This window comes from Sinohyriopsis cumingii, unplaced genomic scaffold (genome assembly GCF_028554795.1).
Source record: "Sinohyriopsis cumingii isolate HCF-2022 unplaced genomic scaffold, ASM2855479v2 utg000555l, whole genome shotgun sequence".
Classification (NCBI taxonomy): Eukaryota; Metazoa; Mollusca; class Bivalvia; order Unionida; family Unionidae; genus Sinohyriopsis; species Sinohyriopsis cumingii.
In genome coordinates, this window is record NW_028315910.1 from 345,268 (window position 1) to 633,625 (window position 288,358).

The 288,358-nt window shown below is 37.5% G+C and overlaps 1 protein-coding gene and 1 long non-coding RNA gene across 8 annotated transcripts; one reads left to right on the forward strand and one right to left on the reverse strand.

Moving 5' to 3' along the window:
• Window positions 1-13,274: 13,274 nt before the first annotated feature.
• LOC149773788 (glutamate decarboxylase 1-like) lies at window positions 13,275-125,939 on the reverse strand. 5 transcript variants are annotated; one of them, XM_089945996.1, is made up of 16 exons: window positions 125,789-125,939; window positions 80,920-81,004; window positions 66,577-66,675; window positions 60,836-61,072; window positions 60,186-60,276; window positions 59,582-59,688; window positions 54,484-54,599; window positions 52,078-52,157; window positions 45,030-45,201; window positions 44,374-44,438; window positions 39,721-39,799; window positions 35,164-35,313; window positions 32,011-32,060; window positions 30,453-30,507; window positions 27,178-27,267; window positions 13,275-20,182 (listed from the first exon to the last, which is right to left on the reverse strand). In XM_089945996.1, exons 2-16 carry the CDS (start codon window positions 80,987-80,989, stop codon window positions 20,009-20,011), a joined length of 1,635 nt encoding a protein of 544 aa, XP_089802122.1. In that variant the 5' UTR covers window positions 80,990-81,004; window positions 125,789-125,939; the 3' UTR covers window positions 13,275-20,008. The 5 variants fall into 5 exon arrangements, with proteins under 5 accessions (XP_089802122.1, XP_089802124.1, XP_089802123.1 ...); XM_089945998.1 differs by having other exon boundaries at window positions 125,793-125,919; XM_089945997.1 differs by lacking the exon at window positions 125,789-125,939 and adding an exon at window positions 86,745-86,834.
• Window positions 123,654-231,918, forward strand: LOC149773789 (uncharacterized). 3 transcript variants are annotated; one of them, XR_016417273.1, is made up of 3 exons: window positions 123,654-123,739; window positions 228,979-229,146; window positions 231,426-231,918. It is a non-coding gene; the product is annotated as an uncharacterized LOC149773789 (long non-coding RNA). The 3 variants fall into 3 exon arrangements; XR_016417272.1 differs by lacking the exon at window positions 123,654-123,739 and adding an exon at window positions 226,997-228,773; XR_016417274.1 differs by lacking the exon at window positions 123,654-123,739 and adding an exon at window positions 226,997-228,773 and having other exon boundaries at window positions 229,018-229,146.
• Window positions 231,919-288,358: the final 56,440 nt, after the last annotated feature.

Below are 288,358 nucleotides of genomic sequence, written 5' to 3' on the forward strand. Positions count from 1 at the left end.
GCATGGACTATTATGATAAAAAGACCTTGCCGCTGCTGCTGCTATAGGGCTTAACGCCATTTTTCAGCACAAGATAGGCTATTCATGGCGGCCAATATAAATGGTAAGGGAGTACCCGGAAAACCCAGAAAAGAAGCAGAGACCCACGAGAAGCTACTGGCAAGATAAAAATACGTTATTGGGAATAGTAGAAGGTGTTGATTCTAACCTGCTAACAATAGCACATCTAGTTCTAATAGGCTCTCACCGGTGATAAAAATGTATAACGTATATCACATTATTACTGCACTAAACGCAATATCAGAAATTGAGCATATGATTAAGCCATATGATGAGTTGAACGAGACATATTTTATCTGGAGCTTGACGATATTACATCTGTAGAACCTAATATTGATGAAGATTACGACGCGTGTCATAGTTCTAAAAAAAACCTTGCGTTGTAAAACTAGAAAAAAGAAATTGGAAAGTTACTGACAGAACTAAAATACAAAAATATCAAAGAGCAGATTGCTGGATAACTAAATCTACCCGTCAATAACATAAATATAGAAGAAGCAGATATTCGCGATCTTTTGAGCTTCTCAACAGCATATACAATTCTCAGGCAAAATCTAGTACTTATAAATTTTAAACTGAGACAGTTATATTATATTTTAGTTATATCGATGAAACAGAAGATATTTATCGTGATTGAGTCAATGCTATTACTGACATACCCAAAAATATGATCCTTCATTTTAATGAAGAGACCGTAAAGTTGTAACAGATAGCAGATAAAATATTTCATCTGAAAGTGTACGATAAGTACCGATTTTCTTGCTGATCCTGTTAATAGTAAATTTAGTGCTCTGGTTGATAAAACTGCTACTGAAAATACATTCACTACGTTAACTGAAACAATAAAACAGTTTCGTAATAAAAAAAATTAATTATTGATTTAAATCATATCTCATCGGGTCTTTTAGACGACAGCGACGAGCTGATCAAATGTTATAAATATTACCATTTTTAAAAGAAATCTTTACTGCGTCAGACGAGCTCGGAAATATTACAGACAAATAATAGGCGTGCTGAATTACGTTCCAGTGTTACTAACAACAACTGGAATAGCATCAGCTGGCGAAACCGCAAATCCATTACTCCTGATAGTGTCAGGGGCAGGTATTGTATTATCAGCTATAAGTAAAAAGATCGAGCCCAAATAAGATAACGAAAATATGTCTTCTTGTTGTTGTTCTAGGGTTTAACGCCATATTTCAGCACAAGATAGGCTATACATGGCGGCCAGTATAACTGGAAAACCCAGGGAAGAACCACACACGCACGAGAAGCTACTGACAGGCTTTCCCACGTACCCACGCTAGCCGATCCTTGGACTCGAACCCACGCAGACAGAGGTGAGATGGCAGTGATCCGAACGCTGAGCGCTTTTAGACCACTCGGCCACTCGGGGCCCCAAAATACGTCTTGCAAAATAGCAATAACTACCTACAATACAATTCTCAACCAGCTTCGAGCTAATCTCAGAGGGGAAAAGTTTATAAAGTTAGATCTGATACAGGAGCTGCGTGTCAAAGACAATTTGCTTGTTGATATGATACCTAACAGTGTTGTGAAATATGGAAATTTATATTCAGTGAATTTTGTGTGAAATATGAAATATGGAAGAAATGACAGTGGAAGATACCACGTTAAAGATGAAAAGAATTCTTTTCCGATGTAAGGATATGACAATTATGCTTGACAATGAAAAGTATAGCACGTATTTCAAAAACAAAAATAAGATAAAGTTGTCTCTTGTTCGCAAGAAGGATTCTGACTTTTTTAGTAAGCTTAATTTGATTACAGACTCACATTCAGATGTTATTGATAATCTTTGCAATCCAATATCACAAGACAAATACACAAAGATCACCGTCGATGACGAACTCAAAAAGTGTTATGTCGATAAATCAAGTCAGTCTTACATGGAAGTTTAATCAAGATGCTAGAACAAGGCTTTCTCATCAGTGGTAAGATTAATTTGTATTTGTTTTGTCATGACGATGAGAATTATATAATATCAAAAGCTGAGACTTTAAAAATATCTCGACAAGTGGCTGTGTAGACTGTTATGTGAAATATACAATAAAAACTGCAGTAGTGAATATAAAGGGGATGGTTTCCAAGCCAACCCTATTTTGTTTGACGACGACGAGACTTTCTTGATAGGTTATCGAGTTAGGTAATCGATAATAAAATCGACGCTGTTGCCTCAACAAAGCTGTTTTCGTATTTTGTTTTAGACTAACCTGGGAGGGGGGCTCATGCTGTCATCCAGGTACAACATAGGGGTTTGTCTCAGAAACCCTTCTATATACACACTATATAGACACTTAACAACGTTAACCAAGCGGAAGCACATATCAAAGAAAATAAAAAGACCACAACAAATTTATATGGATGGGATAAACGTATACAACCTGTTTAGTCATAGGCTGTCGTTTTCTGTATTTTCTGATTGGCTTCCAATTAGAACCAACTTACCTTCTTCTTATAGGATGCAGCAGCTGTTTGGGAATGGAATAGTATCAATGACAAGTGACTACATCACTTAATACTGGTTGAGGATTAAGGGGTACCCAGTAGAAAACACGTTTACGCTTTTGTCCGGTACCGTGATCATTAATCGAGTGTATGCCAATCACTTTCCAGGGAAGAACAGAGAAAGCAGAGGCCTAAAGTGTGTACATTCATCAATTAACGAAAAAATCTTGTCAATGTACATAAAGATAGTTCGCACAATATAGTTAATGTATATATTTAATGTGTATGTATTTAATGTGTATATTTGAGGTTTATATTTAATGTGTATGTGTATATCTAATGCGTGTATTTAATGTTTATACTTAATGTGTATGTTTGTATTTAATATGTATATTTAATGTTTATACTTAATGTGTATGTTTGTATTTAATATGTATATTTAATGTATATATTTAATGTGTATATTTGTATTTAATATGTATATTTAATGTATATATTTAATGTATGTGTACATTTAATGTTTATATTCAATGTTTATGTGTATATTTAATGTGTATATTTAATGTTTATATTTAATTTGTATGTGTATATTTAATGTGTATATTTAATATGTATATTTGAGTAAAACGACGTACTGATTTGACAATCTGATTATGCGAAGCAAAAATCACATTGAATGAACACGAGTATACATTTAGCTCTTTTCTGGCTGAGAAAATTAACATTCTAAAACAAAATCATGAGAGGGGGATATATTCTTTTGTAAGTGACATGGGGGGGGGGGGGAGGAGGAGATATTCTGAAATAACGAATGGTAGAACAAGGTAAGAATATGTCCCACTGTGATGATTGCGATCGTGTGATATCAACAAACACTAAAAGCAGTTAATCTCGATTTGTTTCTCTGTATTTTGTTCTAAACTGGGACATGTATTGATCGATCACAATAATACAACTGTAAAACATAAGTAAAAGTCTCACCCCTTCATTCATCATCCTCGATTCTTTTACCAAGCCCAAGATTTAACAACGTTAACATTCAGACTTGCTTCGTCAGAATAGGTCTTGTGCTTGCCTTGTGATGGAGAGGAGGACATTTTTCAATCGCATCCAATACAGTAGGCTCCCGTTTTTGTTTTAAATAGAAACATTAGCCTAGTAGCGTTCCGATTGCTGGCATAGTTTAAATTCCTCAATATCTTGGCCTTAACAATGTAGTTTAATTGCTAGCTTACAATGTTGCCTTGTTGTAAAGGACCCCTGCAAGCAAAAAGTGACTATCTGCTACGCACCCTACGCGGAGATTATTTTTTATTTTTATTTTTTACGATCATATAAAATACATCACGAATAGCAGAATGTTGCAATCTTCTACACATCAGCGATGGTGCCCGTTTTATTAACTGTGTTTGAAAGATAAACTGGCTTATTCAAGCCGTCCAAGACAGTGTTACTTGTGCACACTACAACCAGTCAAGCAGCTTTATACGCAGTTTTGAGAAACGAGGAAATCTCCGCACAGGCAGGCATAGGTGATAAAGGAATGTAATCGATTGTCACCTGTGGCATGCCACTGTGACTAAGTGTGGAGTTATCAAGTTTTATTATTATGGTCTTGTCTACTTAAAAAATGTATATATCAGACGTTGTATTTACGCCAAAGGTAAACAATAAAGCTGTGAAAGAAAGGTGTACTTGTTCTGAACAAACTTTTAAAATACAGTTGATAAAACCAAGCGAGATTTTAAGACAAATGATATAAATATATTAAGATTCTGAGATACTATATGTGGTCTTGACAAAGTTTAGTTTCTTTATATCATAGAAGGGACTGTAAAAGATATATACCGTGTTTGTCATGTTTGTATGCCATTAGAAGTAGTGTACCAAGCCACGATGTTGTCCCCCTGAAAACAATTTCGTTTCTGCACAGTACGTATGGTTGTCTAGAATCTACAGATGGGGGCCGTCCATTTAGTACGTACGCATGGGGAGGGGAAGGGTAACTCAAATGCATACGCTTGCGTATGGGGTTGTGTGTGTCTACTGATAATGTACGTACTCATAGGCAATGGGGGGGGGGGGGTCACTGAAACCTCGATAATAGTTTGTCCAATACGTAACCTGATCGACTGGGTTCAGTCGGCGTTTGAATTTTAGCGGACACTAGAAAAACGTTATAAAGTTACGCAGCTCATTTCTTTGATGCAGCCAGACATTCAACGTCGGTGGACTATCTGCTTTATTAAACACATTAATATTATTAATCCTTTATAGTTTCTGCGTGGATTAAATATAGGTCGTTCTATAGAATATGGGGTGGGGGTGCGTCAGTCGTACGTACGCAGGTGGTGGCGTAAAAAGCACGCATGTGTACGGGGTGGGGGTCAAGCTTTGCCAGATTTTTGCATACGTCCTAATGGATGGCCCCTTACCATACTTGTGCGTGTCTAGCATATGAGATTAAGATGAATTTTATTTGATCGTCACTGCGACTGAACGAATTGCATCTAGATAATTTAGCTCTCCCTATCTAAAATTACCAAAACTTATTGATGACTTGCACTTGAGCAAAGATGAACCCTGTTGATTTCATGGTCAAAGGTCAAGGTCATCGTGACTGCTAGAATAAAAATGGCTGCTGCGTAGTGAGATTAGTTTAACATCTGATATCTGGACCAAACTGTGGATGGGTTGCACGATCACTATGATATAAGGATCATAATGTCAAGGTCACTGCTGAGGAGTAAAATGGTCTCTGCAATAAATACTGGTTATCTACACAGCAATCTGATCAAAATCAAAATCGACGACATAATTGATATCTTGCGGAATCAGTCACAACTTTCATATCTACAAGTGTAGATCTGACAGAATGAGGTTACAGTGGTCACATTTACAAAAGTTAAAAATTTCCTTTGGAACACGTTTCTACTGAAAATACTTCCTAGCATGAAATGCGAAATTCTATTTTAAAAATTACTAAAAGTGGTCCAGGAATCTTAAAGGTAACCAGAACATAAACCTTTATTGGTACCTGTCTGATATACCTTATATTTAATCCGACTGCCTACATGGAGCACTGTTACAAAAAGGGACTGGCATATAATGTGGATTTCAATCCGATTGACTACATTAAGGAGTGTTAAACTATGACGGGCATATAGTCTAGAATTTAATCATATTGCCTACATGGAGTACTGTTACAAAGGGACGGGCATATATGGATTTCAATCCGATCGCCTACATAAAGGAGTGTTAATTAGTGATGGACATACAGTGTGGAATATAATCCGATTGCCTACATGGAGTACTGTTACAAAGGGACAGGAAAATAATGTGGATTTCAATCCGATTGCCTACATAAAGGAGTGCTAATCAGTGATGGACATATAGTCTGGAATTTAAACTGATTGCCTACATGGAATACTGTTACAAAGGGACGGGCATATATGGATTTCAATCCGATCGCCTACATAAAGGAGTGTTAATCAGTGATGGACATACAGATGGACATACAGTAATCCGATTGCCTACATGGAGTACTGCTTCAAAGGGACTGGCATATAATGTGGATTTCAATCCGATTGACTACATAAAGGAGTGCTAATCAGTGATGGACATATAGTCTGGAATTTAATCTGATTGCCTACATGGAGTACTGTTACAAAGGGATAGGCATATGATGTGAATTTCAATCCGATTGACTACATAAAGGAGTGTTAAACTGTGACGGGCATATATTCTAGAATTTGATCCGATTGCCTACATGGAGTACTGTTACAAAGGGACAGGAAAATAATGTGGATTTCAATCCGATTGCTACATAAAGGAGTGCTAATCAGTAATGGACATATAGTCTGGAATTTAATCTGATTGCCTACGTGGAGCACTGTTACAATGGGACAGGCATATGATGTGAATTTCAAATCCTATTGTCTACATAAAGGATTATTCAACAGTGATGGACATACAGTCTGGAATTTAATCAGATTGCCTACATGGAGTACTGTTACAAAGGGACAGGCATATGATGTGCATTTCAATCATATTGTCTAAATACACTGGACAACAAATTTTTACAAAAGTCATGTTACTGAAATAAAATTAGTCAATTCTTATCAATTTTTATGTGCTGAACACGAATATGACAGTCAAATTGCAAAATTGGCTCTAGTTTTTTTTGTAATCTGCAAGAAATTAATGTTTACATAACGAAATGCATTTCAATAGTAAAAGGTCAACTGTAATAGCCTACCTATAAAAAATCAAGTCATTGACTACATCTTAGATTTCTTCGCCTGTCTCTTGTACAGCTGTTCGGGAGCATCTCTGAGGAGTGTCCAGCAGTAGTCAGCCAGCATTGTAGTGGACCATTTTCCCTGGTATCTTTGTTCCATTGTTGCGATATCTTGATGAAAACGTTCGCCGTGTTCATCACTAACAATACCACAGTTGCTAGGAAAGAAATCCAAATGGGAATGAAGGAAGTGAATCTTTAGAGACATATTGCAGCCAAGTTTCTTATACTTCATCAACATGTCTTCTACTAGTTCCTTATAGTTTTCTGCCCTAACATTTCCGAGGAAGTTTGTAGAAACTAGGCGAAAAGCATTCCATGCTTGTTTCGCGTCACCTTCCAGCAAGTTGTTGAACCGGTCATCTTTGAAAAGCTCTCGAATCTGAGGACCCACAAAAACTCCCTCTTTAATCTTTGCTTCGCTGAGTCGAGGGAATTTTTCATGCAGGTATCGGAATGCTGGCAAAGTCCGGTCAATGGCTTTCACGAAGTTCTTCATCAAACCTAGTTTGATGTGAAGGGGTGGTAGCAAGATTTTCTGAGCCTCAACCAGAGCTGGGTGTTGGATATTCTTCTCTCCAATGGCTACATTCTGCCTGTGAGTCCATTCCTTCCTCATGTAGTGTATTTCCCTTGCTCGGCTATCCCACTCGCATAAGAAACACATGTATTTTGTATATCCTTGCTGCAGTCCCATTAAAAGGGCAACTACCTTCAAATCACCACAGAGGTGCCAGCTGTACTTGTTATACTCAATGGAATTTAGTAGCTGCCTTAAGTTATCGTATGTCTCTTTCATGTGGACAGCATACGCTACTGGAATAGATGGAAGAATGTTTCCATTGTGCAAAAGCACAGCCTTGAGACTCAGTTTCGAAGAGTCCACAAATAGTCTCCATTCTTGTGGGTCATGAGTGATTTTTAAAGCATTCATGAGGCCCTCAATATCGGAACAGAATATCAGATTACTTTCCTTTCTGAAGAAAGGCTCCAATTGCTGGTGGCGCTTTCGATATGCAGTAATTGTGACATCTTCTTCTAGAAGATTCCATTGTTGGAGTCTTGATCCTAGCAATTCTGCCTTGTTCTTTGATAAGTCCAAATCACGAATCAGGTCATTTAGTTCTTCCTGTGTTATTCTGTGTGGGGTTGATGATGCACCACAGTGAAAATCTGGATCACTGCATGCTGATGGACCAGGAGAAGAACAGGTCGACTCACCTTTGTCTTCGTCAGATGAATCAAGAGAATATTCTGCTGGAGGTTCTGGAATAGGAAGTCCCTCACCATGTGGAACTGGTCTCAATGCAGACGGAATGTTTGGGTAGACTATTCTCGACTTCTTTCGCTTCGTTATTCCGCCGGAAAGAGGAGGAACCAAGCAGAAGTAACAGTCATTTAGGTGGTTGCTTGGCTCTCTCCACACCATTGGGACTGCAAACGGCATTGATGACCTTTTGCAATTCAACCACTGTGAAAGCTGTGTTGTACATGTAGCACAGCATATATGCGGAGCCCAAGGCTTGTCTTGGTCACTAACCTTGCATCCGAAGTAAAGATGATATGCCTTCTTCACTTGAGAATTGATACTTTTCTTCTGGTTGGCAAATGTCACTTCCCCACAAATATAGCAAAAATTGTCCCCGGTATTAACACACTTTCGAGGCATTACTGTTCTTTATTGTACGTAAATGGATAAAATAATAAGTTTTATGTAACAGTAGCTTGAACTGTCTCGCACAACGTCTAAAATATTTTAAATGCTGAACCTATCTGATTGGGCTTTATATAGTACACTGCTTACGTCAGCTTCAGCAGCCGCCTGGCATTAGTATAATAGGCCTACACATGTATATTACACTGCTGACGTCAACTTACTTCAGCAGCCGCATGGCATTAGTATTGCATTGCATCAGAAAATGATGCAATCAACTGTGGATGATGTGAGCATGATGGTATTATGCAATGTTACATCATTATTCCGGATGTTGCTGCAGTCCTACTGGAGAAATTTACACAGTGAAACATAGAAAATGAGGTATATGAATATCTTCAAAACGAGAGCCAATACAAATTTTTCACGGTTATATTCGTGTTCGGCACACCAAAATACTACAGATTAGGGCCTTTTCAAGTCAGTAATGATTTCACTGTTGACCAGTGATATTAATAATAATAATAATAATAATTAATAATAATAATAATTAATAACAATGAGGACTTTGTATAGCGCCTAATCTTTAGAAGCTCAAAGCGCTTTACAACAATGGACAAAACATATAACATAAAGAAACCATATAATGATACGATTACAAAAAACAAACACCATGAAATTAGAAAACATAAAAACATGTTGAAAATATTTAAGGAAGGAAACATTATTAGGTCTTTAAGTTTGTTCTTGCAGTCGAAAAAGTGAGCTTTAAGAGCACTCTTGAATGGGATCACTGTGTCTTTGTGTCAAAGTTCAATGGGCAATTCATTCCACGTTGCTGGGCCCTGGTATGCAAAAGAACGCTGTCCATATGACTTCGTTTTCATAGTGGGAATAATGAATATACGATTGTCAGAAGAGGAGCATAAGTATCTTGCTGGTGTGTACACATGAGTGAGGTCAGATAGGTATGTTGGACTGGAGTCCGTCATTAAAACGTAGCACAGAGAACAAATTTTGTGTTTGATTCTGGATCGAATGGATAGCCAGTATAGGGTACAGAGCAGCGGGGAGGTGTGCTCTGGTCGTGGTACTCTAAGTATGATCCGAGCAGCTGTGTTTTGAACTTTTTGAAGTTTCTGGAGTAGATATTGAGATGAACCAGACAGAATCGAGTTACAATAGTCCAGTCTTGAAAGTACTAATTATACACAGAAGTGTTTTGTGGCATCAACTGAAAGATATTTGCGAATTGAGCTGATGCGTCTCAGCTCAAGATATGCAGCCTTGCATAAGTTCATGACATGTTGGTGCAATGTGAGAGTACTATTCAGAGTAACATCTAGGTTTCGTACTAACTGGGTGAATTTAATGTTGGTGTTGCTAATATTTATTGTTTGAGGTAAAGGATGTGAATGAGAAAGTCTTTGTGTTGTGATCAGAATGGCTTCAGTTTTATCATCATTCATCTGCATCTTGTTACATGTCATCCATGATTTCACATCAGAAATGCACCTCACTACACCTTGGATGGTAGCATCAACTTCCGTTGGGTGGCTAGATTTGTATATTTGGATTGTCATCAGCATCAAATTGATGAGACACTGGATGATGATCTATAACACTTGAGAGCGGCTGAGTGTACAGAATGAATGAAACAGGTCCAAGACCAGACCCCTTTGGAAAACCACAACATAAAGGAGTGTTAAACAGTGACGGACATATAGTCTGGAATTTAATCCGATTGCCTACATGGAGTACTGCTACAAATGGGATTGGCATATGATGTGGATTTCAATCCGAATGCCTACATAAAGGAGTGTTAAACAGTGATGGGCATATAGTCTGGAATTTAATCCGATTGCCCACATGGAATACTGTTACAAAGGGACTGGAATATAATGTGGATTTCAATCCGATTGCCTACATAAAGGAGTGTTAAACAGTGATGGACATATAGTCTGGAATTTAATCCGATTGCCCACATGGAGTACTGTTACAAAGGGACTGGAATATAATGTGGATTTCAATCCGATTGCCTACATAAAGGAGTGTTAAACAGTGATGGACATATAGTCTGGAATTTAATCCGATTGCCCACATGGAGTACTGTTACAAAGGGACTGGAATATAATGTGGATTTCAATCCGATTGCCTACATAAAGGAGTGTTAAACAGTGATGGACATATAGTCTGGAATTTAATCCGATTGCCTACATGGAGCACTGTTACACAGGGACAGGCATATGATGTGGATTTCAGTCCTATTGTATACATAAAGGAGTGTTAAACAGTGACGGGCATATATTCTGGAATTTAATCCGATTGCCTACATGGAGTACTGCTACAAATGGGATTGGCATATGATGTGGATTTCAATCCGAATGCCTACATAAAGGAGTGTTAAACAGTGATGGGCACATAGTCTGGAATTTAATACAGATTGCCTACATAAAGGAATGTTAAACAGTGACTGCATATAATGTGGATTTCAATTGGATTCTCTACATAAAGGTGTGTTAAACAGTGATGGCATAAAATGTGGATTTCAATCCAATTGTCTACATAAAAGCGTGTTAAACAGTGATGGCATAAAATGTGGATTTCAATCCAATTGTCTACATAAAAGCGTGTTAAACAGTGATGGCATAAAATGTGGATTTCAATTGGATTCTCTACATAAAGGAGTGTTAAACAGTGATGGACATATAGTCTGGAATTTAATCCGATTGCCCACATGGAGTACTGTTACAAAGGGACTGGAATATAATGTGGATTTCAATCCTACTGTATACATAAAGGAGTGTTAAACAGTGACGGGCATATATTCTGGAATTTAATCCGATTTCCTACATGGAGTACTGCTACAAATGGGATTGGCATATGATGTGGATTTCAATCCGAATGCCTACATAAAGGAGTGTTAAACAGTGATGGGCATATAGTCTGGAATTTAATCCGATTGCCCACATGGAGTACTGTTACAAAGGGACTGGAATATAATGTGGATTTCAATCCGATTGCCTACATAAAGGAGTGTTAAACAGTGATGGACATATAGTCTGGAATTTAATCCGATTGCCTACATGGAGCACTGTTACACAGGGACAGGCATATGATGTGGATTTCAATCCTATTGTATACATAAAGGAGTGTTAAACAGTGACGGGCATATATTCTGGAATTTAATCCGATTGCCTACATGGAGTACTGCTACAAATAGGATTGGCATATGATGTGGATCTCAATCCGAATGCCTACATAAAGGAGTGTTAAACAGTGATGGGCACATAGTCTGGAATTTAATACAGATTGCCTACATAAAGGAATGTTAAACAGTGACTGCATATAATGTGGATTTCAATTGGATTCTCTACATAAAGGTGTGTTAAACAGTGATGGCATAAAATGTGGATTTCAATCCAATTGTCTACATAAAAGCGTGTTAAACAGTGACGGCATATAATGTGGATTTCAATCCAATTGTCTACATAAAGGCGTGTTAAACAGTGACGGCATATAATGTGGATTCCAATCGGATTCTCTGCTTAAAGGAGTGTTAAACAGTGATGGCATATAATGTGGATTATAATCTGATTGTCTACATAAAGGCGTGTTAAACAGAGGCAGGCATATAATGCGGATTTTAATCCAATCGTTGACTCGGAAATGCGCCTTTCGTGGTGCTTTTGATGAAAAGTTTACAAATATGCACAAATGTGCATCGTCATCTAACATAGCAAAAAAAATTAAACTTTCATATTTTAACACAGATGTTGGCCCAGTCATCACAGAGTAGAGGACAAAAAGATGAATGAAACAATTTGATCAAGATCTCAACTTAATCCAGTTAATAAGGCTTTTAAATTAATTCAAAAATTAACATTCACATCTGAACTGACACAATTGAAAGGAAAAATAAAATTCGCAAAAAATGCCGTTTGCCGTACAGAACAGTGTCTACCTAACATAATGAAGTATTCCTTATTCCAATTCAAATTTTATTGGCATGTGAATATTAATCATAAATTTGTACCGATTATATATATATATATATATATATATATATATATATATATATATATATATATATATATATATATATATATACCAATCTTCCACCAGAGAAAATAATAATTGGGCTAGTCTAGGCCCAAATTTCTTGTCCACTGCCATTGTTTGGAGAAAATATTTTGTGAATGTCATAGACAGCCTTCTGCAGGCTAAAGCCTGGAACAATTGTAAATGAAAGAGTGAAAAACTGAAAAAGAGATTATTTTTAAGTAGTGAAGAAATGAAAACAGATTATATTTAAGCAATGAAGAACTAAAATGAATATTTTTAAGCAGTGAAGCCCGGAGAATGGATTATTTTTAAGCAGTGAAGAACTGAAATGTATTTTGTAGTGAAAAACTGCAAATGGATTTTAAACAGTGAAGAACTGAAAATGGGTTATTTTTGAACGTCAAAGAATTTTAATTGGATTTTTAAACAGTGAATAACTGAAAATATATTTTCTAAAACGATGCAGAACTGAAAAATATGTTTAATACAGTGAAGATATAAAAATGGATTTTAAACTAAATAAATGAAGAATTATTTGTAAGCAATGAAGAACTGAAGAAGTGTTAACTTTAAACAGTGAATAATAGAAAATTGACTTTTAAACAGTGAAGAAGAAACGAACATGTTATTTCTGAACAGTGAGGAACTGAAAATGGATTGCTTTTAGGGCGAAGTTTTGAAAATTGATAATCTTTAAACAGTTAAGAACAAAAAACAGTACAGAACTGAAAATGGATTATCTTTATTTAAAAAAAAACAGTGAAGAACTAAAAATGGATTTTTTTAAACAGCGAACAACTGAAAATAGATTATTTTTTTAAAGTGAAGAACTGAAAATATTTTTTGAAGTCAAGAATTGAAAATCGATTTTAAACTAAAGAAATTCAGATGAATTGTTTATAACAATGAAGGGCTAGAAATGAATTATTTTAAACTGTGAAGAACACAAGGTGGATTATTTTTAGACCTTGCATATAACTGAAATTAGGTTTTAAACGGTGAAAAAGAAATGAAAATGGATTATTTTAAACAGCGAGGAACTGAAAATCGATTATTTAAAAAAGAGTGAAGAACTGAGAATAGATTCTTTATAGTGAATAACTAAAAATGGCTCATTTATAAATTGTGAAGAACTGAAATGGATTATATTTAAATAGTCACGAGCAGAACATGGATTTTTAAACAGTGAAGAACTGAAGATGGATTACTTTTTTATGGATTTTTAAACAGTGGAGAGAAATGAAAACGAATTATTTCTAAATAGTGAAGAGATTTACTTTAACAGTGATGAACTGAAAATGTAATTTTTCCAACACCAAAGAACTGAAAATGAACTATTTTTAAACAGCGCAGAAATAAAAATGGATTATTTTTAAATATTTTAGAACTAAAAATGGATAATTGTTAAGAATGAAGAACTGAAATTGGATTATTTTTAAACAGTGAAGAAATAAAAATGGATTTTTTAAACAGCGAAGAACAGAAAATGGATTTTTAAACAATCATGAACTGACAAAAAGACTTTGTGGCTTAAGTGGTTAGAGCATCTGCCTCGAATGTGAGAGGTCATGAGTCTGAACCCCGTCTGAATCATACCAAATATTTAAAAAAATGGTAGAAGCAACTTCCTCGCTAGGCACCCAACATTAAGAGGTTAGTGTAGGACTGGTCGGCCTGGTGTCAGGATAATGTGAATGGGTGGAACATGATACTACATGTCTGTGGCATGATGCCCCAGTGCTAGACATCACTATAAACTGCCACACTGTGGACATCGTAGTGATATGACTGAAATATTGTTAAAGCTATGTTAAAAATTCCAAATCACACACATACAGAACTGAAAAGGATTATTTCAAACAATGAAGAACTGATGATCGATTACTTTTAAATAACAAGAACTAAAAATGAATTTAATTTTTAAACAGTGAATAACTGAGAATGAATTGTCTATAAACAGTATTAAAAAAACTGAAGGTAGATTATTTTTAGACAGTGAATAATTTTAAATGGATTTTTAAACGGAGAGAAGAAATGAAAATTATTTCTAAAGAGTGAAGAAGTGAAAATTGGTTATTCTTAACAGTGAAGAAGTGAAAATGTAATATTTTAAACAGCAAATAACTGAAAATAATTATTTTTAAACAGTGACGAAATAAAAATTGATTAGATTTATACTGAAGAAACAAAAATGAATTAGTTTTGAACATAAACAGTGAAGAACTGAAAATGGATTATTTTTAAACTGAAACTGTTAATGTATTTTTAAACAGTGAAGAACTGAAAATGGATTATTTTTAAACAGAAACTGTAAATGTAATTTTAAACAGTGAAGAACTGAAAATGGATTTTTTTTTAAACAGAAACTGAAAATGGATTTTCAAACAGTGAAAAACTAATGATGGATTATTTTTAAATAACAAACTAAAAATGAATTTTTAAACAGTGAAGTATTGAAAATGAATTATATATTAACAGCGAAGAACTGAAAATGGATTTTAAACAGTGAAGAACAGACGATGGATTGTTTTTAGACATCCAATAACTGATAATTGATTTTTTTTTTACCAGGGGAGAAGAAATAAAAATGGATTATTTTAAAACAAAACTGAGAACTGATTATCTTTTAAACTGAAGAATTGAAAATGGACTATTTTAAGCAGAAAAAAACTAAAAATAGATTTTTTTAATATGAGTGATGAACTGAAATTGGCTTCGTTTAAACGGAGAAGAACTGAAATTGGATTATTTTCAAACAGTGAAAAACTGAAAATAGAATCATTTTAAATGGAAGATATGGAAATGGATTATTTGTAAAAGTGAAGAACTGAAATTGGATTTTTTAACCATGAAGAAATGAAAGTGGATTATTTTTAAAATGAAGAACTAAAATTGATTATTTTAAGCAATGAAAAACAAAATGAATTTTAACTAAACTGATAATGGATTATTTTTGAAGCAGTGAAAAACAGAAAATGGACTGTTTTCAAACAGTGAAGAACTGAAACAGAATTTTCAAACCACAAAGAAATGAAAATGGATTATTTGTAAACAGTGAAGAACTGTAAATGGATCATTTTTAAACAGTAAAGAACAGAGAATAGATTGTAACCAAACTAAGAATGGATTATTTTTGAAACAGTAAAAAAAACAACAGAAAATGAATTTTTTAAATGGTGAAAAACAGAAAATGGATTATTTTTAAACAGTAAGTGAAGAACTGAAAATGATTAATTTTCAGCAGCAAAAAACAGAAAATGAATTCTAACTCAAAACTTGAAAATGGTTTATTTTTGAAACAGTTAAGTTCTGAAAACAGATTATTTTTAAACAGTGAAAAACAGAAAATGGATTAATTTTAAACAGTGAAGAATAGAGAATTAATTTTAACCAAACTGAGAATGAATTATTTTTTTAAACAGTGAAGTTCTGAAAATTGATATTGTAAACTGTGAAGTTCTGAAAATGGTTTATTTTTAAACAGTGAAGAACTGAAAATGGATTACCTTTACACAGTGAAGAACTGTGAATGAATTTTAACCAAACTGAGAATAGATTATTTTTGAAACTGTGAAAACAGAAAATGGATTATTTTTAAACAGTGAAATACAGAAAATGGATTATTTTGAAACAGTACTGTCAAGATCTGAAAACATAATTTTTCAACAGTGAAAAAACTAATCCTAAAAGCAGGCCATTAGACAAGATTTAACCTATAACATATTTGGACTAAGGTCCCACTAAATGCATTTATAATTTGTAACTTTAAAAGCATCTGGTGAAGAGTAATCAAGATGAGACAACTCAATGTTGGAGATTTGATACATTTGAAAGAGAATATTTTGGATCAGTAGTTTATTACACCCACAAGATGTATAATTTTCTAGGCAATTATATTATGCTAATTACTTATTTTCCACAATAAAAAATTGGTTTTCTTCTTGTCTCCAGTATATATACCACATTAGAAAATCCCCAAGTACAATTCATATGAGGACTTAATTTTCATTTCTCTCATATGATGACCTTCACCTTGTCACCACTGCATTTACTACATCAAGATTTAAATGTAAATTAACCAAATCCAGAAAGTTGTTAGGTAAAAACCACAAACATTATATTCCATTATACTTACAACTACTATGACCCCATTAAGAAAAATGTTCAAAACACTATTATATGCTGGAGCTCATAAAGTTTCATATGACACAGCAAAGAACTTTAGTGACATATATTTGCACACTACCATGTATCTTTATGCCTAAATACTTTGTAGAGAACACCTTTCACCAGAGCTGACCCACTGATTCATTGACCCATATTCATTAAAATCAGAGATTGTCTCATAAATATTTTGTAAACACAAATTTTTGGCAAGCTTTCAAAACGAATAGCAAAATTAAAAAAGACTAAATTTGAACATATTGTAAAAAAAACAACTGAATGCTGCCTCAGTGTGAAAGGCTTGTCAATTAGAACTCAGATCAATTAGCAGCACAGAAGCAATTATGCAATGATTAACACCTGGATTATGAGTGACTTAAATGTCAGCTGTCAATAGGTCAACTGCAGAAAGAGTGCAAGAAAAAGCCAGAAAAATAGAAACTAAATTTCTCATTTTCATTCCTTCAAGTAATATATTCTTCTCACAAGTAATGTGTGTAGATATGACTGATTTTAAAGAGATGACTGATTTTAAAGATATGACCGATTTTAAAGAGATGTCTGTTTGACAGTTCCTCAAACCAGGCATTTCACCTTTAGTTTGGGGTTAGCTTTTAGGAAAACTCCACAATGAAGAGCCTCAGAAATAAAAGACTTGGTTTTTCAAAGATGAGACCCACACATATAAATTGAATAGTACTTGTATCATAAGAGATTAAAATCACAGCAATTTGTGACCTGTTTTTAGCAATCAGAGATTATAATAATGGCTATTTGTGACTTGTTTTCAGCCATCAGAGATCATAATCACAGCTATCTGTGAACTGCTTTCAGGGATCAAAAATTAAAATCATGGCTAGCTGTGAATTGTTTTCAACTATCGAATGTTAACGTCATGGCTATTTGTGAATTGTTTTCAGCGATCCTTAAAAAAGCAGATTCATTAAAAGATCTACCTCTAAGATGATAGCACACATCACATCTACCTGGACATTTACCTCTGCATCTTGAACGTATTTTCTGATATTCCTTTCTTATAATAGGTCATGATGGTGGGAAAAATCTGGGAGCACTATCTCTATAACAATTTTTAACATTTCAACTCAGAAGCAGAATCATATCTAGAAAGACTCAAATGTGGGGCTACTTTTGGGTTGTCCTTGATAGCATCTGGAATTCCAAAGCTCTTTACAAACATCTGTAATAGTAAGTATTCTGTGCAGTCCGAAATTTTTTTTTTTTAAATCTCCGCACTCAAGAAGCAGATGAACATATAATGTCTGATGACATCACAAAGTCTTTTTGTTCTTTACACGTTCAGTTTTACCTATGAATGAGCGTTACAAAATAATGTATAAACATGTGACTCCAGTGTTCATAAAGTTACCCCAAAAATCATGAATAAAATTTGGTTGGAGTTGCAATTTACCACACAACGTTAAACTTCATCATCACTACGATGTCATGTCATAAAAGTTGTATGACACACTGCAACAAAACATTTAGCTTTGTCACATAGTAACATCACTGAATAATGAAAGTTCTGTTTCTGCATTTAACCTGACCTTAAGTTAACAAGATTATATTCAATGACAACAAATAACTGCAAAATAAGTCACCCAATCTTTAAACTAAAAGTCATTCATTTGATAAAATCCATATTCAATGATAAAGTCCAAAATTGTTTAACATTTTGTTGAACTTAATACTGACATTAGTAAAATACATTCCTGTTGAAAAAGAAAAGTAATGCAATGTTCTCACATCCCATCACAGTAAACTGTTTATATATGCTGTATATATCAAGTGCATGATACATGTATGTAAATATATTTCTGACATTTTTATAGGTCATGTTTACTTGTTTATATGTTTCAAGTGACTGATAGATCCACTAGGCCTGATACTTATTTCATCTGTGTATTAATTATTTGGTTATTTAGTTTGTACTGTGTAAAAGATGTTACTGTAAACTTATATTAATTATATGATTAATAATTAAGATTATTTAATTTTACATATTTAAAAATATGCTTTTAAACTATGCATATCCATAATTTTGTTATTATTTCTTTTTTATTGCCAATTATGGTCCCTCATAAAACATTTTTATGAACTGTTCCTGAAAACTGATGAAATTAAATCATGCAAAATCTTTTCATTTTGAATGCAATATATTTCCTTCGTGAAAGTCATTTGACAGTGATACATTGAAAATTTTCTTTACACTCAGATGTACAAAGTTTGATGGTGACACATTGAAAATTTTCATTAGACACAGATGTACAAAGTTTGAAATTCCTAGGAACAACATGTAAAACAAAATATTTTGGTGAATTTTGCAAAACAACGAATATCACAAAGTACCGAGATTATTTTAACAAAAAATTTAATGCAACAAAATGTAATGAAATATCTGCAAAACTGTAAAGACGCTTAAAAAAATTGTAATTTACACTACTTTAGGTTAGTAGCCAAAAGATGTGCGGCAGATGCAGCCAGAAGTTTGATATGCTGCAAATATACATTGATGAAAGCGATATAAAATTATTTTTTTTAATATCAGTCAAACAATGTCCATTAAAGAAATAATTTCTGAGGTAGTTATCTGAGCTACCATGATTTTTTTCTTTCTACTGATATATTTTGCTTTCATACGGATTTTTATATGCATTTAAACAAAATGGCAAATCATGCTGATATTGTGTTGTTTAGTTTCAACATGGCCGCACATCTTTTTACAATGGTGTTTTAATCTTGTACAGACAAACCTCTTTCTCCCCTCCTCCTACAATGATTTATGGCTGTGCTTCGGTCATACAGCTGGTGATCATCAACTTCCCACTTATCAAAATCTCATAAACATCCATAGTAATTTCTACGATTATGATTTAATTTAGCAACTTGTAATAATGTCCAGCATTTTCATTTAGGTTTGCATCCTTGACGAAAACACAAATTTGCATAATATTAATAATATTAATAGCATGCTGACAATTAACAATAATGTTCCCATAATGTTTAATAATAGTGGCCTTTGGTGTTATGACTAATTAAACAACTGTTTGTATATGTTTAACAGCCATACTGTAATGGCCAATTTAATGTCCAAGAAATATTTATTTGACGAGAATATTTTCATTTTTTTACAAATTGCAATAAATGTACAGATATTATGCACATGATGACATTTCAAAATCTGCCTTTTGTTGGAGTCGACGGAATTTTGAAAGTGAGAAATTAATTTGCCACCCACTGTATCTTGTTTAAAACAAGGACCGAGGCATAGCCAAATGCTATAGTTCATTTCCCAGCCTGCACAGCTCAGCTAAGATGAAGTCCAAGTCTGCCTTGGTAATGGCTGGGTTGGAAATGGCAGCACGGAAGAAGTTAGGGAGGTCATCCAGAGGTTGGTATTGAAGCATGATGGTTCCCTTTTCCATCATCATGGCCTTCAACCTTGGTGCCACCTGTAAAGAGAAAGAAAAAGTTAATATAGATTGAGAAAGAGCATCAACTACATTGACACCAGTAAAATGTACTACAGTGGAACCTGTCTTGAAAGACCACCCCTTCTGACAAAACATAATGGTCTCTCATGACAGGTGGTCTCACATAACAGGTTATAGCACTATATAATCTCTAAATTTGTACATGGAGAACCTGGTCTCTCAAGACAGGTGGTCTCTCATAGCAGTGTCTCTCAAGACAGGTTTTACTGTACCTTTAAAGCAGAGTCTTGGAATTTAAGGACTTTTAGTTATGAAGAAAATAGCTATCTTGTTTCATGGAAGCATACAATCAACATATTATAATTATATCCATATGGCTTGCTATACAACCGTACAATCAACATATTTTCATTATATTTATATGGGTTGGTACACAATTGTACTATGAACATATTATCATAATATTCATATGGGTTGGTACACAACTGTACTATGAACATATTATCATTCATATGGGTTGGTACACTACTGTACAATCAACATATTTTCATTATATGCATATGGGTTGGTACACAACTGTACTATGAACATATTATCATAATATGCATATGGGTTGGTACACTACTGTACTATGAACATATTATCATAATATGCATATGGATTGGTACACTACTGTTCAATCAACATATTTTCATTATATTCATATGGGTTGGTACACTACTGTACTGTTCTTGGCATCCGTCCGTCTACGAGAGATGATGGCATAGCTCGAAAGTACGCTTTTGCTTATCCTTCTTTTTAGCTCTCTTTTCAGCTTGCTTTATTCTTCTCTTTTCCTCTGCATTTTGAACTCCCTGCCTGACAGCTAGACGCCAGCTGGAACGGTTGTTTGCACAGCTCTCCCAGTCGTTGACATTGATGTTTGCTGTCTTCATATCCTTCTTGCAAACATCTTGGTAGCGCAGATGTGGTCGTCCAGTTGGTCGTGCACCTTCTGCTAACTCCCCATATAACAGGTCCTTGGGAATGCGACCTGGCTCCATTCTCTTGACATGGCTGAGCCAGCGAAGGCGCCTCTCGCTGAGTATGGAGAACATGCTGTTCATGTTGGCGTGTTCTAGAACCTCTGTGTTGGGTACTTTGTCCTGCCACTGGATGTGCAGAATGCGCCGCAGACATCTCAGGTGGAAGCTGTTGAGTTTCCTCTCGTGTCTTGCATAGATGGTCCATGTTTCGCTGCTGTAGAGAAGTGAGCTGAGCATGCACGCTTGGTAGACACGCAGTTTGGTCTTCTCTGTGAGGTTGGGGTTGTTCCAGACCCTCTGGTTAAGTCTGGCCATCACTGCTGCTGCCTTGGCAATCCTGCCGCCCACCTCAGAATCAATGGAGAGTGAGCTGGAGATGTTAGACCCGAGGTATGTGAAGTTCTCAACAACTTCCAAATTGTACCCATCGACGGAGACAGAGGGAGGGGAGTCTATGTCCTGTGCCATGACATTCGTTTTCTTCAAACTGATGGTCAGTCCAAATTCCTTACATGCATGGGAGAGGCAGCATACCAGCTGCTGAAGTCCATCTTCCGTGTGTGATGTCAAGGCTGCATCGTCGGCAAAGAGCAATTCACGGATGAGTACCTCTGTGACTTTAGTCTTAGCACGGAGACGGGCGATGTTGAACAGCTTGCCATCAGCCCTGGTATGGATGTACATTCCCTCGCTGCAGTCCTTGAATGCGTACTGGAGAAGCATGGAGAAGAAGATGGCAAAGAGCATCGGTGCAAGGACACAGCCTTGTTTGACTCCGCTAATGACTGGGAATGCTTCAGATGTTGCGCCATTGAAGCACACTGTGCTGTGCATGTTCTCGTGGAACGACATAATGACAGCAAGCAGACGTGGGGGGCAGCCGATCTTCTGCAGGAGTCTGAAGAGTCCACTCCGACTAACCATGTCAAACGCCTTCGTCAGGTCTATGAAGGCAATGTAGAGGGGCATCTGCTGCTCGCGAGACTTCTCCTGCAGCTGACGTAGTGAGAAGATCATGTCTACAGTTGACCTGCCGGCTCGACATCCACACTGGGACTCTGGGTAGACGCGGGAGGCTAGGATCTGCAAGCGTGCCAAGGCAACACGGGCGAAGGCCTTTCCGACGATGCTGAGGAGGGAGATGCCCCGATAGTTGTTGCAGTCGCTACGGTCTCCTTCGTTTTTGTACAAAGTGATGATGTTGGCGTCACGCATGTCCTGTGGGATGTATCCCTGTTCCCAGCAAAGGCAGAGGAGTGTGTGTAGGGGCTGGAGCAGTGCTGGTTTTCCGCTCTTAAGGACTTCAGGCGGAATGCCGTCGCTTCCAGGAGCCTTCCCACAGGCAAGGCAATCGATGGCTTTTCCGAGCTCTTCCAGGGTGGGCTGTGTGTCTAGCTCCTCCATGACAGGCAGGTCTGGAATGGCATCCAGGGCAGTTCCAGTGACATTCTTTTGGGTTGCATATACTGTACTACTGTACTATGAACATATAATATGCATATGGGTTGGTACACTATTGTACAATCAACATATCACAATATGCATATGGGTTGGTACACTACTGTACAATCAACATATTTTCATTATATTCATATGGGTTGATACATAACTGTACAATCAAAATATTATCATAATATGCATATGGGATGGTACACTACTGTACTATGAACATATCATAATATGCATATGGGTTGGTACACTACTGTACAATCAACATATTATCATAATATGCACATGGGTTGGTACACTACTGTACAATTAACATATTATCATTATATTCATATTGGTTGGTACACTACTGTACAATCAACATATTATAATATGCATATGGGTTTGTACACTACTGTACAATCAACATATTATCATAATATGCATAATATGCATATGGGTTGGTACACTACTGTACTATGAACATATTATCAACATATTATCATAATATTCATATGGGTTGGTACACTACTGTACTATGAACATATTATCATAATATTCATATGGATTGGTACACTACTGTACAATCAACATATTTTCATTATATTCATATGGGTTGGTACACTACTGTACTATGAACATATTATCATAATATGCATATGGGTTGGTACACTACTGTACAATCAACATATTTTCATTATATTCATATGGGTTGATACATAACTGTACAATCAACATATTACCATAATATGCATATGGGTTGGTACACTACTGTACTATGAACATATTATCATAATATGCATATGGGTTGGTACACTACTGTACAATCAACATATTTTCATTATATTCATATGGGTTGATACATAACTGTACAATCAACATATCACCATAATATGCATATGGGTTGGTACACTACTGTACTATGAACATATTATCATAATATGCATATGGGTTGGTACACTACTGTACTATGAACATATTATCATAATATGCATATGGGTTGGTACACTACTGTACAATCAACATATTATGATAATATTCATATGGGTTGGTACACTACTGTACTATGAACATATTATCATAATATTCATATGGGTTGGTACACTACTGTACTATGAACATATTATCATAATATGCATATGGGTTGGTACACTACTGTACAATCAACATAATTTCATTATATTCATATGGGTTGATACATAAATGTACAATCAACATATTACCATAATATGCATATGGGTTGGTACACTACTGTACTATGAACATAGTATCATAATATGCATATGGGTTGGTACACTACTGTACAATCAACATATTTTCATTATATTCATATTGGTTGGTACACTACTGTACAATCAACATATTATAATATGCATATGGGTTTGTACACTACTGTACAATCAACATATTATCATAATATGCATAATATGCATATGGGTTGGTACACTACTGTACTATGAACATATTATCAACATATTATCATAATATTTATATAGGTTGGTACACTACTGTACTATGAACATATTATCATAATATTCATATGGATTGGTACACTACTGTACAATCAACATATTTTCATTATATTCATATGGGCTGGTACACTACTGTACTATGACCATATTATCATAATATGCATATGGGTTGGTACACTACTGTACAATCGACATATTTTCATTATATTCATATGGGTTGATACATAACTGTACAATCAACATATTACCATAATATGCATATGGGTTGGTACACTACTGTACTATGAACATATTATCATAATATGCATATGGGTTGGTACACTACTGTACTATGAACATATTATCATAATATGCATATGGGTTGGTACACTACTGTACAATCAACATATTATCATAATATGCATATGGGTTGGTACACTAATGTACAATCAACATATTATCATAATATTCATATGGGTTGGTACACTACTGTACAATCATCATATTATCATAATATGCATATGGGTTGGTACACTACTGTACAATCAACATATTATCATAATATGCATAATATGCATATGGGTTGGTACACTACTGTACTATGAACATATTATCAACATATTATAATAATATTCATATGGGTTGGTACACTACTGTACTATGAACATATCATAATATTCATATGGGTTGGTACACTACTGTACAATCAAGATATTTTCATTATATTCACATGGGTTGGTACACTACTGTACAATCAACATATTTTCATTATATTCACATGGGTTGGTACACTACTGTACAATCAACATATTTTCATTATATTCACATGGGTTGGTACACTACTGTACAATCAACATATTTTCATTATATTCACATGGGTTGGTACACTACTGTACAATCAACATATTTTCATTATATTCATATGGGTTGGTACACTACTGTACAATCAAGATATTTTCATTATATGCATATGGGTTGGTACACTACTGTACAATCAACATATTTTCATTATATGCATATGGGTTGGTACACTACTGTACAATAAATAATTTCTATCTACATAATAAACAAATATAAATTCATTTATTTCTATCCAGAAAGTTTTTTAGTAATAAACACTTGATGGTGGAGACAAGGTAAAACAGATTTTATAAATACTAATAGGTTTAGGATAATATAGCAAAATTAACGATAAAGCTAAGAAAATCTGTGAGAAAATGGATAATTATCAAATATATTATAGGATTAAATGATAACAGTTGATTATTTATCGATGTAAAATTTTTACTTAATCATCCACGAAATAAATAAAGTCCAAAATACTTTGTGAGCTATTAGGCAATAATTTATACATCCATAAATACCCAACCATGATCATTTAGTCTTTATAATTCCAATTTTCTTCCTTTCTGTCATCGTGTCTACAAATTTCATGAACAAATCATTTCAATGTAGATAGCTCATAGTTTTATTTCATTCCCCTCTTCATATTGTACCAGAATAGGCATCCCCATCTTTGCTTGCCAAGAGTTGTTGACTCTTATGTAGTAATATATGGTAAAGTGTCCAAGTGGGTCATGGAAGTGATCTAAGGCACTTGGTATGGTCATTTTATTAAATTTTCTCTTGGCTTTGTTGTTTAAACCATGCTATTACTTTTCTGAGCAAAACAATTATGGATGACAAATGTCTTAGCGTTTATTGTTCTTGCTTTCTACACATTTTGATCTTTCAAAAGCAACAATTCTGCCAATTTTTTGCGGGAATGCCTGTTCATGATATAACGCTGACCTTTAATAACACCTGGTGGAACATACTATTTAAGCAAAATGCAATAATTTCTTAATGTAGATTGGCTTGCAAAGCCTGCCATGTTTTCTTTGGCAAAATGGGTGAGTGTTGGAGCGCAGGAAGGACTGTTTTAACTTCTGATGGGCAATACATATCAGGGGGTTCCAAATTTTGATCAGAAATCACGTGATGAGTGGTTGGGGACTTTTTGTTGTTATTAATATTGTGTAAGGCATTCACATTTTTAAAGCATCACATGAATTCATCTAGAACCAAAAGTATTCTGCAGAATTTAACATTGTGACCATAAAAATTCCAGATCAGTATCAAATGATCATTTATATCCAATCAGATTTCAGAACAATTGGAATTATTATTTATCGATTATAAAGATAGATACACAGACTGACAGATAGGCAGACATCAGCTCTAAATAGAAAGATGGACACAGAAATGTAAACAAGTAGACAGATACAGAGATAGGCAGATACATAAATAGATATGTAAACAGGTAGACAGATACAGAGATAGGCAGATACACAAATAGATATGTAAACAGATAGAAAGATATAGACAAAGGCTGATACGCAAATAGATATGTAAACATGTAGACAGATATAGATATAGGCAGATACACAAATAGATATGTAAACAGGTATACAGATATAGAGATAGGCTGATACACAAATAGATATGTAAACAGGTAGACATATATTGAGATAGGCAGATACACAAATAGATATGTAAGCAGGTAGACATATATAGAGATAGGCACATACACAAATATATGTGTAAACAGGTAGACAGAGAGATAGGCAGATACACAAATAGATATGTAAACAGGTAGACATATATAGAGATAGGCAGATACACAAATAGATATGTAAACAGGTAGACATATATAGAGATAGGCAGATACAAAAATAGATATGTAAACAGGTATACAGGTATAAAGATAGGCAGATACACAAATAAATATGTAAACAGGTAGACATATATAGAGATAGGCAGATACACAAATAGATATGTAAACAGGTAGACATATATAGAGATAGGCAGATACACAAATAGATATGTAAACAGGTATACAGCTATAAAAATAGGCAGATACACAAATAGATATGTAAACAGGTAGACAGGTATAAAGATAGGCAGATACACAAATAGATATGTAAACAGGTAGACAGAGATAGGCAGATACACAAATAGATATGTAAACAGGTAGACAGATATAGAGATAGGCAGCTACAAAAATAGATATGCAACAGAAAGATAGGTTGACAGAGATAGTTATGTTGATAGACAAAAAGATATTTAACTTATGGAGCAAACTTCTTCTCTCTGGACCATCAGGCATTTGTCGCAAAGCAGGTGGGACGTACCAGAAGCAAACATTTGGCCCATCCATCTGTCAAAAGGCATAAAACCAAATTAGACACAAATTATTATATTTTCAGTTATTACAAAATAAGAAAAGAAAAATCCCAAGAAATTGGCATAATTAAATTTTTTTACCATTTTCTTAACAATTTAATGTATTTTGCTCTACTGAGAAAACCAGGATGATGTTAAGCAATTTACAAACATGAATATACTTGCACCTCTCCCACATTCCACCCCTACTCCATGATGGAGATTAATATAAAAAAGGAGATCAACTCTTCTGAAATAGTGCAAGTTAGATGCATGTTCAACACGCACATCTTCTGATGATAACCAAAATGTGCTAATACACTAAAAACTATAATAGTTAGATTTGCAAAATTCTGTCATATATTACAATCTGCTGCAAGTCAAAAAGAGCGATAACGCTTACAAAAATCAGTAAGTCAAAATAAGCAACAGCTCTTACAAAAACCACAGTAAATCATTCTTACAAAACTCACCAAGTCAAAAATGGGCAATAACTCTTACAAAAACAAGCACAATGAGTTTGCAATTTATGCACAAATACATAAATGTCATAATATGTAACAAGATTCTTCGAGACAAGTTACATTCACAAGATTCTACCATGCACTACATTTAGCTGCAGGGCAGGTGTGGCAATAACTCTAAAATAAACGGAAAGTACCGTAATTGGTTGACATGCTCATCTTTGGATGATGGCCATAACATGTACAAAGTTTCAAAACAAAGCTAGTTAGCCAGTGAAAATTTTGATCCTAGAAACGTTCACAATATTCTATCATAATCTACATTTGGCTCTCACCAAGTAGGGGAAATAACTCTAAAATAATGTGCTGGAGCACAAAGATTTGCTGGTAAGATTATAATATTTATAAAGTATAACAGTGATCCATCAACAACTTTTGAACTTATGACCAAAAAATGGTGGACCAGTTGTGTTCACAAGATTCTGACATACATACACTGAATTCAGCTTCAAAACTAAAAGGGGAAGAACTCTAACAAAACTTGTGGAACCAATTTGATTTGTCAATATGTCCATTTTCAGGAAAAGAACAACATACATGTACTTAGAAAGCTGCATAGCAATTCACCAACAAAAATCTCTTAAAGCGACAGACACTCAAATGTCTCAGAAGAATTTCCAGGAATTCAAGATACAGCAATTTCTCTCTTTTAACTTCTGAGTTCTAAAACCATCTCTGATACTATTCAGCAAAAATAAGATTTTCAAATTAGCTGCTGTGATGGACATAATGGGTGTGAGACTGGTATTATTTTCATTAAGACCAAGTAGACATCATTGTAAGTCTTTTGCTGAAACCCCATATAAATATGATCATCCAGTCAGAAAAAGTTGTGACAAAAATTTTAAAGATGGCTGTTGTGGCAGCCATATTGGATATACAATTTGCCCTGTTTTCATTAAGGACCAGCTAGGTACCATAAGAAGTCTATTGGTGAAAACTCCATGTTGATAAGGCCGTTCATTTGGAAAGAACAGTGATAATATTTTCGAGATGGTCACCGTGGTGACCAGAATGAGAGTCTGATTGATTTATTTTTATCTGGGACAAATTAGGATCATATAATGCCTTTTGTTAAACCATTCAGAACGAGTATCAATAACAAGATTTTCAAGATGTCTGCTATACTTGATATCAAATTGGCATAATAAAGTACCCATTATAGGAATTCTTCAAGTAAAAACCAGGTCAATATGACTTTCCATTCAGGAAGAGTAGCAATATATAACAATGTTTTTAAGATGGCCGACTAGACACCATAAGAAGTTCTTCAGTCAAAATCCCAAGTTGTTATAACCATCCATTCAAGTAGAGCAGCAATAATATCTTCACTGTGGTGACCATATTAAATGTCTGATCGGTACTATTTTCATTTAAGACCAGCTAGCATCTTAAGAAGTCTTCCAGTGAAAATCCCATGTCAACATGACTCTTCATTCAGGACGAGTAACAATGACAGGAGTTTCAAAACAGCTATTGTTGTGACAATATTGGACATCAGATCAGCAACATTTTTACCAGGTAGACATATAAGTTGTCTTGTAGTGAAAACCTCATGCCGATTAGAATTATAATGGTACAAAGATTTCCAAGATGGCCACTGTATTAGCCATGCTGGATGTATAAGCAAGACAATATTAGTTTCAGACCAACTAGACCTTAGGAAGTCTTCAGGTGAAAGCCACATGTGGATATGACTTTCCATTCAGGAAGAGCAGTAATAATATTTTCAAGATGACTGTGGTGGTGGCCGTATTTGATGTCAGATCACCACACTTTGGACCAACCAGACAGAGTGACAACGCCATGTTTATGTGGCCATCCATCTATTCAGGAGGAGTAATGATAAAGTTTTTAAAATGGTCACTCTGGTGGCCATTTTGGACATTCAAGGAACTCTATTTTTAATTCAGACAAGCTAGAGCATGGGATTAATGTGTGACTTTCCATTCAGGAAGAGTAGTTACAACAAAAACATATGCTAACAGGCAAATGACACAAAACAGGCCATTCCATAAACTCCAGTAGAGCTAAAAACTTTGGAACAAGTTGCACTAATGAGACTGTGTGCAGGATAAAAGGACAGATGAACATGAGTAGACCCTTGTCTTAATGCAACGCCACCTTTTTATGGAGATACAAATTTTATTGCTAATTTCTTTCTAACGTACACTTAAAATCCAAGAAATTTCCACGTGAAAATTTCCAAGTTTACATTAAGGGGGCAAGTTAATGTCAAACGAACTCAAGATAATTGGGAACAAATGTGAAAGCTACAATTCTGAAAAATAATGTAAACTTGCTTTCTTTAGTAAGCTTCTTGGTTTTTGTGCAGTTCAGGAAAGGATCACATCCACAAAATTAAAAAAAATGTTTTTTTAAAAACCAATAAAAAATAAGTAGTGACAAATCCATTACCTATAATATCCAAATTTTATCAAACCCATTGAATAACAAAAGTTGCTACCTATAATATCCTAATTTTATCAAACCCATTGAATTACAAAGTTGAAAACAGTTGCCACCCAAGCTTGACACCAATATTAAAATCATTCTGTCTGACAATCAGATGATGATGTACTTAAAAATAAAAACAAAAAAATAAAGTTTCCTTAAAATATGTGGTCATGGAAAACTAATGATTTATGGTACTTACTTCATGGTTGACAACTTCAAATTCTTCCCGGGCTTCTAGATTTTGTAGCATATACCTGTATGTAGACAAATACATGTGTATTTCATGGCATTGTTTTCATCGCTTTTGTGTTTTATCCATCCTTTAACAAATAACTTGTCAACAGTAATGTCTGTCCAAGTCAGTCTATACTTACACAAGTCAGTCTATACTTACACAAGTCTGTCTATACTTACACAAGTCAGTCTCTACTTACTCAAGTCTGTCTATACTTACACAAGTCTGTCTATACTTACACAAGTCAGTCTCCCAGTTGGCAGCCTACCATGACTGAGAAAAGATGACCATATTTTTTGCCTTTTTTTCCTTAAGTTTTTTTAATCTGGAAGCATTCCTTGGGCAAGATTGCAGATGGGTTAAAATTTTGAAGTTTCATCTGTAGTTAAGAACCTTGCTTGTAACCCAAACTCTGTCAACAATGATTGAGACAATAGTCGTAATTTGCATGCTGTCTTCATCTGTAATCAAGAATCTTGCTTGTAACCCAAGTTATGTCAACACTGATTGAGACAATAGTCATAATTTGCATGCTGTCTTCATCTGTAATCAAGAATCTTGCTTGTAACCCAAACTCTGTCAACACTGATTGAGACAATAGTCGTAATTTGCATGCTGTCTTCATCTGTAATCAAGAATCTTGCTTGTAACCCAAACTCTGTCAACAGTGATTGAGAGATATTGGCCATACCTTGCAGGCTGTCTTTATCTAAAAACAGGACTTGTAACACAAGCTCTGTCTAGACTGATTTAGAGACAGTGGTCATATATAACAAGACTGCTTCCGATCCTGTAGACACCTCCCAGGGTAGGACTGGTGGTAAGGGTAATGGGGAATGGAACCATGTCAAGAGTCAACAAACAACTGTGACTACCATGGTCTATGGATTTCACCTAGTTTCAAATCACTTTAGAATTTCCAACAAATTTCTGATACACACTGCAAGCTTTCAATGACACAAAGAAAGTTAACAAACCAAAATACATTTTATTGAGTTTCCATCAAAGTTTGTGCCTTGGCAGTGTAAACGGTAAACAAAATAACTTCAGTAATGAATAACTTTATGACTTTTAAGGATGTCCTTCATATCTGAGGAATACCTGTGAACCATCAAATATTTAGAAACAAGATCTAACACACACAAAAATATTCACTACAAACTGGTTAAAAATTAACCACCAATGACAATTTACGATGAGGATTAGCAACATTAATTACAAAAGGTCTAAGCTGGCAATTTGAATTTTAAAATAAGTTATTCCAAGTCATTCAGAGAACAATAATTACACAAGGACAAAGCAATTTGTGTTTTAATAAAAGTTATTCTATTTAAATCAGTCAGTCAACATTAGTTACAAATGGATTGAGTAGGCAATTTGCCATTTAATAAAAGTTATTCTATTTCAGTCAGACAACATAAACAAAATGTTCACATTAATGTTTGAGACAACAGAACCAAACGACCATATAACATTATTTTAACTATTACTAATCATAAATAATAGACATAAAAATACTTACTTCGCCTTTTCAAAATTTTGATCTATCTGAGCTCTGAATCCAGCATCACCCTTCAAAAAGGTGGAAAAAGAATGACATGCAATTGCTATAGATAGATTTAGAGTCTGATATTTAAACATGTAGGTAACTTACTGTATTATTTATATACATGCAATTGCTATAGATAGATTTAGAGTCTGATAGGTAAACATGTAGGTAACTTACTGTATTATTTATATACATGCAATTGCTATAGATGGATTTAGAGTCTGATAGGTAAACATGTAGGTAACTTACTGTATTATTTATATACATGCAATTGCTATAGATGGATTTAGAGTCTGATAGGTAAACATGTAGGTAACTTACTGTATTATTTATATACATGCAATTGCTATAGGTAGATTTAGAGTCTGATAGGTAAACATGTAGGTAACTTACTGTATTATTTATATACATGCAATTGCTATAGATAGATTTAGAGTCTGATAGGTAAACATGTAGGTAACTTACTGTATTATTTATATACATGCAATTGCTATAGATAGATTTAGAGTCTGATAGGTAAACATGTAGGTAACTTACTGTATTATTTATATACATGCAATTGCTATAGGTAGATTTAGAGTCTGATAGGTAAACATGTAGGTAACTTACTGTATTATTTATATACATGCAATTGCTATAGATAGATTTAGAGTCTGATAGGTAAACATGTAGGTAACTTACTGTATTATTTATATACATGCAATTTCTATAGATAGATTTAGAGTCTGATAGGTAAACATGTAGGTAACTTACTATATTATTTATATACATGCAATTTCTATAGATAGATTTAGAGTCTGATAGGTAAACATGTAGGTAACTTACTATATTATTTATATACATGCAATTGCTATAGATAGATTTAGAGTCTGATAGGTAAACATGTAGGTAACTTACTGTATTATTTATATACATGCAATTGCTAAAGATAGATCTGGAGATTGATAGGTAAGCATGTAATCTAAAAACATGACTTGTAACTCAAGCTCTGTCTAGACTGATTAAGAGACAGTGGTAATATATAACAAGACTGCTTCCGATCCTACAATATATACACATGCAATTATACATGTCTGGATACCTACCTACCTACACAAGTAACATGTACATACAAATTCCCGATGCTGATAGTGTATGATAATGAATCCTAAATGTTCAAACAGGTAACTCAGAAACATGTCAAGCCCCTCCTTCTCTCTCTCTCTCTCTCAAAGTAATGAATTATCTGTTTCAAATAGGAAACTTGGAAATATGTCTGGCCTCTCTATCTCTCTCAAAGTAATGAGTCATATGTTTCAAATAGGTAATTCTGAAATAATTTTGGCATCTCTCAAAGTATTGAATCATCTGTTTCAAAGTAATCAGTCATTTTTATATAACGTCTTACTTCCAACTATTTTGAGAAAATATATACACAGCATACATATAAATGCACAATGCATGGTGTTTGTATTTCTCATTTAACTTGATTCTTTGGGCAGGACGTAAAATACATCAAAATAATTCATACTGTTCTAGAATCAATACTGTTAACTTTTACACCCATTGCAGTAAGTGAAACTAATAGATACCTTTCTGTGGCATATGTTACAACTCCTTAACATTCGATCTTATCACAAGACCAGAAGTCATTCCTCTAATGAAGGCCTTGTTATAAGGTCAAAGGCCTTGTGATAAGGTCAAGGGCTTTGTGATAAGGTCAAAGGTCTTGTGATAAGGTCAAAGGCTAACAAGTTATAAACTATCATGTTACAGAAAGGTATCTATTTTTAGTGAGATATCCATGATGACTACAAAAGAAAGATTTACTGTTCAATACAAACATACTAAAACTTTTGTCTTTCAGGTGAAGTTTCTTCCCTAAAAGAGACAAAGGAAGCAGCTGCTATAAATATTAAAAATAAAGCACATAACTAAGATGTAGCCTGTCAAAATAAAACACGTGATCAGGATATAGCCCGACTGTCAAAATAAAATCACATGACCAACATATAGTCCAACTATCAAAATAAAACATATGACCAAAATAGTTTGACTCAAAATAAAACACACAACAAAGATATAACCTGCATGTCAAAATATACACATGACCAAGATATAACCCGAATGTCAAAATATACACATGACCAAGATATAACCCGAATGTCAAAATATACACATGACCAAGATATAAGCTGATTGTCAAAATATACACATGACCAGGATATAACCTGAATGTCAAAATATACACATGACCAAGATATAACCTGAATGTCAAAATATACACATGACCAAGATATAACCTGAATGTCAAAATATACACATGACCAAGATATAACCTGATTGTCAAAATATACACATGACCAAGGTATAACCTGAATGTCAAAATATACACATGACCAAGATATAACCTGATTGTCAAAATAAAACACATGACCAAGATATCATTGACTGTCTTTTAAAATAAAATGTATGACCAAGATCAGCCTGACTGTCAAAATAAAACATATGACCAAGATATAGTATAACTGTCAAAATAAAACTACAGGCCAAGATATATCCTGACTGTCAAAAACACACATGACCATGATGCTATCTGACTGTCAAAATTAAACACATGACCTTGATATAGCCTGACTGCCAACATTAAACACATGACCAAGATATAGCCTGACTGTCAAATTGAGACCACATGACCAAGATATAACCTGTCAAAATAAAACACATGACCAAGATATAGCCTGACTGTCACAATAAAACATACAACCATGATATTGCCAGACTGTGAAAATAATACCACATGACCAAGATATAGCCTGACTGTAAAAACAAAACACCACCAAGATATAGCCCAACTTAAAAAATAAACCACATGACCAAGATATAGCCCGACTGTAAAAACAAAATATATGACCAAGATATAGCCTGACAGTAAAAATAAAACCACATGACCAAGATATAGCCTGACTGTAAAAATAAAACCACATGACCAAGATATAGCCTGACTGTAAAAATAAAACATACGATCAAGATAAAGCCTGACTGTAAAAATAAAACATACAACTAAGATATATATATACCTGCCTGTCAAGCAGCACATACACAGATGCATAATTATAGATAATATACATACAAAAAAAAGGTTACCTTGGCACGCCACATAAGCCAAAGTTTAAAAATGTCATTATGACGTCCACATTGAATCGTCTTATCTCCAGTGTCATAACTTGTATCATAATGTTTATCTTGCTGGAACAGATATTCAGCTTTGAGTTGATTAGCCCCAGATAAAATTCCCTGAAAATACACAAACGCACATAAGCATTCCTTATATGTGGACATATTTTAATGTACAAGAAGTGACGAGCAAAGTTATATCGTGCAGGTAATGGTTATATGGAAATATCAATATCACAGAAATGTCATATCAACAGGAAACATCACATACAAGTATTCTATCCTTCACTACTTTGCTTACGGATTGTGATCACCTTGAAGTATACCTTCTGCACATAATATTCACAAACAATGTTTTTTCAACCGAGATTGTGTGCCCTTTATAAATGCATTTGAGCTCAATTTCACATTTTCAAACTAATGTCTCTGACTGCTGTTATTACATTTATACAGGGACCATACTGAGCCCAATAAAATGACTTGCCCTATGAGGAGTTCCATGACTGAATCGATGTATTGCGGTCATGAATGGCAAAAGAAATGGGAGCTTTGAAGGGTCACAGTAAGCTATACAATTTGCAGAATATCACTTATCAATTTTCATAATATCAAAATAAGTTTTAGCATTATTCCTATCTATGATGGAACCTCAAAACTGTATTGGTTTCATCAAGAAATTAGAAAAATTTATTGGTTGTCATCAAATTGGAAATATTTTATTGGCTGCATCATACAAATCTGGAAATTTTATAGGTTTTCAAAATCTTTAAGGACAAGTTCCAAAATAAACTGGTAGAGCTCAAAATAGATGTACTATACATTTCACAGAAACTGCATTAGGTCAAGTAAGTCAGGATTTCTCATCTACACATATCAAACAAAGTGTGAAAACCTCACAACCTATTGGCTGATTCTGCACAGATTGCAAGAAAACAATTACAGCCAGTTTTAATTAATTGACAATCAACCTGAAATTAAGCTTGACCCATCTAAAAACAAACAGCCAATCAGAACCTTCAAGCTTGACCCATCTTAAAACAAACAGCCAATCATAACCTTCAAGGTTGGCTCATCTTAAACAAACAGCCAATCAGAACCTTCAAGTTTGACCCATCTTAAAACAAACAGCCAATCAGAACCTTCAGGAGCAACTTTACTAGATGAAGCCAAAGTTTTGGACTGATTCTAGATGATTTAAGTGAAATTTTAATAATATTAATTTGAGCCTTAATAATAATAATAATAATAATAATAATAATAGTAATAATAAAGTGTCCACTTTTTACAAAGAGTACTCTCCCATGAGCCATAAATTTGGTGAAGAAAAAAAAACCTCAACAAACAGAATCTGAAATATTGAAGGAAAAAATTTAAACAAGGGTATAAAACAAAGATGAAGGCAATAGTGATGAGCTATGACATGAAATGACAAAAATTTGCAAATGGTCTGCCATGATAGACTACTTGTTCTTTTGGTAGATAATAACCTATCATGGACTGAACATCTCAAACATATCAGTAAAAAAGTCAATTCAAGTTTATGGCTTCTCAGTTGGATAAGACATTTTCTCCCTGAAAGGCACAGGAAACTATTTTATAACAGTTACATACAACCCTATTTAGACTACTGTAATACAGTATGGGGTAATTCAAATGATAAAAATTTAGCAAAGCTGGCACATCTTCAAAAATGAGCATTTGGGCTAATATCAATCCAGAAAGAAAGCAAGGAAAATTTAACTGGCAAGTTAAAGATATTACCTAATAAAGACCGAATCCATTTGAGAAAAGCCAAATTAATGTACAGGATATCCAATAATAGTGCTCCTGAATATTTACAATCACTATTCCAGTATAGGCTACCTGGCAATACTCCCCACCTGTGATCCATGTCTACCAAACAGTATAAAATTCCCAAATCAAATAAGGAATTATTTTAAAAGTTTCCAATACTCTGGAACTTCACTCTGGAATAGTATTCCAGCTGAGATTAGAAATGCCGACTCTATTTCTTTCTTCCAAACCCAATATATCCAGTGGCTTCATAGATGCAGCTTAAATAAATAAATTCATTTGTATGAGGGCCTCAAGGTAGATTAATTCTTAGCTAATTGTGTTACCCTCTTTAAATAAAGTCATTATATTTATTTGTATTATTATTATTATTAGGAATATAATTTATATCCAAGAAGTTTAGCTGATACAGCGAATCAATAATGGTCTTTGCAGGAGTACAGGATATAAAAAGATAAACAAATTTGAGATGGATATGCATGTTTAAAAAAAATAAAGTTTATTTTGTTTTTTGACACATCTGTCATCTATTGTAGAGAACTGCACCAGAGTATTGCAAGCATTTCTGGAATTGTTCAGTTTTGGGTTGATACTGATCAAGTTTACCATTTTCATTTGATCTCAATTGATACTTTGCTGATGACAATTACTTTGGAAATGAACAAGTCCATTCAAACACTTGTACACATGGGCTGCCTTTGAAAATTAATCTCTTGGTTTATTTTTACCATTTAAGTTCTGCAAACAGACTAGCCTTTGTACGGTCAGGAGATGCATCTAAAATGACACATGCTGCTGGAGTCTATAAATCCTGCCCAACTGAGATGTAGCACAGCTTCCCCATACCACAGAGAAATACTTTGTGATTGAGAATATATATTAAGCAATATAACACAAGAGCTTGGTCCTTTAGATATCTCTAAATGTTATTATAACACAAGACGTGGGTTCTTTAGGGAGATATCTCTACATGTTATAATAACACATACTAAATTTCCATGAAAGAAAATATTAATTTCCAAGAACAACACAAGATGTGGGTTCTCTAGAGAGATATCTCTACATGTTATAATAACACAAGAGGTGGGTTCTTTAGGGAGATATCTCTAAATGTTATAATAATGCAAGAGGTGGGTTCTTTAGGGAGATATCTCTAATGTTATTATAATGCAAGAGGTGGGTTATCTAGGGAGATATCTCTACATGTTATAATAACACAAGAGGTGGGTTCTCTAGAGAGATATCTCTACATGTTATTATAACACAAGAGGTGGGTTATCTAGGGAGATATCTCTACATGTTATAATAACACAAGAGGTGGGTTCTCTAGGGAGATATCTCTACATGTTATAATAATACAAGAGGTGGGTTCTCTGGGGAGATATCTCTACATGTTATAATAACACTAGAGGTGGGTTCTCTGGGGAGATATCTCTACATGTTATAATAACACAAGAGGTGGGTTCTTTAGGGAGATATCTCTAAAGGTTATTATAATACAAGAGGTGGGTTCTTTGGGGATAGCTCTTTCACTTTTTTATAATACAAGAGGTGGGTTCTTTGGGGATATATCTTTCGCGTTTTTATAATACAAGAAGTGGGTTCTCTAGGGAGATATCTCTACATGTTATAACACAAGATCTGGGTTCTTTAGGGATATATCTTTCAAATTTTTACAACACAAGATGTTTGTTCCTTCATATGAACAAAAATATTGACTTGTTAATGAAACTGCAATTAGTGTAATGAGTGTATTTTTGGTGTAGTGAAAGTGAGCTTGGTTTAATGAAATTACTCACCAGTGTGCCTGGTATTGTTGAGTGCATACAGTCCATACAGTGCATTGAAATTATTCTTCAGCTTATTCAGTATAGTGAAATTACTCTTGAGTGCACTTGATGTAGTGAAATTACTCTTGAGTGCACTTGGTGTAGTGAAATTACTCTTGAGTGCACTTGATGTAGTGAGATTACTCTCGAGTGCATCTGGTGTAGTGAAATTGCTCTTGAGTGCACCTGGTGTTGTGAAATTACTCTTGAGTGCACTTGATGTAGTGAAATTACTCTTGAGTGCACTTGGTGTAGTGAAATTACTCTCGAGTGCACTTGATGTAGTGAAATTACTCTTGAGTGCCTCTGGTGTAGTGAAATTGCTCTTGAGTGCACCTGGTGTTGTGAAATTACTCTTGAGTGCTTTTGGTATAGTGAAATTACTGTTTAGTGCTTTTGTGTAGTGAAAATTAGTGTTGAGTGCTTTTGGTATAGTGAAATTACTCTTGAGTGCACTTGGTGTAGAGAAATTACCCTTGAGTGCACCTGGTTTAGTGAAATTACTCTTGAGTGTACTTGGTGTGGTGAAATTACTCTTGAGTGCACCTGGTGTAGTATATTACTGTCCAGTACTTTTGGTATAGTGAAATTACTCTTGAGTGCATCTGGTGTAGTGAAATTGCTCTCTAAGTGCACCTGGTGAAGTAAAATTATTCTTGAGTGCATCTGGTGTAGTGACATTGCTCTTGAGTGCACTCAGTGAAGTGAAATTACTCTTGAGTGCATCTGGTGTAGTGAAATTGCTCTTGAGTGCACTTGGTGAAGTGAAATTATTCTTGATTGCACTTGGTGATATAATATCAATAGATTTTATGCAAGTTATTTTGCCAAAACTAAGAAATGAATTAGAAATGTGAAAATATATATCAACAAAATGCAACAAATTTGTGCTAAAATATTGTACCTTTTTTCTCAAAAGGATCGCTGAACACTGCAGAGGAACTCCCATCATTTTGTGGGGGTTCCAAGTCATTGAATCAGCTCTAATTGAAAAAAAAAAAGATAAAAAGAACTGAGTAAATATTTACATCAAAAATAATTTTCAGCAATTTATCTCCCTTTTCATCTTTGTTATTTTATAGGCACTGAAAGGAAATAAAGAAAAAAAGATCAATTAAATAAAACTGGCATAATGATAATAAGGAATTTACTGGAGCATCCAGTACTGGGAATACAATATGTGACCTCCTAAGTTTTGTAAATTTGTTTGCATGTGTTTTATTTTTAACTTTAAATTTTCATTTATATCGTGCATAATTTTATTCAACACATTTAAATGAGGTAATTTTGAGGTGAGGGGTGGGGGTAAACTAATTTTAATTATGTAACACTTACCTGATATGATTGGACTGCGTTCCTTTCCTAGCACAATAAGTGCCCAGTATGAGCTAAAATTCTCTCCTCAAATTGAAATTGGAGTGCCAAATGAAATCCCACAATATGATCCAAGCCTGATTTCTTAGTCATATCCAACATATAGAACATCTTTTTATTTGACTTGATCCAAGATTACAGTACATCAGAGTGGGGTAAAAGAAGGGAATATTTGTCTTGATCCAAGACTGTAGTACATCAGAGTCAGGTGAAAGAAGGGAATATCTGACTTGATTCAAGACTGTAGTACATCAGAGTGGGGGTTAAAGAAGGGAATATTTGACTTGATTCAAGACTGCAGTACATCAGAGTGGGGGTTAAAGAAGGGAATATTTGACTTGATTCAAGACTGCAGTACATCAGAGTGGGGTGAAAGAAGGGAATCTTTTGACTTGATCCAAGACTACAGTACATCAGAGTGGGGGTTAAAGAAGGGAATACTTGACTTGATCCAAGATATCAGTACATCAGAGTGGGGTAAGAGAAGGGAATATTTGACTTGATTCAAGACTGTAGTACATCAGAGTGGGGGTTAAAGAAGGGAATATTTGACTTGATTCAAGACTGCAGTACATCAGAGTGGGGTGAAAGAAGGGAATCTTTTGACTTGATCCAAGACTACAGTACATCAGAGTGGGGGTTAAAGAAGGGAATACTTGACCTGATCCAAGATATCAGTACATCAGAGTGGGGTAAGAGAAGGGAATATTTGACTTGATTCAAGACTGTAGTACATCAGAGTGGGGTAAGAGAAGGGAATATTTGACTTGATCAAGTCTGTAGTACATCAGAGTGGGGTGAAAGAAGGGAATATTTGACTCAATTCAAGACTGCAGTACATCAGAGTGGGGTGAAAGAAGGGAATCTTTGACTTGATCCAAGACTACAGTACAAGAGAGTGGGGTGAAAGAAGCGAGTCTTTGACTTGATCCAAGACTATGGTACATCAGAGTGGGGGTTAAAGAAGGGAATACTTGACTTGATCCAAGATATCAGTACATCAGAGTGGGGTAAGAGAAGGGAATATTTGACTTGATTCAAGAATGTAGTACATCAGAGTGGGGTGAAAGAAGGGAATCTTTGACTTGATCCAAGACTACAGTACAACAGAGTGGGGTGAAAGAAGGGAATCTTTGACCAGAACAAGATCAGCATTAAATAATTAAAATCAGTTTTACCCACTCAAAAACTACAATTAAATAGCAGTAATACATTGCCTGCTACTATTGCATTGTTAAAATTTACAGACCTCCACGGATCTAGTGTAAAAATCTATTTTACTTACCCTTACTGTATGAGTGCACCTTACTGTACACTGGTAGATGGCCTGGTTACATGTTGTGGTGTCACAATTGGACCCATGAAGCAAATGCCTTTGCTCTGGTATGCAAGAGATCAAAAAAAGAATGATTACAAGGTAGAATGAGACATGACACCATCTGAAGAGGGGTGATTAAAGAATGTCCAAGATGCTGAAATAGCCCTGACCTCAAGGTTCTCAAATCTCATTAAAGAAAGTCCAAGATACAGCAATAGCCCTAACCTCATGGTTCTTAAATCTCATTAAAGAAAGCCCAAGCTACAGCAATAGCCCTAACCTTAGGGTTCTCAAATCTCATTAAAGAAAGCCCTATATACAGCAACAGCCCTAACCTTAAGGTTCACAAATCTCATTAAAGAAAGCCCTAGTTACAGCAATAGCCCTAACCTCAGGGTTCTCAAATCTCATTAAAGAAAGCCCAAGATACAGCAATAGCCCTAACCTCAGGGTTCTCAAATCTCATTAAAGAAAGCATTATATACAGCAATAGCTTTGATCTCATGGCCCTTTATTCTCATGAAACTCTCAGTGAGGAAATGGAATGGTAGCTGCAAAAATATAGGAACCTTTGTGAGGGTGAAAGAGACGATTCCTTTTCAATTTTGAGGAAGCCAAATAAAACCTTAAGACCAGGCAGAGAAGCCTACCCTGATCATCCAAAGAAGAGATGTGACTGAGACTGAGAATCACAACAGGATTTACTGCAGACAGCCTGATTCTTAGCCAGGCAAACAAGACTACCCTGATCATCCAAAGTAGTGATGTAACCTAGACTGGGAATCACAACAGGATTTACTGCAGACAGCCTGATTCTTAGCCAGGCAAAGAAGCCTACTCTGATCATCCAAAGTAGAGATGTGACTGAGACGAGGAATCACAACAGGATTTACTGATGACAGCCTGATTCTTAGCCAGGCAAAGAAGCCTACTCTGATCATCCAAAGTAGAGATGTGACTGAGACTGGGAATCACAACAGGATTTACTGATGACAGCCTGATTCTTAGCCAGGAACCCGGGTTGATTACCACTGAATCATAAGCAACCATTTTCCACTGACAAAAGAGTATGGTTCTCTAAGGAAGCTTCCTTCATTGATTCATAGAGGGGTTCAGATAACATGCAATGAACATATGAAAGATTCCATCATGGCATTACTGGTTTTGGAAGCTTAATACAGTACCTGATGAGATATGAAAGATGAATTTCTGACCCAATACTCAAAAACCTAGAAAATTTTGGAGTATTAGAAATGGCTGCCATATAGCCTTTAATGGTAAATATTGAACCCTACAGCCTTTAAAGATATAAATATAGAACATTGAGCTTCCTCACAAAGGATGAAAAAGAAAGTCTGTGATACGGAAGACTCTATATTTGGCATCATAAACTTTGCAAGCAGACTGCTTCCTGGCCTTGGCAATGCAGTTGGTAACTTTACTCAAAAACCAGTCTTGGTAGATTAATATTTTGACAGGAGCTAAGGTGGAGAATCTGGAGGTGCAGGAGAGACCCCCTGTGCTGGGGGGTATTTGTCTGGGGGAGAGACCCCCTGTGCTGCAATAGCAGGTCCCTCAACTGACATAACTATGATCTGAAACAGAAAAAAACCCACAAAACAAACTGAACTGGAACTAACAAAAGGAGATACTTAAGATGAATTGGGTCTAAGAAGAGCCAAAATTGAGGCACCGCTTACTAAATGAGGTGCAAAAACTCGTCAAAATGAACAAAATGGGATGTAAATATACAAATAAAGCACGAACGTGGGAGAAAAAAACACCAAAATAGATATGCTTGGCCATAACAAGGCCTAACATAAAAAACAACATTGAATTTCACTGAGCTTCTCTCAAACTTGCATTAACACAAGTCAAAGGAAAATGGGGAAGATATTCCACATTATGGACACGACTAAAGAATCAGAAAGGGACCATGTTCTGTGTTTTTCTGGATCTCCAATTAGTAATTGGAGCAGGGAATATTAGTATGTACTGGAGACTATTAGTACTGTGAATATTAGTATGTACTGGAGACTATTAGTACTGGGAATATTAGTATGTACTGGAGACTATTAGTACTGGGAATATTAGTATGTACTGGAGACTATTAGTACTGGGAATATTAGTATGTACTGGAGACTATTAGTACTGGGAATATTAGTATGTACTGGAGACTATTAGTACTGGGAATATTAGTATGTACTGGAGACTATTAGTACTGGGAATATTAGTACTGGAGACTTAGCAGCCTGAGAAAATGGTAGCAATGCAGTAATTGCAGTTAATGTATTACTGATATTAAAAACAATTTTTAGACTGGCAAAAGAGAAGGAGAGAGGTTTATATGCAAGTGTGTCTGTGTTCCATTTCTGCCACCCAAGTGTATCAAGTAGCTTACGCCAGCAAAAGAGAGAGGTTTATATGCAAGTGTGTCTGTGTTCCATTTCTGCCACCCAAGTGTATTGAGTAGTTGATGCCAGCAAAAGAGAAAGAGAGAGGTTTATATGCAAGTGTGTCTGTGTTCCATTTCTGCCACCCAAGTGTACTGAGTAGTTGATGCCAGCAAAAGAGAAGGAGAGGGTTTACATGAAAGTGTGTGTATTTTCCATTTGTGCCAAACTATCCAAGTGTATTGAGTAGTTTGCATAATGCCACATAACATTGTCATGAGCATTTATTTTTTCTTGGTGGTAGTGTCTGACTTATAAAAACAATCTCATTATTTCTTTTAAATACTTTTTGATGGATCTATGATGGAGTAACTGTATTACTAACTAACACTATCAAGAATAAGGCACACTTTTGGAATCGCCCCACCAACCCTTACCCCGAAAACAACAACACATATAAAATACAACATACCTTTCCACGCCATCCAAAAGGTGTTTGTGCTTTTCTGAAAATAGAGCACTGCCGCCCCAAGCTCCCTGTAATATTAATGTTGTCTACTAATTAAGAATTCAGAGTAAGACTTTTACAGCAACATAATGCTAAAAACATGCTTACTTGATGCAAGGCAATGGCAATCAATCTTTTCAATACAAAATTCATGATTAATTAACCCATCCATGATTAATTAACCCATCCATGATTAATTAACCCATCCATAATTAATTAACACTGGTCTAAACATTAGCTCCAAATGCATCAGTCTCCAAGATCTATGTAACACTGGCCTTAACATTAGCTCCAATTACATAATTTTCAAAGTTCTATGTAATACTGGTCTTAACATTAGCTCCAATTACATAATTTTCAAAGTTCTATGTAACACTGGTCTTAACATTAGTTCCAATTACATTATTTTCAAAGTTCTATGTAACATTGGTCTTAACATGAGCTCCAATTACGTAATTTTCGAAGTTCTTTGTAACACTGTCTTAACATTAGTTCCAATTACATTATTTTCAAAGTTCTGTTTAACACTGGTCTTAACATTAGCTCTGTATACATCAAAGTCCTATGTAAGACTGGTCTTATGTAGTGTTCTTCTCAATCTAAGTGATGTTGGTACTTACATCCACATGCAGCCACATGCCATACTTTTCTGTCACATCCGCAATTTTACTGACTGCATCATATGCCCCTAGCACAGTTGTTCCACATGTAGCATTTACAAAAAGAGGATGGAAGCCATCTGCAATACACTCCTTAACCATGCTTTCCAGGTCACCTACCAGCATTCTACCCCTGTAAATGGTTCGATTTTCATAAACCAACATAATTAGGAAAACAACGTCTAGGTACATTCTTGTTATTAAAATAAAGATGGTATAGGGAACAATGCTATATAAGAGCACACAGAATGAAGCAATCCTACGATAAAAGGAAAGGTCAACTATACAATCTCAATCGCATCAATCACACCCTTTCCTGGCCTTCAGTAAAGGAATGTGAATGCATCAATAACACCCTTTCCTGGCCTTCAGTAAGGAATGTGAATGTATCAATGTATCAATCACACACTTTCCTGGCCTTTTGTAATGAATGTGAATGCATCAATCACACACTTTCCTGGCCTTCAGTAAGGAATGTGAATGCATCCATCACACCCTTTCCTGGCCTTTTGTAAGGAATGTAAATGCATCCATCACACCCTTTCCTGGCCTTCAGTAAGGAATGTTAATGCATCAATCACACACTTTCATGGCCTTTTGTAAGAATGTGAATGCATCCATCACACCCTTTCCTGGCCTTTTGTAAGGAATGTGAATGCATCCATCACACCCTTTCCTGGCCTTTTGTAAGGAATGTGAATGCATCAATCACATCCTTTCCTGGCCTTTTGTAATGAATGTGAATGCATCCATCACACCCTTTCCTGGCCTTTTGTAATGAATGTGAATGCATCCATCACAACCTTTCCTGGCCTTTTGTAAGGAATGTGAATGCATCCATCACACCCTTTCCTGGCCTTTTGTAAGGAATGTGAATGCATCAATCACACACTTTCCTGGCCTTCAGTAAGGAATGAGAATGCATCCATCACACCCTTTCCTGGCCTTGTGTAAGGAATGTGAATGCATCCATCACACACTTTCCTGGCCTTTTGTAAGGAATGTGAATGCATCAATCACATCCTTTCCTGGCCTTTTGTAAGGAATGTGAATGTATCAATCACACCCTTTCCTGGCCTTTTGTAAGGAATGTGAATGCATCCATCACACCCTTTCCTGGCCTTTTGTAAGGAATGTGAATGCATCAATCACACCCTTTCCTGGCCTTTAGTAATGAATGTGAATGCATCAATCACACCCTTTCCTGGCCTTTAGTAAGGAATGTGAATGCATCCATCACACACTTTCCTGGCCTTTAGTAAGGAATGTGAATGCATCAATCACACCCTTTCCTGGCCTTTTGTAAGGAATGTGAATGCATCAATCACACCCTTTCCTGGCCTTTTGTAAGGAATGTGAATGCATCAATCACACCCTTTCCTGGCCTTTTGTAAGGAATGTGAATGCATCCATCACACACTTTCCTGGCCTTTAGTAAGGAATGTGAATGCATCCATCACACCCTTTCCTGGCCTTTTGTAAGGAATGTGAATGCATCAATCACACACTTTCCTGGCCTTTTGTAAGGAATGTGAATGCATCAATCACACCCTTTCCTGGCCTTCAGTAAGGAATGTGAGTGCATCAATCACACACTTTCCTGGCCTTTTGTAAGGAATGTGAATGCATCCATCACACACTTTCCTGGCCTTCAGTAAGGAATGTGAATGCATCCATCACACACTTTCCTGGCCTTTAGTAAGGAATGTGAATGCATCCATCACACCCTTTCCTGGCCTTTGGTAAGGAATGTGAATGCATCCATCACACCCTTTCCTGGCCTTTTGTAAGGAATGTGAATGCATCAATCACACACTTTCCTGGCCTTTTGTAAGGAATGTGAATGCATCAATCACACCCTTTCCTGGCCTTTTGTAAGGAATGTGAATGCATCAATCACACCCTTTCCTGGCCTTTTGTAAGGAATGTGAATGTATCAATCACACCCTTTCCTGGCCTTTTGTAAGGAATGTGAATGCATCCATCACACCCTTTCCTGGCCTTTAGTAAGGAATGTGAATGTATCCATCGCACACTTTCCTGGCCTTTAGTAAGGAATGTGAATGCATCCATCACACCCTTTCCTGGCCTTTTGTAAGGAATGTGAATGCATCCATCACACACTTTCCTGGCCTTTTGTAAGGAATGAGAATGCATCCATCACACACTTTCCTGGCCTTTTGTAAGAAATGTGAATGCATCCATCACACCCTTTCCTGGCCTTTTGTAAGGAATGTGAATGCATCCATCACACCCTTTCCTGGCCTTTTGTAAGGAATGTGAATGCATCAATCACACACTTTCCTGGCCTTTAGTAAGGAATGTGAATGCATCCATCACACACTTTCCTGGCCTTTTGTAAGGGATGTGAATGCATCAATCACACACTTTCCTGGCCTTTAGTAAGGAATGTGAATGCATCCATCACACCCTTTCCTGGCCTTTAGTAAGGAATGTGAATGCATCAATCACACACTTTCCTGGCCTTCAGTAAGGAATGTGAATGCATCAATCACATCCTTTCCTGGCCTTTTGTAAGGAATGTGAATGCATCAATCACACTCTTTCCTGGCCTTTAGTAAGGAATGTGAATGCATCAATCACACACTTTCCTGGCCTTTAGTAAGGAATGTGAATGCATCAATCACACACTTTCCTGGCCTTTTGTAAGGAATGTGAATGCATCAATCACACCCTTTCCAGGCCTTTTGTAAGGAATGTGAATGTATCAATTACACCCTTTCCAGACCTTTAGTAAGGAATGTGAATGCATCAATCACACACTTTCCTGGCCTTTAGTAAGGAATGTGAATGCATCCATCACACACTTTCCTGGCCTTTAGTAAGGAATGTGAATGCATCAATCACACCCTTTCCTGGCCTTCAGTAAGGAATGTGAATGCATCAATCAAACCCTTTCCTGGGCTTTAGTAAGGAATGTGAATGCATTAATCGCACACTTTCCTGGCCTTTTGTAAGGAATGTGAATGCATGAATCACACCCTTTCCTGGCCTTTCGTAAGGAATGTGAATGCATCAATCACACACTTTCCTGGCCTTTCGTAAGGAATGTGAATGCATCAATCACACACTTTCCTGGCCTTTTGTAAGGAATGTGAATGCATCAATCACACCCTTTCCTGGCCTTTTGTAAGGAATGTGAATGCATCCATCACACCCTTTCCTGGCCTTTTGTAAGGAATGTGAATGCATCAATCACACCCTTTCCTGGCCTTTAGTAAGGAATGTGAATGCATCAATCACACCCTTTCCTGGCCTTTAGTAAGGAATGTGAATGCATCAATCACACCCTTTCCTGGCCTTTTGTAAGGAATGTGAATGCATCCATCACACCCTTTCCTGGCCTTTTGTAAGGAATGTGAATGCATCCATCACACACTTTCCTGGCCTTTTGTAAGGAATGTGAATGCATCAATCACACACTTTCCTGGCCTTTAGTAAGGAATGTGAATGCATCCATCACACCCTTTCCTGGCCTTTTGTAAGGAATGTGAATGCATCAATCACACCCTTTCCTGGCCTTTTGTAAGGAATGTGAATGCATCAATCACACACTTTCCTGGCCTTTTGTAAGGAATGTGAGTGCATCAATCACACCCTTTCCTGGCCTTCAGTAAGGAATGTGAGTGCATCAATCACACACTTTCCTGGCCTTTTGTAAGGAATGTGAATGCATCCATCACACACTTTCCTGGCCTTTTGTAAGGAATGTGAATGCATCCATCACACCCTTTCCTGGCCTTTTGTAAGGAATGTGAATGCATCCATCACACCCTTTCCTGGCCTTTTGTAAGGAATGTGAATGCATCAATCACACACTTTCCTGGCCTTTTGCAAGGAATGTGAATGCATCAATCACACACTTTCCTGGCCTTTTGTAAGGAATGTGAGTGCATCAATCACACCCTTTCCTGGCCTTCAGTAAGGAATGTGAGTGCATCAATCACACACTTTCCTGGCCTTTTGTAAGGAATGTGAATGCATCCATCACACACTTTCCTGGCCTTTTGTAAGGAATGTGAATGCATCCATCACACCCTTTCCTGGCCTTTTGTAAGGAATGTGAATGCATCCATCACACCCTTTCCTGGCCTTTTGTAAGGAATGTGAATGCATCCATCACACACTTTCCTGGCCTTTTGTAAGGAATGTGAATGCATCAATCACGTCCTTTCCTGGCCTTTAGTAAGGAATGTGAATGCATCAATCACACACTTTCCTGGCCTTTTGTAAGGAATGTGAATGCATCAATCACACACTTTCCTGGCCTTTAGTAAGGAATGTGAATGCATCAATCACACACTTTCCTGGCCTTTTGTAAGGAATGTGAATGCATCAATCACACACTTTCCTGGCCTTTTGTAAGGAATGTGAATGCATCCATCACTTACTTTCCTGGCCTTTTGTAAGGAATGTGAATGCATCAATCACACACTTTCCTGGCCTTTTGTAAGGAATGTGAATGCATCAATCACACACTTTCCTGGCCTTTTGTAAGGAATGTGAATGCATCAATCACACACTTTCCTGGCCTTTTGTAAGGAATGTGAATGCATCCATCACACCCTTTCCTGGCCTTTTGTAAGGAATGTGAATGCATCCATCACACCCTTTCCTGGCCTTTTGTAAGGAATGTGAATGCATCCATCACACACTTTCCTGGCCTTTTGTAAGGAATGTGAATGCATCAATCACACACTTTCCTGGCCTTTTGTAAGGAATGTGAATGCATCAATCACACCCTTTCCTGGCCTTTTGTAAGGAATGTGAATGTATCAATCACACACTTTCCTGGCCTTTTGTAAGGAATGTGAATGCATCCATCACACCCTTTCCTGGCCTTTTGTAAGGAATGTGAATGTATCAATCATACACTTTCCTGGCCTTTAGTAAGGAATGTGAATGCATCCATTGCACCCTTTCCTGGCCTTTAGTAAGGAATGTGAATGCATCAATCACACCCTTTCCTGGCCTTCAGTAAGGAATGTGAATGCATCAATCATACCCTTTCCTGGCCTTTTGTAAAGAATGTGAATGCATCCATCACACCCTTTCCTGGCCTTTAGAAAGGAATGTGAATGCATCCATCACACCCTTTCCTGGCCTTTAGTAAGGAATGTGAATGCATCAATCACACCCTTTCCTGGCCTTTTGTAAGGAATGTGAATGCATCAATCACACACTTTCCTGGCCTTTTGTAAGGAATGTGAATGCATCAATCACACCCTTTCCTGGCCTTCAGTAAGGAATGTGAATGCATCAATCACACACTTTCCTGGCCTTTAGTAAGGAATGTGAATGCATCAATCACACCCTTTCCTGGCCTTCAGTAAGGAATGTGAATGCATCAATCACACCCTTTCCTGGCCTTCAGTAAGGAATGTGAATGCATCCATCACACCCTTTCCTGGCCTTCAGTAAGGAATATGAATGCATCCATCACACCCTTTCCTGGCCTTCAGTAAGGAATATGAATGCATCCATCACACCCTTTCCTGGCCTTCAGTAAGGAATATGAATGCATCCATCACACCCTTTCCTGGCCTTCAGTAAGGAATATGAATGCATCCATCACACCCTTTCCTGGCCTTCAGTAAGGAATATGAATGCATCCATCACACCCTTTCCTGGCCTTCAGTAAGGAATGTGAATGCATCCATCACACCCTTTCCTGGCCTTCAGTAAGGAGTGTGAATGCATCCATCACACCCTTTCCTGGCCTTTAGTAAGGAATGTGAATGCATCAATCACACCCTTTCCTGGCCTTCAGTAAGGAATGCAAGGCATGTAAGAATCAAGTTAATACCTGAAAATAAAATTTACCATACTAGGATATTGGGGTTGGGTTTTTTGGGGTATAGTACAGTCAGTCATAAACTGCAACAAATTCATCTGAAGCAGTAGTGAAAAGAATGGTACTGTCAGCATCAGAACTTGAAAATTTTACCTACTGACTAAAATAAGAACTTGTTTTTTTTCCCCACAAACTGGCAATAAGTTTGCAATTTAGATGTCTAGTTCCTAATGAATAACAAATAAACTTAATGCTATGGAAATAATACAAAACATTTTTCTTAAAATCATTTGAAGACAATTCTACAGGTGTTAATGATAAAAGGTTTGCAGTTTCTTATAGAAATGTTAGAGCATTTTATTCCATGGCAGCCATCTGTAATGGAAATAATGAACACTAATTCATAGCACTATGAAAAATTATGTTAACCAACAATACAGTTAAAATGCAATATTGAGCATAGTATGGCTTTGCAAACATGAATAATTAAATATAGAGCACAGTATGGCATTACCAACACGTATAATTCAATATAGAGCACAGTATAGCATTACCAACATGTATAATTAAATATAGAGCATAGTATGGCATTACCAATGTGTATAATTAAATATCGAGCATAGTATGGCATTACCAATGTGAATAATTAAATATAGAGCATAGTATGGGATTACCAACATGTATAATTAAATATAGAGCATAGTATGGCATTACCAACGTGTATAATTAAATATAGAGCATAGTATGGCATTACCAACCTGTATAATTAAATATAGAGCATAGTATGGCATTACCAATACGTATAATGAAATATAGAGCATAGTATGGCATTACCAACATGTATAATTAAATATAGAGCATAGCATGGCATTACCAACATGTATAATTAAACATAGAGCATAGTATGGCATTACCAACATGTATAATGAAATATAGAGCATAGTATGGCATTACCAACATGTATAATGAAATATAGAGCATAGTATGGCATTACCAACATGATTATTTAAATATAGAGCATAGTATGGCATTGCCAACATGTTTAATGAAATATAGAGCATAGTATGGCATTACCAACATGTTTTATTAAATATAGAGCATGGTATGGCATTACCAACATGATTATTTAAATATAGAGCATAGTATGGCATTACCAACATGCATAATTAAATATAGAGCATAGTATGGCATTACCGATGATCACACTTAACATTGACAACATTATCCAACCCAATCCCAAGTAAAATGGCTGCTCTTTTGATCGAAAAGTGACTCTGAAATTAGAAGAAGAAAAAAAACAAATACTACCACTATGTTCAAAATCCCAATGTCCACCATCCATGTGAATCAACAAATATGACATATCATCCCACCCTCAATGTAAATCACAATATGACATCATCACACCCTCAGTGTAAATTACAATATGACATATCATCCCACCCTCAATGTAAATCACAATATGACATCATCCCACCCTCAATGTAAATTACAATATGACATATCATCCCACACTCAATGTAAATCACAATATGACATCATCCCACCCTCAATGTAAATTACAATATGACATATTATCCCACCCTCAATGTAAATCACAATATGACATCATCCAACCCTCAATGTAAATTACAATATGACATATCATCCCACCCTCAATGTAAATCATAATATGACATATCATCCCACCCTCAATGTAAATCACAATATGACATCATCCCACCCTTAATGTAAATTACAATATGATATTCATGCCCACCTTCAACTTGACTTGCACAATATAATAGCCATGCCCATTTCTTCAATGTGAACCACACAATATAATACCCATGCCCATTTCTTCAATGTGAACCACACAATATAATAGCCATGCCCATTTCTTCAGTGTGAACCACACAATATAATACCCATGCCCATTTCTTCAATGTGAACCACACAATATAATACCCATGCCCATTTCTTCAATGTGAACCACACAATATAATACACATGCCCATTTCTTCAATGTGAACCACACAATATAATACCCATGCCGATTTCTTCAATGTGAACCACACAATATAACACCCATGCCCATTTCTTCAATGTGAACTACACAAATTAACACCCATGCCCATTTCTTCAATGTGAACCACACAATATAACACCCATGCCCATTTCTTCAATGTGAACCACACAATATAACACCCATGCCCATTTCTTCAATGTGAACCACACAATATAATACACATGCCCATTTCTTCAATGTGAACTACACAAATTAACACCCATGCCCATTTCTTCAATGTGAACCACACAATATAACACCCATGCCCATTTCTTCAATGTGAACCACACAATATAACACCCATGCCCATTTCTTCAATGTGAACCACACAATATAATACACATGCCCATTTCTTCAATGTGAACCACACAATATAACACCCATGCCCATTTCTTCAATGTGAACCACACAATATAACACCCATGCCCATTTCTTCAATGTGAACCACACAATATAATACACATGCCCATTTCTTCAATGTGAACCACACAATATAATACCCATGCCCATTTCTTCAATGTGAACCACACAATATAATACCCATGTCCATTTCTTCAATGTGACCCACACAATATAATACCCATGCCCATTTCTTCAATGTGAACCACACAATATAATACCCATGCCCATTTCTTCAATGTGAACCACACAATATAATACCATGCCCATTTCTTCAATGTGAACCACACAATATAATACCCATGCCCATTTCTTCAATGTGAACCACACAATATAATACCCATGCCCATTTCTTCAATGTGAACCACACAATATAATACCCATGCCCATTTCTTCAATGTGAACCACACAATATAACACCCATGCCCATTTCTTCAATGTGAACCACACAAATTAACACCCATGCCCATTTCTTCAATGTGAACCACACAATATAAGACCCATGCCCATTTCTTCAATGTGAACCACACAATATAATACACATGCCCATTTCTTCAATGTGAACCACACAATATAATAGCCATGTCCATTTCTTCAGTGTGAACCACACAATATAATACCCATGCCCATTTCTTCAATGTGAACCACACAATATAATACACATGCCCATTTCTTCAATGTGAACCACACAAAATAACACCCATGCCAATTTCTTAAATGTGAATCACACAATATAATTCTCAATCCCATTTCTTCAATGTAAATCACACAATATGGTTGCATTTTTGGAATACCTTTCACTTTCTTCCATGTTTTTATTGTAACTGTTTTGTTTTGTTGGTTACATTTTTAAATTATCAAATTTCTAACATTTGGTCAGTGCCTGAGTTTTATAGGTCAAGAAGTATTTTATAACTTGCTTTGTCATGAAAATGCAAACAAAACCCAACCAGTTACACAAAATGACTCATGACTGATACTTAATCCAATGTATTGAAAATGTATACCTTTATCATACAGAGAACAATCTAGTCTGCTCTGCTAAATTAGAGACTTCACACATACAAGCAAACATACATACATACAGACAAGCATGTATAAAGAGAGAGAAAAGCATAAAATTAACCCAATATTAGGACTTAATATAAACCAACCTGTTCCGAAGTAAAGATTTTCATTCTGGGCATGTTTGCCATCCCACGGGTTTTTGCCTCCGGAAATGCATGATGACGGGCTGCTATAACAGCATAAAAGTTGGAAATTGCTCCTCCTAAAATAATAATAATAATAATATCAATAATAATAATAGTAACAAAAGTCCCTCAGTGGGATTGGTGCTAAACTGGACAATAAGTATTTCAAGGAATTCATGATAAGACCATTTCTGTTCTTTTAACTTACGAGTGCTGAAACCATCTCTGATACTTTTTAACAATAACAGATTTTGAAATTAGTTGTGGTGGCAGCCAAATCTGATGTTAGATCAGCACCATTGTCATTTGGACCAACTAGACATCATTAAAGGTCTTATGGTGAACACATAATTTGTCCATCCATCTAGCTGGAAAAGCAAACTAACAAGTTCTTTAAAATGACCACCTTGGTGGCCCAGTTGGAAGTCACATAGGTTTCATTTTAATTTAGAACCAACTAGACATCATCAAAAGACATTGTCTGGTGGGGAAAAAAAATGTTTATATGACATTGCACTTAGAATGAGCAGCGATAAAAAGATTATAAAGTCAGCATTCATACTAAATGTCAGAGTGTCATTAATTTCATCTAGATCCAATTCGATGTCACATAAAGATTTTGGCAAAAACCCCATGTCAATACAATCACCCATCTAGAAGTAGTATCAAAGACAAGATTAAACAAGATTTTCAAGAATTTTCACTTGAGACCAATTAGACATCATAATAACTCTATTGGTGCATAATCCATACTGATATAATCTTTTGCTCATTTGAAGAACCAATAATAACAAGATTTTCAAGATGGCTGCTGTTGTGGCCATACTGAGTGTCAGATCCACACTATCTTTATTCATGACCAATAAGGAATCATAAGAAATCCTTTTTTTGTTGTGAAAACCACATGTTGATATGACCATCCATTCTGGAAGAGTAGTGAAAAAACATTCTCAAGATGGCCTCTATAGCAACCAAATTATTTGCCCAAGAGCATCATTTTCATTCATATCCAGCTAGATTTTGGGATGGATGTGTGCATCAAGGTTCCATGGTAATCCTCCAAGGAGCTTGTAAGGAGTAGCAATAACAAACGTTGGACAGACAATGGAAACAGGACATCCCATGAACTCTTCTGGCAACAAATGTTGGACAGACAATGGAAACAGGACATCCCATGAACTCTTCTGGCAACAAATAGCAATGATAACAGCCAAACAAGTAGTGTTTCAAGTATTCAAAACTGGGCAAACAGCACATAAACATTTTATACGATTATGTGCAAGTGTTGAGGTAAATATAGTATGGGCTTTTGTTGACTTAATTCAAGGCAATTATGGGTTCTTGTTGACCTAATTCAAGGCAAGTATGGGTTCCTGTTGACTTAATTCAAGGCAATCATGGGTTCTTGTTGACTTAATTCAAGGCAAGTATGGGTTCTTGTTGACCTAATTCAAGGCAATTATGGGTTCTTGTTGACTTAATTCAAGGCAATTATGGGTTCTTGTTGACCTAATTCAAGGCAAGTATGGGTTCCTGTTGACTTAATTCAAGGCAATCATGGGTTCTTGTTGACTTAATTCAAGGCAACTATGGGTTCTTGTTGACTTAATTCAAGGCAATTATGGGTTCTTATTGACTTAATTCAAGGCAAGTATGGGTTCTTGTTGACTTAATTCAAGGCAATTATGGGTTCTTGTTGACTTAATTCAAGGCAATTATGGGTTCCTGTTGACTTAATTCAAGGCAAGTATGGGTTCTTGTTGACTTAATTCAAGGCAATTATGGGTTCTTGTTGACTTAATTCAAGGCAAGTATTGGTTCTTGTTGACTTAACTCAAGGCAAGTATGGGTTCTTGTTGACTTAATTCAAGGCAAGTATGGGTTCTTGTTGACGTAATTCAAGGCAATTATGGGTTCTTGTTGACTTAATTCAAGGCAATTATGAGTTCTTGTTGACTTAATTCAAGGCAAATATGGGTTCTTGTTGACTTAATTCAAGGCAATTATGGGTTCTTGTTGACTTAATTCAAGGCAAGTATGGGTTCTTGTTGACTTAATTCAAGGCAAGTATGGGTTCTTGTTGACTTAACACAAGGCAAGTATGGGTTCTTGTTGACTTAATTCAAGGCAAGTATGGGTTCTTGTTGACGTAATTCAAGGCAATTATGGGTTCTTGTTGACTTAATTCAAGGCAATTATGAGTTCTTGTTGACTTAATTCAAGGCAATTATGGGTTCTTGTTGACTTAATTCAAGGCAAGTATGGGTTCTTGTTGACTTAACTCAAGGCAAGTATGGGTTCTTGTTGACTTAATTCAAGGCAACTATGGGTTCTTGTTGACTTAATTCAAGGCAAGTATGGGTTCTTGTTGACCTAATTCAAGGCAAGGATGGGTTCTTGTTGACTTAATTCAAGGCAATTATGGGTTCTTGTTGACTTAATTCAAGGCAATTATGGGTTCTTGTTGACTTAATTCAAGGCAAGTATGAGTTCCTGTTGACTTAACTCAAGGCAAGTATGGGTTCTTGTTGACTTAATTCAAGGCAACTATGGGTTCTTGTTGACTTAATTCAAGGCAAGTATGGGTTCTTGTTGACTTAATTCAAGGCAAGTATGGGTTCTTGTTGACTTAACTCAAGGCAAGTATGGGTTCTTGTTGACTTAATTCAAGGCAAGTATGGGTTCTTGTTGACTTAACTCAAGGCAAGTATGGGTTCTCGTTGACTTAATTCAAGGCAATTATGAGTTCTTGTTGACTTAATTCAAGGCAAATATGGGTTCTTGTTGACTTAACTCAAGGCAAGTATGGGTTCTTGTTGACTTAATTCAAGGCAAGTATGGGTTCTTGTTGACTTAATCCAAGGCAATTATGGGTTCTTGTTGACTTAATTCAAGGCAATGATGGGTTCTTTTTTACTTAATTCAAGGCAAGTATGGGTTCTTGTTGACGTAATTCAAGGCAATTATGGGTTCTTGTTGACTTAACTCAAGGCAATTATGGGTTCTTGTTGACTTAATTCAAGGCAAGTATGGGTTCTTGTTGACGTAATTCAAGGCAATTATGGGTTCTTGTTGACGTAATTCAAGGCAAGTATGGGTTCTTGTTGACTTAATTCAAGGCAATTATGGGTTCTTGTTGAATGCAATACTACAAAATTATGGCTTATGTTGAGTACAGCACTATACTATGGACTAAGGTTGAGTTACATTCAATGCAACAATGAGCTTTTATCAAGTTAAATATTATACCTGTGTGGGCTTTTGTGGAGCTAAAAGATCTAAACTACAATGGGCTTTTGCTAAATTCAATTCTATACAATTATGGGGTTTTGTTGAGTTCAGTTTTATACAATTATGGACTTTTTTTTAGTTGTTTTATACAATTATGGGCTTTTTTTTAGTTCAGTTCTATACAATTATGGGGTTTTGTTGAGTTCAGTTCTAAACAAGTATGGGTTATGTTGAGTTCAGTTATATACAATTATGAGCTTTTGTTGAGCTCAGTTCTAAACAAGTATGGGTTATGGGTTCAATTCAATTGACTTAATTCAAGGCAATTATGGGTTCAAGTCTATACAATTATCAGTTATGTTGAGCTCAGTTATATACAATTATGAGCTTTTGTTGAATTCAGTTCTATAAAATTATCAGTTATGTCGAGTTCAGTACTATAAAATTATCAGTTATGTTGAGTTCAGTACTACACAATTACTGGCTTTTGTTGAGTTCAGTTCTATACAATTATGAGTTAAATGAGTTCAGTACTACACAATCATGGATTTTGTTGAGTTCAATACTATACAATTATTTGATTTTGTTGAGTTCAATTCTATACAATTATGGATTTTGTTGAGTTCAATATTTCATTTTCTTGAGCTGTAAGATATGATATTGGCCAACACAAATATCAATCTAACACAGGATAAAACAATGTAATAAGCTTGAGAAAATTCTGCAATGATCTATTACTTTCAATACTATACAGTTATGGGCTTTTGCTAAGTTCACATTCTATACAATTATGGGATTTTGTTGAGTTCAAATTCTGTACAACTAGGGCTTTCTTCGAGTTCAAATTCTATATAATGATGGGATTTTGTTGAGTTCAAATTCTATACAATTATGGGCTTTTGTGGAGTTCAAATTCTAAACAGTATTGGCTTTTGTTGAGTTCAAGTTTTATACAGTTATGGCTTTTGTTGAATTAAAATTCTACACAATTATGGGCTTTTGTGGAGTTCAAATTCTAAACAGTATTGGCTTTTGTTGAATTCAAATTATAAACAGTTATGGCTTTTGTTGAATTAATATTCTATACAATTATGGGCTTTCCTTGAGTTCAAATTCTTTGCAACTGTGGGCTTTCTTTGAGTTCAAATTCTATACAATGACGGGCTTTTGTTGAGTTCAAATTCTATACAACTAGGGCTTTCTTTGAGTTCAAATTATATACAATGATGGGCTTTTGTTGAGTTTAAATTCTATACAACCATGGGCTTTTGTTGAATTCAAATTCTATACAATTATAGGCTTTTGTTGCGTTCAAATTATAAACAGTTATGACTTCTGTTGAATTAAAATTCTATACAATTATGGGCTTTTGATGAGTTAAAAACTATTTAATGATGGGATTCTGTTTAATTTAATACTATACAATCATGGACTTTTCTTAGTTCAATAACAGTATGGGCTTTTGTGGAGTTAAATACAATACAATAATGGACTACTGTTGATTTCATTACTACACAATTTTGTTGAGCACAATACTAAATATTTAAGGGTTTTTAATGAGTTCGATATATCATTTTACTGAGCTATAAAATATAGATTACTGTTTCTGCATACACAGTTTTATACATTTTACTGTGGTGTGAAATGATATTAGCCACCACAAATATTAATCTAACAGCTAATTAAACAATGTAATAAGCATAATATACCCATTTTATTACTTTCATACTGTGTTTCAATAAAATCAAACAAAAACGATTGAGATAGGATAATTTCTATCTCTATGCATCCCTCCCTAACCCCAATTTCAAAATGTATAATTACAAACCTGGTGCAAATATCCCGTCTCCATCATCCCAACCAATCATTTTGCGCATGCGCTGAAGTATAATTTCCTCAAGTAATGTGAACACTGGTGCCATTTCATAAGTGAACCTGATACAGAAGAATAACCTCGTTAAAACATTTCCAATCTCTTGAAATAATCATATATTTTCTTCTTTTCTTTTGTTCAGCCTTTTTCTGTCCTGTGAATAATGATATAAATTCATGTAACCAATAAATACATGTTACAGATGAACTGAAAAGTAAGGTAAAACAACGGTCAATATTGTTTAAAAAGTTTTCAATGGCTTCACATCTAGTAACAGTTTATAGCAACAATGTTTTTTTTTTTTTTATACATTTTAAACATGTCATTCACATTGGACAGATTCTACTTAGTTGTTTAAATTGCTATATTTCTTGACTGTCTCATATTCTATTGTAGTTTTAAAATCGGCTTCACTAAATTGAGACATCTTTATCGATGCTATTCTGAAATACGGTGTATGTGTGTATATAAATACAGACAGAAGTAGGTAGGTAGGTACAGTGTATATAAATACAGACAGAAGCAGGTAGGTAGGTACATAGGAATGGAAAAATCTTACATGTTGGTGTTGGCAGCAGCAGTCACCCATTCTCCTGCCACACCAATGACATCAATTCCAGTGGATAACTGGTTCAGAAAGCGGGGATGTCCTATGAAAATGCAACTATATATCACATCATACTTTATCTTTTTTCTCCTTTTTTCACTTTTTTAAAAAATTATATTATATTTTATAAAACATACTATGCATCAATTTAAATTTAATTTAATTTGTTAAATTTAATTTGTTAAATTTAATTTACTGACTGGATTAGTTTTTAAAAAAATGATAACTGACCAAAGAATAAACCCGATATTAAAAACCCCATGTCAGCAAGAATCTCCTATTATGATTCATTTTAGTTCGTTCGGGGTTTTGTTGCTCCTTTGCGTAGCACAAATGTACACAAATACAATCTCCTTTGAGCAGCACAAATGTACACAAACACAATCTCCAAATATTAGAAAATGTCAACAATTTTATCTTATGGAGAAAAAAAATTACCTTCTGTATATTATAATTTCTTCAAAGTTTTCACACAATTGATCGCAAACTGCCTCTGTTTCTAGCTAAAATATTTCTATAAAAACTGCAAATGCAATGTTGCCCGGTATCAACTACACTGTACACATAATCGCGTCAGATCTGTGATAGCTGTAATAGTATACCAGTTCTGACGCCATATTTCAGCGTTTCCTTGCAGTCACTAAGCAGTTGTTCAAGATCCCGTGGATTCTCATCTACATCGAGACAGTGTTCCATTATCTCACGAAGTTGGTGGGGGTGATGAAAGTCGAGGACTTTGCTGCCTCGATCTCGTTCAGAGAGGAGGTACTTGACAAGGATTTCCTGCACCTCCACTAGGAAACTGGACACAAGTGGAGCCCCTTCCTTGCCCTGGAAGTCTGACAAAAATATATACACTGCAGATTTCCTTATTTCACATTTATTTTTTGTCTAGAGCTACTAATTTTTTTTTATCATTTTCTTGTACTGATGCGTAAAATGACTGGTAAGTGTCCTACGCAAAGGAAAACGTAACATGGCATAATGACAAATTACACACAACTAAAGATTTAATTATTTACAAAATATGAACAAATACTGAAATACATAGATTCAGACTGAATATGAGACAGTCATACGAATATTGCACATTTTAACGAAAAACGTTTGCGCGCATGCGCTCTTGCCCTGCTACTACTCTCCAACCAAAACAAAAATGGTGAACAAGCCTTAACAAATATCTTTTACGGGATTATTTTAATAAACCTTTAATGAAAATTCTCAATATTAAATATCAAGAATTAAAAGATTACTTCGAAATTGTGTCCAAATTTAGGCTTACGGATAACGGCAGCTATATTAGGAGTACTGAAATCTGTTATGGGTCTCTGGTTGATTAAAGTCGAGTGTGACGTTACGTGAGTGGGAGTGTTTGTATTTATCAGCATAAGTAATACTGAGTCTGAAAATGGTCACAATTGTATTTATCAGCAAGTATTACTGAGTCTGAAAATGGCCACAATTGTATTTATCCTTACAATACCGATATTTTCCCCCACCCCACCCACACCGCGCCAGATGTAGCTGTCGTCCATATTTGCGTCAACTTATTGAGATATTATCCTTGGGCACATGATGAAGTTTGACGTATAAATATATTTAGATTAAAAAATACACTTATATTGCATTTGCCGTTTAGAAAACAATATGGTTCATAATATGTTGATTATTTTTTGTGATGCAATTTATAAAGTCGAATGATCTCAAAATTGACTGAAATGATGTCGAGGAACGTCAGAAAGAAAACGTATGATGTTAAGTAACATGACGAGAACAAGTCTACATTCCAAGTACTTTAACAGACCCATGTGTCTAGAATTGTCATTTTTCTGTCAGTGGTAATGGACACGGATTCAAGTCATGTTTATAAACGTGCAGAATAGTCTGTGTTTCCTATTCAATAACCGTCAAGAGTTTAAATATATTAAACCGTAGAAAAGTCAGTCAAAATCCTTAATGCACATATTCTGTCTGCGATCCGTTACCCGTCATCAAGGGGTTAAACGTATGCCGCGGCATGAGGTCTTTACATCCATAAACGTCACACGTATGAGTGGAATCGAACCATGGCTTAAGGAAGTATATAAGAAAACGAGTCATTCAAACTAAAGAACTTATGCTATACTGACTCTAAATAATTTCCGTGCATTAAAGATACGACCATTTCTTATTTTTAACAATGAAGAGCTGAAACTATGATGGTTTTTTTTTTTTTTTATCAATTGCAAGATTTTAAAATCAGATTCTGTGATAGCCATACTAGATTTAAAATTGGACCCATTTTCATTTAGGATCAACACGACATCATGAAGTCTTTATGGTGAGGACCCAGATTGAACAGGACCATCCATTCAGGAGGAGTAGCAATAAAACGACTTTCAAGATGGCTACCATAGTGATCACACTGAATGTAATATTAGCACCATTTTCGTTTACGGCCGTCTATACATCATAAAGAATCTTCGGCGAAAACACAATGTAGATAGGACCATCCGTTATATGACCATCCATTATATGACCATTCATTATAGGACCATCAACTATAGGACCATCAATTAAAGGATCATATATTATAGAACCATTCATTATAGGACCATCTATTTATTATAGGACCATACATTATAGGACCATTCATCTAGGAAGAGTAGCAATAATAAAATCATCAAATAATAAGCTTATGCTTTCTACTTAGTCCCCCAAATCATATGTTTGTAATTGTATTTGACAAAGTTTCTCAAATAAATATGGTTTAAACTAAAATCATCAAAATGTCAACCAGTGTGTCCATATTGGATGCCCGAGCGGCAACATTTTCATTAGGGTCCAACTTGACTTCATAAGAAGACTTTTTGTGAAAACCTCATGTCTAGTTGACTTTCCGTTAAACAGAAGTAGCGATAACAAGCTATTTCAAAATTGCTGACAAGGCGGCCATATTGGAGGCTAGATCGGTACTAGTTCCATCTTGAACGAACCAGACATAATCATAAGAAGCCTTTCCATGAAAACCAGACTGTGGTATGATCATTCATTCAAGTGAAGCAAATATAGCAAAATTTTCAAGATGTTTGTTGTAGGGCCATAATGGCGGTCCGAGCAGCAGCATTTTCATTTCAGACCAACTAGACCATGGGATACAAATGTGTGTCAAGTTTAATGGCAATCCTCGGAGTAGCGATGTTAAAATTACACCAACGGACGGACAACGAACGTTCCACGACGTGCGATTGTGAACTCTTTTTGTGGCCTTGACCGCGTTGTGAAAGGTAAGTGATAATGTCACATAATGGACATTCTTTGCTCGTAGTGAGATAGCCAATCATGTAGATAATCAATCAAAAACTTTAGTAAAGATAGCACTATCCCCCACCAAACCCCAACCCCCGCAAAGCGTTAATGCCTATAGCTTTTGACTCGGAGTTCTTAAGTGGGCGAGAGTGCGTCGCAGAATGGTCCGTCTTTGCTTCACAGTAACCATTCCATGTACGAACGGAATCCATGAGACGCTTGGGGATAAATACAACATCCATGGACAAACTGATCTAAAACCTTGATAGACAGTTTGTTACCTTGACCACAGGTTAAACAACCCACAGCTAATATGTCACAAAATAACTCGTCATTTCTTCACAGTTAAACATTTAAAATATGAACATGACTCATCATGAACTTCACGTAGTATATATAATAAATATGCATGTAATAACCAGAAATGTGTTCATGGAACACGCGTGCCTGAAATGAGTTAAACGCAGAACTTAACCTAGGTCTGACATACAGACCTAAGACGCACTGGGGTAACATTATATCTCCCTTTCACTGTCATGGGGTTAAAGAAGTGAGCAAGTATGTGTCAGAACGATCACTCTTTGTTGCACAGTGAATGATTACAAGTAGGAACAATGAATCATTACCAGTAGGAACAATGAATATTACAAGTAGGAACAGTGAATCATGACCAGTAGGAACAATTAATATTACAAGCAGGAACAGTGAATACTACAAGTAGGAACAGTGAATCATTACAAGTAGGAACAGTGAATATTACGAGTAGGGACAGTGAATATTACAAGTAGGAACAGTGAATATTACAAGTAGGAAGAGTAAATCAGTACAAGTAGGAACAATGAACATTACAAGTAGGAACAGTGAATCATGACCAGTAGGAACAATGAATATTACAAGTAGGAACAGTGAATACTACAAGTAGGAACAATGAATATTTCAAGTAGGAACAATGAATATTACAAGTAGGAACAATATTTCAGGTAGGAACAATGAACTTAACCTAAGTCTGACATACAGACCTAAGACGCACTAGGGTAACATTATATCTCCCTTTCACTGTCATGGGGTTAAAGAAGTGAGCAAGTATGTGTCAGAACGATCAATCTTCGTTGCACAGTGACTGATTACAAGCAGGAACAATGAATCATTACCAGTAGGAACAATGAATATTACAAGTAGGAACAGTGAATCATGACCAGTAGGAACAATTAATATTACAAGTAGGAACAGTGAATACTACAAGTAGGAACAGTGAATCATTACAAGTAGGAACAGTGAATATCACGAGTAGGGACAGTGAATATTACAAGTAGGAACAGTGAATATTACAAGTAGGAACAGTGAATCATTTCAAGCAGGAACTGTGAATATTACAAGTAGGAACAATGAATGAATATTACAAGTAGGAACAGTGATTATTACAAGTAGGAACAGTGAATATTACGAGTAGGAACAGTGAATATTACAAGTAGGAACAGTGAATATCACAAGTAGGAACAGTGAATATTACAAGTAGGAACAATATTTCAGGTAGGAACAATGATTATTACAAGCAGGAACAATGAATATTACAAGAAGGAACAGTGAATCATGACCAGTAGGAACAATGAAAATTACAAGTAGGAACAGTGAATATTACAAGTAGGAACAGTGAATCATTTCAAGCAGGAACTGTGAATATTACAAGTAGGAACAATGAATATTACAAGTAGGAACAATGAATATTACAAGTAGGAACAGTGAATATTACAAGTAGGAACAGTGAATATTACAAGTAGGAACAGTGAATCATTTCAAGCAGGAACTGTGAATATCACGAGTAGGAACAGTGAATATTACAAGTAGGAACAACTGATCATTTCAAGCAGAAACAGTGAATATTACAAGTAGGAACAATGAATATTACAAGTAGGAACAATGAATATTACAAGTAGGAACAGTCAATCATGACCAGTACGAACAATGAATACTACAAGTAGGAACAGTGAATATTACAAGTAGGAACAGTGAATCATTTCAAGCAGGAACTGTGAATATCACGAGTAGGGACAGTGAATATTACAAGTAGGAACAACTGATCATTTCAAGCAGAAACAGTGAATATTACAAGCAGGAACAATGAATATTACAAGTAGGAACAATGAATATTACAAGTAGGAACAGTCAATCATGACCAGTACGAACAATGAATACTACAAGTAGGAACAGTGAATATTACAAGTAGGAACAGTGAATCATTTCAAGCAGGAACTGTGAATATTACGAGTAGGGACAGTGAATATTACAAGTAGGAACAGTGAATCATTTCAAGCAGAAACAGTGAATATTACAAGTAGGAACAGTGAATATTACAGATAGGAACAGTGAATATTACAAGTAGGAACAGTGAATATTACTAGTAGGGACAGTGAATATTACAAGTAGGAACACTGAATATTACAAGAAGGAACAGTGAATATTAGGAACAGTGAATATTACAAGTAGGAACAACGAATATTACAAGTAGGAACAATGAATCATTTCAAGCAGGAACTGTGAATATTACAAGTAGGAACAGTGAATATTACGAGTAGGGACAGTGAATATTACAAGTAGGAACAATGAATATTACAAGTAGGAACAGTGAATATCACAAGTAGGAACAATGAATATTACAAGTAGGAACAGTGAATATTACAAGTAGGAACAGTAGGAACAGTGAATATTACAAGTAGGAACAGTGAATATTACAAGCAGGAACAGTGAATCATACAATTAGGAACAGTGAATCATTAAGAGTAGGAACAATGAATCATTACAAGCAGAAACAGTGAATGATTACAAGTAGGAACAGTGAATCATTACAAGTAGGAACAGTGAATCAGTACAAGTAGGAACATAAAATCATTATAAGTACGAACAGAAGTCATCAAGGGCTTGAAGAAACAAATACAAACTAAAGGCTTAAGAATTAAAAAAAAAAAAAAAAAAAAAAAATGAAGAATGTAAACAAAACTTCTCGACGCAAGTGAAAATGTGACTGCTATGCATTATTTATACACTGTACAGTACGTACCCGAGGCAAACTGTCGCTCAAACTTGGACCAATCCATGGACGGAGATCTTTGGACGTTGTCTTCCACTTTATACGTATCCAAGGTTTCGTCCTTTTCAACTGTATTACATAAAAAGAAGAAAACGTTGCTGTCAGATATTATGAAAATTTCTAACAAAAGAATGAAAAATACTTTGTAAGCATCCGAATACATTATGCTAGTAAGAAACACTAATCTGGGTTTCTAAAATACATATCGCCGTTTGAAAATGATTTTTGTCGTGTCCTAAGGAAACAAAAAAAGTAGTGGACCACGACTGTTGATGACGTCATAGGTTCAGCAGATGAGTTCACCATGAACGTTTTGAAGTAATATATAGCGAAGAGCGATTTACTGTGATCAAACCAAGTATTATGCTAGCAAACTACCGATATGGTGGCCGTTGACCAAATTCCATCCATTAACTGTAAGCCCTACACAAACGGCGCTAAACAGTGATCAAAATATGCTGCATGTCTTCAAAATAACTGACTTTAAATTTTTTAATTTGAATGTTCAAATTGACAAAGATATACATCAATGTATGTATCATCTTTTTCAGTCTAATAAAATCAACAGGACTGGGAGCTTACAATGTCTTTTACAAAATGGGAGTCGGTGAGAGGTACATTTTCAAACATGCTGTATCGTTGTAAATCGCTGCAATCCTTGCCAGTCGCGGGGCGCCGAGTGGCCGAGTGGTCTAAAGCGCTCACCGTTCCGGATCACTGCCATCTCACTCTGTCTGCGTGGGTTCGAGTCCAAGGCTCGGCTAGCGTGGGTACGTGGGAAAGCCTGCCAGTAGCTTCTCGTGGGTCGGTGGTTCTTCCCTGGGTTTTCCAGGGTTCTTCCTCCACCCAGTTATACTGGCCGCCATGTATAGCCTATCTTGTGCTGAAAAATGGCGTTAAACCCTAGAACAACAACAACAACAACTTGCCAGTCGCCTGGCAGTATTGTGATGACAGTGTCGGGCATCTTGCTTGTTCAATCGCAATAGCTATTCGCTGTTGAGTGCCTTCGTCCTGAGTTAACACAATATATATATATATATATATATATATATATATATATATATATATATATATATATATATATATATATATATATAGCTCCAACTCCCATCTTTTTTATACATTGCTGAATCATTCATCTCAAACACACTATCTCACTGATATCCAGACGGACAATTGAAAGATTGATCTGAAATCTGATAACTAGTAGTCTCCATTAAATACACTTCATTTATAAAATAGACTCTTCCACGGACTACATCATGACATTCAAGTCGAGTATTACAGTGCACTCCCGATATTTACATGCAACGAAGAGTCTATTATAATGAAATGGGGGTGCTCTAATATTGGACGCTAAATATTGTAATAACATGCATGATAAATATTTTATATTTTTTTAATTTACCAGTATCAAGATTAATTATACCACATCACTTCAACATGAGACGGTAACTCGTTTGTAAGCTGGTATTAAGGTTAACTACCACCACAAGACTTTACCATACGATCAAATGAATGCAGGGATGATGGCAGCTGAAGTTAACAAACCATCTCACCCAACATGAAATGACTGACACATAACACTCCACTAACATGAAATCAGTATTGTAATGCCAAAGCTGCACCGACAGCATAAAAAACTCAAGTGATAAATCTTCATTTGGCGAAGACAGTGCAGGCCTCTGAGTGTCACGTGTAACGGTGTTCTTGCGATTGATAACGCATTGCATTTGCCACTTGAAACAATTTCTTTGAAATGCCAAACTGTACTATATAAAGTACGCGCCAGAAATAAGAATAAAAACATGTTTTTCCTCATCATTTTCTTTATTCCCTTCTTACGGACACATAAATTATGAAAAATATTAACAAAATGTAAACATAGTTTAAAATCTGGATTATAGCAACACACATACATACATACATACACGCACACACACATACATCATACATACATACATACATACATACGCCCATGCAGACATACATACGCCCATACATACATACATACATACATACATACACACACACTCACATACATACATACATACACACAGTTCAATGCAGAATTAATCGATCATGATTTATTTATTCAGTGATTAATATCAACCAATACAGACAATTGTTAATACACATTTTGTAATATGCAGAATATCAAGTTCTAAATTACGTCGTATAGGGGGCGCTCACCAGTTATTATGTATACTTTTGTGAGAGCGACGTATGCAAGGTGAAGTTGTTTGCATTTAAAACATGCACAGTGGAGAGAATGTTGGCATACTTCTATGCTACATTAATGTAATGTGGATGATATTTCTTTGGATATTGTACTTTTGGAAATTGTACATTATTTAAACACACTGCTAACTAAAATCAATGCTCCCTTGTGCTAAAAAAAAATCAGCCTGAATTTGTCTAAAGTACACTATGCATAGCAGCTATTAAAATAGGGAAAATGAATTTTGCCAGACTAGACAATACCAGCTTCTGAAATGGCAATGAATGAATTACCAAATAAATAAAATGTAAAAAAAAAAGTTATGGGCTCTTTTGTTTTATACAATTTACCTCTGAAGTTCAGGAAGTGAAAATGACCAAGTAGACTAGCACTTTTTTGAAAGGTGCACATCTGGAGTAAGGCTAAGCTGTATACTCTATAACCCATGTTACACCCACCAATCATACACCAAAATAAAGGGAATTCAAGGTTCTTTGAATTGTACCTGAGATATACAAGGTTTTTTTAAATAGCCAGTATAACCAGTGAGGAAAGCCGGGGAAATTCTTTTTCTTTGAAATCCTAAACCTTATGCAGAATACGAAACTGTAGAGCGCTACCATAAGAAGAGCCTCTCGAAGAGACTGACACTCAAATGGCTGAAAAGAATTTGCACGAATCCAAGACCGTTTCTTCGTTTTAATTGCTTTGTGCTCATGGCATCTCTGACATTCTACAGCAATAACAAAGTTTTCACATCGGCCGCTGTGTGGACCCAATTAGATGCAATCGGCACCATTTTTAATTAAGACCAACAAAAAATGTTTTGCTGAATACGCACTGTCAGTATGACCATCCAGTAAAGAGTAGAAATAACAAGATTTTTTCAAGATGGCTACCATGACTACCATACTGGATGAAAGACTGGCGCCATTTTCGTTTAGGAAAAGATACACATCAAAAGAAGCCGAGGTGAAATCCTTAGGCCAATATGGCCATCAATTCAGAAAGAGAAGCGATACCAATATGGCCGTCATGGATGTCATATTAAATGTTAGATCGCCATCATTTTTATTAAGGACTAACTAGGCAACATAATAATATTTTGTTGAGAACCCCGCATCGATATTACGTTCCGTTTAGAAAGAGCAGCGATAACAAGATTTTGAAGATGGCTGCCCGTTGGTAATAGTAGACGTCAGATCGGTGTTTTCATTTAGAACCAACCAGACATCGCAAAGAGTCGTTTGGTAAAAACCTTATGTAGCTAAGACCATCATTATAGAAGTAGTGACTGCACGATTTTCAACATGTCGGGCTATATTGCGTGCCGTTGCGGTATCATTTTCATTCAGGAACACGAACATGCCATACTAAGTCTAGTGAAGACAATGTGTCGATACGATTTTCCATTCAGAAGGAATAGCGATAACAAGAGTCTGAATATATATATGAATGTATAAATCGTTTCCAGTAAGAAGCAAGGAATGTTTCATTTTCAGAATGAATATATATATGAGTTATAGGAGTAATTTATCATTTCAAAATACGTAATATCTATATCTATCATTCTCTGTTAGTAGGAGTATTTGTTGTTGTTGTGGGGTTTAACGCCATTTTTCAGCACACGATAGGCTATACATGGCGGACAGTATTAATGGTGGAAGAAGAACCCGGGAAAACCCCAGAAAGAACCACCGACCCACGAGAAGCTACTGGCAAGCTTTCTCACATACCCACATTGGTCGAATCCGAGACTCGAACCCAGTAGTACGTAGTAATGGAGATGTACATCAAGTCCTCTGCAAATGTTGACTTTTCACTTCGAATGGATTAAATATGTGACCTGATTTACATCTTTCTGATTTGACGAAATGTTCATTAACAAAGGCTAAATACAAAACAAAAGTTGGTGACTCACCTCCCTGATGAACTCGTTAAATAGGAAATGGTTCAGACCTCAGAGAATGTACTACAACTGAGAAGAGTCCAAAGTATGAATTGTAAATAAGGCGCCATAATTTATCTTGCAGCAGTAAATTACACAGTTTAATCATGAAACCATCCATAACAAACGGTACGCAAATAATGCGCCAAAGTACACCCTGCAGTTATAAATTACAAAATTTAAAAATGAACCCGTCCATGCCAAACGGGACTCAACACACACTAATTGACCTTGCAGTTATAAATTACAAAATTTAAGCATGAGCCCGTCTATGCCAAACAGGATTCAGCACGCACTAATTGACCTTGCAGTTATAAATTACAAAATTTAAATATGAACCCATCATATCAACTGGTATCGTGTTTTTGTTTTGTTGTTTAAGATCTCGAAATGCTACGAGAACTCCGTCTTTCAGTTCTAAATTATAATACATATTTTTTCCATAAACTGAAAACAGCCGTTATGCAACTTAGATCTTTATAAAATCCCTGTTGCTAGCGGCAACGAAAACCAACCTCTTTTTGTAAAATTAATTAGACTGCTATTAATACAATTATGAACATTTCATACATTGATGGAAGCATGGGCATTGCTCTGAAAGTACTCAACTCTTTTTTATCATTTCCGTTTTCCTTAACATGGAACTTTCCAATCCATTTTGTCCTTTCCGTTATAAGTAAACACGGAAATATCCTATCCGTTTTTGTCGTTTCCGTCATCATTAAATATGGAACTATCCGATCTGTTTTGTCGCTTCCGTTATCATTAAAAATGGATCTATCCGATCTGTTTTGTCGTTTCCGTTATCATTAAACAAGCTTTGCCTTTCCCGTCATCATCAAACAAGATCTGCCTTTCCCGTCATCATTAAATATAGAACAAAACGACTTTTTCTCCATTCTGTGGATCACTCTTCAGTTTTTGGAACGTTACTATACAGCATTTACTGTAAGAATAAAAATAAACTGTTGACTTGTCTCACCTTCGTTCTGAACACCATCCCATTCAAGAGGTTCACGATAATATCAGCTAGCTATAACTGTTTAAACCTCTTCTATAGTAATGTCCTATTCAAAAAGTAAGTTTCAAAGCACGAGTCATAGAGATTTACAGCAAATGACTGGACAAAACAAATCTGAAAGATATTGTACAAAATTACTTTTGGAGGGGGACGCATTTTTACAATCTGTGTTAATAAGACCTCCATGAAGTTACTAATGCTCTACTGTCTGAAAAGAATTTCATGGAATTCAAAATAAGACCATTTCATCTTTACAACTGCCCAGTGCTGAAACGATCCCTGGTACTATTGAGTTACAAGACTTTCAAATTGGCAAATGTAGCGGTCATACTGGATGTATGCTGAGCGCCATTTTGTTTCAGAACAAACTAGATATGATAATTAGTCTTCTGGCGTAAAGCCCATGTGGACAGGACTTTCTATCTAAATCCAGTAGCAATAACACAATTTTCAAGGCGCCTGCCACTTTGGCAATATTGGAAATCAGATGGCACCATTTTCATTTAGTGCCAAGCAGTCATCATAAGAAGTTTTCTGATGCAAACCGAAAGCTGGTATGAAGTTCCACCGAGGTAGAACAGGAAAAGGTTTCCAAAATGGCCCCTCTGGCAGCCATTTTGGCAATCAGATGGATACAGTCGTATCGTTAAGATTAACAAGGAACAATAAGAAGTCTTTAGGTGAAACCCCATGCTGACATGGCTTCTTTTCAGGAAGACTATCAATAACAAACTCTTCAAGATGCGCTCTATGGTTGCCATACTGGATGTCAGATCGGCACGATTTTAATTTAGGACCAAAATCATTTTAAAAAAGTCTTCAAGGATAAATGCCGTGACCAGGTGGGGTAGCGATAACGAGATTTTTTTCCAATGTGAATTTAATCTCTGCCTCTTGAATCATCCACAGGAAGTAACTATGTTTAATCTCTCTACCTCTCGAATCGTCCACAGGACGTGTTTATGTTTAATGTCTAACTCGAATCATCCACATGACGTGACTATGTTTAATCTCTACCTATCGAATCGTCCACAAGACGTGTCTATCTTTAATATCTACCCCTAGAATCATCCACAAGACATGTCTTTCTTTAATCTCTACTCCTAGAATCATCCACAAGACATGTCTTTCTTTAATCTCTACCCCTCGAATAATCCTCAGATGATTCATGAATTGTCATCGTGATACTGATTAGTGTTTCCACAAGACGTACATATTTGTCTAATCTCTACCTATCCAATAATCCACAATAGTATATATCTAATCACCACTTTTCTAATCCTCTAATAAATTTTGACCTCTCGAATCATCCAAAAGATGTTTCATCTAATTTCTACCTTACGATTCACTCACAGAACGTGTCTGTATCAAATCCCTACCCCTCGAATCATCCACAAAACATGTATGTGTCAAATCTCTACCCTCGAATCATCCACAAGGCATGTCTATCTTTAATCTCTACCCCTAGAATCATCCACAAGACATGTATATCTTTAATCTCTACTCGTCGAATAATCCTCAGATGATTCATGATTTGTCATCGTGGTATTGATTAGTATTTTCTACGTACCACCATTCATCTTAGTATTTTCTACGTACCACCATTCATCTCAGTGTTTTCTCCTCTCAGTAAAATCTCTTTCCCACTCAGTCCAACTCATCCACATAATACAATGCAAAAAGCCTTCGGTTTCTTTTTATCACTAAAAATACGAGAGAGATATATTCTAACAAAATAACACATTTTTAAAGGAAAACCAAGGTGTCATTTCCACGGTCATTTTTCATCAATTGACTTAAAAACCGAATGACTGATCAAATGCATTTCACTCGACTATTACTATGCCAAAAATAATTTACACATCTAAAGACTTTGTGAGGATAGTAAAAGTTCCTACAGATCAGGGGTCTCAAACACGCGGCCTGCCAAGCCGTATCATGTGGCCAGCAAAATGACTGGCGTCACAAGGTGTCATGAGAGATAACAAAGCTGGCACGGCCCTTGGGTGAAGGAAAATGACTTTTGCGGCCCTCCGGGTGGTTTGAGTTTGAGACCCCTACTATAGAGGGGTATAGATCTTATACAGATTATACGCTGTCTATAAATCATTAATAATTACCATTAAAAATTGTAAGATCATCTGTATCTTACAGAAAACCGATATAGATGACTTGACTAAAAGGGTTATACTTAATACGGACTATACAAGTAAGAGTGAAGCGAAGAAGCATCAAACATGAATGACGTCTGACATACCTTGAGAAAATCGTGAACATAACATTTTACGTGCTTAGTAGTCCTACACATAGACACTTGTAGGCACTTGTGTCGTGAACGGCACATTTTACGTGCTTAAGAGTCCTACACAAAGACACTTGCAGGCACTTGTATCGTTAACGACACATTTTACGTGCTTAAGAGTCTTACACAAAGACACTTGTAGGCACTTGTATCGTTAACGGCACATTTTACGTGCTTAAGAGTCCTACACAAAGACACTTGTAGTCGCGTGTATCGTTAACGGCACATTTTACGTGCTTTATAGTCCTACAAACAGACTCTTGTAGTCACTTGTATCGTGAATGGCACATTTTACGTGCTTGAGTCCTACAGAAAGACACTTGTAGTCGCGTGTATCGTGAATGGCACATTTTACGTGCTTAATAGTTCTACACACAGACTTGTATCGTGAATGGCACATTTTACGTGCTTAATAGTCATACACACAGACACTTGTAATCACTTTTATCGTTAACGGCGCAGTTTGCGCGCTTAATAGTCCTACACAGACACTTGTAGGCACTAGTAGAGCATCGCTGGTCTCAATGACTAAGAAATTTGGTCAAAGGTGTGCAGTCTTGAACTAAACTTAATGTAAAAAAAAAAAAAAAAATTCATTAGACTCACTTTAATCCTCGTATTTGACGATTTAGGGGTTGGGGGAAGGCCCCGTGGTTATCCAAAATTCCCATTTTAAATTGGGAGCGATGCCCAGAAGTAGGTTTTTGTCAGGGGAGTGGGCAGAATTTCTTGCTACGCCGTTAAACTTACACTAATGCAATAGTTATTGTACAAACCCCGTTTTTCGTTCAGTCGCAGTGACCTTGACCTTTGACCTCGAAAGTAATAGGTTTCTTCCCATACCTAAAGCGCAAGCACTCTACAAACTTGTGTCAAGGTAACTGGTCCAGAGCTAAAGCTACGATGCAAAAGACATGTCAGAAACAATGACGCTTGCGTTCACATCCCAAAATCACTAGGCTTTCTTCTAATCCAAAGTGTGAGCCATCCTAAAATCTTGATGAAGGTATGCCGTCGTGAACTGATATTTTTGGGCAGAACCTATTTATTTTTTTCAGTCACAGTGAACTTGACCTATGACCTGAAAATCAATAATCTTCAACCATCCTCCAGTTCGTCCATAAAGTTTGGTTCAGGTATGTGATTAAAAATGTTTTTGTTCACAAGCCATTTCTCTTCCTTCAATCACAGTTTTTAAATAATAAAATAATAATAATAAAACAGTTAACGTTTATGGTAGGGGTGGGGGTGTCTGAATGGTTTAAAGCGCTCGTATTTACCAATCATCAGATATCTAATCTATATTGCGCAGGTTCGAGTCTCAGGCTCGACCATCGTGGTTATGCGAAAAATCTGCCAGTAGCTTTCCGTGGGCCTGTGGTTCTTACAGGTCTATTGAGAACGACTTCAAATGACTATGCACTACTGCACTAGCTATCGGTTGGTTCATAAGTAACTACATTCATAATACCAAGGCTATGGTAACAAGGCTAAATTTATATTTATAGTTATCTAGTTCCCACTCTTGATATACAATTTACTTATCAAATTTCTGTTTACATTTTTATAGACATTAACACATCACAAATGTACTCTTGATGTACATGTTTAAAGGAAGAACCCTGATATAGGCATAATATGTACTCATTCAAACGAGTTCAATTTCTCAACATTTCAAATAGGATGTTCGCTATTTTTTCGAAGTGTGCGTTGTAACGTAACTACGAACGTGTAACCGGCACTTCCGGATATTCTCTGAATGTAATTCAGATTCGTCATAAATATTCATAAAATGAAAAGGTTATCGGCTCGTATTTTTCCAACGTACATTAGAAGATCAGAAGTGAAAATGGCCACGCGGAGCTCGCAGTTTTTCGATACAAGCACATCTGAAATAAGGGCAAACTGTACGCTCCATAACCCAATATACATCCACGAATCATATGCCAAAACAAAATTAAAAGTTCTTTGAACAAGACATCGGATGTCGTTTCTAAACACACCGGATAACTACTGCCGAAAACATGGAAAATTTTCTTTCAAACTTAAATCATATACGAAACTGTAGAGCGCCACCTTTATCCCGAATGACATATAGGTAAGCGCAACGACGGTTTCGTATTTTGCATAGGGTTAGATTTATCAAGAAAAAGAATTTCCCCGTGGTTATCCTGACTGTTTAAAATGTAATTGCCAAAGATAGTATACTTTAGACTAATTCAGACTAATCTTTTGAACACAACAGATCAGTCATTTAGTTAGCCGTTTGCTTAGATGATGTACCATATACACAAGTATAATATTCAAAGAGCTAGGATTTTTTAATAGAATTTCTAACGAAGCTTTAGTATTTTTTCAGTCATATTGCTATGATGTCTACGAGCGTGTCAGTTTATAGTGATGTCTAGCACTGCAGTATCATGCCGCAGACAGGTAACATCATGTCCCACCGAATTACATGATCCTGACACCAGGCCGACCAGCTATTAATGCTGAGTGCCTAGCGAGGCAGCTGTAAGTACCATTTTTATAAGTCTTTGGTATGACTCGAAGCGGGTTCGAACCCGCGACCTCCCTCTAACCACTTAGGCCACCGGAGCGGTCCAGAGAGAGACAGACAGACAGACAGAAGGACAGAGAGGCAAAAACACATCTTAAACCTCGATCGATCCATTGGTGTATCGTTAGCTCCCGTGTCATAGTCATGATATAGTCCAAAAAGGGTTTAAAGTTTCGTTATGAAAACCAAACAATTATTCAACATTACAAACCATCAACCAGTTTTGATCAATCTGCCGAAATTTTAACCTTAACATTAGATGATTGGAAATAATAATGCCGCTATTACCACTCGATTAAGGAAACTCGACCGCAAATTGGATCCATTTCACGTTGCTTTTAAATGTATTTTCTATCTCTGTTAAAATATGCAAAGCAGCATTTCATACATGTTGTGTCACATCTTTGATTTATTTTGACGCAATACTGATTTGCACGCGTTCACATAACAAATATGCACTAATATTCATGCACACGTGACCTAGATCTTTGACCCCGATATCGATACGTGTCTTCTTTACCTCAAATGAACTCTTAAGCTTGGTCACGGAAGGTGGTCGTGAATTCGGATGATAATCAGAAAACTAGGGAACTGACGGACGATGCCACAACACAATAACACCGATTTATTTGTGGGAAACATAAACCACTGCACAGCTGCAGCACCCGTTTCTAACATCCAGTGTGTGTATGTATGTACACGCGTGCGTGCGTGTGTGTGTGTGTGTGTGTGTGTGTGTGTGTGATTTGGATTTTTAAAGGTAGCTTTATAAAAATTGAAGTCATATGCTACGATGTCTACAGTGTGGCAGTTTATAGTGACGTCTAGCATTGCGGCATCATTCCGCAGACATGTAGCATGATGTCCCACAGTTACGTTATGTGGCCGCACATTTAGTACGTACGCATGTAGAGGAAGGGGGTAACCGAAATGCATACTCATGCATATCGGGGGTCTACTGATAATGTACGTACGCATAGGAAACGTGGGAGGGGGTGAAACCTTGCTAATAATTTGTCTAATAAGTAACCTGTTCGACTGGGTTCAGTCAAGGTTTGAATTTTAGCGGACACTAGACAAACTGTTTAAAGTTAATCAGCTTATTTCTCTGACGCAGCCCGACATTCAACGTTGGTTCACTATCTGTCTTATTAAGCACGTTATTATGATTAATCCTTTGTGGTTTCTGCGTGGATTAAATAAAGGACGTTCTATAGAATTGGGGGGGGGGGGGTGCGTCAAGCGTACGTACGTACGGCGTGTATAATAAAGCACGCATGCGTACAGGGAGGGGGGAGGGGTCAAGCTTTGCCAGAATTTTGCTTACGTACTAAATGGATGGCCCCTATCCTGACACCAGATCGATTAGTCCGAACACTAACCTCTTAATGCTGAGCGCCTAGCACGGCAACTACTAGTACCGTTTTTGTAAGCCTCTGGTAAGACTCGGCCGAGATTCGAACCCATAACCTCCCATATCAGAGGCGGACACTCTAACCAAGCAAGCCACCGGAGCGGTCATCCAGTCAGAGCAAAGATTAAATAGACACATTTTGAAAAAATGTGTACATCCGCTTAAGTTTCTTTTGTCTTTTCTTAATTTTTTGCTTGTGTACAAATGTTATCTGTCTGACTTGTGTTATTTGTGTCTTTATCAAAACATATGCGGAATAAACGGACTCTAGGTAAGCACTGTCGAATGAAAACTGGAAACTAAAACGGGTTAACACAAAAAAATCAGTGTGCGAAAAATAAAGTATAAAAAATTTTATGAAAACAATTAGACTATGGTACCATCAGTAGCTGAGCACAAGTGTGTACGTGTTTACGTGCATATTTGCGTCCGAGTGTATCGGAAGTAGACAGGTGGCAGAATGTAGAACTCGTAATCCAATGGTCGTAGGCTCGATACCAGCCTAGGCCAGATTCATTGGGTCCTTTTGAGTAGGCATTTAGCTCCCATTTCATCGGATTGATCCAGCCATTAGTAAGCTAAATGTTCCATTAAAAAGTACAAATACAAATCCAGTCATTAGTAAGCTAAACGTTCCATTAAAAAGTACAAATTCAAATCCAGCCAATAGTAAGCTAAATGTTCCATTAAAAAGTACAAATACAAATCCAGTCAATAGTAAGCTAAATGTTCCATTAAAAAGTACAAATACAAATCCAGCCAATAGTAAGCTAAATGTTCCATTAAAAAGTACAAATACAAATCCAGCCAATAGTAAGCTAAATGTTCCATTAAAACGTACAAACACAAATCCAGCCAATAGTAAGCTAAATGTTCCATTAAAAAGTACAAAAACAAATCCAGTCAATAGTAAGCTAAATGTTCCATTAAAAAGTACAAATACAAATCCAGCCAATAGTAAGCTAAATGTTCCATTAAAAAGTACAAATACAAATCCAGCCAATAGTAAGCTAAATGTTCCATTAAAAAGTACAAATACATATCCAGCCAATAGTAAGCTAAATGTTCCATTAAAAAGTACAAATACAAATCCAGTCAATAGTAAGCTAAATGTTCCATTAAAAAGTACAAATACAAATCCAGCCAATAGTAAGCTAAATGTTCCATTAAAACGTACAAACACAAATCCAGCCAATAGTAAGCTAAATGTTCCATTAAAAAGTACAAAAACAAATCCAGTCAATAGTAAGCTAAATGTTCCATTAAAAAGTACAAATACAAATCCAGCCAATAGTAAGCTAAATGTTCCATTAAAAAGTACAAATACAAATCCAGCCAATAGTAAGCTAAATGTTCCATTAAAAAGTACAAATACATATCCAGCCAATAGTAAGCTAAATGTTCCATTAAAAAGTACAAATACAAATCCAGCCAATAGTAAGCTAAATGTTCCATTAAAAAGTACAAATACATATCCAGCCAATAGTAAGCTAAATGCTCCATTAAAAAGTACAAATACAAATCCAGTCAATAGTAAGCTAAATGTTCCATTAAAAAGTACAAATACAAATCCAGCCAATAGTAAGCTAAATGTTCCATTAAAAAGTACAAATACAAATCCAGCCAATAGTAAGCTAAATGCTCCATTAAAACGTACAAACACAAATCCAGCCAATAGTAAGCTAAATGTTCCATTAAAAAGTACAAATACAAATCCAGTCAATAGTAAGCTAAATGTTCCATTAAAAAGTACAAATACATATCCAGCCATTAGTAAGCTAAATGTTCCATTAAAAAGTACAAATACAAATCCAGTCAATAGTAAGCTAAATGTTCCATTAAAAAGTACAAATACATATCCAGCCAATAGTAAGCTAAATGTTCCATTAAAAAGTACAAATACAAATCCAGTCAATAGTAAGCTAAATGTTCCATTAAAAAGTACAAATACAAATCCAGCCAATAGTAAGCTAAATGTTCCATTAAAAAGTACAAATACAAATCCAGTCAATAGTAAGCTAAATGTTCCATTAAAAAGTACAAATACATATCCAGCCAATAGTAAGCTAAATGTTCCATTAAAAAGTACAAATACAAATCCAGTCAATAGTAAGCTAAATGTTCCATTAAAAAGTACAAATACAAATCCAGCCAATAGTAAGCTAAATGCTCCATTAAAACGTACAAACACAAATCCAGCCAATAGTAAGCTAAATGTTCCATTAAAACGTACAAACACAAATCCAGCCAATAGTAAGCTAAATGTTCCATTAAAAAGTACAAATACATATCCAGCCAATAGTAAGCTAAATGTTCCATTAAAAAGTACAAATACAAATCCAGCCAATAGTAAGCTAAATGTTCCATTAAAAAGTACAAATACAAATCCAGCCAATAGTAAGCTAAATGTTCCATTAAAAAGTACAAATACATATCCAGCCAATAGTAAGCTAAATGTTCCATTAAAAAGTACAAATACATATCCAGCCATTAGTAAGCTAAATGTTCCATTAAAAAGTACAAAAACAAATCCAGTCAATAGTAAGCTAAATGTTCCATTAAAAAGTACAAATACAAATCCAGTCAATAGTAAGCTAAATGTTCCATTAAAAAGTACAAATACAAATCCAGCCAATAGTAAGCTAAATGCTCCATTAAAACGTACAAACACAAATCCAGCCAATAGTAAGCTAAATGTTCCATTAAAACGTGCAAACACAAATCCAGCCAATAGTAAGCTAAATGTTCCATTAGAAAGTACAGATACAAATCCAGCCAATAGTAAGCTAAATGTTCCATTAGAAAGTACAAACACAAAACAAGAAAAGCACAACAGCAATTTACCTGAACTATGTGGTGCAAATTTTCCGGGGCAAGAAATTTTGAGCTTTTGAAGTACACTGGACAGTGCCATCGGACGTTACGAAGTCTGAAATAGATATTTTGGCATTTAATAGTTTGATTCAATTTATTCTGACATGCGACATGCAGTGCACATATACTCTATCCGGCTACAATTTAATCTGGATTAGCGTGTACAAAGGATCATATAGGGCCAAAACTAAGTATCTGAATGCGTAAGAGTTCGTATGAAAATCATTATCTGAGTTTTTTAAATGTCTTCTCATCATCATCATGAGAAACTTGAAGTCTGTCAGGAAAACCAGGAAAATGTTAAAGGTGGCGCGAAACAGTTAAACCATATCATGGCAGTGATATAAAATGTGAACGTTTCTGGAAAAAGGTGAGCCTATGGTATAGTTTGAATGAAAATCAATTAAGACCAATCCTTAATGGTTAATTAGGTTTCAACCAATTTAACTGGCAATCCTGGCACTAATATGTAGTCCAACGGTGTATCTGTCCTGAAACGTCATGTTATTTTCAAGTAAAGATTTCATACTTGAATTAATCGAAAGTATCGTTCCGAATGAATGAAAGCGTAAAATGTGTCAGAATATTGATCAGGGCTCAATGGTTAGAGTTAAGAATTTTACTTAGAATTCATCGATCGTTTTGACGTTTCATGTATTTCTTGCCAGCTGTATAAGTTCTTGACAGTTGTAAAATTTTCTTGATAGGTGTATGGTTTCCTTGACAGTTATATAGTTATAGGTTACTGCATTTGTATGGGAAAATATGAACGAGTTTTTGGAATGAATACTGCACGAACTTGTGAGTGCAGTATATCCTTCCGACAAAACGAGTTCATATTTTCCCATACAAATGCAGTAACCTTTTTATTATATGCTCATTGTTTTATTCTACCTAAGGTTTAATTATATAAACAAAACACACTATAAGAAACAACGTAAATGAATGAATGCCGTATTCCAAACTAAATACACAAGCGCAGATTTGACATTACAAAATGACATCATTATTAATGCGCACATAGCTCCGCCCAGATAAATTTGAACTTAGTCGCGCGGTCGACATAACTTTCGAAAGAAAATGGCGTGTCTAGTTAAAATTGAAATTTGCAGTCATATTGTGAATGAATGCGCATTGCAACGACTTTTCCATTTGATCTGTAGCGAATATATTTTGGTATTTTGTTTCGATTCGACGAAAGTTTGTGATTTTGGACTGGATTCATCTGTGCAAATGTGTTTCTGTTTCTGTCACTGAATGTTTGAAATCATAACGTGAAAACAATATGAAGTCTTTCAATTTCAGTTTTCAAAAAGACGCTATGGAATTTAATGTGTATTTCAATTTGAGTGCAGTAAGGAGGATGCAATTGCACTTATCATCGAAATTACAGCACACTTTCGAAATGTGTAATCCCGATTGAAAACCTATGACATGGCTCATGTAATTCGGATTTGCAGAATTAAGAAATAACATTTTGAGGAAGTTCAGGATGCAAAACTGTAAGTATATTTTATTTTGCCATTCTTATCACAAGATAAAGAAGACAGTATATGCCTTTTCACTTGTATGTTATTTGTAAGGACATAATCGTCCGTCTTTTATATAATGTAGCTAGCCTAAATCCGTAACATTGTATCAACGCGGAATGTGCCAAAACAGCTGGGGATTTTTTGCAGTCCACGAAACATGTTTTAGTTCATTCAGAAACAAATTTAAATAACCACAACGTAAAGAGCCTCTTACGCGAGTGTATATGATTTGTTTACAAATCAAAAGTGCTGGTGTCTGCGTCATTGTTTGTTTACAATAGAAAGTAGTTCCTTCATTCAGGTGAATGCTATATGTGTATTGTGGCGCGCGTTCAGTATCGGGGAATATTGAACGATTCGGACAATGTAAAGTGAACGGGGGAAAAAATGAGCATATAATAATTTCCTTTACAGACGTATGATTTCCTTGCCAGCTGTATGGTTTCATTGACAGTTGTATAGTTTCCTTCACAGGTGTATGATTTCCTTGCCAGTTGTATGGTTTCCTTGACATCTCTGATTTCCTTGACAAATATTTGATTTCAAATAGATTAATTGAGTATATATATTTCGTTCCCACAGACGAAACGAGACTATTAAATCCCGTCCTCCAATATTCGTTTTTTTTTTTTTAAATAACCGTTCCACGTGAAAATAAAATACATTATCCCGAGTTTATCCACTGGTGATCCTTGTTATAACAAAGGAAATGTACATATCCTGTGGAAGGTTTAAAGAAATACACTTTTCTTTAATTGATACTGGAGTGATGGAGGTTGATATTAAAAATATACAGACAGGTTTTTACTTCGAATCTCCATCACATTACACGACCATTTTCTCATTCGGAACTTCGGGTGTATATTATAAGCAAAAGTTTAAAAATAACAAGCAAACACATTCAAGAAGTTCGACCATAACTTCATTTCAACTAGAGTGCTGAAACGATCATACCCTCTGTTACTCTTGAGCTACACAATTTTTCAAACGAGCAACTACGGCAGCCATATTGGACCTAAGCTCAGCACCATTTTGAACTCGGACAATATGAACACAATTAGGGTGCGTTTGGTGAAAAGCCCACAGTGATGCATCCATCCAGTCAGAAGACTCAGCAATAAGATTTTTAATATGTTTATTCTGCAGTCAAACATGACGTTAGGTTTGCACCATAATTAATCTTCTGACGAAAATCCATATGACTTTCCATTTACATGAAGTAGCTACAACACCAATTTCAAGCTGACTGCTGTAGCAGCCATATTTAATGTCTGCATTTTCAATTAGAACCACATAGACCTTCGAATGAATGTAAATGTAAAGTTTCATGGCAATCCACCAAAGGTTTTAGAAAGAGCAACGGTAACAAACCTGTGCAAACTGAAGGACGGACGTCGGTTGATAGACGAATGACGATACACATGCCGCTCTTTTGATGTCCGTTCAAGAATCACTCTATGTGACTTACAGTGTACAGTCCGATAGATGACTTGAATTCTAGGAATTCAAACTAACACAGTTTAGTCTTTTTAGCTGTAGAGACTGCAATAACGGATGAAAAATTGGCACCATTTTCACGTAGGACAAACTAGCCACGATTAGAAGGCTATTGATGAAAACTCTATGCCACATAACCATCCATTCATGTGAATTAGTGAGAAGATTTTCAATAGGTTTTTGTGGCAGCTATACTGGATGTCAGATCGGCAAAAGTTTCATTCAGTACCAACCAGACACAATCAGAGGACTTCTGCTGACTGTCAATATCGAGATAGGCGTAACGATGAGATTTAAAAGCTGGCCACTGCGACGCCCATAATGGATACCAGAACAGCACCATTTTCAGGTAGGACCAGACAAACATCATACAAAATCTTTTAATGAAAACCCACTGCTACTATGACTTTTCCGTTGAAGAGGAACGGCAATAACGAGATTTCAACATGACTGGTGTGATGACCATACTGGAAATCAGATCGGCATCATGTCCATATTGGAAATCGTGGCCATATTGGAAACCAGATCGGCATCATTTTCGTTAAAGACGATTAATACTAGACGTCCTGCAGTGAAAATCCCATCATGGCATGACCATCCATTCAGGAAAAGCTGCGACAACAATATTTTCGAGATGGCTGCTGTCGCGGCCATATTTTGTTGTCTAGGTAGTAGTAAGGATACCCACCTAATCTTGGCGGTTAAAATCACCATATTTCGGATCAGGTTTCTTTTTTTTAGACCCACCAATCATTTGTCTCCTAGAAGCCTTCCTGCACTGTTTCGAGCGTTCACGTCGAACAGCTAAATCCACGATGGTTGGTATGCATGATAAAATATCAACTTTCTCGGGTTCTGCAAGTCGTTTGAAGGCCAAATACGCAACACTAAATATAGGTTCTTGGACCATCGAGTCAGACGTTTTACAATACTTCCGGTATTTTATATCAGCTACAGCCAATATTATAAGTAATAGCAAAAGAATATGAAAAAGATGATCATCAAGTTTCAACAGAAAGTCGAAGCAGGAATCAGCAAACAAAAATGAGAAAGTAAATTCATAGCATTTGTATATCCGTCAAGCTTAACTGAGAGAGCTACAAACTCTGGAATCACCCTCTTCAAGCTCTCCTAGGTTACTACCTCCACGTGAATCGTCTCCAACCCTAGGTATCACGAAACTAATCAACGAGACCAACCTGAAGGAACATTTGCTGGAACACATCCACAGGCGCAAGAACAATTTGATAGGAGAAATTATATTCCCGTTTACAAAGAAGACATGACAAACATGTTGTTGGAAGCTCTGAAGAGACGATGTCTTAGTGAAAATGCTGATAACAATAGCAATACTAAAATACATCTTTAGCCATAAATGTTTCAAATTCACTGACTGCCTCCCAAAAAAATGTCAAGAAGACTCCCTCCCATCAGACCATTCTGCTAAAGACAAAGTAAATAAAAGGATAAAGCTAATTCAGTTAAGAAATTCTGCTGTTTGCTTCAGACATGTTATTCAAGGTCATTCTATTCTCGTTTTTAAATAATCAGCTCTGATCCAGTGTCACTTGGTACATCTCGACATCTCGCGTGTTGCCATAGAGAGCTCGTTTGCAATCTGATCAGGGCCAATAGGAATGTATAAGTAAATTACAATAATGTATTAAACAATGTTCAAGATACATTTATTTTCACCAGTAAAGTTTTTAGATTCGCGAGTTTTTAAAACCTGACTTATTTTTCCTACAGAAAAGAAATGTTTACGTATCACATTCCTCTTGCTTCCAAAAGTTTTTATCTTATGTATAATTATATTACTCGTTTAAATAAATAAAAATGCATAAATAGTTGGGTTTTTTTTAAATGCTCAGTAAAAATTAGACTACAAAACATTATAACGCTTTCATCGTGCCATAGCAAAAGTGAGTGCTGTGTTATCTTCGTTATTTTCGGCGTCATACGGTACTCTTACTGTTTCCCGTATCACATAGCTACGCCCACAAAGTGAAGTAGGTGAAGTCCTGATATAGAATTCCAACGTCATCGAAGCTTCGAGTTTCTTATGACCTTACACACAAACATAGCTCCATAAATATCTAAAATGGGGTGGGAAAGGTCAGAGGAACATGGAATGGCTGAGATGATGAATTCGGACATAGGGAAACACCATATCAGATGATGTCAGCTCAGTTTCACAATGTGGATGCAAACGCATGTACTTGTTCGACCTGCACGTGTGTACACTCTACATGAGTTTTATTAATTAATTTTGTTCCAGACATTCTATATGATCATGAAAGAAGAAGCATGCATTTCTACTGAGAGTTTGTTAACTAACAAGGTCGTTTCCATGAATAGAACGATCGCACTGCCCGCTCGATCATAAGAAAGGCATTCCTACTGTGTAAAGGGCGTCAAAAGAGCCATGGAATACATACTTCGTACTAAGTTTTAACTTTTAAATAGGTCTAAGATTAAACGAAATAATATTCTATCAATTAAGACAGACTATTACAAAAATGCATTCCATAACCTACGAATTTCTTTCTTCCATCAACCAAAAAGTACAGACTCATGTTTACCATTCCCCTTATGGAACCCCACAGTGAACAACGCATGTACATGATCAAGGATAGGTTCGAATCACATATTTAGTAGGAATTATATACATAACTGCAACTGATACAAAAGCACAGTGGATTACATAATATAATATTTGTATTTAAATGTATATTCCAACTTATTTCCAACAGAGTCAGTACTTACGGCTTTATTGACCTCCTCCACGTGTCAGATTGCGCTTACACTTAAGAGAAACCTTGACGATCAATCGGAACGGCAGTCGGCTTATTCCGTACATATCGGAATAAATTTATCAAGGTCGAGGTCGTTGAAATTGTTTTGGGACTTGAACTTAGTGCATTAATCACATAATTAGTAAGGAATTATATATATATATATATATATATATATATATATATATATATATATATATATATATATATATATATATATATAAAACTCATATACATAACTACAAACGATACATTAACAGATGATGCGACTAAATTGTATTAAAAATCAACAAAACAAAACAAATAAAAAGGAAACTGCATGCATCTAAATCGTCTTGACTAGTATTTAGGGATAACAGGCCAAATTTAAAATTTCATCTCGGGTTAATAAATATGGAATTTTCGAGACGGTCAAAGTATCTGAAATAACAAATTAGCAAACAAAGTATACTGCTTTTGATGGTTTTTTGTTCATAGCAAGTACAAACAACTTATTTTATTGCCTCGAGAAGAAAAAAAATTCTCCAAACAATGAGCATTTTTTGTACAGTGTATAAATTTAATACAAATCCAGTAATAGATTTTTTTAAAGTTAATTAATGAAGCAGTCACTAGAGAATAAAACCAGACTGTTATTGAGGCATGATTTACAAAAATGTGCCTCGGTCAATCCAGAATTTGCAGCTTTAATTACTCAGAATTTACAGTTATGAGTGTATGTCCAATCCAAAGGCCAAATTATGTGTAAAGCTTGTTTTTATTCATGTTTTATTCATGTGAAAGTGAAAAACAAAGAAACTGGTAACATTTGCCTCCTTACTTTTCAAAAGAAATCTATATGGACAATGTAACAAGACAATCCAGGTATTTATTCATTTTAAATGCCTACCTGTATTAGAATTTGTTTAGACTCATTCATCTAACCATGCTTTTTATGACTGAAAGTTTACATAAAATATTTATTTCTCTAATATTTCCTGCGAAAGGTTAAATACAGTACTGTATATACTTTTTATCTATTTATTTATTTATTTATTTTGCAGTTGCTTTATTGCATAGTTGGATTGTGCTGGCATTTTTTGTCATAACAATATTAACTTATTTTTTAAACAGTGCAAAATAACGATAAAATCACAGACAAATGAAGATGTTTATGCAGGGGGTATGTATGCTACAACAGCCTGAGCTGTGAGTAACCATAAAAACTTTTTTAAAAATTCTTTTAAATCATTCCGAGGGGTGGGGGTGGTCTTATTCTTCAAACAGAAAACAACCACATCTCATCTGTGAAGATACCAGTATAAATTTGTAATAATTTTTTTTGCTACTACATTAATTTCATATCCAAAGGTATCAAGCAGGTTTTATACTATTTTGTATCAGTAATAATAAAAACAAACTGCTGATTACAGGTAGCGGTAGAAACGATATTTATATTCATTGAGTATATAGTTGCTACCGAATGAGTCTGACGTTTTGTCAGTAAAGTACCTTACAATTAATCACCTTAATGTGCTATAAATATAAGTGTATTTATTATAATGCTAAGGTGATTTCGTGCTGTCACAGATTTCGTTGTACTTTATTGATAAAACATCAGACTGTGGTTGCTACCGCTACCAGGTGCTCAAGGGAGAGAACTGACACACATTTCCGGTTAAAGATGAGATGGCGGATATGTTATGATACAACCCTATTCCCACGATACGAAGGAAAGTACCACATTCTTCTCGGCACATTCTACATTTAGATACAAAAATAAAACCTCTCCCGCGTGAAACCCTCTATGATCCACACGTTTTGTGGATTTTTTTCATGAAAATTTTCTCAGCCGTATCAAATTCTTACCAATAACGTATAGTTTAAAACAAAAGCCAAATGGTTTCCTTTGCGCAGGTTATGACGTAGAATGTCCCCGCTATTCATGAAATTATCCAATCAAAGTTAAATGAATGGGAGCCCCGTAAAGAGGGGTACCCTCTCTGTACACAAATAGTAAGATGGTGGCACTCGGCCCGACTGAAGCGCGCTCTAGATACGTTGTTATCGCTATAGTATTATTTACTTATGCTAATCTCATCTTTTTTTCAAGGACATATTTAAAAAAATGTATTCATTGTTTATTTGAACTCGACAGTTTTATGTTTTGCAAAATACATAAGCTATAGAATTCCTTCAGCGTACAGATTTCTCACTTTTTATATAAAATTCTAATTTATGCCATTTATACAATATTAATGTCGTAAATTTATACATTTTATATAACTTTTAGGTCTTAAATTTATACATTTTATATAACTTTTAGGTCCTAAATTTATACATTTTATATAACATTTAGGTCTTAAATTAATACATTTTGTATAACAGTTCAGCCTTAAATTTATACAGTTTATATAACATTCGGCCTTAAATTTATACACTTTATATAAAATTTAGGTCTTAAATTTATACATTTTATATAACAGTTCAGCCTTAAATTAATACATCTTTTATAACATTTAGGTCTTAATTTTATATATATATATATATATATATATATATATATATATATATATATATATATATATATATATATATATATATATATGTATATATAAGATTTAGGTCTTAAATTTATACATTTTATATACAGTTCAGCCTTAAATTTAAACATTTTATATAACATCTAGGTCTTAAATTTATACATTATATATAAGATTTAGGTCTTAAATTTATACATTTTATATAACAGTTCAGCCTTACATTTATACATATTATATAACATTTAAGCTTTAAATTTATACATTTTATATAACAGTTCAAACTTAAATTTAAACATTTTATATAACATTTTGGTCTTAAATTGATACATTTTATATAACATTTAGGTCTTAAATTAGTACATTTTATGTAACAGTTCAGTCTTAAATTTATACATTTTATATAACATTTAAGCCTTAAATTTATACATTTTATATAAAATTTCAGCCTTAAATTTACACATTTTATATAACATTTATTCATTTAGGTCTTAAATTTATACATTTTATATAACATTTAGGTCTTAAATTTACACATTTTATATAACATTTAGGTCTTAAATTTATATATTTTATTTAGTCATTTAGGTCTTAAATTTACACATTTTATATAACATTTAGGTCTTAAATTTACACATTTTATATAACATTTAGGTCTTAAATTTATACATTTTATATAACATTTAGGTCTTAAATTTATACATTTTATAAAACATTTAAGCCCTAAATTTATACTTCAGTAGCATTTAATGCTCCTGAATAGGAATTAAATGTTTCTGAACAGATATGTCAATATTTTGTCTGGTGATTCACGGCTATAGCTTATGGTGTCTAATGATTCACGGCTATAGATTATGGTGTCTAGTGATTCACGGCTATAGATTATGGTGTCTAGTGATTCATGGCTATAGATTATGGTGTCTAGTGATTCATGGTTACAGATTACTGTGTCTAGTGATTTTGTGTTCTAAATTATTGAGTATAGTGATTCATGGTTATAGACTGTGTCTAGTGATGCGTAGTTATATATTCAAAGTGCCGGAAAAATATCTTCATATGTTCTATTAACTGTCTGTGTTACTGTGGTGACCATAAAAGGAGTGCATGCAACTTTCGCATTATTGCAGGGTATGAAACTAAAATCACCATGACGACCACATGAGCACTAGCATACTGGCCCTATCGCCACATGAAGTCTAGTACATTGGCCCGATGGCCACATGAGGACTACTAGTATATTAGCCTGAGGGCAGCTTCATTCAAACATTTTCAAACAGAGAAAGCGCTTCGTACATAAAGGTATCCAACCGAAATGTTGGAAACAAGAACTAATCGATGTAAGAACTGAATATTATCAAAACTGGCTGGCTGTGGGGAAAAATGCATTATGAATTATTTGACAAATTCCGGGTGTAAACCTGCACGAAATCTATTGGAATATGTTTTATTTTGTCAGGAATTGAGAGCATATCATTCGTTATGATCTTTAATCCGCTGACAGACGAGACGAAACTATAGCGTTGATGAAATGTGACCTGAACGTCTCCATCTGCATTCCCAGTCACATGACTACACAAATCTTGCAACCTAAATGTCAATGACATCAGATGTCAAATAGTCACGTGACATTAAACCATTTCTAATGTTGATGTAGGAAAATAAATTGAACACATAAATGAAAGTCGCGTAATCTTGCTTGAAAAATGAAAGGTCGTAAACTTCTCAAAATATTAATTCAGAAAACAACGACCAGAAATCTGTAAATGTTACAGTAACTTGAACAAAAACAGATTTATTAAGCAGAGAGCGTATGTCAATGCGGTAGTCATGTGTCACCAACAAAATACATCGCTGACACGTGATCAGTACTTGATGAATCTTTTTTTCCATATCGAGAGGCTTATGGTCATTGTTCTCAGAATAAATATATTGAGAACAAAATGTGCGTTCTATTTATTTAAAACGTTCACGTGATCTTTATTCAATATTTTCGAATTCTATGTACAACAACTTTGGAAATGTAGTTTCGTCTCGTCTGTCAGCGGATTAAAGATATAACGAATGCTATGCTAACAATTTCTGACAAAATAAATCATAGTCCTATCGATTTCATGCAGGTATATCTCGATGAAAGGTCGTTCAAATGCTAGGCCGTCTAGTAAGCGGCTACCCCTATGCCGACACTTACTGGTGGGGAATTACAAATTTCGATAGGCAATGAACCCTGATCCTACATCCCAATATGAACGTCCATGTATCAATAATGGGGTGTCAATGATCAGAGGAAACTTAGACTTCCCTTTACACAGGACAGGTTGGTGGTTTTACACCAGGGCAATAGTTTATCAAAACCACAGAAGAGAGACAAAGTCAGGGTTCATTAACAGTCTAAATTCTTACTTTTACAGTGATGACAAACCAAGACCCCACGTCTTTTGGGTCAGAATGTTAATGATTATCAGATATGTGAACTACGTAGAATTTGTTTCTTACATTACCATATGTGACCGCTATAAGCCCTTTAAACTTAAACTACCATATGGCAAACGGTACCAATTGTACAACCCCCAGGTAGGCGGAGCTTAAGGTGTAGGGAACATTGTATAAAGAAATAAACAACAACACTAGGCGTGATTGGTGCATTATGTAAGTTGTACTTTCTGTTAGGCTTTTAAAAAAGTTGAGCCTCTTGGCAACATGTGAGATTATGTTAATTTATGTATAGATCATATTTTGTATTTTTTAAGATTTTTTTAAAATGTAGTACACATGGCTGAAAATGTCTGTTGTGACTAGATAACTCTTACCCCTGTCTAGTTCTAGCAGAGTTATCTCTCTTAAATGTCATGGAGTACCTGGTTTTGTCCTTGTCAAATTGACAATCTAACATTGTTCTCTTTGACAGTGTGTGACATGCATACTGAGGTAGGATAGAACGTATATTTATTTCATAAAACATTAGCATTGAGGTTTATGGAAAACAATTGGTATCGTGATACCATATATACCCATATATACCCATATACACCCATATATACCCATATACACCCATATATACCCATTTTTAACCATATACACCCATATACACCCATATATACCCATATACACCCATATATACCCATATATACCCATATACACCCATATATACCCATATACACCCATATACACCCATATACACCTATATATACCCATATACACCCATGCCTCTTGTCTTAATGATAATCAATATTTATGCAATAAATTGGAGGGAAATGTTAGACATTAATATGACAGCAACAAAATGATTCTGCATAATAATGTTTTTTTCTTGTCTAATAATAATAATAATAATAATAATAATAATAACAATAACATTAATAATATGGGGATGATGATGATGGAGGCGGAGGAGTAGGTGGACAAGGAGGAGTACGAAGAAAATAATTACCATAACCATAGTTAATAAATTTGAACATTACTACCGATATTTAATGCTTCTGTTTTAATGCAATGAATATAGTTCAATAAAGAATGGTATTATTATTATTATTATTATTATCATCATCATCATCGTCAGAAGCATTATTATTGTTATTTATTATTATCGGAGATAAGTGGATGAAGCCTAATTCCGTTTAGGATCATCATGAAAAATGTTTCAATAAATAGTAATCACCCTGTACACAACATGCCTCCATTAATCGCATAATAGTAGTCTATAGTGGCTCTAATGTAAACGATTATCATGCTGACAACGAATTTAAATTTATCCTGTCCTATACAATGTTGTCTCTTGTGACCAAGGATAAGATAAACTCGAAATATACAACCCAAATGATTTGTATTTCATCAAAGCATAGGTACTAAAATGAGTTAACAAAAACGAAGTCAATTATTCTTCTTATTTATAAAATCATTGTTCATAAAATTGACGTCATAAACTATTATCATTGTTCACCACTATCATCCAGATTTCACAACAGGCTTTGAGTAAGAAAGAGTTAGTCTCTCTACAATTAGAAGCATTGTACACCAATCAGTAACTGTTTTTATTACGCACCATAGCTGAGACCTCGCATAAAAAGCATACAGTTCCCACTTTTATTAATCTCGTCATTCACCTGCACAATACACAGTTTACATGCTGAACGTAACTTAAACCAATATGCAATATATCGGGGTTGGGAACCTATTTTACATAGCGCGCCACCCTTTCCGGATTAATTACAAAACGAACGAGCGCGTGCCAGCAGTAAGAGAGCAACATTGTTAAAATCGCGCGCCACACAAAACCTCTTGACGTGCCGTGGGTTGCCAAGCCCTGCAATATACAGTCCTAAATATGTACATTTACCAATTAAACAATAAATGTATTCACATTTTAAGAGCCTAAATATGTAAAATTACAATTCAAGCAACAAATGTATTCACAGTTTATAGTCTAAATATGGAAATTTACAATGCACACAACCAATTTATTCAAAATGTATATTCCTATACATGGAAATCTACAATTCCAACACTCCAATTTATTAGCAGTTTCAAACAACGCTATGTAGAGCTGAATTGCGTAGGCTTGGATGCCGATGACATTGGAGAATATGTGTAATATCAAGCTAACTATAATTAACTTAACAATAAGTAAATCATATGATGAAGATCACGGTGACCTTATTTTCTGTAAAATATGCAATGCTGTAACATCAGAGTTTAATCCAATTTGTCAAGTTTCACAAATCCAAAATATGCAGGACGCAAGAAATGGTCGGACAAGCACAAAATTTCAACGGTCACTGCAGCGTAAGATACAGATCACAGCGTAAGATACAGATCACAACGTAAGATACAGTTCACAGCATACAATACAGATCACAGAGGCCTCTTTGTACAATGAGCGCGAAGGTACTACAACTTATCATGACGCAACCCTCGTCAAGTTTCGTGATTCATTGTTTAGCAGTGTGTATACTGCATGCATAAACCTACGAAGTCGCTAGCTACCTCAAAAACATACGAGGTATTAAGCTTCCTCAAAAACCTTCGACTTCGCTAGCTACAGCAAAAGCCCAAACAATGCCGGGTTCTTTTTGGAAATACGTTTGAATATACATGTGTAGTAGTCTATCGTGCTGACAAAATAGCGTTAACCAGGGATGGGCAAAAATACGGCTCGCATGACCTGCTTTTATCCTTCGATTTAAATCTCAATGTGTATTTCCAGCACTTATTCAGCCAGCGCCATGTAGGGAGTTGAGCGTGACCGTGTTAAACCCATAACAACCCATAACAATAACTGATTCATGTGATTTAGAACCTATCCATGAGGCCGTGTACGCATAAAGGACGAGTCCATTAAGGGCACTGTTATATCCACAAATGGCTTCATGTAAGTCATTTGACTCATCTAGGCTATAAATAGTAAGTCAGAATCTAAACCTATGAGACTTATTCAAGCCGATGGTCAGTTTTCAATAGTTTAAAAAAAAATTGTTTAAATACACTACAAAAATATTAGTTATGTAATGTAACTAAAGCCGATAAGGAAATTCCCTTGCCAGAAGCATCTGAACATTCTATATTTATTTTTTTTAAAATCTTGTTGATGGTTTCATATCATCAGAAATCATCTGAGCATATATGACGAGGCGTTTATTGTTGGGTATGTCAGTGCTTTCAGTGCTTTCATCTGCCAATGCTGTCACAAATGACGAATTTTGTAGGTCACGCATACAACTGTCCTCAACAACATTTGATAGTAAATCTGAACAGGCGGTAGCCAAGTCGTAATGAATGGCAGAATTCATAAAAATGCCAATATCATCAATTTCTTCAGCCGATAAGTCGTGTATTAATTAAAGAAAAGTTTTTTTTTTTTTTTAAGGGATGTCTTCTAAACTCAGCCAATGTACACACTTAAGTAGCACGCTCACTGCTGTCTTGTTTGGAAGAATGTTTTTGTAAACCTGTATTCACATCTTCTTGGTGTTGTCGACCTTCAATCAGCAGTTTGGGTTCTGGCAACCCAGCATGCCTTGCCAGTATACTGTTCTGAAACTTATTGCTTTTTGCACATTTGGCCATGAAGGTTCCTTTTAGCCTCGTTATGGCAAAACATAAAGGCGTCTTCATTCTCACATTCTTCTCTCGAATAAACTTCTTTTTGAAAACGTAGCCAGCTGTGTTTTCAACCATTGCTGCAACAATTAAATTTTATCTTACTGGTAACCATTATAACGACGGTTGCACTAGTTCGATAACAGTACAGTTGACGGTATGGAAAGAATGAGTGTAGTTGTAATTTTTTAGTTCAGTGGAGGGTTCCGATTAATTAAAGTATGAAATTTATCGGCAATGGTCGTTCATATTTATGTATATAATATGAAAAATCACCTGATTAGTACTGTAACCTCCAGTATAATTATATGCTTCGTTTACGAAATATCACTTGAAATATTTGTAGCAAAATACAAATAAAAGTGCAGTGTATAAACAACCGTGTAAACACTTAACACATATTTAAGAAACTGAAGCTACATTGTGAAACTGGGAGCCAATCTTGCATTTCAATGTTTTTAACGACCGAGTTTATCCTGTAAGTCAGCCCGAATTGCCTCTGCTAGTTCCGACCCTATCGTAGTATAGGACAGTTATTTTGGGTTTGAAGGTCCGAAGGAATTTGGAGAATCTCAAAGCCTTTTTCCAACCTTCCATGACATTGCAGATTTATCAGAACTTTGACTTTTTTCATGTAGTTTGAACAAATATATGTTATGGGAAGCGGACAGTATATTGCACTTGTACCGTATGAAACCGAAATAACGAAGATAAAGTAACAAGTAATTTTGATCAATTTTTAATAATCAATTTTGTTCAGGCGCTTACTTCAATATTTTTGTTTTTGTTTGAAAAAATAAAACCTTAGATCCTAACTTTTGGAAACATAAGAAAGACAGTATTTAAACTTGTTTTAATGAGGAAAAGAGCTGCTTGTATCTATTTAAAAGCTTAAAAGTTTTGTACCTTCCACATTATTCAATACATATTATTCAATACATATAACAGCTGTAAGGGCCAATGTGCTACACGTTCCCCAAGGGGAACTGAGATGGCGGTCAGCTGCCGTTGACTTCATGAGTCCTACTGTTTGGTACATATTTACTAAAAACTTGGTTAAGCATGATGCAGGGTTCAAAACTAACGGACGTACGTTAGTCCACGACTAACAGTTTTCCTCACGGATTAACAAATATGTTCCAATACAAGTCCGCCTAACGAATAAAAAAATGAATGCATGTAATTATTTTAAAGTTTGTTTTTCTCGTATTTTTAATGAATTCCATAATATAAATGCGGACAAACAACTTGCTATTTTAGTTACTAAACTTGATGCAACTCGCGCAAGCAAATCCAGATCACCAAGGCGGTTTATATTTGGCATTAAAAATGGTGTGCAAAGCGTAATTGTCGCACTGACCAGGATCACAGTTAAACAAAGAAGCGAAGAGAACAATGTGGCGAATTAAACAAGATGTGGACAATCCGGCCAAATGCCTTAACATTGCCAATAACGAGGACAAAAGGGAACGCGACAAACAGTATGATAAAGAAAGTAGGAACCGAACTTTTCTAAAGAAGTGGAAATCCGATCGGCCGTGGCTTAATTTTAACCCCGAAGTAAATACCATGTTTTGCAGTGTCTGCAAAGAGCATTCACAAACGGACAACAAAAAAAGATAATTTGTAGTTGGATGTTCCAATTTAAGATTGGAAACAATAGTTTACCTTGAAACCAAATCACAAATCCATCAGAAATGCACGATCATGAGTCGAGAATTATCGAAACCCAAAGGACAATCATCTGCAAGTAAAATCGTCATGCGACTAAACGAACAATTTGTTGGAAGAATGTCAGTTTTGTTTAGGAATATGAACGCCCTAGTCAAATACGGAGGGGGATTACCGCCATAATTATATGCGTGTATTTGCTAACCTTCCTCAATGCATTATTGTAAATGACTGCTTGCAAGTGATACTTTCATAATTCAATCGATGTACATTGTATTCTTCATTGATGCAAATTGTACGTGGCAGATTTTATTATCAATGGCTGCTTGCAAGTGCTACAGTCATAATTCTAATCATGAATGTTCTATTCTTCATTGATGCAAGCTGTAAATAGCTGCTTGCAAGTGCTACATTCATAATTCTAATGATGAATCTTCTATTCTTCATTAATGCAAGCTGTAAATGGCTGCTTGCAAATGCTTAGATCTATTTTCCTTCTTCGTCATTGTATCTTGCAGTTTGCTAACTAATGAATTTATTCTGTTGTTTGTCGTAGGGTAAACGCTTTGTCAGTTATTATAAGTTTTGTACATTCTGTTTATTAACTTGCCATACTACAATTACATCATTTTAACTGCTGTTTTCATACAGATTTGGCCTTGCAATAATGTAAATACAAAGTTTTATCAGTATCGTCTTTGTTGTCCATCTCGTGTCGCCATCTGTTGTCATAATGACGTACTAGAGATCAGCATGGCATTATGACAACAGACGGAGCTCTAAATTTCTAAAGTTTTTCCTTTACCAGAAATAATTAATGCTCGGGTGCATAGAAACACCGGAACGCAATAAAAACACCGAAACACACTTCAATTATATCGTATATATCACAGTGTATATTGGTTGTGTATGTATAATTCATACGTGAAATTTAATATTATTTATATAATAAATTATTATGTACATTCTTTTCTGCAAGTGATGCAACATCAAACTAAAAGAAAGCAGGAAACTGCGCATTTTGGCGACAGCTTGGAAAGTAACAATATTTAATATTAACAGCGTGTATTGCAATTTATACATGAGTTTAATGCTTCTGCTATTACTAATAAACACATATTAATATTGATTTATTAAGTCGATTATTATATTGTGGTTATTAATAATTACATTTTTCTTATTATCTTAAGTTCCGGGATGTGTGAGATCTGCGCAAACCAGCAGGTGAAACAGCTATATAGTTTAAGTGTAAACTATCATGAATTATGCGCGATAATGGTCTAAATGGAAAGAAACATGCGAGAATGGCGTGTCAAATCATTTCCCTCTTTCGTTGACCGTTTTTTAAAAACCTATTCTGCTATTGGAAGAAGAGAATGGGATACTGGATAATGGCAGAAATGGGTTTGCTGCACAAAGACAATTTTCGGAACATATTTCAAAATGTTTTTGTTTCATATAACACACAAATGTTTACAAATTATTATACAAATAAGGCAAGTCTGATGTGCCCACTCGGAGAGTACAGCAATATAATACAGCAACAACAGGAATAAACACATCCCAAGTTATTTCTATAAAACTCATAACACTTTGGCCTCAGCATACAACCTCATAACACTATATATATATATATATATATATATATATATATATATATATATATATATATATATATATATATATATATATATATATATATATCGTTCTTTACAATATACTAAGTTATTAACACGTTGCCGTACTATATATTCCAAAGGACAATTTTCATGTACAGGGTCTTCCTACTGCAGTTCCATGGGCCAAACGTGGCCCGTGGGAATCTTTTATGTGGCCCGCGCTCATACAAAATTAGTTATATAATTATTATGTAAATCGGCATGCATCGCATACGAACAACAATTTTGGTTCATGTGGCCCGCGGGTTGAAGACGATGGCCCACCCTGTTCTAATATATACACGTTGATATACACTGCATCACATAATAAAATTATAATATAAATCTTATTAATATGAAATTTGAACATGATCCAAAGTATTTACAATAAATGAGGGCATTTCAAGATTTCAAGTTATTAGCAATCAAACAGTTGATTTGCGGCGTATGAGATTTTGAAAACCATGCGACAAGAAGTTCGTTTGTTGCAATATACGAATGTAAAAGTATGCTATTTGTCTTATTCTTATTATTTGTAACTGTTGGTTCGTTTATTTTCCGTTTTCTTTGTCCTGATTTCTTTCAGTGTGCCATAGGAACCACGATTTCTGACTGCTTGTCTGATGATGTCACGTATTTACTGTTTGTAAGAATGAAGCTTCTTAATTTGTTGTACAATTTATGACTTAGTTCGACCACCAAACATTAATGTAACAGTTGTCAATACAATATAAAATTACAGTAAATTGAAATCACAAAATTTGGCCATATATGTAGTATTAAATCAAAATGTTTGAACTTTGCGTCACACGTACATAATTGGACTTGTCTTAAAGCATTAATTTTAATTTTTTTAATGTGATTTTTTTCTTTTCTTGAATTTCCAATAAAATCACATGTTCTTATGAGACTTTCTGAATGCCACATATTTAATCACTAGTTGTAGTACTGTTTTTCAACATTCTTTTCTATTCAGCTTTTTGTCTTGTCATCTACACAGAAAAACAAAGGCATGGAAAATTATGAATAAGTGTGCTGTTATTCTAGGAATGCATCACAAATTGTACTGATAACTTTGATAGCCATTGTATGCAGTTTTGTTATTTCCTAAAGTTTTTTGTTCAAAAGTGAATATATATTTATACGCGTTCTTGTGGTTTACATGTTTTTAAAGTTGCTGCGATCCAAGGATTGCATTCTATATGGTACTATTAACTTTGACAGTGATTGTGTGTAATTTTGTTGTGGTGTAAGATTTCTTGTTGAAAAGTGAATATCTATATATGCATGTATTTATAGCTCGGTGTTTGTTTGCGGTTGTTATTCTAGAATTGCATACTATATTGTACTGATACATTTATTTGACAGCCATGATGTGAAATGTTGTTGTGTAAGGTATGTGTAAAATTTGATATTAGACTTTAATATTCATGTATTATCACTAAATATTGATATTATTAATAGATTTATAAATCTGAAATTGAATGTGTACATCTGAAGGAGTGTATCCGTGTGAGAGTCAGTCTCCCTCTCTCTCTCTGTCTGTCTCTCTCTCTCTCTCTGTCTCTCTCTCTCTGTCTCTCTCTCTCATATGAACAACAAAATAAATGTTAGAAAGGGAGAAAGTGAAGCAGAGCAAAATACATATGAGTCCATATTCACAAAACTCCCCAGTTTGATTGCACATACATACATATATACATACATGCACATACATACATACATACATACATACATACATACATACAGGACATTATTTCGTAAACTATTGAAGGAAGAGTTAAGGATATCAGATAGTTGCAAAAATGGGGTTAATAAACAGACATTGTTTTGGAACATGTTTCAAAATGTACACACACACACACACACACACACACACACACACACACATATATAGTGTATCCCCCAGGGGTGTAAAATTGAGGGTAAAAAAAAAACTTGGTGTCAGAACTGGGGGTCAAATAAAAGATGTAGGGGTCAAAAATATACTGACAAATTTTCATATGACTCGTACTTTTTCAGCTTCAAATAGGATATTGCAACTTGCACAACATTCTCTCTCTCTAAACATACAAATAAATCAACATGCACAATTAACAAACAAATGCATTGTCCATTCAAAGAATAATTTTATTAGTTCATTTTTCTTTTAAAGTCGTTCTTTTAACAGTCCCCTTATAATCAATATGAAGCAATAGTATAGCCCAACACAGTACATACATGCCAATACAAAAAGCCAAATAAATCTTTTTAACAAAATGGCAGTCAAATTACTCTTTCATAAAATGTGTACTATCATCAGTTTCACTGTACTTCGTCCTAGAACATATTTATCCAAATATCAAGGAGGATAATGATTATCTTCTTTCTAATAAGTTACACTTGAACTTTAAGATCTATTTTTTATTGCAGCAAACTTAAAAACCAACAAAATCTGCAATGACCCGCTTTGTAATCCAAATAACGCGTTTGTCTCTGCAAGTTTACTGATTTCTTTGTTGTGAAAGAATGTCTTGGGTTATAATGTGTTCTCCAGATATCTTGTGGTGAACGAGGGCAGATTTTTTAAAATTCTAAAACACTGTCAAGAAAGGATTATTCACTTTTGCAGTCTTCGCAATCACGCGATCATAAGTCACACCGGTAATCGTAATGTATGAATACCGTATTCCCGTCAAGGGCATTATTTTCTCCATTTTTCATTAAAGTTAGATCCACAGTTACTCTACTGTGTTCTGCTTCTTTCACTTTATTCGCTAATGATTTTTAGTGCACGGTGTTTTAATCTGGAGATCACTTTCTAGTGCATCAAGCAATGAGATTAAACATCTAGATGACGGTTTGCTGAGCTTAATGGAAATCGCGTGAGAGCTCGCGAGATTAGGGGAAGCTACTCCGTCATAACATTGCCTATGCTAGTCTGGTTCATTGTTTCGAATGTTCCCTGCGTTGCACTCTGCTATACGAATAGAGGAGCGCAAGGCAAGGAGCAAACAAAGCAGGGAACCAGTCAATGCCTGTGCGCAAAGAAATTACGATGCCATCCATCATCCAATGCATTGGGTATTAAATAAATCCTGATCACATTATGAAAATCCTTTGCGTCAAAAAAACGCACGGCAACAAAATGTGTGCGTCAATTTTCTCCAGCGTGCGTCCCTGACGCACAAATGTGCGTAAAGGGAAACACTGATTATTAATTATATGTATATAAGACAAGTGCTCGGACAGCAAATAAGATTAAATATGATGAACAACAGAAATAAACACATACCAAGTTATATCAATGAAACTGCTATGTCCGTGGCCCTCTCTCTCTCTCTCTCTCTCTCTCTCTTAGTACTAATATTAGTACCCTTACTCGTACCTCGTGGACAGGGTACTAACATGAGCATATACGTGTTAATGGAGCAAGCCGGGTGTGATTCACACCCGGCACTCTTTTAGCCTAATAATAACACTTTAAACATAGTCCTTGCATATAATCCAATAAATTGAGTAGTCCTCTTATTTAATACCGGAAGTATCGAAAATCATTGTAGAAATAGTTGTAAAATCTCATTTACCTTTTTTAGCCGATATTTTTGTTTAGATCGTCCGCCATATTATTTCAAATAATGATTACTCCCGTTCTCAGCCTCGTTTGTTTGTGTGCCATATAAGGACACTGACGCCATATTTGGAAATGTAAACAAATCGTAGTAAAAATTTGGCGCCGTTTGGGTCAGAAATTCTGCGCATTAAAAGTAAATACGGTTTATCGGCAACTTTGAAATTCCACCAAGAAGCGATTATTCGCACTTAATTGATAATAATGTAGCGTAGAATATCCAAAATATGGTCTGGCAAGCCTTACGTAGAAAAGGGGTCACGGCGAGAGTCTCGCGTTATCTGTCATGGCGGACAGGATACGGTTAGAGTAACCATGTCAATTTATTTTATCGTGTAAGGGCTTAATAAATTCAAAATAAGCCAAACTTCTTTCACAGCATGATTATACTTATGTAGTTGATTTCTATCCTGTTTGTTTTTCTGACTTCAGTGATGATTTTTTTTGCTCCATTACATGATATGGGATCAGTTCGTAGCCTCAACCACAACAAATCAAGTTGAGGCTACGACGTCGTAGCTATCTCTCTCTCTCTCTCTCTCTCTCTCTCTCTCTCTCTCTCTCTCTCTATATATATATATATATATATATATATATATATATATATATATATATATATATATATATATATATATATACATATCGTTCACTTAAATATACCAGGTAATTAACACGTTGCCACACTATATATTCCTACATATTCCAAAGGGTAATTTACAAGTTTGTACATGTTTATATACAAAGCATCATATAACCTACCATAAAATTATGATGTAAGTCATATTAATATGAAATTTAAAACTTATCACAAATATGAACAAGAAATGCGGGTTGTGTAAAGATAGGCCTACTAGTTTCATAGCAATCAAACACTGGATTTGCCGCTTATGTGGTTTTGAAAATCAATTTTGAAAATAGCGGCTGATGCCATTTACAAAGAAGTGAATACATATGGGTATTGAAGAAAAGCTGTTATAAAAGGGAAATTGCGTGTATTTTTTTTTTCCTTCTTCTTCGTCTTCTTCTTATTATTATTTATATTGAACAATCGATACGGAAAATATAACTACTTGAATCACAGTCCAAAATTTTTAGTTGTGATGTAAATTCCAAAATAAATACAGAAATGATTTGACCTGGCATTTCTGCATGTAGCTTTGTATTTAGATCGTTAAAATAATTGACCGCGCATAATTCTTGATAGTTATGCTTACGCTGTACGGCTATTGAAATTGCTGATTTTCACAAAGTTCATTTATGCTGGCATTATTAGTAAATCATTACTAATACTTATTTATTAGAAATAGATTAAGTATTAAACTTCTGTAAAAATAATATTGGATACTTAGTAAATATTATTTTATTTCAAAAATGTCGCAAATTTCACAGTTTCCAGCTGTGGTATATACCATATTGCGTTTCGGTGTTTTCAATTCGTTCCGGCGTTTCGGTGTTTTTATGCACCGATTAATCAAGATCCACGGATCTTTACTGCATTCATTTTGTGTCGATAAACATTGCAACTCTTTCGGTTCCTTTTTTAAGGTGTAGGCTAGCAACGAAGTTTTAATCGTTCTCTAAAACCACGTGCTTTATCGAAGATCTAAGTGATTTATAGTACCTTACGAAAACAAAAACGCATACACCAAAGCAGGGTGGTCTATTTTCTTTAAAATGTATTGCATGCTTATAAAGTAGTTGTTACTTTTTGATCATATATCTTACAACTGCAGGCATAAATTGACTAGTGGTTTCTATTTATTCTGTGAAGAAACTAACTTATTTATGACTCTCTCTCTCTCTCTCTCTCTCTCTCTCTCTCTCTCTCTGTACTAGGTGCTGAAGCCATTTAACTTATTGAATTTACCTATCCATTGTTCCAAGGTATATATATTTGGGATAACAGGCCAAAATTACAATTTCATCAAAGGTTCATAAATATAATAGTTCTGTGAAGGTCAACGCATCAGAAATAACAAAAATTAGCCAATAAAATATAATCTTTTTACGTTTTTGTGCTCATAGTAAGCGCAAACAACTTATTTTGTTGCCCCCCCCCAAAAAAAAAAAAAAAAATTCTCCAAAAAGAGAGCATTTTTATGCAGTGTATATTTTGAATACAAATCCAGTAAAGGGAATGTTTTTGGGATTAATTCTTGCAACAGACACTAGGGAATATAACCTGACTGGTATTGAGGCATATTTTATAAATGTATGTGGTATACAAAAGGAAATGTGTCTCAGCCAATCCAGAATCTACAGTTTGAATTCCTCAGAATTTGCAATCATGAGTGTACGTTTCAATCCATAAGCCAAATTGTGTGAAACGCTTATTTTTATTCAGGTGAAAGTGAAAAACAAAAGGGATTGGCTATAAAAAGACAATCCAGGTATTTGTTCCTTATAATTGCCTATCTGTATGAATTTGTTTTATTTAGACTAATCCATCTAACAATGATGTTTTTATGAATGCCTGTTTACATTAAATATTCATTTTTCTCTAATATTTCCTGTGAAAAGTTAAACACAGGACTGTTTATAATTTTAATTTATTTATTTTGCTTTATTGCATAGTTGTATTGTGCTGATATGTTTGTGTCAAGACAATATTAACTTATTATATTTTCAACAGGATAAAATATCTATAAAATCACAGACAAATGAAAATGTTTATGCGGGGTGGGTAAGTGGGTGTATGCTACAACAGCCTGAGCCGTGAGTAGACTTAAAAACTTTAGAAGTTGTTTAAAAACTTATGGGGGGTGGGGGTGGTTACTCTTCTAACAGAAAACATATGTAGCTGATACATGTGAATATTTGTATTTTGTTTGAAAAAAACTACATTAATTTCATATCCAGATGTATCAAGCAAGTTTGGTACTGTATTGTAGCAGTAACAATAAAAACAAATTGGGCTGGTTACTGGTAACGATTACAGCGTTATTTATGCTCAATATATTATATTTTGCATAAGTGCTACAAAAGGAGTCTGATGTTTTAGCAGTGAAATACCTTACAGTCAATCAGCTGTAGTATAAATATCGCATCATTTATGGATGAATATGATTTTCAATAATAATAATAATAATAATAATAATATTAATAATATAGCTTCCAGTATAGAAATTATATTTCATACTGTTAGAATTTCTTTTCTTATATAATGAAATAAGTTCATATTTTTGTAGCATATATGCTTTGTATGTGATGTCCTTGTTAAAAGTCATTCGCCTCTTGCTGTTGTATTGGAATTGGAGATATGACATACTTGTCACAGACAACACTTGCTGGCTATTGCATAATCATCCATGCCATACACATATAAGAATTCTGAAAGCGGCTACCCTATTCTGACAACGTGCGGTTGCGGTAAATTATACCCATAAAATGTCGAAACAAAATTGGGGTGGGAATGGTCAGCGGAAATATAACATTGTGTAAATACATCTAAGGGGCCGTCCATTTAGTACGTACGCATGTAGGGGGAGTGGGGTAACCCAATTGCATACGCTTACGTATGGGGGTGGTCTACTGATAATGTACGTACGCATAAGAAATGGGGGGGGGGGAGACCTCGATAATAATTTGTCTAATAAGTAACCTGTTCGACTGGGTTCAGTTGGCGTTTGAATTTTAGCGAACACTAGACGAACTTTTTAAAGTTACGCAGCTTATTTCTTTGATGCAGCCAGACATTCAACGTCCGTAGACTATCTGTTTTATTAAACACGTTAATATTATTAATCCTTGATCGTTTCTGCGTGGATTAAATATAGGCCGTTCTATAGAATGTGTGTGTGTGGGGGGGGACGTTCTATAGATTTGTTGTTGGGTTTTACGATATTTTTCAGCACACGATAGACTATACATGGCGGCCAGTATTAATGGTGGAGGAAGAACCCGGAAAATCCCCGGAAAGAACCACCGACCCTCGAGAAGCTACTGGCAAGCTTTTTCACATATCACATTGGCCGAATCCGAGACTCGAACCCACGCAGACAGAGGTGAGATGGCAGTGATCCGTAACCGAGAGCGCTTTAGACCACTCGACCACTCGGCGCCCCCCTCCCCCGGTCAGGGGAGTCTTGTTAAAAATTGACGTGTCACAGCGCCATCTGTTGTCATAATAAGGCATTATTTTATGGTAACTTCCGTGATGCTAACTTGCAACGTGCTTGATTCTACATCAAAGGTGCAATCTGTGTAACTTGAGACATAGCAAGTTTATAAATAGAATATTACAACTTGTAATAACTGATATAGCATCCGCAATACAACAAAGTACAGAATCAATTCAGTAGTTGGCAAACTGCAAAAAACAATGACGCAGAAGAAACGTAGATCTAAGCACTTGCAAGCAGCTATTTACAGCTTGCATCAAAGAAGAATAGAAAATTCATGACTAGAATAAAGAATGTAGCACTTGAAGGCAGCCATTGACAATAACGAAGAAGGAAAGTAGCATTTCCAAACTGCTATGTAAATTTCGCATCAATGAAGAACACAATGTACATGGATAGAATTATGAAAGATAGCACTTGAAAGCAGCCATTTACAATAATGCATTAAAGGAAGATTACAAAATACACGCATATAATTATGGCGGTAATCCCTCTCTACAATAAAGGTGAGAAGGCCGTTTAGCGATTACATGTGCATGGTCCGATTGGGTGCCAAAAAGGAAATTGATGTTTGTCAAACATATGTCAATGACAAAGAGACACAAGTGTTTTCAGAATTTATTGCATAGTGTGCAAGATATAAACTTGAATAAAAGATTAAATCAGCACCATTTAATAATATTATCACTGATGGTTCCACTGATAAAGGGTTCCGTGAACAAGAAGTTATTTGTGTGAGAACTGCCATGGGTGGGCAAATATGCACTTCATTTTTGGGTATAACATGTTTCACAAGCTAATGCTGATGGGATTTTAAGAGCTATTCATGATGTATTTGCATCAATTACAATCACTGATTACGAAAGAAAACTTGGTGGATTTGGTTGCGACTGAGCTGCGTACATGTATTTTGAGGACTAAAGGATTTGGCTGCGTACTAGTGTGTCTTTTGTCCTGTTAGTCTGCTTGACTAGTAATAAATAAAGTTAGCTTCGAACCCTGATGATGCATGTCATCGTAAATACAGCTTGTGCCGATACAGTCAATGAAATGTTGTTATGTCAATCAACGATACGGCCGAGAAGAACTCTTGTTATGTTCATACCAACGAATGTGACCTGGCAAGCCCGTCTCTTGATGACACTCGGATTCTCGTTGAACAAAATTTGCATCCTTTTGCAAAATCGTTTGTTACAATAAACCATTATTTGCTGAAAATGTAGAAGGCATTGATAACTTGAGAAATGTGTCAAATCTACGCTATTTCGTTCTGCTGAATCCAATATGCGTATCATAGCAACAAGAAGTCAAGAATTCTTTATCCCTTTCATCTCTCAAAAATCATTTCTTTTTTTTTATTTACCCCCATAATGCTTAACAGAATAGAGAAAATTTGCGTCTTCAATATACTACAACATATTGTTTTATCTCTAAACATATACTTTTTTTGTAAATAAAATAAATGTCAATCCGATATACTATTGCTACCAAGGTGGAACTTCCAAATGCAATGACTTATCTCTGCTTTATTAATGTAGATTTATAGCGTTCACTTCTGACAAATGATGTACATTTTGTAAACATCTGTCTAAACGTTCATTGATTGAAAACGAAAAATCATACGACATGAACAAATGAATCATCTTCAGACAAGTCTGTTTTCTAAATTTTTTTTTAATAAAAAACAAAACAAAAACAACACACAATCATTCTCGAAAAGCTATTAAATGTTATGGTATTCGTCTTTTTCCAATCAGGCCAGCTTATGTCATCACATTCGTCTTATTCCCATTAGGTCAGCTTAAATTATGGCATTCGCCTTATTCCCATCAGGTCAGCGTATGTTATGGCATTCGTCTTATTCCCATCAGGTCAGCGTATGTTATGGCATTCGTCTTATTCCATCAGGCCAGCTTGTGTTATGTCATTCGTCTTATTCCCACCAGGCCAGCTAATTTTATAGCATTCGTCTTATTCCCATCAGGCCAGTTTGTGGTATGGCATTCGTCTTATTCCCACCAGGCCAGATTATGTTATGGCATTCGTCTTATTCCCATCAGAACAACTTTTTTTATGGCATTCATTTTATTTTCAAAAGACTATTCCATCTTATGACATTCGTCTTAGTCTTAAAAGGCCATTCAATTGCATGACATTCGTCTTAGTCTCAGAAGGCCATTCAATTGCATGACATTCGTCTTAGTCTCAGAAGGCCATTCAATCGTATGACATTCGTCTTAGTCTCAGAAGGCCATTCAATTGCATGACATTCGTCTTAGTCTCAGAAGGCCATTCAATTGCATGACATTCGTCTTAGTCTCAGAAGGCCATTCAATTGCATGACATTCGTCTTAGTCTCAGAAGGCCATTCAATCGTATGACATTCGTCTTAGTCTCAGAAGGCCATTCAATCGTATGACATTCGTCTTAATCATGAAGTATTAATACGCCATCTTGTTGGAATGCTCAGCCTCTGTCCTTGTGAATTTTACTAAACATTACTCGGTTTTTCCTCCTAAGTAAATGCACAAAGTACAGTTTTGATTTGTTTTTCTGATTTTCTGTTAGAATCAGACTTTTATGGAATGAAATATTATCATGAAAATACCTTGAAGAAAGTGTATCAACAGGTATTTGCAAACACGCATTTAAATTTAATTTTCATCCATTTCGTCCAATAATTCGCTTTAATTTTAATGTTTAAATCGATTTCGTCCATTAATATTTTTAATCGACTTCGTCCAACAATACATATTTTATTGAGATTAAATTATTTCACTTCTCGCTAGAAACGGTCATTTAAAGACAACATTAAATTAAATTGCAAAGAAAAAGAATGAACGTGTATTTATTATTCAGTGAATAATTTTACCATTTTACCCGCGACATAGTAAGACGTTCATTTGTCTACATAATTTTGACATAGTAAAGACGGGGATTTGACAATATGATTTGACATAGTAAAGACGGGGATCTAACAATATGATTTTGACATAGTAAAGACGGGGATTTATCTATGTGACTTTGACATAGTAAAGACAGGGATTTATCTATATGACTTTGACATAGTAAAGACGGGGATTTGACAATATGATCTGACATAGTAAAGACGGGGACCTAACAATATGATTTTGCCATAGTAAAGACGGGGATTTGTCTATATGACTTTGACACAGTAAAGACGGGGATTTGACAATATGACATTGACATGGTAACGACGGGCTTTGTCTATATGATTTTGAGAGTAAAGACAGTAAAGACGGGGATTTGTCTATGCTGCAACTGATTCGCAGTGACAATAATACGGTGAGAGATTCTGTAATATTATGGTTGTGCATGTCAGACATGCTTAATTGAAATCAAAGTTTTTGATCGATTGTGTTTTACCTTTATTTTGTTTTATGTTAAAACGTTTTCGAATATACCCACTTTCCTGTCTGTAATGCAGCATACTTATTCTTTTTTAAAAAATGTATTATTGGAAAAGATAATGGGATTAGATTGGTAACGTAACGTACGTCTATTGAAGAAACGCAGTTTTTGAGCTCAACATTTTGCCATTTCTATCTATCTTGTCTTGAAAAACAATATTTTGCAAGTTAAAACGTGATAGCCACGTCTGAAAATCGGGATAGGTCAATTATTAAAATTAGTACTAAATGAAATACAGGTATAGAAAATGTATCTATATCGTCAATCAATAATGCATTTTGATAGATAAGTTATTAGATTAATGACCAATGCAAAAATTCTTAAACAAATGTGCTCTACTGTAAGGTAGATACCAAGTTTACCTCGTCACGGTTAAACGCTGATGATTTTTTAAAAAAATTGTTGAACACAGCTAATCTTGGAACTTAATAATATTTTCCCTTTTAATTTAGTCAGACATTGATGATATGTTGACTTCAGGATAGATATCTATATTACATTACGTATAGCGATACTAACAGCTTTTTGCAATTTTATAACCTGAAATTTTTTGTTTGTATGTTGCAGTCTATGACCGATTAGAACTGCTCCATCAAGTGTGACAATACAAGAGTATATCCTAATATTACTCGTACAGATTGGAGAATTTTGATATACATATTACTTGTCCCTAATGCTCAGTTCACTGGTTTGGATGTTGCTTGTTGTTAGCATGTGTTCGAGGAACTACTTTTTAAAATATGTGCAATAAAAGAGAGACAAATGATGGGTATTAATGCATCATTCTTTGCCAAATCGAACATTTTATCATCACCATAGCGACAGTGAAGTTCCTAGTTCAAAGTTATCGAAATAAATTTACATTAACCAATTGCACAATTTTGCAGGTACAACAATTTACCAATATAAACACAGCTATTGCACAAAAAAATAAAGAATAATATATTCATATGTAAGCAAAAAAACAACTAAAATAAACATTGGTGCTATCAAGTATATCTGACATTTATTTAATGATCTCTTGTCTACGGGGTATGTAATATAAGAAATAAAGGTTTTTCTCCAAAACTTGTATTGCATAATTAAGTATCTCTCTTATTGTGAACCTATTTCTACCAACCCGACCCCGGTATCTGTTCCACTAATATATTCTAAAATCAAGTATACACTATGACATGAAAATCGGTTTATTATAAAATGTTGAAACTTTATGTAAAATAACTTATTCAAATAAAGCATCTCTGACACACAAAAAGCACAACCAACCGATAGCGCAATGTCACACCTACCCCCCCCCCCCAATTCATACATAATGGCTGATAATGACTGTCACACCGTAAAAAAAAAAAAAAAAAAAAAATCCAAGTCATACATAATGGCTGACAGTGATAATAATGCCTAACAGCATTTTGAACAAAACACTCAGAACTTCTTTAACTGATATTTGTGACTACAGAAAATGCCAGTGGCTATATTCTCGATTAAACTCTTTGTGATAGGACAAACTAACTAGAAATGTGACGACAATAAATTGGAAACACTTAAAGCCTAATAACAGCAGCAACAACAACAAAAAACAATTAGAACGCACATCAAAGAGAGAGGTGAAGTAGCGTATACTTACAGGAACAAAAGGCAAGAAGATAAATTTGAAACTGCGCACCGGTCTGAAGTCTGTGCCAACTGAACAAGTTGCCAATAATGTGCCAATAGTTCTATCGAGCAAAGTATCGAACGAAGTGGCTTGAATCAGACGTTAGAGGGGTTTTTGTGTACTTTATTATTCATATTATTATCTTTTGGAATCGTACAATGACACTTTCTCATTCGCTGATCGTGTGATCTACTTTACTTTCATTGGTAGAGTTCGGTCATTGGATGGTGTGTAGTTAATTCTTGCCCTAATTATCTCGAATAAATTTGTCATTTTTGAAGTGTTTTGACTGTTGTTCCGAACACAAAATTAGTACGGTAGCATATAGGTATTACTTACTTACAGTATCAAGAAGTTGTTACTTGTCAAATTTAAGTCCAGTTTGGTACAGTGACATTTATTTATCAAATTTAAATCTAAATTAGTATATTACCATATGGGTATTACTTAATAAAAACTTAAATCGAAATGAGTACAGTAGCATGTATGTATTACTTATAAAAAAGAAATTTTTAAATTCAAATTAGTACGGTACCATATAGATATTACTTATCAAATTTAAATCACAATTAGTAATAAATATAGGTATTACTTATCAAATTTACATCCAAATTAGTTTTACCGTATTGGTATTACTTGTTTAAATTAAATCCAAATAAGCACAACAGTTGTTACTAACCTAGTTTAAATCCAAATAAGGTTGGTTAAATATTGAATTAGAATTCATAGGAGATGTAAGAAGCTGGTAAATCAAAATTGATAAAATGCCCATCAGTTAAAAATTTAACAACAAAAAGTTAATTAACTATATAAGTAATAATTACATGATTTGACTCTACTAAGATCGAGTAATCTCAGCAACTACTGAAAGCGATAACGCAGATTTTTTTTTACAAAGTGATAGAGACCTGAGAAATGTTAACATCCACGTGACAAGGTAAAAAAAATAATATAAAACAGCATCAAAAGCATAAAATTCAAGTCAGTGGTACCAAAGGAGAGGTGCTAAAATGAGAGGATAGAAAATAAATGTTTTGATTATTTAAAAAAACGAAATCTTATGAAAGTCAGTGAAGCGCAAAATATGTGTCACAATGGTCTAATTTTGTGATTGGGGATTTAGAACTGGCCTTGTTTGTGGCGATGATGTAGGAAATGCGTAATATTTACATATTTACTTCCAAATAAGATTAAATATTATGAACAACAGAAATAAACACATCCCAAGTTATATCAATTAAACTGATATGTCCGTGGCCTCCTCTCTCTCTCTCTCTCTCTCTCTCTCCACACACACGCACGCACCTATTTTCCTGGAACCATGTATGCTTACATATAACTGTACGAAATCATAGTTTAGTGACGCAATCTACGTAAGTTTCTTATCGATTGTAGGGGACGGGGCTTATTCTAAGTTGTACGAACTTGAAACAATAAAATAAGTTTATACTCAAATAGTACGTATCAGTATACATTCCTTTACCACGTTTCCTTGTTCCTGATATAATATTCTATAGGTACACAGTCCTACCCCCACCCCGCCAGATATATGTCATCGTGACCTAAACGTAAAACTTAAAAATATACATATAACAGACACGTCATGTACAATGTATGTGACACGTATCCACCACCCGTGTCTCCAGACATAGGTGCTATTTAGTCCACTCCAAACTATTGTCAAGGACTTTGGAGGAAAGAATTACGGAGGGAGAACTCCTTTCGCATACCCAGTCAAATACTACACACCATATCTACTCTTAACCCTGTATCATATCCTATATTTAAAAAAAAAACAAGATACATGTGCATCATAATTAAATTAGATGATGTGGTGACATATTGTGGTGACATATTTGACGTCAGATGTGCATCAGTTTCATTTGGGACCAAGTCAACATCCTTAGAAGGCCTTAGTGAAATACGATCATCCATTCAGGGGGGAGTAATGGTAGCAAGATCTTCAAGACAGCCGTCGTAGCAGCCATGTTGGATACAAATGATGTCATTATACCATAGTACTAACTATGTATCAAAAGAAATATACGGGAGATTTTTGGAGGAATAGAGGCAATATTTTCAAAATATTAAGCTTCAATTTGCATCATTTTCATTTAGGATCAACAATACATTTAATGTCTTCAGGTGAAAACCACATAGATTGTTGACTTTCTTTGAGGAGTACCAACAATGTTTCAAGATGGCTGTCATGGTAGCCATATTTGGTATATGATACACACCATTTCCATTATGGACCAACTAGACTTTAAAGGAAGTATTCTGATGAAAGTATAATGTCGATATAATCAGCCATCTAGGAGAAGTAGATCCAGTAAGGTTCTCCAGACGGCCACAAAGGCGGTCATATTGGAAGTTAGATTGGCAGCGTTTTCATTTATGACCAACTACATGTCATTATGCGAGATCTTACAGTGAAAACCCCATACTGATACGAGATCTTACTGTGAAAACTCCATACTGATATGTGATCTTACAGTGAAAACACCATACTGATACGAGATCTTACAGTGAAAACACCGTACTGATACGAGATCTTACAATGAAAACACCGTACTGATACGAGATCTTACGGTGAAAACACCATATTGATACGAGATATTACAGTGAAAACGCCATACTGATACGAGATCTTGCGGTAAAAACACCATATTGATATGAGATCTTACAGTAATAACACCGTACTGATACGAAGTCTTACAGAAAAAACACCGTACTGATACGAGATCTTACAGTAATAACACCGTACTGATACGAAGTCTTACAGTAAAAACACCGTACTGATACGAGATCTTACAGTGAAAACAACATATTGATATGAGATCTTACAGTAATAACACCGTACTGATACGAAGTCTTACAGAAAAAACACCGTACTGATACGAGATCTCACAGTAATAACACCGTACTGATACGAGATCTTACAGTAATAACACCATATTGATACGAAGTCTTACAGTAAAAACACCGTACTGATACGAGATCTTACAGTGAAAACAACATGTTGATACAAGATCTTACAGTGAAAACAACATGTTGATACGATCATTCAGAAGAAGTGGTGATAAAAAGATTTTCAAGAAAACCACTGTAGTGGTCATAATGAACAAATAGACACCACATAAAGTCTTTTGGTTATAAACCCCACGATGATACGACCATCCATTCATAAATAGCAATGAAAAGAATATTCTCAAGATGGCAGCAGTCGCGTCGACATTGGATGTGCGAGTTGCATCATTTACTGTGGAACCAAACAGGTATCATAAGAAGTCTTCTGGTTAAAATCCCATGGGGGGTGGGGGGTGGGGGTGGGGCTCTTTAAGGGTGAGCTGAACAGTTATTATGTACTTTTGAGAGTTACGTATGTAAGGTGAAGTTGTATGCATTTGGGCACTTTGGAGAGAACGATGGCATACCTCTATGCCACTTTGATGTAATGTGGTTGACATTTCTTTGGATTTTGTACTTATGTAAACTGTACATGATCTAAGCACACTGGTAACTAAAATGACTGTTCCCTTATGCTAAAGAAAATCAGCTGAATTAGTCTGAAGTACGCTATCTTTTGCAGCTATTAAAATAGGGAAAATACATTTTGCCCAACTAGACAATATCAGCTTCGGAAAGTGCAACGGATGAATTACTACATATATAAAATGTCAAAAAAGGTTATCGGCTAGGCTCTTTTTTGTTTTACAATTGACATCTTAAGGCCAGATATGAAAATAACCAAACAGAGCTAGCACTTTTTGAAAGATGCATATCTGGAGTAAGGCCAAGCTGTATACTCTATACCCATATTACATCCACCAATCATACGCCCAAAATAAAGCGAATTAAAGGTTCTTTGAACAATACCTAAGATATACACGGTCTTTTTTAAATAGTCCGTATAACCAGTGAGGAAACCCGTGGTAATTCTTTCTCTTTAAAGTTCTAACCCTTATGCAAAATAAGAAACTGTAGAGCGCCACCTAATGTGATTTTTTTCTTCAGAAGATATTCAAGATGGCTGCCGAGGTAGCCATATTGGACATCAGATCTATTTAGGACCAACAAGACATCATCAGAAGTCCTTCAGTAAAACCCCTATGTTGATATGACTTTCCGTACATGATGAGTAGTAACAACAAGATTTTCATTTTGAACCATTAACACCAACTAAACATTAGACCGCTCCAGTGGCTTAGCGGTTAGAGCATCCTCCTCGGAAGCAGGAGGTCGTGGCTTCAAACCCCGGCCGAGTCATACCAAAGACTTACAAAAATGGTACTAACAGCTGCCTCGCTTGGCGCTCAGCATTAAGAGGTTAGTGTTAGGACTAGTCGGCCTGGTGTAAGGATAATGTTACTAGGTGATACATCATACTACATGTCTGCGGCATGATGCCCCAGTGCTAGACATCACTATAAACTGTCACACTGCAGACATCGTAGCGATATGGCTGAAACATTGTTAAAGCTACGTTAAAACTCCAAATCACACACACACACACACACACACACACACACAAACATCATAAGTCTTTAAGTGAAAACCCCACAGTGATATAACTGTCCATTCAGGAGGATTAACGATAACAAGATTTTCAAATTGGCCACCGTGGCAGCCATATTGGACGTTAGATCGTTATCATTTTCGTTAAGGACCAATTATATATCATAAGACGTCTCTTTGAAGACCCCGTGTTGGTATAATCATCCATTCAAGAGATGTAGCTAAAACATTTTGGGAGAACAAGACCATGGGATAAATGTGTGCATAACGTTCATGGCAATCTTCCTGCTAAATTTGAAAGATTTACTATAATAAACTGCTGCTAACGGACGGACGAACGACGGGCGAAAAACCATCCCATAAGCACTTACGGTCGACGACAAGCAGAGCTAATAAACAAGGAAGAAGAGAAAGCTTGGATGGGAAAGCATGAATAGGGAAAGCGTGTTTGTGGGGTTTTTTTTAATTTTTAACGTAGATTTTAACATACGAGTCAAATCGCTACGATGACTGCAATGTGACAGTTTATAGTGATGTCCAGCACGGGGGCATCATGCCGCAGACATCTTGTATCATGTCTCACCCAATCGCATTATCCTAACACCAGCAGTCCTAACACTAAACTCTTACTGCTCAGCGCCGAGCGAGGCAGCTGCTACTACCATTTTATAAGTCTTTGGTATGACTCGGCCGGGGTTCGAACCCGCGAACTCCCACATCCACTTACCCCACTAGAGCAGCCAAACAGGGAACCTAACAAACTTTTTCCACCTACTACTTCAGTACTCCTCCTATTCAATACAAATTATTACTAAGTACGATTTAAAGCTGTCCTACAGACTCATGCAGTTTTGCTGTCCTACAGACTGATATGCAGTTGTGAACGAACATCTCTTGATACTCAAATAATTCATTGATATCATTCATAAAACTTCTGCAAATTGAAGAACAGATAAAACGTAAAACAAAATCTTATCGAAAACTAAGTCTTGTTAAATGCATTGAAAATTTGATCGAGCTGTTCATACTACAGTGACGATCATGGCGGCAAAATAGTCCAGTGACCCACATTTCTTTATTTTGATCTACATGTACCTTCAAAATAGACCATGCAAGCTAATCCAGGCGAATGATTCTAAAGCAAATCTAGTTCGTCAACCTCACACTTTTTTCATTAAGTTGTACTGGCTATTTATAGCCCGTTTGAGACGAACGATTTCTATCTAGACGCAAAACCAGTTCGCTGACCCCAAACAATTTCATATATGTACTTGCCATGGTCCAATTCACTAAAGGATGACCGATTTCTGACGTAGATAATTTCAATAGTCCTCAGTCGAAATTATCTGATACTCTTCTCGTTCGAACCGCCTTGTCACTTCACTGGATGAAGCAAAAGAAGACCTGGACAGAAAAGGCAACTTGCAAACTCCTCCCCAGATCCATTCTTTCTAACTGCCACTACCACCAGAGAGTGATAACTGAAACTTTCTTGCAAAGAAACCCTTTCTAATTTTGGACAGCCGTGTACTATCTTTTGGAAAGACAATTCGCCGTGTAATCACAATAGAAAAGACTTTCCGCACTACAACAGGTCAAAGCATTAGGGACAGTTCCATAAATAACTATTCCGAATAATGTATCGTGTGATTTATGTGTGATTTGTGTGATTTAAGATTTTTAACGTAGCGTTAACAACTTTTTCAGTCAAATCGCTACGATGTCTGCAGTGTGACAGTTTATAGTGGTATCTATAACTGGGGCATCATGCCGCAGACGTGTGTCATCATGTCTCAGCCAGTCACATTATCCTGACACCAAGCCAACCAGTCCTAACACTAACCTCTTAATGCTGAGCGCCTAGCGAGGCAGCTGTTAGTATAATTTTTTTTAGTCTTTGGTATGACTCAGTCGGGTTTCGAACCCGCGACGTCCCGCATCTGATGCGGACGCTCTAACCACTAGGCCACCTTTAACCGCTCCGGTCCCGAATAAGGTAAACTCATCTAAACGTAATATATACCCTTACGTATTATTATAGGTTTGGCTGCTGATTTATCGGAAAACAACGATGACAAAATTTAAATTGTTCCATAATGTCTACTTCGTGTGGCGGCCGTGCACGAAATTTTACAAAGACGATTCGCCGTTTGCTAACAATATTGGCACTGCAATCGGTGTCTATCCCACATTTTGGATTACAATAATTATAACAGGAAATTCGAGCCTAAGCCCATAACCTACTAGTTTTCCCATGGAGAAAAAAAAAAACTTCTTAGTTAAATTTTTAGTTAAATTTTTCTTAATCCAGAATAAAGTTTTCAAAAAGGCGTCAGAGCACAGTCAAAAGGTAATATGTCGATTATCCACGCAGGAGATTATTGACCCTATGGGCATTTTAAAACATTCTTGTATTCTTTGTCATCCATAATTAAAACAGAACTATGTTACTAAGATTTACAGCGTGAACGTAATATATAAGTGTATGCTTTATTGCCTTGAACTAAGAAAGAATGTTACTGGGATTTGCTGTGTGAATATAGAGTTTAAGTTTATGGTTTGTTACCTTGAACTAAGAAAGAATGTTACTGGGATTTGCTGTGTGAATATAGAGTTTAAGTATATGCTTTATTACCTTGAACTAAGAAAGAATGTTACTGGGATTTGCTGTGTGAATATAGAGTTTAAGTGTATGCTTTATTGCCTTGAACTAATAAAGAATGTTACTGGGATTTGCTGTGTGAATATAGAGTTTAAGTGTACGCTTTATTGCCTTGAACTAATAAAGAATGTTACTGGGATTTGCTGTGTGAATATAGAGTTTAAGTGTATGCTTTATTGCCTTGAACTAAGAAAGAATGTTACTGAGATTTACTGTGTGAATATAGAGTTTAAGTGTATGCTTTATTACCTTGAACTAAGAAAGAATGTTACTGGGATTTGCTGTGTGAATATAGAGTTTAAGTGTATGCTTTATTGCCTTAAACTAAGAAAGAATGTTACTGGGACTTACTGTGTGAATATAGAGTTTAAGTGTATGCTTTATTACCTTGAACTAAGAAAGAATGTTACTGGGATTTGCTGTGTGAATATAGAGTTTAAGTGTATGCTTTATTGCCTTGAACTAACAAAGAATTTTACTGGGATTTACGGTTTGAATATAGAGTTTAAGTGCATGCTTTATTGCCTTAAACGAAGAAAGAATGTTACTGGGATTTACTGTGTGAATATAGAGTTTAAGTGTATGGTTTGTTACCGTAAATTAAGAAATAAAGAGGTTCCGAATTCTCCGTCGTCATAGCAACATTCATCATGCTTAAATGTGTAAAAGAACTGAATTTATCATCAACCTGCAAAATATAACATGAATCCCAATACAATAAGAACTTCTACAAGACACTGAACGTTGAATATACTCCGAAAAAAAGTTATAGAAACTAAATGACCATGAAAGAATGCACGAGACCAGGTGTATGTAACCTCTGGAACAATTGTATCAGCAACAATCCACACACGACTAAATAGTTCTTGGTTAACTCAGAGACAGAGACAATGACAATCATGGCTTATACAACTCTATGAAAAAAGAAACTGAAAGGTGGCCCTATCCATTAATCAACTAGTTTTGCAGAAACAGGCTGAAGAAAATGTGGGGTTGGGGTTGGGTGGGGCTTTCGGGATGTGTAATGATGTGTGGAGCATGATATGTACTACGGTTTTCGGTTGTTTGTTTTCACATAGCATTTTAGCGAAGCAATATTTTGTTGCTGAGTTATATAGTTGGGTTTACTTCCAAGATCTCCAACGTTGGACTTTTTTTTACAGGTTCTGCTGTTTATGTCTTCTACTCAATAGTTGGTTTTGAAAAAAATTACTCCAGTTTGTACTGACTTCACCGATATCAATAAGCAAGAGAAAGCTGGATAGTGTTCTAAATAATAATTTCTCATCCTTTAAAGTCTTTTAGTCATCATCTTCAGTTTCATCGTTATTATTCCTAGTCAATGTCTTCCTCCATTTGTTCGAGATCCTCTTTCATTAGTCCTATTCCATGTCTTTCTCCATTTATTCCGAGATCCTCTTTTACTATTCCTATTCCATGCCTTCCTCCATTTGTTCGAGATCCTCTTTCAATAGTCCTATTCCATGCCTTCCTCCATTTGTTAGAAATCCTCTTTCATTAGTCCTAGTCCATGTCCTCCTCCATTTGTTCGAGATCCTCTTTCATTAGTCCTAGTACATGTCCTCCTCCATTTGTTAGAGATCCTCTTTCATTAGTCCTAGACCATGTCCTCCTCCATTTGTTCGAGATCCTCTTTCATTAGTCCTAGTACATGTCCTCCTCCATTTGTAACAAATCCTCTTCTAGCATTCCTATTCCGTGTCCTCCTCCAGATCCTATTCTAGTTGGTCTATTTTTGTTCGATTCGTTGTAAGGTAAACACATAAATATGACCAAACTTGATTCCATGCCATGTAGTTTGGTAAATAACATATTTTAATTTTGCAGCGTTAATTTGTGTGCCAGTAATATGAATGTATATATCGCTGGTTTTTGTCTCTTTAACCAAGCTTTCTTTCAAAAACATTTGCTATTCTAACATTTGTGTATCCCTTTTGTGTCTCTTCTCTGCTCGTTTAATTATTGTCGCTGTGCCCAGTCTGTGACATTTTGCTTCCTTCCGTAGTCTTTTTAAATAATTCTGTCTAGTTAGGATGTTTACACTTAACAGAGTATCAGCCTGTATTTGCCGGTTGTCCAGTGAAGACAAGTTTATGCAATGGTGGAAAAATCTAAAATATCTGTGGTATCCCATTAGACTACCAAAAGGGAACAATGGTAGCCCACCAAAAAGTACGGTAGCCCATACTTATCAATGGATAAATATTTCCATATGAAATGCCATTAAACAATTCAGGTGGATAAATGGTAAAGAGGTATGATTCCGAGAAAACAAATAAACAAAATAGTACAGGTACATCCAATTGTTTATATATTTACTGTTGGTTCTTCTTCTTCTTCTTTTTCTTCTTCTTCTTCTTCTTCTTCTTCTTATTATTATTATTATTATTATTAATTATTATTATTATTATTATTATTATTATTATTATTATTCAGCAATCAAATTGTGAATCTGACAAACAATCAAGTGAAATTGTTTTGCCCTATGGTTACGAGAAAGAATACACACTAGAAACATTAGAAATCTCCTTTTAGGTTTTGCACAATAAATAAAATAAACGGTGTACCTAAACCTACAAACTAAATGAAAACAAAAAAATCAGCCGGGATTTTCCCATGACAGTGTACAGCTTAGTCATTTCACAGATTTTGTTATGTATATTTGATTTATTTTATATTTGATTTAATTTAATTGTTTGTTAGTTTTTTTGTTGTTGTTTTTTTTAAAGTTTTATTTCATTACATGCCATTGTAATGTGTGTTTGTGTGTGATTTGGATTTTTAACGTAGCTTTAGCAATTTTTCAGTCATATTACTACGATGTCTGCAGTGTGACAGTTTATAGTGATGTCTAGCACTGGGGCATCATGCCGCAGACATGTAGCATGATATCCCACCCAGTCACATTATCCTGACACCAGGCCGACCAGTCCTAACACTAACCTCTTAATGCTGAGCGCCAAGGGAGGCAACTGCTAGTACCATTTTTGTAAGTCTTTGGTATGACTCGGCCGGGGATCGAACCAACGACCTTCCGCTTCCGAGGCGGACGCTCAAAACCACTGGGCCATCAAAGCGGTCGCCATTATAATGTAACTTTATTTACCGGTATATAGTTCAGTTCTGACTATGCTTTTTAATTATTTTTCAAAGTAAACAACTAAAAATAGAAACTTTGTGTCTGATGCTGACCTAGTTCCCGGCTTTGATTCAGAACCAGTAAAGGTTTAAGTAAACAACTTGTTTTAATTTTTATATTCTTTCTCATAGTAAGAATCATAAAGTGGAATCAATGCCATATCTGGAGCACGTGACAAATAACGTGTTTATTGTTATAAGCTTTTGGTTTTCCCAGAAGGACGAACTCTTGACCTCCATGTGGGTATCTGTTTTGCGTTGCAGTTTGATTTCTTACTAATGTTTTCAGAAAGAATTGTCATTAGTGCTTAACACTTTAGAGGTCCAAGTGTATTTTGTTTCCAGTTTGGGCTAATTTTATTTTCTTGAAATTATTTTAAAGAAAATTATTCTTTTCCCTGGAAATACTAGTGCTCTAAATTAATTCTTGGACAAAAACACATTTATCGAAATTTGTACAGAATTCACACACTGGAATATTAATTTATGTGATTCAACAAGAGACTATTTACACTGCAACACTTTTCAGGTAACAAATGACGTCGTCATCTTCCATTTTGGATTTCATCAGGATTCGAATTATTTAATTCTTGGACTATTTCTGGATTTGATTCGTTAAACCGTAAGTTATTTTTCTCATTTTTACCTTGTTTTTCTAGGAAAATGAATTAATTGTTAAATTTTACAAAGATTATTGTCTATCCTCTATTCTAGTTACTTTTTTTGTAAGAACCTAAACACGTAATAAGTCAATTGGGTTGCTCATCCTTAGGATATATGAATTTTGGCTAAAATATTTCAGAAAACTTTGTTTTATTGAAATTTAAATTCCCCTAGCTTTTGTAAAGTTTTAAATTCCAAGTATTATTTTCACATTTTAGAAATCTTTAGTGAAATCAACAGTTTTTTTTTACAATATTATCCAATGTGGAGATCTTTCTTTCAAATTCTATCCTGGAACAGTTAAACTGCCAGAAATACAATCTTTCTGACTCAAAAGCTTCTTTAACGAAACAAGAAGTATATATATATATATATATATATATATATATATATATATATATATATATATATATATATATATATATATATATATTCCTTCCTTGAAAATTACTCATACTTCAAACTTTCAAGAACACGTTTAAAAATGAAAAATGATTAGAGCATTTCTACATGCGTTATCGTTTTTAAATCAATTCCAAAATAAAAACTGAGAACATACGGCCATGTGTGATTAGGCATATTCGTTTTTTAATCTATTGCAAAATAAAAACTGAGAACACACGGCCATGTGTGATTAGGCATATTCGTTTTTAAATCAATTCCAAAATAAAAACTGAGAACACACGGCCATGTGTGATTAGGCATATTCGTTTTTTAATCTATTGCAAAATAAAAACTGAGAACACACGGCCATGTGTGATTAGGCACATTCGTTTTTAAATCTATTACAAAATAAAAACTGAGAACACACGGCCATGTGTGATTAGGCATATTCGTTTTTAAATCTATTACAAAATAAAAACTGAGAACACACGGCCATGTGTGATTAGGCATATTCGTTTCATCAGAGATCAGCAACCGCATAATATCCTACTTCGGCATTCCTTGGCTATCATCGCTCTTCAGCTAATTTAGATGGCGCTCACAAGTTTGAAATAACATACACATTTGCTTATCCTTTGTTATACTTCAAAAAAGAAACGAGGCATTAAATTAAGTATCGCACGATTAAATCAATTAGACTTTAATCGGCGCAATAATACCAATATGGACTGCCATATGTGTGAGATACTCTTGAATATGTGGCCTCTAATCCTGTGGTTGACTGACAGTGGAACATACATCACGTCCAAGCTTATTCAAGAGGTAAGGCTTTTACACGTTCCTGTCTTAAATATAAGGGTCGACGTCTTGCATTGTAGGGCAATGAGGGTAAACGTCTTTTTATATATAAAACGGGAACAGGTTATACTCGAGGTTTGTTGAAATTCACGGAATGGTTTGTTATGTCAAGATGTGCGACTATAAATTCACGGAATGGTTTGTTATGTCAAGATGTGGGACGATACGTTTGACAATACAGATTGCTCTACCATTTAATATTTTGACAGTGGATACCATTTTACATGAGTAACTAAGTTTCGTGGTTTTTGGCAACCCATATAATTCAGTAATGCACACCAACATTATTTAAATATCTTAAACTGGCTAAGCTAAACCAAAAGGTCCCTATTCCCAATCACAGACTCTACTTTTTCTATAAAAAAAGGATATTTTAAAGTAAATGTAACTCTGAAACAGTATGAAATGTGTGGGTAAACAAGTAGCATTTTTCAAATAGATGCAAAATTAGAAACCAATTTTTTAAAATTTTAGTTCTGTTACAGTAATGCGTATAAATGGTATCCATTGTCTGTTTTTCAGTGCTTCAAATGATAGTCTAAACCTGCTTTCCCATATGAGCATTGTACTGCCCAATGGCCACACGTGGCACTTTCCACAGAGCCACTCAGCAGTAGTCCAATTACAAGGCAATCAAACTGTCAGTCAAACTGCACCGTTCCAAGCCTCCCTGTTTCACCACCCGAGTTAAAACTGTGCTGGTTATAATGCAGCAAGAAGCGCTAAATAGTGATAGATCCCGTCCGTATCCATGTAATGTCCTTGAATCATCATCCCATACAGTGCGAGCTTGACAAACCTTAGTGATTTTGATTTCGCCCCTGGCGTTAAACTAAACAAGGGCGGTTATTTGACATTAAGGTGAACGTTTCCGACGTCTTACATAGTCTAAGTGAGACTACTGGGTGCAGCATGCAATGCCTCAGGGTATTTCCCGACCCCGATGAACTTAGCCTCTGGATCATAACACAGAAACTATTGAGATTCCCGTATTATAAACATGTACACACAGAAGACAAATTTATACATGCAGCTGATACTGCCGTTGTAGTCTATCGCTGGCTCCATGCACAAAGCGACTGGATTATAACTTGCTAACTACAGAGATCCCATGTTATAACCTTACCGGCACGTATCGGGCATAAAAAGACAAATATACCTACCCGAATGACACGTGTCCCTATGGAGGTTTTAACCCTCAGGGGCCAATACAAAATTAAAGTTTGGTGTGTTCAAAATTAGAAAGGTCTTGAGTACATGTTTTACGAACACGAAATTCTCGATTTTCGAAAGATGTGGTCCCATTTCAAATTCTATTTGAAATTCCCATTTCAAATTCTATTTGAAATGTGAAATATTTACAGCGTCTAAAATCAAAATAGTGCAATGTATTGATCTTTGATAACTTAAGTTTACAGTCATGTTCCTCATATATACAATTAGTCCTCGTATTTTAGACAATAAATATTTATTAGCACCTACTTTTTCATTAATTTTTTTCCATAAATTGAATGTTTTCAATATACTATGTTTATAATACACACAGAGTGGCCATTTTGGATTATGTCCATTATTTGGGGGGGGGGGGGGGGCGCGAGTACTTGAATAGAGACCGTACTTCTTGTTGACTAATTAGACATCCCAGCCATAAATAGGACTCAAGAGCAGGAGTGACATATCTAGGAGAGGAGCATGTGATCGTATATACTCTAAAATACGACGAGTTTTAAAGCACTATAGCAATCCATCATTGACAAGGACCACAAGATCAAGTATTATTCTCCAACTTTCCAAGGGCGTACTAACTTATGACATCGTAAGACCTTCACTTCCTTACAAGAACCCAAGCCAAAAAGTTAACCGAGTTTGATAATCGATTCCCTCTTTTAAGAAGATTAGAACATCAACAGGAAATTAAACATCGAAAACCAAATATGGACAAATTTAAATTGCAAACATTGATGAATACATGAGTACGAAGGCGCTATATAAGTCAATAAAAAATATACTTACACACCGTAAGTGAACTAGCTAGCGGCTTTAGGTGCGCCAATAAATCCTTGCCAACGGGGAAGTTTGTCAATCAAGCGTTTATACAACTATGCGGCAAACAGCGGACTAAACTGGTTTGGCTCGAGCGGTGGCGGCTATAATGTCATGGTTTTTGTTACTCGTTAGTTATCTTGCTAAATCATATTTTGGGGAGACCCATATCTTGTTGAACCCTGTACATTTTAGTCCCGAGTAAACTACTTGTGGAGCTGAAAATACGACAAGCTTGGTAAACGGATTAAAAGTGATGACTGCTGGGGAGTGTGGGTGTTGGGCAATAAAAGCACATTTAAGTTTGATTTTGCCAGGTACGGTAGACAATCTTCCAGTTTCACTGCTGTTCGTCATTACCGTGTCGCCCCGGTGTATTTGTAGTTCATTCACATTGTGTAAAATTTGCAGTGGCCATTGAACATAGAAGTCCAAAATCGCTGTATAGGTGGTGGTCAGTTAAGCTTTCATGGTACTTTCTACACAGGCATGTCCTTATTTAGTTGTTCGCTTGTACTTTTTTTAATTATCATATCCACCTGTTAAGTACACTTATTTATTTTGATTTTGACATGAAGTGTGTGTGTGTGTGTGTGTGTGTGTGTTGACTGATTGATTGCAACATCGCGTGTGTTATTTAGAAAAAGACCAGAGTTCAGGACTTAAACGATTTACTAAATAATAAAGGTTAGATAGAACAAGCCTTTCAATTCAAAACAGTGACTGTTACATTAATTGTTCGTCGCAACACTATCAACTTCTGATACTGTAGAGATAATATAGAGCAGAACTGTTCGTCAGGATGCTAAAAGACAACGATATATTATTACACCATATTATGGTGAAATTAATTATTTCATTCCTGACAGTTAAATTCATTACAAGTGTAACATGTTCCAACATTGTAGTGTGATCTCTCAATGTAAAATTAATTTGAGTGCTAGTGTACATGAGCATCGTGGCGTAAGACAGCATCGTTGCATGAGATAGCATCGTGGCATGATAGCGTCGTGGCGTGAGATAACATCGTGGCGTGAGATAGCAGAGGCTTTATAAAGAATTACTACATAATGAGTATAATGGATTTTGAATACATGACCGAAATTCGTTTGTACTTGGATGTTCATACTTAACCTCTCTTAACAGCTAGCGGTCACTGCACTGTCTGCACTCAAAGACTCCTGTTTACATCACATGACATAAGTTAGCCAATCAAAGTTTGTCCTTCTCAAAGCTGATCATGTTGGTAGACAAGTCATCTGTTCAAACTGCATCGGAAAATGCATCTAAACACAAACTTTAGACAATTAAGTTGTCTTCTCGATGTCCGTGATACGCGTATTTACTCTTAATCTTATTTATAAATTCACAATTATGATTCAGTAGAACACAGCAAAACGGACAAGTGAATTTCAACGTGAATCAAGAGAAATTGTTAAATGAGTCATAATGCGGTTTGAAATAGTCCCTATCAAATGCTTGTTATTTTGGACATTATAATATAATACCGAATTCTGCATAGTAAAGAATTTACATTTATGAACAGCAACATCAGTTCTAACTTACAATTAAAACAAAGGTCCGACAAAAATGTGATTCTTCGGATGTACACATTACTTCCATCACTATCCTATGTTTCGCTGTTCCGGTAACAAAACTCGACTGGATGGTTGAAGTCACTAATTTATGGACTAACATCATATCCCTGGCTCTGATATTCCATATTTCAGAAAGCTAAGATAATTCATTTCCTAAAATATTCATGAGAAATTCCAGCATAACACACACACGGCCCAACCTGGAAATAAATCGGGAACATGTGAACTTCCTTTTCACTTGACGTCGACCTTCCGGGGCTTGTAGAGACGATTCCATGAGACGAATTCCTATAAACTCGTGACAACAGCGTGGAATTAAAGGGCCAGAACAAGTTTTTATACTCAGTCTATGTATAAAGCACAGAGTACACTTCCATAAGAAAATGTAGACGGCGATCTAACGATGGTGATCTCACACCCCAACATTTAACATCAAGCATTCTTTACACATTAAATGGACAATATGCATGCAAAACTCATTCATAATACCATATATGTATGTATGTATGTATGTATGTATGTATGTATGTATACCCCGTTTGTTTATTTGTTTATACGACCCTACCCATTTTAAAAAAACAAAAGGCATCAAGGATATAAAAATACATTTAACTAAGTCATTTTATATTTATAAGTTTTAACTTGATCGCTAGGGAGTCCCAAACACTGTCAACTTGTTGGCGTTTCGAATCCAAATCATCTTTTTGAACATATGTATACAAGAGTTCATCCTGTTTCTTTATTCAGTTTGTTTCAGAAATATTAAAACTTGACATTTGAAAATAGTATATGCTGACGACACAGGGTTTACTGAAAAAGACTATTTTCGTAACCAGAATGGACAGCGTACAGTCTGTTTGCTTGTTTACGTTTACAATAAATTCAATGACAATGGGCTAGCCTGTACAAACAGGTGTATCGGTTTTATTCCGGATAAAAAGACAGGTGTCTTTTCACACGCGGACCGAATACCATTAAGAGGATCGTTTAATGTATAGCTACGCCATACCCAACAATAGCGTGAGGAGTTTTCTTGTCTGTATTGACAAACTTTGAAAGAAAATGATGTTAAAAAAGATTAGAATGAAGAACCCTCTGTTGTACAACGACGTGGGTGTACCTATGTCAAGATATCGCTACAATTGGATATTGAAATTAAATAATAGAAAGGTTAAAGGTTGAAATTAAATGATAGAAAGGTTAAAAAATCGGAGTCTTTATGTCAGTAATATGTGCCACTTGTAATCTATGTAAAATTATCAGACATTCAGAACAATTTATTGTCTCGCTAATTAACTATGAAATCATGCCATACATTTTTTTTTTCCAAAGATGGATTCAACGGTTATCCAGGGTACCATCTTCGCAAGCCAAGGTTCCTATATGATAACCTTATCTACGCCTTGGCGGATCGAACAAATAGTTCTGTTCTTCGGATCTGTGAATTTCATTGCATGCGGCGGAAAGCCACGGCACCCAATCAAAATTTAGTTGTTCAAACGTGAACACTGTTCCTATATGATCTAGAAAAGAGGAGCACACAAATTGACTGAAATGATAAATAAAATAAAATCCACTGCCGGCCTGTGTTTGCACTAATACCTTCCACTCAAATACACATGTAATAGCTTCCCTCTGGTACATAGTTATACTTTCGATTTTAAATTAAAAAAGTATCCGTTTTAGGTCAATTGCCTCCACCCTTTTCAGAAGATGTACACTGCACCACGCTATTTGTTAGTTGGCATTACATACTGAAGGAGGCAACTCATGAAATCCAATAGACGTCACTAGGACAAAGCACTATTATATCAGTTGGATCCGTCCAGGTGTAGATAGGGTTATCATATCGGAACCTCGGCTAGCGAAGATGCCAAGGAACTCGTATGTATAATGTCTAAGTACCTAATTGACATAATCTTTTTACATCTTGGTCGTTTAAAAAAATCAACAAAAAAATGCACGATGTTTCTCATTAGCTAATAGTTATTTCGTGAACAAAAATTAGAAACGTTTCCTGAAGCAAAGACACCTTCATATATACGTTTTTCCATATTAAATGTATGGCTAGAACATCTAAAAATGGAAAAATCCCTAAGACTGAACTTGGGTAGTAAAATATATGGATATTTCATCAAAGTAATTTTATCCTTTGTAATATACAGATGGTGTTCAGTGACTTACCGTTTCATAATAATTCTGATACATAAAATCTTTTGTAAATTCACGTAGAAAATTTAGATATCGCTGACGTCTTGAGAAATCCAGAGGAAGACACGTCTAAAAAATAAATTTCATACACGTGTTACCCATATGACTTGGCCATATGATTTAGTGATCGTGAATTATTGTGACATTTTGCAGCGTAATCATTTGTAGCAATTTGTAGGGTATCCCTTTGTAATAATTCGAAGAAAATCCCTTTGTAATAATTTGCATTAAATTATTTATAGAAAGTTGCAGGGTATCCCTTCGTAATAATTTGCAGGGAATCCATATGTAATAATTTGAAGGTATCAATTTTTAACAAGCTGCAGGTTATTCCTTCGCAACAATTTTCAGGGTATCAACTTGTAACAGTTTGTAGGGAATCCATTTTTAAAAATTGTTTGGATATCTACTTCTAACAATTTGCATTTAATCCATTTTTAACAATATTTAGCGTATCTATTGGTAACAACTTGCATATTATCAATTTATAACAATTGCATGTTATCCTTTCTTAACCATTTGCAGGATATCAATTGTTAGGGTACCTATTTGTAATTATATATACCACTACCGTGTATCTGAACGTGATGCCAACTCAAATACTTGGAACATTTTTACTCTTGTTGACGCTCAGTTAAAAACAGGATCACATATGTTATGATTTTTGCTGTAGTTACTGTCAAAATACTTTGATATTGTTGTTGTAATTCGTTTGTTGTTGTTGTTGTTGTTGTTGTTGTTGTATGTTTTTTTTAGACAATACATATTCGTCATTTCATCACACTGCCTTCCCATGTGTTTGACAATAATTGTAAACGTTCCTCACAGTTATATCACTGTGGCATTTCTGTCTGCAGCCCATTTATAAGGCACGCGTTTATTGCCAAGCTAAATGCGCTAATTGCCATTCTAAATGCATTAATTGCCAATCTAAATGCGTTAAGCGCCATTCTAAAGGCGTTAATTGCCATTCTAAACACCATTCTAAATGCGTTAATTGCCAATTTAAATGCGTTAATTGCCAATCTAAATGCGTTAATTGCCAATCTAAATGCGTTAATTGCCAATCTAAATGCGTTAATTGCCAATCTAAATGCGTTAATTGCCATTATAAATGCCATTATAAATGCGTTAATTGCCATTCTAAATGCGTTAATTGCCATTCTAAATGCCCATTTGAATGCGTTAATTGCCAATCTAAATGCGTTAATTGCCATTCTAAACGCCATTCTAAATGCGTTAATTGCCATTTTAAATGAGTTAATTGCCAATCTAAATGCGTTAATTGCCATTCTAAATGCCATTCTAAATGCGTTAATTGCCATTCTAAATGCCATTCTAAATGCGTTAAATGCCATTCTAAATGCGTTAATTTGCCATTCTAAATGCCATTCTAAATGTGTTAAGTGCCATTCTAAATGTGTTAATTGCCATTCTAAATGCCAATCTAAATGCGTTAATTGCCATTCTAAATATCATTATAAATGCGTTAATTGCCATTCTAAATGCGTTAATTGTCAATCTAAATGCGTTATTTGCCATTCTAAATGCCATTCTAAATGCGTTAGTTGCCATTCTAAATGCGTTAATTGCCAATCTAAATGCCTTCTAAATGCGTCAATTGCCATTCTAAATGCGTTAATTGCCAATTTAAATGCATTAATTGCCAAACTAAATGCCATTCTAAATGCGTTAATTGCCATTCAATATGCGTTAATTGCCATTCTAAATGCCAATCTAAATGCGTTAATTGCCATTCTAAATGCGTTAATTGCCATTCTAAATACATTAATTGCCATTCTAAATGCGTTAATTGCCATTATAAATGCGTTAATTGCCATTCTAAATGCCATTCTAAATGCGTTAAGTGCCATTCTGATTTACGTGAAGTACTTTTATATTGGTGTTGGAAATGTTTAAAAGCTACCTAAGACTGTTTGAGCGGTAACAAATAAAACGAAAGATAGTAAGAACAACGGCTGAATAAATGGAGTTAGGCATCCTTATTATTTTATTTTGCATAGGCGTGGATGCAGGCATATAACGGGAAGCTATGTAACCCGTGTGGATAAAAAAACTTTATCATTTAAAAATCGATAGAAAGTTGCAAGCATGCAGTATATCTGTTAAACAATATTCTCTCATGTGATACAAATTAATCATAGGCAACGGAGTTCAAAGGGCATTGGTAGCGACAACATGGGTGCTAAACCGTTCTGTATTTTTCTGCCAATATCCTTTCCGGTGATCTACTCCACTATATATATTAGCCCACGTATCGTCTAATTAACACGGAGGGATGCAACGTAAAAACGTAAAAAATTGCCGGAAAATGGCGTAGAGCTCAGCCACTCGATAAAATACACTAGGAAAAATAAAACCATGCGAAATGCATTGTGATATCATTATGGGATTGTTTACACAAGTTCAATAACAAAAAGATCCCTGATGAGTTTGTGCTTGAAAAAGGAAACCTGAGCATATTCTGACCAAGAATGATTGATTATTGTCTTTGTACTGTGCGGTATTGTGGGTGAGCTTACAAGCTCGATATACATTGATCGAAAGGACATTTTCTCATCCGTGTGACATATAAATCTAGCTGTTTTGCTAACCTTCCTTCTCTTGTCTCAGTCTTTGTCTCGTTCCGGTCGTCTCAGTCATGGTGTCCGCGCGCTAGGAACTACTTTTTAAAAAAGAAGAAATCCTTGTTGTCTTCTGCTGCGTCTGACATAGTTGTTATAAAATCAAACAACAACAACAACAACAGATACATAACAAAATGTAATTCACCAGCAGCTTGCGGTCTCTCCACCTTTGATAACATACAATACAAAACATTTTGAGAGAAACAGACAGACACACGAACACGAAGATGAATTATTTCGTATTATGCTAAGAACTAAAGTTTCTTCCACACAGCATGGCGAATTTTATCCTATCTGTGATTCGGTAAATTTTCAGGTTAGCGATAAGTAAATAATGCTAAAAGTACTTCATTAGTTTTAAAAACTTCGTGTGAAACGAATTAGGTACATTTAGCTACATTAATGATACTGACCTGAACATTTACTTAGTTACATATAGGATCAAATTAGCGATGCTGTGAGGAGCAAACGATAACAGAAAACACTGTTCCGGACACACAGGCTATTCACATTTCACTGGCTACAAAATCCAAACTCTCACATGAGCTACCGCAAAGCCGGAAACAAACAGAAATGTGTAATGCCAGACCTGCGTTCTTCAAACTTTGTAAAACACCCCCTACCAGCCCCAGTTGAAACAGACATTGTAAAGTAATTGAAAACTGCGCTTAACAGTCGGAGTTGATCATTCATTAGTCATCCACAAACTAGTCCACAAGATTTCCATGTAGCGTATCCTAGCAACACTTATCATGTTTCCAAGACACAAAATTTAAATTTCAAAGAAAGTCATGAATTATAAATTTTCTCACAGTCTCTACACGCGTGTTTAGAACTGTATTTCAATGTACAGCATCGTATCATTGCCTGCCATATAACTTTTTCCAAGTTCGAACTGATGAACGTTCAAAGTAAACGGTATAAAAGATAGTAATTACTTATTGTTATTTTTATATAGCATTAACCGATTAGATGTGTTAATACAGTAATAATATCAAATGTGTATACATTTCTATTTTCCTATCCACAGAACGTGTGTTCTTAGAGTCGACAGGTGTCTCCCTATTACCCTCAACACATTCGTATTAATGCGCGGTATTTATAAACAATATCACGTTGTTCCAGACGCTCATTGTGCAATACTTCCAACACCTAAAAATTATATACTTTCTTCTTATTTATTTCAAACTTATCTAATTATTCATATTTTCATTAAAAAGTACAAGACCTGTTGACCTTTAAATAAAGTGAGAGGCAATATTAGGACCTGATTAATATGTTGAATTTGATAACTATATTGAAAAAATGCAGGTTTATTTTAATTTAATTGAAGAAAAAAAAATTGGGTAAGAAAAATAATCTATGTCGGTGTTTGTATCAAGCCAAAGAAATCCCAGTCACTGGATTTCTTTAATTGTCTCCCTACTCGGCAGAGCCTCGTGGGAAGACTAATAATATAACCCCTTGACTTTGACTTACTTGTCTTTCTGCAAACACCAACATAGATTCTAATATTCCAACATTGGAATTTTTTTTTTGCTATAATATTCCCGTATTAGTAGAATAGTTGTACTTAAACTGGTGTTTTTAAACCATTCGAAAGAATAAATATTTTTTTTTTTAAATTCTGAAATGATATTTTAAGAATAAATGACACATAAATACATATTATAACGTGACGTGAGTTTATATCCTCTGGTACCTGGTCTAAATTGGCAAGCCTCGCTCAGTGGTCAGTGAAGATTTTGCATACTGTTACGTTGTTGTTGTTTTGTTGTAGGGTTTAACGCAATTCTTCAGCACAAGATAGGCTATACATGGCGGCCAGTATAACTGGTGAAGGAAGAACCCTGGAAAACTCCTGGACGAACCACCGACCCACGAGAAGCTACTGACAGGCTTTCTTCCGTACCCACGTCAGCCGACCCTGAGACTCGAACCCACGCAGACAGAGGTGAGATGGCAGTGATCCGGAGCGGTGAAAACTTTTGACCACTAGGAGACTTGGGGCCCCCATACTGTTACGTCATGATAGACCTATTATTACGTCAAAGTTACACACTAACTTAGGGTCATGATTATACTTCGACAGTACACAAGTACTTCAAGACGCTTGATAAAAGCAATATTTGTTGACTCATCCCACTCAATGCATCTGCACAGTGAGGGACGAGCTGGGAATATGTCATGGATTATAGTGTTTTTCGGTAAAATTCGCTCTCAAAAATCTTGCAAAGTGCGATAAACCATTTTGTAGAAAAATGATTAGTAAAATACCCGTGCAAAAATAATGGCAGACTTTAAAAAAGATTTACAAATCCCAGAGATTAAACCAGAAAAAATATGATACCATCTAGATCTTCCTCCGTGGACCTGCCCAGCGCCAAAATTTTATTTAAAACTCCGAGAACAAGGAAGTAGCCAAGACGACCCGGCAGGCCTAAGGGCAACAATTTTAATCTATAAAAAAACACAAGTACGAGGCTTACACTAAAATCTACAGAGACGGGTCGAAAACGAAAACCCCAAATAAAACAGCAGCAGGTATAGTCATCCTCCAGTTAGGTATCACGTGTAGACAAAGACTACCGGACGAATGCACCATATATAATGTGGAATTCATGGCGGTAATATCAGCGCTAATATTCATCAAAGCGAAATAAATAACAGAAGCAGTAATACTGAGCGTTTCACACAGTGTCCCCCAATCCATGGCATCCGACCAGTCAAAGAGTAGACCAAATATCATAAACTACATAAGATACCTACTCTAGGATTTGCCACCCTGTCACATTATCCTGACACCTGGCTGATAAAAATATAGAAACCGTGTGGATCCCATCCCACATACAAATTCCGGGAAACGAAAAAGCAGACACAGAAACGAGAAACAATCTCACTGAACCCGTGACTGAACAGCACGAATACAGCGTCATTGAAATAAATAGTATCATCAGGAATAAAAGAAACGCAATATGGCAGATCAATGTGACAAGTCGACCATAAGTAAACAAATGCAATATGGCAGATCAATGGGACAAGTCGACCATAAATAAACAAATGCAACATGGCAGATCAATGGGACAAGTCGACCATAAGTAAACAAATGCAATAGGGCAGATCAATGGGACAAGTCGACCATAAGTAAACAAACGCAATATGGCAGATCATTGGGACAAGTCGACCATAAGTAAACAAATGCACGACAGAGGAAAGGAAGCAATCAGGAACAGAAAGTCCACGACTTTCAAAATTCCATACGATGCAACTATAACAAATATGATAAGGACAGGTAGAACCGTATTGGCAGAACGTGCAGGAAAATACATAAAAGGACTGACAAATACAAGCTAACCGCCCCCCTCCCCTACTGCCCAACTCTGGAAACATTCGAACATGTGCTAAACACCTGCTTTCATTATGATCGGCAAAGAAGAGAGCTACATACCAAGCAGAAGAACATAGGGGAACGCAGTACGTACCCGGAGTTACTAATGGCCAGAAACAAAAACATATGAAGGACATAAAATAACGTCATGAAATTTATAACTAGCATAGGAAAAAAGGTCAAATCTGAAATGATGTTCGTCCCTCGGTGTCGATGAGGACCATTTAATGTCATCGATTCACTGGGGGTGGGTCCGGAGATGGCTGATCAGTCCGATCCGGGCCCGGAAAAGTCTGTTGCAGTGGGGACATGGATGTGCAGGTTGCTGGCCGGGAGTTGCGGAACTGATGTTCCTGGATTTGCGCAGATCACGTTTTTCAGCTGCGTCCATCAGTATTTTCTGCTCAAAGGCTTCCGCACCAGCGTTGACTTGACTGCGCCAAGCAGATCGGTTAGCAGCGACACTCTCCCAGGTATCAGGATCAATCCCTAGGTTCTTCAGCGAAGCCTTGAGGGTGACATTGTATCTCATTTTTTGACCACCGTGGGATCTTTTGCCTTGTTGTAGCTCTCCATAAAAGACCGTAGGTAGGCGTTCTACCGGCATGCGGACAACATGGCCAGCCCATCGGAGCTGTGCCTTGCACAGCATGGTGTGGATGCTTGGCATGCCGGCCTTAGTGAGCACCTCTGTGTTTGGTACCTTGTCCTGCCATCTGATTTTCAGTGGTTTCCTCAGGGAGCTCATATGGAAGTGGTTCAGTTGTTTTTAACATGGCGGCTATACACAGTCCATGTCTCGCAAGCATAGAGGAGGGTGGGGAGAACAACCGCTGCGTAGACTTTGAGTTTGGTGGCAAGCTTGATGCCTCTCCTATCCCAGACATTTGAGCGGAGTCTACCAAATGCTATGCTGGCTTTGACAATCCTAGTTTTGACCTCATCGTCTATGTGGACTGCTTGTGAGACGGTGCTGCCGAGGTATGTGAACCTTTCTACATTTTTGAGCTTATGGCCATTGACAGTGATGGATGGTTCCAGGTAATCTTCTCCAGGAGCTGGATGATGCAGAACCTCGGTCTTGCTGGTAGAGATGCTGAGTCCGAAGTTGGAGCACGCTGTGGAGAAAAGGTCCATGCTCTGTTGTATGCCTGTCTCCGTGCTGGAGTTGAGGGCACAGTCATCTGCAAACAGCAGGTCGCGAATGTTCTCAACTTGGACTTTGGTTTTGGCTTGGAGCCTCCTCAGGTTGAACAACTTCCCATCCAGACGGTATCTGAGACCTACTCCAACATCGCTGTCTTTGAAAGCATCCATCAACATTGCGGAGAACACAAGGCTGAAGAGAGTGGGGGCTAAGCCGCATCCTTGTTTTACACAATCTGAAATATAAAGAATATAAACGTATTAAAAATATAATAATAAACCTTAACCACGACGAAAAATGCTCGGAATTGTTGAAAGATATCCCGCTGTCTAGCAACGACATAAAACGTCAAAAGCTAAGAAATTAATAGCCTTTCCAAAATTATCGAACCTATTTAACCCCCTCCCCTCCCCAGCTACGACAGACAATTAGCCGGAGTAGTCGAAAGGCAGCTGTATAGTACCGACTCCAGCAAAAACAGGAGCTGGGGTCAAGCAAGCCTAAGTGTTAAATTAACAAAAATATCACGGTAATGACATCAACATTAGGTTCGCAGAAGGTATTAAACTAAGGTCAAGGATAACGTAAGATAGCATCCTCCCAGATAGGTAAATGTTTACAAAAACAAACAAAACCACAATCAAGACATGCCAAACTAGGGACACAAAATAAGCAAATTCAACATCGGCAACCTTCTAACCAAATTCTCAATCATGTAAGGGTGCTATGGCAACCGAGACATATGACCAGCAGGGCAAGTAAGAGTAGTGATAGAAAAGTTCAGGCACAAGTAGAATACATCCGCAATGCAGGACAAGAAGTAGTACGTCAAACAAGAAGGGGTAATAAAGGTCCGAAAAAGACGATAACTCCGCATAGGTTAATAATAAGAAGAGGACAAGTAGTTACAGGGACAGAAGCAGCAGTAATAAAGAATAGCTGGTAAATAAACATCACAGCAGGACAAGGGAACAAGGCAGTAAAAGCAGACATATCGGGAGCAGAAGAAACAACGGAAATACAGTAATAAAGAACATAAAGAAAAGAAAAGAAGAGAAAGAAAATTACAATGAAGTAGTACAGACAAGGAAAGAAGCGGACACTGTGGGAAAAGAAGTAACACAGAAAAACAACTGCCAACCTTAACAATTAAAATAACCTCCCGAACCCATTCCAATAGAAAAGAATTTGCCATCCCCAAGAAATAAATAAAACCAACGCCCAAATCTGAATACCCATCCCTCCTCCACCCCCGACCAAAAAGAAACACCACAATGACATACAGCTATACCAAAGATATACAAGGTATTTATTAAATGGCCGTTATAAACAGTGAGGAAACCCTGGGAAATTATTTTTCTTTAAAAATCAAAACCTATGCAAAATACGAAAATGTTTAATAGTTAGCATGCTTGATCCCTACGCAGGAGTATCGGGTTCAATTCCCAGATCATGCCGTATTCTGTCCTTTGGTTAGACACTTTAGTCTCACTCCCCAACGACAGCCATAAGTAAGAACAGAATAAGTCAGTCTTACATGAATCAACCACAGAAATGCTGGTTTACGTCTCTGGTGCACGCGAATTAATGTTTCCAAACAACAAACGTAAGGGGGCGTGTGTGTTTGACAGCAACCAATATATAAAATATTCAACTAAGTGACGCTAGAACAAGAAATTCAACCCATAACCCCTTGTACCATACCATTTGGACATAGAACACAATTAATTTTACTATATGTTCTCTACATTTGTTTCTCAGTACTGACCTTTCCACAGTGTGACAATCAATGCAAATTATATATTAATCTAAAATACCTTCAAAGATGACTTCACGGTGAAGTTCTTGTCAAAGGCTGACCTGCTCTTTTTTTAGATGCAGGACTGTCAACATAGCAGCATGTCAACAGAACACAGATCTCACATCCGGATCATCACCAAGGCCTTATTACTCACTGTGCACTGTCGCCGAAATACACAGACAACAACACTCTGAGCTCATATTATCAAGAATAAACAGTTACCTTTAAATCCCTACCAAAAATGCATAAATAAAACTCTTCTATCACCACCAAAATGAAAGAGGAAAAAATGTTCTAAAAATAGACTAGAACTACATTCCTGGGGTACTGAACTGGAAGTCTTAATTGTGACCCGATTCCATTTAGACAAGGTGTGAAGACAGCTATTTATAATGGTCGACATGACCACGTCTACAACCAGGGCAAGTTATGTCAACAAGGGTTTATTGTTAACACGAGTCAGTCTACACTGTCAAATATAGAGGTCATGTCCGAGAAAAGAGAAGTACACACCTTTGATCATCCATGAGTCTAAAATATTGTCGTCAAAAACAGGTTCTGCTTTGGTTGTCATAGGACAATGCACATCGTCATAAAACTAATCCGCACAATGAGTAATAACAAGCGCTACTAAAAATTTCGAAACTCAAATCCGCGTATCAAGGGATAATTAGCAATACAAAAAATAAAACTCTCATCCACATATCGAGTGGTAACAATCACTACTACATAAATAAAATCTAATCCGCATATCACCTGAAAACATTCACTACTAAATAAATAAAACTCTAGTCCGCATATCACCTGATAAAATTCAATGCTAAATAAATAAAACTCTAATCCGCATATCACCTGATAACATTCACTGCTAAATAAATAAAACTCTAATCCGCATAACTAGCCTTGTAGTCTTCCTCCAAACGTCGAAACTTACTCGAAATATACAAAAAAGCCACACAAAAGATAACGCTGTTTCATATTGTATTCACGACATAAAACAGCGAGTTAGATCAGTTTAAGGGGCCCCGGCGGAACAACACTTTTTAATTTTATAAAAGAAATTTTTTATTTGAACAAGAACTGTGAGACGCCCGGGCGATTCTTACACCATGGCCCGTGATCTCTCTCTACGGCCCTGACGTTAGCCTACACCACCAGCTGACCTGGTGTACGGTTAATTACCTTTAATTGGCTTGCAACCTGATCTTTATGTACGTTCCCCTACTCAGACACCACATGTATATACACACACAGACACATTACATTCACAAATAGTGTACACAAATACACACTAGCTTGCAAACCCAAGGTGTTTAAATTATGTCTTTGTTATTTTTCTGATTTTGTGTTCTTTTTTAAAAACTAGTATCGTTATTTTACCACATACAAAGTGAAAGTAAAAAAAATGTAAAAGAAAAAGAGTGTTAAACAAATTCATGTACCAAATGTTTACAATAAAGTCCACTTGTTTTTAAACTCATCACTTCTGTTCACTTTGGCAGCATATTTTTCCAGAGTTTTATTTGATTGAACACACTTTTTTTATAATAGGTGAGATCTGGGATGTTTTATGCGCAACGTGATCTGTATATAGCATGTTTTGCAAACAAAATTAGGAAGTTAATAAAAAAATCATCAAAGTTGTTATTTCCTGTAAAGACCCATTTTCGTGTAATCGTAAGTTTCGATCCATTCCACAAATAATTTCCAACAATATTTTGTACTGAACAGTCATAGAATCAATACTCAGTGTGTACTATTCCCGTCTTACAAAAGGTGTATTTATCATTATCGCTTAAATTAATAATTTTTCAAAAACTTGTTCTTAGCCATATTTCTTTGTAGAAATATAAGCTTAAAACTAATGAGTTTTGTGTCATTTTGTATAACGTTAAAAAAAAAAAAAAAACACAAAAGACTTGGTCCATTCATCTGCACTAATTGCAAAGTCTAGCTGCCTGGACCAAGTCTCATGTTTACTATCTGGCCCTTGCATCTTGGTGGTTCTTATCAATTCTTTATAAATGAGTTTATTCGTTGCTCTTACCTTAGGGAGTGAAAGATTGTCGAAAACTTCACGAAAATTATTTCCACTTTCAAAACTACTTTTTCTTTTCATTTTCCACTTCAGTGATATCTTTGAGATCAAAGCAAAATACTGTATGAAATTATTAGTTTGTGCTTTTTATTTCATAATTTCGATTGGAAGGTCTGCTATTTCGGCTAGGCTTTATCCTGTAAATGTCTAGTTTTTATTTTTTTTATTTTTTTTTATTTAACATTTTCACCATAAGTCCATTAGCTCTGTGTGACGTTAAATATTTCGGTTGGACTTGGGCCTGTCCGTGTCTATTTTGATTTACATCTTAAACATAGACCTTTTAGCTTTGTGGACGATTAATTATTTCGGCTGGACTCTATCCCGTATGTGTCTATTTGATTTATCATCTGAAAGGTAAATCTCTTAGCGTTGCGGAAGGTTAAATATTTGGGTTGTACTCAGTCAAGCAGGTGTCTGTTTAATTTACCATCTTAAATGTAAAACGCTTTAGCGTTGTTCATGGTTTGATATTTGGGTTGTACTCGATCCAGTAAATGTCTGTTTGATTTACCATCTTGAACCTAAATATCTTAGCTTTGTGCAAGGTTAGATATTTGGGTTGTACTCGATCCTGTCGATGTTTATTTGATGCACCATCGTAAACGTAATTATAGCGTTGTGCAAGGTATTTGTCCTGTGTGTGTCTATTTGATTTACCATCTTTAATGTTTATCTCTCAGCGTTGTGCAAGGTTAGATATTTCGGTCGATGTCTATTGATTTACAATATTGTTCGTAAATCACTTAGCGTCCTGCAAGGTTATGCGTTTCGGCTGCACATTTGATATACCATCATACGCTTAAACCTCTTAAAGTTGTGCAAGTTTAGTTATTTAAGTCAATGTCTATATATTTACAATCTTGGACGTTAATCTCTCTAGCCTGTGCAAGGTTAGATATTTCAGCTCGACTCGATCCTTTAACAGTCTGTTTGATTTTCCATCTTAAACGCAAACCTCTTACTTTTGTAACTATGCAAATGGAACATCAGATTTACCGATATTTTGAGTGGTCATAATTGCAACATTTGGAGTTGGATTAGCTAGCACTCCCATTTATCTGCTACATAGACTCTTCCTCAAATGACAATACGAGGTCCGGACCCAGTTCATATATTGGAGCAGGGGTACTGACCGACTTATGTTATGTGTACCATTTTGGTCATTTCACAATGTATTTTGGTCATATAACTTCAATTGAGAACAGCAGAAACTATACATCGCAAATAATTTTAACTGATTGGAATACCTACCTAGATTACATTATGGTTGGTTTCACAGGTAAACTATTTCCTAAACTGTACTAAAACAACAAATATGTTTTTGCTTAGTTTCTAAAACTTGACTAAAAATGTAAAGCTGTTTATGAACAACCCTAATATACCGTAGTGGTCATTAATATCGCAAGCCACGAGGGAAAATCCGCTACGCTCCTTTATCACCTATGGCTACCAATCTACTACTACTTTGGATTAAAGTCGCTTGCACCATTTGGTATGTGCGACTGGTTAATTTGTACACGTTTGTGTACTATTTGATTTTTGCGATTCACCGCTATTAGTACAATGCCTCCCAAGCAAGCAACCGGAAGCAGAGGAGCCACAAAGCGCCCCCCCCCCCATGCCCCGTCAAAGCGACATCCTCCATTGTTGTCTTCCGGTGTTGGTCTGCATCCTCGTCCTCTCTCTTTCCAGGCTGTCACCAAGTACACTAGCAGCAGTGGTTTTAAAATTCATGTTTCAAATCAATGCCCAGTTCCCTATTTGTATTGGGCTATTCCTATATTATTTTGCAAAACATGTGATTGTCACATTCGATTCAGATATTTCTGAGTTGTGAATTTTCCTATCGTATGTTAGTTCTTTTAATTTCCTGTACTGTGCGTACTTGAAGTTTCCAAAAAGATTGTCACATCGTCTAGGCTTATGTGGGCTTTGTTTTTCTTTTGAGATCTCAATCTAGGTAAATATTTCTCAAGTGGGAATTTAAACCAATCAGTGTTTTCAGGGCCAGCAAGTTGTTGGTCTAAAGAGGGTTTTGGTGGGTCGGAATGAAAGCCCTATGTGGTAAATTTGTGTGTGTGCTATATTTTGTTTAATTACTTTTTTTTGGGGGGGGGAGTGAATGGGTAGGTGTGTGTGCTATAATTGTATGACGGCAATATATATTTCTGTTAGTGTTTCTGCTAGTTTTACATATATTCCGACTACAATCATTCACGCACACTTTCTCGCATACATGCGTGGGTTGAGTTAAGGGTTGTGTGTTGGTATTTGCCTTGCTTTTTGTTTCGGGATGGCAAATCTTTTCAGTATGGGGTGTGCGTGTGATTATTTGTGGCAAAATCTTTTCGATTATTCTTCCTTCCTTCCTCAAAGTCTGCAGGTGGTTTCTGTCAGGTGGTCTGTTCTTTCTTCCTTAAGGCCTTCTTCTTTTAATTCATTCTGTGCCTTTTCCTGCTCTTCTTTATTTCAGCTCTTTCTTTCTTGTCCCGTGCTCGTTGATGTTTTTGGTCTTCTTCTTGTCTCCTGATCTTCTTTAATACTGCCACGCTTGCTGTGAGATGTCTGCTTCTAGGAGGGAGGTTGTTTGTTTTCCCCCCTTAACCACATGATTAACTAAATGTTATTTTGTTTAATTTAGCTTTTATTTTTATTTTTTTATTTGATTTACAGGCTAAGTCTAATTTGTTAAGACAGATATCCTTGCCGATTGCTCTGGTCGCTAAAGACGAGTCAAAGACATCTGATCTTATTTATTCCCTAATTTTAAGTTTGTTATCCTGTATGCTATTTATGGTATATTTGAGCTTATTTTCTTTTGATTATTTCCTAGCTTGTGAATAGAGTTACTTTTGTGATGTTTTTTTCAGGCTAAATCTATCGTAATAGAACATATATCTTTTCCGAATTCTCGAGTCGCTATGACCTGTCAAAGACATCTGATCTTATTGTTGCTTGCATTTAGTTTGTTAGCCTGTCTCCTGGTTGTAAACGATTGTATGATATTTATTTAGCGGGTCAGATTCATGTATAAAGTTAATTATATATTTTTTTAAGTTCAATTTTTAGGTGTACTGGTTATAACTTTGTGTAAGACATCTTTATTTCTAACACTACCTTAAGTTAAATTTGTCCCCTTTTGCCTATTTTGTTGATGAATGCCAGGATGTTGTTATAGGTCTTTCCTATGTCATTGTTTTTTGCCACAAGTAACTCCGGGTACGCGCACCGTTCTCCTATTAGCTCCTGTTGTGTTTTTAGTTCGGCCCTTTCCTGGTTGTAGTTGGGGCATATATTTAACACATGCTCGATTGTTTCTAGAGTTGGCCAGTAGGGGCAGATTGTAGGTGATCCCCTTTTTATGTTTCCATACGCATCCTGCCAATAGGGTTTTACCTGCTCTTATTCGATTTATTATTGTTATGTCGTATGGATTTTTGACGGTCGGATACTTGCCTGGGGGCGGGGGGGGGGGGGGGGGGGGGCACCAGACAGATCCCCCACCCCACTTAACCAAAGAGTAAATGTGTTTTATGTATTACTGAAACCCCCAGATATGTTGCTATATTTCCAATTTTAATAAAGAATTTGTTCCAACAATTTGTTGAATTTTTGATGGGGTATTTAAATCCTAGTGTATTCTAGGGGTTTGTTCTTCCGAGTTGGTTTCTGTCACCTGACTCCGAGTCCCTCTCCTATTATTTTGTGATCTTGGCTGGAGGTCCCTATATCCCGTGTATGCTATCGGTAATTGTGCTATGTTGTTCGTGCTATATTTGTATTCATGTAGGGATAGCTATATGTATCAAATTTGTATCAGTTTTCTTAAAATCCTTATATCCTGGATTTTGTGAATTCCCTTTAATTTGTTCATTTTATTTATTTTTGGAATTTTGGCGAAGTAACGGTGCGATTATTTAGGAAAAACAAAACCTACTGTTTTTAGTGTATGCTATAGATGTATGTCGTACTTCGCAAATCTATTTTTAGATACGGTAAGCTGTATTCGAGGTAGTTTCATATTTCCTTTATTTTGTATACTTCACTCTCTCGAATTTAGCTACTTTATTTACTTATTTTATTTCGAAAAATTTGCCAAAACAGTTTATTTGCTCAGTTGGGGTATGTAGTACGGTATAGCGACCATACAGTAGTTAGTATTTGTGATTATGGTCTTCGATGGATACTTGACTTTGGCTACCAATATGAATATCCTTCGCCTTTTCCATGAATTTGAGAAACAAACCTCGGGTGTAATTTGTCGCTATTAAGAATTATATTGTGAACTACTTTTGTTCACGTGGAACATTATGGCGGCGAAAGGAGACAAAGTCATAATAAAAACATTCCCAGCCTTTCCCATCGTAACATATGTGGTGCAATCCGCCTAAGGCGAATCAACAAACTCGTCAAATTTAAGTTTATTCATGCAGTCACTTCTGTTGTTATTTCACGACCTGATGCGTAAACATAAAAGCGTCAGCGACAACACAATGTAACAATCTCCAACATCTCAACGAAAATGTTTCATCGACCGATAAGTGACTGTGCGTGGGAGAGAAACTTTGATTGGCTCATTCATACAACGTGAAAAATCATGAAGGGTCACAATGCTGAGAAAACTTGACTCGCGCTTGCAGTGATTGGTTAAGCATTTTTTGGAGCGATATGAACTTTATTTGCATTTAGCCGAATGACCAACAGAAAGTACATACATATACATTTAAGTTTATTATAGAACATTTATAGCGGAACGTTTAATACACGAAGTAAAACAACTCTGTCTCATGTAACGACATTTACTCAATACTAAAGATAAACATTTACATATACATGCACGAATTCTGACATTTACATATACATGCACGAATTCTGACATTTACATATACATGCACGAATTCTCACATTTACATATACATGCACGAATTCTCACATTTACATATACATGTACGAATTCTGACATTTACATATACATGCACGAATTCTGACATTTACATATACATGCACGAATTCTGACATTTACATATACATGCACGAATTCTGACATTTACATATACATGCACGAATCCTCACATTTACATATACATGCACGAATTCTCACATTTACATATACATGTACGAATTCTCACATTTACATATACATGCACAAATTCTCACATTTACATATACATGCACGAATAGTAGTAAGGTGGGGTACATTAGCGACAATGGGAATTAGCATTACAGAGACCCCTGGGTCAGATTAGCGACAAGGGAAATTTAACATGGCGAAAAATCGTGGGTCAGATTAGCGACAAGGGAAATTAACATGGAGAAAAATCGTGGGTCACTCTAGCGACAAAGGGAATTTAACATGGAACTATAGTGTGGGTCTGTCTAGCGACAAGGGGAAATTAACATGGGGAATAGAGTTTGGGCTTTTGGGATTTTGTTTTAAAAAATTTTTTTAAATTTAAATTTAAATTTAAATTTTAAAAAAGGGTAGGCAATGGAAAGGCTATCTCTTTTCAAGAAATATGGCTGGCCCTGAAAAGGGCCTTTGGGTTTTCTTCTTCTTCTGCTTCTAATTTCTTCTTTTTCTCCACCAAGTTCTTATTTTATCTCCAACACTCTTTCTCTTCTTCTCTTTCTTTTTCTCCTGCTCTTCTTTCTTCTTCTTCTCTTCCTCCTCTTCTTTCTTCCTCTTCTCATTGTCTTCTTCTTTTTCAATCTTTTCGTTCCATTTGCTTATTCTTATTCTTTCCTCTTCATCCTCCTTCTCCTCCTTTATCTCTTTCATGACACCACTAATCTTGTCCTTTACCTTTTTTAAGTTATTAATTTCCATCTTTACACGATGGGGACTATAGGAATAATGGTCTTCAACCAGTCTTATTAACATCTGCTCCATCATTCCTAAGTTGTCTAAAACGTCTTGTAATGTTTGTATTTTGTCCCTTTGGTTAGAAGCCATCTTCTTTTTTTATTCTTTGCAGAATGGTTTGAACGACGAATACTGTGGGTTCTTATACTTAAAGCGCGTACGTGAAGGAAAACATCCCCCTAAAACGTAAAATTGATCTTACCTAGATCATGACCAAACAACGCGCGAACGTGAAGGAAAACCTCCCCCTACTTTTTCATTTCATATAATAAAACCCAAACTATACTTTCTCATTTCATATAATAAAAACCCAAACTATACTCTCCACATACGCTAAGAAACAATAAACAAAATCCATAATCTACTATCCACACAATCTTACGTGAGCGCTTACAAAACCCAAACTATACTCTTCACATACGCTAAGAACAATAAACAAATCCATAATCTACTATTCACACAATCGTACGTGAGCGGGTACAAACACAAACACACAAACACAAACACACAAACACATACGCTAAGAAACAATAAACAAATCCATAATCTACTATCCACACAATCGTACGTGAGCGGTTACAAAACCCAAACTATACTCTCCACATACGCTAAGAACAATAAACAAATCCATAATCTACTATTCACACAATCGTACGTGAGCGGGTACAAACACAAACACACAAACACAAACACACAAACACAAACACACAAACACATACGCTAAGAAACAATAAACAAATCCATAATCTACTATCCACACAATCGTACGTGAGCGGTTACAAAACCCAAACTATACTCTCCACATACGCTAAGAACAATAAACAAATCCATAATCTACTATTCACACAATCGTACGTGAGCGGGTACAAACACAAACACACAAACACAAACACACAAACACAAACACACAAACACATACGCTAAGAAACAATAAACAAATCCATAATCTACTATCCACACAATCGTACGTGAGCGGTTACAAAACCCAAACTATACTCTCCACATACGCTAAGAACAATAAACTAATCCATAATCTACTATCCACACAATCGTACGTGAGCGCTTACAGAACCCTAACTATACTCTTCACCTACGCTAAGAAACAATAAAGAAACCCATAATCTACTATTCCCACAAACATACCTTAGCTCTTACAAGCACCAACACACAAACACATACCCTCACACTATCGTAAAAAAGAGTTAGTGTTTATAATCACACTACTCTACCTACACACATTGGCAAATCGATCGTTATTTCTTTTCTAGAGTATTGGGTAGCCCTGAAAAGGGCTGTTTTTTTTTGAACTTCATGGACACCTGGTTAATGGTGGCACCTTCCAGGCCTGGCGCCACATACACATCTTGTCCCCCAGTTACTTTTTACCTTTTTGGGGGAGAGAGCAGAGGCAGGATATGTCGCTTCAGAATCCCAATTTTCGCTCTCTGGGATTCTGAAATTTCTTCTTCTTCTCTCCTTTTCCTCCTCCTCCTCTTCTTTGTATCTTCTCTCCTCCTCTTTGTATCTTCTTTCCTCTTCTTCTTTATATCTTCTCTCCTCCTCTTCTTTGTTTCTTCTTTCCTCCTCCTCTCTTATCCTTCCCTCCTCCACAATGGCTTCCGCGGCCAGTTCATTTAATATGCGCCTGGCATATTCCAGATGCACATGAAGTTCCAACAGTTTCTCCAGTCTCGTGTTCATTTTTGGTGTTGATCAATCAACAAGGGTAGCTGGACTGCCGAACGAGTTTCAATTTATAGTGAAAGCGCGGACGTGAAGGAAAACATCCCCTAAAAACATAAAATTGATCTTACCTACATCATGACCAAAAAACAACAACGCGCGGACCTAAAAGAAACACTCACTCACTTTTTATGCTACCCATCACTATTTTAAAATTTTTTATAAATCACTTCAATAGACTATCCACATACGCAAAGCAATCCAATCTAACCCCAAATTTACACCTCAAACACCAAAAAAAAAGACATCATTTTAATCTACTATCCATACCAACTTACTTAACCACTTACAAACACAAACACACAAACACATACACTCTCACTATAAATAAAGAGTTAGTGTTTATTTTCACACTACTCTACCTACACACATTGGCAAATCGATTGTTATTTCTTTTCTAGAGTATTGGGTAGCCCTGAAAAGGGCTGTTTTTTTTTTTTGCTTGCTATGGCATTTTTTTAGTTTCTAAGAATGCGATGTCCTCTGAGGATAGACTTTCTGGCGATAGGTCTGCTTCTTCGGAAAGAGAAGAAGAACTCTTTGGTGTCGATACGGCAATCGACAAAGCCTCTGTCAGCTTCAGGTTGCTGCTGCTGCTCTTGTTGTTGTTGTTGCTGCTGTCTCTGAAGTCTGTACTTCTCTGTCCATTCTTCTTTTTCCCTGTTCATTTCTTCTCTGAAGAACTCTTCTATCAGGTCTTCAGTGACTTTTAACATTCTCACATTCTCTATTTCTTCTGGCTTCGGTATCAGACTGTGTCTGACCCTATGCAAATTCACGTAGGCTTCGTTGAGTTTAGCTAGTTTGGAGCACATCTTCTTAGGAGGATGAGTCGACAATGGATGGTTAGACTGGAAACAACCCGGTTCTTAAAGTGAAAGCGCGAACGTGAAGGAAAACATCCCCCACACGGTTTTTGAGTCGCAACGTTTAGTGAGTGTCATGAGAGGGATAGTAAGAAATGAAAGAGCATCAATCCAACATTCTTATAGCTAAACAAAAGACAAAGGCATTTTTTTCAAAACACAACATTTTTTATTCAAAAATCACTTAACACTAAACAACAACTCTAACATTTTTAACAATAATCCAACAATATAACATCAAACAATTTTTTCAAAACACAACATTTTTTATTCAAAAATCACTTAACACTAAACAACAACTCTAACATTTTTAACAATAATCCAACAATATAACATCAAACAATTTTTTCAAAACACAACATTTTTTATTCAAAAATCACTTAACACTAAACAACAACTCTAACATTTTTTAACAACAATGCAACACTAAAAGTTTCTCCACTAGGTAAAGAGGGATAACAGTCTTCCATGGTTTCTAGTAATCTAGGATGACTTCTCTCAAACTGTTGATTTCTATGGTATTATCGAATTCTGCATACAGGATGACGTTCACCGTTTCATCAGGGTCTCGGTCTTTAAACTGAATTTCCACACGAATCTGGCCGAATTTTATAGGGTGGAAATGTCCCTCGTCGCTGCCTTGGTCTGGAGTGAAATCGAAAGCCCACAAAGCGTAGCCTCCTGCATAATCCTCGTACGTAATACCGTGACTGGTATTGGTTCCTAACTGTCCGGTGGCTTCGTACAAGGACAAGTACGATCTCAAGTAATTCTTCTTTTTAAAGTCAGGTTCGAAAGGTCGGGTACACAAGGTCTTGCCATCGCGACTGACTTCGATTTTGGACACGCCAAAGTGTTGAAAGTCGAAAGGATTTTTTCGGCAGCTCCGTTGAAGGCTGTATTCTCGACGATACCAACGATCAAACGTTTGGGTAACTGTCCTTGGAACAGATGATCTTCGATCATGGATCGCTGTCCCTTGGGAATGGTGAAGGTTTTCACTTCCACGCGTCGTATGGGATACTTGGCGGTTGTTCTGCTCAACGTCTGACTGATGTCGTTTCCCACTTTAGGTAACACTTCCACACGGCGTACGTAGAGTCTGGCTTCTAGGATTTTGGTTTTGTAACCGTCACTATCAGCCATCAAATGGAAAGCGGCACTGCTACGATTCAGTCTCAGGCGGACATCCACCCCGTTCAGCAAATACTTTTCTTGCAACCACATGTCCAAATGCAAACGATCCATCAGTTCTAAACTTGTGTCGGCTCCCGTGATTCTCTTTCTTCGTTCTACAAATCCATCATTGTTGTCTTTCTTTTCATCAGTTTCCAATATTTCAAACTTGGTAGGTTCGTCAGCTTCCCATACCACACAGGCATTGAGATGAGTGTTCTTGGCATCTATTCCGTACGTCAAGAGATTTTCCAGGTAGGCACGATAAGGGTAAGTATCCATGCTGCTACTGACCAGTTTGTTATTCAAATACAAGTCCACTCCACTGAACAAGGAATGCATGAAATTGTTGACGGGAGCTACTGCTTCATCGTCTATAGCACCTCCAGTCTTATCTAGAATTTTGACTTTCAGGTACAAGTAACTGCTATTCAGACCGATGTAATCTTCGGGCTGTCCTTTGATTTCAAACTCGATGGGAGCGGAATCGGTCAGTGAGGAGACGGGGTGAAATTCCACCCACTGGGATTCTTGCATCGTCATCATCGTGGGGGGCATGGCAAACAGATCCAGTTCCGTCTTGGAACAAGCGCAAGATTCTCGGTGCATCATTTTTTTGGTCTCTTTTCTCAATAATCGAAAACGTCTAAGTCTCGAACGGTTCTTCTTTTCTTGGCCTTTCTCGCTTGAAGTCTGGTGAAAGGGTGTTTTCTTCGTCGTCTCTTTCTGCCTTGTCCTTGTTGAATGCCTGACTCGGTAGCGTGCAGGGCATTTATAGGTGTTTCTCGTTGGCCTAAAATGTCTTTGCCCGTTTGCAGCAAGACATTTTTGCATGCCCTCATGAAGGCTTCTTTAGGGTTTTGTTTGTCGATGATGACATTTTGGAGAAATTCTTTGCCTTGCGTCAGTGCCGCATCTTTCAAGGCGTGCAATCCGCGTGTCACCATCGGTTTCAACACCGGGGCCACCGAACGAAAGGCCGATTTTAACATATCTCCTAAGCCGTGTCCTCGCTGTCGAGCAACCCCTCGGTACACTGGATACATGACTTAAGAGTCGTGAGAGAACCGTTTTCGAAAATGGAGTTTCACCGTGACTTTTCCTTTGGTGAATGAAATATTTTGTCCCAGATCTCCTTTTATAGCAATGTTGACCGTGTCCAAATACGACTTACTGACAGGCAAATAGTGAGGATGGACAAATTCGCGGTGGACGTGGTAAGTGTTTCCACCTTCCTCGTCAGTGTTCGTGGCAGAATCCACTTTGAAAGGAATGACACGCAGTAACGGTACGGAGGTGTGTCCCACCACGTTGTACTCCACCACATCGGAATACACGAACATCAAATTCAGTCCTTGGTTCAGTTCTACCGGGGCACGAAATAACTTGCTAAAAGACTCGTTGTCGTAAACGATGGGTAATTCGTTTTTCTTGATCATGGTCTTTCTCATGTCCATGTCTCCGCCCAACATGTCAAACAATTCAGGACAAAAAAAAATGGACATGATTTTACTCCATTCAAATTTCATCAAGAAGCGACGAGCTGCTTTGTGGTACTCCATGGTGACATTTTTGTTGACATGCTCCAAAGCTTTCAGAAACACGACATTAAACCTGGAGGTTATGGTGCTGACCAAATGTTGACCACTAAAATAATAGCCTGGGGGAATGAACAAGTGATAGGTGGTGTACTTTTGTGTACGGGTTTTCTTGTCATATTTGACATTGCTATCCATCCACTGTTGCATTTGCTTGTCATGAACTTCCACATCAAAAAAATTTTGATTGGGAAGGACATTGAGGACTTGGGTCGGGTGAATCATTTCTACTAAAGCCACTTCCCAATGGGCTTCGTGATCTAACTGGATGGCCTGAGGTAATTTGGCCGTGTAACAGCACAACGTGTTCTTGGGAAACACCTCCATGGAACTGTCACTGGGTAAAGTTAAGTAAAATTGGTTTTGGTGACTCATAATTCCAGAGTTCTGTGGCTGTCCGAGGGGTTACTGGACGTCAGAGGCGTGTCTCCGTCTAAAATGGGGTTCTGGTTGTGATTGAAGTGGTGACTGGCACTGGCACTGGACACAAGGTTCCCGGGGTTCCCGTTCGAGGTGAATTTCAGGGAGGGATTAGGAAGCAGATAACCGATGCAACTGCTCAATAAAATGGTCCACAATTGTTTGTCTCCTTGTTGCAAACTCAAATCGGCGATGGCTGCCCCGATGACACAATACACCACGAAGATTTGGCAGAAAAAGACGATTTGCGTTTTAGGCACACGTTCTCCACACCACACCCACAAGGGTTGTTTTTGTAAATCTTGCACAGAAGAACTAGGGGAAGGAGGAGTGGTCGACGTAGCTGCGTCTGCTGTGTGAAAAGGCATGATGGTCACTTCTTTTTATAGTCGATGGCTTGCGAAGCGTCGATCCAAGAATCAAAACTGGGCGGATATCCTTTCCAACGTACTTTGACTTCTTTGACACGTCGTTTGCCCACTTTACGGGTTCTGCGTTCGAGAATGCTTTCGATGTCGTACACGTCGTCTTCTTTTTTGGTGACACGTTGTAACTCGGGCAAATAAAACGTTCCTTTGAGCACTTCTCAGTTCATGTCTTCCAATTTATAGACGGCAGGATGACGGCCATGCACTCGTCCAGTGACGCGAAACAATTCCGTGGTCCAGTTAGGTAAGTAACCTTTGTCGAAAGTGCGTTTGGTTTTGCCAATGCGTACCCAATCTCCTACGGCCAAGTCTCCACTTTTCTTGGGGATAGCCCTCGTCGGGGACGTACCAAACAGGCGCTCAAACACCAACACTTCGTTGTCGGGAGTCACGTCTTGCGGGGCACGTCCGATGCTTCGATGGTAAGATTGGTTGTACGCTTTCACCAGGTGCGGTAAGATGTCGATGTACTTCAGAGTGTGGTGATGCGTAAAATATTTCCACATGCGTTCTTTCAAAGTGCGTTGAAAACGTTCCACGATGCTGGCTTTGGTTTCGGGATTCTCGGTGGTAGAAAAATGAATGTCACGTTTCTTTAATTCTTTTTGGAAAGCTTGGTTCAGAAATTCGGTGCCTTTGTCCGTTTGCCATCGAAAAGGGTGACGACCGCTTTGTTTCAACACTCGTTGCAGGGCTCTCACTAACTCGCTGCTCAATTTGGAAGTCAAGGGCACGACCCAGGCAAATTTGGAAAAGACGTCGATGACACAAAACAAATATTTGTAGCCACGATTGTAGCTGGCCAAATGAGAGACATCGGCTAAATCGGCTTGCCATTGATGATCGATGCCTTCCACTCGGGTGCGACTTCTGGCAAACTTGCGTCGAATGGGTTTGTGTAAAGTGTAGGTAGCTTGTTCTTGTAACCATCGTTGCACTTGAGGTAAACGGAGACTTTTCAGTCGCGTTTTGGCAGCACGATACAATTTTTGAACTCCTGCGTAACCTGCAGGATGGGAGGGATCGTAGTAAATGCTGGCAAAGACTTTTTCCATTTTTTTGTGTTGGTTGGTGTGTTAATAAGACACCCACTCTTGGAGGATGCTACTCTTTTTCTCTTGGGGTATTTTCTTGGATTGCAATGCTTTGCGTGTGCGACCGGCAATAGGTGTTGAAGAGGAGGAGGATGTCTGAGCGGGGGATATCGGTTCTTGTTTCACTTCTGTCTTCACTTCTGTCTTCACTTTCTTTTTCTCTTGTGATGAAGAAGGGGTGGCCATCATCTTTTTAATCCATCCAATTCTGGAGGTAGGTGGTGTTGTTAACTTGCGTACTTTTTCTGGTGGAGTTTGAAACCCTTCTTCTTCTTCTCCTTTTTCTGTCTTGGTCACTGGTACTGGTGGTACTGGTACAGGTACTGGTACTGGTGATGGTGCTGGACTTTTCATCAAGGTCTTAAAATCTTTCAGAGTGGGTAGAGCTGTTTCGTCTAAAGCTTTCTGGTGAAAGAGTTGCAGTCGTTGCAAGAGTTGACCGTACTTTTGCGATTTTTCTGTTTCGGACAAATCTTGGCGATCCATCAAGGACTGCAATTCGTGTTGTAACTGGGACATCTCGCTCAAATGGGGATTGGGAGGTAAATGCGGGGTGCGTTGTTCTTGCCACCGATGGTATTCCATCCATCGTTTGTAAGGCACTAAAGCTAGTTTTCGTCCTTCCATGGGGTTGTCAGGGGTCGATTCTGAGATCTTGGAACTTCCGAGGCCTTTTTATCTTGCTCCCACCAGTCCTCCCAACATGGTTCCCAAGACTCCTTTCAGTATGGGGCCTAACAAGAGAGGCAAAATACCTCCACGTTGGACTAACATCTTCTTTTTTTGACGAATGGGAATTTTCTTTTGAACCATTTGGCGAAGAACGTGACGATGTTTGCCTAAGCATTGTTTCTGGTGTTTGGACAAAGGGATCGTGCCTTTCAAAACGTTCAAACAACATTCGCACACGGTATCGATGACCTCTTTGGAGGCTGTTTGAATGAGTTTTTTTCGTAGGGGTGGAGAAGCTTTGGACAGGACAGATAACATGTCCCCATGTTTGGCTAAACGTGGTGGCAGTCCTTTCCTTTTCTTTCCTTGGGGTTTTCTGGAGGGTGACATCTTTGAGTCTTCAGGAGCACCAAAAAAACACTGATACCCCTACTTGGTCACAGGCCTTTTTTATACTGGAACGCGTCGCCACTGATTGTCTTTACGTCGTATCAGTTTGAGGACAGGCATGACACGTCGTGCAGGGGTACGCAACGGACTAAATCGAGCCAGTTCTTGCTTGGACAAATCCAGTAAACTTTGTAACATGCCCGATCTTTCTTGAACTTTGATTTTGGGAGAAGATACTTTGTGAGCAGCAGCCACTGCCACTAAATTGGAGGGTCCTGCCACTGGGGAAGTTCTTTTGGGGGTCATCAACGGAGAAGTTCTTGGTGTGATCAACGTCTCCAAGTACTCTTCAGTTCTGGGTGTCATTAACGGAGAAGTGGACAAACGTGAAGCTGCCGAAGACGCAGTCACCGCTGTGACAGGTCGTGGTTTGCGAGTGTAAGGTTGCGTCCTGGCCGAAGTGCCTCTCTTGCGACTAGTTTTCTGTGGACTTTTCTTTTTCTGGGGGCTTCTTTTCTTTTTCCGGGGTGGTGTCTGGTCAGAGGAGGGTCCTGCCACTGGAGAAGTTCTCCTTGGGGACCTGGTCTTTTTCTTCTTGGAGCTTCGTTGGACTTTTGTCATGGGTATAACTTTGGGGGCATTAGGATCCCATCTTAAGAGTGAGCGAATGATGACCCCTCCTAGAGTACCGCTCCCTCCAGGTTTCAAAATGATTTGTTTTTTGGTTTGAGTGTCGATGCGGGGATCGGCCAGTTGGACCAAAGCGACTTTGTTTCGATCGAAAAAGCGTTTGGTTTGATGAGGAATCTGAATGATTCCTTGGAGTAATTGACGTGCCGTCACCGTGAACCATCGTAAGACTTCTTTGAGACTAGCTTCTAAGACACGGGCTCGTGTTTGTGGATCTTTTTCTCGACTGATGCCATACAAGGCACGAATCAATTTGACGGGAAGATGCGACTGAAGGGACGTCATGTTCACACTGTGTGAGACAGACGAAAAAGGGTCTGAGGTTTTTATAGATTTTTTGATGGGGAGTGAAATGAAGTCGAGGACGGAGACGTGTACAGGACAGGCCCTCCGTCTTGGCACCAGTGGTGAAACAAGTGGGTACGAAATCGCAAATCCTCGGGGGTCGTAGGTTTCAAATCGACGAGTAAATAGGCGTGTGGAGTTTGAGTGGCATCGTCGCACGCCTGAGTCAGCCAAGGAGTTCCTAACTGTTTGGCTAAGACTTGCACTTGCGATTTATCTCGAGGGCTTTTAAACAAGACCACGTAATGCGCATTGAGACTGATGGTGCGATGGGCTTTACTTTGTTGAAACAAATTTTGGGTGATGTAAACGACACTGGCATTACGGTGATGCCCTTTGCGCGTGAACCACAATTTAATTTCTTCTTCGTCTTCTCCTAACATGTCGTCGAAAATGACCAAATGGGTTTGACGGGAGTCAGAGACGATGCCGTCGTCTTCTTTAGGAATGCCTTCCACAAACACGATGGAATCGCCTTGACTTTCTCGCAAGAGGCTGTACGCCGATTGCCACTCTTTGTAACACCACACGATGCGTTGAGGTGGACGATCGATCAAATGATGTTTATGTTCGATCAAACGTTTGACGAATTCGGTTTTGCCTGAACCGCTAGGTCCAGCAATGAGCATGTTAAAGGGATGGCGAAGATACAAAGCCTCCCAACTGGCACGATCTAAGTGTTCGTCGATGACTTTGACAGTAGAGGAAGAGGGAGCAGAGACAGCAGAGGTAGCCATGGTGTGAGAAATGTCACTTGTGACACGAAAACAAACAAGACAAGAGTTTATATACTTTTTCAGAACACGTTTATTGAATGTTTTTTTCAAACATGAATACGAAAGACAAAAATACATAAAAGCCAAAGGCTTAAGTACAAGAATAAAAGGCACATGATAACCATGAACGTGGAATAAACACAAGTGTCTGTACAACATATTTTGGGTAAAGTTCTAACCAGTTCTATAGTAGGGGTAAGGTCACACAAGTGTCCTCCCGAAAGGGTCTTTCAGGCCTGTCCACGACAGTCCTGTCCTGGGTGACGGGTTCTTCTGGCACCGTCACTAACACAGGTTGAAAAGTAACTTTTTTCCTTGAATAACTCTCGTGCATACTGGGCCACCTCTTGTGTCCAAGCTTCAAAACCCTGGTCTCGGTGATGTCCAACATTTGACTCCTAACCAATCTGGTTTCTTCTTCGTCAACGACATGGTAAGTTACTTCAATGAACAATGAACTATCGATCTTGCCTAGGGTTCCTTCTCATATACAGACCAATAGCGACGTGACCGTACGGTAAGGTGAAGTGATTGGGAAGTCGCACTCACTTCTGGTATACAATTTGATAGACTTTTTCCAAGGGTCGACTGACGATGTGGTGAGTGGGTAAACGTACAATCTTGTTCGGTTGATAGGTGGTCACTTTAAAGTTTCCATCCTCTCCCGATTGCAAGGCTTCTTTCAATACCCCAAAGTTGACCACTCGACTGGTACGATGATTCAGAGTCAGTCCTTTCACTTTGCACGTCGTGTGCACTTCTCCTTGTTTGTCCCGGTATTCGTAGCCGTAATTTTTGGGACCGCCACTGACGAAACTTAGAATCTTGTCGTCGGGATGCTCGTCTGTCCAGGCTCCTAAACGGTCTCCTTCGATGTCAGGGTGATGTTGAATCGGGTGATGGATGTAAATGCAACTGTCCGTGTCAAAGTACAGGACGCGTTCTTCTAACAGTTCTAAAGCTTCGTATAATTTTAAGCGAGCATGAGCTGTCACGTAAGCCGCAATGATGACATTTCCAAAAGGGTCGTCTTGTACAAAGTCCAGATCTTCTTCGTAATTGACCAAGATCAAATCCTCTCGAACGACGTCCACGTGTTTCATGTATTTGGTTTTGTCGTGAATCATCTGGAAGTAGCGGGAAGGTTCTGTCAAATATTCCGTCTTGGGTAAACACGGGCGTTGTGCCATTTTACCCCACAAGCAATTTAACATCACTTTGGCAAACGATCGCCTGCCTTCGTTTTTCTCGATGTGGTCTAAAGAGATGCCTTCTTGTGCATAGTATTTCTCTTTGAATTGTATTTGGTCTTCGGGAGTGTGACACCAGGAAGGATAGCCGCTGGCTTCTTGCTTCAGTTTCAAAAAGGCATCCACGTAGTCGGCGAAAATGCCTTTCTGAGTAGGGTCACCCTTGTGGTACTGTTGTGTCTTGGGAAAGTGGCAAATTTCGTACACTTCTAACAGTTGGTATCCCATGTCCAGAGCTTTGAACAATTCTACGCTGACCCAGGTTCCCGTCAAGGCACGTTCTTCCTGGCTGTGATGGCAAGGTTGGTCCTGGTTGCACGTTTCGGCACAAGTACGACACAAGGGAAACATCAGTTTGCCTTGACAATGGTGAGGTAAGACGGGATGGTATAGGTTCGTGGGAGGCAAAACTTTACACTTGATCTAGCCTTCGTATTGTCGAATGTTTTTCAGGTCGATGTGTTCCGTCAACAATTGCGGGTGCCCTACAGGAAAGCGACAATATTTGCACACGTAGGGATACAGCGAACACACGTCCAAGTATTTGATTTCTTCTCCTTTCTCTTCGTCGGCTTGGTACAGCAAACAGGTGGCATTGGTCCTTCCTCCGTACAAACTATCCCTCGGGTTCAACGGGTCCATGAACTGGTAACTTTCCACGAGGCGTTTAAACTCGGGATCGGTTTTCAAACGGAGATCGTACTCGTGTTCCCACATTTCCACCACTTGGTATCCTTGCTGTTCTAACTTTAGGCGTCGCTGACAAGTGTCCTGGTACAAGTCTTCCATGGTTCGTTGCAAAAACTGATTTTTAGTGTCACGGTCAGGGTAGCAGACGGGACATCCGTGAAATAAGCAACCGTTAAACTCGTACACGATCTTGGGGTTTTCTAAGTCCCAGCCATCGACCGAATACGTTCCGATGGTCTTTTCGCCTCCTCCGTTGCGGGCATGCTGAATCCATTTGTCTTCCTTGTCGCACAAGTAATGTAACCAACGTAGGGTTTTGACCGAGTATTGACGCTTGACATAGTGGGTCGTTTGAGGACTGATGACAGCCACGGTTTTTTCAGGCATGAATCGTTGGCGGTACACTAAGGAACACGCTTTGGCAATGGTGCAAGCTTCTTTCAAAGGATCGACCCCTCCGTGTTCCATGAACAGTTCTCGAAATTTTCCGCAGCAACGCCGTAAAATGTCCACGTCGGAACGACAATACTTTAATATTTCTTCCTGAAAGTCGAAGGGGTCAGAGGCATGAGCCTGGTACCAAGCGTAGAAAACTTCTCGTTGTTCGGTACGCATGTTGTCGGGGTCGTAATAGTGAGCCTCAGGCAAATGGGGTAGAACGGCATGTTGATTGGCTTCCGTATTGAAAAAGTGTGGAAAGTACCCTTTAGCCATTTCTGTCATTCCAAACGTTTTAGGCATTCGGCTCAAAGGCATGGCCAAGTAACTCATCGAATCTTTAAACTGTACTTGTCCCACTTGCATGAAAATGATTTTGGCTCCGTTCAAAGTCACTTTAGGACGTTCGGTGCCTTGTTCCGTATAGTATCTGAGAAGAAACTGTCCATCGTATCCGGAGAAATTGTGAGCCATCACCGTGGCATGACGATGACAATCTCCGTAACGTTCGATGTCCTCTTTGCTCCACGTCTTGTCGATGGGGTCTAAGACCCATTGGGCAAAATCGGCTAGCGTGTTCGGTCCCCGAAAGATTTTTTCACGTCCTCCAGGAATCTTGCTGCAGTGAGGGCAATGACTGAAGATAGGTTCTTGAATACACTTCTCGCACGCTCGATGAGCCACGCAGAAATTAGGAATGTGAATGCCAGTCTCTTGCATGCATTCGAAATCGAAAAAGATGAAATTGCCTTTCTTCTTGTGACCGTCCTCTTTCTCTGGTGGGGGTTGGTATTTTTGCACGTAGCATTGGTGTTCCAAGTCCACGATGTGGTGACAAATGTGACATTTTTTCTTTCCTCGACATACGTGTGCCTTGGCATTATTGGTAAGTATGCATTGTCCACAGGTAGGGCACAATCTCAGGAGTTGACAAGCACATTTCTTCTGTGAACCTTGTGTTTTCAAATGTTGTTGGTAACAGGTAGGACTGACAAACGTGCGCAAACAAGTCGAACAAGGCACTGGTCCTTCGCTCAGACAGGGTGGAGAGGCCAAACATCCTGGGCATTTCATTCCACAATGCTTGTGTTGCTCTCGATTGTTATAACCATAGTCACATTTCTCACAATAATAACTGTATCCCAGGAATCCAGTGATACTGGTAATGGTATCGAAATGGTCATCGTGATGATAGACATGAATGTATTTTCCGTCCTTAAAATATTGGCCTCGAAACAACAGAGTTCCACGCATTTCTTGAGGGTACACTTTCAAGGTGTAGCGTGGAGCTAGGGCATCTTGCAATTTTTGCATCTCAGGAATGCCACAGGGTGTGTCTTTGGACAGTCCGGCTTGTTGCAACAGGAGTTCTGCTTCATTTCGTTGTTTGGCTCGATCGCATCGTTGAATAGTTTTCCAGGTTCTTTTCCATTCTACCGTGTCGTTCTTGTTGGCATAGGTTCGTCCCACCACGATGGCACGGGCTAAACACATCTGGTCTTGAGGGTTGTTAATTCGGACGAGACTCTTTTTGGTGTTGCGAAGGTCGTCCACCAATGACATCTTTTTGCATCCAGTTCCTTGAGGAGGAGAGACGTGGGCCATTTTCAGTGTGGCTTTACCATCGGTGATGTCAAACTGGTCATTAGATTGTTGTACGTGTTGAATCTTGTCCATGACTTTGGAAGGGGTCAGTTCTGCGGGTCTGCTAAACTCGATCCAAACAGGGGATTTCAAACCGTCGTGATCTATGGATAGTGTCAAGCGATCGTCTTCTTTGGCTTGACATTGTCGCTTGAGTGCGGTGAGCAAAGAATCCCACATCTCGGTGATAAACCCTTCTGCTTTCTCCAAGGGTACGTCGGCCTTGAAATCTTTAAACTTCACCGTGTAGGTGTAAGCCGTGGTTCTAAATTTTCTAGAGGAGCGCTTTTCCGTCTCTCGAATGGAATAGTACTTTTCAGGGTTGACTAAGGGTGGTGAACTTGGTTTAGAGGGTTCGGATTCTGGTTCACTCATGTCCTCTTCAAAATCACTGGCATGAATTTGTGCCAAGATTTCAGCCCTGGTACGAGGCGATAGATCACGTTTCTGCCTCTTACTTTCTTCTTCTTCTTCTTTCTTCTCGAATGAATGGGATCGTTTCATCTTGAGTGCAAAACGTCAAATGACTCAAGTTTAAACACCATAGACTAATTTATAGTCTTGGCAAACCAGCGTATATAAAAAGGGTGTGTGTCTTGTCCTTTCACTATTCATTTCACTCTCAAACCGAGGAGAACGATGGAAGAGACTACCCAGATGGAACGTTTCGTCAGAGCTTTGCGAGGGGTCATTAGAAAATTCTCTTCAGACCAGCCGACGGACTACTCTCCTTCCTTTCGAGATAAAAGTCAAGATACTTGCTATATCTGTCAGAAGAAAGGGCATTGGTCTTCAGAGTGTCCAGACCGTCAAAAAAGAAAAAAAACAGGGGCTAAAAAAGACAAAAGTCAAGATACCTGTTATTATTGTCAAGAAAAAGGACATTGGTCTCCAGATTGCCCAAAAAAGAAACAAGGGGAGTCAGAAGAAAAGAAGGATTCTTCAAAAGAAGAGAGGGATACTTCGAAAGAAGAGAGGGATTCTTCAGAGGAAGAAGAGGAAGAAAGAAGACAATTCTATTTAAAAGAAGCAAAGAAACAGGAGAAGAAAAGAAGAAGGGAAGAAAATGAGGAAAAAACGGTGAAGAAATTCAAAAAACAGAGAGACTAAACAAGGAGAAAGAAGAAGTCAATGAACTTTTAATTAAAGTGTTCTGTGGTGAATTGTGAATTGGATTGTAAAAAAATGGATAAAAGAATACATGAATGATATAAGGTAAGTGTCTTTGAGTTTTGATTTTAAAATAAGAATCTACACTCACGCACTCATACACAGACACGTACTATAAGGGTAAAATGGTTTGTATTTTTTTGTTGATTTTTGAGTTATTGGCAAATTGAAAGGCTATCTCTTTTCGAGAGAAGTGGGTGGCCCTGAAAAGGGCCTTTTTATTTTGGTGTAGGGGTGAGTTTAACCAATCAACTTTAACTGCCTTAAGCCTTTGCCACGGCCAAGGCCTACTTCTGATGATTGGGTTGAAATCACTAAGGGTGGTACGACAGGCTTAGTCACAGGGTTGGCGTGTTTAGCTCGGGAAGGTCGTATTCTCTTCGGTCGTGATAAAGAAGTCTGATACATTTGTTTCAGACTTCTTAACTCCGCTAAAATGTCCAACAGTACCGTAGCCGTTTGATTTTCACCCTCTTGTTTCTTTGCTGCTACTTCTTCTTGCTGTTGTTGCTGTTGTTTTTTTCTTACCTCTTCTTGTTGCTGTTGCTGTTGCTGTAGGAGAAAAGCTTGTTCCGCTTCCTTTTGTCGTTGCATAAATTTCTCCAATTCTTCTTTCTGTCTCTGTCTAAAATTCTCCACTTGCGGTAATGAAGAAGGTAACGAAGGTTCCGGAACAAATTCTTGCGAGGTAAGAAAATCCACAAAATCCCAATTCACCTCTTCTGAAAGTAAGTCCGGGTTCCCTTGGGCAGTCTCCCCTGCTGGTGCACCCCAATGGATCGTTTTCTGAGTTTCCGTCATGTTGAATCACTGTCGCATAGATTGACTGCACACAAGCGCTAACGAATCTATATAGACCACGTGACGTCACAGACTGCTCTCTTCGGATTGGATGCGAGCTGACTGAATTTTGTAACGCGTGTTCGGATTGGTGAATGAATTCAATCCGTTTCAATCCTTCCTGTACCTATAAATAAGCGCAGTTCACTGCATTGATTCACTTGTTCTCGTCGCTTCAAGATGTGGACCGATGTGCAATCTTCTACGCTTGTGTCTTCCATGATGTTCCGGACGGACATGCTCATGTATGTCCGATCCAAGTGGACCCTTGTCCACAGGATAAACACCAGCCTGTGGATACGTAGGATCTACGTTGAAAGACAAGGATGCCTGAAAAGAGTGCTGGTTTACCAACCAAAAGTGAGACGTAGCCTAAGGACAAGAAGATGACCAATGCGGTACCATTTATGTTAATGAATACATTAACATAAACCCAAAGGCCCTTTTCAGGGCCAGCCATATTTCTCGAAAAGAGATAGCCTTTCCATTGCCTACCCCTTTTTTTAAATTTAAATTTAAATTTAAATTTTAAAAAAAAATAAATCCCATATTCAATTCCCCTTGTCCCTAGACAAACCCACACTATAGTTCCATGTTAAATTCCCCTTGTCGCTAGAGTGGCCCACGATTTTTCTCCATGTTAATTTCCCTTGTCGCTAATCTGACCCACGATTTTTCGCCATGTTAAATTTCCCTTGTCGCTAATCTGACCCAGGGGTCTCTGTAATGCTAATTCCCATTGTCGCTAATGTACCCCACCTTACTACTACGAATTCTCACATTTACATATACATGTACGAATTCTCACATTTATATATACATGCACGAATTCTGACATTTACATATACATGCACGAATTCTCACATTTACATATACATGCACGAATTCTGACATTTACATATACATGCACGAATTCTGACATTTACATATACATGCACGAATTCTCACATTTACGAATTCTCACATTTGCATATACATGCACGAATTCTGACATTTACATATACATGCACGAATTCTCACATTTACATATACATGTACGAATTCTGACATTTACATGTACATGCACGAATTCTGACATTTACATATACATGAGCTAGCATTGATTGGTAAAGAAGAACTCGTAAGACCACTCGACCGCCTCAATTTTATGTATATACCAATGGAAAACGACTTGAAAACACAGAATTGTAAATATACCTGGTTGATAAATAAGTATACAGTATAGCCGTGTTTTGGGACTACATTTTATAAAATTTTGTAAAGGTACACGGAGTGGTTAATTAATCTGGCAAAAAAATGCACACACCCTCTCGCTTCAATCAGCAAAGGTGGGGGCAAATCAACCACAGAAGAAACGAGCGGCATCCTGTTACGGACTGTTTAATAAATCACGGACTAATGGTACACAATTTTTCTTTCCATGATGGCTTTAAATATCCATAAACATCAATTTATATATGACATGTCTATTTTCTATTATCTGAGAAGGTAAAGTTAGTCCAGTATTCTCGAATGCAGTAATATCTATTGTTATGCCAGAGTGTCCTTCACAGTTCATGACATTCAAGCGGATTATCGCCAGTGGCTTGGGATCATGATTGGTCACGTATTCAAACCATACTAGTCGCCGATGTTATAAATGAATACCTTACAAAGTCCAGATACATGAATAAGTGGTCAATTCAATAGTGAATGTTTTTTTTAAAACTTCTTTTGGTGCACTTCATTAAATATTGTATCTGTGTGTAAATACGTATCACACACACACACACACACACACACAAATCAAGGTTGATAACTTTGAACACAATTTTCCTTATAATTATACCATGAAATACAGCAATTACTGCAAATTTACATATCCTAAACTCACTGATTGCTATTTTTATTGTTTGCTACGACCAAAAGAATGTGAACTCATGTTATAGCCCTACGTCCGTCATTCGTCCATCGATAATTAATTTTGATCAATTTAAAGGTTACATAATTCATCGGATCTTGCTCAAACTCGGAATATAAGCTTATAGCATTGAGTCTCGGACACGGTAAATTATGAGCGAGACCCACGCATATTAAACGAGATGACTTCAATGCGATTATCTGAGCTTGTTACTACTCTGGAGACCATATTTAAAATCCGTTTGCGAACAAACTTGAAATGTACGCTTTTATCACCAAGTCTCGGACACTCTCGATAATGAGCGAGAATCAGACATAAAGAAGTGCTTGTACATCTGATTCACTTTAAGCTTTCTTTTTAAATCCCATTGTGATCACACTTGAAATCTAGGGTTCTAAAATCAAGATCTCGCGTAATGAAGCACGTGGATCCATGCATATTAATCAGGTGATTTTGCATATTTTAGCTGAGATTGTAGTCACTTTTAAGACTATTTTTGATCACGAAGATCTCGGTTGACTCTGTGGACGAGATCCAAGTATATTTATAGCAAGAACTTACTTTTGATTGGCCGAGCTTGTCAACACTATGGCACCTCAAATTGTCACCAGATTTGGATCAATATTTTTTTAAAAATCTTATCTTTTATTATCAAAGATTTAGGCGTATTAATGAGGTAATCTTATATTATCAAAGATTTAGGCGTATTAATGAGGTAATCTTGTATCTGATTGATCAAGCTTGTTCGCACTCTGGAGACAGATGTTAAATCGGATTTTGTATTCTGTACCAGGTTTGTAAATAAGCTTCTATTGACATTGTATTATACAAATTCAATAACGCGTGACATCTGGGAATATTAATCAAATATGTTGTATTCGATTGGCTGAGCGCAATAACAATCGTAACAGGATGCCGCTCGTTTCTTCTGTGGTTGATTTGCCCCCACCTTTGCTGATTGAAGCGAGAGGGTGTGTGCATTTTTTTGCCAGATTAATTAACCACTCCGTGTACCTTTACAAAATTTTATAAAATGTAGTCCCAAAACACGGCTATACTGTATACCTATTTATCAACCAGGTATATTTACAATTCTGTGTTTTCAAGTCGTTTTCCATTGGTATATACATAAAATTGAGGCGGTCGAGTGGTCTTAAGAGTTCTTCTTTACCAATCAATGCTAGCTCACCTCTGTCCGCGTGGGTTCAAAATCTCCGTCTTCACCTAAAAGTGAGATCTTCCAGTGGGTCGAGATTCTTCCCGGGGGCTTTCCGGGTTCTTCCTCCGCCAGCTATCTCCATGCATCAAGTGCTAAAAATGACATTTAGCCCACAACAACCAGTGCCAGATTACCAGCCTATAGGCCCCACGCCTTTTAGGGGCCCCGCGACAACGGATCAAAATTATATTTAATAATTTTTGTTTAATAACATAAAATGTTAATTTGTTTGATAATATTAATAATTGTTAATATTAGTTTTGTGTAATAAAATTGGTTTATTAAAATTGTTGGTTGATAAAATAAAAAACGTATTTGGGAGATAATTTGCGAGGGGGGGGGGGGCCTAAGATTTCGAATGCCTAAGGACCTCCACAGGACTTAATCTAGCACTGATATGCCCAAAACTGCTGTATCACTTTTGTCAATTAACTGTCTTTACAATGTTGTGTTTTTCCAGCATTTTCCATACATATATACCCAAGACTCGGCACTTCGACTCTACATATTTATATTATTCAGATGTATTGCTATGACATGTTTTAGCATGGAAAATATACACTGACTGAACGCTTCATTTAGAAGAAAGAAATTGAACTTGATTTTATTAGAGCGTAATTCAGGGGCTTGTATCATTGTTTATAGTTTACCTACAAATCATAGGATTACATCATACATGCATGAATTGTAGGTAAATTGAAGGGAAAGACGCAAACCCCGGTGGCGCATTGAAAGTGAAATGTAGTAAGTCATTTACGGTTTGAAAAGACATCAATATTTTGGCACATCCGGGAATTATTGACTGCTCAGTCAAGTTGAAAACAGGGATATAGGGTTCACCTACATGCATCTATTAACCTTTGCCTTTCGTTATTTAAATATGTTAGCAACCATATGACATTCCTTTGTTGTGCATTACATTCATCTTCGTCGCCTGGAACAGCGTAAGTACCCTATTCATTCTGACACGAACTTATTTGTCATTGGAAAATCGGGGCTCAATAGTCGTCTGAAACAATCTGAATACCCTATTCATTCTTACATGAACCCGTCTGTCATCGGAAAACCTATTATGGTCCACATTTATAAACAACGTGTTTTATGTCAACAATGTTAGTATGGAACGTGGTCTGGGTGAGGTAGACAAATAAATCTAGTAGCAATGTAATGACGTAATTTGTAAACTTTGCGTTTCGTTAAAGTAGTATACAATTCCATAGAAAATGTGCTATCACTGTGCTGATAAAGAAACCCGAATTACAAATGGACTGATCACATTGATCTCGTCTCAGGGCAGTTGAGGAAAGTTATTGTGCTATATCTTAAAGCCAAATGAGAAAAGCGGTTTCGTTATAATCTCAAACATTATAATCCTCCTAGGTCCAGGGCCTACATTAGACCAAATGGCGCCGTCGGCGTGGAGCGGCTTTTGCACACACACCCGTCCCCTCTTTTGTTAAAAGTTTAAATATTTTATGTTTTATTGGCTGACGTCCCAGGCCCCTAAGCCTGGCCTCTCCTGGGTCCTAGACAAAAGTCTGGAGTAGGTTATACACGTATCTCAACGGCATGTGCTTCTAATAACACGCGCGCGCGCTTTATGATATTGATTACGCTCATAGACGCAGGAAGTTTGAAAAACGAAACCGCTTTTCTCATTTATGTGTTCAGGTAGAGACATTTATAGCTATATGTATTTATTGCTATGTTGAAATAGAGACGTATATTGTTCAATGTTGAAGCAGAGACATTTAAAGCAAATGGTTTAAGCAGGGACAGTTTTAGCCGTATGTTCAATCTGAGACACCTACAATTCTATGTTCAAGCAGATGCACATCAAGCTATATGTTAAAGTAGAGACGTATATAGTTCTATGTTCGGGCAGATACATTTAAAGCCTCGTTTAGATCCATGTTTAGCCAGAGACATTCATAGACCCATGTTTAAACAGATATATTTAAAGCGCCAGCTTCAAGCAGATACATGTATAGTTCTATGATCTGGCAGATACAGTAATACCTCGAACATTCGCCAGGTTAGGTTCCAGAACCAGTCGCGGATCAGGAGGAATCGCGAATGTTTGGTACGAGTTACTAAAAATGCTAATAAATGCTTATTTCTAGGGTTTAAACCCTAAATATGACCCAAATCATGCTCCCAAAGCACTTTAATTTCATTTAAAAGTTAGCTTGATACATTACCCTTAAAAAGAGAAATAAATGGTTGACGTCAAAATAGAGTACAGTATCGCCTAATGGGTAATTGCCACACTAGCGCATTTACAGTACGGTATACTAATATTACCCCTATACTAATTCATTGGCTGCCGTTTTCTTTTGCACTCACAGTAAGGTAAAACCAAGTAACGAATGGGACTGTAAACTTAATGACTGACGTTTTCTTTGTCATTGTCAGGAAGGTAAACTAGGTGAACTTCATATGTCACAGAAGTCATATAACGAAGGTACAATTCAGTAAAATAAAGAAAACATGTTAAGTAGAGCGTATCAATGAAAATTTCGCGAATCCGTGAATTCGCGAATCCAGAAACGCGAATGCACGAGGTATTACTGTACATGTATAGTTCTATGATCAAGACGATACATAGTTCTATGATCATACAGATACATGTATAGTTGTATGGTCAAGCAGATACATGTATAGTTCTATGATCAAGACGATACATGTATAGTTCTATGATCAAACAGATGCATGTATAGTTCTATGATCAAGCAGATACATGTATAGTTCCCTGATCAAGAAGATACATATATAGTCCTATGATCAAGACGATACATGTATAGTTCTATGATCAAACAGATACATGTATAGTTGTATGGTCAAGCAGATGCATGTATAGTCATATGATCAAGAAGATACATGAATAGTTCTATGATCAAGAAGATACATGTATAGTTCTATCATCAAGCAGATACACGTATAGTTCTATGATCAAGCAGATACATGTATAGTTCTATGATCAAGACGATACATGTATAGTTCTATGATCAAACACATACATGTATAATTTTATGATCAAGAAGACACAAGTATAGTTCTATGATCAAGACGATACATGTATAGTTCTATGATCAAGCAGATGCATGTATAGTTCTACGATCAAGCAGATGCATGTATGGTTCTATGATCAAGAAGATACATGTATAGTTCTATGATCAAGCAGATACATGTATAGTTCTATGATCATACAGATACATGTATAGTTCTATGATCATACAGATGCATGTATAGTTCTATGATCAAGAAGATACATGTATAGTTCTATGATCAAGACGGTACATGTATAGTTCTATGATCAAACAGATACATGTATAGTTTTATGATCAAGAAGATATATGTGTAGTTTTATGATCATACAGATAGACGTATAGTTCTACGGTCAAGCAGATACATGTATAGTTCTATGATCAAGAAGATATATGTATAGTTCTATGATCATACAGATACATGTATAGTTATATGATCAAGCAGATACATGTATAGTTCTATGATCAAGAAGATACATGTATAGTTCTATGATCAAGAAAATACATGTATAGTTCTATGATCAAACAGATACATGTATAGTTTTATAATCAAGAAGATACATGTATACTTTTATGATCAAGCAGATACATGTATAGTTCTATGATCAAGACGATACATGTATAGTTCTATGATCAAACAGATACATGTATAGTTTTATGATCAAGAAGATACATGTATAGTTTCATGATCAAGCACATACATGTATAGTTCTATGATCAAACAGATACATGTATAGTTATATGATCAAGAAGATACATGTATAGTTCTTTGATCAAGAAGATACATGTATAGTTCTATCATCAAGCAGATACACGTATAGTTCTATGATCAAGCAGATACATGTATAGTTCTACGATCAAGACGATACATGTATAGTTCTATGATCAAGCAGATGCATGTATAGTTCTACGATCAAGCAGATGCATGTATAGTTCTATGATCAAGAAGATACATGTATGGTTCTATGATCAAGAAGATACATGTATAGTTCTATGATCAAGCAGATACATGTATAGTTCTATGATCATACAGATACATGTATAGTTCTATGATCATACAGATGCATGTATAGTTCTATGATCAAGAAGATACATGTATAGTTCTATGATCATACAGATACATGTATAGTTATATGATCAAGCAGATACATGTATAGTTCTATGATCAAGAAGATACATGTATAGTTCTATGATCAAGACGATACATGTATAGTTCTATGATCAAACAGATACATGTATAGTTTTATGATCAAGAAGATACATGTATACTTTTATGATCAAGCAGGTACATGTATAGTTCTATGATCAAGACGATACATGTATAGTTCTATGATCAAACAGATACATGTATAGTTTTATGATCAAGAAGATACATGTATAGTTTCATGATCAAGCAGATACATGTATAGTTTTATGATCAAGCAGATTAATGTATAGTTCTATGATCAAGAAGATACATGTATAGTTCTATGATCAAGACGCTACATGTATAGTTCTATGATCAAACAAATTCATGTATAGTTTTATGATCAAGAAGAAACATGTATAGTTTTATGATCATACAGATACATGTATAGCTGTATGGTCAAGCAGATACATGTATAGTTCTATGATCAACAAGATATATGTATAGTTCTATGATCAAGCAGATACATGTATAGTTCTATAATCAACACGATATATGTATAGTTTTATGATCAAGAAGATGCATGTATAGTTTTATGATCATACAGATATATGTATAGTTTTATGATCATACAGATATATGTATAGTTCTATGATCAAGAAGATATATGTATAGTTATATGATCAAACAGATACATGTATAGTTCTATGATCAAACAGATACATGTGTATTTCTATGATCAAGAAGATATATGTATAGTTCTATGATGAAGAAGATATATGTATGGTTTTATGACCAAGAAGATATATGTATAGTTCTATGATAAAGAAGATATATGTATAGTTCTATGATCAAGACGATACATGTATAGTTCTATGATCAAACAGATACATGTATAGTTTTATGATCAAGAAGATACATGTATACTTTTATGATCAAGCAGATACATGTATAGTTCTATGATCAAGACGATACATGTATAGTTCTATGATCAAACAGATACATGTATAGTTTTATGATCAAGAAGATACATGTATAGTTTCATGATCAAGCAGATACATGTATAGTTTTATGATCAAGCAGATTAATGTATAGTTCTATGATGAAGAAGATACATGTATAGTTCTATGATCAAGACGCTACATGTATAGTTCTATGATCAAGACGATACATGTATAGTTCTATGATCATACAGATACATGTATAGTTCTATGATCAAGACGATACATGTATAGTTCTATGATCAAAGAGATGCATGTATAGTTGTATGGTCAAGCAGATGCATGTATAGTAATATGATCAAGAAGATACATGTATAGTTCTATGATCAAGAAGATACATGTATAGTTCTATCATCAAGCAGATACACGTATAGTTCTATGATCAAGCAGATACATGTATAGTTCTACGATCAAGACGATACATGTATAGTTCTGTGATCAAGCAGATGCATGTATAGTTCTACGATCAAGCAGATGCATGTATAGTTCTATGATCAAGAAGATACATGTATGGTTCTATGATCAAGAAGATACATGTATAGTTCTATGATCAAGCAGATACATGTATAGTTCTATGATCATACAGATACATGTATAGTTCTATGATCATACAGATGCATGTATAGTTCTATGATCAAGAAGATACATGTATAGTTCTATGATCAAGACGGTACATGTATAGTTCTATGATTAAACAGATACATGTATAGTTTTATGATTATACAGATAGACGTATAGTTCTACGGTCAAGCAGATACATGTAACGTTCTATGATCAAGACGATACATGTATAGTTCTATGATCAAACAGATACATGTATAGTTTTATGATCAAGAAGATACATGTATAGTTTCATGATCAAGCAGATACATGTATAGTTTTATGATGAAGCAGATACATGTATAGTTCTATGATCAAGAAGATACATGTATAGTTCTATGATCAAGACGCTACATGTATAGTTCTATGATCAAACAAATTCATGTATAGTTTTATGATCAAGAAGATACATGTATAGTTTTATGATCATACAGATACATGTATAGCTGTATGGTCAAGAAGATATATGTATAGTTCTATGATCAAGCAGATACATGTATAGTTCTATAATCAAGACGATATATGTATAGTTTTATGATCAAGAAGATGCATGTATAGTTTTATAATCATACAGATATATGTATAGTTTTATGATCATACAGATATATGTATAGTTCTATGATCAAGAAGATATATGTATAGTTATATGATCAAACAGATACATGTATAGTTCTATGATCAAACAGATACATGTATATTTCTATGATCAAGAAGATATATGTATAGTTCTATGATCAAGAAGATATATGTATGGTTTTTTGACCAATAAGATATATGTATAGTTCTATGATCAAGAAGATATATGTATAGTTCTATGATCATACAGATATATGTATAGTTCTATGATCAAACAGATACATGTATATTTCTATGATCAAGAAGATATATGTATAGTTCTATGATCAAGAAGATATATGTATGGTTTTATGACCAAGAAGATATATGTATAGTTCTATGATCAAGAAGATATATGTATAGTTCTATGATCATACAGATATATGTATAGTTTTATGATCATACAGATATATGTATAGTTCTATGATCAAGAAGATGCATGTATAGTTTTATGATCATACAGATATATGTATAGTTTTATGATCATACAGATACATGTATAGTTCTATGATCAAGAAGATATATGTATAGTTCTATGATCAAAAAGATATATGTATAGTTCTAAGTAATGAAGTGGGGCGGTATAGGGTCTATGGGAATTAGCATTAAAAACACCCCTGGGTCACTATAGGGTCTATGTAAATTTAACATGGACAAAACCCCTGGGTCGATATAGGGTCTATGAGGAATAATCATTAGAGACTTCCCTGGGTCTGTATAGGGTCTATGCAAATTTAAAATTAATTACCCTGGGTCTGTATAGGGTCTATGTAAATTTAACATGGACAAAAAAAACCTGGGTCTGTATAGGGTCTATGTAAAATTGAAACAGGGAGGGGTCTCTATTTTTAAAAAAAATAAAAATAAAAATAAAAAAGGGGTAGGCAATTGAAAGTCTATCTCTTTTCGAGAGATTGGAGTGGCCCTGAAAAGGGCCTTTGGATTTATGTTAATATGCCCTTAACATAAAGGGCATCTGCGGCATCTTCTTGTCCTCAAGCTGCGTCTTACTGCAGGGCCATAAATCAGAGTCCTCTTGAGGCATCCTTGTCTCTCCACATAAACTCTTCGTATCCACAGACTGGTGTCTGACCTGTGGACAACTGTCCACTTGGATCGGACATACATTAGTATGTCCGTCCTGAACATCATCGAAGAAACAAGGGTTGATGATTCGACTGTGGTCCACATCTTGAGGCGCCGAGAACAGGTGAATCAATGCAGTGAACTGCGTTTATTTATAGGTAGAGGAAGGATTGAAACGGATTGAATTCATTGATCAATCCAAACACGCGTTACAAAATTCAGTCAGCCCGCATCCAATCCGAAGAGAGCAGTCTGTGATGTCACGTGGTCTATATAGATTCGCTAGCGCCTGTGCGCTGTCAATTCATGCGACAGTTTTTTTTTCAACATCATTGAAACTCAGAAAACGATAAATTGCGGTGCACCGGCAGTGGAGACCGCCCAAGGGAACCCGGACTTACTTTCAGAAGAGGTAAATTGGGATTTTGTGGATTTTCTTACCTCGCAAGAATTTGTTCCTGAACCTTCGTCACCTTCTTCATTACCGCACGTGGAGAATTTTAGACAGAGACAGAAAGAAGAATTGGAGAAATTTATACAACAGCAAAAGGAAGCGGAGCAAGCTTTTCTTCTACAGCAACAACAGCAAGAAGAAGAGGTAAGAAAAAAACAAGAAGAAGAAGAAGTAGCAGCAGCAAAGAAACAAGGGTGTGAAAATCAAACGGTCACGGTACTGTTAGACATTTTAGTGGAGTTAAGAACTCTGAAACAAATGTATCAGACTTCTTTATCACGACCAAAGAGAATACGACCTTCCCGAGCTAAACACTCCAACCCTGTGACTAAGCCTATCGTGCCACCCTTAGTGATTTCAACCAAATCATCATCATCATCAACAGTACGCAGTCCAGAAGTAGGCCTTGGCCGTGGCAAAGGCTTAAGACAGTTAAAGTTGATTGCTTAAACTCACCCCTACACCAAAAAAAAGGCCCTTTTCAGGGCCACCCACGTCTCTCGAAAAGAGATAGACTTTCAATTGCCAATATCCATTAAAACTAAAAAAAACCCAACCCATTTTACCCCTATAGTACATGTGTATGAGTGTGTGCGTGAGTGTAGGTTCTTATTTTAAAATCAAAACTCAAAGACACTTACGTTTTATATACTTTCTATTCTTTTATAAATATTTACAATCTAATTCACAATTCACAATTCTTAACAGAACACTTTAAAAAGTTCATACACTTCTTCTGTCTCATTGTTTAGTCTCTCTGTTTTTTCAATTTCTTCACCGTCACAGTCTTTTCCTCCTCCTCCTCCTCACATTCTTCCCTTCTTCTTTTCTTCTCCTGTTTCTTTTTCTTCACCTGTCTGCTTTCTTCCTCTGAAGAATCCCTCTCTTCTTCTGAAGAATCCCTCTCTTCTTCTGACTCTTCTTGTTTCTTTTTTGGGCAATCTGGAGACCAATGTCCTTTTTCTTGACAATAATAACAGGTATCTTGACTTTTGTCTTTTCTAGCCCCTTTTTTTCTTTTTTGACGGTCTGGACACTCTGAAGACCAATGCCCTTTCTTCTGACAGATATAGCAAGTATCTTGACTTTTATCTCGCAAGGAAGGAGAGTAGTCCGTCGGCTGGTCTGAAGAAAATTTTCTAATGACCCCTCGCAAAGCTCTGATGAAATGTTCGATTTGTGTAGTCTCTTCCATCGTTGTGCTCGGTTTGAGAGTGAAATGAATAGTGAAAGGACAAGACACACCCCCTTTTATATACGCTGGTCTGCTAGGACTATAAATTAGTCCATGGTGTTTAAACTTTAGTCATTTGACGTTTTTCTATCAAGATGAAACTATCCAATTCATTTGAGAAGAAAGAAGAAGAAAGTAAGAGGCAGAAACGTGATCTATCGCCTCGTACTAGGGCTGAAGTCTTGGCACAAATTCATGCCAGTGATTTTGAAGAGGACATGAGTGAACCAGAATTCAAGCCCAGAGAGTCTTCCTCTAAACAAAGTTCACCACCCTTAGTCAACCCTGAAAAGTACTATGACATTCGAGAGACAGAAAAGCGCTCCGCTAGAAAATTTAGAACCACGGCTTACACCTACACGGTGAAGTTTAAAAATTTCAAGTCCGACGTACCGTTAGAGAAAGCAGAAGGGTTCATCACCGAGATGTGGGATTCTTTGCTCACCACACTCAAGCAACAATGTCAAGCCAAAGAAGACGATCGCTTGAGACTTTCCATACAACACGACGGCTTGAAATCCCCCGTTTCGATCGAGTTTAGCAGCTCTGCAGAATTGACCCCTTCCAAAGTCATGGACAAAATTCAACACGTACAACAATCCAATGACCAGTTTGACATCACCGACGGAAAAGCCACACTGTTTATGACCCAGGTCTCTCCTCCTCAAGGGACCGGACAACGCAAAAAGATGTTATTGGTGAACGACCTTCGCAGCATTAAGCGTAGCCTCGTCCAAATTCACAATTCTCAAGACCAGATTTGTTTAACCAGGGCTATCGTGGTGGGACGAACCTACGCCAACAAGAACGACACGGTAGAATGGAAAAGAGACTGGGAGAACATTCGACGACAATCGGACCAAGCCAAACAACGAAGTGAAGCAGAACTCCTGTTACAACAAGCCGGCCTGTCCACAGACACACCCTGTGGCATTCCTGAGATGCAAACATTGCAAGATATTTTAGCTCCACGCTACACCTTGAAAGTGCACCCTCAAGAAATGCGTGTGCCTCTGTTGTTTCGAGGGAAAGACTTCAAGGATGGAAAATACATTCACGTCTATCATCACGATGACCATTTCGATACCATTACCACTATCACCGGATTCCTGGGATATGTTTATTATTGCGAGAAATGTGACTATGGCTATAACAATCGAGAGCAACACAAGCATTGTGGATCGAAATGCTCAGCATGTTTGGCCTCTCCACCCTGTCTGAGCGAAGGGCAAGAACCAGTACATTGTTCAACTTGTCAGCGCACGTTTGTCAGCCCTGCCTGTTACCAACAACATTTGAAGACGCAAGGTTCACAGAAGAAATGTGCTTGTCAGCTCCTGAGATTGTGCCCTACGTGTGGCCAAGGCATACGTACCAATAATGCCAAGGCACACGTATGTTCAGGAAAGAAAAAATGTCACATTTGTCACCACATCGTGGACTTGGAACATCAATGCTACGTGCAAAAATACCAACAATCCCAACCAGAGAAAGAGGATGGACGCAAGAAGAAAGGCAATTTCATCTTTTTCGATTTCGAATGCATGCAAGAGACTGGCATTCACATTCCTAATTTCTGCGTGGCTCATCGAGCGTGCGAAAAGTCCATTCAAGAACCTATCTTGAGTTATTGCCCTCATTGCAGTAAGATTCCTGGAGGGCGTGAAAAAATCTTTCGAAGGCCGAACACGCTAGCCGATTTCGCCCAATGGGTCTTAGACCCCATCGACAAGACGTGGAGCCAAGAGGACATCGAACGTTACGGAGATTGTCATCGCCATACTACAGTGATGGCTCACAATTTCATGCGTACCGAACAACGAGAAACTTTCTACGCTTGGTACCAGGCTCACGCCTCCGACCCTTTCGACTTTCAGGAAGAAATGCTAAAGTATTGTCGTTCCGACGTGGACATTTTACGGCGTTGCTGTGGAAAATTTCGAGAATGTTCATGGAACACGGAGGGGTCGATCCTTTGAAAGAAGCTTGCACCATTGCCAAAGCGTGTTCCTTAGTGTACCGCCAACGATTCATGCCTGAAAACACCATGGCTGTCATCAGTCCTCAAACGACCAACTATGTCAAACGTCAATGCTCGGTCAAAGCCCTACGCTGGTTACATTACTTGTGCGACAAGGAAGACAAGTGGATTCAGCATGCTCGCAAGGAGGAGGCGAAAGGACCATCGGAACACATTCGGTCGATGGATGGGACTTAGAAAACCCCAAGATAGTGTACGAGTTTAACGGTTGCTTATTTCACGGATGTCCCGTCTATTACCCTGACCGCGGCACTAAAAATCAGTTTTTACAACGAACCATGGAAGACTTGTACCAGGCCACTTGTCAGCGACGCCTAAAGTTAGAACAGGAAGGATACCAAGTGGTGGAAATGTGGGAACACGAATACGATCACCGTTTGAAAACCGATCCCGAGTTTAAACGCCTCGTGGAAAGTTACCAGTTCATGGACCCCCTGAACCCGAGGGATAGTTTGTACGGAGGAAGGACCAATGCCACCTGTTTGCTGTACCAAGCCGACGAAGAGAAAGGAGAAGAAATCAAATACTTGGACGTGCGTTCGCTGTATCCCTACGTATGCAAAATTTGTCGCTTTCCTGCAGGGCACCCACAATTGTTCACCGAACACATCGACCTGAAAAACATTCGACAATACGAAGGCTTGATCAAGTGCAAAGTTTTTCCTCTCACGGACTTGTACCATCCCGTGTTACCTCACGATTGCCAAGGCAAACTGATGTTTCCTTTGTGCCGTACTTGTGCCGAAACGTGCAACCAAGATCAACCTTGTCATCACACCCACGAAGAACGGACCTGGACGGGGACCTGGGTCAGCGTAGAATTGTTCAAAGCTTTGGACATGGGATACCAACTGTTAGAAGTGTACGAAATTTGCCACTTTCCCAAGACACAACAATACCACAAAGGTGACCCCACGCAGAAAGGCATTTTCGCCGACTACGTGGATGCCTTTTTGAAACTGAAGCAAGAAGCCAGCGGATATCCTTCCTGGTGTCACACTCCCGAAGTCCAAAAGACATTCAAAGAGAAATACCGGGCACAAGAAGGCATCACTTTAGATCACATCGAGAAAAACGAAGGCAGGCGATCGTTTGCCAAAGTGATGTTAAATTGCTTGTGGGGCAAAATGGCACAACGACCGTGTTTACCCAAGACGGAATATTTGACCGAACCTTCCCGCTACTTCCAGATGATTCACGACAAAACCAAATTCATGAAACACGTGGACGTCGTTCGCGAGAATTTGATCTTGGTCAATTACGAAGAAGATCTGGACTTTGTACAAGACGACCCCTTTGGAAATGTCATCATTGCGGCTTACGTGACAGCCCATGCTCGCTTAAAATTGTACAAGCTTTAGAACTGTTAGGGGAACGTGTCCTGTACTTTGACACGGATAGTTGCATTTACATCCATCACCCGAGTCAACATCACCCTGACATCGAAGGAGACCGTTTAGGAGCCTGGACAGACGAGCACCCCGACGACAAGATTTTAAGTTTCGTCAGTGATGGTCCAAAAAATTACGGTTACGAATACCGGGACCCACAAGGAGAAGTGCACACGACGTGTAAAGTGAAAGGATTGACTCTGAATTATCGTACCAGTCGTGTGGTCAACTTTGGGGTATTGAAAGAAGCCTTGCAATCGGGAGAGGATGAACATTTTAAAGTGACCACTCACCAACCCAACAAGATTGTACGTTTACGCACTCACCACATCGTCAGTCGATCCCTGGAAAAAGTCTATCAAATCGTGTACCAGAAGCGAGTGCCACTTCCCAATCATTTCACCTTACCGTATGGACACCTCGGTATTGGTCTGCATATATAAAGGAACCCTAGGCAAGATCGATAGTTCATTGTGACTACCAAGACCAAGCGAGCAAGATGAATACTTTCAGAGAAACACAAAACAAGTTCAGAAAGGCACAATTCAAGTTTGGGGGCTCTGAAGTGGAATGCGATTGTGAGCCTTGCGATGGGAACGATGCTGTACGCTGTGACCTTAGCGATGCCGTAAAGCATCATGGGAACTTTGTTCTCACTTCCCCTATCATGGAAAGTGATGCTGTGCGTGTCAAACCTGAGGGATGCGAAAGCGATGCCGCTCGTCCTCTTGGACACTTTACTGGGTTTCATGGTCAATGTGGATGTCCACCTTCACGTCTACCTCCCTACGGATGTCATCCAGCCCTGTGCAAACTCCTGTCCATGTCACCCACCCCTCATCGAAACGAACCTGTGAAAGACGAATATTCGTTCCCTGTGCGTTTGTCGGAATACTGCAACTTTGAAAATCGTTTTCAATCGTTCAAAGGAAAATGGCATAAGTATCTGGGAGGACCGACCCCCGACGAATTAGCCAGAGCTGGATTTTACTACTTGGGCGAAGGGGATAAAGTCAAGTGCTTCAGTTGCGGCGTGTCACTTCACCACTGGGAACCGCAAGATTCAGCCTACCTGGAACATGCTGGATGGTCTCCCAGTTGTCATTACTTACCCTTAGTAGCACAATATATTTAAATGGATACTTTACAAGAGAACATTTGTGCTTTGCCTGTGGAGTTGAGAGAACGCATTTACCGAGAGCTGGTCAAAATGCAAGTCAAACGTAAAGAACAATTGCATCCGTAACGTCACCGATTTTTAAATCACTGGTACCTGAATGCTATACAAGGACTGATTCAGTTGAAAGTGTTCCATTGGACAGACATTGATCAACGATCCCCTAGTTTTAAAAAGGATTGGTTTGCTATTGATGATTCTATCTACTACAATGTAAACTTACTGCATCGAATTCCAGAGGAAGAGTTAACGAATTACCAACATCTTTTACACAATGTCAACTTAGTGAAAGAGGAAACTTCTGAACGAATTGTAATGTGTAAATTAGTGATGAAACGATGTAAATTCGACACTGAATTAAAAGTATGTCTGTGCAAACGGTACATTTCTTATGTCAGATAGAGGATTTAGTATGACCTATTCATGGATGCTTTGCTAGAGAACATTCGTGTTTTGCCTGTGGAGTTGAGAGAACGCATTTACCGAGAACTGATCAAAATACAAATGAAACGCAAACGCAAAGTTATTCATCCGTTTTTAAATTATGCTCTGTTCCAAAGTATAAGAAGACTGATTATGAGTGGATATTACATCAGGTACAAAGGTAAACGAGGCTATTGGCCACCACCCAGGGATTCCAAAAACAGTGTATATACTTATGGATACTTTACAAGAGAACATTTTGGGCTTGCCTGTGGAGTTGAGAGAACGCATTTACCGAGAGCTGGTCAAAATACAAGTCAAACGTAAAGAACAGTTGCATCCGTTACGTCACCAGTGTTTGAACCACTGGTACCTAAATGGTATAAAAGAACTGATTCGTAAGAAATTGTTTCAGTGGTCAGACATTGTTCAAAACTTTGAGGTCGCCAATGATCGACATGTTCATAATTTTGGTTACTTCGAGATTTACCTAGAGCAACGCATTGAGGAAGACAAGTTAAAGGATTACCAACATATTTTACGTGGAATCTACTTAGCGGAAGAGGAAACTCCTAAACGAACTCTGAAGTGTAGGTTACAGTATGCAAGATTTAGATTTCCTACTGGAGAACGAAGATGTCTGGCTAGAAAGTACGCGTATTGCATCCGAAAAAAAGAGAGTATAAAAACAGGCTGTCATGCCGAGGTTTTTATCACATGTGATTGAACAGATTCCGTGGAAGGAACTCAATGACCATATTCAAACCGTGCATCATTACCATCAGTTATTACAAGAACTGTATCCAATCAATTTGGGACGACGCATAGTGTGTGTCTTAGTGACTTGTTTTCTGGGATTTCGTTTACCAGCCGATTCCTTGTGGACTCTTTACGAACAGTATTTACCACCCCATTCAACATGAAAGTGGTGCCTTTAAATGTTCACGAGAGACTCATTTTGCTCAAAGCCTTACGTTTGCATCTGGATACTTCTCGACCTCTACGGGAAAAAAAGATTCGTCAACTTTTAGCTACCCAAGACGTGTATGACGATGTGTGTGTAGCTTGTGACTTACACCCCCATTGGACAGATGTCCGTGCCTGGAAAAAATGGGGTTTTGAGGCTTGGACCCAAGAAGTGGCCCAGTATGCTCGAGAGTTGTGATCCTTCCTTTCAACGTCCAAAGACAAAAGTCACTTTTCAACCAGTGTTAGTGACAGTACCAGAACAACCCGTCACCCAGGACAGGACTGTCGTGGACATGCCTGAAAGACCCTTTCAGGAGGACACTTGCGTGACCTTACCCCCTATAGAACTGGTCAGAAAATTATCCAAAACATGTTGTACAGACACTTGTGTTTATTCCACGTTGATGATTTTGATGTACCTTTTATCGTTGTACTTAAGCCTTTGGCTTTTATGTATTTTTGTCTTTCGTGTTCATGTTTAAAACATTCAATAAACGTGTTCTGAAAAAAGTATATAAACTCTTGTCTTGTCTGTTTTCGTGTCACAAGTGACATTCCTAACGCTATGGCTACTTCTGCTGTCTCTGCTCCCTCTTCCTCCACTGTCAAAGTCATCGACGAACACTTAGATCGTGCCAGTTGGGAGGCTTTGTATCTTCGCCATCCCTTTAACATGCTCATTGCTGGACCTAGCGGTTCAGGCAAAACCGAATTCGTCAAACGTTTGATCGAACATAAACATCATTTGATCGATCGTCCACCTCAACGCATCGTGTGGTGTTACAAAGAGTGGCATTCGGCGTACAGCCTCTTGCGAGAAAGTCAAGGCGATTCCATCGTGTTTGTGGAAGGCATTCCTAAAGAAGACGACGGCATCGTCTCTGACTCCCGTCAAACCCATTTGGTCATTTTCGACGACATATTAAGAGAAGACGAAGAAGAAATTAAACTGTGGTTCACGCGCAAAGAGCATCATCGTAATGCCAGTGTCGTTTACATCACCCAAAATTTGTTTCAACAAAGTAAAGCCCATCGCACCATCAGTCTCAATGCACATTACGCGGTCTTGTTTAAAAGCCCTCGAGATAAATCGCAAGTGCAAGTCTTAGCCAAACAGTTAGGAACGCCTCGGCTGACTCAGGCGTACGACGATGCCACTCAAACCCCACACGCCTATTTACTCGTCGATTTGAAACTTACGACCCCCGATGATTTGCGATTTCGTACCCACTTGTTTCACCACTGGTGCCAAGACGGCGGGCCTGTCCTGTACACGTCTCCGTCCTCGACTTAACTTCACTCAACAAAAAAAATCTATGAAAACCTCAGACACTTTTCGTCTGTCTCACACAGTTTGAACATGACGTCCCTTCAGTCGCATCTTCCCGTCAAATTGATTCGTGCCTTGTATGGCATCAGTCGAGAAAAAAATCCACAAATACCAGCTCGTGTCTTAGAAGCTAGTCTCAAAGAAGTCTTACGATGGTTCACGGTGACAGCACGTCAATTACTACAAGGGATCATTCAGATTCCTCATCAAACCAAACGCTTTTTTGATCGAAACAAAGTTGCATTGACCCAACTGGCCGATCCCCGCATCGACACTGAAACCAAAAATCAAATCATTTTGAAACCTGGAGGGAGCGGTACTCTAGGAGGGGTCATCATTCGCTCTCTCTTAAGATGGGATCCTAATGCCCCCAAAGTTCTCCCCAAGAAAAAAGTCAACGAAGCTCCAAGAAGATGAAAAAGACCAGGTCCCCAAGGAGACGTGTGTCTCCAAGAACTTCTCCAGTGGCGGGACCCTCCTCTTACCAGACACCACCCCGGAAAAAGAAAAGCCCCCAGAAAAAGAAGCAGAGAAAAAGTCCCCAGAAAAAGAAAAGTCCACAAAAAACTAGTCGCAAGACAGGCACTTCGGCCCGGACGCAACCTTACACTCGCAAACCACGACCTGCCACGGCGGTGACCGCGTTTCCGGTAGCCTCAGGTTCATCCACTTCCCCGTTGATGACACCAAGAACTGAAGAGTACTTGGAGACATTGATCACACCAAGAACTTCTCCGTTGATGACCCCAAGAACTTCTCCAGTAGCAGGACCCTCCAATTTAGTGGCAGTGGCTGCTGTTCACAAAGTACCTACTCCCAAAATCAAAGTTCAAGAAAGATCGGGCATGTTACAAAGTTTACTGGATTTGTCCAAGCAAGAACTGGCTCGATTTAGTCCGTTGCGTACTCCTGCACGACGTGTTATGCCTGTCCTAAAGTTAATACGACGTAAAGACAATCAGTGGCGACGCGTTCCAGTATGAAAAAGGTCTGTGACCAAGTAGGGGTATCAGTGTTTTGGTACTCCTGAAGATGTCACCCTCCAGAAAACATCCATCTTCTAAACAACCCCAAGGAAAGAAAAGGAAAGGACTACCTCCTCGTTTAGTCAAACATGGGGACATGTTATCTGTCCTGTCCAAAGCTCCTCCACTCCTACGAAAAAAACTCATTCAAAATGCCTCCAAAGAGGTCATCGATACCGTGTGCGAATGTTGTTTGAACGTCTTGAAAGTTACGATCCCTTTGTCCAAACACCAGAAACAATGCTTAGGCAAACATCGTCACGTTCTTCGCCAAATGGTTCAAAAGAAAATCCCCATTCGTCAAAAAAAGATGTTGGTCCAACGTGGAGGAATTTTACCCCTCTTGTTAGGTCCCTTGCTGAAAGGAGTCTTGGGAACCATGTTGGGAGGACTGGTGGGAGCAAGATAAAAAGGCCCTCTGGAGTCCCAAGATCTCAGAATCGACCCCTGACATCCCATGGAAGGACGAAAACTAGCTTTAGTGCCTTACAAACGATGGATGGAATACCTTTGTTGGCAAGAACAACGCACCCTGCATTTACCTCCCAATCCCAATTTGAGCGAGATGTCCCAGTTACAACACGAATTGCAGTCCTTGATGGATCGCCAAGATTTGTCCGAAACAGAAAAATCGCAAAAGTACGGTCAACTCTTGCAACGACTGCAACTCTTTCACCAGAAAGCCTCAGACGAAACAGCTCTTCCCACTCTGAAAGATTTTAAGACCTTGATGAAAAGTCCAGCACCATCACCAGTACCACTACATCCACTACCAGTGACCAAGACAGAAAAAGGAGAAGAAGAAGAAAGGTTTCAAACTCCACCAGAAAAAGTACGCAAGTTAACAACACCACCTACCTCCAGAATTGGATGGATTAAAAAGATGATGACCACCCCTTTTTCATCACAAGAGAAAAAGAAGGTGAAGACAGAAGTGAAGACAGAAGTGAAACAAGAACCGATATCCCCTGTTCCGACATCCTCCTCCTCGACAACAATTGCCGGTCGCACACGCAAAGCATTTCAATCCAAGAAAATACCCCAAGAGAAAAAGAGTAGCATCCTCCAAGAGTGGGTGCATTATTAACAAACAAATAAAAAATGGAAAAAGTGTTAGCCAGCATTTACTACGATCCCTCCCATCCTGCAGGTTACGCAGGAGTTCAAAAATTGTATCGTGCTGCCAAAACGCGACTGAAAAGTCTCCGTTACCTCAAGTGCAACGATGGTTACAAGAACAAGCTACTTACACTTTACACAAACCCATTCGACGCAAGTTTTCCAGAAGTAGCACTCGAGTGGAAGGCATCGATCATCAATGGCAAGCCGATTTAGCCGATGTCTCTCATTTGGCCAGCTACAATCGTGGCTACAAATATTTGTTTTGTGTCATCGACGTCTTTTCCAAATTTGCCTGGGTCGTACCCTTGACTTCCAAATTGAGCAGCGAGTTAGTGCGAGCCCTGCAACGAGTGTTGAAACAAAGCGGTCGTCACCCTCTTCGATGGCAAACGGACAAAGGCACCGAATTTCTGAACCAAGCTTTCCAAAAAGAATTAAAGAAAAGTGACATTCACTTTTTTACCACCGAGAATCCCGAAACCAAAGCCAGCATCGTGGAGCGTTTTCAACGCACTTTGAAAGAACGCATGTGGAAATATTTTACGCATCACCACACTCTGAAGTACATCGACATCTTACCGCACCTGGTGCAAGCGTACAACCAATCTTACCATCGAAGCATCGGACGTGCCCCGCAAGAGGTGACTCCCGAGAACGAAGTGCTGGTGTTTGAGCGCCTGTTTGGTATGTCCCCGACGAGGGCTGCCCCCAAGAAAAGCGGAGTGTTGGCCGTAGGAGATTGGGTGCGCATTGGCAAAACCAAACGCACTTTCGAAAAAGGTTACTTACCTAACTGGACGACCGAATTGTTTCGTGTCACTGGACGAGTGCATGGCCGTCATCCTGTAGTCTATAAATTGGAAGACATGAACGGAGAAGTGCTCAAAGGAACGTTTTATTTGCCCGAGTTACAACGTGTCACCAAAAAAGAAGACGACGTGTACGACATCGAAAGCATTCTCGAACGCAGAACCCGTAAAGTGGGCAAACGACGTGTCAAAGAAGTCAAAGTACGTTGGAAAGGATATCCACCCAGTTTTGATTCTTGGATCGACGCTCCGCAAGTCATCGACTATAAAAAGAAGTGACCATCATGCCCTTTCACACAGACGCATCTACTACGGCTGCCACTCCTTCACCCAGTTCTTCTCTGCAAGATTTACAAAAACAACCCTTGTGGGTGTGGTGTGGAGAACGTGTGCCTAAAACGCAAATTGTCTTTCTCTTCCAAATCTTCGTGGTGTATTGTGTCATCGGGGGCCAATTTGAGTTTGCAACAAGGAGACAAACAATTGTGGACCATTTTATTGAGCATTTGCATCGGTTAACTGCTTCCCAATCCCTTCCTGAAATTCACCTCGAAAGGGAACAACGGGAACCTTGTGTCCAGTCACCACTCCAACAACAACAATAACCCCATTTTGGGCGGAGACACGCCTCTGACGTCCAGTAACCCATCGGACAGCCACAGAACTCTAGAATTATGATTCCCCAAAACCAATTTTACTTAACCTTACCTAGTGACAGTTCCATGGAAGTGTTTCCCCAGAACACGTTGTGCTGTTACACGGCCAAATTACCTCAGGCCATCCCATTAGATCACGAAGCCCATTGGGAAGTGGCTTTGGTAGAAATCATTCACCCGACCGAAGTCCTCATTGTCCTTCCCAATCAAAATTTTTTTACGGTGGAAGTCCATGACGAGCAAATACAACAGTATTTGGATACCAACGTCAAATATGATAAGAAAGCCCCAAACACAAAAAATCAAAAGTGGACCGACTATCACTTCATCATTCCCCCAGGCTATTATTTTAGTGGACAACATTTGGTCAGCACCATAGCCTCCAGGTTTAATGTTGTGTTTAGGAAAGCTTTGCATCTTTTCAAAAAAAGTTTCACCCTGGAGTACCACAAAACAGCTCGTCGCTTTCTGATGAAATTTCCTGAGGGGGGTAAAGTGTTTTCTATTATATTTTGTCCTGAATTGTTTGACATGTTGGGCGGGGACATGGAGATGAAGAAGATAGTAGAACAACAAAAAGGCGAATTAGTAGTCATTTCCGACAACGAGTCTTTTGCCAAGTATTTTCGTACCCCGGTAGATTTGAACCAAGGACTGAATTTGATGTTTGTATACTCCGATGTGGTGGAGTATAACGTGGTGGGACACACCTCTGTGCCATTACTGCGTGTCATTCCTTTCAAAGTGGAATCTGCCACGGTTGCTGACGAGGAAGGTGGAAACACTTATCACGTCCACCGCGAATTTGTACATCCTCATTATTTGCATGTCAGCAAGTCGTATTTGGACACGGTCAACATTGCTATAAAAGGAGATCTGGGACAAAATATTTCATTCACCAAAGGAAAAGTCACGGTGAAACTCCATTTTAGAAAACGGTTCTCTCACGATTCGTAAGTCATGTATCCAGTGTACCGAGGGGTTGCTCGACAGCGAGGACACGGTTTAGGAGATATGTTAAAATCGGCTTTTCGTTCGGTGGCCCCGGTGTTGAAACCGATGGTGACACGCGGATTGCACGCTTTGAAAGATGCGGCATTGACGCAAGGCAAAGAATTTCTCCAAAATGTCATCATCGACAAACAAAACCCTAAAGAAGCCTTCATGAGGGCAGGCAAAAATGTCTTGCTGCAAACGGGAAAAGACCTTTTGGGCCGACGAGAAACACCTATAAATGCCCTGCACGCTACCGATTCAGGCATTCAGCAAGGACAATGCAGAAAGAGACGAAGAAGAAAACACCCTTTCACCAGACTTCACAGTTCTAAAGCTAGAAAAACAAAGAAAAGAAGAACCGTTCGAGACTTAGACGTTTTCGATTATTAAGAAACAGAAAAAATGATGCACCGAGAGTCTTGCGCTTGTTCCAAGTCGGAACTGGAACTGTTTGCCATGCCCCCCACGATGATGACCATGCAAGAATCGCAGTGGGTGGAATTTCATCCCGTCTCCTCTTTGACGGATTCCGCTCCCATCGAGTTTGAAGTCAAAGGACAACCCGAAGATTACATCGATCTGAATAGCAGTTACCTGTATTTGAAAGTGAAAGTGATCGAACCACCCAACGCTAACCTTGACGTTGATGATGTAGTAGCTCCTGTCAATAATTTCATGCATTCCTTGTTTAGCGAAGTGGACTTGTACTTGAATAACAAACTGGTCAGCAGCAGCATGGATACTTACCCTTATCGAGCCTACCTGGAAAATCTCTTGACGTACGGAAAAGAAGCCAAGAACACTCATCTGGATGCTTGCGTGGTATGGAAACCTGACAAAGCGATTAAGTTCAACAGCATTACAGTTGCTGGGGATGCTCAAAATACAACGGGATTTGTAGAACGACGAACGAAAATTGCTGGAAGTCGTAGTTTAGAACTGATGGATCGCTTGCATCTAGACATATGGTTGCAAGAAAATTATTTGCTGAACGGGGTGGATATCCGCTTGAGACTGAATCTGAACAGTGCCGCTTTCCATTTGATGGCTGCTCATGATGACACTTATAAAACCAAAATCGAAAAATCAAACTCTACGTGCGTCGTGTGGAAGTGTTGCCTAAAGTGGGAAATGACATCAGTCAGACGTTGAGCAGAACGACCGCCAAGTATCCGATACGAAGAGTGGAAGTGAAAACGTTCACCATTCCTGCTGGACAGCGATCCATGATCGGAGATCATCTCTTCCAAGGACAGTTACCCAAACGTTTGATCGTTGGTATCGTCAAGAATTCAGCCTTCAACGGAGCCTACCAGGATAATCCTTTTGAGTTTCAACATTACAAAGTGTCCAAGACCGAAGTCAGTCGCGATGGCAAGGCCTTGTGTACTCGACCTCTCGAGCCTAAATTTGATCCCGAGAAGAATTACTTGAGATCGTACTTGTCGCTGTACGAAGCCACCGGACAGTTAGGAACCAACACCAGTCACAGCATTACGTACGAGGATTATGCAGGAGGCTACGCTTTGTGGGCTTTCGATTTCCCTCCAGACCAAGGCAGCGACGAGCGACGAAGGACATTTCCACCCTATAAAATCCGGCCAGATTCGTGTGGAAATTCAGTTTGCAGAAGCTTTACGCCCAGATAATACGGTGAACGTCATCCTGTATGCAGAATTCGACAATACGATAGAAATCAACAGTTTAAGAGAAGTCATTCTAGATTATTAGAAGCTATGGAAGACTGTTATCCCTCTTTACAAAGTGGAGAAACTTTGGAGATGGAATGTGCGGAGACTGTGGAAGAAGAAGAAGAATCCCAAGACAAAGAAGTTATCATGATGAAGTCAAGATGGCCAGAACAAGAAGCCCATTTAGTCTCCTGTTTTGCTACAGTCCTGGCAGATATAGTGAAAGAATTGATCAAGGAAGAGTGTTATGGATGTCACAACGATCATCCCAGTCAAATTCAACACGACAAATGTCTGATGTTGATTCAAGAAGAAAAATTGGACGAATATCTGGACAAAGCTTGGGATCACATCGAGATAGAATTCGTGTTGAACGAGTGGTATAAAGGCTTGGATAAACATTCTTCTCCTCCATTAACGTCTCTGGAGTGCCGTCGCATCGAATCTCTCTTGGACCAGAGTAAGAAGTCTGAGCTAAACGCCTTTTACTTGTCAGACATTTTCAAGCAAAAAGTCAGGATCGAATTGATCACTTATCATTACCTGTGAAGAAGAAGAAGAAGAAAAAACCACACAAATCAATGGATACCTGGGAACTTTATTACCTTTTGAACCACAGCTCGTACACGGCTTCTTGGAATCCTGTCGTCTGTGCTAAAGATGAACTCCCTCATCGCAAACCTCAAGACCATCAAGCTTATGTGATCAACACGGACGACAGTCATCTCCCAGGAACCCACTGGGTAGCCGTCTACTTTCCTCAAGAAGGATGTGTGAAATATTTCGATTCGTATGGATTGCCTCCTTTGGAAGACGATATCATTGACTTTATGAGAAGAAATGCTCAGACCACCCGATTCAATAATGTTAAATTACAAGGCACAGATTCCTTGGTGTGTGGACAATATTGTGTGTATTTTCTGCATCATCGCAGCCTGGGCTATTCCTTAGAACATTTAGTGACTCATTTTGATCCTCGTTCTTCTTCTAGAAGCGATGTGAAAGTAGATAAATGGTTTTGTGACCATTATGCTTATCTTTTGTCTCAAGCTAGGAAACGTAGTATCCATCAATGGCCTAATGACTTCCAACAGTGGAAATCACAATTTCATTCACAACGTTGTTAATCCTGTCCAAAATAATGTGTTAGTTGAAAAAAAAATGTTTGTGATTTGAAAAAAAATGTTTGATGTTATATTGTTGGGTTATTGTTAAAAATGTTATAGTTGTTTGTTAGTGTTAAGTGATTTTGAATAAAAAATGTTGTGTTTTGAAAAGAAATGCCTTTGTGGTTTGTTTGGCTATAAGAATTTGTATTCATGCTCTTTGACTTCTTACTATCCATTTCATGACACTCATTGAACGTTCCGGCTCGAAAACCGTATAGGGATGTTTTCCTTCACGTCGCGCTTTGACTTTAAAAACCGGGGTAGTCGAACCATCTATTGCCGACTCATCCTCCTACGAAGATGTGCTCCAAACTAGCTAAGCTAAACGAAGCCTACGTGAATTTGCATAGGGTCTGACACAGTCTGATACCGAAGCCTGAAGAGACAGTGAATGTAAGAATGTTAAAAGTCACTGAGGACCTGATAGAAGAGCTCTTCAGAGAAGAAGTGAACAGGGAGAAAGAAGAATGGACAGAGAAGTACAGACTTCAGAAACAGCAGAGAGAGCAGCAACAGCAACAACAACAACAGCAGCAGCAACCTGAACCTGACAGAGGCTTTGTCGATTGTCGTATCGACACCAAAGAGTTCTTCTTCTCTTTCCGAAGAAGCAGACCTATCGTCAGAAAGTCTATCGTCAGAGGACGTCGCATTCTTAGAAACTAAAAGATCGCCCTAGCTTCAACTTCGCACACAAAAACAGCCCTTTTCAAGGCTACCCCAAATCTCTAGAAAAGAAATAGTGATCGATTTGCCAATGTGTGTATGTAGAGTAGTGTGAATATAAACACTGACTCTTTTGTGGTGTGAGTGTATGTGTTTGTGTGGATAGTAGATAATGATAATGTTTTTTTGCTGTTTGATGTGCGTGGAGAGTAGATTTGGGGTTTGATTTGATTGCTTTGCGTATGTGAATAGTATAGTGAAGTGATTAATGAAAATTTTTAAATTAGTAATGGATAGTAAAAAAGTGAGTGAGTGTTTATTTTAGGTCCGTTTTTTGGTCATGATCAAGGTAATATAAATTTTGTTTTGGGGGGTGTTTTCCTTCACGTCCGCGCTTTTAGCATAAATTGAAAATCGCTCGGCAGTCTAGCTACCCTTGTTGATTGATCAACACCAGAATGAACACGAGACTGGCGAAACTGTTGGAACTTCATGTGCATCTGGAATATGCCAGGCGCCTGTTGAACGAACTGGCCGCGGAGGCCATTGTGGAAGAAGGAAGGATGAGAGAGGAGGAGGAGAGAAGACAGAGGGAAGAGGAGGAAAAGAAAATAGGAGAGAGGATGACTTACAAGATACCAGAGACAGAGGATTGGGGTGATGAAGCCAATCATCCCGCCTCTGCACTCCCAAGAAAAAAAGTAAAAGGAGACTGGGGAAGAAGATGTGTGTGAGGTGCCAGGCCTGGAAGGTGCCATCATTAACCAGGTGTCACTGGAGTTCAAAAACAAACAGCCCTTTTCAGGGCTACCCAAACATTTAGAAAAGAAATAGTAATGGATTTGCCAATGTGTGTATGTAGAGTAGTGTGAATATAAACACTCACTCTTTTCTGGTGTGATTGTATATGTTTATGTGTGTGGGTGATTGTAAGCGCTGAAGTACGTTTGTGTGAATTGTAGATTATGATCATGTTTTTTTGCTGTTTGACGTGCCTGGAGAGTAGATTTTGGGTTTGATTTGACTGCTTTGCGTATGTGGATAGTATATTATTGGTTTAATGAAATTTATTTAGAATAGTGATGGGTAGTATGAAAAAGTCAGTGAGTGTTTATTTTAAGTCCGCGCGTTGTTTGGTCATGATCTAGGTAATATAAATTTTGTTTTAGGGGGATGTTTTCCTTCACGTCCGCGCGTTTTAAGTGATAATCTAGGTAATATCAATCTTGTTTTAGGGGGATGTTTTCCTTCACGTCCGCACTTTAACTATAAGAACCCACAAAGTTCGTCGTTCGCACCATTCTAAGGAATAAAAAACGAAGATGGAAGTGTCCCAACTGTTTAATGATTTAAGGCATGTTTATTTTTGGATGATGGATGGTGAATATGGAGTTGAAAGGATTGAAAGAGATTGGAGGTTAAGAATAAGTCTGCACTACGTGAACGAACTAAAATTAGCCAGGGAGATGACAGAGAGATTAATTGAAGAAGAAGTGAAGAGATTGAGAGGGCTGATAAATCCCCCTTATGTCAGAGTGGGGACAATAAAAGAGGCCATGGAGAAGGTAAAAGAAGTAAGAAGGTTCTTGGAAGAGATAGAAAAAGGTCAGAGTGGCCCTTTGTCAAAAGGAGTGTTGAACAATTGAAAAAAGGGGAAGAAAAGATAAGAAAGGTGATAGATGAAGAAGTGGAGAAAATAAAGGACAGGTGGGCAAAAGATAGAAAAGAAGAAGAAAATAGAAAGAAAAAGGAAGAACTAGAGAAACTAAACGCTAACTGGATGAAAATCCAAGAGAAGTTCCGAGCCATGGGTCACCCGGACTGGATACCGGAAACAGAAAAGAAGAAGAAGACGAAAGGAATGATGGAAAAAATAAGGGGATGGATAAAGAAGTTAAGGAGTTAGAAGAAGAAGAAGAAGAAGAAGAAACCCAGAGGCCCTTTTCAGGGCCACTCCAATCTCTCGAAAAGAGATAGACTTTCAATTGCCTACCCTTTGTTTATTTTTATTTTTATTTTTTTTTAAAAATAGAGACCCCTCCCTGTTTCAATTTTACATAGACCCTATACAGACCCAGGGGTTTTTTGTCCATGTTAAATTTACATAGACCCTATACAGACCCAGGGTAATTAATGTTAAATTTACATAGACCCTATACAGACCCAGGGAAGTCTGTAATGCTAATTCCTCATAGACCCTTTATCGACCCAGGGGTTTTGTCCATGTTAAATTTACATAGACCCTATAATGACCCAGGGGTGTTTTCAGTGCTAATTCCCATAGACCCTATACCGCCCCACTTCACTACTGTTCTATGATCAAGAAGATATATGTATAGTTCTATGATCAAGCAGATACATGTATAGTTCTATGATCAAGAAGATATATGTATAGTTATATGATCAAGAAGATGCATGTATAGTTTTATGATCATACAGATATATGTATAGCTGTATGATCATACAGATACATATATAGTTTTATGATCATACAGATACATGTATAGTTCTATGATCAAGAAGATGCATGTATAGTTTTATGATCATACAGATATATGTATAGTTTTATGATCATACAGATACATGTATAGTTTTATGATCATACAGATACATGTTTAGTTTTATGATCATACAGATACATGTATAATTCTATGATCAAGCAGATACATGTATAGTTCTATGGTCAAACAGATACATGTATAGTTCTATAATCAAGAAGATATATGTATAGTTCTATGATCATACAGATACATGTATAGTTCTATGATGATACAGATACATGTATAGTTCTATGATGATACAGATACATGTATAGTTCTATGATACAGATACATGTATAGTTCTATGATACAGATACATGTATAGTTCTATGATGATACAGATACATGTATAGTTCTATGATGATACAGATACATGTATAGTTCTATGATGATACAGATACATGTATAGTTCTATGATGATACAGATACATGTATAGTTCTATGATCAAACAGACACATGTATAGTTTTATGATCATACAGATACATGTATAGTTTTATGATCATACAGATACATGTATAGTTCTATGATCAAACAGATACATGTATAGTTTTATGATCATACAGATACATGTATAGTTTTATGATCATACAGATACATGTATAGTTCTATGATCAAGAAGACACATGTATAGTTCTATGATCAAGAAGATATATGTATAGTTCTATGATCAAGAAGATATATGTATAGTTATATGATCATACAGATACATGTATAGTTCTATGATCAAGAAGATACATGTATAGTTCTATGATCAAGAAGATATATGTATAGTTCTATGATCATACAGATATATGTATAGTTATATGATCATACAGATACATGTATAGTTCTATGATCAAGAAGATACATGTATAGTTCTATGATCAAGAAGATATATGTATAGTTCTATGATCATACAGATACATGTATAGTTCTATGATGATACAGATACATGTATAGTTCTATGATGATACAGATACATGTATAGTTCTATGATCAAACAGATACATGTATAATTTTATGATCATACAGATACAGGTATAGTTTTATGATCATACAGATACATGTATAGTTTTATGATCATACAGATAAATGTATAGTTCTATGATCAAGAAGATACATGTATAGTTCTATGATCAAGAAGATATATGTATAGTTCTATGATCATACAGATATATGTATAGTTATATGATCATACAGATACATGTATAGTTCTATGATCAAGAAGATACATGTATAGTTCTATGATCAAGAAGATATATGTATTGTTATATGATCATACAGTTACATGTATATTTCTGTGTTCAAGCAGAGACATGTATAGCTATATGTTCAAGCAGTCATGTATGATCATACAGATACATGTATAGTTCTATGATCAAGAAGATACATGTATAGTTCTATGATCATACAGATATATGTATAGTTATATGATCATACAGATACATGTATAGTTCTATGATCAAGAAGATACATGTATAGTTCTATGATGAAGAAGATATATGTATAGTTATATGATCATACAGTTACATGTATATTTCTGTGTTCAAGCAGAGACATGTATAGCTATATGTTCAAGCAGTCATTTCTAACCAAGTTCAGGCAGAGACACTTAAAGCTCTATCTTCATGCACTGACTTTTATAGCTTCCTGATTGAGCAGAGATATTTATAGCTATATGTTGAAGCAGATACATCTATGTTGTGTGTGTGTGATCTTGATTTCTAACGTAGCTTTAACAACTTTTTTCAGTCAAATCGCTACAATGTCTGCAGTGTGACAGTTTATAGTGACGTCTAGCACTGGGGCATCATGCCGCAGACATGCAGCATGATGTTCCACCCAGTCCCATTATCCTCACACCAGGCCGACCAGTACTAACACTAACTCTTTATGCTGAGTGCCAAACGAGGCAGCTGCTAGTACCATTTTAATAAGTCAGTGGTATGACTCGCAGGGTTCAAACTCGCAACCTCCCGCTTCCGAGACGGACGCTCTAACCACTAGGCAAAGAAAGCAGTGACATGAGTACTTCCTTTCCTAATATATAAAGACTTCCTTCGGAGTAACACATGTAAGGTGAAGTTGTTTGCTTCTGCAACATGCGCAATGGAGAGAACGTTGGCACACCTCTAGGTTACTTTCATGTACTGTGACTGCAATTTCTTCACATGTTATAGCTGTAGAAAGCGTGCATGATCTAAGCACTCAGGAAATCAAAACCGTTGATCCCACGTGCTCGACAAATGAGTACACAACCCTTAGCTGTTGTTAAAATAGAGGAAACGCATTTCTCCATAGTAAGCAATACGCAGCTGATGAAAGTGCAATGAATGAATTATAGAATATTGTTATCTGCTCTTTTTTACAGTTTACTTTTGAAGTCTAGAAAGTGAAAAGAAAAAAGCGGAGCTAGCAAGTATTTTTTCTTTTCTTTTCTTTATAGGTGCACAGTAAGGCAAAGCTGTATGATCTATAACCCAAATTACACTCATCAATCATACACCGAAATAAAGGGAATCAAAAGTTCCTTTAACAATAATTTAGATATTCATAATCTTTTATAATGGCCAGGATAACCAGCGAGCAAAATCTGGGAAATTCTTTTTCATTAAGAATCAAACCCTATGCAAAGTACGAAACTGTAGTGCGCAATCTATATCTTTAGAAAGTACGAAACTGTAGAGCGCAACCGATAGCTCTATATTCAAGCAGATACATGTTTGTGTTATGGATAACCTCTGGTTTGAGTGATCCTGTTACCTTTCTTCCATGCCTGCACTCCTCATTATTAATGAATCGGAGAGACACACATTGATGGCATGCAAATATATCATTTTTTAACATTAGTTTTTGCAGCTTTACGACACCGTGAAAGTCATGATAACTTTAACCTATGTTATAAGCATAAAACGCTAAAACTGGCACCTCGGTGAACAAAAGCCAGATTGTAATCAGCTGTTACATAGTTAACCGCCACAAAGCCTGTGGCAGTCTCTTTTTGCCCTTACAGAAATTATCACGTACTTTTGCAATAACGGTGTTCAACTTAGATGCATGCGGGGTGCAAACACTTTGTAATGAGCTATCTAAAAATGTTAAAATAAGCCCGTCAAATGTGAAATGTAGATCACATTGACTTTCTTTTATAATAAAGATGTAGCACTAACTTATATGCATGCAATCGTCTTGTCTGATGATTTTAGCACGAACAGAGCTTGAAAAAAATATCGCAAAACAGTAGAAGTAAGTGAAGCAAAAAATATCGGTCGTATTTACCTAATTTTTTGATGCGATGCTGTACTCATTAAGATGGATCCCATCAATAAGTTCATGACTCCATGTATAACATATTGCATACTGAGTTTAATAAATCTATTTAGTCATGAGATAAAAGTCAACACTAAACCTAAGTCAGGGAAATGTAGGTCACATTGCTCTTGTTTGTTCTAAGGGTGTGGTGCTAAAAGAGATGCAAAGAATAATCTAGTTTGATTATTCGTTCGTGAACAGTACTTGAGAAACACAAACATTAACCAGTCAGTGAAGCGTGAAATACGGTTTTACAGTGACCTACTTTTGTCATGGTTGTGTGTGTAGTGTTGAAGATGCATTCCCTTACCATGTTTCATGATTCCAGTTATAACATTATTATTATTATTATCATTATTATTATTCTAGATGCATTATTATAGATCACGGGGTAAAAAAGTGAGCTAATGTTATCTCTTTCACCTAATGTTATCTCATTCTAGATAATGTTATCTCATTCTAGATAATCGCATCCAAAATATTTCCATATAATTTCTTTTTATTTCTTCATCAAAATGATTTAATGACGGGGTTAATTGATTATGTTTTGCATGGTCTCACACGTTATGCATAGCACAGTCCCTAACGCTATGTTCTCCACAGCTTGTGTTCTGGCAGTTGTATTATATATAAATACTTCAATACGGGATTTTCTTCCCTAAACTGTGAATTTATATGCCCCGTGAATTGATTCAAATTACATACAGAAGTAGTGAATGGGGATACCATAGAGACAATGGGACCTTAATGTTAAAATAATGAGTTTTCAATGCAGAGACAATGAGAATTTAACATGGGGAAATTTAACATGAGTGGAACTATAGCGGGACGAGGAAAAGTTTAACATAGGTTGGGACTGTCTAGGGACAATAGGAATTGAACATCGACACTAGCAGGTCTAGAAGTAGGCATTGACCGTTGCAAAAGGATAAGGCAGTTAAAACTCATTACGTCCCGTTCCTGAATTTGTTTCAAGAAAAAAAAGAAAAAAAAACTCCCACCTAACGGTCATTTTCAGAGCCATTCATCTCTCTCGAAAAGAGACTACTCAACGTTTGCCAAAATCAATTAAAACTCAAAATCCCTTTTCCCCCATGATATGTGAGTGCATAAGTGTAGGTTCTTATTATGATTATAAAAATCAAAACCAAGAGACACTTACGTTTTTCTTTCTGCTATATTCTCTTTAAAAATTACAATCCAATTTCACAACACATCACTTTCAAACGTTCATAGACTTCTCTGTCTTTTCACTCTCCTTTTTTTTTTGTTGAATTTCTTCACTGTCATAGGTTTTTCCTCTTCTTCCTCACTTTCTTCTCGTCTACTTTATGTCTCTTACTGAACGTGTCTGGGTTCTTCCTTTTGGGAAGGTGCCTCTTCTTCCTGTTCGGAACCCTTCTCTACCACCTGCTCCTGCTGTTTCTTAGGGCAGTCTGAAGACCAATGTCCTTTCTCTTGACAATGATAACATGTATCTTGACCTTTCTCTCTTTTGACGCTTGTCTTGCTTTAACGTTTTGGACATTCTGAAGACCAATGCCCTTTCTTTTGACAGATATAGCAAGTATCTTGACTTTTGTCTCGAAAGGAAGGGCATTACCTGGTTTTAAAGATCAAATGTATGCATTGAACGTTCGAGATAATATTAAAAATTCTTAGCTAGTCAGGTTTTACAAATATTTTTAATTGAGAAAGGCAAATTCAGGTAATCAAATACCCAAATTAGTGTAGTGGTAGGGCTATTCCTTTGCCATAACCGGCTCGGAGCAAAGATTACCAAATTTCACTAATTGTCAAGCATTTTTGCTTGTTCTCAAGCTGGATTTAAACGGATGCGGAAATATTCCTACTTGACAGAATCTATAAATACTATAACAACTGTAAGCTACGTGCATGAGTCGCAAATGCAGATGTCAGCGTTTATTTGTAAAACTGATACAGATGACACATGCAACGTACACATTAAAATCAAGCTCACCTGTTGTACCGTCTTTGTATGTGTCTGATACGAAAGAATCTGTATATGAATAGCGCGTGAGTGTGACACGTGACAAAGCTAATTGCATTAACGTTTTAAATTTGGAAAAGAAATGGTGTTAGTTTTGCATGACGCAAGTATGTGACACATGCTCGGTATATATTGAAATTCACACATAAAAATCACGCGAGCTGAGTCTGCATTATAGTTTGCAAAGGAAAATCGCATGTTAATGTGTTAATGACATGTGAATTTCGCACCTTAAAAATGTTTTATATATATATATATATATATATATATATATATATATATATATATATATATATATATATATATATATATATATATATATATATATATATGTGTGTGTGTGTGTGTGTGTGTGTGTGTGTGTGTGTGTGTTGGATTTTTAACGTAGCTTTAACACTTTTTCTGTCATATCGCTACGAAATCTGTAGTGTGACAATTTAAACTGATGTCTAGCACTGGGCATCGTGCCGCAGATATGTAGCATCATGTCTCACCCAGTCACATTATCTTGACGCCAGGCCGACCAGTCCTAACACTAACCTCTTAATGCTGAGCGCCAAGCGAGGCAGTTGCAAGTATTATTTATATAAGTCTTTGGTATGACTCGGCCGGGGTTCGAACCAGCGACCTCCTGCATGCGAGGAGGACGCTAGGCCACCGGATCGGTCGTGAAATATAAGTAACTCGTGTTTGATGTGCTACACATGCGTCTCGTGCGTGAAGTGCTACATGCATGTATTATGTGCGACATTTTGGCGTTGTATGCATATTAAAATATTAGATGGGATCCTAAAGACTAAAAATAGTCCTTGTATAGGTCAGTTTTCACCTCAAACATTTAACAACATACAGTCCGTGTATCTGTAATGAAGTAACATTCTGAGAAAGATATAGATTATAATCTTAACTGACGATGATAACTCTTGCATTTTGAGACGGAACTTTTGGCATAATGTATATTATCTTGCCTTCAGTATAGCATACTATCTTGTGTTCAGAATATTTCTTGTGAATAGAACCAGTCGATGTACTATTTCCACATATAATTTTGTCCATTAGTTATATTTATCTGATATAAAATTCATTTTTCAATATCTTTTGTTCCAACGAAATATTTAAAAAAATCCTTTTTTGTAGTTATTGTCACTGTCTTGATCAAAAATATTACCATATTTTTTTTTAAATTAAATTTTAAAAATATTATTATATTTAAAAATTTTCGTTTTCGTTGTTCATTACTCACACCGGTCTAATATATTTATCTTCAACGCTCTCCTAAGCATATAGCAAATTTGTTTTCAAATTTATAAATGTCCTCAATTTGTACACAACATCTATCAATACATGGCCTATCTCTGTCAGTGAAATATTGGCATGAGTTTTGAGGATTTATTTCAATTTTATTAAAACATTTATTCGAAAGCCTAAAAAGTCTATTGTTATTGGTGTTACATTTATGCAAGCCTTTTCGCTTTTTCACCAAGATTCCCTCAGCGGTTCACACTTATCGATATTCACACTTTAATGTGTTTAGTCATATAGTTTTGTGTTGTAAAATTTATTATGATATCGTCAAAAGGTCTAAAATAAAATTAAACTCTAATTTATTAACGACAGAGATAAAAGTAGTTGTATTAATTCGCTACACTTCTTCTTTTTCTAGTATGGACAATCACCTCTAGGTTGACTTCTAGTGTCAGTTAAATGAATGCAGAATAAAATTTGTCATATTTCCTGAAGAAAACTTTCTTTATTTATGTAGAGGTCCTAATCGATGGCAATCGAAAATTCCAGTAGGTTGATTTTATTCCTAAATGATGATGTCTTTTCAATCCTAAGTGGACTTGGCGCAAATTTGCTATGTGCTTACGACTTTGGCCTCTGCACAGGATGTAATAACGTCGAATGTATGTACATCTCGGTGATTTTGTTGTTTACGACAGTATTTGATTGTATGCTTCGTCCACATTATGTTGTCCTAAGACACGATGTCTTAGCTTGTCTAGATTGTAAAGTGTTGGTTTATTTTTGTTCTTTCATCAATATTTCACTGGCGGTGAAATTATTCTGTCCTCCGCCGTCAGTAGTTAAGGGGGATCTTATAGGGTTAATGGGACTTATCATTACAAATACCCTTGGGACAATATAGGGTCTATGTAAATTTAACATGGAGAAAAATCGTGGGAACATATAGGGTCTATGGGAATTAACATGGACAAAAACCCTGGGACAATATAGGGTCTATGGGAATTAACATGGCCAAAAACCCTGGGACAATATAGGGTCTATGTAAATTTAACATGGACAAAAAACCCTTGGGACTGTATAGGGTCTATGTAAAATTGAAACAGGGAGGGTCTCTATTTTTTTTTAAAAAAAATAAAATAAAAAATAAAATAAAAAAAGGGGTAGGCAATGGAAAGACTATCTCTTTTCGAGAAATATGGCTGGCCCTGAAAAGGGCCATTGGGTTTTCTTCTTCTTCTTCTAATTTCTTCTTTTCCTCCACCAAGTTCTTATTTTATCTCCTACACTCTTCTTCTCTTTCTTTTTTTTCTTCTCCTCCTCTTCTTTCTTCTTCTCTTCCTCCTCTTCTTTCTTCCTCTTTTCATTTTCTTCTTCTTTTTCAATCTTTTCGTTCCATTTGCTTATTCTTATTCTTTCCTCTTCATCCTCCTTCTCCTCCTTGATCTCTTTCATGACACCACTAATCTTGTCCTTTGCTTTCCTTAAGTTATTAATTTCCATCTTCACACGATGGGGACTATAGGAATAATGGTCTTCAACCAGTCTTAATAGCATCTGTTCCATTATTCCTAAGTTGTCTAAAACGTCTTGCAAGGTTTGAATTTTGTCGATTTGGTTTGACGCCATCTTCTTTTTATTCTTTGCAGAATGGTTTGAACAACGAACACTGTGAGTTCTTATAGTGAAAGCGCGGACGTGAAGGAAAACATCCCCCTAATAACATAAAATTCATCTTACCTAGATCATGACCCAACAACGCGCGTACGTGAAGGAAAACATCCCCTTACTTTCTCATTTCATATAATATAAACCTCAACTATACTCTCCACATACGCTAAGAATCAATAAATAAACCCATAATCTACTATTCACACAAACTTACTTCATCATTTACAAACACAAACACACAATCACATACACTCCCACTATTAATAAAGAGTTAGTGTTTATATTCACACTACTCTACCTACACACATTGGCAAATCGATCGTTATTTCTTTTCTAGAGTATTGGGGTAGCCCTGAAAAGGGCTGTTTTGTTTGGAACTTCATGGACACCTGGTTAATGGTGGCACCTTCCAGGCCTGGCGCCACATACGCATCTTATCCCCCAGTTACTTTTTACCTTTTGGGGGGAGAGAGCAGAGGCAGGATATGTCGCTTCAGAATCCCAATTTTCGCTCTCTGGGATTTTGAAATTTTTTCTTCTCTCCTTTTCCTCCTCCTCTTCTTTGTTTCTTCTTTCCTCTTTATATCTTCTTTCTTCTTCTTCTTCTTTATATCTTCTCTCCTCCTCTTCTTTGTTTCTTCTTTCCTCCTCTCTTATCCTTCCCTCCTCGACAATGGCTCCCGCGGCCAGTTCATTTAATATGCGCCTGGCATATTCCAGATGCACATGAAGCTCCAACAGTTTCTCAAGTCTCGTGTTCATTTTTTGGTGTTGATCAATCAACAAGGGTAGCTGGACTGCCGAACGAGTTTCAATTTATACTGAAAGCGCGGACGTGAAGGAAAACATCCCCATATAACATAAAATTCATCTTACCTAGATCATGACCAAAAAAAACAACAACGCGCGGACCTAAAAGAAACACTCACTCACTTTTTATGCTACCCATCACTATTTTAAAATTTTTTATAAATCACTTCAATAGACTATCCACATACTCAAAGCAATTCAATTTAACTCCAAATATACACCTCAAACACCAAAAAACATCATTTTAATCTACTATCCACACCAACTTACTTCAGCTCTTACAAACACATACCCTCACATTTTTTAAAAGAGTTAGTGTTTATTTTCACACTACTCTACCTACACACATTGGCAAATTAATAGTTATTTCTTTTCTAGAGTATTGGGTAGCCCTGAAAAGGGCTGTTTTTTTGTTTGCTATGGCATTCTTTTTTAGTTTCTAAGAATGCGATGTCCTCTGAGGATAGACTTTCTGGCAATAGGTCTGCTTCTTCGGAAAGAGAAGAAGAACTCTTTGGTGTCGATACGGCAATCGACAAAGCCTCTGTCAGGTTCAGGTTGCTGCTGTTGTTGCTGTTGTTGCTGCTGTTGCTGCTGTCTCTGAAGTTTGTACTTCTCTGTCCATTCTTCTTTTTCCCTGTTCATTTCTTCTCTGAAGAGCTCTTCTATTAAGTCTTCAGTGATTTTTAGCATTCTCACGTTCTCTATTTCTTCTGGCTTTGGTATCAGACTGTGTCTGACCCTATGCAAATTCACGTAGGCTTCGTTGAGCTTAGCTAGTTTGGAGCACATCTTCTTAGGAGGATGAGTCGACAATGGATGGTTAGACTGGAAATAACCCGGTTCTTAAAGTCAAAGCGCGGACGTGAAGGAAAACATCCCCCACACGGTTTTCGAGCCGCAACGTTTAGTGAGTGTCATGAGAGGGATAGTAAGAAAAAAAGAGCATCAATCCAACATTCTTATAGCTAAACAAACCACAAAGGCATTTTTTCATAACACAACATTTTTTATTCAAAAATCACTTAACACTAAACAACAACTCTAACATTTTTAACAATAATCCAACACTATAACATCAAACAATTTTTTTGCAAATCACAAACATTTTTTCTCAATAGACAATCTACTTTGAACAGGGCTGACAACGTTGTGAATGAAATTGTGATTTCCACTGTTGGAAATCATTAGGCCATTGATGGACACTACGTTTCCTAGCTTGAGACAAAAGATAAGCATAATGGTCACAAAACCATCGATCTACTTTCACATCGTTTCTAGCAGAAGAACGAGGATCGAAATGAGTCACTAAATGTTCTAAGGAATAGCCCAGGCTGCGATGATGCAGAAAATACACACAGTACTGTCCACACACCAAGGAATCTGTGCCTTGTAATTTCACATTATTGAATCGGGTGGTTTGAGCATTTCTTCTCATAAAGTCGATGATATCGTCTTCCAAAGGGGGCAATCCGTACGAATCGAAATATTCCACACATCCTTCTTGAGGAAAGTAGACGGCTACCCAGTGGGTTCCTGGGAGATGACTGTCGTCCGTGTTGATCACGTAAGCTTGATGGTCTTTAGGTTTGCGATGAGGGAGTTCATCTTTAGCACAGACGACAGGATTCCAAGAAGCCGTATACGAACTGTGGTTCAAAAGGTAATAAAGTTCCCAGGTATCCATTGATTTGTTTTCTTCTTCTTCACAGGTAATAATATGTCATCAATTCGATCCTGACTTTTTGCTTGAAAATGTCTGACGAATAAACGGTTATTCGTTCTGTTTCCTCACTCTGATTCAGGAGAGCTTCGATACGATGGATCTCTTGAGTGGTTAATGGTGGACAAGAATGTTCACGCAAGTCTTTATACCACTGGTGCAACACGTCTTTGTTCGAGATGAGACTCCAAGCTTCGTCCAGATACTCGTCCAATTTTTCTTCTTGACTTAACATCAGGCATTTATCGTGTTGAATTTGACTGGGATGATCGTTTTGACATCCATAGCAATTTTTCTTGATCAATTCCGTCATTTTATCGACCAAGTGTTTGGCAAAACAGGAGACTAAATGGGCTTCTTGTTCTGGCCATCTCGACTTCATCATGATCACTTCTTCTTTTTCCACAGTCTCCTCACATTTCATGTCCAAAGTGTCTCCACTAGGTAAAGAGGGATAACAATCTTCCATGGCTTCTAGTAATCTAGAATGACTTCTCTCAAACTGTTGATTTCTATCGTATTATCGAATTCTGCATACAGAATGACGTTCACTGTGTTGCCTGCTTCCAGCGGACTCGCAAACTGAATTTCCACACGAATCTGGCCAGATTTTATAGGGTGGAAATGTCCCTCGTCGCTGCCTTGGTCTGGAGTGAAATCGAAAGCCCACAAAGCGTAGCCTCCTGCATAATCGTCGTACGAAATACCATGACTGGTGTTGGTTCCTAACTGTCCGGTAGCTTCGTACAGGGACAAGTACGATCTCAAATAATTCTTCGCGATACCAAAGTTAGGCTCAAAGGGTCGGGTACACAAGGTCTTGCCATCGCGACTGACTTCGATCTTCGACACATTGTAATGATGAAAGTTGAAAGGATTTTCGTGGTAGGCTCCGTTGAAGGCTGAATTCTTGACGATACCAACAATCAAACGTTTGGGTAACTGTCCTTGGAACAGATGATCTTCGATCATGGATCGCTGTCCAGCAGGAATGGTGAAGGTTTTCACTTCCACGCGTCGGATGGGGTACTTGGCGGTCGTTCTGCTCAACGTTTGACTGATGTCGTTACCTACTTTAGGTAACACTTCTACGCGACGCACGTAGAGTCTGGCTTCTTCGATTTTGGTTTTGTAAGGGGAATTTTCTGCAGCCATCAAATGGAAAGCGGCACTGCTACGATTCAGTCTCAAGCGGATATCCACCCCGTTCAGCAAATACTTTTCTTGTAACCACATGTCCAAATGCAAGCGATCCATCAGTTCTAAACTACGACTTAGATGAATTTTCTTTCGTCGTTCTACAAATCCCGTTGTGTTTTGAGCATCCCCAGCAACTGTAATGCTGTTGAACCTAGTCACTTGGTCAGGTTTCCATACCACGCAAGCATCCAGATGAGTGTTCTTGGCTTCTTTTCCGTACGTCAAGAGATTTTCCAGGTAGGCTCGATAAGGGTAAGTATCCATGCTGCTGCTGACCAGTTTGTTATTCAAGTACAAGTCCACTTCACTGAACAAGGAATGCATGAAATTATTGACGGGAGCTACTACATCATCATCGGCTAGGTCAGCGTTGGGTGGTTCGAACACTTTCACTTTTAAGTATAGGTAACTGCTATTCAGATCGATGTAATCTTCGGGATGTCCTTTGATTTCAAACTCGATGGGAGCGGAATAGGTCAATGAGGAGACCGGGTGAAATTCCACCCACTGGGATTCTTGCATCGTCATCATGGTGGGAGGCATGGCAAACATATCCAGTTCCGTCTTGGAACAAGCACAAGACTCTCGGTGCATCATTTTTTGTTCTTCCTCAATAATCGAAAACGTCTAAGTCTCGAACGGTTCTTCTTTTCTTGGACTTTCTAGCTTGAAGTCTGGTGAAAGGGTGTTTTCTGCGTCGTCTCTTTCTGCCTTGTCCTTGCTGAATGCCTGATTCGGTAGCGTGCAGGGCATTTATAGGTGTGTCTCGTCGGCCTAAAATGTCTTTACCCGTTTGTAGCAAGACATTTTTGCCTGCCCTCATGAAGGCTTCTTTAGGGTTTTGTTTGTCGATGATGACATTTTGGAGAAATTCTTTGCCTTGCGTCAGTGCCGCATCTTTCAAGGCGTGCAATCCGCGTGTCACCATCGGTTTCAACACCGGAGCCACCGAACGAAAGGCCGATTTTAACATGTCTCCTAAACCGTGTCCTCGCTGTCGAGCCACCCCTCGGTACACTGGATACATGACTTACTTACGAGTCGTGAGAGAACCGTTTTCGAAAATGGAGTTTCACCGTGACTTTTCCTTTGGTGAATGGAATATTTTGTCCCAAATCTCCTTTTATAGTAATGTTGACCGTGTCCAAATACGACTTGCTGACGGGTAAATAGTGAGGATGGATAAATTCGCGGTGGACGTGATAAGTGTTTCCACCTTCCTCGTCAGCGACCATGGCAGAATCCACTTTGAAAGGAATGACACGCAGTAACGGCACGGAGGTGTGTCCCACCACGTTGTACTCCACCACATCGGAATACACAAAGATCAAATTCAGTCCTTGGTTCAGTTCTACCGGGAAACGAAAATACCTGGCAAAAGAGTCGTTGTCATGAATGACTGATAATTCGGGGCTTTTTTTTTTTGTTCTCCTGTCTTCCTCATCTCCATGTCACCGCCCAATATGTCAAACAATTCAGGACAAAATAAGAAAGACATGAATTTTTTGGACCCCTCAGAAAATTTCATCAGAAAGCGACGAGCTATTTTGTGGTATTCCAGGGTGACACTTTTTTGGACATTACTCAAAGCTTTATGGAACACGCCATTAAACCTGGAGGCTATGGCGCTGACCAAATGATGACCACTGAAATAAGAGCCTGGGAGAATGGACAAGTTGTAGGTGGACGTTTTAGTGTTTGGATCATAGGTTTTATTGGTATATGTGCCAATCTTATCCAACTCATCTTGCAATGGTTTGTCATGAATTTCCACCTTAAAATAATTTTGATTGGGAAGGACATTGAGGACTTGGGTTGGGTGAATCATTTCCACTAAAGCCACTTCCCAATGGGCTTCGTGATCTAAGGGGATGGCTTGAGGTAATTTGGCCGTGTAACAGCACAACGTGTTCTTAGGAAACACCTCCATGGAACTGTCACTGGGTAAGGTTAAGTAAAATTGGTTTTGGTGACTCATAATTCCAGAGTTCTGTGGCTGTCCGAGGGGATATTACTGGACGTCAGAGGCGTGTCTCCGCCCAAAACGGGGTTCTGATTGTGGTTGGACTGGTGACTGGCACTGGCACTGGCACTGGACACAACGTTCCCGTTCGAGGAGAATTTCAGGGAGGGATTAGGAAGCAGGTAACCGATGCAACTGCTCAATAAAATGGTCCACAATTGTTTGTCTCCTTGTTGCAAACTCAAATTGGCAATGGCTGCCCCGATGACACAATACACCACGAAGATTTGGCAGAAAAAGACGATTTGCGTTTTAGGCACACGTTCTCCACACCACACCCACAAGGGTTGTTTTTGTAAATCTTGCACAGAAGAACTAGGTGAAGAAGGAGGAGTGGTCGACGTAGATGCGTCTGCTGTGTGAAAGGGCATGATGGTCACTTCTTCTTTTTATAGTCGATGACTTGCGAAGCGTCGATCCAAGAATCGAAACTGGGTGGATATCCTTTCCAACGTACTTTGACTTCTTTGACACGTCGTTTGCCCACTTTACGGGTTCTGCGTTCGAGAATGCTTTCGATGTCGTACACGTCGTCTTCTTTTTTGGTGACACGTTGTAACTCGGGCAAATAAAACGTTCCTTTGAGTACTTCTCCGTTCATGTCTTCCAATTTATAGACGGCAGGATGACGGCCATGCACTCGTCCAGTGACGCGAAACAATTCGGTCGTCCAGTTAGGTAAGTAACCTTTGTCGAAAGTGCGTTTGGTTTTGCCAATGCGCACCCAATCTTCTACGGCCAACTCTCCACTTTTCTTGGGGACAGCCCTCGTCGGGGACGTACCGAACAGACGCTCAAACACCAACACTTCGTTCTCGGGAGTCACGTCTTGCGGGGCACGTCCGATGCTTCGATGGTAAGATTGGTTGTACGCTTGCACCAGGTGTGGTAAGATGTCGATGTACTTCAGAGTGTGGTGATGCGTAAAATATTTCCACATGCGTTCTTTCAAAGTACGTTGAAAACGTTCCACGATGCTGGCTTTGGTTTCGGGATTCTCGGTGGTAAAAAAATGAATGTCACGTTTCTTTAATTCTTTTTGGAAAGCTTGGTTCAGAAATTCGGTGCCTTTGTCCGTTTGCCATCGAAGAGGGTGACGACCGCTTTGTTTCAACACCCGTTGCAGGGCTCGCACTAACTCGCTGCTCGATTTGGAAGTCAAGGGCACGACCCAGGCAAATTTGGAAAAGACGTCGATGACACAAAACAAATATTTGTAGCCACGATTGTAGCTGGCCAAATGAGAGACATCGGCTAAATCGGCTTGCCATTGATGATCGATGCCTTCCACTCGGGTGCGACTTCTGGCAAACTTGCGTCGAATGGGTTTGTGTAAAGTGTAGGTAGCTTGTTCTTGTAACCATCGTTGCACTTGAGGTAAACGGAGACTTTTCAGTTGCGTTTTGGCAGCACGATACAATTTTTGAACTCCTGCGTAACCTGCAGGATGCGAGGGATCGTAGTAAATGCTGGCTAAGACTTTTTCCATTTTTTGTGTGTTAATAAGTCACCCACTCTTCGGTGATGCTACTTTGGGTGGGACGAAAGGGTGGTTTGGAAACGGATTTACGTGTCCGATGGGCTACGGGAGTAGAAGTCGAAGGTAGTGGTGGTGGAGGTGGAGGTGACAATGGAATGGCTTTGGTTTTCTTTTCTTTTTTCGCTTCTGGTTTCCCTTCTTTCTTTTTCACTTCTGTCGAAGGAGGCGTGGACATCATCTTTTTAACCCAAGCTTTCATTTCTTCTCGTTGGGGTGTGGGGGACGGGGTCAACAAGGATGCTGCAATCTTACTCGAAATGGGAGCTGCTGACGGTGTTTGAAACACTTCGCGCATCTCTTCTTCCTCAGGTCTTTGTGGGGTAGCATCTCTGGTGACCCATGGGGATGGTAGTGGTGGTGGTAATGATGATGATGGTGCTGGACTTTTCATCAAGGTCTTAAAATCTTTTAGAGTGGGTAAAGCTGTTTCGTCTAAAGCTTTCTGGTGAAAGAGTTGCAGTCTTTGCAAGAGTTGACCGTACTTTTGCGATTTTTCTGTTTCGGACAAATCTTGGCGATCCATCAAGGATTGCAATTCGTGTTGTAACTGGGACATCTCGCTCAAATTGGGATTGGGAGGTAAATGCGGGGTGCGTTGTTCTTGCCACCGATGGTATTCCATCCATCGTTTGTAAGGCACTAAAGCTAGTTTTCGTCCTTCCATGGGGTTGTCAGGGGTCAATTCTGAGATCTTGGGACTTCCGAGGGCCTTTTTATCTTGCTCCCACCAGTCCTCCCAACATGGTTCCCAAGACTCCTTTCAGTATGGGGCCTAACAAGAGAGGTAAAATGCCTCCACGTTGGACCAGCATCTTCTTTTTTTGACGAATGGGAATTTTCTTTCGAACCATTTGGCGAAGAACGTGACGATGTTTGCCTAAGCATTGTTTCTGGTGTTTGGACAAAGGGATCGTGCCTTTCAAAACGTTCAAACAGCATTCGCACACGGTATCGATGACCTCTTTGGAGGCCGTTTGAATGAGTTTTTTTCGTAGGGGTGAAGAAGCTTTGGACAGGACAGATAACATGTCCCCATGTTTAGCTAAACGTGGTGGCAGTCCTTTCCTTTTCTTTCCTTGGGGTTTTCTGGAGGGTGACATTTTTGCTTGTGGGTTCCGGGACATTCACCGAACAGACACTAACGTCGATGACTTAACGCACACCCTTTTATCTTTTTTTTTGGGACTATCGCTTTGTCATAAAGGTGACAATGTTTTTCCCAAAATCGCCAAGGAATCCTCCCCTTTGTTGACGCCTCTTTTTCTTGGAACGACTGTGTCTTTTCTTAGGGTAATGTCGATGCTTGGCTAAGCGCTTTGTCGGATGACGCGTCTGCCTTTGTCTCTTTCTTTTGTGGCTTCTTGGAGGTGACATCTTTTACAAGTTCACTGATACCCCGACTTGGTCACAGGCTCTTTTTATACTGGAACGCGTCGCCACTGATTGTCTTTACGTTTTATCAGTTTGAGGACAGGCATCACACGTCGTGCAGGGGTACGCAACGGACTAAATCGAGCCAGTTCTTGCTTGGACAAATCCAGTAAACTTTGTAACATGCCCGATCTTTCTTGGACTTTGATTTTGGGAGAAGGTACTTTGTGAGCAGCAGCCACTGCCACTAAATTGGAGGGTCCTGCCACTGGGGAAGTTCTTTTGGGGGTCATCAACGGAGATGTTCTTGGTGTGATCAACGTCTCCAAGTACTCTTCAGTTCTGGGTGTCATCAACGGAGAAGTGGATGAACGTGAGGATGCCGGAGACGCAGTCACTGCCGTGGCAGGTCGTGGTTTGCGAGTGTAAGGTTGCGTCCTGGCCGAAGTGCCTCTCTTGCGACTAGTTTTCTTCTGTGGACTTTTCTTTTTCTGGGGACTTTTTCTCTGTTTCTTTTTCTGGGGGCTTCTTTTCTTTTTCCGGGGTGGTGGTGGTGTCTGGTAAGAGGAGGGTCCTGCCACTGGAGAAGTTATTCTTCTTGGGGACCTGGTCTTTTTCTTTTTCTTCTTGGGGCTTCGTTGGACTTTTGTCTTGGGGATAACTTTGGGGGCATTAGGATCCCATCTTAAGAGTGAGCGAATGATGACCCCTCCTAGAGTACCGCTCCCTCCAGGTTTCAAAATGATTTGTTTTTTGGTTTGAGTGTCGATGCGGGGATCGGCCAGTTGGACCAAAGCGACTTTGTTTCGATCGAAAAAGCGTTTGGTTTGATGAGGAATCTGAATGATTCCTTGGAGTAATTGACGTGCTGTCACCGTGAACCATCGTAAGACTTCTTTGAGACTAGCTTCTAAGACACGGGCTCGTGTTTGTGGATCTTTTTCTCGACTGATGCCATACAAGGCACGAATCAATTTGACGGGAAGATGCGACTGAAGGGACGTCATGTTCACACTGTGTGAGACAGACGAAAAAGGGTCTGAGGTTTTTATAGATTTTTTGATGGGGAGTGAAATGAAGTCGAGGACGGAGACGTGTACAGGACAGGCCCTCCGTCTTGGCACCAGTGGTGAAACAAGTGGGTACGAAATCGCAAATCCTCGGGGGTCGTAGGTTTCAAATCGACGAGTAAATAGGCGTGTGGCGTTTGAGTGGCATCGTCGTACGCCTGAGTCAGCCAAGGCGTTCCTAACTGTTTGGCTAAGACTTGCACTTGCGATTTATCTCGAGGGCTTTTAAACAAGACCACGTAATGCGCATTGAGACTGATGGTGCGATGGGCTTTACTTTGTTGAAACAAATTTTGGGTGATGTAAATGACACTGGCATTACGGTGATGCCCTTTGCGCGTGAACCACAATTTAATTTCTTCTTCGTCTTCTCCTAACATGTCGTCGAAAATGACCAAATGGGTTTGACGGGAGTCAGAGACGATGCCGTCGTCTTCTTTAGGAATGCCTTCCACAAACACGATGGAATCGCCTTGACTTTCTCGCAAGAGGCTGTACGCCGATTGCCACTCTTTGTAACACCACACGATCCGTTGAGGGGGTCGATCGATCAAATGATGTTTATGTTCGATCAAACGTTTGACGAATTCGGTTTTGCCTGAACCGCTAGGTCCAGCAATGAGCATGTTAAAGGGATGGCGAAGATACAAAGCCTCCCAACTGGCACGATCTAAGTGTTCGTCGATGACTTTGACAGTAGAGGAAGAGGGAGCAGAGACAGTAGAGGTAGCCATGGTGTGAGAAATGTCACTTGTGACACGAAAACGAACAAGACAAGAGTTTATATACTTTTTCAGAACACGTTTATTGAATGTTTTTTTTCAAACATGAATACGAAAGACAAAAATACATAAAAGCCAAAGGCTTAAGTACAAGGATAAAAGGCACATGATAACGATGAACGTGGAATAAACACAAGTGTCTGTACAACATGTTTTGGGTCTTTCAGGTCTGTCCACGACAGTCCTGTCCTGGGTGACGGGTTCTTCTGGCACCGTCACTAACACGGGTTGAAAAGTAACTTTTTTCCTTGAACAACTCTCGTGCATACTGGGCCACTTCTTGGGTCCAAGCCTCAAAATCCCATTCTTTCCAGGCACGGACATCTGTCCAATGGGGATGTAAGTCACAAGCTACACACACATCGTCATACACGTCTTGGGTACCTAAAAGTTGACGAATCTTTTTTTCCTGTTGAGGTCGAGAAGTATCCAGATGAAACCGCAAGGCTTTGAGCAAAAGGAGTTTTTCGTGACCATTTAAGGCCATGGAGGTGGTAAGTACTGATCGTAAAGAGTCCACAAAGAATCGGCTGGTAAACGAAATCCCAAAAAACAAGTCACTAAGACACACACCACTTGTCGTCCCAGATTGAATGGATACAGTTCTTGTAATAATCGATGGTAATGATCCACGGTTTGAATATGGTCATTGAGTTCCTTCCACGGAATCTGTTGGATGACATGTGACATAAGTCGTGGCATGGCAGCCTGTTTTTATAGTCTCTTTGTTTCGGAAACAATACACGTACTTTCTAGCCAGAGATCTTCGTTCTCCAGTAGGGAATCTAAATCTTACATACTGTAACCGAAACTTCAGAGTTCGTTTAGAAGTTTCCTCTTCCTCTAAGTAGATTCCACGTAAAATATGTTGATAATCCTTTAACTTGTCTTCCTCAATGTATTGCTGTAGGTGAATCTCGAAGTAACCAAAATAATGAACATTTCGATCATTCACTAACTCAAAGTGTTGAACAAGGTCTGACCACTGAAACAATTTCTGACGAATCAGTTCTCTTATACCATTCAGGTACCAGTGGTTAAAGATCTGGTGACGTAACGGATGCAATTGTTCTTTACGTTTGACTTGTATTTTCACCAGCTCTCGGTAAATGCGTTCTCTCAACTCCACAGGCAAGGCACGAATGTTCTCTAGCAAAGTATCCATGAATAGGTCATACTAAATCCTCTTTGGTCTGACACAAGAAATGTACTCTTTGCACAAACATGGTTTCACTTCAGTGTCGAATTTAAATCGTTGAGTCACTAATCTACACATTACAATTCGTTCAGAAGTTTCCTCTTTCACTAAGTTGACATTGTGTTCAAGATGTTGGTAATTCGTTAACTCTTCCTCTGGAATTCGATGCAGTACGTTTACAATGATGTAGGTAGAATCGTCCATACCAAACCAATCCTTTTTAAAACTAGAGGATCGTTGATCAATGTCTGTCCGATGGAACACTTTCAATTGAATCAATCCTTGTATAGCCTTCAGGTACCAGTGGTTCAAACACCGGTGACGTAACGGATGCAATTGTTCTTTACGTTTCACTTGTATTTTGACCAGCTCTCGGTAAATGCGTTCTCTCAACTCCACAGGCAAAGCACGAATGTTCTCTTGTAAAGTATCCATGAACAGATCATTATGGTAAGAAGTTACTTCAATGTCTCGGTCCCACTAAAGGTAAGCAATGACAATTCGGTGACCATCGAGCATGTTCTACGTAGGCCGAATCTTGCGGTTCCCAGTGGTGAAGTGACACACCGCAACTGAAGCACTTGACTTTATCTCCTTCGCCCAAGTAGAAAAATCCGGCTCTGGCTAATTCTTCAGGGGTCGGTCCTCCCAGATACTTTGGCCATTTTCCTTTGAACGATTGAAGACGATTTTCAAAGTCGCAGTATTCCGACAAACGCACAGGAAACGAATATTCGTTTTTCACAGGTTCGTTTCGATGTGGGTTGAGTGACATGGGCAGGAGTTTGCTCAGGGCTGGATGACATCCGTAGGGAGGTAAACGTGAAGGTCGACATTCCCCTTTAAAACGAAACCCAGTAAAATGTCCAAGAGGACGAGCAGCATCGCTTTCGCATCCCACAGGTTTGACACGCACAGCATCACTTTCCATGATAGGGGTAGGGGCACTAAAGTTCCCATGATGCTTTACGGCATCGCTCAGGTCACAAGGTACAGCATCGTATCCATCGCAAGGCTCACAATCGCACTCGTCTGCAAACTCCGTTACGCAATTACAATGGTAACCACATGGACAATCGCAGTTTCCTTCCGGACATTTTCCGTCGCAATGCCTGGGTCTTATCCATCCAATATTAGTCACACTAGAGGAAGATACAACTTTTTTACAATCCCCAAACTGGAACGATGTCTCTTTCAAAGTATTCATCTTGTTTGCTCGGTCTTGGTAGTCACAATGAACTATCGATCTTGCCTAGGGTTCCTTTTTATATACAGACCAATACCGACGTGACCGTACGGTAAGGTGAAATGATTGGGAAGTCGAACTCGCTTCTGGTACACGATTTGATAAACTTTTTCCAAAGGTCGACTGACGATGTGGTGAGTGAGTAAACGTACAATCTTGTTCGGTTGGTAAGTGGTCACTTTAAAGTTTCCATCCTCTTCCGATTGCAAGGCTTCTTTCAATACCCCAAAGTTGACCACTCGACTGGTACGATGATTCAGAGTCAGTCCTTTCACTTTGCACGTCGTGTGCACTTCTCCTTGTTTGTCCCGGTATTCGTAGCCGTAATTTTTGGGACCGCCACTGACGAAACTTAGAATCTTGTCGTCGGGATGCTCGTCTGTCCAGGCTCCTAAACGGTCTCCTTCGATGTCAGGGTGATGTTGAATCGGGTGATGGATGTAAATGCAACTGTCCGTGTCAAAGTACAGGACGCGTTCTTCTAACAGTTCTAAAGCTTCGTACAATTTTAAGCGAGCATGGGCTGTCACGTAAGCCGCAATGATGACATTTCCAAAGGGGTCGTCTTGTACAAAGTCCAGATCTTCTTCGTAATTGACTAAGATCAAATCCTCGCGAACGACGTCCACGTGTTTCATGAATTTGGTTTTGTCGTGAATCATCTGAAAGTAGCGGGAAGGTTCTGTCAAATATTCCGTCTTGGGTAAACACGGGCGTTGTGCCATTTTACCCCACAAGCAATTTAACATCACTTTGGCAAACGATCGCCTGCCTTCGTTTTTCTCGATGTGGTCTAAAGTGATGCCTTCTTGTTCGTAGTATTTCTCTTTGAATTGTATTTGGTCTTCGGGAGTGTGACACCAGGAAGGATAGCCGCTGGCTTCTTGCTTCAGTTTCAAAAAGGCATCCACGTAGTCGGCGAAAATGCCTTTCTGAGTGGGGTCACCCTTGTGGTATTGTTCTGTCTTGGGAAAGTGGCAAAGTTCGTACACTTCTAACAGTTGGTATCCCATGTCCATAGCTTTGAACAATTCTACGCTGACCCAGGTTCCCGTCAAGGCCCGTTCTTCCTGGCTGTGCTGACAAGGTTGGTCTTGGTTGCACGTTTCGGCACAAGTACGGCACAAGGGAAACATCAGTTTGCCTTGACAATGGTGAGGTAAGACGGGATGGTATAGGTTCGTGGGAGGCAAAACTTTACACTTGATCAAGCCTTCGTATTGTCGAATGTTTTTCAGGTCGATGTGTTCCGTTAACAATTGCGGGTGCCCTACAGGAAAGCGACAATATTTGCACACGTAGGGATACAGCGAACACACGTCCAAGTATTTGATTTCTTCTCCTTTCTCTTCGTCGGCTTGGTACAGCAAACAGGTGGCATTGGTCCTTCCTCCGTACAAACTATCCCTCGGGTTCAGCGGGTCCATGAACTGGTAACTTTCCACGAGGCGTTTAAACTCGGGATCGGTTTTCATACGGTGATCGTACTCGTGTTCCTACATTTCCACCACTTGGTATCCTTGCTGTTCCAACTTTAGGCGTCGCTGACAAGTGTCCTGGTACAAGTCTTCCATGGTTCGTTGTAAAAACTGATTTTTAGTGCCACGGTCAGGGTAACAGACGGGACATCCGTGAAATAAGCAACCGTTAAACTCGTACACGATCTTGGGGTTTTCTAAGTCCCAGCCATCGACCGAATACGTTCCGACGGTCTTTTCACCCCCTCCGTTGCGAGCATGCTGACTCCACTTGTCTTCCTTATCGCACAAGTAATGTAACCAACGTAGGGCTTTGACCGAGTATTGACGCTTGACATAGTGGGTCGTTTGAGGACTGATGACAGCCACGGTGTTTTGAGGCATGAATCGTTTTCGATACACTAAGGAACACGCTTTGGCAATGGTGCAAGCTTCTTTCAAAGGATCGACCCCTCCGTGTTCCATGAACAGTTCTCGAAATTTTCCACAGCAACGCCGTAAAATGTCCACGTCGGAACGACAATACTTTAGCATTTCTTCCTGAAAGTCGAAAGGGTCCGAAGCGTGAGCCTGGTACCAAGCGTAGAAAGCTTCTCGTTGTTCGGTACGCATGTTGTCGGGGTCGTAATAGTGAGCCTCGGGCAAATGGGGTAGAACGGCGTGTTGATTGGCTTCCGTATTGAAAAAGTGTGGAAAGTACCCTTTAGCCATTTCTGTCATTCCAAACGTTTTAGGCATTCGACTCAAAGGCATGGCCAAATAGCTCATCGAATCTTTAAACTGTACTTGTCCCACTTGCATGAAAATGATTTTGGCTCCGTTCAAAGTCACTTTAGGACGTTCGGTGCCTTGTTCCGTATAGTACCTCAAAAGAAACTGTCCATCGTATCCGGAGAAATTGTGAGCCATCACCGTGGCATGACGATGACAATCTCCGTAACGTTCGATGTCCTCTTGGCTCCATGTCTTGTCGATGGGGTCTAAGACCCATTGGGCAAAATCGGCTAACGTGTTTGGTCCCCGAAAGATTTTTTCACGCCCTCCAGGAATCTTGCTGCAGAGAGGGCAATGACTGTAGATAGGTTCTTGAATGCACTTCTCGCACGCTCGATGAGCCACACAGAAATTAGGAATGTGAATGCCAGTCTCTTGCATGCATTCGAAATCGAAAAAGATGAAATTGCCTTTCTTCTTGTGACCGTCCTTATTCTCTGGCGGGGGTTGGTATTTTTGCACGTAACATTGGTGTTCCAAGTCCACGATGTGGTGACAAATGTGACATTTTTTCTTTCCTGAACATATGTGTGCCTTGGTATTATTGGTACGTATGACTTGTTCACACGTAGGGCACAATCTCAGGAGTTGACAAGCACATTTCTTCTGTGAACCTTGCGTTTTCAGATGTTGTTGGTAACAGGTGGGGCTGACAAACGTGCGCAGACGAGTGGAACAAGGCACTGGTTCTTCGCTCAGACAGGGTGAAGAGGCCAAACATCCTGAGCATTTCGATCCACAATGCTTGTGTTGCTCTCGATTATTATAACCATGGTCACATTTCTCACAGTAATAACCGTATCCCAGGAATCCGGTGATACTGGTAATGGTATCGAAATGGTCATCGTGATGATAAACGTGAATGTATTTTCCGTCCTTAAAATCTTGCCCTCGAAACAACAAAGACCCGCGCACTTCTTGAGGGTACACTTTCAAGGTGTATCGTGGAGCTAGGGCATCTTGCAATTTTTGCATCTCAGGAATGCCACAGGGTGTGTCTTTGGACATGCCAGCTTGTCGTAACAGGAGTTCTGCTTCACTTCGTTGTTTGGCTCGGTCCGATTGTCGAATGTTCTCCCAGTCTCTTTTCCATTCTACCGTGTCGTTCTTGTTGGCATAGGTTCGTCCCACCACGATGGCACGGGCTAAACACATCTGGTCATGAGGATTGTGACTTTGGACAAGGCTACGCTTAATGCTGCGAAGGTCATTCACCAATAACATCTTTTTGCGTCCGGTTCCTTGAGGAGGAGAGACGTGGGTCATGTCCAATGTGGCTTTTCCATCGGTGATGTCAAACTGGTCATTAGATTGTTGCACGTGTTGAATCTTGTCCATGACTTTGGAAGCGGTCAATTCTGCAGGGGTGCTAAACTCGATCCAAACAGGGGATTTCAAACCGTCGTGTTGTATGGAAAGTCTCAAGCGATCGTCTTCTTTGGGTTGACATTGTCGCTTGAGTGAAGTGAGCAGAGAATCCCACACTCCGGTGATGAACCCTTCTGCTTTCTCTAACGGTACTTCGGACTTGAAATCTTTAAACTTCACCGTATATTTGTAAGCCGTGGTTCTAAATTTTCTAGAGGAGCGCTTTTCCGTCTCTCGAATGGAATAGTATTTTTCAGGGTTGACTAAGGGTGGTGAACTTGGTTTAGAGGGTTCGGATTCTGGTTCACTCATGTCCTCTTCAAAATCACTGGCATGAATTTGTGCCAAGATTTCAGCCCTGGTACGAGGCGATAGATCACGTTTCTGCCTCTTACTTTCTTTTTCTTCTTCTTTCTTCTCGAATGAATTAGATCGTTTCATCTTGAAAGCAAAAAGTCAAATGACTCAAGTTCAAACACCATGAGCTACTTTATAGTCATAGCAGACCAGCGTATATAAAAGGGTGTGTGTCTTATCCTTTCACTATTCATTTCACTCTCAAGCCGAGCACAACGATGGAAGAGACTAACCAGATGGAACGTTTCGTCAGAGCTTTGCGAGGGGTCATTAGAAAATTCTCTTCAGACCAGCCTACGGACTACTCTCCTTCCTTTCGAGATAAAAGTCAAGATACTTGCTATATCTGCCAGAAGAAAGGGCATTGGTCTTCAGAGTGTCCAGACCGTCAAAAAAGAACAAAAACAGGGGCTAAAAAAGACAAAAGTCAAGATACCTGTTATTATTGTAAAGAAAAAGGACATTGGTCTCCAGATTGCCCAAAAAAGAAACAAGAGGAGTCAGAAGAAAAGAAGGATTCTTCAGAAGAAGAGAGGGATTCTTCAGAAGAAGAGAGGGATTCTTCAGAGGAAGAAAGCAGACAGGTGAAGAAAAAGAAACAGGAGAAGAAAAGAAGAAGGGAAGAAAGTGAGGAGGAAGAAGAGGAAAAGAGTGTGACAGTGAAGAAGTTCAAAAAACAGAGAGACTAAACAAGGAGAAAGAAGAAGTCAATGAACTTTAAATTAAAGTGTTATGATGTGAATTGTGAATTGGATTGTAAAAAATGGATAAAAGAATAAATGAATGATATAATGTAAGAGTCTTTGAGTTTTGATTTTAAAATAAGAAGCTACACTCACGCACTCATACAAAGACACGTACTATAAGGGTAAAATGGGTGGGGTTTTTTTGAGTTATTGGCAAATTGAAATTGTATTTCTTTTCGAGATATGTGGGTGGCCCTGAAAAGGGCCTTTTTTCTTTATGATGTAGGGGTGAGTTTAAGCAATCAACTTTAACTGCCTTATGCCTTTGCCACGGCCAAGGCCTACTTCTGGACTGCGTAATGTTGATGATGATGATAATGACTGGGTTGAAATCACTAAGGGTGGTACGGTAGGCTTAGTCACAGGGTTGACGTGTTTAGCTCGGGAAGGTCGTATTCTCTTCGGTCGTGATAAAGAAGTCTGATACATTTGTTTCAGACTTCTTAACTCCGCTAAAATGTCCAACAGTACCGTGACCGTTTGATTTTCACCCTCTTGTTGATTTGCTGCTACTTCTTCTTGCTGTTGTTTTTTTCTTACCTCTTCTTCTTGTTGCTGTTGCTGTAAGAGAAAAGCCTGTTCCGCTTCCTTTTGTCGTTGTATAAATTTCTCCAATTCTTCTTTCTGTCTCTGTCTAAAATTCTCCACTTGCGGTAATGAAGAAGGTAACGAAGGTTCCGGAACAAATTCTTGCGAGGAGAGAAAATCGACAAAATCCCAATGTACCTCTTCTGAAAGTAAGTCCGGGTTCCCTTGGGCGGTCTCCCCTGCTGGTGCACCCCATTGGATCGTTTTCTGAGTTTCCGTCATGTTGAATCACTGTCGCATAGATTGACTGCACACAAGCGCTAGCGAATCTATATAGACTACGTGACGTCACAGACTGCTCTCTTCGGATTGGATGCGGACTGACTGAATTCTGTAACGCGTGTTAGGATTGGTGAATGAACTCAATCCGTTTCAATCCTTTCTGTCCCTATAAATAAGCGCAGTTCACTGCATTGATTCACCTATTGTCGGAGCCTCAACATGTGGACAGACGTTGAATCTTCAACCCTTGTGTCAACAATGATGTTCAGGACGGACATGCTCATGTATGTCCGATCCAAGTGGACCGTTGTCCACAGGACCAGCAGCAGCCTGTGGATAAGAAGAGTCTATATAGAGAGACAAGGTTGCCTCAAGAGGACTCTGATGTATGGCCCTGCTGTAAGACGAAGTTTGAGGACAAGAAGATGTCGCAAATGCCCTTTATGTTAAGGGCATATTAACATAAACCAAAGGCCCTTTTCAGGGCCAGCCATATTTCTCGAAAAGAGATAGTCTTTCCATTGCCTACCCCTTTTTTTATTTTATTTTTTATTTTATTTTTTTTAAAAAAAAATAGAGACCCTCCCTGTTTCAATTTTACATAGACCCTATACAGTCCCAAGGGTTTTTTGACCATGTTAAATTTACATAGACCCTATATTGTCCCAGGGTTTTTGGCCATGTTAATTCCCATAGACCCTATATTGTCCCAGGGTTTTTGTCCATGTTAATTCCCATAGACCCTATATGTTCCCACGATTTTTCTCCATGTTAAATTTACATAGACCCTATATTGTCCCAAGGGTATTTGTAATGATAAGTCCCATTGACCCTATAAGATCCCCCTTAACTACTGCCGTCTCTGTTATGCTTTATGTTGCTTCTCAGACATTTTGCTAAAAAATAAAACAAATAGTGCCTGTGAGTGACCTAATTTTGTAGTAATAAATAGTAAATATCAGTGACTTACTTTATCTTACCTAATATAGGTAGCAATCAGTGTCCTTATGTACCTTATCACTAGGTAAGGGATATGTGTGATATGTGGAATCTTTCTCAACATGTTACAAACAACCATCCTAGCAAGATAAATGATTTCAATGCATATCACGCAGTTAAACATATGCCCGTAATCACACAAAGCAGTAAATATATACCTGCAATTACACAAAACAACAATGTATATGTCTGCAATTACACAAAACAACAATGTATATGCCTGTAATTACACAAAGCAGTAAAGTACATGCCCGAAATTACACAAAGCAGTAAATTATATGCCCGGAATTACACAAAGCAGTAAAGAATATGCCCTGAATTGCACAAAGCAGTACAGTCTACACCTGCAATCAAACAAAATGTAAATTATATGCCCCTAATTACACAAAACGGTAAAGTTTGTGCCTGCAATTACACAGAGCAGTCAAGTCAATGCCTGCAATTATACAATCAAAGATAAAAAGATGATATGCAGTAATCGGATTGGAAATAAAATGTTTAGGAAAGTCTTGCTAAAACCGACGACAATTTAGTACAGAAATGCATTCGAACTTTTGGCAATCAAAAATAAATACAGAAAAAAAGACAACTGAACAGTTTCAATAGAAAAAGGAGTGAACATATTCATTATGTTTCAGGATGAAGCGTTGGAAGAATAGGAATAGGTCCAAATTGCAGATTACAGAGAAGATGTTGGCCAAGAACACTACATTCGTGTTGAGCAGTTTCAAACAACTAAAATTAATTGCTTGGTGTATCGCATGGATAAAGAAGTAGGGGAAAATAAGCTTTATTTTGAAACACATCAAATTTCTTGTTGCTTAACAGCATCTGTTACATCACTTACGAACAAAATTCTTGGCAACCAACTGTGCAAAGTATATATACAAAACTACAAAAGTATATATATATATATATATATATATATATATATATATATATATATATATATATATATATATATATATATATATATATATATATACACACACACACACAAGTAAAGCTGTAATAATCGTGCCAACAAACTTATGGTCGTTATAAATAATGTACTTGATGATATTTATCTAGGTACACATATAGGTCTAACTTTTATTAATGTAATTGATGATATTTTTCTCTAGGTACACATATAGGTGTACCTTTCATTAATATAATTGATGATATTTATCTAGGTACAACATATATGTATACCTTTCAGTAATGTAATTGATGATATTTTTCTCTAGGTACACATATAGGTATACCTTTCATTAATATAATTGATGATATTTATCTAGGTACACATATAGGTCTACCCTTCATTAATGTAATTGGTAATATTTATCTAGGTACATATATAGGTCTACCCTTTTCATACTATTTCTGTTACAATAGATAGCTATGGTACAATGAGATGCGTGATAAAATGAAATGAAATTATATAAAACGTCTTTTATTTTGTCCCCTACAGAGAACTGAGCTGGAATCTCTGCACGGTACAGCACCCATCTCCTTGTCTGCATGCATCAACCACATAGACAAATATTTGTTTTCAAATTTTTGCTTTTAGTTACCATGCATTAAATATAACCTAGTAGATAAATAATTTTGTACTACACTACACGCTGTATTGTCGATTGACACGTTAATAAAAAAATAATCATTATATATATATATATATATATATATATATATATATATATATATATATATATATATATATATATATATATATATTCCAGAATTCTCTTTCAAGGGTCGTAACTGCTATTTTGCCACACACAAAATTAAGCCTTCGTCTGAAAACGACGAGGGGTTATTTTCTTAAGTCTGAATGTATTAAATATACAGTAACAAATCCTAAAAGAATATTACGGAAAATTCATCACAACTCCGGCACTGAGCAGCTAATTCTAAATAGAATCTGTTATTGAATGTTTTCATCAATGTCCCAACAAAGATCAATTTTCTCTGCTTTTTGTTTACTCATTTTCTCCCCTGTTTCCATTAAGTTTTAGATTAATTGTCCATAATTGGATCAACCTGCCATTCAAGCAGACACAGCTGTTGGGGTTTATTAAAATCCACTGGAGTGGAAGTTCATAATACATTTGTTGTAGTGCCACTTCTGACGCGTTTAACAGATTTTGAGAAAAAAAGTCTTTACAGCCTTCCTAAAATAATCTATTTCGTGAAAGAAATTACAGAAAATATTGGTAATATTAACGGAAACGGGACGAAAAGTGAATGTTTATCCAAAGAATTAACTACGAATAAATCAGTTGAAAGGTTTATTGACAGCGTCCTGTTGAGCTACGAGTTGTAATCGAAAGCTGCACGACTTAGAACTTCGCAACTTCACGGATTTTGCGACAATTTCACCTTATTACAAACCAAGAGACTATATGTTGTTAAACAATAATATATTTATATTGCCGAAATATTCCCCATTGCTAATACTGTGTTTGAAAAATCCTCAGAAAGGTCTTGCACAATTTTATATATATTCAGTAAACTCTTGTATATGAAAATTGCACATAACGCATTGTAAATAAAGGTGATAAGGAAAGTATATCAATCAAATTAAATAAGGAAGGTATATCAATCAAATTAAATCCTTATACATCCGAGTTTATCTGCATTATCTAGTGTTCTTAAAGTACGACGATGGATTGGTTTGTTGAGTCCGGAGTCGAAACTCAAAGCTACAACTTTGTCATATCAGCACAAGCATGAACAACCAATCCTGACCCTGTGGGAAGCCCCCACCTAAGGTAAATAAAGACTGCACACATGTATGTGTAGATTGGAAGGCGAAAGCTGACTGTTGCTAAGATTTATCAAAAAAGCCAAAATGTGTCTTTTTGACAAATTTATTGATGGCAAATTTTTATCAGAAAACAGTGTATACTGTTGATTATAGTATTCTTAGTTGGATAGAAAAACCAACATATATAAAATACTTCATTAACTCGTCAAAAATCAGTGCGTGTTGTAGTCCATTCTTCATATCCAATTTGTTGAGCAGCGTACGACACAGTAAAACGTGGACCTGGTCACACGCTAGTGCAACGTGATAAATGTCGTTATTAATTTAATTGCTCACGACTTGCTGCGCGCACTATAAATAGCATCCGCATAAGAGAATGCACATCTGAAAGGCCAAACACGCTGTAAATTCACGATCATAGAGTTATGTACGCCGGATGCACCAATACGGACAAATCGCAACTGTTTCAGCTAGCATAATTTTCAACTTTTGCAAGACGTCGAAATTTTTTAGAATTGCAACAAAGTTACAAAAACCGACTGGCATTATAAAGAATCACGTGGTGAAATGTGGTTGTACAAGTCTACAAAATATCTGAGAAGTAATAGTTGTAGGTGCGTTTCAGTCGTTTGATTCGTCACGTGTCTGGCGATTTCATTTAATGTTTAGTGTTCTCATTTTGTTTTGTAGCTGTACATTGTACAGTTGGTTTCAGACCATCTTCGCTAGCAAGGTTCCGATAACCTTATCTACACCATGGCATATCGAGCAAATATTTCTGAAATTCGGGATTGTGAAATTCATTTGATGCGGCGGCAAGCCACGGCACCCAATCAAAATTAAGTTGTTCACATTTTAAATTTTCAACACTGTTCCTACTGGGCCGATAGATCACCCCTTCACCCGTGATGATATTGACCCGAAAATCAATATCATCACGGGTGAAGGGCTGATATCATGTATTCATTAAAAGCAGTAATTATCTGCATGCAAATTTTTCGCATACATCGATGTATATTTTATACACTTACTGGTATTTCTCATAGCTGTGCAGCTACCGTCGGCTGAAGGGTTGTTTTGGTGATATGTAGATTATATTTCCTGAGCAAATCATATGCTTGGTGACTTGTAAATCCACCTGGAATAGCACAACCATCTGTCATGTGGCCATTTTGAATTTCGCGCTTGATATGGCTGTTACCAATTACCAGTATGTGTCGAAAGTGTATACGGGTTTGTTCAAGAATGATTGCATGCAGCAGAATTGCATATTTTAATAAACAGGTGACATCAGACCCACAACATCGTCCATCAGTATCAACACAGATTTGTGGGGTTGATTTATCCGATTATGTTCTTACGTGATCGAGAAAAGGGAGCACACAAATTGACTGGGCTGATAAATAAACAATTTTCCAGTGTCGGTCAGTGTTTGCACAAATACCTTTCACTCAAATACACCTGTAATGGCTTCCCTCTGGTACTAGTCATACTTTCAATGTTAAACTTACAAAGTATCCATTTTAGGTCGATTGCAACCACCGTTTTCGGCGGATGTACAATGCATCACGCTATTAGTTAGTTGGCATTGTATACAAAGGGAAGCAACACATGAAATCCAATAGATGTCGCTGGGACAAAGTACCAATATAGCTGTTCGATCCGCCAAAAGTGTAGATGATTTCGGACAAGTCTCCAGTCTTCTGATAATATATGTAATAACAATTATCAAGAAGTCTTATATTACAGGATTCCGTATAATTTCATCGTTTTCTTTTCCTAGGGGTAGATTATCATTAGTTATAATGCAATTGCCGAGGACCTGACCTGACCTAGGTCATCTTAATGCTACGAATAATTCGTCATTTTCTTGTAAAGTTACTGTGCGAAACTAAATTTGTGACGCGACGGGACATGATGTGTCGAGTGCGTAAAAATACTTCGCTTTGAAAACATCCACTTTGTCGTCAAGTTGTAGTGTTTGTTCATTAATTGCAAGTAAATGCTCGAAAACATTGGCCACCAAAAAGCCTGGAATGGATAAACTCTACATATATCAAGTGCGCGCCTTTTTTGAAAATTCGTACATAATTCAGTGCTGGATCCCGTAGTCAGGGCCAGCCTTAGGCCAATTAAACCGATTTGGCCCAATGGGGCCTCGCGCTCACAGGGGCCCCGCGAGTTAGTACTTTTAAAAAATGCATATATAATGTGACGCTCTCCGTGTGACCGTCCAATCGTACGTATGTTAATGTATCTGCTCCTTACCTACATAAACCATATATACTAACGTCGCGCAACGAATAGGAATGCGCGCTGTATGCGATAAAAATGGTTGTCAGGCATTATGTACAACTGTGGAAAGTATGCATTATCTCATTTTTCTCAGGGAAAAGAAATATAAACAATGTCTATCGAGCTTTTGCAAAAAAATAATATTTTTTACGAGATGATGGAAATTGTCTAAAAGAAAGACTTACTGTGACAGGAACCTTTGACCCCCCCCCCAAGTGGTTACGCCTTGAAAATAAGAGAAAATAACGTATGTCGTCGTCATGGTAAATTTCACAATAGAACGCTGATTTAATGTCCGAGGGAGAAAATTATTCAAATTGTGTTAAAATGATCAAGCTGAAGTAACAGTAAATCGAGCAGTGTATATCAAAGCCACAATATGAGACAGACAGACAGATTTGACATTAAACTATATTTCCCTCTAAGTCTTTTATATATAAGACAATATACCGTACAGTTATTGCTTATTCGCAAAAGACAAACGAAATTTTGCATCAATGTTTGCCTTCAACAGAAAATCACATCCGCAGACAAAGACATCGACTGTTATGAATATCACAGAATATGAATTTGTCATATAATAAAATGTAGAATGTTAATGTATGGTGTGTGCGGGGGGGGGGGGGGGGGGGGGCGGGCATAAACTTGTTATCAAAATTTTTAACCTGGACGTGAGCCTATAAGCGAGATCGTTATGCCCAAGAGTGAATCGTCTTATCCCAAGAAAACCAGTGTTCCTGGCCTGTTGATTAACGCCTGTCATTTTTAAGGAAAATCCACCAAAATACACTCGACTAATTGGAGTTAATTAACAGTCAGACTCTTGCATCCGCATGTTATTATGTGTTTTAAGTTAAAAAATTGTGTTCTTTGTTATCGGAAATTTTATAGATGTTAACCGTCATTTAACAGTATATACCGGTATCAGAAATTTGACACATTTGGTTCACCATACACTCAAAAATGTGCAATACTCTTCTGTTACCGGATGAGGCCATTGTGTGAGGTGACATGTATTCCGATATGCATTAGGTGCGCTTGTGTCCTCGTGTTGAACCTTCGAACACCTGATTATACGCAATGATTAACTTTAATATAAATAGATCGCTTGTTTCTATAATCTACAAAAAAAAAAAAAAAAAAAAAAAAAAAAAAAAAAAAAAAAAATTTTAAAGAGCTAATTTGACACATCCGGGAGTATACAAATGAATAAGTCCATTTGATACCAGTGGGATCCAGGATCGATATTCTCACCTGTTAAAACCTTTAGGAAGGTAAGAAGTAATCATACAGCACTGTTATAATAAGCATTGTCCCCCACCCCGAATCCTACTCTGATATGAATCATACTTGCTTTAAGAAGGGTATCAGTTTGTCATATTTGTTAAAATTGGCAATCTAAAACAAGCTTACGAGGCAAAAATTGAAGTCTTGTTTTCAAATATAACAAATTCCATGGTTATTTCCAAGGTTGAAAATGAACAGTATTCAAAGAAGATAAAAAAAAAGTCAAGACAATCGGCAAGAATATTATCTTTCAGAAAACAGTATAAAAAATTCTCACAAAATTTGAATGAGATATATATTTAACAATTAAATAAAATCTCCACTGATAATATCTGCATTATTGTACAATTGACGTAATACTAAAGTTACGGAATACGACCTGTTTTTTCTGTTAAATCTACTCGGTAAACATGTTGCTTTTTACAGAGTCAAAACGTGCAATCTGAATAAAATCATATCTTGACTGTCCTAATTGAAGAACACGTGATTTTAACCAAGTTGGAAGCATGAAAGATGAAATTTAGAACAGCATTTCAAGGTCACGTAGTTTGTTGATAACGCTTATTTCACACGTTGAACATTTAGTTTGTTTACAGAAACCTACGATGGCCCCCAGAGTACAACTTCAAAGTAACATGAATTTGTACATGTACACGTTTTGACGTGACGGATCTATATATTAAAGTAATAGAAATTTGTGCATGTACACATTTTGCTCAAATGTGTACGTGACGGATCAACATTAAAGTAACAGAGATTTGTACATGTACACATTTTGCTCAGAAGTGTACATGTACAACTTTATTACTTCACAATTAGAACCAATTAACATTCCTTGCGCAGTAATAAATTAGAAAGAACAATTCACCTCCATGATAACCTTTCGGCTTATTTTCTTGTTCGTCTGAACCCAATTACACTGGTCTCTATGTTGGCAAGAAAGCGGGAAAAAACCCAGCATCACAGTTATAACAAAGTTGTTCTCAGTTATAAGTAATCATCTGTTTACACCGCTCTCTCTCTCTGACTGTACATGCATACATACATACATACATACATACATACATACACACACACACACACACACACACACACACACACACACACATACATACATACATACATACATGCATACTGTGTATTATTTCATTTTATTTTACTGTAATTTTATGATGTTTTGTTTACTTGTTTGTTTTTGTTTCTCCATCCAGTGTGAGCCTTTGTGTTGCTGCAGAATGACGTCATGACCATGGTAGCCTCGTTTTCCTGTCATTAGTCCTGACCAACACAGTACTTGACATGTACTCGATTCAAGGACATTTTATTCTGAATGGAATACAATAGAATAGTTGTTATTTTTTTGAAGACTCGGAAATATATATTGGTTTTTGTAAAAGCTGACCCAATATTGGATCTACATACAGCATGTAATACAATAATTATCATTGCCATGAGCAAAAGAAAACTGTTCAACAATGCTTGTAGTTTTTATGAACATGCCTGCAGCTTTTATACTTACAATCGTGAAAAAATGAATACCTTTGCATCAGTGACTTATGCCTTTACAGTGTCAGCAGAAGGCGATACATTATCCCAATTTAAATCAGGACTGAACAGAACCGGAATTATCAGGTAACTCACTGTTAGTGTCTTCGTCTATATAGTGCTGACTGCAGACTTCTAGAGAAAATCTTTTTTGACATGTAATTTTAAAACACGTTACAAATGCACAATGTTAGTGATTTACTTCTGGTATTTTGATTGAAACTTACGGATGCAGCAAGTACTATTCCAATCTATTTAAACAATTGTTTTAATATTTTTTTTTTTGTTTCAGCTCATCACACACAAAAACCACTATTAGATATCTTTTCAGGCAAGGTTCATCACCCGACCGGATGACGTCAACCGTTTGTTACACATAGTTAAAGTCGTCTTCGTACCCGGATGGTACCTTAAGAAAATACGTGTCGCCATTGTGTGCGATACCTGATAGAAGTCTACGGTAAGTTGTGGGACGCATTTTTTACTTGAAAGGATACATATAGCAATGTTATAGATCATTTCAGGCTACGTCTGTTTACAAATGACTTCTCCATAACCACGTGTGTGTAATGTAACCAAATTTGTCAGAAACAAAACAGTAGTTTTCGAGAAAATGTTTCACCTACATGGTCCAATCATCAGATCATTTGCCTTTCTCCGCCTTGACAGTGTAACAAAAGTTTATTTGTACTCATATTGGTTATCCTTGAGGTAAAACGGATTTTTCATACTTCTGATTTATAAAATGTCTTTTTGTTGTAGTGTCGTACTTGTTTGATAATGTTTCTGAGCATTGCCAAGCAGAACGTTTCTTCTTGATAACTATTTGTATAATGTTTTGAATGCCTAACATGTATTATGCAGTGTTTATCTCAGACTGACAATTACCAAACCTATCATGCAGCCCAATTCACGAATGAGATTATCCCTGTGTCTCACATGGACTTCAGTATTAATAATATACACATTTACTAATAAATGTTCTCTGTTATAAATTACCATTCCTTCTTTATTCATTTTTATATTTATAATGTCCTTCATTTGAAAGACAAATGCAGAACAAAAAGTTAATGGCAGCATAAATGACATGAAAGAGATGTATATAATAAATCTCACAAGCTGATTAAAACATGTATTGTTTATAATTTTAATAGCTTCTCGATGGTGTCAAATATTTAAAGTCCAAACAAGAACACTATACGTATTAGCCTGTATTAGCAGAAGTATATGAATCTGATAACAGTCACACACCATGAATAAATCTGTTAAGAACATTGAAGGTACAAATGCTCAACAAGTTTTGTGCCAATAATTTACAACATTCTTATGCTCGTTTTTGACATTTACGACGAAAGATCGACCTATTTATAGGTTACTACATTGGTATGGGGAAATATGAACGAGTTTTTTGGATGGAATACTGCACGACCTTGGGAGTGCAGTATATCCATCCGAAAAGACGAGTTCATATTTTCCCATACAAATGCAGTAACCTTTTTATTATATGCTCATTTTCTTATTCTACATACTTATACCTTTTTATTCTACCTTATTCTACCTATAAACAAAATACCCTACAAGAAACAAAATAACTGAATGTATGACATATTCAAAACTAAATACACAAGTGCAGATTCACCATTACACAACAACATCATTATTAATGCGTATATAACTTTGCCCAGAAAAATTTGAACTTAGTCACGCGCTCGACATAACTTTCGAAAGAAAATGGCGTATCTAGTTAAAATTGAAATTTGCAGTCATATTGTCAATGAATGCGCATTGCAACAACTTTTCCATTTGATCTGAAATGAATAGATTTTGGTATTTTGTTTCGATTCTACGAAAGTTCATGATTTTGGACTGGATTCATCTGTGCCAATTGTACAAGAAATACACTGGACTGAAGCAGCGCGGGAGAAGCGTGTTTACATGTGCAAATGTGTGTTTGTTCTGTCGTTGACTAACTAAAATCATAATGTGGGGAAAACATGAAGTGTTTCAATTGCAATTATCAAAAATACACTATTGAATTTAATGTTTATTTCATTTTGAGTGCAGTAAGGAGGATGTAATTGCACTTGGAATATAGTCGAAATTACAGTACAATTTCGAAATGTGTAATCAGGCTTGAGAACTCATGACATGGCTCATGTAATTCGGATTTGCAGAACTAAGAAAGTACATTTTGATGAAAATTATGCATGTAAAACTGTAAGTATATTTTTTGCCATTCTTATTACCAGCTAAAGGAGACAGTCTATGCCTTTATAGCTTGCATGTTATTTGTAGATACCAAGCAATTTTATGAAATCTTGTGTCTATCGCAAAATTTGTAACAATGTATCAAAACGTTAACGTGGAATGTACCAAAGCAGTTGGTATGTAGCAGTCCACGAAACATCTGTTTAGTTCATTCAGAAACAAGTTTAATTATCCTAAACGTTTTGCACCTACTATGCGACTGTACATGATTTGTTTACAAAGTAGTTCCTAATACACTATTGGGCACACGTGTCCTGCGCGTGGGTGCAATATGAAGGTGTGCAATGTCGTAAAATACTGAACGATTCTGATAATGTAAAGTTAACGGAGAAAAAAAATTGAGCACATAATAATAGTAAATACGTCTTGAAATTAATAATGACATTTGAAATATTACGTCATAGTAAAAGCATGCAAATATTACGTCATGTGCGAACATCATTACTTACGTTCCTATTTTTGTCTTTTCAGATGGAAGACGAGGACAGGTCACAATAGAGAGAATTCTCAAATTCGCAACAGGGGCATCCAGAGAACCACTTATTGGATTCAGCATGAACCCAACCATCCAATTTGCTGAAGTGATATTTCCATCCGCGAGCACATGTATTAATCAACTAATACTACCTGTTAAATTGTTGATTACGAATTATTTGATATGGAATTTCTGAATGACTTCTTTTGGCTTGAGTAGGAGAGTAGGATGATATAATTGTTATACTTCACTCATTGTATTGTACCAATCGGAAAATCCTCGGTTACTTCTGTGATACAATAATATGCCTTGGATATATGACGGCACAATAATTAACCGAAGAAAATCGTACATTTTTTTTCAGCCGGAAAGTTCTCGGCAACGGAACAACAACAAAGAAGACAAATAAACAAAAATCTATTCAGACCACTTCAACAATATCTACGACTCTATTTGTCTCTAGAATAAATAAAGTAGTTCCTTGCAGTCCGAACTTCTCGGTCAATCGTTGTTTCCTTAATAACAGAGGTGGTCAGAATTTAAAGTAGCTGCATACATTTAAAGTATGATCCGTAGGATTGATCTCGAAAACAAAAATGTGTATTGTATATACATCAGCTTAGAATCTTTCGTATCCCTTCCGGTCCTGTGCGATACAATGGGACTGGGTGTGTGTGTGTTTCATACAATATACCTGGTGATCGTTTAACGTAATCTGTGCATAATTGACAATTGCACAAGAATATCAAATGCTGAAAAGTTTTATGTAACGTAAGACATGATTAATGTGCATCTTTTTTAGAGAAATGCTTGCTGGTTTTTCGTATTCAGTCTTACATGTGCTTGAAATAACTATATAACACGTAGTTTTTATCTTCATGACGTTTACTGCGACTATTTTTCTCCATTCATTTTTAAAACCTGATTCGATATTTTGGTGTTCGGTTTGGTTAGTTCAGAGTTGGGTTTTTTGTGTCTCGTCATCGCACTGCTGTGTCCGGTTTTGTATACAACAATTATATGATATAATATATTTCTAAGTAACGTAAACATTGATAGATAGCAAGTTGACGAGTTCTGGTCAGGGATGACATGTATACTTTGGAAGAAAGCAATTGCATAATTTGTGTATTTGTATTTATATATTTAAAACGTTTTTGATAATACAAACTATTTCACTTATTCCAAACTCATCGATCTACGTGCATTTAATATTCTAAATTAAGTGCTACCCCAAACGGATCTCACTATTACTAATTTTCCATTTAGTCAGTTCGAGATAAATGAACCGTACCTAAATTGATCTTTTAAAGAAATACGTCAAGGAAGAAGTACTAAATGTCATGAAGTTAGGCTAACGTGATACTGAATGGGATTTTTACATAAATGTTTACATACGCACAACATATTGAATATAACTATTAAATGTTATCGATCAAAACCGAACATTTTATAACAACAAAACCAGTGCATGCTTATCAGACAAAGATGCATTTTTACGATATCTTATGTTGCATGAAAATGTTCAACCTTAGAAATTCCTCTTCGGTTGTCTTATTAATTTAAAAAACATCACAGACTATATATTGAACCAGCTCTATTATCTGTTTTCAGGTTCAGCACAACACCGAAAGTAATAGGCCCACGTGCCGGTACATGTATAGAAAAATGTGTTAGTTCAACAGGAAGTCAGAAATATAGTAATGAGATAAACTAGATTTGTAATCGAGAAGTTGATCAATGAGTTATTTCAAAGTTGCATTTACCGGAACAAAATGAGAGTGTCAATGTTCCTATGTTGCACATTAATGCTCTGTAAGCCGAGGCGCTGATTAAGGCGGGTCACAAGGTCAATACACCAATTTGCTTTGTCATGACACCGTTTTCGTATTTGTTTATGACACAGTTTCTTACAATTAAAGACATGCAGACATTGTTCGACTTAGGAACTTGATGGATCCTTTGTCCGTCTATAACTCCCTTGGCACGAACTTTCCTGTACTTAGCTAATCTGAATAGAAGAACTTTGAAATTTTCACAGCTGCTATTGTCTGTGTCACTTTCAGATTATGTATTATATTCACAACAAAGTGTATATGAAAGGATTCTACATATTACCTAGGTGTTGCCTGACATATATGTGGACAATAGTAGTCCGCACGTGCAAATAATCCGGATCTTTATAATCAGTATTGTATTATCTTTGTCTGTCTGTCTGTCTGTCTGTCTGTCTGTCTCTCTCTCTCTCTCTCTCTCTCTCTCTCTATATATATATATATATATATATATATATATATATATATATATATATATATATATATATCCTGAAAACAGGACATACTCGCTATAGGTCTACTTTATTTCTTCTGGCGTTTTTTATCCTCAGTAAGGATGCTCCTCATGTAGGTACATTATACTTTTATAACGCAAGTCAAAAAGTATAATGTACCTACGTGATAAGAACATATGAAGAGAAAGTGAGAGCGCTAGCTACAAAGAGTAAAGCAAGAATATATTCATTACATCTTGTACAATGGATACAGAGAGAGCGAGAGAGAGAGAGAGAGAAATGTCGATCGTGGATTTGTATGTGCTTTAGTTACAATGTATATACATCGATAAATGGAACGTATTTGCACCAACATTGTACAGAATAACTGAAATGCTTCCAGTCCATTTTGAGTAAATTCGACCATCTGGACAACGGAATATACATACGAAATCTATGTCCTTGACTGGTCCTGATACTCCACATTTAATACTATTATTGCAGTGCAGAAGTGAAGGTTTCGCGCAACTTCATTAATTTTATGTAAGGTAAAGACAAATTGTTATTGCATAGGATGGTGATTCAAAAGCTCGTGGCATTTTATTTTTTTTAACGTGTAGACCCGTCATGTTAGCAAAATGTGTGCATACGTTTTTCAACTTTTAAATGTACACTGGCATTAACACTATTTAGCAAAATTTGTACATGTACAAATTAGTGACTTGATGTTGCAGTCTGTTGTTGTTGTTGTTGTGGGGTTTAACGCCATTTTTCAGCACACGATAGACTATGTATGGCGGCCAGTATTAATGGTGGAGGAAGAACCCAGGAAAACCCCGGGAAGAACCACCGACCCACGAGAAGCTACTGGCAAGCTCTCTCACATACCCACATTGGTCATTGCAATCTGTCGGCCAGTATCACCCATAATAATATTTTATAGCAATAATGTCAACTTTAATTGCCCTTTTACGTTGCTGTTGAAATACCCTTTATCCTACAGCCTAAACAGGCTATGATTTATTAAAATCATTGAATATTATAAGTATTGTGTCGTTGTTATTGTCATCAAGTACGTGTGTGATACAAATGATTCTATACTTAAGTTTCGTATTTTTACACAGATCTTTAACAGTTTACGATTTGCGCATACTCATACAACTGCACTATGAAAAGGTTACCTGGCGATTAGATTTTATTTTGGGTAAAATCATGCCTGCATGAGACCTCAATAAAATCTTACCTGATTTGATTCGTGTTCATATTTAGATTTTTTGCTTGGCTATTGACAAGTTCTTGCTTGCCAACCTATATAGCTTGTTGACTGCATAAAGGCATAAAAGTGGCAAAACATTTTGTACGGGATCTCATTCGAACAATTTCCGACTCCAAAGTGTATATATATATATATGATGTCGTTGGCTTGACTTCGCTTGCGAAGATTAGGAAGGGGCATGTCCATGTCTATCGCACGAGCGCTGGTGGCTGACGAGCCTTATACGTGATAGGCACGTCCGTCCACAGATAATGCAGGGGAATGTCTGGGTTGTGATGGGTGCTGCCGATGGTACCCGGTTTTTTCTTCGCCATCGTTTTTCCTCCAAGATGGCCGTCTGTTTTGTTAAAGTGTCAGCGGCCTGATGAACTGTACGTCGCCAGCTTTCACGGTCAGCAGCTTGTGATGCCCATTTGCGGTGATCGATGCCACAGTGGGTGAGGGTCTTTTTCACGGTGTCTTTATATCTCTTTTGATGTGCCCGTCTATCACGGTGGCCAGTTGACAGCTCACCATACAGTGCGATCTTTGACAGGCGATGATCCTCCATCCTGGACACGTGCCCTGCCCAGGGAAGCTGTATCTTCATGAACGTGGCCTCAACGCTGCTGATCCCTGCTTGTTTGAGGACTTTAGTGTTGGTGACGAAGTCACTCCAGTGTATGTTGAGGATGGTGCAGAGGCAGCGTTGATGGAAGCGTTCAAGGAATCGGAGGTGGCGGCTGTAGGTGAGCTAGGATTCGGCGCCATATAGGAGGGTGGTCAGTACGACGTTGATCTTTGTATCTCTCTTGAGACTGGCTTTGTGCCAGACTCGTTTATAGAGTCTGCCGAAGGCGCAATTTGCCTTGGCCAGTCTGATTATTTCTTTGTCGATCTTGGCATCAAAGGATATCACAAAGCCCAGGTAGGTGAACTGGTGGACTAAATTCAGCTCTGTCTGGTCAGTGAAGATGCTTGGTGGTCCGTACTCTTCCTTGGAAGAGGCTGGTTAAGTACCTGAGTTTTCATTAGGTTGACCTCAAGACCAAAGAGGTGGCAAGCTTCTGCAAAGCTGAATGTTACGCGCTGTAAGGCAGCTTCCGTCTGGGCAGCAAGGGCGGTGTCGTCTGCAAAGAGAAGTTCTCTAATCAGTTTTTCCAAGGTCTTGGTGTGGGCACCATATGAAATGCCTTCGTCAGGTCCACAAATATGGTGTACAGTCCTTTGTTTTGTTTTCGGCATTTTTCCCAGATCTGTCTCTGGACCAACACCATGTCAGTTGTGCCCCTATTGGCTCTGAAGCCACATTGACTCTCTGGAGCATGATCTTCTGCAATGGTGGGCACCAATCTGTTTAGCAGCACTCTAGCGAGGATTTTGCCTGCTCTGGAGAGCAGAGTTATCCCATGGTAGTTTGAGCAGTCAGACTTTCCCCCTCGTTTTTGTACAAGGTGATGATGACTCCATCTCGGAGGTCTTATGGAAGTTTCCCTCGCTCTCAACAGCAAACAACGAACTCGTGGAGTTTGGTGTGCAGTGCTAGGTCTCCTCTCTTCCATATTTCTGTTGGGATACCATCTTTTCCTGCAGCCTTTCCTGTCTTCAGCTGTTCTATGGCTTTTACAGTCTCTTGCAGTGTGGGTGCCTCATCAAGTTCCATCTTAGGTGGCTGTTGTGGGATGCGATCAATAGCTGCCTCCTGGACTGTACGGCTAGTGCTGAAGAGGGTGTGGAAGTGCTCTGACCAGCGGTTCAGGATAGATTCCTGTAAGGGGTGTTTTCTGGTGGGTGTCCCGCTTAATTTGGTTTTCGTTATCTAGAGGTTGACCGCCCTCGATGTTATTGCCCCGTTAGAGTAAATATAAATATGAGTGGTGAAACCTAAAGGTGAAATAGAGATCTGAGCAAATATATAGAACAAACCAACACGAGCCCCCGTACATGTAAACAAACAATTTAATCAATTACATAAAACAACTGTGAGAATTTATTACATCAGGAATATACTCTGCTTTTAGAAATAAAACTTTCACCGAATTACAAAGAAAACACAAATAGATTAAAATAAAATAGCCGATCTGTTTACTGATAGATTTAGTTCATCATAGGATCGAGTGAACAATAGAAGTCAACGTCTTGTACGATTGCATAACCTGCACGTCCCAGTTTGCTCTGCTTCCACTGTAGCTGTTCAGACCCTTGGATCGCAGGATGATACTTTCCACCATCCGTCTCCAGGATACTCTCAGAATACGTTTCAGAAATCAATACGTCGCAGGATTACGTCACAGGATTGTACGTCCCACTGCACTTCTCTCTATACTTCTCAGTATACGTCTCATGATAACGTCACAGTATACGTCTCAGGATAACGTTACAGTATACGTCTCAGGAGTTATTTTCTCCCTTTTAAAAAAATATAAATAGAGAACTTTCCTGGTATTTATGATACAGGGGATTCTGCATTACTTTCCCTCGTTATCAGATTTTACTATCAGTGCTAGACAGATGCTAAGGCTATCAATCGACTCCACATGTCCTATAATGACCCAAGTTAGTCAAATGGCTGAATCGTTACGCATTAGCATCACACATTAGCACACCACACGAGGCCTGGGATTCTGAGCCAGCCTCAATTTACACAACGAATAAATAAGATACATTACATCAATTACTACATCATTTTAGTCAATACAAACTCTTAATCATACGTGAACTCTTCTAAATTTGGTGAATTCACACGGATTCTCGTAATCATATTAACTAATGCAATGCATTAAATTATTATAATCTAATTATTATGCAAACAAGACGACAAATTCAAACAATTCGTCAAACTTATCTAAAGAAGATTAATGTACGACTTCCTATGCATAACCTCAGCACAGTTATACTTCATAAAGCGAATTATTATACGAATGTAGAAAAAGATTCATGCAAATACATGTAAATAAATTCAGCAAAGCATTACATATGGCATCAACAAATTACATCTAATTGTCACACTACCTTTGCTTTCAACGTTCTTCCCTCTATTCGCCAAATTTGTTCATCGGTTTCTTTCGACAACAGTCCCCTTTGGACAACAGCTCTTTTGCGAGGAAATTTCTTGCGAATCCCTAGACGCCTACTCTGGTTTCTCTTGCAGAAATCTTAGAGTCATTAAAATTTTTGATGTGGCGATATTAAAACCTTGGAAATTTAGTGCGGGAAACACGACCCTTATTTAACGTAACCAATCAGAATCAAATATCTCTGCCACCTTTTCCAGAGGCGCCAAAGTCGGGGTCAGCTGGACCTGGTAGTTTGAGTAACAGAGTTTCTACGATATTTCAATTGTGACAACTTTACCATGAAAATAAAGTTTTCCGTGTCCCTAATAGTCCGTCTGGCTGCTGTATAAACAAATGCTTAATTAAGAATAAAATTCTCCCTCTAAAGGACATTACCGAATACGGTAGTATGGCGATTTGATACGCGCCTGTCTCCATAAATCTAATTAATGGTTCTCTGGCCTCAACTAATGTATTCTTCTTAGATCGCCAGAAATTGCCCCTTCACAATACCCTGTCAGTGAGTAGCTCTTGGCTATCTGCACTACGTAGGGGGCTGTCTATATGGAAGGAAGGACCATACACTGATTTCAGCGCTTCACAGAACCCCTTGTGGCCACCAGTGTCAGCGTACAGCTGGGTTCTTTCTGCAAGCTTTGTCCACCATTCATTTTGTATGTCTCGGAGACTGCACTGGAGGAAGCTGCAGATAAGGCGGAAGGCTGCTTTCTTCCATGGACACGATGGTTGTGCGAGATGGGCTTGGTACACTGATCTCTTTCTGGCAAGCAGTTCTTGGATTTCTTGGTTGTTTTCATCAAACCGGTATTTGTATTTTTTTGTGGTGAATCCAAGGATTTCTTCTGAGGTTTTCAGAATGGCAGTCTTGATGTGATTCCACGTCTCTTCCGGAGGTAGATTTGGCGGAAAATTAAGTTCTTAAAGTCGAGACTGCAGGATCTCTTGAAAATCTGCTTTGACGTCTTCTGACGATGGTCTGTGTGGCACTCTGCACTGGGCATCACTCTGGTATGAAGGACATCATTTAGGTACCTCTGGCGTGCTATGTTGTAATCGATTAGGTGCCAGTGTTTGTGATGGTGAGAGTTAATTCTGAGCAAAATTCAAGAAGCAGGAGCCCATTGTCGTTGCAGCCACCCACACCATGTTTCCCAGGACGGCTTTCCAGGCTTCTGAATCTCGGTCCACTCTGGCATTGAAATCTACGAGGATAATTATTTTTGTCGCTCTCTGGGACGCACTTGATAAGTCTGCGCAGGTCAGCGTAGAATTTATTCTTTTCAGAAGGATCTGCTTGGAGTGTTGGAGCATATACACTGAAGAGTGTGGCGAGTTGTTGGTTCCCTAACGGGAGACGCCTGGACATGATGCGGTCGTTGTGACCAGTGGGAAGGTTTGTTAATTTGGTGGTGATTGAGCCCTTGACCATGAAACCGACTCCTGAAAGTCGTTTTTCAATTTTTGGTTTTCCTGACCAGTACAGGGTGTATCCTGCGCCGAGTTCTCTCAAACGTCCCTCCTCTGAAAGGCAGACTTCTCCAAGTGCTGCAATGTCAACCGCAAGGCGAGAGAATTCCTGTGCGATTAAGGCAGAGAGTCGTTCTGGTCTATTGCTGTCGGTTGAGTCTTGCATTGTTCTTATGTTCCAACAAGCCAGTTTTAGTATTCTGCCACGATGTGAACCACGTGGGGTATGCCTTGTTTTTTCTGTTAAGTTTCGACCGCGTTAAAAGTTGCCCGTTGGCTGCGGCAGGCCAACGGGGCGGGGTAAGGAGACGAGCTTTGGTTAGGTCACCTTTTCTAGGCCCCTCTCCATGCGGAACAAGCACTGCTGTCACTAGAAAAGTCTGCTTAGTCACTCAGGCTGCTGCCGGGTGATGGTGCCGTCTCCGGATCAACACCAGATGGTCAAAGGCCTGAGTCTCCTGCATGCAGGATTGGGACTCCGGATTCCCGTAACATCCTTCACCTGCCGTTTTCGCCCCTTTCCCATCGCTGCAGGGCTTGATGGAGTCGAACGTAAACAGTAGAGAGTTCCTTTAAGCCTGCGCAATGAAGCTTTTAGGTGGAGTGCAATCTACACAGACTGGCCCCACCCTTTAAACATGAGGTTCATCTGCCATGGCCAGCAAGCCAGGACGGTGACAGCAAGGTCCGCAGGTCGTATGTTTTATATCGGAGTTTCCCTCTCCTAGGCAGATGGCCAGCCATGACTGAAGAGATCTGCTTTCCCTGCAACCATCTAGATTCTTGTTATTTTTCTACATCAGGCTATTATATGAAGCAATGCGTTAACTGTTTTGATTTTCTTGGCCTCCGTAGCAACAAACACGGCCACTTCTTCAGTAGTCAGTAATACAAATGTGTGCGTGTAATGTGACCGGTTTCTTCGATTACATTTATATTAGTTATATATTTGACTTTTGCATGAGGATATCTTCAGTCGGTAAAGTGTTCTGACACCCTTAACTGTGTCGCTTCCATAGGAAAGACCTGTAGAACCTTGTGTTTATTCGTTATGGGTTTGTCGTACCCAACTCAGTATGTGTTCTGTATTTCGTTTGCGTATGATACAATCTGGAATGCCTTATTATAATTTGTAATAAAATCTATCATCCCTTTATTCCTGAAGAATTGCATGCATTGTTGCTTCCTGTTTTATGGATTACCAGCAACATCCATAGTTTATAACATACCCACTAACATGTTACTCAGTAAAACTATTTTTGCCTGCTCCCAATGTGTATTTAATAGTACAGACCAACATAAGCAATGTTAGCGATATCAGACCCACTCAGGTCCCTTATCTGCAAATTCGAGTCTTTCTTTCATCGACACATATGAACTTAAAATGAGTGTAGATACTGAAGCCAAATGGAACACATCATGCAGTCATAGTTACTTCAGCGCCACTTTATTCGTGCTGACAAACGCATCTTTAATGAACCTTGCAGATGATGGCAATTCATGGCACAGTAGCTCTATGTATGAGAATAACGAAGTGACGGAATGATACTGAGGAAAATTATATAATCAGGTGATATTCCAGTAATGGAATACATTTTTTAAACATTTTCAAAAACTGGTGAAATATATTATTAGTTGAAAGTTGTCAAGACTTTTAGTTAAAAAGTGTAAAGAATACCTCTTGACCGTATGACTCATTTCTAGGGACATGTCTGGAGATGCTACATTCCAAATAAGAAGTGAACTGGATCAAGAGTTTTTAGAATATTTAATGAAGAAAACGTGTGACCAAAGTGCCAAACGTCTTGACCAGATGGTTAAAGTAATAAACCACACACGCAACAGTAGCAAGAAGATTTGCACGTTACCTTAGTTCGTTAAGAGAAAGAAAATAAATAATCTTTATCATGCTTCTTTATTTGCGACAATAAATTCAAGCAATGTAAATTTAAATGCCCATTCCAGCAAATTGAACAAGCTGTGCATTTCCGATCTCAAAGGAAGAAAGCGGCGTCTGTAAACCTTAATTCTTAAGACTGATTGTATTTCAAGAACATTAAATAATATGATTGTATATGACAATATATTTGATCTGTATGGACTGAGGGATGGAAAGTAGTTTTCATCATTTCGAAGTACACATTGAAATATTGCTAAAGATTAATTTCCAGGATATTAAAGTACTGTTGCACGCAATTCAAGTTCTTGTGACCCACTTCTGCTTCGTTCTCGACATAGAAAAAAAGGCGAAGTCTACGTCGTATAGAATCACATGGTGAAGACAATCTGTGAAACCTGCATATATTAAAAATAAATTTGTCAATACATATCTGGTTATATAAGTATGCCTGCTTTCATTTTATTGACTTATCAAGCAAAAACGAAAATGGTATCTTTCACTGATTTTTTTGTCTTCACAGAACTTCGTCAAGTGTGTTGAATATAGGATAACAACCTGACAGTAAAACCATAGCCTTTCACTATGATCTGTTTGTTATTTCTTACAAACCAATGTATATTTTCGTTTAAGTTTGGCAATGAATAATATTACTAAATCCAAGAAACGCTGACATTTTGGCAGGACCAGTACAAATATACCACTTTCGAATCACATAATTACCAATGTGTCAACAAAAAATAACATTCAACATCGGCATTCAACATGTGCACGAATAAGACGATGACTGAACACGGCAAGAAACTTAAATCTAATGTTTGTATACGGGTATTTCGCAGGGACACATATGGGACCTCTGGAACGTCTGGAATTTCACTTTTCACTATTAATTCCTTTCACTTCTTCAATCTGTATAAGATGGATACTCAGAGTTTCTAAAAAAAGACTCAGCTACTTTTCAATGATATCATGTTATCAAATATCGTGTTACGTGCTTTCTTTTATAGCACAATATTCATTAATAACTAGAATTATATAAGGACTTCAATGCAATCATAAATTATAGACCATGTTGTAAACAGAAGGGAAAGAATAACATTATTGTTATATTTCTCACATAATACATGTATATCCACATCCCCCTCAGACACACTAAAAGGCGTTAGTGAAGACTATGGGAAATATGATTACTGCCTTTGTTCTATAACAGAACGGTGAAAATAAATTTCTTTTTCCGAAGGTTATTGCAAGCTATGAATCCATTTTGTATTAACTTCCTTGACTTGCGTGTATTAGTTCTATAGACACTTGAAAATATAAACCTCAGAACAAACCACAAACAAGGTGACAATTGAAATAGCTTTGACACATTTCACTAACAACGGTTAGCCTTCACCTATGAACTATAGCCAAAATACCTGTAATACAGGTAACTCCCAACTGACGCGTACTTGATTTAACCATGTTTCGCGTTGACGCGAATTAATATGAACACCCCAGCAGAAAATACATCTTGACACGAGCGTCATTCGCGTATATACGCGAACGCCTTACGAGATGCGCAGCCTGAGTTCCCAAACGGGATTCTGGAGATGTTTACTATACGTTATTGTAACAATATAAATAAAGTATTGGTTGAAAAGGGTTTTTTTTTTGTTGGTACCTTTGGTGTCAAATATGTGAGTCTAAGTAACGCAACCCATCATTTTTCTATTATTTCCTACTGGACAATTCAAATCGAGTCGTGCGAATTCGACATACAAGAGGTTTCTCAGGTACACAATGTACATGTGTGTCGGGATTGTACTGTCCACAACATATATTCATTACAGCAAAATACGGTTAATCATTGTGTACCTAAAAACAATTACCACTTTCTTCGGGAAGCATGTGTTGAACTGTAGGTCTGCCGTTTGGACACTCCGCTTGTCTACTGCGTGAAATGTAGTGGTTGTTCCATCTTTCCTGCAAACAGTCCAGTTCTTGTTGCAATACTGGCATAAAGCAATACCTGATACAGCGCCTGCAATGAAACCAAATAATGGTAAAGGGTATGACTTGCTCTGCCCATGACTTTCCACAAACTTGCCGTGGTCGTATCTATGTTTGATATATCCGGAGAGCCAAGAGACCAAGGCAATTATCGACAATGTGATTTTCATAGAAACTAACAGGAGCAGTAGTGATAACATTATTCTCTAAACGGAACCATTTTTATTTAAGACCATCAAGACACCATACGAAGTCTTTTAGTGAAACACCCATGTTGATATAAACATCCATTAAGGAGAAGTAGCGATAACAAGATTTTCATGATGTGCCGGCCATATTCGATGTCCAAACAGCACTATTGTTCATTTAGTTAGAGGAATGATACAAGCACAAAGATACGGAGAAAGGTACCGAGAGAACTAGAATAATGCCACTGACAGAACCACACTCATCAGATGCAAAACTCTCTACCAACAAGCGCATGTCTTTCGTAGCTACACTCAGTGTCAATTACATAAGCACAGAGCATATCATCAATAGACACTGAGATATAACTGATTATTCTCTACACTTACACAAAATTTCTTTCAAAGAAGCACATATGATCTCATACTAACGTACAAAATATTAAAATATGAAATATGCCTTGCCATATTAAATTCTCAACATGTTATATATTGCGCCCCTGAGGTAGAGCTTGTTTCGCTATAAATGTAGATGATGCTTCTTTTCCTACTCCGAATCTAGCTTCCTCTCTCTCTCTCTCTCTCTCTCTCTCTCTCTCTCTCTCTCTCTCTTCTTATATTTACTATTGATACATTCTGTGAGGGTTGTTATGATAAGGGTGAGGTGCTCCCAATATTTTATTTAGATTATTATAGAAGTCCCACCCAGGTTCGATTTTGGTTGGAAGTTAAATTAGTGAAAGACAGTTGTACAACTCCGACCACCAGTCAGCAATGCCGACGGTTAAATTATTGAATATATAAAAAGTGAAATTCAACGAATAAAAATTTAATAACAATTCAATAGTCAAATGATTCAAATTTCCCAAGTACTCTCCTTCCGCTCGACCCTATAATAGCCTATTATAACATCACTTGATTAGTAGTGTGAGATAGATTTCCACCTGTCCTTGTATTCTACTAATCTGTGTATTCTTCTCTCCTATTCCTCCCTTTTCCTTCTCCTCTTCCTCCCGACTTTCCACAAATTTTTTCTCCTCCTCCTCGACTTCTCTATACTAATTTTTCTCCCTCTCACTTTATCCTTCAGACTAATTTTCTTCCTCCTCCTCCACCCTCTATCCGCCTTCTCTCCACCGACTAGACTTTGTCGACCCTGACTGCTCTGCTAGTCACACTTCCGTCCCACCTCTTAGAGACTCGGGACTCAACTGAACCGGAAGTTCCTTCCCAAATTAAGCTTTCTTTTCGAAGCTTTTCTTTCTTTAGAATCTGTTCTAAGTTTTACCGCCAAATTAGGAATAACTTCCTCGGAGTAACCCTATATTGCCTTGCAATCTTCCTAGGCGAGACTAAATTTCGCTTGCTAGTTAGAAGTTATAATTCGGATCTAAGTTGTAATCACATTCTCAACCTCAATTCCGATCGAACTTAGCGGAAAATGTCCCTCTCGCTGTCTGTGTTCGTGGGGACGGGTTTCCTCTGATCTTAGGACTAAGCTGTAACACATAGGTGAGAAGTCGCCTGATCTAACGCTTGTGCCGATTCAAGATTCCGCGTCTTATTTCTGGTCACCGTAACCCTGCGTAAGAGATTAACTCAGGCCTGCGTCAATGTTCAGACACCAAACCATGGCTTGTAATAATTAATACCTTAGTATGTACACGACTTACTAACTAGGGCTGAGCAAACGTGACACAGTCATCGCTACAATCAAGTAGGTGCGAAAATTTTGTTCACTTTATTACAAGAACGCTCCGATGGACAACTGGTTAAAGCTTATTCGCCTCGGATGCGGGTGGTCGCGGGTTCGAACCCCTGACGAGTCATCCCAAAGACTTTAAAAAATGATACTATCAGCTACCTCACTATGCGCTCAGCATTAAGAGGTTAGTGTTAGGTCTGGTCTGCCTGGTGTCAGGATAATGTGACTGGGTGGGACATCATGACACATGTCTGCGACATGATGCCCCCGGTGCTAGACATCACTATGAACTGCCACACTGCAGACATCGTAGCGATATGACTGAAAAATTGTTAAGCTATATGACTGAAATCTTTTTAAAGCTACGTTAAAAATCCAAATCACACACACTCTCTCTGTCTCTCTGTCTCTCTCTCTTAATGCAATTCAAGATCTGGGCAGAAAAATAGAATGTTAACCCCATTCGTTTTCAAGGTTTTTCAATGTTGAATCTTTACAATAAGCTACATTTACATAGCAAATTATGCTATAATGAAGTTACTACGAAAGTGGACAATTTGTACTGGCGATAACTGAAGTAAATAATATATAACACATATCTAAATATAACACTTTGTCGCATTTCAATCATAAATACAGGTTAGACTTTGCATTTCATGAATATTTCAAAGTCACTTTGAGATGTGCATGTATTTGTATGAGTGGGCAGATTACACACCCTACATTAAGATTTATAAAAAGGAACACCATTCATGAACATTTAAATGAACTATTAGAACAATGGCTGGTCGAGGTTGTAAGAAAATCATCAGATATTTTGTTTTTTGTTTTTTAAAATTAAGATTCTTTATCAAATTACTCCATTGCTCATTATATTTAGATATACTATTTACTTCAGTTATCACCAATACAAATTGTCCACTTTATATGTGTGTGTGTGTGTGTGTGTGTGTGTGTGTAATGGGTTCTGAACTGTGGATTCTATTTTTAGACAATGAGCTACGAATAGATTATTTGTTTTCGTGTTCTCCATATTGCATCTGTTTATAGCTCGGGGTAATTTCCCGTTGGATGATGAAATCAGGTGGGTTCTGTTGTGAAATGAGTCACATGGGACATATTGCACTTTATAATCGTAAACGAATTCTGGTGATGTGCATAAGGATAAAGAAGAGAAAAATTAATGAATTCATATTTCCTAGTTGTTTTTATTGTTTTAATATCAGTCTGCATAACTATTTAATGTTGTGTTTTCATTTAATTTGAGAGGAATTATTTATTACATACTGGAGTTACAAAATGCTCACATTAATGTTTGTACTAAAGACGATATGGGATTATTGTTGTTATGTATATTTAATTTGTATAGTTTGTTATTTTTTCTCCATGATTATATGTTATACATAATTGTATTTTGGACTTGACCTTGTCCAAAGTCAAGTTCATTTTGTTGTTGTTGTTGTTGTTGTTGCAGGGTTTAACGCCATTTTCAGCACACGATAGGCTATACATGGCGGCCAGTATTAATGGTGGAGGAAGAAACCGGAAAAAACCCGGAAAGAACCACCGACCCACAAGAAGCTACTGGCAAGCTTTTTCACATACCCACGTTAGCCGAATTCGAGACTCGAACCCACGCAGACAGAGGTGAGATGGCAGTGATCCGTAATGGAGAGCGCCTTAGACCACTCGGCCACTCGGGGCCCCTAGTTCATTTTGTACTAGATTAGGAACGCTGATGTTGTTTTGATTTTGGTACACAAATAATAGTATATAGTTAATATTTGTCTATGAGAGTGGGTTAAATATTACGATTAGCATCATATCAATATATTTAAGCGTGTTATTTGGGTCTGGGGATAGGTTACCAGAATTCCCCCATAGAATACCCTGTTGTACCTGACGTTTACCACATTCTTTATTATAGTTTTAGTAACAGATTTTATCTTGTAATCAACCCAGAATGTTAAAAAATGGAAAAATCTACTAAAAGGACTTAATTGTTGAAAATGGTAGTTATGACCTAAATCAGGTAGAGGGGTTTATAATCTTGCTTACTTGAGAAATTGCTCATTGCTGCTACAACGTTTGAAATCAGTCATTTTGTTGTGTTCAATATTTGATTTGAGTGGAATTATTTATTCAAATTATTATTCATTGGAAATAATATTCTTGGACAGAAACATTAATCTAAAAGCATAGCGAATTCAGAGAAGGACGTCTTGTATTGTATTATTGTGATTCATCAAAATACCGTTGACACATCTCCACGTCACAGGCTACCAAAGGCAGATGAACATATCATATTTAGTGTTGGATCTATTTCGAACATCACTGGAAATTAATTAGAACTTTACTTATTAGGACAGTTGATATAAGTTTTGGTCTATTTGGGATTTATTTCGCAATACCGTAAGATTTTTCAAAATCCTCATTTTATATTCTAAGGAAATAAAACAAATTGTTGAATTTTACAGAACTTGTTGGTTCTCGCTCTTTTTTATTACTTAGTTTAAGGCCATTTAATCGTAATATTGTGAATTCATTAAAAGGAGTTATGGACAAAGTCACTGTGGTGCATCTATACATATGGCACGTAAGCACATCCAACACCTATAATTCATTCAGAACACTCTGTGCTTTTGGTCATATGATATAATTTTTAGGATTATTCACATTACTGTAAGTTCCTCTCAAATTTTCATTTTGTAACCTAGAGAATTAAATTAATTGTTAAGTTTTTTATTTAAATTATTGGATTTGCTTCTTTCTGTAGCACCGCTCCGGTGGCCTAGTGTTAGAGCGTCCGCCTCAGATGCGGGAGGTCGTGGGTTCCCGGCCGAGTCATACCAAAGACTTACAAAAAAATGGTACTAACGGCTTGCTTAGCGTTCAGCATCAAGAGTTTAGTGCTAGGACTGGTCGGCCTGGTGTCAGGATAATGTGACTGGGTGGGACATCATGCTACATGTCTGCGGCATGATGTCCCAGTGCTAGACATCACTATAAACTTTAACACTGCAGATATCGTAGCGATATGACTGAAAAATTGTTAAAGCTACGTTAAAATCCAAATCACACACACACACACACACACACACACACACACTCTCTCTCTCTTTCTGTAGCTTAGTTTAAGACCACAGAGTTTTTTCAGTAGAAGTAGCATTTTGACATTGAAGTTCAAAAAGATAAGTGTATGGTTGGTTGGCTTTGTGTGTGTGTGTGTGTGTGCGCGCGCGCGCGCGCGTGCGGGGGGATTTACCTTCTTATTTCCTGCTACGAAGATTTTGGGGGGAGGGAAAATAGTAATTTATTCGCCTAGGATGCCAGTTTCAGTACGGGAATATAGAATTAGCACACATACAACATTTGGTATCACCTTTCTATTGATAAAGGTAGATAACTTTTATGAAGCAAACTATCATGATTTGGTACAATCTTCATCAAGTTTCTGTTGATAGGGCTACATAACCGTTATCAGCCAGGCTTTCATGATTTGGTACAATCTTCATCAAGTTTCTGTTGATAGGGCTACATAACCGTTATCAGCCAGGCTTTCATGATTTGATACAGCCTTCATCAGTTTCTATTGATAAAGACACGTTCTCTCCAGTCAAACTATAATGTAGTGATAAAACAGATATCATCTTTCTATTGATAAAACCAAATACTGACCAGTCAATATATTTTTACCTTTATCATATTTCTATTGATAAAACCAAATACTGACCAGTCAAACTATCGCAAAGAGGTAAAGCCTTTATCATCTTCCTATTGATTAAACCATGTACTTGCCAGGCAAGCTATCGTAAAGTGAAGAAAATCTTTATATTGATAATGCCACATATTGGCCGGTCAAACTATCATGAAGAGATACAACCATGATAGTCTTTCTATTGATACACCGGTCAGTCAAACTGTCATGAGACATACAACCATAATCCACTTTCTATTGATACGTTGGTCAAACGCTCATACAGAGATACAACCATTATTTCTTTATATTGATACACCGGTCAGTCAAACTGTCATGGAGATATACAACCATAATCGTCTTTATATTGATACGCTGGTCAAACGCTCATGCAGAGATACAATCATTATCTCTTTCTAGTGATACGCTGGTCAATCAATTTGTCATGCAGAGATACAACCATAATTGTCTGTCTTTTGATACGCTGGCCAGTCCAACTATCATGCAGAGATACAACCATAATTGTCTGTCTTTTGATACGCTGGCCAGTCCAACTATCGTGCAGAGATACAACCATAATTGTCTGTCTTTTGATACGCTGGCCAGTCCAACTATCATGCAGAGATACAATCATAATTGTCTGTCTTTTGATACGCTGGCCAGTCGAACTATCGTGCAGAGATACAACCATAATTGTCTGTCTTTTGATACGCTGGCCAGTCCAACTATCGTGCAGAGATACAACCATAATTGTCTGTCTTTTGATACGCTGGCCAGTCGAACTATCGTGCTGATGTAAAACCTTTAATCATCTTGATCATATTTAAACTCGATAACATTAAGCCTATGCATACATTTGAAAAGAAGACTCGCCCCTTTTATTTCAGACTAAATTATTGAATATGTACAGCCAGCATTCTTTAAATCATTATGACATGTTTTCCTTTCTAGAGACAAAGGATGGGACTAAGATTGCAACCACCTACAGAGACAAAGGAATGATGGGATTAGGATTGAAACCACCTACAGAGACAAAGGAATGATGGGATTAGGATTGCAACCACCTACAGAGACAAAGGAGTGATGGGATTAGGATTCAAACGATGTTCAAGAGACAAAGAATATGATTAAGACTGCAACCACTTTCAAGAATAAAGAGTGAAATTAAGAATGTAACCATTTTCAAGAGAGAAAAGGGTGGGATTAAAATTGTAAAAACTTTCAAGGAATAAAGTTTGGGATTAAGAATGTATCCGTTTTCAAGAGACAAAAGATGGGAATAAGACTGTAACCATTTTCAAGAGAGAAAGAGTTGGGTTAAAATTATAACAACTTCAAAGAATAAAGAACGGGTTTAAGAATGTAACCATTTTCAAGAAACATATGACGGGATTAAGAATGTAGCCACTTTCAAGAGACAAATTATGGGATTGAGACTGTAACCACTATAAATGGATTCGATTATGAATGTAACCACTTTCAAGAGACAAATTATGGGATTGAGACTGTAACCACTATTAATGGATTCGATTATGAATGTAACCATTTTCAAGAGACAAAGGATAGGATTAAGATGGTACTCAACCTTTTTACACAAGCACTTTTAAATTTATCTTTGCTGGTTCAAGATCGTCGATCCATTTGTTTCTTCTGGCATGTTATTAATTAGGATCTCCGCTTGCTTCATCGTGCATGCTATGAATTAAAAGGAAACCTTTTCCACCCGTCTCTTTTGCGTGGATTTTACACTTGTATTAAGTATACAAAGAAGTTGCAAAATGTAAAAAACTGTAATGCCTTCAGATGATTCTTAAAAAAGTTAGATAACACGACAAAAAAAGCAACCCTAATAAATAATGGCAGATAATTCGATTGCCATCTGAAGACAAGCCGGATCGAAACCCAGAAATATCAACCGAGTCATAGGAAGAAGACTTTAAAAACCATAGCAACGCTTCCTCATCAGAGTCAGATTATAACGAATGTCATAACGCTGCTAAAACTGATAGTTACAAACCAAATAATACTGCATCTACCAATGCCAGACCCACGGCTATCTACAATCATCCCTTGTTTCAAATAAATTAAATAAAATGTACTTTGCTGGCATCAAAAAAAGTCTTGTGACACTGATCTCATATGAAATGAAATTACAAAACCCATCTTGTACATTTCACTGCTGAACATCTACACGAAATTTAATAATATGACACATAACACGGCTGAATGGGGGGGGGGTGCGTGAGGGGTTGGATTGGGTCATATTTACGTAGGGTATATTATCAACACCAACCTTCAAAAATTGCGATCCCAATAATGTACAAGACTACAGAAGCATACTAACATCGTCCACAGTAAAGATTTTTTTGTCTCTTATACATACTAGAATAGAAACATTTGTTGAGAAACGTCATCTTTTATATAATGTACAGCTTGGATTCATGAATAAATCATGGAATAAGTGACCAATAACCTTTTCATTTTGCAAACAATGCTTAACTTTAGCAAATAACAAAAATTGAATCTTTTCATGCATTACATAGCTTATAGTCATGGAGATTAGTATACAGTACAAGTTATGTATCAGCGGATTTCTTATGTTGTAAAGCACAACCTCATTCATGGTAACAAGTTTCATTCAAATACAAGCATTAGACAGGACTTCATATGCAGCCGGATGTTCTTCAGGATACGGAGGTTAGACAGGACTTCATATGCAGCCGGATGTTCTTCAGGATACGGAAGTTAAACAGGACTTCATATGCAGCCGGATGTTCTTCAGGATACGGAAGTTAGACAGGACTTCATATGCAGCCCGATGTTCTTCAGGATACGGAGGTTAGACAGGACTTCATATGCAGCCCGATGTTCTTCAGGATACGGAGGTTGAACTGGACTTCATATGCTGCCCATGTCTTTCAATATACCGAAGTTAGACTTGACTTCATATGCAGGCCCTGTTCTTCACTAAACAAACGCAAGACAGGATTGCATATTCAAACCCATGCTCTTTAGTAAACAAAAGTTAGACAGGACTTCAGATGCAGCCCATGCTCTTTAGTAAACAAAAGTTAGACAGGACTTCAGATGCAGCCCATGCTTTTCAATATATATATATATATATATATATATATATATATATATATATATATATATATATATATATATATATATATATATATATATATATATATACTCTGTGTGTATGTGTGTGTGTGTGTGTTAGACAGGACATATGCTGTCCCATGCTTTTCAATATACTGAAGTTAGATGACTTCCTATGCAGAAAGTGTGTGTGTGTCTGTGTGTGTGTGTGTTTGTGATTTGGATTTTTAACGTAGCTTTAATAATTTTTCAGTCATATCGCAGTGTTACAGTTTATAGTGATGTCTAGTACTGGGGCATCATGCCGCAGACATGTAGCATAATAATAATAATAATAATAATAATAATGAGGACTTTGTATAGCGCCTAATCTTTAGAAGCTCTACGCACTTTACAACATTAGACAACACCTATAAGATAAAAAACATAATGATATGATTTCAAAAACAAACACCATGAAATTAGAAAACATTAAAAAACATGCTGAGAATATTTAAGGTAGGAAACATTATTCAGTCTTTAAGTTTGTTCTTGCAGTCGAAGTAGGTGAGTATATATAGTCCTTTATGGACTATATCATAGTGGATAAAATCAAGTACTCCTTTAGGGGATATGCAATAGTGTTTAAAATCAAATACCCATGAATGGGATATAAAATAGTGAATACAATCATATTGCCCATATGGAATGTATAATAGTGTATCAAATCAAATATCCCTGTATGAAATATATGATAGTGTATAAAATCACATACCCTTGTAAAACCTAACAAATAATTTAATTATCAAGAATTATTATCCCTGTGTAATAGTGTATCAAATCAACTATCCATGAATGACTTGTATAATAGTTTTTAAACTCAAATATTACTGTATATGATGTTCATAGTGAACCAAACCAACTATCCCTGCATGACAGTGTTTCCCTATGTGTGGTACCCGTACCTCCAGTGGTGCGCGAAAGCATTTCAGGGTTTACGCGGCAGGAAATTAATCACTAAAACTCGCACTAAAAAGTTACGGCATTGTGAGAAGGGATACGCCGACATAACCGGGTACGCGAATGTTTTAAGTTTGGGAGTATAATAGTTATAGGTTACTGCATTTGTATGGGAAAATATGAACGAGTTTCGGGATGGAATACTGCACGACCTTGGGAGTGAAGTATATCCTTCCGACAAAACGAGTTCATATTTTCCCTTACAAATGCAGTAACCTTTTTATTATATGCTCATTTTTTATTCTACCTAAGGTTTAATTATATAAACAAAATACACTACAAGAAACAACGTAAATGAATGAATGCCGTATTCCAAACTAAATACACAAGCGCAGATTTGTCATTACACAGTGACATCATTATTAATGCACACATAACTCCGCCCAGATAAATTTGATCTTAGTCGCGCGCTCGACATAACTTTCGAAAGAAAATGGCGTGTCTAGTTAAAATTGAAATTTGCATTCATATTGTGAATGAATGCGCATTACAACAACTTTTCCATTTGATCTGGAATGAATATATTTTTGTATTATTTTGTTTCGATTCGACGAAAGTTTGTGATTTTGGACTGGATTCATCTGTGCAAATTATACATGAAATACATCGGATTGAAGTGGCGCGTACGAAGCGTGTTTACGTCTGCAAACGTGTTTCTGTTTCTGTCATTGAATGTTTGAAATCATAACGTGGGAAAAATATGAAGTCTTTCAATTGCAATTATCAAAAAGACGCTATGGAATTTAATGCTTATTTCATTTTGAGTGCAGTAAGGAGGATGCAATTGCACTTATCATCGAAATTATAGCACAATTTCGAAATGTGTAATCCAGATTGAAAACCTATGACATGGCTCATGTAATTCGGATTTGCAGAATTAAGAAACAAAAATTTGAGGAAATTCAGGACGTAAAACTGTAAATATATTTTATTTTGCCATTCCTATCACCAGCTAAAGAAGACAGTATATGCCTTGTCACTTGTATGTTATTTGTAAGGACCCAATCTTCCGTCTTTTGTATAATGTAGCTAGCCTAAATCCGTAACATTGTATCAACGCGGAATGTGCCAAAACAGCTGGAGTTTTTTTAAAGTCCACGAAACATGTTTTAGTTCATTCAGAAACAAATTTAAACAACCACAACGTACATGATTTGTTTACAAATGAAAAGTCCTGGCGTCTGCGTCCATTGTTTGTTTACAATAGAAAGTAGTTCCTTTATTCACGTGAATGCTATATGTGTATTGTCGCGCGCGTTCAGTATCGGGGAATACTGAACGATTCTGAGAATGTAAAGTTAACGGGGAAAACAATGAGCATATAATAATAATATATAAAATCAAATGTCTTGTGCTGGATATATAACAGTGTAGAAAACCAACTATCCCTTTATAATAGCGTATGCAGATAAATATTACTGTTTGGGATTATAATGTATAAAATTAACTATCCCTATATGGGATATATAATAGTGTGTAAAATCAACCATTCCTATATGGGATATATAATGTGTAAAATCAACTATCCCTGAATGGGATATATAATAAAGCAGCGAATCAACTATCTCTGTAGGGATATACAATTTGTATCAAATCAGCTATCCATGTATAGAATTATAATAGTATATAAAATCAATTACCCCTGTATGGGATGTAAAATATTGTATCAAGTCAACTCCTATGTATGTATGTATGTATGTATGTATGTATGTATGTATGTATGTATGTGTGTCTGTGTATATATGTATGTATGTAGATATGTGTGTGTATGTGTGTCTGTGTATGCATGTATGTATGTATGCATGCATGCATGCGTGCGTGTGTGTGTATGTATGTATGTATGTATGTGTTCGTGTGTGTGTTCGTAAAAATCAATTGTTATGCACCGATATGAACCTCTATGGTCCGCATTTGCTCCGCCTTAAAATCCAGCCTTGCATATAAACCATGTTGTGAGGGTTATTATGGTTGGGGTGGGGTGCTCCCAATATTTTATTTAAATTATTATAGAAGTCTCACCTAGGCTCGAGTTTGGTTGGAATTGAAATTTAGTAAAATATAGATGTAAAACTCCTAGCCCCCAGTCAGCAATGATGACGGTTAGATGGTTCAATATACAAAAAGGTTGAAGTTCAATGAATAGCAATTTAATAACAATACAATAATCCAATGATTCAAATTCCCAATTACACTCCTTCCGCTCGATCGCTCGACCCTTTAATAGCCTATTGCATCACTTGATTAGCAGTGTGAAATCGATTTCCACCTGTCCTTGTATTCTACTCATCGGTGGTATTCTTCTCTCTAATATTTCTGCCAATTCCTTCTCCTCTTTCTCCCCGACTTTCTCCAAATTCTTTCTCCTCCTCCTCGACTTCTCTATACTCCTTCTCTTCTACTTTCTCCACCAGACTCCTTTTCCTCCTCCTCCACCTTCTCTACACCTTTTCTCCACCGTCTAGACTTCTGTCGACTTCGACTGTTTCAGTTAGTCTCACTTCCGCCTCCAACTCTTGAAGACCTGGGACTCAATCGAACCCGAACTTCCGTGTCCCCTAAAAAGCTTCCTTTTCGAAGCCTTTTCTTTCCTTAGAATCAACCTCTAGGTTTTGCCGCCAAATTACGAGTGGCTCTCTCGGAGTAACCCTATTGCGTAGCAATCTTCCCAGGCGAATACTAACTTTCATTTACAAGTTTGGAAAGTTATTCTTCTGATCGTCATAATGTGTTAGTCAGACTTTACTTACTCTCATGTCTTTTTTCTAATAAATTCAAATTCTCACAATAGAAATGGACCTGTTTTAAAGTTTCTTTGGCCTACATTTCAGTTGACTGGAAAGCTATGAAAGCCAGGAATGCCGAAATCGGGTTAAGTTAAAATATTATTCTTTAACGAAACGAATAAAATATATTATGTCTATTGGAACTGCAAAGTAACGTTTCGTTTCGTTCAAGAAACATATGCGCCATATGAACTTATTTAAACATACTTCGGCATACCTCTACTACCGTCGCATTGCATCAAATTCAAATGTATGTCAACAGAACATGAAAATGCATCCATTTGCTAGTGTCATATTTTCATTTCGCCAGGATAAAGAAAGCACAGTAAGCATATTAATTACACATAAATTAGTGGAAGAGTGTCGATATATGTTGCTAATGTGTGAGATATTTCCTGAAACTTTGAGTAAGATAAAACAAGATGGCCGCTATCGCTTAACCGGCTTGAAGCAGCTGTTCCGTTTTTTATTGCCGTTTTCATGATATTTGTGCTTGTGCCTGTTTCATCTACGTTATTGTGTTCATTATGTATTGGCTGTTAAATTCGTATGTGTTTCTTCATCTCCTTGCTTTGGAAATGAGAACAATTAGACGTTTTCTCAGCTGTCTTGCTCCACTGTTTTTTGAACAAACCGCAATCACGTGATACTCGCCAGTCAACCCGTGTATGCTACGATGGACCCTCATTAATTGCTTTAAATGACCGCTCCTTGGCTCTCCACACTACATTGTGCTCTAGACTAAACGAACTGGGACTACATTCATCATTACGTAAATGTAAACAGAAGCGAAAAAAGAAACGTTGTTTCAAAGCTGGCCGGCGTAGAACAGGAAGCCGAATTCCTGTTATCTCCCTGATTTCGGCTCAACAATTTAAACAAATTCGACCGTTAATTTAGATAACCTAATTCAAAATCCCTATTAATTCGTCAACCTTTGTGTCAGCTATCCAGGAGATACCTCTGCGTATTGCAGTATTCAATGCCCAGTCAGTAGGACCACCGGAAAAGCGCACAGAAATAGTTAATTTTATCAAAGACCAGAATATTGACCTCTTTTTCCTGACAGAAACATGGCTAAAAACATCAGGCGATGAGCCCAAGTGTGCAGATCTAACACCCACTGGTTACTCCATCAAGTCGTTTTTCCATAATTCTCGCGGAGGTGGAATTGCTGTCATCACAAAGAACACGTCTTAACCACACCACACCATTCACTTTCGACCACACATCGTTTGAACTAGTCCAAACCATACTCACACTGGAGCAAAGGTCAGTCCATTATTTCTGCCTATACCGCCCTCCTCCTAGTAGAAAAACAAGCTGGCTGACTCTCTCTTTATTGAGCAGTTTCCGAATCTCCTGGACGATGGAAATTCGATAGGTGGCAACCTGATTATTCTTGGAGATTTCAGCTTTCACTTTGACTGTCCCGGAAACCCAAATACATAAAAACTCATAGATTCCATTAATGTTTTCAACTAAAACAGTCAGTTAACCAACCCACCCATAAACATGGTCACATTTTAGACTGGATTCTTCATAAACCTGATGATAACATTCTACTGTCCTCCCTGGTATCCCATGACCTTGCATCAGATCACCTCTGCATTATATGCCATCTTGACGTATCAGTCCCTAACCCTCCACCTTTATCTGTTACTAAGAGAAACCTTCGTATGATAAATAGAACCAAAATAATGCATGACATCCAAGCTAACTTAACAACTTGCTTAACTCCTACCGCAAGTAGTGAAGGGGGGCACTTTACGGACAATGGGAATTAGCATTAAAAACACCCCTGGGTCAATTTACGGACAATGGAAATTTAACATGGCGAAAAATCGTGGGTCAGATTACGGACAAGGGGAATTAACATGGCGATAAATCGTGGGTCACTTTACGGACAAGGGGAATTTAACATGGGAATAAATCGTGGGTCAATATACGTACAAGGGGAATTTAACATTACGGAAACCCCTGGGGGATATAGCCTCAAGAGAATTTAACATATGGAAATTGAACATGGTGGGTCTGTATAGCGTCAAGGGGAATTGAACATGGTGGGATTGTCTAGGGACAATGATGGTAGAGGGTCAAACACAACAGAGAAAGAAACATACATACACTAGTACAAGCGTGGGATTTATATATAAAGCATTACCAAGACCTGAAATCTTGCTGGGGTGTTCAAAAATTTGCATAATTGTAATGATGCTATAAATAGCTATAATCAAGGAAATGCTCAACGACAAAATGGATGTGACTAAAAGTAACGTTAAAATGACGAAATTGTCCCAGAATTTAAAGGAAAATAAACATATCCCCGAAAATTAAGTTACAATGGTTTAGACTAAAATGGATAAAATTAGTAACTACTTACAAAATCAACTTCTGTGACGATCGTGGATAAATACCTATGTATCTATAATCAGCTGAAATTCCTATGAAATCCCACTATCTATTTATAGCTCCAACTTGTGGGTTTTTCCTTTGGAAAATCCCACTATCTTTTTATAGCCTCAGCTTCAGTGACGTTCCTGTTTATGAATTCTAGTATATATGTATAGCTACAAAATGTGGAAATCCCCAAGTCGATATTTATAGTCTCAAAATTTCCAGCGTCAGTGACGTCACTGTACTGAACACTAGGGGATAAATGGCAACAGTGTTGCAAGTGGCTGACCTGAATACGCGCTACTGTAGGTAGGAAGGTAGAGTGTATCTGATAGGGATAAAGTGAGTTTTATACGGACAGAGACCAATAGACACACACACAAACACACACACACACACACAACGTACGCGCGCAGACACACACACACACATACACACACAAACACACAAACACACACACACACACACAACGTACGCGCGCCGACATACTCACACACACACACACACAGAAACACACAACGTACGCGCGCAGACATACTCACACACATACACATAAACACACACACACTATAAAATGGATCAAATTAGTAACTACTTACAAAATCAACTTCTGTGACGATCGTGGATAAATACCTATGTATCTATAATCAGCTGAAATTCCTATGAAATCCCACTATCTATTTATAGCTCCAACTTGTGGGTTTTTCCTTTGGAAAATCCCACTATCTTTTTATAGCCTCAGCTTCAGTGACGTTCCTGTTTATGAATTCTAGTATATATGTATAGCTACAAAATGTGGAAATCCCCAAGTCGATATTTATAGTCTCAAAATTTCCAGCGTCAGTGACGTCACTGTACTGAACACTAGGGGATAAATGGCAACAGTGTTGCAAGTGGCTGACCTGAATACGCGCTACTGTAGGTAGGAAGGTAGAGTGTATCTGATAGGGATAAAGTGAGTTTTATACGGACAAACAGAGACCAATAGACACACACACAAACACACACACACACACACACAACGTACGCGCGCAGACACACACACACACATACACACACAAACACACAAACACACACACACACACAACGTACGCGCGCCGACATACTCACACACACACACACACACACACAGAAACATACAACGTACGCGCGCAGACATACTCACACACACACATAAACACACACACACTATAAAATGGATAAAATTAGTAACTACTTACAATATCAACTTCTGTGACGATCGTGGATAAATACCTATGTATCTATAATCAGCTGAAATTCCTATGAAATCCCACTATCTATTTATAGCTCCAACTTGTGGGTTTTTCATTTCGAAAATCCCACTTGTTTCTGTTTCTTCTCTTTTCTCGTAGGGCACTCTGAATTCCAGTGTCCTTTCTCCTGACAACGATATTAGGTATCTTGACTTTTGTCTCTCTTTCTTAGACGAAGCAGGTATTTTGGAGACAAATACCCATTTACCTTTGCAGATATAGCAAACTTCATTAGCACACACTTTCGTATGACTCTCATCAAATCAACGACCAAAAGAGTAAGTTTTGTTGCCACTTTCGCCTGTGAATTATGCTTTCGTATGACTTTTAGCAAATATTTGACCAGCAGGTCGATCTGTGCTGACTCTTCCATCTTCTTGATCGTTTGAGAGTGGGATGAATACTCTGACGCTAAGACACTCTCCTTATATACAGGGACCTGCTGCGTATGAAACCTAGTCAAATGTAATTTTGCAATAAGATGAAACGATTTCATTGAGGAAGTAAAAGGCAATGATGTACCGTATCGCCTCACACAAAACCTGAAGTGTTAGCTCAGATCCGTGTCAGCGATTTCGAAGACGACATAACTGAGCTTTCATCAATGCTCTCCATTTATGCAACAAAACCACGAGTCCTGATTCACGCCAAAAGAAATTTCGTTCGGTCCATAAAAAATAGTATCACATCTGAGAAACGCAAAAACGAACTTACAGAAAACTGAGAACGACGGCTTTCACCTACAATGTGAAATGTATGAGTTCAAGTAGTGCGTAAAACTTAGTCAAATTAAATTTTTATAGTCAAGACGAAACGATCTCTTTTCGAAGAAGAAAGCAGACACCAAGCGACAATGGCGATCTGTGTCACACAACACTTTTCAAAATGTATATGATCAGAGGTTTGTTCTAGCGATCTGCACGGTTAAATTAAATGTTGATGTATTTTGTAATAAGACGGACACAATTTCCATGGGATCGCCCATGGAACAATTGTTCGTGCATTAGTTTAATTTTTTAAAATATTTTTTTAATATAAATCGCCTATAGGATAGACCCAGTAAAGCATGGCCATTCTCGTCACTGTCTGAATAGCTACTCAAGTCAATTCGAAGTGAACGCGGTAAGAAAATAAGTATAGCCAATGAAATGGCTTACAACGGGTGATGCATTGTTTTGTTCTAGGACTGTGGCATAATAATCCCTATGTTCTTGCGTTGTTACCATTACAGTGCAGACAGACTGAAATGTGAACTTACAAGCCCTCTTTGTGTGTGTTGTACCATTTCTTCTTACCACATCAAAATACTGAGCGTCACAGTATTGGTTCGCGTTTTCAAGCTGACCATTTTTTTATATCTCACTTAAACATTTTAACATAAACACTCACACTCACATCGGTAGAGTCAGAACAGACGTGTTACAGTACTGAGGGGCATGTTATCTTTTTTTTTTTGTTTGTTTGTTTGTTGTTTTTTTTAAACTAATAAATTTGGGGTTTGTATGAAGTAAAGAACTCAAGGATGATGACCCAATCTGTCTGTCTATTGATGCGTGTATTTACTTAAGAAGAAATATGACCTCTAAAACACAAAGAGATACGGCAAGCATGATTAGAATGAACACAACGATGTTTTCCTTCACGCCCGTGTAATTTAGAGCTTCAATCCTCTTTGAAGACAAACTTGGTCTCCTTTTGTAGGGCTTGAAATAATAAAAAAACCTGAAAAAATCTTAAGCACTTTGCTATAGATAATTTCATCAACAGACTAACAACATAAATACCGTTACAACACTAGAAAGCCTTAAATCTTCTATCAAAAAGAAATGCATGAAAAAATTAAAGATTAACGATAACTAACCAATGAAACCGAATTTAACAAAGGCAATGACATGTGAAGAAATGGCTCTCACTTTGGAAAGGTAGGCGAATGTACTCTGTCATGCACCATCAACTTGAAAAAAAATTATAAACAGAGAGAAACCTGAATTCAAAATTCAGTTGTTTTTTCTTTTTCAAAATTATTTCGTTTCTTTTTTCTTTTTTTTTTTTTTTTTTTTTTTTTGGAACAAATCTAAGCACTAATATAGAGTGGAAAAGGGAAAATGCACATACAAGCTTTGATATTTCTGAAAAAATGAGGGGATATTCCTAACGTTCATAACCACCTATGGACTTGGACTTTTCTGTGACTTATCCACAAAACAAGATGTACATATTTCTGGTCCAGCTGCAAGTGTGTGCGTGTTTTTGAAAATGGTAAAAATTGGATATACAATTTTCTCGTGACACATAAAGTGCAGAGTCTGTGCAAGTGTCAAAAGCCAAAGTCATATAAGTTTTGTATTTTGTACGGCTTGTAAAGATTTCCACTTTAGAAAATGTGAAGTATCACAAGTTATTATCACAAACAGAAGTGGAACATAGGGGCTTGCAAGAAAGAAAATAACCCAGACAGTTGGTGTCATCAAGAGTGCTAGAGACGGTACCCGAACTTGCTTGCTTGCTTACTTGAATTAAAGTGATTTTCGCTCGAATGGAGCATATATCACTGGTTTAATAACGCACCGCGTGATTTTTAATTACTCCTGGGGAAGGAAAGAGAGTCTCATCCCCCAGGCTTTTATGTACTCACAGACTACTTTTAAATTTAGCCACTCAGGTGTAGGACTAACTAGTCCTTAACAACCTGACTGAAAGGCTTTAAACATGAGTGGGAATAGTCTCACCACACACTCATTTTTCTGTCCGAGCGTGGTAAAGGAGGAAAAAGGTGCTCAAAAAGACAGCCATGGGTGTTAAGTACTCAACAAAACGCTAGCCCGTACTTATTTCAAATCAAGTCGTGTCACCAAAAAAAAACGACGTGTACGACATCAAAGGCATTGTCAAACGCAGAAACCGTAAAGTGGGCAAACGACGTGTCAAAGAAGTCAAAGTACGTTGGAAAGGATATCCACCCAGTTTTGATTCTTGCATCGACGCTTCGCACTATAAAAAGAAGTGACCATCATGCCCTTTCACACAGATTCAGCTACTGCGATCACTCCGTCACCCAATTCTTCTCTGCAAGATTTACAAACACAACCCTTGTGGGTGTGGTATGGAAAACGTGTGCCTAAAACGCAAATCGTCTTTTTCTGCCAAACCTTCGTGGTGTATTGTGTCATCGGTGCATCCATTGCCAATCTGAGTTTGCAACAAGGAGACAAACACGTGTGAACCATTGTATTGAGCAGTTACATCGGTTACCTGCTTCCTAATCCCTCCCTGAAATTCTCCTCGAACGGGAACCACGGGAACCTAGTGTCCAGTGCCAGTGCCAGTCACCAGTCGAACAACAACAACCACAACAACAACAACAACCCTATTTTGGGCGGAGACACTCCTCTAACTTCCAGTATCGCCTCGGAGAGCCACAAAACTCTGGAATTATGAGCAATAACAACCAATTTTACTTAACCTTACCCAGTGACAGTTCCATGGAGGTGTTTCCCAACAACACGTTGTGCTGTTACACGGTCAAATTACCTCAGGCCATCCCGTTAGATCACGAAGCCCATTGGGAAGTGGCTTTAGTGGAAATCATTCACCCAACACAAATCAAAAACATCACCGAAAAGCAAAACACTTTCGAGGTGGAAATCCTGAATGCCCAATTGGAGGAAGAAATCAACAAAATCGGGTTTTTAGGGGACACAAGACCAGCCAGCAATCCAGCCTTCATTATCTACACCTTGAAAATTCCTTCAGGTTATTATTTTAGTGGTGAACATTTGGTGGACACTATTGCGGACAGGTTCAACTTAGCCTTTGGCAAAGCACTGAACAGAACCAAAAAAAGTGTGAAGATTGAGTACCATAAAGTGGCTCATCGTCTCGTGATCAAATTTCAAGATACGGACACATTGTCCCTCAGGTTCAATGGTAGTTTGTTTGAAATTTTGGGTGGACATGCAGAAATGGTCGCAAACAATATGAGCCCCAAGATCAAAAGTAATATGGATTTTTACAGAGCTTTTGGAAACCCGGTAGAACTGAACCAAGGACTTAATTTGATCTTTGTGTATTCCGATGTGGTGGAGTACAACGTGGTGGGACACACCTCTGTTCCGTTACTGCGTGTCATTCCTTTCAAAGTGGATAGTACCACAAACAATGACCAGGAAGGTGCAAACACCTATCACGTACACCGTGAATTTGTACATCCTCACTATATGCCCGTCAGTAAGTCGTATTTAGACACTGTCAACATTGCTATAAAAGGAGATCTGGGACAAAATATTCCATTCTCCAAAGGGAAAGTTACAGTGAAACTCCATTTTCGAAAACGGTTCTCTAACGAATTGTAAGTCAAGACAGCGAGGAGGGACATTTTCACCCTATAAAATCCGGCCAGATGCGTGTGGAATTTCAGTTTGCAGAAAATCTACGCGCAGATAATACGGTGAACGTCATCCTGTATGCTGAATTGGACAATACGATATAAACCAACAGTTTGAGAGAAGTCATTCTAGACTATTAGAAGTCATGGAAGACTTTTATCAATGTTTGTATAGTAGGGATTCTTTGGACATGGAATGTGAAGATCCTGAGGAAGGAGAACCCCAAGACAAAGACGAAGAAGTCATCATGATGAAGTCTAGATGGCCAGAACAAGAATCACATTTAGTTTCCTGTTATGCTATAGTCTTGACAGAAAAAACATAAGGAATTGACCAAGAAAGATTGCTATGGATGTCATAACGATCATCCCAGTGAAATTCAACACGATAAATGCCTGATGCTGAGTCAAGAAAAAAAAATTGGACGAATATCTGGACGAAGCTTGGAGTCTCATCTCGGAAGCAGACGTGTTACAACAGTGGTATAAAGGCTTGCGTGAACATTATTGTCCTCCATTAACAACTCAAGAGATCCATCGCATCGAAGCTCTGTTGGATCAGAGTTGGGAGACAAGGCGAAGAAACGGTTACTTGTCAGACATTTTCAAGCAAAAAAGTCAGGATCGAATTGACGACTTATCATTACCTGTGAAGAAGAAAAAAAAAACAAAAAATGGATACCTGAGAACTTTATTACCTTTTGAACCACAGTTTGTACACTGCTTCTTGGAATCCTGTCGTCTGTGCTAAAGATGAACTCCCTCATCGCAAACCTAAAGACCATCAAGCTTACGTGATCAACACGGACGACAGTCATCTGCCAGGAACCCACTGGGTAGCCGTTTACTTTCCTCAAGAAGGATGTGTGGAATATTTCGATTCGTACGGATTGCCCCCTTTGGAAGACGATATCATCGACTTTATGAGAAGAAATGCTCAAACCACCCGATTCAATAACGTGAAATTACAAGGCACAGATTCCTTGGTGTGTGGACAGTACTGTGTGTATTTTCTGCATCATCGCAGCCTGGGCTATTCCTTAGAACATTTAGTGACTCATTTCGATCCTCGTTCTTCTTCGAGAAACGATGTGAAAGTAGATCGATGGTTTTGTGACCATTATGCTTATCTTTTGTCTCAAGCTAGGAAACGTAGTGTCCATCAATGGCCTAATGATTTCCAACAGTGGAAATCACAATTTCATTCACAACGTTGTCAGCCCTGTTCAAAGTAGAGTGTGAATTGAAAAAAATGTTTGGCATTTGAAAAAAAATGTTTGATGTTATAGTGTTGGATTATTGTTAAAAAAAATGTTAGAGTTGTTTGTTAGTATGAATAAAAAAATGTTGTGTTTTGAAGAAAAAAATGCCTTTGTGGTTTGTTTGGCTATAGGAATGTTGATTCATGCTCTTTGACTTCTCTCTATCCCTCCCATAACACTATTTGAACGTTCCGGCTAGAAAACCGTGTAGTAATGTTTTCCTTCACGTCCGCGCTTTGACTTTAAGAACCGGGGGAAGTTTCCAGTCTGCCCATCCATTGTTAACTCATCCTCCTACGAAGATGTGCTCCAAACTAGCTAAGCTAAACGAAGCCTACGTGAATTTGCATAGGGTCAGACACAGTCTGATACCGAAGCCAGAAGAGATAGAAAATGTGAGAATGCTAAAAGTCACTGAAGACCTGAAGGAAGAGCTCTTCAAGGAGGAATTCAAGAAGGAGAAAGAAGAATGGATGGAGAAGTACCGACTTCATAAACAGCAGAGAGAGCAGCAACAGCAGCAGCATGAACCTGACAGAGGCTTTGTCAACAGTTGTATCGACACCAAAGAGTTCTTCTTCTCTTTTCCGAAGAAGCATACCTTATCCTGTGAGAAAGCCTGTCGTCAGAGTAGGTCGCCATCTTATAACCTAAGCGACCGCCATAGCTTCAAGTTCCAAAAAAAAAAAAATTCAGGGCTACCCCATACTCTCGAAAAGAAATAACATTCCATTGCCTATGATATGTTAGTCAGTTAGAAGAAAAAATACAGAAGAGTCTATCAGCACATGATTTCTTTATCTTGGTTAGAAAGTGTGACTCTAAGTCCTTCGTTTCCGTCGCTTACCAAAATTTTAAAAATAGTAATGTTCTGTAAAAAAGTGAGTGAGTGTTTCTTTTAGGTTTGTGCGGTTTTTTTTGTTGGTGATAATATGGATAATGTAAGTTCGGGTGCAACGAAATTAAAAGAATTAGGCCCAGAACTCGGTGTGGAGGGAAGAAATATACGCAACAGTAGCGGGAGCAAGAAATGCAGACCTAGCTAGTTAGCACTCCACCCACCTCGAGAACACAAATAACATCTAGTCAACATCCGACTATACCTAACAAACAACATGCCCCGGAAAGAGTGGTGGCAAAAACAAAGGGCCAATTATGTTAGACAAACGGTAAGGCAAACTCAAATGTAATTATCGGAGGCACTACGTTCTTTTCTGGGGCCCCGAGTGGCCAAGTGGTCTAAAGCGCTCTCCGTTACGGATCACTGTCATCTCACCTTTGTCTGAGTGGGTTTGAGTCTCGGATTCGGCTAACGTGGGTATGTGAGAAAGCTTGCCAGTAGCTTCTCGTGGGTCGGTGGTTCTTTCCGGGTTTTTCCCGGGTTCTTCCTCCACCATTAATACTGGCCGCCATGTATATCGCGTGCTGAAAAATGGCGTTAAACCCTACAACAACAACAACTTTCTTTTCTCACTCCGATACTACAGGCAATCTCAGCTGAAAGAACAACCACAGCAACAATAACAGCGACAGACACCATAACAGCGGATTTGAAACTATCTACCTCAACTAAAGAATTAGTATCAGAACCGGAAGAGGAAATTGAGGCGGTTGAGGAGGAGGAGGGGGACGCTGACCCTGGTTGAGAAGTACACCGAAATGGGACTAGATCAAGCAGGGTAGTTTATTAGAGCCATACAATACGTTGCCTACAAATCTCTAGACACATTTAAACCAAGACCTTCTCAATGGGGATTAGGGTCAGAGTTCTTCCCCAATTCTACAGACAAACCTACACTGGATACCCCCTCAGTCAACTGGTAGAAGCCGCTGCTTACATTGCCGCCCATCATGGCTACGCATTTCCTGATATCAAGACTCATGAGACTAGGAGTGCGGGAAAGAACGTGAAAGCAAAAGAGAGACGTGTTACCTTCTAACAGAAAAAAAACAGCCTTTTTTTAGGGCTCCAAAAGATTGCTTTTTATTAACTAGGGAACCATATTTGGCTTGGTATCCCTCCTTCACTAAACTATTCTCGAAACAAACTTGACCCATTGGAACACCGCAACAAACTTAACTTTTTAAACCTAACAGTGACCAAACTGGTATATGTCTCTTAGACATAATGATTTAAATAAGATCAGTATGGCTATTTTTATGTACACTAAGTACTAATATTAGATAGATATGTTAGGAAGTAGGAAATTTAACAGACTCGTTAGATTTGAACTAATTGCACAAGTGGTTAACACATTATTGGTACTTTTTACTGTCCATTAGCAAAAACGGGACTTGATTTGAAATAAGTACGGGCTAGCGTTTTGTTGAGTACTTAACACCCATGGCTGTCTTTTTGAGCACCTTTTTCCTCCTTTACCACGCTCGGACAGAAAAATGAGTGTGTGGTGAGACTATTCCCACTCATGTTTAAAGCCTTTCAGTCAGGTTGTTAAGGACTAGTTAGTCCTACACCTGAGTGGCTAAATTTAAAAGTAGTCTGTGAGTACATAAAAGCCTGGGGGATGAGACTCTCTTTCCTTCCCCAGGAGTAATTAAAAATCACGCGGTGCGTTATTAAACCAGTGATATATGCTCCATTCGAGCGAAAATCACTTTAATTCAAGTAAGCAAGCAAGCAAGTTCGGGTACCGTCTCTAGCACTCTTGATGACACCAACTGTCTGGGTTATTTTCTTTCTTGCAAGCCCCTATGTTCCACTTCTGTTTGTGATAATAACTTGTGATACTTCACATTTTCTAAAGTGGAAATTTTTACAAGCCGTACAAAATACAAAACTTATATGACTTTGGCTTTTGACGCTTGCACAGACTCTGCACTTTATGTGTCACGAGAAAATTGTATATCCAATTTTTACCATTTTCAAAAACACGCACACACTTGCAGCTGGACCAGAAATATGTACATCTTGTTTTGTGGATAAGTCACAGAAAAGTCCAAGTCCATAGGTGGTTATGAACGTTAGGAATATCCCCTCATTTTTTCAGAAATATCAAAGCTTGTATGTGCATTTTCCCTTTTCCACTCTATATTAGTGCTTAGATTTGTTCCAAAAAAAAAAAAAAAAAAAAAAGAAAAAAGAAACGAAATAATTTTGAAAAAGAAAAAACAACTGAATTTTGAATTCAGGTTTCTCTCTGTTTATAATTTTTTTTCAAGTTGATGGTGCATGACAGAGTACATTCGCCTACCTTTCCAAAGTGAGAGCCATTTCTTCACATGTCATTGCCTTTGTTAAATTCGGTTTCATTGGTTAGTTATCGTTAATCTTTAATTTTTTCATGCATTTCTTTTTGATAGAAGATTTAAGGCTTTCTAGTGTTGTAACGGTATTTATGTTGTTAGTCTGTTGATGAAATTATCTATAGCAAAGTGCTTAAGATTTTTTCAGGTTTTTTTATTATTTCAAGCCCTACAAAAGGAGACCAAGTTTGTCTTCAAAGAGGATTGAAGCTCTAAATTACACGGGCGTGAAGGAAAACATCGTTGTGTTCATTCTAATCATGCTTGCCGTATCTCTTTGTGTTTTAGAGGTCATATTTCTTCTTAAGTAAATACACGCATCAATAGACAGACAGATTGGGTCATCATCCTTGAGTTCTTTACTTCATACAAACCCCAAATTTATTAGTTTAAAAAAAACAACAAACAAACAAACAAAAAAAAAAGATAACATGCCCCTCAGTACTGTAACACGTCTGTTCTGACTCTACCGATGTGAGTGTGAGTGTTTATGTTAAAATGTTTAAGTGAGATATAAAAAAATGGTCAGCTTGAAAACGCGAACCAATACTGTGACGCTCAGTATTTTGATGTGGTAAGAAGAAATGGTACAACACACACAAAGAGGGCTTGTAAGTTCACATTTCAGTCTGTCTGCACTGTAATGGTAACAACGCAAGAACATAGGGATTATTATGCCACAGTCCTAGAACAAAACAATGCATCACCCGTTGTAAGCCATTTCATTGGCTATACTTATTTTCTTACCGCGTTCACTTCGAATTGACTTGAGTAGCTATTCAGACAGTGACGAGAATGGCCATGCTTTACTGGGTCTATCCTATAGGCGATTTATATTAAAAAAATATTTTAAAAAATTAAACTAATGCACGAACAATTGTTCCATGGGCGATCCCATGGAAATTGTGTCCGTCTTATTACAAAATACATCAACATTTAATTTAACCGTGCAGATCGCTAGAACAAACCTCTGATCATATACATTTTGAAAAGTGTTGTGTGACACAGATCGCCATTGTCGCTTGGTGTCTGCTTTCTTCTTCGAAAAGAGATCGTTTCGTCTTGACTATAAAAATTTAATTTGACTAAGTTTTACGCACTACTTGAACTCATACATTTCACATTGTAGGTGAAAGCCGTCGTTCTCAGTTTTCTGTAAGTTCGTTTTTGCGTTTCTCAGATGTGATACTATTTTTTATGGACCGAACGAAATTTCTTTTGGCGTGAATCAGGACTCGTGGTTTTGTTGCATAAATGGAGAGCATTGATGAAAGCTCAGTTATGTCGTCTTCGAAATCGCTGACACGGATCTGAGCTAACACTTCAGGTTTTGTGTGAGGCGATACGGTACATCATTGCCTTTTACTTCCTCAATGAAATCGTTTCATCTTATTGCAAAATTACATTTGACTAGGTTTCATACGCAGCAGGTCCCTGTATATAAGGAGAGTGTCTTAGCGTCAGAGTATTCATCCCACTCTCAAACGATCAAGAAGATGGAAGAGTCAGCACAGATCGACCTGCTGGTCAAATATTTGCTAAAAGTCATACGAAAGCATAATTCACAGGCGAAAGTGGCAACAAAACTTACTCTTTTGGTCGTTGATTTGATGAGAGTCATACGAAAGTGTGTGCTAATGAAGTTTGCTATATCTGCAAAGGTAAATGGGTATTTGTCTCCAAAATACCTGCTTCGTCTAAGAAAGAGAGACAAAAGTCAAGATACCTAATATCGTTGTCAGGAGAAAGGACACTGGAATTCAGAGTGCCCTACGAGAAAAGAGAAGAAACAGAAACAAGTGGGATTTTCCAAACGAAAAACCCACAAGTTGGAGCTATAAATAGATAGTGGGATTTCATAGGAATTTCAGCTGATTATAGATACATAGGTATTTATCCACGATCGTCACAGAAGTTGATATTGTAAGTAGTTACTAATTTTATCCATTTTATAGTGTGTGTGTGTTTATGTGTGTGTGTGAGTATGTCTGCGCGCGTACGTTGTATGTTTCTGTGTGTGTGTGTGTGTGTGTGTGAGTATGTCGGCGCGCGTACGTTGTGTGTGTGTGTGTGTTTGTGTGTTTGTGTGTGTATGTGTGTGTGTGTGTGTGTGTGTCTGCGCGCGTACGTTGTGTGTGTGTGTGTGTGTTTGTGTGTGTGTCTATTGGTCTCTGTTTGTCCGTATAAAACTCACTTTATCCCTATCAGATACACTCTACCTTCCTACCTACAGTAGCGCGTATTCAGGTCAGCCACTTGCAACACTGTTGCCATTTATCCCCTAGTGTTCAGTACAGTGACGTCACTGACGCTGGAAATTTTGAGACTATAAATATCGACTTGGGGATTTCCACATTTTGTAGCTATACATATATACTAGAATTCATAAACAGGAACGTCACTGAAGCTGAGGCTATAAAAAGATAGTGGGATTTTCCAAAGGAAAAACCCACAAGTTGGAGCTATAAATAGATAGTGGGATTTCATAGGAATTTCAGCTGATTATAGATACATAGGTATTTATCCACGATCGTCACAGAAGTTGATTTTGTAAGTAGTTACTAATTTGATCCATTTTATAGTGTGTGTGTGTTTATGTGTGTGTGTGTGAGTATGTCTGCGCGCGTACGTTGTGTGTTTCTGTGTGTGTGTGTGTGTGAGTATGTCGGCGCGCGTACGTTGTGTGTGTGTGTGTGTGTTTGTGTGTTTGTGTGTGTATGTGTGTGTGTGTGTCTGCGCGCGTTCGTTGTGTGTGTGTGTGTGTGTTTGTGTGTGTGTCTATTGGTCTCTGTCCGTATAAAACTCACTTTATCCCTATCAGATACACTCTACCTTCCTACCTACAGTAGCGCGTATTCAGGTCAGCCACTTGCAACACTGTTGCCATTTATCCCCTAGTGTTCAGTACAGTGACGTCACTGACGCTGGAAATTTTGAGACTATAAATATCGACTTGGGGATTTCCACATTTTGTAGCTATACATATATACTAGAATTCATAAACAGGAACGTCACTGAAGCTGAGGCTATAAAAAGATAGTGGGATTTTCCAAAGGAAAAACCCACAAGTTGGAGCTATAAATAGATAGTGGGATTTCATAGGAATTTCAGCTGATTATAGATACATAGGTATTTATCCACGATCGTCACAGAAGTTGATTTTGTAAGTAGTTACTAATTTTATCCATTTTAGTCTAAACCATTGTAACTTAATTTTCGGGGATATGTTTATTTTCCTTTAAATTCTGGGACAATTTCGTCATTTTAACGTTACTTTTAGTCACATCCATTTTGTCGTTGAGCATTTCCTTGATTATAGCTATTTATAGCATCATTACAATTATGCAAATTTTTGAACACCCCAGCAAGATTTCAGGTCTTGGTAATGCTTTATATATAAATCCCACGCTTGTACTAGTGTATGTATGTTTCTTTCTCTGTTGTGTTTGACCCTCTACCATCATTGTCCCTAGACAATCCCACCATGTTCAATTCCCCTTGACGCTATACAGACCCACCATGTTCAATTTCCATATGTTAAATTCTCTTGAGGCTATATCCCCCAGGGGTTTCCGTAATGTTAAATTCCCCTTGTACGTATATTGACCCACGATTTATTCCCATGTTAAATTCCCCTTGTCCGTAAAGTGACCCACGATTTATCGCCATGTTAATTCCCCTTGTCCGTAATCTGACCCACGATTTTTCGCCATGTTAAATTTCCATTGTCCGTAAATTGACCCAGGGGTGTTTTTAATGCTAATTCCCATTGTCCGTAAAGTGCCCCCCTTCACTACTACCGCAGAATAACTCGATAACTGCCTTCGTTCATTGCTTGACAAACATGCACCAGCTACCAAGTGCAGAGTATTAATTCAAAAGTGTTCTCCATGGTATTGCAGTGTTAGGGACCAGCTTCGCACTGCTAAAAGAGACCGCCGTAAAGCTGAGAGGCTTTGGCTTTCCACCAGACTCACTATTCATAAGCAAATCTATGAAGCCGCTAAGAAGAATGTCACAAATGTAGTCCGTGCAGCGAAATCAGCCTACTACACTACTAAGATCATGGAAAGTTCCAGCTGCAAAGAGCTCTTCGAGATTACTAACAAGCTAATGTCAAGGAACAAATCTACACCACTTCCAACTACATTCTCTCCAGTCGACCTTCCGCACATGTTTGCAAATTTCTTCCGTGACAAAGTACAAACCATTAGAGATAAACTTGACACCACAATTTCAATTGACTCGTCGTCACCATACAGTTGAGCGGCAACCATTAGCAGCATTTGAACCTGTCTCTATGGATTTCGTACGTACAATCCTGATGAAGAGTGCACCAAAGTCATGTGAACTTGATTCAATTCCGACATCACTGCTGCTTGAGTGCTTAGATCCAGTATTGCCTTCACTAACTGATGTTATTAATACCTCTCTCTCATCAGGGGAATTCCCATCATTTTTCACAACTGCCATTGTAAAGCCTCTGCTGAAGAAACCAACACTAGACCATAACGATTTAAAGAACTACCGCCCAATTTCTAATCTCCAGTTCATATCAAAAATCTTAGAAAAGGTTGTTCTATCCCAGCTTGTATCTCATTTAAATTCAAACAGTCTTTTTGGCAATGTACAATCTGCATATCGCCCTTGCCACAGTATTGAAACTACTCTTCTAAAAGTAGTTAATCACATTCTCTCTGCGTTGGATAACGGAAAGATTACAGTCCTCACCCTCCTTGATTTATCTGCAGCATTTGACACAATGGACCATGATATATTACACCACCGTCTCCAGCATGTATTTGGCATTCATGATACAGCCTTACTATGGTTCAAGTCCTACTTGGTCAAAAGGACACAGCTTGTATCTGCAAATGGAATACACTCCAGCCCAGTTGATATATGTTGTGGTGTTCCACAGGGGTCTGTTCTTGGACCTGTTCTCTTCATTCTGTACACTCAGTCGGTCTCAAGTGTTATGATCATCATCATCCAGTGTCTCGCCAATTGTACGCTGATGACACCCAAATATACAAATCTAGCCACCCAACTGAAGTTGATGCTCCCATCCAAGGTACAGTGACACGTTTGCCTGCCCGCGATTACGTAGGTCAGGAACAAAGGAATGGGTTAGCGCCATGTGTATGTAGACCCTGCGTCTATCGTAGCAATTCGTGTTTGTACAAGAGCCCACTTCGTTAGGTGTCAAAACTAATATGTAGACGTTGGAAACTTTGTTCTAAAACAAAGTACCCTCGATGCTGTTGCAAATCTCCCCGCTTTGACAGATGGCCTGAGGCTCGTCTGTTAACTTGGACCGACTGGGGTAGAATTGATATCCAATCAGAACTGAGGAAGGTGGGGCCATCAATTCGAACCAGAATTTAAGTCATTTGGGCTGGGAACGAATTAATCATTGTGAAGCATCGTGCTGAGAAGTTGTAGCAATAACTCAGAGGAATCCACTCGTGAATTGGCGGGGGAAAAAAACCTTGGTACATTCAAGGACAGAAAGCTTCGTAAAGGTCAGTGAGTTATTTGCTCGATTGTTGCAGAATGTTACGGCATTGTAATTGTAATTATGTGCAGTATGTATATTTACTTACTAGAATTGTTAGTACGTAGAATTACCTTTGTATTGTTTAATTTACATGCGTACTTGAGAAATGAGCTTTGATTATGTAGATTGCTAGCTCGTAGTCAGAATTAATATTGTAATTCTCTATCTGGTTACTTCGGGGTAAATTAGTGTATTTATTTATGTGATATTCTAGATTTTGCAATTGTTGAATTAAATTGTAACTTAGGAAATGGTTGCAGTGTGTAAATTTAAATAATATGGATATTTGAATATTTGTGTACACTTGTGGGAGTGTAATGTACAGAAATGCGTCTGATTGTTGTAATATTGTTCAGAATAATGAGATTAAGAATATATTGATGTGACGCAATTTAGTGATGTCTGTATGATAAGTAGGATACCGCTCTTTATTGCAACGTTGTTTTCTATAAGAACGTGTGTGGTTTACGATGTGCACGAATGCGTGACCAAAGATGTAGATAGCCTCTATCTGATGATTGATTGTTGATTTAGTGTGAGACGAGATGGCTAACGAAACATTCTGACGTCTTTGTGTTTTTCACAGGAAGCTTTTGGGGACAGAACTACGGGGTAGTCAAGTCCCGAGTCTCAGAGAGACAGGATAGAACAAGGCAGGAGACAGAGAACAAGCCTAGTTGCTTGAGAAAGAGAGAGAGAAGGGGGAGGAGAAAAGGAGACAAAAGGGGAAGAGGATAGGAAGAATAACAGTACGGAGAACGCCGGAAGGAGGAAAGGAATTAGCAGAGTAGAGCACTGATGAGTAGAAACCAAGTACAGGGGAAAGCCATCTCACACTATAATCACGTGATGAAATAGGTTGTTACATGGTCGAGAGGAAGCAGACTGGTTGAGAAATTAATATCGTTTAAATTGTATTAAAATTGTTATTCTTTTGAATTTCACCTTTGTGTTCCTAATAATTTAATTGTCGGTATTGCTGACTGGGGGCTCGGAGCTGTATCTCTCTCTATCACTAATTTCACTTCCTACAAAAAACGGGCCAGGGTGGGAATTCCATAGTAATTTAATTAAATATTGGGAGCACCCCACCCCCAACTCGTAACAGAGCGTTCGTAGAACGCCACATGTAGAGAGGTGCATTTTTGATGTGAAATCATGGATGATATGTAACAAGCTGCAGATGAATGATGATAAAACTGAAGCCATTCTGATCACAACACAAAGACTTTCTCATTCACATGTCTGGCTCATCTCAATATCTGCTCCAGAAACTTCAAAAAGTTCAAAACACAGCTGCTCGGATCATACTTAGAGTACTACGATCAGAGCACATCTCCCAGCTGCTCTGTACCCTACACTGGCTATCCATTCGATCCAGAATCAAACACAATTTTTTTCTTTGTGCTACGTTTTACTGTCGGACTCTAGTCCAACATACCTATCCTACCTCACCCATGTGTATACACCAGCAAGATACTTACGCTGATCTTCTGACAATCGTATACTCATTATTCCCACTATAAAAACAAAGTCATATGGGCAGCGTTCTTTTGCATACCAGGGTCAAGCAACGTGGAATGAATTGCCCACTGAACTTAGACACAAAGACACAGTGATCACATTCAAGAGGGCTCTCAAAACTCACTTATTTCGACTGCAAGAACAAACTTAAAGACCTAATAACGTTTCCTACCTTCAATATTCTCAGAATGTTTCTTAATGTTTTCTAATTTCATGGTGTTTGTTTTTGTAATCATATCATTATATGTTTTTTCATCTTGTAGGTGTTGTCTAATGTTGTAACGCGCTTAGAGCTTCTAAATATTAGGCTCTATACAAAGTCCTCATTATTATTATTATTACTCGTTCCGACATCAATGACAATGTTTCAGTATCGATTGCTATATCCTCATGTACAATGTTGTCGGTCATTTCTGCGCACCTAAGGTTTCCGTCTCCAACAAGGAAGCAAAGCGCAATACCGTATTCGACCGATCGACGAAAATAAAATACTGCAACGCTTACCATTTGAAAAGAGGCAATTGTAGCGAGAATAGTCTGTTCAAAATAATAGTAATTTTGGACACACGGAATACCACCCCCATGTTTTCATGACTCGAGATATGTCGGCCAATTCTGCGCACAACTTTTGTTGTTGATGCTGTTGTAGGGTTTAACGCCATTTTTCAGCACATGATAGGTTATACATGGCTGCCAGTATTAATGGTGGAGGAAGAACCCCGGGAAAACCCCAGAAAAAACCACCGACCCAATAGAAGCTACTGGCAAGCTTTCTCACATATCCACATTGGCTGCGCACAACTTTGAAAAGATGTAATGTTTATCCATCGGGCTGTAGAAATTAATACATTACTTTGGACTGTTTCAGTTCAGTCGATTAATTAGGTCAGGTTTAAAGCTAGTTTTGCAAGATTCAACGTTACAATGCCAGTAAATGGCAAGCAATATTAAGCCAACTAAGCCGAGCTTATAATTTTAAAAAAAAATTAAGTTCAACATTTTCTGAAAAAATAAGCTATTAAGTTGAAGATAAACAACAATGAATAGTGTGTAATGCGTTTACAACGTCTTGTTTATGGTGAAAAATTACTAAAGGATTTAGAAATAGACCATACGCCGGTAAAATTTCGTGAGAATCCCGTTTTAACAGCAAGCTGACGTGTTGGGTAGCAGACGATTTTGTACGTGTGGGACAGTTTCTTTCCAAATTGAAAACTTGGATTAAGATGCAGATTTTTTTTAGGGTAGCAGCAGAGAGGGTGAACAGACCATAGAATTCCGACAAAAACAAATAAAACAAACAAATAAATCATCTCGTAGAAAGGTCCAGATTTTACAAATGAACTTTCCTTGAGATGTTTATTTTTGCAATGACCGATTGTACTAATAAAACCTCAGTTCGAAATAGTAGCTGAAAAAATAAAGTACTCTACGTGTTTATTTATTTCTTGTTTATTTTTTTGACGACCAACGTTGGTAGGCACCCTCTCTGCTGCTATTAATTTACCACCATACCAAGTTTGATGAATATTTTTCAACGCGTTCTCGCTGTTGTTTTTCCTCATCTGTTTCATCTTCATCTGTTTCATCTTTATTTGTTCTATGTTTCAAGTAATATTCAAGTTCTGATGGTGGTTTTTCTATTTTGGGATTTATGTTCTTTCTGTGTTTATAATATATCATCAAACTTCGATATCGATCTCCACCGCAATTTTTGCAAATCTGATATAATCCTCTAACGCCGTTGTTACATCCAACACATCTTCGTGGACCAGCATGAGGATTTTTCTTTATAAGATATTTATGTTTTTTACAATATTCTCCACGGCACCTTTTGTTGCATTTATCTGTTGTTCCTTGACGTAGCCACGCACAGTTGTTCATTATATTAATGATATCTGTTTAATTCAATTTAATTTTATCATCACCCCTGTTACCCAAATATTTTATCAATACCCACACGATATCTTGTTCTTGGATCATGTAAATTTATTGTTATAAATCCATGCGGAGTAGCTTGCGCTCGTGAGAAGAAATTTTTGAATTTAATTATATCCATGTCACCACCACACCAGGTTTGATGAATATTTCGCAACGTGTGTGTGTCTACGCCATTAAACACAACTAAAATGTTGCAGTTGTCTCTGATCACCTTTGGTATTTGTGTATATCGTTGAGTAACATAGATCACGTCTGTATTTTTATGTCTCCCTCGGGAAAATATTCTGGCTGGATTTGATTGTTTATCTAGCATCACATCGTCGTATACAACTAAATTATTAATAAATCCGTCTATGGAATCTACGGATGGTGCTTCATCAATATCGGTTATAAACTCTATAACATCATTATCTTCATCCAGTAATCGCGCGTTTTCATTGAAATCTTTAAGTACATCATAACATCGCTGATCATCAACGGATGGTGCTACTAAATACAACTTATCCCATTTCAACTATCTCATTATCAGATTAAGTAATAACTGCGTCTTACCCGATCCAGATGGTCCTATGATAATCATTCTGATGGAGTTCGGTAGCGCAGGATGATGCTTAACTGGCTCTCGCTGCCGAGTTGCTGAGAAATCAATTATATCCATATATATTATAACATGAATTTATATTGTTTACGCTGTAAAGTTAAAACTCCAACTATTGATTTAGCTACAGTTACAACAAAAAACAAAAAAATAGCGTACGGTGGAAAATGTTCTGTATGCTGTAGAAAGAAATTTTCATTTTTACCTAATAAGCGCGGTGGTGATATTGCTAATTTGATGTCAAAGTTTCCAGGGGCTCCATGGGCTAAATACAGCGGAGAAAAACATCTACCAGGATATAATTATTGCGGTCCTGGTACTCGACTCGATATCAGGCTCGATAATCAAGATCAACCAAAACCAGGCGAGGAACCAATAAATGCTATTGATCGAGCCTGTCATGCTCATGATGTAGCTTATAAAAGTCAAAATCTACAAGATAGGCATATTGCAGATGTAAAATTAATTCATTCATTAAATTCTATAAAAAATAAAAATATTAGAGAATCATTAGCTAATTGGTTAGTAAGATCCTCGATGAAAGGTAAATTAGCGATTGGGGCTGGTAATTAATAATGGAATCAATTTATTATTCACCGAGAGGATACTGGAGAGGCAAAGCAGCAATTGGTAAACTCGCTGATGCAGCATCGGTTAAACATTCTACTGCTAAAACGTGGTTATCTAAACAAGCAATATGGCAAATTTATCTACCACGTCCTAAACAAATTCAGTACTCGTATTTCGATGTCAGTGTTCCTAATGAAGTTCATCAAGCTGATATTCTGTTTTTACCGCATGATACTGTACGTGGAAAAACGTACAAGTACGCGCTAACCGTAGTTGATGTTGCAAGTAGATATAAAGAAGCAGAGCCGCTATCAGCGAAAACATCATCTGAAGTAGCCGATGCGTTTGAACGAATTTATCAACGAGGACTCGGACCACGAGGTGGTCTGCGATGGCCGCAGCTACTACAGGTTGATCCTGGTAAGGAATTTCTTGGTCCAGTATCATCGCTGATGAAACAACATAATACCAAAATACGACGAGGTCATACTGCAATTCACCGTGATCAAGCAATTGTTGAGCGATTTAATCGAACACTTGCTGAACGGTTATTTGGATATCAATACGCGAGGGAATTTATTCAGGATAAAAGATCTCGCGAATGGGTGGCAAGATTACCAAACGTGATAGCTGCATTAAATAATGAGATCACACGAACAACCAACATGAAACCCATTAGCGCGGTCACAAAAAAATATATACCAACACAACGGAAAGATGCTGGAAAACAAAAAATATTAGGTGATGTTACAGTCAGATATTTATATGAGCCTGGTGAACTTGAAGGTGGTAGCGCGAGAGCGACTGATCCTATTTGGAGTGTTACCACACACAAAATATCTACCGTGACAAGATCCACTGGAAGAAATGTAGGCGTTTCCAGACCTGCAATCTACAGATTAGATTCTGCTGCTCCTCAACGTGGATTTACACGTGAACAACTACAAATAATTTCCGCGGATACACAACTACCGCCGCGATCACTTCGGTGATTTCGATCACTTAACTAGCGCTAGTGCCAGCACCCAAGGCGCTAGCGCCTCTACGTCGATTACACTCAAGACAGGTTAACATGGTATTTTCTCGTGTATGACCGCGACTATTATCTTTTCTATCTACGGTAAATTGTCTTGAATCATTACTCGAATACCGCCATAACATTATACAATTACAACATGCGCAATGATTGTTCTGCTGCTGTTTTAACTCAATAATAAATTCAACATCAAGATCAAAGTCGCGTTTATTTTTTTTGTCAGATTGTTTGTATCCGATTAATTTTTTTCTTATTATATCATCATCGATGATGTTAAATTTATCAACGATTTCAGGAATTATGATTCTACGTAATTGAGATATATTTCTGACCCTCGATACCGCTAAATAAACTAAATTTGACCACTCGATGCGATCGTCCACAATCCAGACTCGTGTGTCAGAAATAGTTAATCCCTGCGACGAGTGGATCGTCATAGCGTATCCCAACACCCATGGAGATTTGTCAGCGCGTAATGCATCTTCGACCACACTGATATCAACGGCGACAATATCATTTAATACGAGATTCTGTTTCCTTGACTCTGTCTGTCCTGGAATATCAACATTAATATTCTGTTTTCGTGTATCTGATGGTCTATAACATAACGGTACGGGTAGTTCTGAATATTGTTCTTTATGTAGTTGAAATAACTGTTGTTGTAAAGCGTCTCTGATTATTTTTCTACTTGCTACGATCAAATCGGTGGGTCTCCATGAGTTCAAAAAATCACTCATTGATGTCTCTGAGATCACTCCACGTAATATTTCGCACTGAATTTTGTTTGATTGTAATCTGATTAATTTTTTAAACTCCTTCAAATTTACATCAAGAGCTCTATGATCATCATCTATTTCTTCGTAATAATCAACGAAATTTTTTAACCAATCATGTGGAGATGGTCCAACAAAAGGCGGAGGTTGACCATGATCGCCACACATTATTATAGCGGTATTTTTCGTCAACAACCAATCAAGAAACGTTTTTAATGTATCCAATGACACCGTGCATATCTCATCCCAAATAATTATTTTAGGTATATATTTTTCTCCCATCCGTTCAGGAGTCCATGTATCCCCGCGCCATCGGAAGAAACTATGATACGTACACGATTGTACTTGCCGCTGTTTCATCTCACGTGCAAGTCTATGTGTGGGTGTCAGCACGATTATATCTGAATTTCTAAAAACATTAATCGTTCGAGTTGTTTTGCCGCATCCACCAGGTCCATTGAGATATACTGTCTTATATCTGGTTATTGGATCACTCAACGATGGTGCCTTCGACATTTCTGATATTTTATTACCCTCACGATAAACATCTCTCACTGGAACATCTGCTGATTCTACATAATTGTGTAATAGTTCCTTTTTTATTCTCCACGAACCCCATCGTTCATCATTACTTGTAAATTTCATAACAGATTCTAAATATTTACTTGAAATATAAAACGAATCTGTTGCGACTCTGACTGCGGCCTTGGGAAATCTATTAATCATCGATAATAAATTTATAGAAACATAAGCCAACATGGAAGATCTTAGATGAGTATATTGCGGGGATACGTCATTTATGTAACTAACGATCGTACCTAATTTTGTTCCGTCGGATAAATAAACACTCTCTCGATTTACAAATGTATTTTTCGCCGTTGTATCAGCGATTATAAAATCGTACTCGGCATCATCTAAAATTAATCGTGCGTGATGTCTTTTATAATCATATGCACCACCTTGAGTAAATTTACCTATAATTTTTCTACCGAGATCTTTTGCGGTTTTGAGTTTATTAGGAATATCATCCTTAAACTCGCTAATAACTTCAGAATCTGACATGGGCAACCAAACTTTGGTCTGTGCATGATATGATATAATTGCCTCACTGACCACCAACGATGTCAGTATCGCACAATCTAGCATATATCGCAACAAAACTATAGGTGCCCAACGTTTTTCACAAAAATGTCTACCAAACCAAACATAACAAATCTTGTGAAGATTTTCGTTAAACTCGAACGACTCAATACAAGCAAATCCAGTCAGATCAAAATCAGGTAATGGTCCATTAATTGCCACTCGCGTCATCTCGTTTGTAGGGTGACCAAATCTTTCAAAGTACGTAGAACAATCTCCGTATCCCAGAAAACTTCCTGGATAACATGCAACCATATCAACCGAAATAACATCATTGTAATTGTATTTGGTATTCCATAATCCGCCATGTCCATATTCGACGCAACTTGCGCGTACGTCCTCGAGTAAATCAAATCGTGTTGGTTTCCATGAATTTCGTTCTCTGGCGAAATGAGCCACAACAGATGGAACGGTAAAACAATTAGTTAGTAATTTTTCAGTATTTTCCGCGTGCTTGCACTGTAAAAACGTCGCAAGATTTTTCATCTCGTCATGGAGGGATTCTGTGCGATATATTTCACCGTTCGGTTTGACAAACTGATCAAATTCACCCTCCTCATTACTTTTGAATAACCATACCGATACAGGATCGGTTTTACTTATTTCTTTAATAAAATCAAACATATCTGTGGGGTAAAATCAAACAGTTCGATCACGTGGAAATATTGTTACCGCGTTAGTCCATGCGTGCGCGTTATGATCGATAATATTTATTGGAGCTCCTTTCGATTTATATTTCGACTGGTACAGTACTTCTCCCGTTATTGTTGCTACGGTTATTGGAAATTTTAATATTTTTCCTAACCCAGCAACATCTTTTATTGTAGCACCGGTGTTCTTAACTGAATCAGCCCACGAGTTTATTTTTTCACGCCTTAAATCAGTTAATCCATTTCCACGCATCGCGTTTGTAAAGTGTTCTATTACTCGTTCGGCCACACAATTTAACCTTGAAAATTTCATTGGCGCTAGTTTATCAACGTTAGGTTTTTTATTTATCTCATAAATTCCATAAATAACTGCTGTTACAGGATATGCTCGTTCATAATACGGTTTATCAATACCTGTCAATAGACCCGGTCTGGAATTTTTACTTAATATGATAGTTTTATTATTACCAAGGACAGGATCATATTTGTCACGGATAATCCAACTATCTGTTTCTGTTAATACAATAAATTTTACTCTGAATAAATATTTTTGATTGCCCTCGTATTCAGCGATGTAGTTAATGATAGTTGCCGCTCGCTTGTCGTTCATTGTGGCGTCCGTGACAAAGTCAGTGTTGCGTATAATCTTGAACGTTGACCATGTATGAGATGCACCATCCGTGTAAAATTCTTTCTTAGCGTCGTGAATTTTCGAGATCAAACTTTTATTTTTCGGATCAACCAGATCTCGTACTGGCAATTGAGATAATCTGTCAAGGTTGAATTTATACTTAACAGGCCTAGTTTGGGATAATCTCTCAAACTCGTTAATTAAAACAAATATTTAAATAAAGAAAATTATATATATATATACAATGTCTCAATGTAGATGGTTGATGATCGGCTCAGTAAATCGATGCAACAAATCCTGTAGAAAGGAATTTTGTTGGATGCACTCACAAAACATACGACGAGGAAGTCTAGGACCAATACCATGTCTACGGTGTGGTATTGGAGTGCGCGGAAAAACAGAATTATGTGGGAAGTGTGGCGGGAAACGGTTCAGAGAGCTCAAAAGATATTATGACAAAAAAAATAATAGCGGTGAAAACGCTATAAAATCCGTGAGGGATTATACATCAAGATTTCAGACAAACAATGATTTAAACATATAATATTATTATAATGGAGCAAAATATATTTGTCCCACATCCTGTCATAACAAACTATGAATCAAATATTAATGGTATCATCAGACACTGCAAGTTGAAGAGACCAGTTGGTTGTATTAATAATGTTGGTTATCTTAGATTTACAGTTGGGAAAAAACATTATTTCTGTCATAGATTTACGTATGAATGTTTCTTCGGAGTGATCAATGATGGTCTTGTTATTGATCATATTGACGGGGACACTCAAAACAATAATTTATCCAATTTACAAGCTATCTCTCACAGCGAGAATAATACACGTGGAAATACAGGAAGATGTAAGACAATCGGAAAGAGGGCGGTAATTTCTACAAACATAGAAACCGGTAAAATAATTATGTTTCGTTCGATGCGTTCAGCTGCAAAATATTTTGATATTCACTCGCATTCAGTACAAAGAGTGGCAGAAAATATATATAAAACAGCTTTTTCGAAAAAATATAAACAGAAAATTATCTTTCAGTATCATTAACTATCATCACCACATTATTAACTATCATCACCACATTGAATTAATTTTTTTAATTTATGTCACAGTAGGTCCTCCATACACTACTGAATTTTTTATTTAAGGGGAGATTACTTTGTAACATATAGTTTTCTTCATAGATGGTTGGTTTTTTATGATCGTAATTAGTCATTTTAACTAATTACATCGTATAGTGCCGACGAACCTAACTCATTAGACTCATACGTATTATTTATGTTTTTTAAATATTTCCCCATCATACAACACATGATAATATTATTGATCCGTAGGAAGCTGTGTGTAAACAGAAACCGTTACTCATTGTAATTGACCTGCAGTTGTGTGTTCACTGAACTTACAATTCTGGAAAGTTCTTTGACTGGTGCATTAATGCTACTGTTATTATTGATTTTCGGTCTGCTTAGGAAACCAGCTACAAATACAGAAACTATTATTCAGAAACTGTTATAAATACAGAAACTGTTATTATTCAGAAACTGTTATAAATACAGAAACTGTTAAATACAGAAACCGTTATTATTCAGAAACCGCTGTTTACTGTAAATATTGGTTCCTTAGCTATATAGCTAGCTATATATTAACTTCCGAAACATATGTTCGTAACAATGTTTGATAGCTCGATCAGTATGGTATTGGACTGTGACGCTCGCGGTCCAGGATCGAATCCCCATGGCTGACAATTTGTCGGTGGTGCGCATAATTGCGATTTTTATAATAGTGGGGGGAACCGCAAGAACCCCTCCGCTCAGCAAATTCACAACCACAACATTGACTTGTGGTTGATACATATTTTCGTATCACCCACTGGATTAATTATTGTGGGTGTGATTTTGCTGAGCGTATATGTTTGTACTGTCCTTAGTTAGTGCCGTTTCATTCATAATCTGAGCTCGCTAATACACTCGATAGGGGCTCTTCATTCATTGTATATAACCATTTCATTGTATATAACCATTTCATTGTATATATGTTATATGTATGTCCGATAAACTTGGTAGATTGCGGTGGCAAGCTACGAGTTTAATGAGGACTGTGCTGTCCTTAGTTAGTGCCGTTTCATTCATAATCTGAGCTCGCTAATACACTCGATAGGGGCTCTTCATTCATTGTATATATGTTATATGTATGTCCGATAAACTTGGTAGATTGCGGTGGCAAGCTACGAGTTTAATGAGGACTGTGCTGTCCTTGTGCTGTCCTTAGTTAGTTATATGTTATATGTATATCCTCTAAACTTGGTAGATTGCGGTGGCAAGCTACGAGTTTAATGAGGGTTGTGCCGTCCTCCCTCTTGGGCCTCTAGACCGTTGTTTGGCGGGTTAGGGGCTCTCGTAGAGGGAATATTTGCCTAATGAACTTGGTAGATTGCGGTGGCAAGCTACGAGTTCTTGGTTGTGCTGTCCCTGAAACATCCCGACGAACTCGCTAATACACTCGATAGGTGTTCTAGGGATATTTTTTTTATTTTAAAGATTTATATATTATATAATGAACCATGAAAATATCAGTGATGTAATTGTCGCTATTAAAAAATTAAAAAAAGATGGAATTAATATATCTGATGAACTTAATCCTGAAAAAATAGTTTCTGACTTTGAGATTTTACAAGAACGTAAAACCATGGGTACACACACACTATCATCTGAATACAGGCTCATGAAACGGATTCAATCGGCAATGTTTCAGTCGCTAGCTACCGTAGAAGATGATCATGTGAAGGAGTTCGTTCCTCTTTCTACCGCCGTAGAAAGAATTAAGTCGTTATTATCCCACGAGTATGAGGCAAAGAAAACGATTAGTACTCGCATAAGACAATTAAGAAAAATAATGTCAGAGAGTAACCTCGTTACTGATGAAACGATCCAAGGTAACTTCGTTACTGATGAAACGATCCAAGGTAACTTCGTTACTGATGAAACGATCCAAGGTAACTTCGTTACTGATGAAACGATCCAAGGTAACTTCGTTACTGGTGATAATGAAAATGAAAGTTTTGGTAACTGGGGTCCATGTCAACGCTGACCACGTGTATTGGTAGTCAAAATCAAGAAAGTTCTAACCTTGTCAAATTTGTTCCTAATAAATTTTATTTATTAATAATATTATTTATTAATAATATTATTTTTACTGAGGATTTATTTTTTTTTACTAAAATCAAGAAAAATGCACAAATTACTTGATTCTGACAGGGTAGTTGGTAGTAAAAATCAAAGAAAAATGCACAAATTACTTGATTCTGACGGGGTAGTTGGTAGTCAAAATCAGGAAAATTGAGCAATTTCGTTGTATTTTAGTAAAAAAAAATAAAAATCTCAGTAAAAATAATATTATTAATAAATAAAATTAATTTATAATAAATAAAATTTGTTAGGAACAATTTGACAAGGTTAGAACTTTCTTGATTTTGACGGGGTAGTTGGTAGTCAAAATCAAGTAGTTCGTGCATTTTTATGTTTCTGACGGGGTAGTTGGTAGTCAAAATCAAGTAGTTCGTGCATTTTTATGTTTCTGAGGGGGTAGTTGGTAGTCAAAATCAAGTAATTTGTACAATTTCAGTAAAAATCAGGAAAATTAATAAATATTATTTTTTTTGTGATAGAAATTTTAATTTTACTTTCATCGACTAGCTTTTTTAGTTGCCTAGGCCGATTAATTTGTACCAAACACAAATTTGTGCCAGTAATAATAAAATATTTTTTTAAGTTGATCGAATTTGATTCTGAAGATCTACGACAAAAGTCCTTAGACAGAAGTCCTTAAGACGGAAGTCCTTACGACAGAAATCCTTAAGACGGAAGTCTTTACGACTTTACATACAGATTTATTACAAGCTCTTCTTCACGTATGTCAATCAAGCGATTAAGGTGGTCTGTGAGCTTAAAATTGATTCGTGTTAACGTATTATTGTGACACCGCAAATACACGGGATTAGTTGGTTCTTGCACGATTAAATTTCCAGGGGGAACTTGTGGTGTGAACGTGTACAGGATGTATCCTTGTTGAGCCTGATTTGATCTTCCGAGATCTATTTGATAGCTGCCATCGATTACGTCACAAACCAGATTGACTGCGACCGTCGGTGTTATATTAACGATCCGCGGGGATACGTGTCTTCCGCCGTCATGTGGATCATTATCATGTCTGAGAACAACTGCCAATGGTGCTATTTTTCTCCATGCATCATGTATTTTAGGAAAGTTCTCATCAATGACATCACTGACAGATTTTTTTAGTTTGTCTATGTTATATCCTGGAAATTTAAAATTCACCAGGTCATCTTGTTTTATATTGTACGTGGTTAAAAATCTTTCTTTATCTTTATTGTCGCCGTCGGTATAATTTATTGTTGCATCAATTACTCGCTGGTGAAAATATTCCATGTCGGATACAAGCTGATTTAATATTTCTTGTTGTTTGATAATTTCATCCAGGAAAACTTTGCCTGATGACAAATTAAGTTGATACTCTTGAAGAGCTAGTTGTAGTTTTTCTAGCTGTATCTTATGTTCTCGATTAATGATCTCAAAATATGTTTTTAGTTCAATCAGGTGAATAACATAAGATTCAGTTCTTGCTCCAGGTTTTTGTTCATAAATAAAACTCCACCGTATGCGGTCCTTATCAACAAATAAAAAACTATAACCCAACAATGTTGCTTTTTTTATATTAAGTAGATGTTGTTTGTATGATGGATTAATTTCATGATATGATTGTATATCTGTGACATAATCAGATTTTTTCGGTTCTAGTGGTCCTTCATACACCGGGGGAACATCCGGCCAACCTAGTACGGATCTGATCGTGGACTGATAAATATCAACTGCATAATCGGGAGAATGTATTTCAACCGTCGAGGACAACGTCGGCTCATGAACGTTTATTGATATTTTTGATTCTTTGCCCGTTATTGATTTTATTCTACGCGCAAATTCCTCACCGATCTCTTCAATCTGGTAACTGCCGGTTGGTATTCCAACTACAACCCAGTCAGGTGTTCCATCGGGTTTGTTCTTGTTAGTAAATACGAGCGAATTATTTGCTGGCGTACCATTAAATGATTTTGATCTGATATTTGGCCAGCTGTAATATACTCGTAATTGTGCTAGTGCTATTTCCTTTACTGGAATTGCAGTAGGAAAATTAACACTAAATTCAGGATTAGTTGAACTTACCGAGATCATCGTTATCTTTGACGGAGTTGTGTTGGTCACGATCTGCTGGAGTAATTCTGTCATTATTGATACTTGTATCTTTAATACCGATACCTTCGTCGTATATTTTGGTCATCATTGAAAATTCGAAATCAGATATAATTCCATCACTGAGACTCGCTGATAACAACGAGGACAATTTCGAGTATGCTACCGTCGCTGTATGTAATTTTATTTTGTAATCGGATAATTTTTCTTTCGTACAAGTACATA

What these genes read in the sequence shown, in the direction of transcription:
- LOC149773788 (XM_089945996.1), bottom strand. Translation starts at nt 80,989, where the DNA reads ATGGCACTGTCCAGTGTACTTCAAAAGCTCAAAATTTCTTGCCCCGGA. An exon ending in ATTTGCACCACATAGTTCAG is followed by an intron (nt 66,676 to 80,919) that starts GTAAATTGCTGT and finishes TATGTAATACAG; the next exon opens with TTGAAAAGGACGAAACCTTG. An exon ending in AGACGGGATATTTGCACCAG is followed by an intron (nt 54,600 to 59,581) that starts GTTTGTAATTAT and finishes TTATTATTTTAG; the next exon opens with GAGGAGCAATTTCCAACTTT.